The sequence below is a fragment of the Prunus mume genome, linkage group LG8 (assembly GCF_029339155.1).
Source record: "Prunus mume cultivar Tortuosa linkage group LG8, ASM2933915v1, whole genome shotgun sequence".
Classification (NCBI taxonomy): domain Eukaryota; kingdom Viridiplantae; phylum Streptophyta; class Magnoliopsida; order Rosales; family Rosaceae; genus Prunus; species Prunus mume.
Genome location: NC_142705.1, coordinates 9,072,148 through 9,346,278, shown reverse-complemented (window position 1 = coordinate 9,346,278; position 274,131 = coordinate 9,072,148). Strand labels below are relative to the sequence as shown.

Sequence of the window (274,131 nt, the reverse complement as noted above, 5' to 3'; positions counted from 1 at the left end):
GTGTGTAATGATGGGTTTTGGGTGTATTTATAAAGTGTTTTGGGTGTTGTGTTTTTTATAATTTCAGCCCCCATTTTGGGTGTTTTAGTGAAACCCCCTTAATATTTTTCATTTTGGATGTTTTAGGAGTCTGAAAGATGCTATCACAATAAAGGCAATGATTTCCCCACTCCTATTTTATCCACTTACACTCCTTTTTTAGTTATAAAAAAAGAGTGTAAGTAGATAAAATGGAAGAAAAAGGAGTGGAGAAATCACCATTCTCACAATAATTATGCTTTAATCTAGATAGATACTGCAAAACTTTGACTAATTATGCAAAGCATTGACCCAAATCTCTTGATTAGAGATATAATATTATTTAGTTTAAGATTAGAGGAGGTAGCAACTGAGGAAGTACCAGCTGAGGCACACCAAAAAATAACATTAAGTGGGTTTGGGGATATGTAATTACATTAACAACTTTAATTATGGATAGTCAGCAGCAACATGCCATCTGATGATAAGTATGTCACATGATCTCTTCTTAGTTTGTCTGACTGCAGTTACTTCCCTGTTGCATGATATCTTGGATTAGCAGTGCAATGTTGAGGTGAGAAGATCCCCCTTCTTCTACTGCTCTCCTTGCCATCTCTCCAAACTTTTTAGCTCTTTCTCTTCTGCCTTGGCTTTCTTCTCCATCCATCAATTTTTCTATGGCCTCCTTCACATTTTCCTTTTTAACCAACACCCCAATCTTCTCCTCCTCTCCCCACTTTAGTGGATATTCCACCCCAACTTTCACTGCAATCTTTAGAATCTGTTCAACTAGTTTCTCATTGAGGAATTGGTCTGAAAACAATGGCCATGTGATCAAGGGCAACCCGGCACATATCGCTTCCAATGTGGAGTTCCAGCCACAGTGTGTTAAGAACCCGCCAATTGCAGGATGTGATAATATAAGTGTTTGTGGAGCCCAACCCCGAATCAGAAGGCTCCTTTCTTTCGTTCTTTCCTTGAATCCATTTTCTGAAATCCATTTCTCCAGTTCCTCTGATTGCTTGTATCCCCTTACAACCCAAATGAACGGTTTATTTGATGCCTCTAACCCCGACCCAAGCTCTATCAGTTGTTCAGAGATGAGGTTACACATACTTCCAAGGCAAGCATAAACTACAGAACCTGGTGCCCATGAGTCAAGCCACTTCAAGCAGTGATGTTCATCAATTGAGGCCTTGTTACCCCTTTGTGCCTTGTCCAAGTCATCTTTGTTGCATAGTGAAGCAGGGCCAATGCACCAGACTTTATTCTTTCTTGCATTCCTGTATTCTTTAACATATTCTGGCTCCAATTCCTCAAAAGTATTAACGATCATCCCATATGACTCCATCTCAGCTGCTGCCACTTTTTCAGTAAAACCTTTCACTCTTGTTGTCAGCCTCCCGGAAACCTGGGCTTTCGTTATCTCAATTTGATCAGGCAAGTTAGGTACAACAAGGTACTCTGATTCGGATGTCACATTCTCAAGAACTTCGGATACGCGCAAATTGTGAATGAACAAGAGACAGAAGCAGCATGTTCCACTGAAAGATATCCTTGGAATGTGAAACTTGCTGGTAATGCTGGCTGTCCATGGAAGACACATGTCTGAGATTATGCAGTTTGGCTTCGGGATAAGCTCTTCAAACAGTTTCTCTACCGGCTGTTGAAGCAGGGCAGTTGCTGCAAAAAAATTCAAGATCAGGTCTTGTGAAGGTAGCAATTCAGGGTTCTCGCAACCATCAGGCAATCCTGCTTCTTCACTTGGAAATTTCAGTTGGATTAACCGGATTTGGAGCCCGGATTCTACGGCTCGAGTAACGACCGCTTCAACACGTGCTGCATTATGTGGAGTGGTGACGAGGGTGACAAGGATCCCTCGTTGTGCCAACAGTCTGCCAATGTCTGTCATTGGGATCAAGTGGCCTGAGGCCGGAAAGGGCAACAAGAGAAAGTGAAGCTGGCTTTGTTGATGAGAAGCCATGGAAACTAAATGGAATTGATAAACAACTATAAATGTTCTATGAATTAAGCAGAGACTTAAGTCGCTTAATGAGTAGTGATTTATATATAGCAAACTGCTTTGCTGGTGACGTAAGAGCATACGTATATATGTGCATTGACTTATCCAATAATATTTTAGTGGTTGAGAGAGTAGAACAAAATTCTGTGCTATGGACAAGATAATGTTACAACACTCTCATTGTCTTCCCATGTCATTCTCTGTTTTCTATAGCACTTCTGGATTTAGGTGAAGCATCTCCCATTGCTAAATATGGAACATAGAAGATATTTTTGGGCTCTCACTGAGCACCTAAAATAGGATGCGTTGTCAGATTCTTTTTTTCCAGCAGCAGTTAGATAACATGCGAAGGTAGGCAGGACACCGTTCTGTTTGGTTCTGTCTAGAGCCACATTGCGAATCGAACCGACCAAGTGGAACCGTAAGCCAAACCAATAAGATTAGTTTAGGCCAGTTCAGTTTATCAAGATTCGCGATTTCGGGTGGTCATTTCGATTTCTATTTCATACCAATTTTCTTATTTTTTGTTTAATTATTGCTTTTACAAAATTAATAGGCTGAAACACACTTATATTTGGTTCTTCCAAATCAACCTAAGTACAGTAATGAGACAAATAGTGAAATAAAAAACTGCATTATAATCATTTCAAAAATCTATGCAGTAAGCAGTATGCTTGAGAAAAGATCCTTCACATCCTTTTTAGCTTGTGTTTATGCAATTTAGTTCTTTTATCTCTTGGATTAGCTGTTTAATGTTCAGGTGAGAAGATCCACCTTCTGCTACTGCTCTCTTTGCCATCTCTGCTAACTCTCTGGCTCTCTCTCTCCTTCCTTGGCTTTCTTCTCCATCCATCAATTTCTCTATGGCCTCCTTCAATTTCTCCTTTCTTAACACCCTCCTAATCTTCTCCTCCTCTCCCCAAGTCACTGGAAATTCCACACCAACTCTCACTGCAATCTTTAGAATCTGTTCAACAAATTTCTCATTCATAAATTGGTCCCCAAAAAGTGGCCATGTGAGCAAAGGCACCCCAGCACAAATCCCTTCCAATGTGGAATTCCAGCCACAATGTGTCAAGAACCCACCAACTGCAGGGTGCGATAATATGAGCGTCTGGGGAGCCCAACCCCGAATCAAGAGGCTCCTTGCTTTGTTCCTTTCCTCAAATCCACTTTCTGCAATCCACTTCTCCAATTCCTGTGATTCTCTGCAGCCCCTTACAACCCAAATGAACGGTTTATTTGATGCCTCTAACGCCAATCCAATCTCTACCAACTGTTCAGAGCTGATGTTACACATGCTTCCAAGGCAAGCATAAAGTACAGAAGCTGGTGCCCATGAATCAAGCCACTTGAAGCAGTGAAGTTCATCAATGGAGACTTTGTTGCCCCTTTGTGCCTTGTCCAAGTCGTCTTTGTTGCATAGGGAAGCAGGGCCAATGCACCAGAGTTTATCCTTCTTTACCTTTTTGTATTCTTTAACATATGCTGGCTCCAATTCCTCAAAAGTATTCATGATCATCCCATATGTCTCTGTGTCAGCTGCTGCCATTTCGTCACCAATATCTTTCAGTTTTGCTGTCACTGTCCCGTCTGGAAGCTGAGCTTTTGTCATCTCAATTCGATCAGGCAAGTCGGGCAGAACAAGGTACTCTGAATCAGACGTTACACTCTCAAGTACGTTGGATACGCGCAAATTGTGAGCGCACAAGAAGCTGAAGCAGCCTGTTCCACCAAAAGATATCCTTGGAATGTGATGCTTGCTAGCAATGCTATATGTCCATGGAAAAGTCACGTCTGAGATTATGCAATTTGGCTTTGGAGTGAGCTCTTCAAATAATTTCTCTACTGGCTTGTGAAGCAAGGCAGTTGCAGCAAAGAAATTGAAGACCAATTCTGGTGAAGGTAGCATGTCGAAGTTTTCGCAGCCTTCGGGCAATCCTGCTTCTTCAGCTGGAAATTTCACTTGGATTACGCGGATTTGGAGCCCAGATTCTATGTCTCGAGTAAGAACTGTTTGAAATCGGGCAGCATTGTGTGGTGTAGTAAATATGGTGACAATGATGCCTTGTTGTGCAAACAATCTAGCAATGTCTATCAATGGGATCATGTGGCCTGAAGCCATTAGAGGAAAGAACACAAAGTGAAGCTGGTGGTCTTGATGAGGAGCCATGGAAATCAAGGGGAAGAGATTAACAACAATAATGTTCTATGAAATGAATTAAGCAGGCTTAAGTTTCTTATTTAAGTACTGCTATATATAAAAACTTTGATGCTACCAGTCAATTGTTCTTTGTTTATACATGTATTAGTTTATCCAAAGAAGATATGTAAGAGCATACGTATAGATGTATTAGTTTATCCAAAGAAGATAATAGTGACTCAGAGTAGAAAATGATGTTTATGGATGAAGAGGTTTAGGAAATAGTTGGTTTTAGTGTTTAGGACAATAGCTTGACTATGAATAGAAAACAAAGTAATTTTATTTGAATGCGGAGAAAAGGTACAAAGCTTAAATATAAGACTGCCCCGTTTGGGATTGCTTTATTTCGCCAAAAATCTGCTTCACTTTAAAGTTAAGTAGTTTAAGGTGTTTGGTAAAAATAAAATATCTTGATTATTTTAAAAGCAGTGACCTTTTGACAGAGGTTCTTGGTTGTTTTTCAAAGCTGCTTTCAAAAGAAGCAGAGATGAACATTGAATGAATTTTTTTAATTCCCAAAATACCATCATTCATTTTGAAAAATGACACCACCTCCACTTCCACATCCAACTCCACCATTTACACTACCACATTCACTACCTCCATAACCACCACCACCACCACCACCACCACCACCACAACCACCACCTCCTCCACCACCTCCACCTCTACCTCCTCCACCACCACAACCACTATCACCACCACCACCACTACCACTACTATCACCACCACCACCACCACCACCACCTCCACATCCACCACCACCTCCACAACCAACAACACCACCACCTCCATGTTGCCACTGCCACCACCACCACCACCTCCACCTCCACAATCGCCGTCCCTACAACCACCAACCCACCTTCATCACCTCCACTCCATCACTACTACTACCACCACATGATTAGTACATAACACTTTCAACATCATGTCTATTTTAGTCATTATTTACAGTTACAATAATTTTATATTAAAATTTACCAAACGGTTTTGACACTACTTTTTGTACTAACAACACTTTAAAAATATTGTTTACCAAACATGGAGCTGCTTTATTTTACAGCTAATTATTTTCAAAGTACAGTGGAAACAACTTTTTTTAAAGGTGACAGCAATCCCAAACTAGGCCTTAAACTGCTTAACTTTAAAGTGAAGAAAGTTTTTAAGGGCAAAAAAGCAATCCCAAACGGGCCTTAGGCCCAGTTTGGGATTCTTTTACTTTTAAAAAAAGTTGTAGCTTACATTGTGCTTTGAAAATAATTAGTGTAAAGTAAAGCAGCTCCATGTTTGATAAACAATATTTTTAAAGTGTTGTTAGTACAAAAAACAATGTCAAAACCGTTTGGTAAGTTTTAATATAAAATTGTTGTAATCTGTGAATAATGATTAAAATAGACATGATGTTAAAAGTGTTATGTACTAATCATGTGGTAGTAGTGGTAGTGATGGAGTGGAGGTGGTGGTGGTGATGAAGGTGGAGTTGGTGGTTGTGGTAGTGGTGGTGGTAGGGATAAGCGCTTGTGGAGGTGGTGGTAGTGACAAAGATGGTGGTGGAGGTGGCAGCATGGTGGTGTTGGTGGTGTTGGTTGTGGAGGTGGTGGTAGATGTGGAGGTTTTGGAGGAGGTGGTGGTGGTGGTGGTGGTGGAGGTGAAGGTGGAGTTGGTGGTGGTGGTTGTGGTGGAGATGAAGGTGGAGTTGGTGGCGTGGAGGAGGTGGTGGTGGTGGTGGTGGTGGAGGTAGTGAATGTGGTGGTGTAAGTGGTGGAGTTGGATATGGAAGTGGAGGTGGTGTTATTTTTTAAAATGAATTATGGTATTTTGGGAATTAAAAAATTCATTAAATGTTCATCTCTGCTTCTTTTGAAGCAGCTTTGAAAAGCAACTCATAACTCTCGCTTTTAAAAGTCACACAAGCCACGCTTTTAAAATAATCGGGATATTTTATTTTACCAAACACCTTAAATTGCTTAACTTTAAAGTGAAGTAGGTTTTTGATGAAAAAAAGCAATCCCAAACGGGGCCTTAGTGGGATATAGGACAGCTGGTAGATTTTCAACTTATATATATATATATATATATATATATATAAGAGTTCTAACCGACTAAGTTAGTTTATTATAGAAATATTTAGTCATATACCTATTTTTACCACTAATGATATAGATAAACTCTACATCATTTAATTTCTATAAACAAACCAAAAAATGACAGCTAACCATATTGAATTTAATTTTGATATTAAATTACTTTGATACCCTATTGAGTATTTTGGATTTTTTATGCGATTTTGGGGTTAAACTTATTTTAAGAAATCAATGACAGTTTTGTAATTTATAAAAAGTTAAAAGTTTCTTTGTTATATTGTAAATGAGATTTAAGTATATTTCTAAAGTCCATTATATATATATATATATATTAAAATATTGGGCCCCAATTTGATATCATGATATTTCAACGACTTTACTAAGTCAGTTTGCTCATCTCCATTATTCTAGATTTTTCTATAAATGCGCATTAATTTTAACAGAAAAGAACTCTGTGGACAATGTTACCTCTGACCTTTCTCTTTCATGTGCTAAGACAGACCTGCGGGGACCCACTACTAAGTCATCCAAACTTAGCATTGGTACATTGAATTGATAAAAATGTCATGGTTGGGCCCACAAGCTGGGTGTGAGAAGTTTCGCAGCACCAAACTTTGACTATGGCTAAAGAACGTCCTCCTTTTGAAGTAACAGCAGATGTAAGCATTCTGTGAGTAACTATTAGTGTCTGCACAGAGGAAAGAAAAGACTAAAGAGTGAAAGTATCCTTGGGCTGGGTGAGACGAGGTCCAGCGGTCCAGGTCGGCGCAATTAGCAAGGGATTACTTACCTTTAAGCGGTAGATTATTGTGATACTCCTCCAATGTATGATCATACTAATCATCATTCATGACTTGTACCGAACCACGCAACCCCAACAGCATTAATCTCCCACACATCTAAATACGAAACATGAAAGATTATATGAAATAGCCCCTACTATTACCATAGAAGGTAAAAGAAGTAAATAGTGGAATTCTGTACAAATTGGTTAGAGCTTTTAGGATGGAATGGATATCCAATATGTTACAGTCCGGTTTTTTTTTAAAATAGAACGTTTGCAACTAAATGGCAATTTTAAAATTACTTCCTTGTTGCATGATATGTTGGATTAGCTGTGTAATGTTAAGGTCAGAAGATCCACCTGTTTTCTTTGCCATCTCTCCAGACTCTATTGCTCTCTCTCTCTCCTCCCTTGCTTTGTTATCCAAGAATTTCTGGAGTTACGTGAAAGCATCTCCCATTGCTAAATATGGAACATAGAAGATATTTGTTGGGATCTCACTGAGCACCTAACAGTAGGTTGCTCTGTCAGATTCTTTTTTGCAGCAGCCGTTGGATAACATGCGAAGGTAGGCAGGACACCGTTCAGTTTGGTTTGGTCTAGAGCCGAAATTGTGAATCAAACCTACCATGTCGATAATAATTTGGTCGAACCATAAACCGAACCAATAAGATTAGTTTAGGTCGGTTCGGTTTATCAAGATTCTCTTTACACCAATTTTCTTATTTTGTTTAATTATTGTTTTTACAAAAATTAATAGGCCGAAAACACACCCATATTTGGTTCTTCTAAATCAACCTAATAACATTCCAAATCAAACTAAAGACAGTAATGAGAGCAATAGTAAAATAAACAACTGCATTACAATCATTACAGAACAGAATGTATGCAGTAAGCAGTATGCTTGAGAAAAGAACATTCAAACTCTTCTAGTTTTTTCTTTAAAAAAAAGAAGAAAAAAAACTCTTCTTAGTTTGTATTTATGCAGTTAGTTCCTTGATCTCTTGGATTAGCTGTTTTATGTTGAGGTAAGAAGATCCACCTTCTGCTACTGCTCTCTTTGCCATCTCTGCTAACTCTCTGGCTCTCTCTCTTCTTCCTTGGCTTTCTTCTCCATCCATCAATTTCTCTATGGCCTCCTTCACCTTCTCCTTTCTCAAAACCACCCTACTCTTCTCCTCCTCTCCCCACAAAACTGAAAATTCCACACCAACTCTCACTGAAATCTTTAGAATCTGTTCAACAAGTTTCTCATTTATAAATTGGTCCCCATGCAATGGCCATGTGAGCAAAGGCACTCCAGCACAAATCCCTTCCAATGTGGAATTCCAGCCACAATGTGTCAAGAACCCACCAACTGCAGGGTGTGATAATATGAGCGTCTGAGGAGCCCAACCATGAATCACGAGGCTCCTTGCTCTGTTCCTTTCCTCAAATTCACTTTCTGCAATCCATTTCTCCAATTCCTGTATTTCACTGCAGCCCCTTACAACCCAAATGAACGGTTTATTTGATGCCTCTAACGCCAATCCAATCTCTATCAACTGTTCAGAGCTGAGGTGACACATACTTCCAAAGCAAGCATAAAGTACAGACGCTGGTGCCCATGAGTCGAGCCATTTGAAGCAGTGAAGTTCATCAATGCAGACTTTGTTGCCCCTTTGTGCCTTGTCCAAGTCATCTTTGTTGCATAGGGAAGCAGGGCCAATGCACCAGAGTTTATCATTTTTTACCTTTTTGTATGCTTGAACATATGCTGGCTCCAATTCCTCAAAAGTATTCACGATCATCCCATATGTCTCCGTTTCTACTGCTCCAATTTTGTCAAAAAAATCTTTCAGTCTTGGTGTCACTGACCCATCTGGAAGCTGAGCTTTCGTCATCTCAATTCGATCAGGCAGGTCGGGCAGAACTAGGTACTCTGAATCAGACGTTACACTCTCAAGCACGTTGGATACGCTCAAATTGTGAACGCACAAGAAACTGATGCAGTTTGTTCCACCAAAAGATATCCTTGGAATGTGATGCTTGCTAGCAATGTCATAAGTCCATGGAAAACTCACGTCTGAGATTATGCAATTTGGCTTTGGAGTAAGCTCTTCAAACAATTTCTCTACTGGCTTGTGAAGAAAGGCAGTTGCAGCAAAGCAATTGAAGACCAATTCTGGTGAAGGTAGCATGTCGAAGTTTTCGCAGCCTTCGGGCAATCCTGCTTCTTCAGCTGGAAATTTCACTTGGATTACGCGGATTTGGAGCCCAGATTCTATGTCTCGAGTAAGAACTGTTTGAAATCGGGCAGCATTGTGGGGTGTAGTAAATATGGTGACAATGATGCCTTGTTGTGCAAACAATCTAGCAATGTCTATCAATGGGATCATGTGGCCTGAAGCCATTAGAGGAAAGAACACAAAGTGAAGCTGGTGGTCTTGATGAGAAGCCATGGAAATTAAGAGGAAGGGATGAACAACAATAATGTTCTATGAATTAAGCAGGCTTAAGTCTCTTATTTAAGTATGATACATCAGATCAAAGCTTTGATGCTACCAGTCAATTGTTCTTTGTTGGTGACGTAAGCGCATACCTACACATTATTAAGTTTATCCAAAGAAGATTCTAATGACTCAAGAGAAGCGAAGAGGTTTGTGGACTATGTTACCTATGACCTCTTTCTTTCATGTACTAAGACAAACTCACAGAGGCCCACTACTAAGCCCCAAGTTGCATGGATACATTGAATACGAAAATATCATGGTGATTGGCCCCACATGATATGGTGTGAAAAGTTATGCAGCAGCCAACTTTGACTATGGCTAAAGAAATTCTTCATTGTGAAGTAGCAGATTGTGAGATGTAAGCATTCTGTGATTAACCATTGCATTGCTTTGTGCAGGGAAGACAGAAAAGACTAAGCTTTGCGTTTTATTGATTTCTCCCACATCAATTTTTAATAATAAGTGATTTTTTCATAGTTTACCAAACGAAACTAGGCTTTCCAAAATTTTTAAAAAATCATTTATCACCCCAAATAAGTAATGTCAAACGGATCCTAAGGGTATCTATTGCACCGATACACCAAAAATTGAGGGTATGCGTGTATTAGTTACGGCTCCGATATGATATGGCACCGATATGGCATCAATACATATCCAATACGCCACGTGGTCTATTGTAGACTTTATTGTAGACTTTTTTGGAATGTTGACTTTACAATACGGCTCTTATACTCTATTGATAAGGTCACGATACGGCTCCATAGACTTTAAGTCTCTTTTGGCAGGGTGATTTGAGGTCCAACTGATCCATCCAATCCAAGTGTGGAGTTTTTATCGTAAACATCTAAATCAACGTAATAACATTCCAAATCAACCTAAGGACAGTAATGAGAACAACAATAGTAAAATAAACAACTGCATTACAATCATTACAGAACAGAATGTATGCAGTAAGCAGTATGCTTGAGAAAAGAACATTCGAACTCTTAAGTTTTTTCTTCAAAAAAAAAAACTCTTCTTAGTTTGTATTTATGCAGTTAGTTCTTTGATCTCTTGGATTAGCTGTTTTATGTTGAGGTAAGAAGATCCACCTTCTGCTACTGCTCTCTTTGCCATCTCTGCTAACTCTCTGGCTCTCTCTCTTCTCCCTTGGCTCTCTTCTCCATCCATCAATTTCTCTATGGCCTTCTTCACCTTTTCCTTTCTTACCACCACCTTAGTCTTCTCCTCCTCTCCCCATTTCACTGGAAATTCCACCCCAACTCTCACTGCAATCTTTAGAATCTGTTCAACAAGTTTCTCATTCAGAAATTGGTCCCCAAACAGTGGCCATGTGAGCAAAGGCACCCCAGCACAAATCCCTTCCAATGTGGAATTCCAGCCACAATGTGTCAAGAACCCACCAACTGCAGGGTGTGATAATATGAGCGTCTGCGGAGCCCAACCCCGAATCACGAGGCTCCTTGCTTTGTTCCTTTCCTCAAATCCACTTTCTGCAATCCACTTCTCCAATTCCTGTGTTTCATTGCAACCCCTTACAACCCAAATGAACGGTTTATTCGACGCCTCTAATGCCAATCCAATCTCTATCAACTGTTCAGAGCTGAGGTTACACATACTTCCAAGGCAAACATAAATTACAGAAGCTGGTGCCCTTGAGTCAAGCCACTTGAAGCTATGAAGCTCATCAATGGACACCTTGTTACCTCTTTGTGCCTTGTCCAAGTCATCTTTGTTGCATAGGGAAGCAGGGCCAATGCACCAGAGTTTATCCTTTGGTACCTTTTTGTATGCTTGAACATATGCTGGCTCCAATTCCTCGAAAGTATTCATGATCATCCCATATGTCTCAGTCTCAGCTGCTATTATTTTGTCAATAAAATCTTTCAGTCTTGCTGTCACAGTCCCCTCTGGAAGCTGAGCTTTCGTCATCTCAATTTGATCAGGCAGGTCAGGCAGAACAAGGTACTCCGAATCAGACATTATACTCTCAAGCACGTTGGATACACGCAAATTGTGAACGCACAAGTCACAGAAGCAGCCTCTTCCAGTGAAAGATATCCTTGGAATGTGATACTTGCTGGCAATGCAGGTTGTCCATGTTAAACACACGTCTGAGATTATGCAGTTTGGCTTTGGAGTTAGCTCTTCAAACAATTTCTCTACTGGCTTGTGAAGCAAGGTAGTTGCAGCAGAGAGATTGACGACCAAGTTTGGTGAAGGTAGCATGTCGAAGTTTTCGCAGCCTTCGGGCAATCCTACTTCTTCGGCTGGAAACTTCACTTGGATTATGCGGATTTGGAGCCCAGATTCTATGTCTCGAGTAAGAACTGCTTGAAATCGGGCTGCATTGTGGGGTGTGGTGAATATGGTGACAATGATGCCTTGTTGTGCAAACAATCTAGCAATGTCTATCAATGGGATCATGTGGCCTGAAGCCATTAGAGGAAAGAACACAAAGTGAAGCTGGTGGTCTTGATGAGAAGCCATGGAAATTAAGAGAAAGGGGTGAACAAAAATAATGTTCTATGAATTAAGCAGGCTTAAGCCTCTTATATAAGTACTGATACATCAAAGGTTTGATGGTTCCAGGCAATTGTTCTTTGTTGGTGACATAAGCGCATACCTATACATTATTAGTTTATGCGAAGAAGATTCTAATGACTCGAGTAGAAAAGACCTTTGTTGACAATTTTACCTCTGACCTTTCTCTTTCGTGTACTAAGACACACATGCAGGGGCCACTAAATTAGGACCTCACATAATCTAATACAAAAATACTTATAACTAAAAGTTGTCATCAATAAACATGTAATGACAAAAACATACCTTACTATCCAAAAATCATTCACATTGTATCTGTTATCTTTATTTGAAGAATTAAAACTATTACAAGAGTCCTTCCCCTCCCAAACAAACAACCAAAAAAAAAAAAAAAAAAAACACACACACACACCCCCACACACAACATGTACAATACTTAATGTCTGAAAATTGATATTTTTTAGTTTTTCTAGAAGTTCACTTCCAATTGAAATCAAAGCTATTCTTTCAATGAGACTCAAACACGGGCCCTTCTATTAACGGATATGCACTACAAAGCAAGCCCCGCCATGCACACTTTTGTAATAATATGCAGCACGCTAAAGTATATATACCATTTCTATAAAATTAATATATATAATATAAAGAAATTCTTTTTTGGGGGCCCTCAAAAATTAGGGGCCCTGTGCGGTAGCGCCACTTGCACCACCCCTGCCACTACTAAGTCCTTAAGGTTTTGAATAGTCTTGATGATTTTCATTGAATAATCATGTGATAATTATATACAATGCTTTGCTTGGTGTCTACACAAAGGATTTCTTATTCTAGGCAAGAATCAAGTCCTTGAAAGACAAGGAATATATACAGTAAATCTATGAAATAAATACAAATAAAACAGGAAACTAAATCACGTCTCATTCAGTCCAAACTAGGCAGATACGTTGAAACTGATGGAAATATCACGGTGATTTTGCCCACAAGATAAGGACTGTGAAGTTAGGCAGCAGCAAACTTTGACTATGGCTAAAGAAATTCTTCATTGCGAAGTAGCAGATTGTGAGATGTAAGCATTCTGTGAGTGACCATCGGTGTGTACAGCGAGGAGAGAAAAGATTAAGGGTGAAAGTCTTTTGGCCTGGGTGAAATGAGGTCCAATGGATCCATACAAGTGTGGAATTTTATCTTAGATTATTGTGATACTTTTCCGATATAAAGGTTATGTTAATTTCCATTCATAACTTGTATCGAACCACGCAACTCTATATCTCCCACGCATCTAAATATTGAACATTGAAATAGCGCCTACTATTACCATAGAAGGTAAAAGAAGTAAATAGAGGAATTCTGTACAAATTAGTTTAAGCTTGTAGGATGGATATTCAATATGTTATATGTTTCCAACAACAACTGGCAAAAGAATGATTTGAAAAAGAGGAAATGGGAAAGGCTTCGCTGATGTACCGACCGAACAAAGATAGATTTTTCCAGTACGTGCCAATATAACTCTTATTTCTTACTGTAAATCTATCTTTTATCTTTCACTTTCTGAAATTCTCTCTGCAATTACTTCCTTGTTGCATGATATCTTGGATTAGCTGTGTAATGTTAAGGTGAGAAGATCCACCTTCTGCTACTGCTTTCTTTGCCATCTCTCCAAACTCTCTGGCTCTCTCTGTTCTCCCTTCTCTTTCTTCTCCATCCATCACTTTCTCTATGGCTTCCTTCACATTTTCCTTTTTCACCATTACCCCAATCTTCTCTTCCTCTCCCCACTTTACTGGATATTCCACCCCAACACTCACAGCAATTTTAAGAACTTGTACAACTAGTTTTTCATTGAGAAATTGGTCTGCGAACAGTGGCCATGTGACTAAAGGCAGCCCTGCACATATCCCTTCCAACGTCGAATTCCAACCACAATGTGTTAAGAACCCCCCAACTGCAGGGTGTGATAAAATGAGTGTTTGCGGCGCCCAACCCCGAATCAAAAGGCTCCTTGCTTTCGTTCTTTCCTCGAATCCAGCTTCTGAAATCCAATTTTCCAACTCCTCTGATTGACTGCATCCCCTTACAACCCAAATGAATGGTTTTTCTGATGCCTCTAAACCCAATGCAAGCTCTATCAGCTGGTCGGTTATCAGATTGCATAAACTTCCAAGGCAAGCATAAACTACAGAACCTGGTTCCCATGAGTCAAGCCACTTCAAGCAGTGATGTTCATCAATGGAGGCCTCGTTACCTCTGTGCGCCTTATCCAAGTCATCTTTGTTGCAAAGCGAAGCCGGGCCTATACACCAGACTTTAGCCGCCTTCTTGTATGCTTCAACATATGCTGGCTCCAATTCTTCAAAAGTATTCATGATTATCCCATATGTTGCCTTCTCGGCTGCTTCAAGTTGGTCATAAAAATCTGTCATATTTGGAGTCAGTGGTCCTGGCAACTGAGCTTTGGTAACCTCAAATCGATCGGGGAAGTCAGGCACAACAAAGTACTCTGAATCGGATGTTACATTCTCAAGAACTTTGGATGTATGTAAACTGTGGACGCAAAGGAGGCAAAAGCAACAGAATCCACTGAATGATATCCTTGGAATGTGAAACTTTTGAGCAATGCTGATTGTCCATGGCAAACACACGTCAGAGAATATTGCATTTGGCTTGGGAGTTAGCTCTTGAAACAATTTCTCTGCCGGCTGTCGTAGCAGGGCAGTTGCAAAAAAAAATTTATCTGCCGAACCTATTGCAGGTAGCATGTCAAGGTTCTCGCATCCATCCGGCAACCCTGCTTCTTCAGATGGAAATCTCAGTTGGACCAACCGGATTTGGAGCCCAGATTGTATGGCACGAGTAACAACCGTTCGAAAACGGGCAGCATTATGCGGGGTGGTGACTATGGTGATGGTGATGCCTCTTTGTGCCAACAGCCTGGCAAAGTCCATCATTGGGATCATGTGGCCTTGGGCCATGAAAGGAAACAAGACAAAGTGAAGCTGGCGCTCTTCATCACGAGAAGCCATGGAAACTAAAATTATTGCTCTATGAAGTAGACCCTCTTACTTGGATTATATAACAAAATTGTTGCTAGCAGACAATGGTGAGTTTTCTGGTGACGTAAGAGCATACATATGCATTTGTTTGTTATCCAAAGAGAGAAGAATGCATGGATCAGAATTCCGTGGACTGTTTTCCCACTTCCACATAACTTTCATGCTCTTTGCATCTCCTCTCTTTCGTGCAGGACTTTTCACTGGGCTGCATTTCCTACAGATATTTATAGAATAGAAGTTGACAGAAGTATGTTTAAACACTGGAATTTACAAATATTTTACATACTCACTTGTTTCTGGGTAAATCGGCATAATGTTACACGACAAGTCTAAATTATGCATATGACATAAATCTACAACAAACAAATACAAAGATGACCCTAGGCACAAATTATGGATTGACAACTGACAAGTCTACAATTGACATGATTTACAACAGCTGAGAAATTGGCATAAGTCACTTACAATTATAGACATCGATATTCGATAACCCTACATACTAAAGAGGTCAATGCAGAGCTCTAAACATTCACCCTAGCTGCTTCGTTCTGCACCTTGAAAATGAACATCATGACTTCCACATTCCCTCATGCATTGCTTTTTCTTCATCAAACACGGGGATATGTTTTCGAGTACACAGATGAAGATGACCATTTGAATTTCTCCTTTATAGATTTCTGCTTCATTTTAGGCTGAAGAATCATGGCTTCTTCGACCTGATTCCACACGATCAACTCGAGCTGCTTTCCATGAGGATGACTTTGAGAATTTTAATAACAAACCAAGAGCAGCAGAACATGTTGCTCTCACGACCGCATCTGCTGACTTACTCATTTTGCCTACTAATGTTCCAAACACCTATATGAAGCCATGAATCTTTGTGAATATCAATATCCTATGTTAGTCTTTGCTATGTCATAAAAAGATAGCGCTTGTCTGAAACTGACCTGTGCATAATAGAGAGTCAAAATGTGCTGATCATCTGACAGAGACAGCATACAACTGGAGAAGTATATAGCATTTGCCTGAATTATTGGCCACGGTGCATCGAAAGCCTGCAACATAAAAAATTGCAAGACAAGTCTTTTGGTACACATAAAGGAAACAGGTAACATAACCATTTGAAGTGCTAGGCTTATACCCATAAAATCACAGGACATCATGAAGTATCTATAAAGGACAACCATTATTTATGATAGGAAAAACACTAAAACTTGTATAAACTTTAGATTGGAAACTGATGTAACAGCTTACATGGCACTCTATGCATATCACACTACTCTACCAGAGTAGGCAACGAGCCATCAGTGGCTTGCCATGCAAGCTGCCACACCATCTTATCAAGGAAACTTGGTGCATATAGCAAGCATTAATCTTCATGATATGCCAATTTAAATCAGTCAATTAACATGTTTAACATGAATATCGATATTAAACAGCTTGGTGTGATGACAGAAGGCTAAGACCCCAAACAAGCACAAGAGGGATGAGACCATTTGGTAGAGTGAGCAGCGTGGTAAAAAATTTCAAGTTATAAAAGCTCTAAAGGAAATGGATGCAGGTGTTCATAGAAGGCTAGAAGGTGTAGGATCTAAGATGAGATGTAGGTGTACGGAGTAGGAGAAACAGTGAACCCTTAACTTTCCTTTTGGATAGGCATTTGGTGCAGCCACCCTGGCTATCTCATGCTTCAGTTGAAATATGCATTACATTCACTTAACATGGCAACCAAGACATATTTTTCATATAAAAAAAAATGAAGGCTTTCCAGCATGGGAACCTGTATTGTCGATGCCATGTAAGTATCAACTCTAGAGGGAAGATGCTGAGCAAATTGCTTTGTGAGGTCTCTGACAAAGTCCTCATAGTCAGTTCTGAAAAGAGAACAATTGGTGTGACTTCGGGTATCCATATAAAGTTTTACTGTCATAATCATTTCATAAACTCGGCCTCAAAATATGTCAAGGGATACCGATGATCGTGATTGAAGCAATGCATGTTGAACAAGGGCAACAATCCTTCCATTTCCAGCAAGGGGGCAATTCGTTTCAGAGTACTCTATTTATTAATAGAAAAAATAAGTCAAAAGTGTATCTGTAAAGCTTCGTGCACAGAAGATGTAAAAGGGATTTTAACCAATTACCCGGCAAGCCTGTCGCACACTAACATCATCATCATGCAAATGCAGGACCAAGCGTGGAATGGCAGCATGTACCTAGAAAAGAAATTACAACTATATGAGCTTTTATAGGTAAACCCCTGTTAAGTTGGAAAGTTATTCCATTAACCATAAATAATTAAATAAGTGGCTAAGTTAGAACAATAATTGAATAAACTACAGCCAAAAAAATTTAAACCATGATAATCTAAATAATGTCTATGCTCACATTGACCATTCATAGGTCATCAAAGAAAAAGGGTACAGTTCTTAAAAATGAAAACAAAGTTAGTTCTTCATAGGATCAGAATGAGTAAGAGACCTGCTCAAGAAATGCTTCGTGCTGTGCCCCAATTCCGTAGTTGCTTAGGGCTCCAAAAGCTGCAAAAGCATTAGCTCGCATCTTTGGGTTCATGCATATCTGTTTCAAACATGTGGTACGTTAGTCTACATATGAGCAAAATCAAATGAAACATACTCCAAACAACATGCAAGATGCCAACTTATTTCCAAATATTAAGTGATATAACATGCACGGTATCCTTGGGCCCAATTTAAAGACTGTTCTAACCTAGTTTCTTAAAAAATAACTTCCGGGAACATCACTCAAAAGTTAATTTCCACTGTTTACCGAAGTCCCTCCTCCCTTCATTTCTAGAAGAGGCTTTTTAATCCTTTCCCAGCATTATGTCATGATTAGTACGTGCAAAGTAAAGGGATTTGAAGAATGTTTATAGAAAGTGTTATTATCAGCTCCTCCAAAGACTCAGTACCAAAATTAATTTAGGAAGGAAACGTTCATGATTAGATCTTTGTAATGAATTACCGAAGTTTTAGGAGTGTGGGCATTGATGTGGGAGTGGAAGGTTGCCACTCCCACAGTGATACGTCACCAGGATGTTGGCAAATTCTGATACTACTGGCAACCTCTTTCGCTAAAAGAATCAATGTACATTGAAAATTGGAGGAATGGGGGACGTGGGACACAAATAAAATCACAGGTGGCACATTGTCCCAATTGAAATGTATGGGGGGAATTGAGATTTTCGGTAAAGCACAAGAGGAAAACAATAAATAAGTGTTAAATAACTCGCCTTCTAGATCTTGTTCTTTGATGTAACCGACGGCAATAGACTAAACTAGCAAATATTAGAACACTTAGAAACACACAAGAATTATACTGGTTCGGCAGAACTTTTGCCTACGTCCAGTTGTGATTTCTCTAGGTAGAGAAATCACCGCTCCTTTGATTAATAATAGAGATTACAGAACTTTTGCAACCCTAGAACTAATCTCAAAACTCTTGGCTGTCTCTGGCTGTTTTTCCTCTCTTTAAAATAAGCCTTGCCACACCCTATTTATAGATATAGAGTTGGCTTACATGTCCCAAGGCTGATTGGATTCCTATTCCTAAGTAGATTAGGAAATTACACTTATCCAAATCCTAATAGACTTCTAGAAATCCAAACCTGAATTGAATAAGGAAAACTGAAATTCTTTCCTAATCCCTCTAGGACAAGAATTGGTATACCTCTAATTTTCCTAAAACAATCCTAAACCAACTAGGACATATTTGACGAGCCAAAATCCTAACAATCTCCACCTTGATGAGTCAAAACCAAGTCTTGATCGTTGCACCCCAGAGTATCTTTGAACCTCCTTGAAGTAGCTCTGGAAATCTTCAAGAGTCTTCACCTTGGCAATCTTCTTCTTGCCTCATTGCACCTCAAGTGAGGAGGTGCTCCACTTTAATCAATCAACGAGATTGATCAAGTTCAAGCAATGCTTGAACTTCTTGGCCGGCACTATCTTTGTAAGGAAATCTGCGGCATTGTCATCCGTATGAATCTTTTCAATCCAAATCTCCTTAGACTCCACCCAATTTCTGATTCTGTGATATCTTGCTTCAATGTGCTTTGATCTTCCAGAAAAAACTTGATTCTTTGCCAAGTGAATGGCACTTTGACTATCACACTTCAGCTTCACAAAATCTTGGGTGATTCCCATTTGACTTACCAAGCCATTAAGCCAAATTGCTTCCTTTCCAGCTTCGGCCAATGCAATATACTCTGCCTCTGTGGTCGACAAAGCTGTAATTGGTTGCAGTAGTGCCCTCCAACTGATCGGTCCTCCTGCGCATGTAAACACATAACCAGAAGTTGACCTTCTCTTGTCCAAGTCCCCTGCATAATCAGCATCCACATATCCCAACACCCTTGCATTTTCTTTTTGCTTCTCAAACATAATCCTTTGTCGCCAAGAACCCTTCAAATAACGCAAAATCCATTTGACTGCGTCCCAATGTTGCTTTCCTGGATTTCCCATGTATCTGGAAACGACACTGATTGCTTGAGCTATGTCTGGACGTGTGCATACCATTGCATACATAAGGCAGCCCACGGCATTAGCATAAGGAACCTTCTCCATTACTTGCTGCTCTTCCTCGGACTTAGGACACTGTTGCCCACTTAACTTGAAGTGAGCTGCCAAAGGAGTCGAAACTACCTTTGCTTCTTGCATGTTGAACTTCTCAAGAACCTTCTGAATATACTTGGCTTGTGATATCCAAATCCTTCCAGCGGTCCTATCTCTCTGAATTTCCATGCCAAGGATCTTCTGTGCTGCACCTAGATCCTTCATGTCGAACTCCTCGCTCAACATCTTCTTCAAGTCTTGAATTCTAGACTTGTCTTGACAAGCGATTAACATGTCATCCACATATAACAACAGCAATATGACCATCCCATCTTGGAATACATGATAGTACACACAACAGTCATATAAACATCTTCTAAAATTGATTTTCAGCATGAAGTAATCGAACCTCTTGTACCACTGCCTTGGAGACTGCTTTCAGGCCATACAGGGACTTCTTTAGCTGACATACTAGGTTTTCTTTCCCATATTCAACAAACCCTTTTGGTTGAGCCATGAAAATTGTCTCCTCTAGATCCCCATGAAGAAATGCTGTCTTCACATCCATCTGCTCAATCTCCATGTCATGCTGAGTTGCCATTGCTAAAAGCAATCTGATAGAAGTATGTTCAACTACGGGTGAAAAGATCTCATCATAATCCACCCCTTCCTTTTGTGAGTACCCTTTAGCCACGAGCCTTGCTTTGAATCTCACGGCATCTTGTTCATGAGTCCTTCCTTTTTCCTAAATACCCACTTGCATCCAACTAGCTTTCTGTCTTTGGGCTTAGGAACCAACTCCCAAACAGAGTTCTTGTAAAGAGACTCCATTTCTTCTGTCATAGCACTTATCCAACTATCTCGCTCATCACTTGCTATAGCTTCTCGATAAGTAGTTGGATCTCCTTGACTAATGTTGAGAGCGTAATTAACTTCGTCTTGGTCAAACCCAAACCTCAGGTTTCTTCTTGTTCCGATTAGGTTTGTCCAGTGCTATGCATCTCTGGAATGCAGGTGGATTGTTGGTTGGAGTTCTAACCCTTTGGGATGTCTGGCGGATTAGAGTGCCTTCAATCTGCCCTATTTCTTGCTCCACCTGATTCCTAACTGGTGAACGACGCTGATGCTCATCTTCTTCCTCAAAACCATCAGATTCGGCATCTTGCTCAATTTGCTCCACCTGAGCTTCTTCGTCTGAACTGATTAACGGAATCTTTGTTGCTTCAATTTCAGCATCGTCTTTCTTCTCTCTACTGCTCTCGACTTTATTCAGAGGCATGGTTGTCTCATCAAAGACAACATCTCGGCTGACAACCTTTTTCCTGTTGTTGATATCCCAAAGCTTGAAACCCTTCACTCCTTTCTCAAAACCTAAGAATATGCAATGTGTAGACTTTGGTTTGAGCTTGGACCTTTCATCGCTTGGAATATGTGCATAAGCACTACAGCCGAATACCCTGAGCTTGGAATAGTCCACCGGCTTCTTAGACCATACCTCTTCTGCACTCTTAAAACCAAGAATGTAGATGGTGATCTGTTAATCAAATAACTTGCATGATTAACAGCTTCTGCCCAAAAACTATCAGGCAATCCGCATGAAATCGCATGCTCCTCTCTCTCTCCATGAGAGTTCGGTTCATCCTCTCAGTGACTCCATTTTGTTGGGGATTCTTCTTTACTGTGAAGTGCCTTGTGATGCCTTTTTCCTTGCAGAATCAGTAAACTCATTACTTGTATATTCACCTCCATTGTCACTTCTCGGTACTTGATCTTTCTTCCAGTTTGATTCTCGGTTTCTGTTTTCCATTCCTTGAACTTTGCAAAAACCTCGATTTCTGCTTCATGAAATAAACCCAAACCTTCCTAGAAAAATCATCCATGAAAGTAACAAAATACCTAGCTCCACCATTTGATTTGGTTGGTGCAGGACCCCAAACATCTGAGTGAATATAGCTGAGTTGCTCCTTGCTTCGGTTATCTGCACTGCTACTCGTGAATGATACCTTCCTTTGCTTTCCAAGAACACAATATTCACAAAAGTCCAGTTTGCAAGATGACATGCCTTCCAACAGGCCTTCCTTGTGTAATTCTTGCAACCCTTTCTGGCTTATGTGCCCAAGCTTATGATGCCAGAGTTCAGTCTTGTCTTCTATACTTTGATTTACAGAAACAGCTGCTCCTCCAACTATAGTGGTCCCAATTAACTTATACAGACTTATTGGGTTGTAGGTCACCCCGCATTACCACCAAAGTGATCCTTTGGCTACCCTGAGTCTTCCCTTTTAGATTCGCACCCATAGCCGGCCTCATCTAAAGTACCCAAGGAAATCAAATTCTTTCTTAGTCTAGGGACATATCTAACGTTCCCCAAAACTCGTATCATCCCATCAAACATTCTGATTTGAACAAGTGCCAATTCCTTTTACAGGACATGAAGAATCATCCCCATTAAAACTTCGCCGCTGACTTCTTTGTAAGTATCGAACCATTCTCTTATCGCACACATATGAAAAGTGCATCCGTATCCAAAATCCAATTTGTGAAAGCCTTGGAGCCCGATGTTATCTGAAAGAAGCTCCCCGTCACTCTCATGCTCGGTGGATCGCACTAGTTGAACCCGAGCTTCCTTCCTCTTGGCTTTCTTCTCTTTCCAAATCTTGCAGTTCCTCTTCCAATGATCGGCTGAACCACATTCGAACCAACCTTCCTTCTTTTCCTTTTTCTTCTTGGATTTTGACCTACCTCTGTAGCCTGTTTTCTCTTCCTTTGTCTTTTCCCGCCCCCTCTCCTTGCCTTTGGCATAAAGGCCTTGAGAGCTTTCAGTTATATCATCTCGTTTAGCATATGACTGAAGAGCTTGAATCACGTCTTCAAGCTTCAGGACTCTTTTCCAAACATTAGAGTTGTTCGAAAGTGCTTGAAAGACGAAGGTAGAGACCTCAGCAAGATGATAGCCATATCATCATCTTTGTAAGTTTCTTCGACCTTCTGAAGATTAGTTATGCAATTTTGAAACCTGCATACGTGATCTTCAATATCACCTCCTTCTTCCAGTCGAAGTCCGAATAGTTCATCCTTTAGAAAAAGTTTATTGGACACGGTTTTGCCCATATAAACATTCTCCAATTTTTCCCATGCTTCTTGGGCAGTCATCTTTTCTGTGATGTGTGACCGAACTGATCTTGTGAGATGGATCTCGATGGAACTCTTGGCTTTCTTGAGAACCTTAGTCCATGCTGTGTCTGTCATGCTGTTGGCTTCTCACCGCTGAGTGCATCATCCAAATCTTGTCAGACAAGACGTTCTTCATCATCCTTTGCCAATCCGTGAAGTCATCCTTACCGTCAAAGGGCTTTAACGCAGGTCCTAGATCCGCATTCATCTTCCCTTTAGACATCGTAGAACCCCTTAAACTAGGCTCTCGATACCACTTGTTAAATAACTCGCCTTCTAGATCTTGTTCTTTGATGTAACCGACGGCAATAGACTAAACTAGCAAATATTAGAACACTTAGAAACACACAAGAATTATACTGGTTCGGCAGAACTTTTGCCTACGTCCAGTTGTGATTTCTCTAGGTAGAGAAATCACCGCTCCTTTGATTAATAATAGAGATTACAGAACTTTTGCAACCCTAGAACTAATCTCAAAACTCTTGGCTGTCTCTGGCTGTTTTTCCTCTCTTTAAAATAAGCCTTGCCACACCCTATTTATAGATATAGAGTTGGCTTACATGTCCCAAGGCTGATTGGATTCCTATTCCTAAGTAGATTAGGAAATTACACTTATCCAAATCCTAATAGACTTCTAGAAATCCAAACCTGAATTGAATAAGGAAAACTGAAATTCTTTCCTAATCCCTCTAGGACAAGAATTGGTATACCTCTAATTTTCCTAAAACAATCCTAAACCAACTAGGACATATTTGACGAGCCAAAATCCTAACAATAAGCCTAAAATATAAACTACCAACATATCCTTGAAGACAAGTAGTTCAAGTACGCAACTTTACAAGTATTTTGGAAACATTTTATGATACGGAATCAAAATATGGTAACAAAGGAGGTACCAAGAACCATAAATAATTTCTTGAACAATATTATTAAAGAGTGAAGTACTGCACCTGAAGATTTCGAAGCCGTACAGAAAGATTAAGCAAAATGGGTTCCACTGCATCGTTGGGTGATGACTCAAGCATCTAATACATGAGAAATGAGTACTCAAAAATTGATAGTAAAGCAATGATTACGAAGAAGAAAAAAAAGTAATCAAAAGATAATTCTTAAAAATTAAATTACAAACATGCATAAGAGAAAAAGGGAGTGGGAGTCACCGTGAGTAAGCAAGAGACTGCAGTTAATTGCACAGATTCATCAGAATCATCGAGTAAAGCTAATATTACACCCAGAACTTGAGTTGTGTACTGCAACATATGGATTGAAGGTATCTGCAACTCAAAAGTTGAGAAATATCATTTCCTCCACAGTACAAAGAATGAAAATAAGAATAGAATACAACAAGAAATAATAAGATCCATAGGCATATAATTCTATATGACGGACAAACAATCAAACAAAAATGTTCAAATCAAACATTTTTCCCAGGCACAGAGATAAATAACAAGATTGAGAATGGACATATGATTACAAAACATCGTCCAAAGTCCAAAAGAAATCAAATGGCTCTTTTCTCTTGAAAGCCAAAGAAAATATCTATACCACAGTAGAATTCTTTTTCCAACAACCAATGCAATGTTTACCTCAAAACAAATAGAACTAAAAGCACGTGCATACAAACACCAATGAGTGAAGTGAGAAGTGCACATATTCATACATGGAAAGCTTTTCAGCAAAAACTGATAATTATAAAAGAAAAACTAAGGAAAGAGCATCATGCATAAAAATCTAAACAATCATTCTTGACAATTGTGTGTAAGAATCAGGAAACCTGTACTAGTCCTCTCAAACACAAGCGCCTAACTGTTGGAGACTCATCTGATACATGTCGACACAACACCTCCACGATCTGCTCCAACAGGGAGCCAAATCCATCACTGCATTGTCAAGAATATTATTTAATAACTTGAAATAAAAAGTTGACCAATCATTTTAACTAATAACACAAAAAAGCAACTGAACTAACAATAAGCAAAGAACTAAATTGAATCTCAAAAGCACACAAGAAACTGAAGGAAAGAGAGCAAACAATTGTTATTATGGACAGGAACAATGATACAGGCCCAGGTAATCACAAAGGTGAACGGAAAAGTAGCAACATTACCGACAATGACATTTCACACAAACAATGTTTGCAACAACCAGATCCCACGATAACAATACATATCATGGAAATAAATAATAACCTATATACTAAATAAAGTGAAATAAATGAAACCAAAAAAAATTTGAGAGCATTAATTGACACATTGCGCATACCTGTAGCGGACAAACTCTGATAATGCAGCAGCTGCAGCTTCCCTTTGGTATCTTTGGTGTCGATTTAATGATTTACTTAAAATTACACATATGCTTTGAACCTTTAAAAAAAAAGTGTCCATAAGAAACTGGCAAGCTACCACTATCAACAAATTCACTATAATGTGATAGAAGTAGAACACAGCTTAAACATTTATCTCTTAGAAGTCTCCACCTAGTGTCATTTGTCATATGTTGTTTTCATCTCAACTAATAAGTTCCACTAAAGATCACAGTATAAAACTAGATATTTAAAACAATGATATGAAATCATCTCAAGTCAACCATATTACCTCTTTTGGTCTTTTTATAGAGATGCAACTCGCTATGTCTCCAATAAGATTGATCCACCTCTCATTTTCATTATGCTCTCCATCTCTAGCCAGAATCTATAGATAGTATATCTAAATTACATTCCCTTCAGATTGCAAGAAACAATTGAAGAATCCATAATAAAATAGCTGAGTAATTGTTGTCTTTATATCCTTTTCTACCTTTCCCATCTCAAGATCTCCAACACATTCACAGAACGCTTGGAATGCAGTTAGAAGAGCCCTGAAAGAGCATGAAAGGTGGGACAAAATAACAAACTTAACAGTTAAACTCTACACATTCTTACAACTCACATGTGTGCGTTGATCTTTATACAGGGTAAGTTTCTTGCCAATCACAGTCTGACATGTTATGTTGGCATCAAACTGTCAAACAAGAGGTACAATCGTATTTGGATGTGCTGTCTTAACTGACAATCTGGTAGCTTAACACGTCAAATTCTCTGGAAAAAGAACAAAATATACATAGCGGACATGCTCTTTTTTCCAGACTATGAATCTGAGCCATTAATTAGGTGGTCCAGATTCCCAATCTGGCAACACAAGCATCTAATCTTGTCAAACTGTCTGGCAACATAACATTACCAATATATAAAAAATGTGGGTACTAGATGCTTACCGTAATGGATCATGTTGACCACAGCTAGCTAGACCATGACAAGTTCCCAATTGGAGAGTGAGTTCAGCAAGAACAGAAGCATAATTTTGTTGAACAGCCTTCTTGCCTATTTTACCACCACCCCTACAAAAAAAAAGTGGAGCAGAATAAAATCGACTAACCTGAATAAATACATCTGAAATTTTGATAATCAAGGCTAATTCTAGAAACCTGAAAAATGCAGTGACAGCAATAATAGCAGCTTGTAGAATGTCATCCTCCATTTGACCATCAACCAAATGGCTAGGATTGTCTCCTTTTACTGAATCACCTTTAGGGATGGGATACTGGCCAAAGACATCTATCACATGCTTCAGGAACAAAGATGAAAGAACTGTATGCTGGGAAAATGCCTGCAGGACAAATGTCAAATAATAAACTTACAAGAAGTTAAGAAGAAGACTGAATAAATACAAAAAAAAGAATTCTCAATTGCAACAGAAGCAGTATAACCTTTTGAACTTTATTGGTAATATTTCAGTAAACAAAAACTCTGATACAGATAAAAATATCCTAACTGAAAGCCACGTGGGACTCACATAAAATGCATCCTGCATTGGCCAGCCACCACGTAGTCTAGATATATCTTTTGTTACTATATCCCTTCCAGATGTAGCCAAAACTTCATTGAAGACAACTTTCGAACTAGTGCTCTCAGCTAGAGAAGAAATCTTCTGGCAGTTAAGGATACTTCACAAATATTGGAAAGAGAACCAAAAGAAAAACAGAACTACCTATCAGAGGTAAGGATTAAAGATAGCTGTACTGACCTTTCTAACACAGCCAGCAAAGAGGTTAAAACAGGCAACAATAAAGAGTTATACACTGAGATTAGAGAAGCAGCTCCAAAAGCGAGATTCCTCTTTTTATGAAAAGAAAATTACAATTTTTCCCATAAGCAGTGAAAATTACAATGATAATCAAATGGCTAAAAACTTTCCTACTTGGTTGATTTTTTTCAAAGGATGATCCTTGAATGGAGAACCAAAGATATACAGTTTAGATCATTGGAGCACGTTGTGAGATAGGCCCCAATAGGGTGGTCCCTTTCTTTCATAGTAAGAGGGATCCTTTTAAGAAGGGGACGGTCTATATAATATAGGTTAAAAAAGATACAGCAGCAAGAGTTTCCTGACGTAAATGCTTCTCAGTTACATGGGTCGCAGCCATCAGCAGAGCTTGGGTCGTCCTACAGACACACACACACAATATATACTATCAAAGTGAGAGAACATGTAAATCTATTTCTTAATCAAAAGGAGAAAAGCTCTCTACATTCTGTATTCCCTTTTGAAATATGTTACTAATTTAAAATTTCATTATTTGGTAACCTTGAAACATCAGCTTCACTCAGCTCATTCCCTCTTCTTGTGACGAACTCAATTACAGCTTGAATGGCCCCTTCAGCTGATTGCTTGATCTTATCACATATAGCTGATGTGCAACCATGCAGAGTAGCTACAAGCTGCAAGGATTCCTCAAGAATAAGATGAAGTTGTTGGACTATTGTTTCAATTTTGAAAAACATATTCATCAAAAAACCAATTACCTCGTTCTTTGTCAGTAATATGCAGACAGAGGAAATAATTCTGTTGAAAACCTCAGATGGATCTATAGAAGCATCCTGGGAATATAGAAGAACCAAAAGATTTCCATAGTTTTACATTTGTCCACCCATGGTTTCGCATGAAAGATATGATGAGAGAACAGAAGAAAAATTAAGAAAGCAGGTAAATGTATGAAAAGAACTGGAAATGAACCTACACTCCTCAAAATAGCAATGACATCCTCAAGGGACGATAAAGCACTGTAGGACAATTCTATGTCCACACCATAACTGGAAGTTTCAGGCCGTGGAAGTGAAAGTGAGATGCTAAAAAGCTGATCAAGAATCTATACACAGAGAGAGAGAGAGAGAGAGAGAGAGAGAGAGAGAGAGAGAGTTAGGTCACATATAGCCAAATTGAGAAACAATATTTAGATATCCATGTGCATTTCCAGATAACAATGAGGGTAACATATTTCACTATAGGGGTTTAACCAAATGTAACTTAAGTGACACTTAAAAAAGGCTAAGTCTGCAAAAACCTTACCTGAGCAGAGACTGTTCTAACTTCAGAATTAGTGTCTGCACAACGTGGAAGATACATAATGACCCTGTCTCCCAATGACAAGGCCTCACGACTTGGCAATACAAAAGCCGCTGGCAGTTGAACAAAATGATAAGAATAAGGATAGGCAAAAGCAAAAATAAAGGGAAAGCTGTTTCAAGAGACATTTTTACATGGTAAGTTAGAAAAGTTCCCATGCAAGTTACGGTCAAATTGCTTCTTGTGCGTGCAACTTCCTTGGCAGCCCAGGGCACAATGTGCAGTGATGCAAACTGTCCGAAACTTGAGAAGCATCTCATGTACTGCAAGACAACCTCTTCTCCTTTGATAATCCATAGGTGAAGAAACATACTGATCAATTTGTCTCAAGATGTGCAATAACTGCTCTGCTCGACTTCTCCCATCTTCTCCACTAAATTGTCATATAATGCTAATCAGAAGCAATATGCATGACATTGTAAATAAAGCAGATATGTATGGAATATATAAACCCCGTAGAATTTCCCTAATTAATTAATTCATAAAACATAAAACTTCATAATCCTTATACATTAAATTGTAAAGAAAAGAAACACATATAACTCCATGGAAATAGCTAATATGTATGTTTTAGAGAGACACTTGGATACATAAGACACATTATATGTATGTTAAAGTTGGAGCCTTCAACCCAAAACAAACTGGTAATGAATGGAGAAGCCTACAATTCACGTATGGCCTACAAAGTGAAACATCTGTATCACTTATATTAGGTGGTGGAGAGCATGTGTGACCAAATTGAACCCGGCACATATATTACTGCCCGCTTTGATACCACGTTAGACTTAGAGACTGTCCAACCCAAAACCGGTTGACAATGACTGAAGAAGCTAAAATTCTTTATATTGAGAGATGCAAGGCTTAGAATTTCCTGATGTGAGATTTTTATATCGTCAACCCCTACCAGAGTCAAAACTCATAGTCTTATCCAGCAGGTGTCAAATATTTCACAACTGAATAAATTAATAATAGAAAATCGCATATAACATGATTTAGTATATATTCCAAAATTATTAAAAAATCCTGGTAAAGCATCTGGTAACTTTCACACAAAAAAAGGAAACAAAAAGAAAACCAAAAGGCAAAGCAGTTGAGCAAGACTTCAAAATGATGACAGGATGATGTTTGAGAAGAATAAGCACTTCCGAAAAGCATAATATATGTGATTTAATATACCTTGTAAGAAGAATCGCACACAAGAGAGTGATGAGGTTGTCAATAAGAGGATTGACGACATCTATTGGATCATTTGGTAAAGCAAAGAACCCTAAGGTAGCCTGTCAAAGTTATCACAATAAAATATATATATATAGAGTAAGCAACAACCAATCAAGAAGTGTGTTTCCTGTTACAAATAGTGCATCATCATAATAAACAGCAAACCTTTAATACATGGTTTCTGGTTTCAATCGTTAGTTTTGGCTCCACAGAGACCAATGTAGTGCAGGCACTTAAAGCACGGGCCTGTAGAAATTAATGAAGAGTGAGAAAATTGGAAAAGGTACAACAGAAGTTGACCATCACATTTGGGGAGTTTGTTTCAAAAATATTTACCAACCAATCATTTTCTTCTTGGAAATGTATTAGTGAAACTTTTTCCTTCCAAGTATTCATTTTGCTACGGCATTGATTTGCAATGGAATAATTTCTAAAAGGAAATAGGTGTAGATTTAATGACACTTTTAAGTTTTAAAAATTTTATATTTAAAGTTGTATTGGAAAATATCCCCCCAAAACATTTTCCAGGTTTCTCCTAATCTTAGGAAAAATATGGTTCCCTAAATTGGGGAAAATTGAGTCAAACACCTAGAAAATTGTGTTTTCCCTGAATTTACTTCTTTTCCATGGTTTTTCAGGCAAAACAAACACAATAACTCCAAAAGTATTACTAACTTGCGTGCCCAGAAGTTCCAGACTAGTATCTGAAAAGCTTTCACTGTCATCTCGTCCCATTAAAGTTAATATATAGTCAAGCATTTGGTCCCTTCTTTTTAATGGAAATGATGAACCATTTTCTGCAGCATTAATGACAGCACGACCTGAAATATCAACACACAAGTTTCTGAAAAGTTGCATTGTACTAATGAATGCAAGTCATCTAAACCATGTAGCACAGAACATAACAAATGTGTCCAGCGAGCAACTGCATCCTATTATGCAAGAGCAATTGTATCCTATTTTGAGGATTGTGATTACAATATCTCACATTAATGGCAGCCTTTTACAACAAAACATGTATACACCATCACCCAATCTACTACATAAACAGTATCTCTCATGCCATCACCTATGTTTCTTTTAGAGTTTAAGTTGGACCATTGACTGAAAAAAGAAATTAGCATGGGAAGCAGTTGTATCTTAGAGGGTTTTGTCTATATTTCATGATGTTCTCAGGTGGATGTAAGTACTCTTAGGCATTGATCAGAAGACTTAGTTTGTCTACTATGTACCATTACACAGATTTTCTTCAATGAAAGTATGTTTACTTAACCAAAAGAAAAAGTATGTGACCTAGACCCTTGGAATCAATTATACAAGCACCACATGAACAAGAATCAACCACGCATATGGCCCCAATCTCTATGGAAACACACATGAAGAAACAAAATTCCCTGGGGTGATAAAAAAGAAAGAATCAATTCAAGAGACAACCTACTCTTAGCAAGATGTAAACCAACCCAAGAGGAACAAGCTCTTGGAAGTTCAAACTTTTTTATAAACAAAAACATGGAAATGAACAAGTTTTATAAACTGAGAGTCGCCAAAGTTTTATCAACAAAATTTTCATATAAAGAGCATATTAAAAACCTTAATAAAACACAATAAGTCCAAGCCCACAGCAGCAGCTTTAAAAATAAGTAAGTGTAAAAATGACACCCAATTTCTAATGATTTTGACAAACCTAGTAAATCAATAGCAGTAATGACTGCTTGCTTTGCAGTAGGGTGGCGCACATGAAGAAGCCGTGAGAGCATATTAGTCCCCTACATTAAAAATAAGTAATCAATTTATAAATTCTTATGATTACTTACAAATAAATTGGCCTTTTTAAATCCATTATAGGGTCAGAATTCGAAGCAATAGGAACCTGGAATTTGTAAACTTTTATGAAATTCTCATTAAAATTAAACCGCCAAAATGATGTGGCAAACCTAACTAACTTATATTATACAAATCTCCTCTTTTCATGCTATTAATTCTTAGTACATTATGTATTTACACTTTAAAAGGGAGAAAAGGCTGCCGAAGTTTCTTTTAAATGTGCATCTTGTTGTATGTACATGGACGTGCGCGAGTGAATTTGTGCGCAAGCATATGAGACCTTGTGACTTAATACTCCAAGTATATTGTGTAAGTCTACACTGAGATTGCATTATACTAAAATTCAAGCCATGAGACCACATGCCACATGACTTCATTTCCAGTATCTGTGTGAGTCTACACTCATATCACATTATACTAAAGAAATACAACTACTGGATATTCTTAGTCAAGGAAATGCATGTATATTTGTGCATCTGTATGAATGAACAACCTGTATCACCCACATCCCTGGCCAGAAACTATGGCTAAGCTTATGTGAAGCATACAGAGAGTGAGCACCTGCTCTCTATTCTTAGACTTTTACATTTTGAATAATATTAACACTTTAACGAATCATGATATAAGTTCACAGAGTACAAAGAAGGGAGGAAAAAAAATATATATTATTTCTTGATTGTTAGAGGGAATGAGAAAAAGACGAGACATCATACCACAAGTGCATCTATTCTGGCTTCAATTACTGTTGACGGAGCATATTTTGCAGCATATCCATACATTAGAGCCAAAGCAGCATGTATATCGTCAGAATCTTCGGTTTTAAAATCATCAGAGAAAAAAGATAAGAATCTGCAATAAATGAAGCAACAAAATTGTTTATACTGTATATGATAAGAAAATATATATTTCCACCCATACAAAAAGTAAATTGCCAATTGGAACTCGGAAAAGATAAAAATAAATAAATAATATAACAAAGAAATAAAGGTATACTGCATCAGGGTCAACAATTTCTCGCAATTTTTTTAAATGAGTACCTACATTTACTGAAAATATCAAAGGATCTTAAAAGTTATTTGATAGACATTTGTTTCATGCTAGGTAAATTGTTACGTAGTTTTATGTTTTTAAAGAATTCCACCTTAAAGTTTCCACTTGCATTATAGATACAACATGTTGTGGGAGAGAAAAAAAACCATTGCAGATGATATTTGTTGCATGTTCTCCACCTCCCTCCCAAAATTTTGAAGGGAAGCTTGACAGACTATTAAATCCAGAAGCATAATCACAATATCCCAGTGCCTGCTCTGAAGGGTAGTGGAGAAATTTAAAAGTGGTGATCTGAAATTTTCACCAGTAAAGGAGGAAGTTTGCACAGTTTCAGTGTATGCGGTGTACTAATGAACAGCATAAAGCTTTTCATAATGTAAACACATATTTACTTTTTTCAACACCGAATTTCTTTTTGTTTAATTTGAATGTACCATGATGGCAATTTCTTAATGATCAGCAAACATACTCTGGATAACAAGTGAAAAGCCCAAAATCATGAATAAAGTAATCAGCATAATGAGAAGTACCAAAATCCTTTAAAAAAAAGAAAGAAAGCTAGAAAGCTTTTGGGGTAGAGTAGAGACACACACAGAGAGAATCTAACAATGTATATATATATATATATATAGCATTCAAGAAGACTGGCAAGAACCTTCGAAAAATGCTTTGCTCAACATTATCCAGAATGCCTTTTAGCTTTTCCAGGACTGTGTCCAAGTGGGATGCTGCAACCTGGATGTGGGAGGCCAAAAGGAATGAATAACAAATGCTGGAAAGATGGAAAGAGTAGAAAATTAACTATGAATAGTAAGATACCAGCCCCATGGCTTTTGCCAAACCAAGCCTATTTGTTGGAATTGTGATGTTAGCTTGTTTATACATCCAATCTATCTTATCCCGGACATAGGCCCTGTCATTCACTTTTTGAAGAAACACACCAAAGCAGCTGCAATAGAAAAGATAATAATCTAATTTTAAAAGCATCTCCCAACTCAATCGATACAATAGTGGAAACCCCAATCTACCACAAAAGTAAGACACCCAATGATACCGTGCGCATTCTAATATTCAGCAAGCATCATAAATTCGTTGGTCACATTCAAAATAGTCTCTCTCTGGAGCATAATAAAGCAATACTGAACATAACATTGCTTCCTCATATCTAGTAAAGATCTAGTAAAGCAACACTGGCTTGGAAGGAATAATACCGATGAAGAAGTGCAGAGTGTTCATCATCAGATGTATAAAGTCCATACTGTTTCGTAATTGCATTTCCAAGGGGTATCACCCAGTCAGAATCTTGAATCACATCCAAAGATTCTGCAAAAAACTGTCACACAAATCAAAGTGATTAATTCATCTTCTTTGTCAACGAAATCTGGATGAGCCTATATGTTACCAATTTACAACATGAACCCCATTGCTCCCATTCCAAAAGAAAAGAAGGAAGATGAAAAAACTATGACGCTACAGAAACATGTTAGAAAAAAAATTGAAAACTTTGCCAATGAGTTTTTTGCCCAAAAATCAAGAATACTTATGAAAAATGAAACATCATCAAATTTCAAAGTTCAATTGCACTTACATTGATTATCATGTCGTCCCAAGTCTCTTGATAACAAGGATCTTGCCTTAAATCTTCTGTGTCACTAACATATGCCTTTAATTTTGGAATCTAGAGCTTACCAAAGAACAAAATTAATTAGACTGCATTACTAGTCATTCATTTTGACTGTAATTGAGTAAAAAGAATAAAACACGTAAACAAAGGTAAATTCTTAGCTGTGAAATCTTTTGCCAAATTCTTTTTCAGGAAACAACAATTTTAATATAGAAGAAATTGCAAAAACAGGATGGACAAGAAAAGTCCCTCAGGAACAAAACAGAAACCTAACAACCCCCACCGTCCCCTCTCTTCTCCTCCCAAAGAAAGTACAAACAAAAAAACTGAAATAGCAGGGAACTTGGTACAATAGAAGTTGGGTAACACAAATCGGATAATCATCAGATACTACTTTTTCTTCTCTTTCTGAAAAGATTTTGTCACAAGGGTATTTACCACCTTTTAACCCAATGAAGTTCATGAGAACATGACAGTACATAAATTCCAACATAAAACCTTCCAAATATAACTCAAATACGTATTTTTTTAGCTGCATGATGATGATATACCTCATCTTGCCAAAACAAGTTGATATTTTTTGGAAAGAGAGGTGCCAGATAGCAAAGAACCTGCAAGGCAATATATGAAGAATTACAAACTATTCCAATATAAGGTGAATGGTCACCAGAGCATTACCAATATCATTTATTTATTTTTCGAAAAGAAATAGCATAAACAATAACATGAAATTCCTCCAATCCTTCTAATTTAAGACAAAAGCTAAAAACATGCTAAAAAGGAATACGATTATGATATGCTTACTGTCAAAATCTGACTCGCCAGCTGCTCCCTCGCTAAAGGATCATGCAAAAGCACCACCAAGCGAACAAAAAGCTCCTATTAACACAAGTAAACAAGGGTTGCTGAGATCAATCATCTTGTAGTGCACGAGGAGAAGTCTAAAATTCAATATAGCAAGAAATCTACCTCGGGATTTGGTATATCAGCACGAGCTTTGCACTCAGCAAGCATAGTATTGCTATTAGATCTATGTCTGCACAATTCTGAGATGCATCTGCAAACCTGTAGCAGCAGAAAGTGTTAAAATTCATGAGATGTATGCCCCCACAAACTAGGAAATTGCATTCAAATAAAACAGCTGAATTTTGGGTATCTAAAATAACCTCCATGCAAAAAAGGGGCATAATATGAGGATGCAGAGGAAGTCCTACCATAGCAACTGCACCAGTATAAGCCTGTGGAATAATCATCTTCAGTAGAAAAGGCCAAAGTATATGCTGCACAAAAATAGAAAAGTTTTTTATTTTATTTCAGATAACATTACCATTTATATTTGTACACAGAAACCCCTTCCGAAGCTCAAACAATCAGATAACAGCAGATGTACTGAATGCAGAATTGCCAATTTGGCATACCTCCATTTCTGGGATCGTAATAGTCAGCAGAAGAAGGCCTTTTTCACAGATTGCCCTTAACTCTGCTGGACAAAGTGTCCCAATTTTCACCTAAGAAGAGCAAACTAGTATTAAATGCTATATTAGGTAACAAGTATTACTTTCCTATAAACACCTTGAATCTCCTCCACAAATCTGGCCCTTAGAAAGCGCTATGATTTTAATATTAAAGGAAAAATCCACCTTATTCTGTAACTGACATGAGAGATTTTCAGGGCCATAATTCATCAAGATTTTATCATTTTCTTTCTTGCTAATGTTAGATAAATGTTAAGACCATCAAACTATAAATTTCTTTTGTGACAGTTAAAAAGATCAGTCGCAGCACTTATGTTTTGGATTCAATAAAATCAGATGCAAACCTCCAATCTCTTGTATTGGAAAGGAATATCTGGGTTGCCTGATGCATCCTTGGACCTCTCAAGGTCATTACTATCCTTATCTGTTAAAGCACAATGACGCACAAGATATTCCACAAACAGCTCCCCAGACGGACCAATTAAGTAACAATGTGAAGCCATAACGACAATCAACTACACCAAAGGAAAGCAATCTGAAATTAGGAGACAGGAATGACATAAGTGTTTTACTGAAAGTCTTGCAAAAAAGAAAAACCCAAGGCTTACAACAATCAATTAATACGACATACCTCTGAGAGCACCTTTCGGACACCTAAATCTTGATCATCTAGCAAGAATTGTACAGCTTCAACAAGATTATGCCGTTTACTGTGCCAAGCTTCAGATAGCCTCCAAATAAAATCATAAGGATGTCAGATCATGTAAGAGAATCGAAATAGAGGCCACTGACAAAGCAACAGAAGGTAAAGAAACCTTGGCAAGAGATGTTTTAGAACACATAGCGCACCAAACGTCAAAGGTTCTTCCTTCAATCTGCATTTCTGGTAGCAGACATGCACAAAACAAAAGAGACCACAAAATTTTAGTTATACTTTGAAAACTAATACAGAAAAAGAACACCAACTTCATTTGTATGTTAGATAAATACTTAGCAATAAGAATAAACACTTGGGGAAGAAAATGATACTCACATTAATAAGGAACACAAATAAATCCTCAGGGTATACCAAACCAACTGTCAGGAAGCAACGTTGCACTTCATTATATGTCTGCCCACAAGAAAAAGAAGTAACATAATTATTGACTACTGAAACAGTTAGCCATCGACATCAGCACAAAACCACAGAAAACTATGTGGACAAAGTCCATGAAGCAAAAGGCAGGAAGCAACTTTTGTTGCTCTGGGAAAAAAGAACAGAATATGTATCCTACTTGTTTCAAATGTCAAAGTTATTCAGGATAAAACATGCTAGCTAATCCAAGGAAGAAGATATAAAGAACACATAAAAGCAAGATGTAAAGAAAATATCTCAAAATTCAACCAATTTGACAGATGGAAAATTAATAGCAATAAATAATAGTACTCATAATGAAAATTAGTAGAATGTAAGGCAAGGCTTAACTCATGATCTGGGATTCTACTCTCAACAAATCATAAAGAAATACATTTTTACACCTTCAGTCCAACTGAGAAATCTGAATGCTCCTTGTTGTCATTATTGATACAAGCCACCGGCAGGAGTGTTGATAGAATGACTGTGAGCTCCTGCAAACCATCATGAGAACAAACCAGCACCAAATAGATTATTTTTTTCATCTCGCACATGCATAACAAAATTAGTAGTAGCCCAACAGAGAAAACAACTTTTGGTAATTAAAGCCTATGATGTACACTACGACCTCCTCCGTGATAAGGCCATACTCATGGTCTCACTTTACAACAGATTAGGTGTTTCATTCCTTGAGAATTGGTAACAAGGTTGAACCAGAAAAAAAAAAAAAAAAAAACATCAACAAGCTCAACCTTTGCAAAAGCAGTATTCTGAAACTTCAGAACCGACAAACTCATTAAAAACAAAAGAACGTGATATAGTGTGCATACCTCAAAATCAAGTAAAGGAGGACCACTTTCTGACAGTAAAGAAGCATGTAAGAGATTGTGAAGACTGCATGTTGCCAAAAAGGCAACATCTTGATCTCTTTTATACCTGATTGACAGGAAAAAGAAAAAACGTATGACCCTTATTGATGTGTATGGTTGTGAAATTAGTGAGGATGTGTGTATCCATGTTTGTCCTTGAAAATATATAAGCACACTATCAGAAAGAAACTATTTTAACAAAGACTTGTACATAAAACATATATGTACACTGCAGAATCATAAACATATACAGCCAGGATGAAGAAGTAATGTATAACAAATCAATCTTACAATTCCAATATTGTGGGGACAAGTCTGGGTAAAGCCGCCTTCAATTGTGTCCGGGTAATAAGGCCAACCATCTGACCTAATGCTTCTACAGAAGATATGCGAACCTACTCAAAAAAGAGTTTAATCAAAACCAGATCATGTCAATAAAATGATGCAATGGGTTCTCTTATAAAAAAAAGAAAAGAACGAAAGCATGCCATAGATACAGGGAAAAAAGAAAATAAATGGCAATGGAGATAAACAAAACAGAATCACAATGGAAAATAGTGAGATATTACAATAAGAAATAGAGCAAAAATACTTTTCAAACCTTTAGATCCCGTGAAGCCGCCCAAACTCTCAACAAAAGCTCAAAAACAGAATTCAGAAATGACCTGCAGTTTTTAGTCATTTAGACATAAAATATGAAACGAGCAAACGAAAAATAAAGGGACTGAAGAAAATGTAACACTACGAACAACAAAAACTTGATCTCACATGATGTCACCATCCAGAAGTGAATGCGAAGGGATATCAAGACTATATTGCCAAACAGCCTGACACCAACATTTAAAAGCTGAAACGAATAGGACAAAGACAGTGAACATGACTAGGGAAAATAATTGAGTAAAATTAGCTTAGTAACCGTTTTACTTAACCTGTGTCAAATACTAGCAAGCAAGAGAGAGAGGGAGAGAGAGAGAGAAACGGAAAATGTGCAGCAAATTACAACTTCCAAATAAACACTTCTTACAAACTTTACGTAAAAACAAGCACATGGAAGAGTCTTGCAATTAATCGCAAACTAATGGCCAGCATCTCTGTGTTTATGAATTCAATGATGCCATGCTTTGGACAGCATTACTCAGTCATATATAGAAAACCAAACTAGAAACCAACCTAAAACGAGAATGGGTTAAGTAAGCCATGGTGGACCAGGCAATCAAGCATGTTAACCATGAGTTAATCAATTTAAGATATTCTTCCTTTTTTTTTCTCTATCAAACAGATAGACTTAGTTTTTTTATTTTTCTTTTTTTGGCCAGATTGATGAAGTTGTTTCAGTTAATTCCAAGGAGACCGGAAAACATGTTGGTAAACTCCAATTTCACTTCACAATATTAGAAGGCAAAGAGAAATTCAACAGGAGAAAGAGGCCAAAGACAATTCAGCATACCATTAGCAAAAATCGGTCGATGGACATCTCGTACACTTCCAAGAATAGGTAGAACCCGTGAAAGCACATTTTTCAATCGTGGGGTGAACTGCAATGCTTTAATATAATTAAAGCAAAAGAAATAAGATATGACACATTTTAGTTTAAGCCAAAAAAGAAATGCAAGAACATATGAAAACCCCAAGCTCCACAAAAAGCACAAACAAAATGATAGTTTAATAGTTAACCATCAGCATAAGCAAAGTCTGCTAGTATCTGAACCATAGCTGGTAAAGCTGAGTTTGGCCCAGGTAAATGTAGAAAAATTTCTTCCATCATCTGCCAAATTAAGAAAATAAAAGAAAAACAGAGTAGAAGAAAAGGTTAATGAAGAATCTCAGGGAGAACCAGGAGGGAGGGAGGGAGTGGGAGAGAGTGAGTGAAGTCATAGCATAAGTGTAAGATAGGAAAATGTGAGTTTCTGCTTACACTAAGAAACTTACTAGGTCTGGCAAATGTAAGCCAATTGAAACAAGAAGGCCTGATGCAGCTCTTTGCCAGTCTGTATTGAGCTCCTATATCAAACAAAACACTTCAATTAAATCACGCAAGTAATTCTACTAAGAAATCAACGGAGCATCATCCGGATGAAGAACACAAGATACCTTGGAGGAGATGATCTCTGCCGTGGCAATCTTCGCGATCTTAGACATGAAAAGAGGGTCGACTTCGTCCTTGTCCAAGGCTCTGACTCCGTATGCCATCACTTGGAAAACCCCAGCCATGTTACCAAAACGCTGAACCCGTCATAGTAAAAATAAAAACCCCGATCACACCACACATTCCAATTGAAAATATATCGAAACAAACCCCAACTTCAATTCCAAGAAAATAGACACAAAGAACTGAAAAATACCCGACGTCCTCCTCGCGAACTAGCCGAGCAACAATCGAGAACTAAGAGAGGGCTCCTGCAATGGCAATTACAGTTCAATATACACATATAAACACACAATTTATATATATATATAGAGAGAGAGAGAGAGAGAGAGAGAGAGAGAGTACAGGGCAGCAATGTCCTTGAGCGAGGCTATGGAGGCCTCTCTGACCATGGGGGATTCATCAGCGACTGACGAAACCAGAATTTGAACAGCCTCTGCGATGATAGCTCACCAAACGGTCAAATTTTCAAGATCAGAGAGTGGCAATGGGCAAAATAATAATAATAATAAATTACAATGAAAGTACCTAGAGCGGGAATTGAACTTCCAGAGCTTGACGACGCCATGGAAGAACCAGAAGAAAAAAGAAGAAGAAAAGGGAAGCGATGTTCGAGAAGAAGCCACGGCTTAAGACCCTGCAGCTATTTGCCCCGCAAACTTTCAACGGTAAACGGTAAAATTGTTTTGCCGCACAGATCTGACTCGGTGCCATCTTTTTCAAGTGAATAATTTTACTCCCAGCAGACCCGCGGGAACTGTTTGCCTCTGAAGAACCCTGTTGTCAAAATTAGGCCCAGATTGCATATACGTAACGTCCAGCAGCCGTAGAAGATAATGGGCTTTGGGCTTATCGGGCTGAAGAGAATGACGCTGTGGCCTCCATTTGAGGGGCTCTTGGAATTTTGGACAAGGCCACATATGATATTTTACCATTTCATTTTGAGTGGTGATTTTTCCATTCCTTTTTCTCATATTTTATCTACTTACACTCTTTTTTTATAACTAAAAAATGAGTGTAAGTGGATAAAATAGGAGTTGGGAAATCATTGCCCTTCATTTTCTATTTGTCGAACTACCATTTCCTTATTGGATTGGGATGTTAACTCGAAGCCTGTGGTGGACAGTTGAGGTTGTTGGTCGGCGGTTAGGGTTCCTGGCCATACGGTGTAGGAGCATTTGTTTGTGAAGGTAATCGTAGCTGCATAAGCACCTGCATTATGCCAAGGAAAAAATAATGAGTTTATAATTAATTTGATACTATAACCACAAACATATCTATGTGAAATTATAGTCCAGTCGATTGTGTGAAAAATTTCTAGCCCTCCCATGAACGTCGTTGTTAGAGCATCTTCAAAAAGATGTTAAATTTAAATTTAATAGCTTACGTGGCAATTTGACACTTTGAAAAAAATATAGCAATTTGACATATCAATATTGGTTGGAGATGCTCTTAGCCCATCAAATATTTGGAGCTTAATGCTTATATATTTGGATATTTAGATGTAAAGGAATATTGGTTGGAGATGCTCTTAGCCCATCAAATATTTGGAGCTTAATGCTTATATATTTGGATATTTAGATGTAAAGGAAAAATAAAAGAACATAGGAAGTTATGTTTACCTGCAAAGAGGAGGGCCAAGGTGAGGTTGAGAAGTGCTTGGGTGTTCATCATCATTGAATGAAATTAGTTCCTTTGCTGCCAAACTAATTATATCCTTGGATGGAATGAAGTTGAGATGAATTTGGTAATCAAGGGGGCGTGTTATATATAGGCCTCAAGTGCAACCTAACTTTTTGTTGTCTTGCACATCGCGACTTGCGTGTCCAAGTTGTCGTATGGACGTTTTGCACTTGCAGGGAAAATCACCAAGTTAAGTCTCTGGACTGGTCTAGCTAGCTAGCTAGCCTCATTTAATATTAATTCCCCTTAAAATTTGTAGTCTAATTTACAAAATTAATTATCTCTCAAAAAGTGTTGGATGCCCTCCTTAGCTCCTTCCTATATAAACAAAAACATAATCACTAAAGCAAAAATTTATGTACACATATTATACTGTAATTTATCTGTAAAGAGGAATAGCTTCTTACATACAATACAACGAGCCAAGTATTTTTCTTATTGTATATCGGTGTCTATAACTACAAGTATCGAGGATATAGATAGTGCAAGATGATTGGAATTTTTCAATGAATTGTTTAAAAATAAAAAATATGTATTATTGGTTATTTTTTTAAATGGAAATATTTTTGTTTTTGAAATATTATTTTATATTTGTACTATTAATTATAAGTATTTTCATTATCCCTACGTACAGCTGGTATATTCCATAAAATGCGAATCCTTATCCTTTATATGAAGCTAGCCCGACTTTAGCAAATTGGAAAAATCGTATGACATTTGGCATTTAAACATTGAATGCAAGTAGGATTACGCTTTTGTCAAACATTCTATGGAAAACTGCTTGCCATATGCAAACCACGTGATGGACGGGCCTAAAGATAATATTGTATCTGCCGTGAGAGAGGCTCATATGCATTTAATTTTCAAGACTCACAAAATGGAATACTCCACTTTATTATTTTGTATTTACTACTAATTATTAATTTACGTAATGAAAAATCTCAAAGCTATATTAACTATTTTTTTTATACAAATAATATTGGGAAAGGGGGGAAATGAAGGACCTCGAGTGCAAGAGAGAACAATCTTAATTAACCACTTGAGCTATAATCTTTTTAACTGCACAAGAACGAGTTGTATGCAATGAGATATACAAAAATTTTATAAAGCGTGCAATATATGAAGGTGAGAAAATGATTGTCATGTAAACCCAAAAAAGAAAACTCTAAAATCAAACCAATATAAAGTAAGACACAAAGAAAATTAGATAAATTGAAGGTCGCTTTCATCTTCTATTGGGACCCAGAGGATCAAGTTGCCCAGCGCTAGCGTCGGTCTTGTCACCAAGATTCAGTAAATGCTTTGAAAATTAAAACACCAAGTTAAGAATTTTAATTCCCATTCTAAATGAAAAAGGTGTGTGTTTGCATTAAATTAGTTTCTGGTGCTATCATGGTACTCCTCCTATCGATACTACATATGAATAATTTTTTGTGGTGATTTTCGTTGTGCCGTGTAGCTAGTGTTACTAATCCACTTGTTATAATATCAGTGGATGACTAATTTATAGAATAAAAAAACACGTGTTATAATATGTGTGAGTTTATAACACCATGTAAGCTATTACAGTTGAAAACTAAAACTGAAATTTTTTTCAACAATGTACAACCATAAACAATCAGAGTCAGAAAAATAAAAATAAAAACTTGGTGACTGAGAGAAAAAAAGGCGGGAGAAACAACAACTCATAATTATTGACAAAGAATTTCAAATTTTGTTTTTTTTTTAAATATCGTCAAGCTTTTTGACTAATGTACTCCTCCAGAATTTATAGAATTTAAAAATGAGTACGAAAGTGAAAATCAAGTAATAATGAAACTAAAATTACAAGAGAAAAATGTTGGAAACCCGACACCTAACATTCAAGATAATTTTATTGGAGTTCTTCCATTTATACCCATATAGATAGAAGTTCGAAATCCCTACACACCACCACAAGAGAGGAGAAAAATGCACAAGTGATATTACAGTTTTGGACCGTTAAAACCGACGTATTGAAGAAAAACCAATGATCTCTCTTTCGGTATAAAAAATTAAAAAATTCCGTCTGTTATAATTTATAAAAGGCTGCCGACCTCAAGCTTTCCCGGTTCAACGCTCGCAGAAAAAGTCGACGGCATGGATTTGACGGAGCTGAGAAAGGCGGTGATGGAGGCGGAGCTCGTCGACGCCCACGCGCACAACATCGTCTCCATTGACTCTGCCTTACCCTTCATTAGTGGCTTCTCTGAAGCCAACGGCGACGCCTTATCCTACGCACCCCATTCCCTCTCCTTCAAGGTATGCGCACTGCTCTCTCTCTCCAGTCTCCGCCTCCCATCAACGCTTCCCTGCTATCTTACGCCTCTAGGCGCGGTCAAACTCAAGTCAACGACACTGAATTATCCGTTGATTATGATCGTACCTATCTGATGTTCTGTTTTGTCAAACCGAGATGCTGAACTTTTGATATGTGCCAAACGCTGCGTTTTGTCTTGCAGAGAAATTTGAAGGATGTTGCCGAGCTCTATGGGTGTGAGAAGACCTTGCATGGAGTTGAAGTACATCGCCGACTCGCCGGATTGCAGTCGATTAGCTCCACTTGCTTCAGAGCTGCAGGTATCTCTGCCATTCTCATTGATGATGGGTTGAGGTTGGACAGAAAGCATGAGATAGATTGGCATAAGAATTTTGCACCTGTTGTTGGAAGAATTTTGAGAATTGAACATCTGGCTGAGGAGATTCTTAATGAAGTGAGTGAGACAACTTATGCATCTTCATTTTTCTTTTTCTTGGATGAGTGTTTGATGCTTTCAGCTAATTTTTTAATTTGTTAATTTTTAATGTTTATCTATGTTTACAGTTTATCAGGCATTTTTGTTGTTGGGTTGTAATTATAAGTATTATAGATGATATCATTAGTTATGTTGATTGACTGAGCAACAAACACATAGTAATTATTTGTTCTTGCCATTTTCTGTTCCTTTTAGGAATTGCCCGTTGGATCTTCTTGGACATTGGATTTTTTCACCGAAATATTTGTTGGAAAGTTGAAGTCATATCCTTTTAGTTAGCTGTGGGATATTTATGTCACTTTGTCATCTACTGGTGTAAAAATATATCTCCCTGATTTTGTTGAATTCCTTATCAACTATGCTACAGTTGGTGCTAAGATTTTTGGCTTGAAAAGCATAGCTGCATACCGCAGCGGGCTGGAAATTAATACAAATGTCACTAAGAAGGATGCTGAGGAAGGTCTAGCTGAGGTTTTACATGGTGAGTATCACATTTGGATGGGGTTTTTTTTCTCTATGTTAACCACAAGGTATACTGATTAGTCTATCTCTCCAGCTACAAAGCCTGTTCGCATATCAAATAAAAGTTTTATCGACTATGTCTTCACTCGTAGTTTGGAGGTCGCTCTACTTTTTGACTTGCCGATGCAGATACATACAGGGTAATTGGAAGTTTTAAATTTCTCAAAATTGTTTTGCATTATACTTTGATTGATTGGTGATACTTATAGAAAGGAACTGAAAACTTAGAATTTGTTGTCTCCGTTTGAAGGAATGTTTCTGAAGGTTATGCCAGGAAATTAATTAAATTTTATGTTGATTTCTATATGAATAATGTAATGTATAAGTTCTAGGAATCACAAAACAGATTCTATTATTCCCTGTCCCTTCTGAAGTAGAATAGAAAAGTACTTCTTATGATACTATGATTGTTCAAAATTATGTTGTCTGTTTATTAATTATTGATATTCTTTACTTGTAACTAGTTTTGGCAACAAAGATTTGGATATGTGCCGTGTCCCTTTTGAAGTAGAATAGAAAAGTACTTCAATCCTTATGATACCATGATTGTTCAAAATTATGTTGTCTGTTTATTAATAATTGATATTCTTTACTTGTAACTAGTTTTGGTGACAAAGATTTGGATATGCGGCTATCCAATCCTCTTCATCTTCGGGATGTGCTCGAGGACAAGAGATTTTCTAAGTGCCGTATAGTTCTTTTACATGCATCCTACCCATTTTCAAAAGAAGCATCATATTTAGCCTCCATTTATCCCCAGGTAAAATTTTGTAATTCTCAGTGAGTTTCATTTTTCTGCACATTCGGTATAACCTAGCTGGTCACAAACATTTTCACTTACAGGTGTACCTTGACTTTGGTCTGGCTGTACCTAAGCTCAGTGTTCATGGGATGATATCTTCAGTCAAAGAACTTTTGGAGCTAGCTCCAATTAAGAAGGTAACAACTCATGAAGCCTAAGCCTAGAATAAATTAAGGAACTGTGCATTATAATTTTAAGAACAGAGAGTGGTTTTTCACTATCTTACAATATCTTGCTATGACGAGCTTATGGAGTAAATACTATACTTTTGGTAAACTCTAACAATGGTATATGTTAGGCCCCTATATTTTTGATACAATATTTTTATAATTTAGGCCCCTATATTGGGTATAATAGTGAATCTCCCATAAATAAATGCATTAATAAAACATTTGGTTTATTTGCAGGTGATGTTCAGCACTGATGGCTACGCATTTCCTGAAACTTTCTATTTAGGTTTGTTAAACTTTCTACTCAGGTTTGTTATAATAGTATTATAAACTGTATATGTAGAGATATTTTTTGCAGGTAATCACTTCAAGTGCCACTTCATCTTTGACAGGTGCAAAAAGGGCACGTGAAGTTGTATTTTCTGTCCTACGTGATGCTTGTGCTGATGGTGATCTCTCAATTCCTGAAGCCATTGAGGCTGCTAAAGACATCTTTTCACAAAATGCAATTCAGTTTTACAAGATTAATTATTCTGTCAAATCCTCTGGGTCAGAGAATATTGTATCTCCTAACTTTGTGAAAGTGAACGGTAATGACTCAGAAGATGATGTCTCATTTGTTCGTGTTATCTGGTCTGATGCTTCCGGACAACAAAGATGTCGTGTGAGTTCTTTTTCTTTTTGGTTTAAGTTTTAAAATTGGTGAGTACTTTTGTTGTTATATTCTTGTGAGATAGTGTAAGGATACACACACACACATACTCACGCATGGCACAGTATCCATATTCTAGAGCACTATAGCATACCAGACGTACAACCATTTTATCCATGGTATCTGATATATTCAATTTGTGTAATGAAAGATACAACCCCTGCAACTAGTTATCGCTTCTAGGTTGAAGCAAGCTTGTACAGTAAATGATTGTAGGAAACCAGTGGCTATTGATTTTTCATAGAATGACATACGTATGTTCTTTTATAATGGGGAAGTTATCACACTAAACAATTTCTAGTTTTTGTAGGTGACTTCTTGAATTTTCATAGGATAAGGACTATTTTTTAATTTATTTCTTTTGTCCCATATCTTGTCCATCTTTTCAGGTTGTTCCTAAAAATAGATTCAATGATGTTGTTACAAAAAATGGTATTGGTTTGACTTTTGCTTCTATGGGAATGACTTCATTCGCTGATGGTCCGGCTGATGAGACTAATTTGACTGGAGTGGGTGAGATCAGACTCATGCCTGATTTATCGACTAAATGGAGAATCCCATGGTACTGAATAGCTCTGCTGAGGTTTCAAATAAATATTTACACTACATATGTCTTCTTAAGTAACAATGTATTTATCGTAGTATAGTATAACTGAAATGATATATGTGTGGTTTATTAGACCTTTTCTTAGAGGAGCTTATTATTTTTCTTTACACAATAAGTTAAAACCTCTCTTTTCTTTTCTTTTTTAATTTGTAGTTTGTTATGATTGCGTGCGGTAGTTGGTGATATGCTATGTGCTACTACACGCTCTTTTTGATCAAATAGAAAAATCTATGTATACATACACACATACACGCAGCCTCACACAAGTACGTCCTTGCATAATCACATCTATTAAGATACTATCACTTACACAAACTATTTGTAGCCATAGACATGATTTAATAAATAATAATATTTTCCGACTTATTTATGCTTCTGTATCAGGTAAAATCTGGCACAGGTGAAAATATTTATTGCCACTATTTTATTTAATACCAATATTTTTCTCAACAGGGTAAAACAAGAGGAAATGGTTTTGGCTGACATGCACCTAAAACCAGGTGAAGCGTGGGAATACTGCCCAAGAGAGGCCTTACGCAGGGTTTCAAAAATTTTGAAAGATGAATTTAACTTGGTATGTTGAATAGTTTGTGTCTGACATATGGATAACTCTGGTAATTAACTTTAATGCTATTTCTGTCTCCGGCCCTGGAGAAAGGAGGCATAAGGGTGGGTAATCTAGAAAAAGAATGCGGGTTTTCTAAATGATAGAAAATACTTTTTTCTTTCTTTCCAATTCATGTGAATTAATATACTGCTGTTACTTAGGAGATCTTACTTTTAGATGTTTGCAGTGTGAGCTATTAAATTTATGTTTACATTGTAGGTGGACTGCTTGTTTCCATGAATAAATTTTATGTCTTCTATCTCACTAAAAGAATTTTAAAAAAAACTTTAATGCTATTTGTCCAGGTAATGAATGCAGGCTTTGAAAATGAGTTTTTTATCTTGAAAGGTATACTAAGGTATGGGATACTTCTGTCTCTAGGTAAATTTGTAAGTGAACATTTTAGAAGCATGGTGAGAATTTGGAATACAAATGAAAAACTTGTGCAGGGACGGGAAGGAAGAATTGGTGCCATTTGACTCAACAGCCTACTGCTCCACATCATCATATGATGCTGCTTCCTATTTATTCCATGAAGTTATTCCTGCTCTCCATTCCTTGAATATTACTGTTGAACAGGTGCAAAAGAAAACTCATGATATCTTTGCTGCTTGTTTTTGTATTTTGTAGGAGGAACTTTTCCATATAACACCATGCTTACTGATATTTTATATGGAAGTTTTTCTTTCTTTTCAAATTTCAATAAAATTCAACAGAAGGTGTAGGTACATAAAATATAGCACTCTATGACATCCTTTGTTTAAGAGTGCCCCCTCCCAAATGATTATGCAATTCAAGTATCACCAGCTTCTGTTTACTATTTACATTGTACAAACTGTAGTTACATGCAGAATCTGGAAAAGGACAATTTGAGATGGCGCTGGGGCACACAGCTTGTATGCATGCTGCTGACAACTTGATTTATGCCCGTGAGGTTATTAGGGCGATTACAAGGAAGCATGGGTTGTTGGCAACTTTTATGCCAAAGTAGGTTCCAAATTTTTCCCTACATATGCTAGATGCTTATTTCATTGCAAAAGAGGTTTAAAATTTGCCCAAAAGAAATTTTGGATTTTAGAATTTTGTGTGAAGGTGAATTCTGGCCTATGGAGACTCAATGTTTAACTTGGCTGAACATTACTTCTTACCTGACAGCTGATGAGCTGTAGGTCTGTAGAAATTTTTGTCCTTCAATGTCCATATTAGTCTACATAACTTTGTGGTCTCTTGGACAGGTATGTTCTAGATGAAATTGGCTCTGGAGCCCATGTGCATATCAGTTTGTGGCAGAATGGCCAAAATGTATTTATGGGATCTGGTGGATCCTCTCGGCATGGAATGTCCAAGGTTGGGGAGAAATTCTTGGCAGGGGTTTTACATCATCTTCCTGCAATTTTGGCATTTACAGCACCAATTCCAAATAGGTGCACCTATTTATCCCTGAATTATTGTATTTATAGTTGTTCTTGCGAGCAACTGATTCACCATCTTGTTATGCAATTGAGTAGGAAATAGCATAGCTGAGACTGCCTTCTCATACTTTTTATTCCGCTTGAAAAATGCTTGGATTGGACTAGCCTCTCTTATTTTCAACCATTATCGATGTGTAGTTATGACCGGATACAACCTAACACATGGAGTGGAGCTTACAAGTGCTGGGGAAAAGATAACAGAGAAGCTCCACTAAGAACTGCATGCCCACCTGGAATTCAACATGGTTTGGTGAGCAACTTTGAGTTCAAATCATTTGATGGGTGTGCAAATCCGCACTTAGGCTTGGCTGCAATACTTGCTGCTGGCATTGATGGTCTTAGGAATCATCTTTCTCTACCTGAACCTATTAGTAAGATGACACGATAATCCTTGACATTTTAATTTCTTTTCATTCTCTGTCTACTATTTGAAGAAATTTTTTCCATAGAGGTTATGGTCTTTTTCTTTTCAAGAATGTTAGATACTGTGGTCTAACATCTTAGTAATATTTCTTCATTGAACAGATACAAATCCTTCTAGCCTTGACGCAGAACTACAAAGGTTGCCAAAATCACTTTCTGAATCTTTAGAAGCTCTAAAGGAAGACAATGTCTTTACAGATCTAATTGGTGAAAAGCTATTGGTCGCCATAAAGGGGATCCGCAAGGTACATTTTGGATGTAATTTTTTAAATGCTGACCTATTAAATGATTTCAACCATTACAAAATGTCCTCGAAAACATTAGCATGCCCTTTCTTTGAAATGCTTATAATGATGCTTTTCACAATTTGTTTTGTTTGCAGGCGGAGATCGATTACTACTCAAATCACAAAGATGCATACAAGCAACTTATATACCGCTATTGAGTTTTTGTCTTCTGATCATTCCGCCTTCGATGTGGCTCTGTTCGTGTACTTGCTTTAGTTGCCTTCCACGTTACGTAAATAAATTAAGAATAATGTAAGCACTAAGGCCCCGTTTAGTTAATAGAACGAATTTGAGGGGAAATTATTTCCCATGACTTTTCCCAAGGGATGAGAAATTGAAGATTCCTTTCCCACGTTTGGTAACGCTGGGAAAGTAACTGGGAAATATCACTTTAATTTTTTTCCTATGTTTATTTTGAGTAGGAATGGAAAACAAAGTTTGTATAAATTTTCAATTATACTCATATTAAATCAAATAAAAAAAATGCATTTAATGATATATTGTAATTATAAATTGTTAATAGAGACAAAATGATTAAGAAAAATGTTTATTTAATATTGGCTCATTTTTCCAAACTTTTCCATGAGAGGAGGGAAGACAAAACTTAAGTTAGGAGGATGTCTTCACTTTCTCTCTACTTTATCATAGGCCAGACAACGACTTTCTATACTTGGACTCATCAAACATGAGAAAACAATTGATTTTTCATCCCTAAGTCTCTTTTTTCATGAATCAAACAGGGACGAAAACAAGTAACTTAAATATAAGTACTGCCTTTTTGTACCATAAAAACTTTTATGCAGCTTTTGAGCTTAATGGTTCATTGGCCGTAATTATATCTTTCGATTGTGTACGGTGGTGGGTGGATGATGACTTTCACAAGATTGTGTACAGCCGCCGTTGGGTATGTGCCACCGCAGTCCTTGTGAGGAAACTAGAGAAACGAGGTGATTAGACCGCACAGCAAAGAAGCTAAATAAAATACTCACGTCATGTTTGTTAATTTTATTTATACAAATTTATAAATAAACCCAATTCTAGATATGTATTTATAAAAAAACCCAAGTACTATTTAAACATAGAAACACACCCAAAATCAACCATAAAGTCAACTTTTTGGGTGTGTTTATAAATGGGTTTTGAGTGTGTGTAATGATGGGTTTTGGGTGTGTTTATATGTTTAAATAGTGCTTGGGTTTTTTTATAATTTCAACCCCCATTTTGGGTGTTTTAGTGAAACTCCCATTTATTTATTTATAGAAACTACTGTCTTCAAATCTAAATAATTTTCCTTGTGAAATAATAGGAGCAATCAAATAACCGTCCATGACCAATGTTGTCTAGTCCATGACCAATTGTGAAACAATAACAATATAACAATCAATGGAGAACTTGGTGGCTGAGAGAGGGAGACTAACAATTTCTGGCAACATAAGAAACGCTTAGAGGAAGTCTATACACCATTTTTAAAGAAATTGTGTTATATCAAAGGGTAATGTTAGGCTTGTATTTGTGGGCTCCGCCTCTATTAAAGAGGTGGTACATAATGTGGGATAAAAATATGAAATATTTTTGCTCACCACTTTAATCAAGGTGTACCCTTACCACAATTCTCAGCACTTGACACGTGTCCATTGACATAACCATAGTTAACTCTTTACTTTGTATATATGGAACTATGATTATATCAATAGACCTGTGTCAAATGTTGAGAATGATGATAAGAGTACACATTGAATTAAAGTGACCAGCAAAAATACTTTTATTGGTAAGCCCAACATTTTCCTATATCAAAAGGTTGACTCAGTCAGGCCCATAGTCGGACCCGTATACTGCCAATGCCATAGATAGAAAACTAACCAAAAGTTTACCATATGAGTGGGCCACTTATTGTATGACTAGAGTTTTTTGGTTTTCCTATCAATACTAGGGAAACCCTAGCAAAAGCATCGCATCTCTTGGTTTTTTCTTTACCTCTTAGCGTGCTGTATATTCTGTTGCTTCCTGATCTTTTGAGTTCTAAGGGTTAATTTCAAGGCTTTTTTTGACTTGGTGGTGAGGTCTTTCGGTGACTAGAGAAAGTTGTTCAAGGAACATGGTAAATCAGAGATTGATACGTATATGTATATATATAAATTTTATGATTGCCGTTTTCACTACTCTTTGTTTCTTCTTATTTTTTACATATATATTGTTTATACCAAAATGAACAACCAATAAGCATCGGACACGTGGACCAAATTGGAGCTATGGAAGTCTTCGGCACCTAGCTACAGTTCCGTTCCTACCGATCGCACGATTAGGGCAACTCCACTCCCAGAGGCACGTGGCAGTCCCACAATTGGACTCCACAGTCTCACATCGAAATTCTAAACAACTTGCACACCTCCCAAGGCCTATAAAAGGGGACAACTATCCCAACTAGGAGGAAAAAAAATCAGAAATTACGGCATACTGCCTATTGATCTATAGTTCAATCTTAATCCGTACTTACTTAAGCATCGGAGAGCCTTCGGCCGGTACCACACTGGTGCCCTAGGTCTTACCGAGCGTTTGTTATCTTGCAGATCGAATGCCCTACCGAGGCCCAGTGCAAACCGAAGGCCCAACATCACTAAGTTGCGCGGTAAAATGACAAACTATTTTTCTGCGTCAACATATATAATTGTGGACAAAACTTTACAGGAAGCTTATCATGATCATCCAATCCCAGAGCTTCCAACTGAAGTCATATTCTCGCATATACTCCCACGGTTACCAGCAGAGGATCTGATGATGCAGTGCAGGTGGGTATGCAAGTCTTGGCCCTCCCTAATCCGCAGTCCTTCCTTTGTCGCAGCCTTCTTGAACTTTCGCTGCAGGGACACCACTGACTTCCTTTTCAAATACAATAACCGCTACTTCTCGTCAAAAATAGAGCAACAAGGGAATGCTCCAGCACCCGTCGCCGAACTTCCATACCTGCCTCAGTGCGAAGCTGTCAAAGGCAGTTTTCATGATGAGAAAACTGTGCATGGCTTGGTTTGTGCATCCACTTGGTTTGGCCCTGTTTTCATACTTAACCCTACCACTCGAGAGTTTATTGAACTTCCCCATACCGATGTACTTATAGAAACACAAGGATCATCCATGGTCAAGGCATCCGCTAACTATAACTTTGGGTTCAATCCACTCACAAACGAGTATAAGGTTCTCCAGTTCATCTGTGTTGATCCCAGGGGACTTAGAAAATGGGATTTTGAGTTGAGTACATATTCACATTAGGTACGGATTCTTCGTGGAGACCATTGCAGGTACACCAACATAGACACCTTCTTTCTGATATAGCGCGTGGGATAAGAAATGATGGAGTGTACATCAATGGGGCGGTACATTGGATCCATAAGAAGCAGAAAGTGATAGTGGCATTTGACGTTAGGGAGGAGACATTCAGATTGGTGCCGCTGCCCCAAGATTATGCTCAAGTGTTGGATGATTATAATGATTATGAAAGTGATGCTGATTGTTATCCCCGAGGAAGTGCACGTGTAGTTGAGGTGGGGGGATGTGTGGGTGTGTTTGTTGACAAGTCGGACAGGATCGTGTTACGGATTTCGAAGGACTATCAAAATCATGTGTGGATTAAGCAGACTGTTAGCTTGATGCCCAGAGACGAACGGTACTTTCGTGGTGGGTGGTCAGTTAGTGCTTTGGGTACAATTCACACAGGTGAGCTAGCATTCGTGCGCTATTTTTTTAGATTTACACCGGGATATAACGATGGTCCACCCCAATTGCATCTTTATGATATGAAAACCAAACGATTTAGAATACTTGATTTTGTTTTTCTTGATAGTGATATGAGATATGATCAGGAAGATAGTGGATCAATTGGGATAATTTCTAGTTATGAAGATAGCATTGTCCCCTTAAAATGAATTGAATCGATGAAATTATATTATATAGATATTGCTAGCTATAGATGTAATATTTCGCCATCATCTATTACCAAATACATGGATTAATTCTCGTTTTTCCCACACCACAGAATACTATATATGAGTGTGTGTGTGTGTGTTTATTCTCTGAAGATATATAAGCGGTGATGAGGTTGTGGGATGATATATATTGCTGACGATATATTACTTCTCAAGTTTTGACAACGCTAGCTTATGCTACGCTATAAGAAATCATTAATCAATATAGATCTAAAAGAATCATTAATCTTTACCATTATAAAACAAATACAATTACATGACAATAATGAATCCTCCTATATAACTATATTATATGTAGCAAAGTGACTGGACTGGACAGAAGAAGGAGATTTATTTTGGTTACTATTTCTTTTAAAAGATAAATAAACAAAATGTCACAATATACAAGATAAATAAACAAAAGGTTTCAATATACAAGATAATTCAGTTGGGTGTCACGCATGCATAAATCCTTCCAACTCGAGGTTATGGGTTTGCCCTGGCGCTGGTGGTGAGAGTAGTCAATCTCTCCCCTAAAATTTTGCAAACCAGAAATCAAAATCAAAATCCAATATCCATCCCAAGTCAAGTCAACTAACTAACTATCTATCTATCTGGATCTGGAGGAATATATATACACATCCTTATAACTTATCCAATCAGCTTTGCAATTGCATGCTAACGGTTCAACAGAAAGAAATCCTCCTTGAAAAAAAAAAAAAACACCTCAACTCAATCCAATTCTAAACTCCCGTGAGTGCACAAGCCCCCCTGAATATTGAATATTCATCTCTCTGAAATCATTAACAACAATTAATCATTTCAAATAGGGATGGTTGGCGTTACTCCTAATGGTGATAACCACGTTGGCGTTCATGCCCCCGAGTTCCGAGTCGACTCAGCGGCCCTACAGTACCCACACATGAATGCGACTCGCTCCTCTTCTATTTAACCGCGGGACGTGACACTCATAGCCACAAACCCCAATATGAAGTGGGACATCTACTGCGACAGGCTCCAACCCGCGCTCTTGTACGGACTCTTCTTCAACTACAATCCCACAGGCCTCAGGCTGGCATCGACCTCGCTGCGTCCGTTGTTATTAATATCTTCGAATCAGACAAGTGTGAGTTTCAAATTACCCATGCTCAGTGCTTACGTCCCTATGATGTGGCCAAAGAAATCTCAGATGACAACACCACAGCTCTGGAATTCAGGTTCGGGCTCATGATTTCGGTTCACTGTAGTTATAGGGCTCACTTGAGCAACAAGAGAACTCCTGAATCTATTTCCACGCACTACTTTTGCAACCAGATCCAAGTCCGAGTTTTCTCAACTGATACGGATAATAATAATAACAATAGTCATATTAGTGAGGCAGGGAGTTCGAGAGTGACAACGGATCATCAAGCAACCGCATGCGGGACACCAATATGGAGATCCAAACACGGGATGTAGAATACTTTGAACATTTATCAATTTATTTTTATATTTTGTTTTTGAGAGATGCGTGTCTTGTAAATTTGTTGGAGGAATGTTTATACATATATATGGTTTTTGAATGATATATGTTGTGTCTTTGTCCTCACGATGGCATAATAAGAGTGATGATTGAAGTCCCGGGGCCCACTCTTCAAGTTAAGATATAGATGAATTTGTTTTGTTTTAGGTAATTAATTCTAGAAATTTCATTAGTTTTATAACCTTTTTTTTTTTGTCAACAACTGATAGAAGTTTTATTCCTCAAAGAAAACATTAACATCAGTTTCCAGTGTTGGAAGCAGCCAAATGGGAGGCAATAAGCGATCCCATACACATTCTAGGTAATTTCATTAATTTTGTATAGGTGTGGTCTTTCTTTCATCATTGGTAATGCAAGTATAGATACAAACTAGCTAACTATCAGCTTAGTAGTATTTCTCAATATTGAAAGAAGTTCAAGTTCGAAAGGAAAAAGTAATGCAAGCTTAGTTACAGTGACAGATGAAGAAATTGCACACTACCTTAATTTCGGGTACGATTCTTTTAGGTCTTGAAGTCTACACTTATACAGGATTGCAGAGCGCCGTTGGCAATAACAAATTAGCAGCAAATAACATCATTATTGCATTCAAGAAGTTTCAATATGCTATTATGTTGAGTCTTTTCTTATTCTCTGATTTAATAAGTTCATGTATTACTGAGTTGAATAAACAGTCAGCTTCATGAATTAGTGGGTTGATGAAGAGTCTAAGATATAAGAGTGGGTTAATCGGTTATGATAAGAGAAGTCTTTAAATAGGTCCTTTATCATTGTTATTTTCTGTGCTGAATTATAATGAAAGAGCCTATTCTTCTAAGAAACTAGTGTCCATTTGTTTTATTTTATTTCTCTTCCTCCTACAAATTGGAGGATATCATCATAGAGGAGGGAACCATCGTAGGCGCAGAGGAGATCAACCAAATTGCTGACGTTGGCCAGTGCTCAGCAGCAAATCAAATATACTTCCAGCCTCGGATCGGATTGAATATTTCACCCATGATTCAGATGTTGCACAATCATTAGCAGCCGCCAATGATGAAAGAGCAGCCAATGCAGCAGCATATCAGCAGCAAATCAAATAGCCTCAAATCAGATTGAATTGTATTTCACCCACGATTCAGATGTTGCATCATCATCAGCAGCCACCAATGATGCAGCAGCAGCAGCAGCCAATTAGATAGATGCTGCATCAGGAGCCAACAAGACAAATGCAGACGATGCTGCAGTGGCAGGCAATGTAGCGAAGCTAAATAGGATCCAGGTGAAGGTCCAAATCGGAATGAGGCATACATATTTTCTGAGACCTTATCCTATAGCAACGCTGCCTACTTCGCGATTAAGGGCATCATGCTCGATGAGGAGTGGTCAATCAATGACCACGGCCTATGGAACTGGAGTACAATTTTTCAAATAGATGAGGACACATTTTCCGCAAGTAGAAGAATAATGAAAACGAAAAGACCCAAATGTTGTGAGATGACCAAATAGTCAGTAAATACTGTGGACAGATGGAGAGATATGAGAGAGAAAGTTACAATTTCCATTTCAAAATCTTCGTATTTCATGCACCAATAATGATAAATTGTTTTGTATTTTTGTTGAGAATTATCTACTAAGTAATGGGAACTAACCCACTTTTGTTCCAGTTGATTATAACTTTCAAAAAGAACAAATTTCTTAAAATTTTAATACAGAAGAAAATCTATTGCATGTGAATGAAACATTGGCTTAAGTTCGTGTCTACATTAAGGAGAAAAGACATAGATGCAAAAAGCAGTTGTAGGCTAAGAAACCTCGTACTCAGACTTAAAATTGATTAAAGCAGCTGTTGGAGAAAAAGCACCAGTTAAGCAGATTTCTTATTAACACCTGAGCTGAGATTAACTAAAGAGTAATAAATGAGTAATCGTGTATGTAATCAATTTCTTATATTCAGAGACTGGCAAATGAATTGATTACCAAGTCGCTCCTCTTTGACAAAGTAATATTTTGTTGTATCTTGGAAACCATGAGAGCGGATAGAGTTAATTAATTTCTTATATAAAAAAACTACAAAACAAAAGTGCTCGAGGTTAGAGAAACTCGTTAAGAAAGACCTCGTCAGAATTCGGTGGCTACAATCCAATTATAATTTTATTTTTTTCGCCACTGAACTGGCTTTGGGCATTTCAATAAGGTGTAAAATTTGAATTCATCAGAGTCACCGTATTTGCCAACAGCAGTAGTGGGGGTGGCGGCTGACACGGAGAGCACAATTAAACAAAGGAAACTTATGTGCGCCACACTTGGGGTGGGTTAGGAGGCAACTATATCAATTATTCGCAAGAATCAGCATTAAACTTTCAAATGCTTTCCACCCATGATGCTAGTTGCTTCTTGGACAGCATCAACTATATCCATCATGAAAGAGAAAGATCACATAATAAATATATTGTAGGACCTTGAAAGAACTCGGTGGCTACAATTCAATTAACATTGTAAATACCTCTAAAATAGACTTAATAGAACAGACGGACTAAACGATGAAAGCTAGTTTACTACTAAAGGCACTGGTCTGTAGCCCAGACATCAACATAATACACACATAAAAACCATCATGAAAGAAATGAAAGAATAGAAAAAAGACTGTTAATTACAACTTTAACTTCCTCACCACCACCAGACTTTAGTGCTCATTGCTTGGGCTAATCAGCTATAGTAGCTAGGAGTCTTACCACCATCATCCTCATCTCTACCATCACATTTCTACAATCACATAGGCAATTTATAAAAGTGTGATTACAGCATAGAACTCAGAAAGAACAATTTGGTATTACCTCTGCATCTGGTAATAGTGAGTTTGCAATCAATTGCTTTAAATTCATTTCCCCAACAAACATCTCATTTGTTGGCTTCCTTCTTGTGAATGTTTCCATCACTACAATTCCAAAACTGTACACATCCCCTCTTGTTGAAACCATTCCTTCCAATCCATACTCTGCATTACGAAAAATCTGCCTAGGCGGCCTGGGCGGGTCAGGGCTGCGATAGGAGGGTTAGGGCTGCGCTAGGCGGGTCTAGGCGGGTCTAGGAGGCGCTAGGCGGTGCTGGGCGGGTCTAGGCGGCGCTGGTCGGGTCTAGGCGGCGCTAGGAGGGTCTAGGCGGGTCTAGGCGGGTTTGGGTGCCAGGGTGGGTCTGGTTCGTTAGGGTTTAGGGTCTGGGTGCCAGGGTGGGTCTGTTGCATTTTTTCCAGGTACGTGTGCCATTTTCTTCATTGAAGCCGATATTTCGAGCAAGAACTGTATAAGATGCGCCACCTTTTTTGACCCCAGCAATATTATGTCATTGCAGGCACATTTCTGCAGCCACTTTCTTTTAGTCTATTCTTTCACTTCATTTTCTTCTATGTTTATTGATGGGATTCAAAATTATGGCAAATCATGTTTAGCAAGTTTGAATTTGATGGGAAACTGAATCCTACTTTTGTGGAAGGGGCATTTAAGCTCCCATTATCAAGCATACGAGCATATCTAAAAGAGTCCTATTACTCCCAGGTTTCACATTCTTTTCATTTTGTTGGATTATCTTCTTATGACTAAAAATAATTGATCTGCTAGGTGCACTTTCTGTTTTAGTCTTTAAAGAACATCTTTGCTTGTGTTCCGTGTGGGTTCGTACACGTTGGTTCTGCAGGAATTACCCGACCTGACAGGCCTGGACTTGATCTAAGTAAACATCCTCCTGCTGTTCGTTTAAACAAGGAATTGGATTTTATCCTGACATTCAAGTTGAAGGTTTCATACTAATTCAATGCAAGCTATTTGATATTTTTATATATAATCAGTGTTTCAAAATACTACTTCTTAGCTCTTTTCTGTTCTTTTTCTATTTCTGGGTCAGATTTAGCTCTTTAATTTTGTACATTGATAAGTTTTGGAGCAGGGGGGGATTTAATACGGGAAAGTGGAATACCATATACAATTGTGAGGCCTTGTGCATTATTAACTGAGGAGCCTGCCGGAGCAGATCTCATTTTTTACCAAGGAGACAATATAACGGTGTATAATCAAACAGAAGATAACTATTCTCTCTTTGTTGTATGCCTGTGATGACATGTATTGCTCTTTCTTTCCCTTATAATAGTAATAATATATGAATGTTATGATTTATAGTATTTATATATATATGCAGGGTAAGATATCAAGAGAGGAGGTTGCTCATGTTTGTGTTGCAGCGTTGGAAAGCCCCTATGCATCTGGCGAGACATTTGAGGTCACAGCCCGACTTATGTCCCTTAATTGTGTGCTGTGTGCTGTGGCTGTATTTTGCTATTTTTGGAAGTTAAAAGCTTTCGCAGATTCTGAGATGCTTATAAACTCATTTGCAGGTTAAAAGTGTTGTGCCATTTAGGGAGCCATTTACAGTGGACCCTCAAAATCCACCCCCCGAGAAGGACTACAATGTTTACTTAAACTTTGAAAGATGGAATTACAGGAAAGGAAATCCTCGAACAAGATCCTTTACCAGTGTAATGCTTTGCATACATAGAGTTCTAATTTCAACCTTAACTCTGTAAGTATAATGGAGCTTAATATATTTCCATTTTCATCTGAGATAATTCTCTCCGCAATGAGTCAATGACTAATGAGAAGAAAATCTGTCAACATATATATATATATATATATATATTAATTCTCTCTCTCTCTCTCTCTCTCATTGCAGGTGTATATACTCGTACGGATGAAAAGCAGAGGCTTCTACAGGAACATACATAAGCGACCAAGATTATAAAGTTCTGTAGGACAAATCTACATGACTTAAAATGTTTCACCTGAGATGATAGGTGATATAGCCTTGATCATGATGAGGTCCAAACCTCCTGATTATGTATAGAGGTTTTAAATTTTGTTTCAATTCAGCTGTATAATGTTATTTTCTTTTCTACGTATGAGTAGCTTATATAATGTTTTCTAATGATTTTAAAAATATACATACATAAATTATTGTACATGTGTTTGGCCCTGAATGTTAAGTTAAAGACATTGGCAGAATCATGGCTTGTAACCATTTCTATGGTAGCACAGCGCACACGGTTTGCAGCCTCGGCATAAAAGTGAAGATGGAGATCAATGTCACAGTTCTATATCAAATCAAGAAGGAAATCCCAATGCTGCGGCTTATAAAACTAAGAAGGGTTCATAGAGCAAGCACTTTCTGTAAGCTTACAGGAAATTGGACTATGACTAGCTATGAGGATTATTGCAGGTCAATTTTTCATTAAGACATTAGCCATAGCAATCAAGGCTCACGACCAATAGAGCAAGTATTCCGGCATTAAGTATACAAGTTCAATGTAAACCAAGAGTAATTTGACCCAATTAGTGCGCGAGATTCATTTTGGAATGAAAAGTGGTAAATCAAAGTGGCTGACAATAAAGAAACAGTTAAAAGTAGTGTTCTTAAAGAAAATTATTAATCAAAGTTAAAGAAATAGAAAAACTGAGGTTTAAACGTAAAAAACCATAACCGATCACCACCAAAACCTTCACAAAATTAAGGTATCACCCTCAACACTATGCTTGGCCTTGTTGTGTGACTCAAGTTCAGACCTAGAAGCATCAACATAACACAAACATTTTATAAATAAAAAATTGAAAAAATATTTTCAGATTTTTAACTTACTCACCGGCACCACCAGCCTTTTGTGCTCATTGCTAGGGCTAATCACCTATAGTAGCAGTCTTACCACCATAATCCTCGTCTCCACCATCACATTTCTACAATCACATAGGCAATTTATAAATGTGTGATTAGTACCAACACCTAGTCAAATTATTGAAGCTTCTCTTGCATGAAGTTCAAGGACAGAAACAGAGAGACTATATTGGTTAAAAGCAAGAGAGTCCTGAGGCGAGCAACACCTAAGTGACTAAGGAAACCACAATTCTAGAGAAATGCATTTTAGAAAAGCATTCTCCACTTACGGATAAATGAAATGATTTCAATGTGAATCGTCAAATGCAACCAGGGAATCAGTTTCCTTTCCTATGAAGTTGAACTATAAACTATCTGAATACTACATTGATCCGTTTTGGCTTGGCTACATGTGATAAGTTACTTCTGTTAGTCACTAGTTCATTGCTTATAGCCTTAAAGGCACAGTGACATGCACAGATATAGACTCGCACATTCATACGTGGGAATCAGAGCCCGACGATACAAGCACATTAAGAACATGAGAAAAGGCAAGGCCTGTTATGCCTTTTTGATGACCTTTTAGCTTGGTTTTAACCTGTGAGAGGAGCAGCCAGATTATAAGCAATCCCATATTCCAGATATCATCACAAACTGACAAATTTAAGTTCAGTGAACAGAGACCTCATCAACCTGAACATTGTAAATTTGGATGGAAGAAATATTGGTGGGTAGATTGAAAAATCTGATTCTTTTTTTTTTTTCCCTAATTTTCAATAGGTGTGTGCAAAGTAGATGGTGGAGTAAGCATTTTGAAGGATGGTACAGAAGCACCTCTGTCTTTTTAGATTGTCTTATGCATGGCACTTCAAAAGTTTCATAGACGATGCATATTCAGTATCTTATCTTAAATTAATCAACCAGTGCGCTAGATATGTCTAACGAGAGGAATGTTCAGAGGAAACAACCTACATTAAATGACATCATATTGAAAAGGGATATTTTCCCCCCTGAAGCAGACATAACATATGCGTCCTCCTTTGAAAGTGCAAAGCATCGAACAGCATCTTCAGGGTTTGTATCGCTTATATCATTGGTCATCAATATTCAACTTGCAGGTTGCCACAATTGTGGTACAGTACTAGCTGTGGCCTACAAGAAACAAACATTTTAGTAAATGGCAAGCTTAAGGATACATAAAAAGTTACAAAATGCAACCATCTCTGTTAGGAATTCTAATACCTTAGTCGTGTTTCGTTCGTTTCTTTGCCATTTCCAGAGCTTGTGTACAGCATTAGATGATAATGCCAATACGGAAAGTCCTGAATTTGTATAAAGTAATCTAGAAACCCGAAATAATTATCGATACTCAGAGCTTGACATTAAAACATGCATACTTCTCATGAAAATCTTTTAGAAGGAACAAACATCAAATGCATATAGTACAGAGATTCACCATGTAGTGTTTGTACTGAAATGTCTTAAAAGGAAATCACAAATCTTTCCGCAAGATTAATTTTGGTTTGAGTACAAGTCACATGCTGAAAGGTAACGTCACTGAAAATTACAGCACGACATAATCAATGTACGTACTCTAAATAAAAAGGATGAGGTTTTTCCACAACTTGCTCTTTATCCATCTACAAGGTGTAGCATGCATGATGCACAAAGAAAAGAAAACAGAACAAAACATAAAATATAAACCTACAAATTTACAGATAAATAATCCTGACTCATGTATCTCTCAATTTAATACTGGCACAAGTGGGTCAAACATCCATTTCCACAAGCAGAAAAAAAAGTTCTACAGGATGTTCTCAGTGTTAGAATGCTCAAGCACGTTATATAAGTATCCACATAAAGTATAAGACCAATAAGGTTTGCATAGCCCATCTTAGTGAATAATTAGTATTTATATATTTAAATATATTTTATTTTTATTCAATAATATGTGAGTATTTTGTGAATAATATGTGAATTTTGTGTGTATTATTGAAAAATTTGTAAAAAAACAAGTGTATTAAACATGAAAAATCTAAATTCTTTATACGGGTAATAATTTTGGAAAAGTAAAACCTCGAAATGGGACAATAGAGACTTGGGTAATTGCCTAATAATAATGAATAATTCTCTAAACTACTCTTATCAATATACAAAAATCAGGGAAAAACAATTATGAAAGAAATATCACAGTATCTATGTAACGTGTATATCCGCTCGGCTATACTATTTATAAAAAAGAATTAAAAACGACCCCAGTAAGGCGTGCGGCTATACTCTTTTCTATATAAAAAAAAATTCGGCTTATAGCCGCATGGCGAGACTATTTATTTATAAACTAAAAAAGGACCCGCCTATTTGAAAAGAGTATCGCCGCGAGGCTATACTATATGAATTGAATTTTTCAAACGTATAGCCGAACGGCTATACTCCATAAATACAATTGCTTGCAGGAATAGGGTGCCAAGCGAATACAGTAGCTCCACTGCACTAGATGGTTGGACCTGTTAATGAACTATGTTCAATTTTGTTATCATATCTGTTTAGTCTATTCTTGTATATTCCTATTGCTTGTATGTCATGCTATATACTTCAGGAATGGGGAGCACACATTGCCTAGCTCATTTGTCTATCTGCTTATTCCGGGTAAAGAAAATTTAGTTTTCCCTTTGGACTTTGTTCTTCTCCCCTGTTCAATCCACATTTAGCGTTGTGGCACCTATAGTTATGGGAACTTTGATTTTCCAGGCCTCTTTAGCAATCACGGCCCCTTATACTTTGTTGGAACAAAGAAATTCTTTTCGAAGATGGGTCTAGCTTGCCATATTGCAAAAATTCACAGTAAGGTAATGATCATTGCTGACTGAGTTTTGTGCAATTTGTCTTCCCTTTTCATATGTTTTCTTGGCTGAAGGCATCTGTTGAGCACAATGCATGGGAACTCAAGCAATACGTTGAGGAGCTTTACTAGGGATCCGACAAGCATGTGATGCTGCTGGGGCACAGCAAGGGCGGCGTTGATGCTGCAGCTGCAGCTGCATTTTCAATCTACTGGTGTGATTTGAAAGACAAAGTTGCTGGTTTAGCACGTGTGCCCCTATGGTGGCACACCCTTGGCTTTTGATGTTCTTCGCGAGGCCAGATTGCGGACAAAGAAACCCACAGGATCATGGAGCTTTTGATATGCAAGCTAATTAAGGTCGTAGCACCAATACCTGAGCATGTTGAAAGTCCTTTGTGTATATACTAAACAAGTGGAGAATTACAAGTTGTGTTTGGAAACATCTCAATTCATATTTGCATTGTAGGGTGACATTCGAGCACTGGAGGATCTTACTTATGAGAAGCAAAAGGAGTTCATCATGAAGCACAAGCTGCCATTTGAGCAAATTCCTCTAGTTTCTTTCCACTCTGAGGCAAGCATAGGCCCCTGTAAATAGTATAGCCGCTCGGCTATACTATTTATTAAAATAAATAAATAAATAAATAAAAAGACCTCTATAAAGCCGGGCGGCTATACACTTTTTTATATATAAAATTATTCGCAATATAGCCGCACGGCTATATTCTATGAATAGAATTTTTCAAATTTTGTTTAAAATTCAAATTATAGCCGCACGCCCAATTATTTGTTTAAAATTCAAAATTTATTTTTTTTATTTTTAAAAAGAGAGAAAACCTCTACCGACGAACTTTCGTCGGCAAAGTTCTATCCCGGCGATTGACGGATTAGACCTCTCCCAACGAAACCGAACTCTGCCAAAGCAATTTCGTCGGGAGATATTGCAAATTCGGCCGGGATAAACCTGTGCCGACGAATAGTCGTAGTGAGAGGTTTAAAAAAAATCAGCCTGGGCAGGTCAGGGCGGCCCTAGGAGGGTCTGGGCTGCGCCAGGCAGGTCTAGGCGGCGCTAGGCGGGTCTAGGCGGCGCTTGGCTGGTCTAGGCGGCGCTTGGCTGGTCTAGGCGGCACTAAGCGGCTCTGGGCGGCTCTAGGCGGGTCTGGGTGCCAGGGTGGGTCTGTCGCATTTTTTCCAGGTACGTGTGCCATTTCCCGGGTTTAGGGTCTGCTGAGCCACAGGCTGTTTCTGGGTTCTGCAGATTGTCCTTCTTTGACTGTAAGTTGCTATCTGATATCTTTATTACATTTTGTTTTGATGATGAGTTAGTTAAGTTCAGTATGTTGAAAGAATGGGGATGATTTGTTGTGTATTTCTCATCATATGATTGATTTACTCATCTGGGTTCTTATTGTTATATACTGATTGTGTCAAAGTTTCGTCCTTTTAAGTTGTCTTGTAGCATCACCTTAATAGTTTTGTTGCATAATTCAGGATTCGAAGAATTAATAGGTGATGTCTATATTGAAAATGAAATATCTGAAATGCCTCTCGCAGTGAGTAATTTTCAATTTTACGATTGTGCATTATTGCAAATTATCTCTACTTTTTCTGTATGTTTTGTATCTCTTCTCTATTGTAACTTTCTTATTCTTGATCAAGATTAGCTAAGAAATTATAATTAGCTTATCGATTTTTTCAATTTCTTTTTTATGTTATCCCACATAAGGAATAAGGTTATGGCATCTTTAGTTTTTTCAGGTTGATTCAGACCTTGTGCTTAAAGATCTAATATAGGTCCTTGTATCAGGCCTATAATGATACTGTGTGGAGCGCAAGTCTTCTTTTTGATAGTCTGGGATTCTACTCATCAATGGATGACATTTTCACCCGTCTATTGACACTGGCTAGTTATATAAGTCGTCGATTTATTCAATTTATAGGTGAGTTCTTTCTACTATTCTTACATGTATGCACACTCATGCATCTTCTTATAATGTTATGGATGGATTTGGAAATGATGTTATTGCAGAGGATCTTGCGGTCAGAGATGCTGATAGATACTCAGATGATTTGCTGGTCATTTCTGCAGGACAGCATTTAAGATCATTGAGACACGGCATTTGTAAATCATTTTCTGAAGGTTGTTCATCACCTTCAAAACCTTGTAACCCTGAAACCAGTGAAAGAAGAGCCTCAGAGCCTATGGAAATACAAGATCTAAAATTGTAGAAACCAATTTCAATTATACAGATGTCCCCCTCATTTTTAAAGGGTAATACCGTTTTGTGCTATTAGCTTTCTTCAATATCAATCTTTGAAGACTTGAGTATGCATTAAATAACTGAGGTCAGGCAATTAATCTAGTTTTCATGAGAAAACATCATGAGCCCATCTACTTTTAAGTGAACTGAATGATTAATTGTAATATTTAACCTTTTTCACCTCCTTCCCTTTCTAATTACAAAGTGTTTATCAGAAGTATGACTTACTGTAACTGTTTTGCATTTCTCGAATCTCAATCTAGTCATCTCCATTGTTAGATTGGTGATGTTGCTTCATCTTGATGTAGGTTGACACTACCATTACACGGTTAACAATTTGCTTAGAGATTGGCAATTTCTTGTTGGAGAAGTTCTGTCGTGTACGTTAGATGTGCTCATCTTCAAATTTGTAGGTAAAAGAAGTATATTTCAATTATGCAAACTGATGGACCCGTATTCCATAGAGTCTATGAATAGTTTCTTTTAGTTTTAGTTCAGATTGGATTCTGTTTTACTCAGTGCAAATAATTCATTGCTTTTAATTACAAGTCATTGTTTCATTCTTTTAGGTTCTCATAGTTGAGCTTCATTTTTGCATTTGTCAGCCTGGTATCTCGAGTACAGAAAACATTGCAAGGTTCATCTGACGATATTGGATGGTTACCGCGCACTCCTGGCATGCTTGGTGTGGAAGATGGTACAGCAAGATTCTTGGAGTTGCTTGCAGGAATAAGGTACCAAGCTAATATAATAGCTCCACTGCACTGGATGGTTGGCCCTGTTAAGGAACTGTGTTCAATTTGTTATCATATCTGTTTAGTCTATTCTTGTATATTCCTATTGCTTGTATGTCATGCTATATACTTCAGGAATGGGGAGCACACATTGCCTAGCTCATTTGTCTATCTGCTTATTCCGGGTAAAGAAAATTTATTTTTCTCTTTGGACTTTGTTCTTATCCCCTGTTCAGTCGACATTTAGCGTTGTGGCACCTATAGTTATGGGATCTTTGATTTTCCAGGCCTCTATAGCAATCACGGCCCCTTATACTTTGTTGGAACAAAGAAATTCTTTTCGAAGATGGGTCTAGCTTGCCATATTGCAAAAATTCAGAGTGAGGTAATGAGTCATTACTCTGTGCGGCCATACTAATAAATAGAATTTTTCAAATGTGTCGCGCAACGGCTATACTCCATAAATAGAATTTTTCAACAGTATAGCTGCCATGCTGTACGGTTTAAGTAGAAATGTTTTTAAAGTGTAGCCGTGCGGCTATACCCATTGAATACCATAATCTGAATTTCTCTTTTTCAGTTACTTTAATTAATAGTTATGTTTTAAATATTATTTACTTAGTAAATAATTAGGATTTAAATATTTTATTTTATTTTATTTTTATTTTTATTTTTATTCAATAATACGTGAGTACTTTTTTGTATAATATTGAAAATTTTGTAACAAACAAGTGTATTAAACATGAAAAATATGTATGTACGTGTACAATACGAGTATTAAACGTGAAATTGTTAAATTCCTTACTAGAGTGCGTGCCTGTGATCGTGTCTGTGAACAACTTTAGAATAAAAAAGGGGATACAACAATCTGGACACGAACCAACCAAAGCAACTAAAATCTTTTGCTGAATTCCTCATTGTCTGATCTCGACCTTTTGCCTGATTGTGCTGCGTTGTCTTCAAAACTTACACTATGGTTCCATCACTTCCCGAATTATCCTAAATGCGGGAAAATTGTCTCACCTTCAATGCTACTATAACGAATTCTATTGGGTTAATTCGAGTATTTTAAAATTATAAATACCTAAATCTGCAGCTTCCCTTCAATAAATAAATAAACTATGGTGAGACCAGGAGAAGGGATCACACACAGAAGAGATATACTCAAGATCCTTATTTCATTGGGAGTCATGCACATGGAAATGTCACCTTTGGGGTTGATCTGAACCGGCTGCTCCAGAAGTTGTGCTCGGCCCAGCACCATTCTCAATCGGAGGGGAAGTGCCCCATCTTCCTTCTGATTCTAATGTGGCTCAAGTACATGCACTCCAAGTGGATGATGGGTTAATATGATCTAGTTGTATTGAATATGCTGCGGTGGAATTACTGTTTGGGCGTGAAAGATCTTTGTCAATGCTACCACTTCCATTTAATTGGCTGAGTTTGAACACGAAAGATGTTGTGAATGCTCCCATTGTATCTAATATCAACCAGACAACCAAGGAGCTGGCTCTAGAGCGCCTCTAGCCTCTCGAAATTGCAGTGAGAAGAGCCACCTTTGTTAATCGTGAGCTGCTTTCAAGTATAGGTTATATGTAGACATTCTCTCTCTCTCTCTCTCTCTCTCTCGTGTTGATATGTTGATCCATCTTTGGTTTTGTAGGGTGCCATTTCGCTGACCGGGCAGCTGAATAAATAACTACAGGTAGTATCAAAATGAAGTGGTGAGTATGGTGGGAGGAGCTAAAGCCAATGCCATATTATCTGGAGCTATTCACCTTCTAAGTGCAGGGACCAGTGATTTCATTGAAAACTATTACATGAATCCCCTTCTTAGAGTCTACTCACCTGACCAATTCTCAGACATTCTCATGAGCTGCATATATTTTGTTTTCATCCAAATTCTGTTTTCGATTTTGGACTTATATATACCAAATTTTTTAAAATTTTATCTCTCGATTGCTTACCGCGGTCGCGGGGTCGGTGGATGATGATTTCAGTCACATTGACGACCGATATAAGATCAACGGCTTGCTGTTGGGTAGGTGCCACCGTAGACCTTGTGAGGAACCTAGAGAAACGATGCGATTATACCACAAAGCAGAAGAAGCTAAATAAAAACTTTCACGTCCTGTTTGTAGAATTTTGTTAATTTATAGAAACTACTATATATCTTCATATCTAAATATTTATCCTTGTGAAATAATAGCAGCATTGTAACGACCCGGATCACTTGCATCCTTCCAAAACCAATTTAACCGAACTAATCGTGACACTGCCTAAATTCTACAACCATATAAAAATCTGGCGCAGCACAAGAATCTAAAGCAAATAGAATTGAAAAACCAAGAACCAAATCTTCTACATACAAATAAAAATGCCATATAAAATGTGCTTGTTGCTGCTCATCTTTCTTTGTTTGGTGGCTGATGTTGTCCCTGCAACCGTTGAATGGAGAAGGGCTGCCAAATTTTCAAAGGGCGATGGGCATGATATTCATGTAGTTGCCCACAACCACCACCACAGGCCACAGTTCGCTCCCGGTGCTTGGAAGCATGCTCATGCCACATTCTATGAAGGGGGCTCTGGAACCTTTGGTATGAATATATAATTTGCTTCTTCTATTTTTCTAGACATTCTTTGCTTCATCTTCCAAGAAAAAAAAATCGCTTTGTTTAAAGAGATTGAAATGTGACCACCTGGCTGTTGGTCTGGTGATATATTTCTTTCCACCTAGCTATGAGTTCAAACCTTCATCCCCAATTTTTATTCTTTTTAAAGATCAACCATGTAAAAATTAAAATTCGTAGAGAATTATAATTTTTACTTGTGAACTATCTCTATCATATTTATGTATCGCACTGTGAATCACCTCTTTATTCTCTGAGAAAGATAAAACCCACATCTCTAGTCTCTGTTTATAATGTGGTACATATATTATACTCTAATTTCTTAGTGTAACACACCAAATTCCATACTAATATGATCTCAATTAGGATATATACTTATTCTCCAACAATCAAATCATTATCAAGACTAATGATTTTGATGAATAATGCAGGGGGAGCTTGTGGATACGAGGACGTGGTAAAAGAAGGATATGGCCTAGAAACAACCGCATTGAGCGAGGCATTGTTCAACAAAGGGCAGGGATGCGGGTCATGCTACGAGATCAAATGTGTGGACGACCCTAAGTGGTGCAAGCCAGGGCAGCCAACTCTCATGGTCACCGGTACCAACAATTGCCCGCCAAACTGGAACCAAGCAAGTGACAATGGAGGATGGTGCAATCCTCCGCGCGAGCATTTTGACATAGCCAAGCCTGTCTTCGCCAAAATTGCCGAGTACAAGGCTGGCATTGTTCCTATCATGTACCGCAGGTAAATGTAATTACATTCTTTTTTACTACTCCTCCTTGGTAAATAAAAATATGAAGAAAAAAAAATTTGTGGGAAATGGAAAAATTTATCAAAACAAAAAAAGGATGGAAAAATTAATGGGAATGTTAAGATATAGGCATGAAAAATATCAGGGTTGGTTATGAGATTTTGGGGCCCATATCTTTTATTCCAACTGAAAATGCTTTATAATCCAACTCTCACCTATGAAATGAGACAGAAAGTAATGGCAATGTCAAGATAATAGAATGTTTTGAATCAAAGTTAACTAGTTTTTTTTTTTTTTTTTTTTTTGGTCAACTAACTAGGGTTTAATGTAAATATATGATTTGAATAATTTGCAGGGTTCCATGCCTGAGGAAAGGAGGTATAAAGTTCACAATAACTGGGAACCCATATTTCAACCAAGTGCTGGTGTGGAATGTGGGAGGAGCTGGGGAAGTGACGAGCTTGCAAGTGAAGGGCAACAAGAACCTCAAATGGACAGCAATGAAGCGGCTGTGGGGTCAGAAGTGGGAGACCGACGCCAAGATGGTCGGTGAGTCGTTGACCTTCCGAGTCAGAGGGAGCGATGGAAGATACTCAACGTCATGGCATGTTGCCCCCAACAATTGGCAGTTTGGGCAGACCTTCGAAGGCAAGAATTTCAAGTAGACAAAACTTGCAGGTTTCTTCTTGACCCCTCATGGTTGAGTTTGTAAAAATTGTAAATATGCTTGCTGGCTATCCATTGTAGGAATTTTATATTTTTTGGGTGAATTTCCTCTTTCATTTTTTGAAGGAAAAAATTGTAACATATTTAACCCTCATCATGTAAAGAGAGTTAATGAAGTAGTTTTTAGAAATTCCTCTCATGTATAATATGGGGACTTTAACTACGTGTGTACATTCACCACCCAACTCCCTCAGCAACCCGGCCACCATTCTCTCCCTCTCCTCATTCACCCTCAGTACTCAGAAAGATTAAATGGGAAAGGAAAAAAGACATGTCTGTCACAGTTTCTAATTTACCCGTAGTTTCGTCATTGTCATCTCTGTTCTTCAACAAGCCGAGAAACCCTAACCCTAGCGGCGCCGTCAGACACGGTGGCTTCTTGTTCGTCACTATCGTCACCTTTCCAACTTCGGATGTGAAATATCCTTTAGATTTGGGCCGTTGAAGTGCTTGGAATTTGTAGATTCTTGGCATCTTGAAACCATCCTTCCCCTCTCTCATTTGTCACCGGAGGTCGAAGGGGGAGGGATAGAAGGAAACATATACTTTTTTTTCTTTGTTTTTAAGTATTTTATATATATAAAGCAAAATCAGATAATATGTCCTACTTTTATGGAAAATAACTACCCATGTTATTTTTTCTTAATTCTAAAAATAAAAGAAAAAAGAAAAAAGAAAACAATTGGCACATGCTCGCGCATGTGCCAAGAAACTAGTTTTATTATTTAGTTTTTGTTGAGGCCCAAAAAATCCACGGTTTGGCCCAAATGAATTTCCGGCTCAGCGCAATGCCTTATTAAGAAAAGACTTGATTTGGAACACGCAAAAGTTCGCCATTCACGCTCGCACGAGTCATTATCCACATGTCATGTCAAATAAATATGTAATTTGTCGTGCTAAGAGTCGAAATAAGCACTGGCTCTATAAACCCAAGCTAATTAATCCCGTCAAACGTCATATTCCTTTTCAAAGTGATAAAATTCAAGCACGCCAATGACATGCAATGCCAAGCGAAAATCATTATTATTACACCTAGACACGCTATACAAGCTTAAGTGAGCCCAAACCACGCAAATGCCCGGGGCTTGCTAAGTGAGTTGTGGTATGGATAGTAACGAGCTTTTATGAGGCCCATTCATGAGCCGAGAAATGGAAGTTTTAGACTACTTGGGAGCTCCAAAACTCAAGCACATTTCTTGAGTCCAAATATATGGGTAAGCATAAATGAGAGAAAAAAGTCCAATACTCTAGAAGAGATAGCCTAATACTTTAGAAAAAATTAGCTCATCATCTCAATAAAAATGGTCCATCACTTAGGAGGTTAGCTCATTCCCTTAATACACTAACCCATGACCTTAGGAATGCCCAAGTGGCCCAAATGGGTTAGAAAATATCCAAAAAAATCTTCAACACATGGTTTGAAACGAAACCACGATAGAAAACCAAGAGATGTTTGTATGCTTAGGCTGCTGGCAAACTCCAGCACATGGCCAAAGACAAACCCAACGCAAGCCATCAGAAAAACCAAGGGTACTTGAGTAAAACACCCTTCAAACCAGCGTACATACCTATTTCTTTCCCCCATCAGATTTACCCATAGAAGAATGAAGGAAAGAAAATGGGGGATGGCTGAGAATGGGAGTCCCCACTGAAACAGCTTCTTTGGAAAAGCCATAGAGCTCCCAAAAATCCTTGTTTTTGTGCAATTAGGCAGAGAGAGTTTCACCAAATATGATGAGTCAAAAGAAGAGAAGAAAAATGAGGGGAAAGACTTGGCCAAATTAGATAGAAACCATTAGGGTTTCTTGGAAATGAGGAGCTTCCAGCGGCTATAAATGAAGCACCTCCTACCCAACAACCATCAACCCTACATCTAGAAAGCAAGCTTCATCTCTCATCTCTGAAACTTTGCAATTTCGAGCCTCATTCCTCCATCTTCTCCCATTTTCTCTTTTGGTAAGTCATTCCAGAGCTTGACAGAACCTTTGTCAAGCTGCTGGAAAATTACCCAAAACACTCAATACTTCACCACTAGCTACAACACACATCTGGAGAGCAAGCTTTATCTCACACCTCTAAAACCTCTGCAATTTCGAGCCCCATCCTTCCATCTCTCCCCATTTTCCCTTTAGGTAAACTGTTCCAAAGCTTGACAGAATTTTCGTCAAGCTACCGGAAACTACTCAACACACCCAATATACCCCCATCCCTCTCTCTCTTCAACAAACCTACTTAGAATATCTTCCCCTTCTCCTTAGAACCCCTGTTTCTCATAGGAACTCACAGCTCTCTCTCTCTTTAATGCTAAACTCATGATTGTTTTGATTCCATACCACAAGCCTCTCATGTTAAGCTAAGAATTTATCTGTAAGTGAATGTTAGTTCTGTTGGTGAAGGCAACCAAGGTGCTTCCTAAGGCTCAGCTACCTTTTCGAAACATTCTTGGGGTCTGATTCTTGAACTCAGACCCAAGGGGCAATTTTCACACATTTGGCTCTTTATAACAGCCGAGGCCCGCATGTAGTCGGAACGAAAAAGCCCCCACAGTTTTAAATAGTTTAAAAGATTTAAAATAAATAGTTAACCAAGGTTATAGGTATGGACATATGTCAAGTCATGGGTTGGGTGGTGAGAGTACACATCTAGTTAAAATGGTGAGCAAAAATGCTTCCTTATAATATGTACATGAGACTCACTATTATTAACTAAAAAACGACTTTATAAGGACACTTTCATAAAATATGGATACAAGTTGAGAGTAGAGAACAAATTCGGCCCTAAAATGTTGGGAGCTCGAGACAATCTATTCTACATATTTCTTATCAAAGAAACTTACACCTAAAAGGATTTTTTTTTTCCCTCTATGTTCTAAGTTTTTTGACATTTGAGTGAATTTTTTAATCCAACCCTTTTGATTTGGGCTAGGACACTTTACTTGAGATTTGTTTTATTTTTATTTCAGATTCAACTTCCGGCAGTGGATTATTTTTATTTTGAAGTTTTTTTTTATTCCGTAGTACATGTAGATTGCGACTTGGAGATTTGCCGTGGGTTGCATTGATGAGCTTTATTTGCCACGGTGTATCGTTAGCCTTCGTTTTCAAAGTCTGTATAGACAATATGAATAGAAAAAATTATTAAAATGGCATACAAGTCCATAAGGCCTCACTAATGATTATATAAGTTTTCGTTCACCAAAAGAGCAAAGAAATTTAACTTAAATTTGGTTTGTTATGATATGTGAATGGTGAAGATTCATTAATAACAATTGGCGGGGTGGACAAGAGTGCATCTAAGTATTGTCTAATTTTCCTCCTAAAGAAGTTTTTAAGACAAGATTTTAACGAGGCATAGAAAGAATCACCGAATGGCAGTGGGACCTATAAAAAATAGAGGTGTGGCCTTTAAAGTCTGCGTTTGTTTCTGTTTAGCTGCTTCTTGGCCTTAGACCCCAATCTGCCAAAACAAAAAAAGGTAGCTAAAAGATGAATGTTTCAGATTATAAGCCCTATATATAGCTAGCAGTGGCATTTGAAAGAGAGGTCGAGAGGTGAAGTATGTTCACCTCCTCCCATCACTAGTGGCACAAATCAACTTCCAACTACTTAAACCGAAATAACCGCTACAATAATATGTTAAATCTTGTACTATATATACTCAACCCGTGCCAGAAATTAACAACTGGAAAAAAAGAAAGAAACAAAAACTGAGAAACAAAAATATATACCAATTAATTAATGGCCATGCCAATGTCGTCACTGAGTGCAAACGCCATGACAATGAAGACATTGCCTTTGCAAGCCCTCTTGGGGTCATTGCTGTTCTTTCTTCTTCTACTACCTGACCATGTCCATGTCTTTGCTGCTAACCGTGTACTTGTTGGCGACGAGGAGGAGCACGATAAGACTGGGCCAAGGTTCAAGCCCAGCCCTTGGAAGCGTGCTCATGCCACATTCTATGAAGGAGGCTCCGGAACCTTTGGTATGAATTAATGATCAATCCTCTTAAGGGATCCAGATATTCTAGTTGTATATATCGTATTTATGTTAAAAAAGATGTCATTATAGGCTTCCATTTAACTATATACTAGCTCTTTGGCACACGCTCACGCATGTGTCAATTGGTTTTTTAAAAAAATATAAATAAATAAGAAAAGATAATATGGGTGGTTATGTTCCATAAAAGTAGGATCTATTATCTGATTTTGTTTTTAATTTTAATTTTTTTTAATATGAACAAATGTGAATTTACTATATTATCTTCATTTAATTAATAATTTTAATTTTTAATGTTTGAATTAACGAATGGCATTTTATAGTATTTTGAATGTTTCACTATTCTCTGTATTTTGCTTTATATATATAGATTCCCAATACAAACTCTATATATTGAGCTTCTATTGAGGGATCCTTAAATAAGCTTATTTGAGGCTTGTAGGGCCCACCATATATTGTTTTTCAATGATCCGAACCCTCTAATTTTTAGATATTCCCTTAATAACTCAAGGTATAACTCCATATCAAATAGAGCTTTTTTTTTAACTTTGTATTTATAGAACCATGCTTATGCATATGAATACGTGTCAAGTGTTGAGAAGAGTGGTGATGATACACCTTGGGTTAGAGTGCCGTGCAAGAATATTTCCCATATGAAACTCATTTTCCTATCTAATTTGAGATTCTTTTCCATAACACATGGCTTATTGGTTGCTTGCTTCTATATTAGGACAGAAATTCCATTAATTATAATATTTACAATATTTGTGCGACTAATTTATGGAATTTTTTTTAATCAACATCCTAGGTGGAGCTTGTGGTTACCATGACGTTGTTAAAGAAGGCTATGGCCTAGAAACCGTAGCGTTAAGCGATGCATTGTTTAACAAAGGACAGTCATGTGGTTCATGTTTCGAAATCAAATGTGTAGACTCGCCTCAATGGTGCAAACCCGGGCAGCCAGTTCTCGCAGTCACAGCAACAAACCACTGCCCACCAAATTGGAATCAGCCTAGTGACAATGGAGGATGGTGCAATCCTCCACGCGAGCATTTCGACATAGCCAAGCCTGTCTTCCTCAATATTGTTGCCCAGCACAAGGCCGGCATTGTGCCGGTAGAATACCGAAGAGTTCCATGCAAGAAGAAAGGAGGAATTAGGTTTACAATAACTGGGAACCCTTATTTCAATGAAGTGTTGGTTTGGAATGTGGCTGGCTCTGGGGATGTGACGAGTGTGGAAGTGAAGGGTGAGAAGCTTCAATGGACGCAGCTGGAGCGAATGTGGGGTCAGAGGTGGGTCACTGGTGCTAAGCTTTCTGGGGATGCACTGACATTTAGGGTTGGAGAGAGTGATGGAAGAACCATTACCTCTGTGAATGTTGCCCCCGAGAATTGGCAGTTTGGCCAGACCTACGAAGGCAAGAACTTCTACTAGCTAGGAAAAGAAACATTTCATGAGTTTTAATGCTTTCGACGGATGTCAATGAAGAAAGTTTTGATGTTTTTTTGCTATATTTTCTTTTACATACAATACAGTGAATTCACAGTTTGTTAGTTGTGAAATTAAATAAATATGAAGAGTAACGAAGACCCGCTTGGTATCATTTTTACTGTTTTATTTATTCATAGTTAAAGAAGTGAAGAGAGATGATAGAGTTGAGAACTCGGTGAGAGATATTACAGAAAGGTGTCAAAAGGTTAATGGCTACGGGCGCCAAGTTAAAGGTTAAGCAGGTCAAGGGCCACGACCAGCTCAAATGGACAACGATGAGTCGGATGTGGGCGTCAGCTGTGGCTTACCGGCACCAAGTTGGTTGGCGAGTCACTGACCTTCCGGGTCAAGGCAAGTGATAAGAGACTGTACCTCATGTCATGTAGGAAAGAACTGGCATTTTTGCTATTATAAGCTATTATAGAGCAATTCTTGCCGTTGAAGTTACTCAAATCCCAACAACCATGTACGCATATGAGGTCCATTTCGGATGTGCTTAAAACCCATTGATGGTCGAAATCTTATGTGAAAATTCATTTGACTGTGAGTACTAAGAACACACTGTTGGCATCAGCCATCAAAAAAAATTACTTGGTTAATAAATTACAATAAGGAGGTTGATTTAAACTTGTTACAAAACTGGAATCTCCGCAATCCTTTTTCACTACAAAGATTCTCCCAGAACACGGGGTCAAAATATCCACCGGTTGGAAAGTCTGGGATGGACCACCAGCAGTGCAGTAAATGGAAACAATTTGAGGAGATTTATATACCTGCCTTGATGAAACTGACAGCAGCATTGCAGATTACTGAGGCCCTTCCAGTCGGTGAAGAATTCTTCTCCCATTTAGTAGGGTTTAATACACGCCACGGTGTGAATTTCTCAAATAAGCCAGTTTTAGTAGACTCAACTCATTTGTCGAACAATCTAACATGTACATCACTTGAATTCTTGTTCTTTCTCCTTCTCTTTCTTCCACTTTCTTCTCTCAGATCTGTCTTTGTTTCTAGTCGCTTAGAATGTTGAGCGCGAATTTCTTGTAACTTTGATTTTGCATCTTGAAATAATGCACCTGATTTTGAAGCCTTCACTTGCTGAAACACGAAATGGAATAAGTTAAATTATTTTTCTTAAAAGACGAGATATACCCAAAGATTCATGCCGGCACCTTAATATGCTCCATTGCTGCAAGGTTGTAACCAATTATATCTTTGCATTCCTGACAGAAATTCAATGCTCAGATGTTAACAGAGATTTAAGTTTCTTTAGTTTTACGTAGAAACTACATACACACCACCACTAGGAGGGAATAAGAAAGCCTTAAATTAAGACTAGAAAAGGGAACTTCATGTACTTTTTCTTTTAAAAACTAAGTTAATTTCAAGTAACTTCTGGATCGAGGCAGTAGTAGCAAGTGTTAAAAGCAAAACTCTGCAGCATATAAAATGTATACTAATATGCACGTGGATGTGAGTAATATGTGTGCAATTGCTTTTTCTCCACAATATTAAAATATTACCAAAGATTGACACAACATCTCTACAGAAAACAGATAAATAGACTTTAATCACTAAATTCTAGCTACACAAAAGTATTGATTCTGAGAAGGCATCATTAACCTTGTAAAATTTCTATGAAAGAATGTGCAGGCAGTCCAATTACCTTAACTCTCGGATGAATCTCTGTCAAAGCACCCAACACAGGTCTTGCTGCAGGTGTACTATGCAACTGATTATAATGCGTCTGTACTAGCAATGTAACAACTCTGCAGATGAGTTCAACCTGCAAACAATTTAAAAAACACATTGGAGCAACTACATGATATGATAGATAATAACCACACTTGAAAAAACTGTGTAGCATAGATAGACACAAGCATGTGCCACAAATAAAAATCTAGGGATGGCAACGTATTTGAACAAGTGCAGAGACACTAACCTTATCAGGATGCAAAATCCAGTCCTTCGAGTAAGACAAGAGCTTCAAAGCATCTGAGAATGATAAAGCCTGTACATAAATGCAGTTCAAATTAGACAGCCAAGTTAACGTCGGAACTAAAAATGAGAAGTTACAGGTCATGCATAACTATACACAAATATAGGGTAAAATCCCAGAAAGAGAAGTTCAATAGGCTTGAGGCAATGAAAGGAGTACTGTGACTTTTAAATCAGTTCATCCCAATGGGGTAGATAATTGCCATCAGTTCTGATTCAAAATTTTAAAATATATAAATATAGTTGTACGAGCTCCACGGCCAAATTGTGTGGTGTGAATAAAAGAAATGCGAAAGGAAAGTACAGACAAGGATTATGCATTCTGACAATGATTTTTAAAGCCAGGTCCAATTTATTAATTCAACAAACTAGACAAAACCTCCATTTGAAGAATGACTAAAACCAGCTAAACAAACAAGTCAAACTGTTAAAAATTTGAGCTTGCAATAAGTAAATTTCACTTGTTTTAAGGAGTTTTCATGTCAGGAAAACCACAAGCATACCAGTAGTGTCTGCTCCAGATCATTTGTCTGGACATTTGAAACTGCGCGAAGAACATAATCGGATGGAGAGAGCCCAAGCAAAACAATATTTGGTTGAAACTCAGCAAGTTTTCCCCTGCTTTTCTCCTCCTGAATAGGCATGGTGAAACAATTGAATTGAGATACAGTTGTTATGTTAAAGTGTTAGAACTACCAGTAAATTTATACACAGATAATACACATCATGCCAGAGATCAAACTAGTACAGAGACTATAGAGCAAAAAACCAAATATACCTCATGTTCAGCAAGTCGCTTCAATTCTACCTCTGCTATATCTAGTGCATCAATAATTGAATCAGTCGCGGTAATTGTTTCTTTTGATTTCTTCCCTGCTAAGGCCACAGCTCCCTCCTCAGGGATTTCTTCGTTGGGTGCATACCTGTTCTCAAACGCATTATCGAGGTCAGACTCAAACATCTCTTCCAACCTTTTTTCTTTCTCTTCCTGCAATTTCAAATGGAACATTTTAATAGGGGAAGAACACGTGTTACAAAGAAGTCACATCTTTAACCTAAAGCATAAGTATCACTAGAAAACATAAACTACATAATCAACTTTTACTTAATAAAACAAATTTAAGGTGGAAATTACTTTTTTTTTCTCAACAAGGAGCAATTACCTCAATAAAAAATGGCTCTTCAGTACGATCCCAACGACGTATTGATCGGTCATGAGACCCCGTGACAATGAAATCACCACGGTTACTAATTGCAAGGCACCAAACATCAGCATGGTGTCCCTCAAGAGTTAAAAGCAACTCAAATTTGTCAGCATCCCAGTATTTTACTAGGCGATCTTTCCCGACACTAAACATGTAATGTGTATTTCGTACAAATTGCACTCCCATGACACTGCATTGCGGAAACATTTCATCAAAATTGTTAGTAAAAACTTCACACATCTAAACTTATGTTCATTTATACAAAAACTGCACCTGTCAGCATGAGCGAATATGGATTTATGACAATCACCAAAATCTAAACCCCAAATCTTCAAATTTTTGTCAGCAGATCCAGTCACTATCAGATCTCCATCAGATGAAATGTCCATACATAGAACAGGAAGCTTGTGACCATATAAGGAAAGGAAAAGTTTGAGCGAGTCCAAAAAGAAAACCTAAGGATAGAAAACATAATGCATAAGTTAACAACAGGCACTAAGTAATGCAGATATTAAAATACTAGAAGAAGCTATTTCAGGGAGAAAAGAATAACATTAAAGGGAACAATAAACTTTTAGGTTACAGAACGTTTTCTCCATGCCCTATAATTTGTTCAAAGCTAATTCTAAGCATTTCCTACCAGAAGTTTTCATCATAGATAGGTTAAAGATGTCAAGATCAGTTTGTCAAATCAATCTAATATCCTTATCCTCAATATGTTAGTTTCAGATGCCACTGACACTCTATCTTTACATAGTTAATCAAGGATGTAATGCATGTCAAGAGAGATATTACGTTTGAACGTAGATTCCGAGCACATATGCTAACAAAAGTGAAACTAAATAATGATATCACATATTCAGATGTACAACATTTCTGAGAGTTGAAATTTAAAACTAAATAATGTGTTGGTTTACAACCTAGGAAGAAACCATCCAAACAAAAATCAAAATGGATAAGACTAAGTCAATTTGACCTTCACTGTGCAATCCAACAGCGCAACCAAAATATATTTGGCATCAGGGCTGACAGCAACCACAAGGACATCATCGTTCATCTTCATAGTCCTTACATTTGACACCATTAGTTGCTTAGAATCCTGTTTCAAACATAGTAACATTTATGAGGAGGAAAAAAAAAGGGAAATGGAGGCCATCAACATCAAGAATGAAATTTTATGATATAAGACACCCATTAAAAATGACGACATTCACTCACTAGATATATGCACACTTAAAACCTTAAATGATGGCCCCTTCAAATATCCAATTATACCCTAGTGCCTGCACCAATATGTATGAATGATCATACAAATATGTAAATGTATCAATATAGATGTCCTGAGGTAAAGGGTAGGGATTTATTCTCCTAATTGTTGAAATGACTTAAGCATCCAGAAGTCCTAGAAGCAGAACATATTTGAGTTCATATATCATCAAAGCTTTTCATGGATTTCAGAAAGCATGCCTAATATATTATAATTTCCTTTTAGAAATAAATAAACAGCACCACTTCTGAGCATAGATCAGGTTACTAAGCCCAGAGAGTATCATGCTCCAGAAATAAGTAGTGTATCCAAAAGAAAAAAACCATAATGAAACTACTACAAGATTAGAACTCCAAGTAGGTGAAGGTGTAAAATACATACTTGGGCAGACTTTTGTTTAAATTGATATTCCCAAAACTTAACATCATGATCTGCACTTCCTGTCACAAAACCATTTTCATTGGGAATGGCTGCAATGGAACGAACAGAGCCACCATGAGCTTCCACTACTTCAATGGAAGTGCCACTACCAATGTCAATAATTTCCATTGTTCCACCTTTAGTTCCAACAAGTGCATACTTGCTATTAGGAAAGATAAAACCACACAGGCCGTATCCAGAATCAATAGTTCGAAGGCAGGAACCAGTACTTGGATTCCAAATTTTTACTGCATTGTGACTAGTTGACATCAAGAGTGAATTGTCTGAGCTAAGTGTTACACTTCTGACATCAGATCGATGTCCTTGGAGCTCTACAGCATGTGTTTTTGTTGTTGCGTTGCTCTCAACAGAATAAAATTCCAATAAATTATTGTTCAAAGACAAAGCTAATGTAGCTAGCGAACTCTTTGGAGTGTTTGGACAGAAAGAGATGGAGCATATCTTTTTGCTAGCTCGAATAGTTTGCAGAAGCTTAAAGACATCAGGAACTGTAACCACAAGACTATTTCCATCTTCTCCCGCTCCACGATTTGTGTCTCCATTTTCCATCAACTCGGGTGCCCCTTTTGCTGATTTTTTCTCTTTCTTCCGGTGAAGCCTACGTTTTGCCTTACGCTTTGATTCAGCCTCATCCAGTACGTGGAATACATCTACTGTCTTTCCTGCCACTTGGCAGGCCAGCAAATTTCCAGACTTGTTGAATCTCACAGTTGCAACTCTATCCTTGCTTTGCCGCCGAATTTCACCAAACAGCTTCAAAACTTCCCATTTATTTTGGGTGGGTAGATCACCACCGTTCACAATTTCAGTTCCACTCACATTAGAAATGGATTGGCCATCTTCCATGTCATGCTTAATGGTGTAAAACCTCAGTTCTGGATCCGCTGACCCAGTGACCAAATATCTTTCTTCTGGATCACTGTCTATGGACCAAACTTCACTATGATGGCCACTAATGGTCTGCATGCAATGCTGGGTATCAAGATCCCACACCCTCAAAAATTTATCTTTCGATGAACTGATGAGTTTTTTACCAGAATCCAAAAAGACAAGGTCAGTGACCTACATTACATGAATGAAACAAACCACAATAAATTACGAAATCCCAGTGTCAAACTTGAAAATGGAGATAATTAAGATCAATAAGCAAGGCTCAGTACTCATTCCAGTAAAATTCAAAATTTGTAAGTTTAATTTGGAAAACTTTGATAATGAACCTGATCCCGATGCCCACGAAGGCGATATAGGCCAGTCTCACCAACTACATCCCATAATATAATGTCATTATCTTTGCCTCCAGATGCAAGCATAGATCCAGGCTTGTTGTACCGTAAGGCAGTGACAGCTCCTTTATGTCCATTCAATGTTGTCTCGCAGGTTCCTTTGTCAGAATCCCAAATTCTTATACTACCATCAGCATACCCACTAGCTACCTGCAATCAAAACAAGTTACATTACCTCACACACCAGCCAATGGATAAAACTGTCGATAAAAAATTCTAAAACCATATCTAAATTATCAAACCAATCTCCTTTTTTTAGGGACAAATAATTCTTACTTCCTTGTTGCCATCCCATAAACAAAGCATTTCATAGAGAAACATAGAATTTACTTTATAAATATTATATTCTCATCATTTTGACCAAATTGAACTATATATCCATACAAATCAGCTTACTGCACATAGCAACTCAGTTCAAAAGTTCTGAACTTACTGTATTTTCAGCCAAGCCACAAAAGTTGGGAGTTACAATTTCTTTAAAAAAAATTCACTCTTGTAATTAATTTAAAAAACCATTACTAAACATTTGAAGGACATTGAGCATTTTTCTTTTACTCAGCTTTCTCAGCAACCAAACCGAGTGTCAGAATTTCCCTAAAAATGTCTAACTCAAGCTCATTGAATCCAATTACTTAAAGTTTCAGAATTAATTATATCCACACAAAAAACGAACTTCTGTTAGTTGCCATTTCTCAGCAGAAACTAACAAATTGCAAAATTTAAAAAAATTTAAGAAAAACACACACACACAGAAGTAATAAGAAGAAGATTCAAAAGCGTAACTTTACCAGAGAAGTATGCGAGGACGCGATAGAGGTGACGGAGAGAGAGTGCCCTTTAGTGGGAACAGCAGGGGTTAGGGTTTTAGTGCAAACGCCTTGTCGTACGTGCCACACGCCGACCTTTTCCAGAGCCGGAGCGAGAAGGTGCTTTCCGGAGCTGTCGTAAGTGATGTTCGAATCGACGGAGACGATGACGCCAAAGACCGCCGCCTGCTCGTACCGCAGGTACGACTTCACCATGGCTGCGTTTCGCTTCGCTTTGCTCTGCTCTGGTGCTGTGGCGGTAACGTCTACGATACTTTGATAGTTTGTTTGATGCCGAAGGGGTTTAAGGGTTTAAGCACCAAGCTGCCAAGTTGGGCCTTTACTTTAAATTTTATTTTATATTTTAGGCCTTTTGACTTGTGGGCAAGCCGAGGCCCATATTTTGAGCCCAGGATATTAGTAGCACAATTTTTTTTTTTATTCAGCCAATAGAAATGATACTAGGTAGGGGGTATCGAGCACATAATTCGGGTGCAAGGTTAAATGCTCTTAACACTTGAAGATTATATGCCCTCCTATTCTTGGGGCGGCGGACACGGTTACTAATTATCATCTTTTATGGAAGATTAAGACCAAATGAAGATAATAATTTATGGAAGACGGAGGAGCGTCTTAATCATCTTTTATATATATAGTTGAAGTTTGTGAATAGCTTCTCCACTCAAATGGGCTCGGGCCAATCCCAATCTCCTTAAGTTGCCGCATTGCAGACGTCATATTCTCCAGAAAAAATGGAAGGAATGGAAAATCGGAAATTGACAGAATGAGAAGTCAACGGCATTTTTTATTAATTAATTTAATTTACCTGAATCTAGCGGCCATTCCCTTTTTGAATAATATTATCGCATTATATGGTGTCAGTAAATTAATCTCCATTAGCTTTTGTCTGTGATTTTAATATTATTCTCACAATGAGCTCACCAACCTGTAGATCTTTCAGTTGAGTTTAATTAGTATGTAATATAGGAGAAGTTCATCATTTTGATAAATATCATATGTTTCTTTACTGTCTTAAAAATGATATATACTAAGCATGCAAAAATTAAAGATTTTTTTTTCTTTAATACAACACGATAACTTTTCATGAGGTCATTCATGGCCGTTTTAGGATTCAAAAGTCAGCTGAGCAAAACTTACACACTAAACTTGACGGTATGGGTGACTTTCATTAATAAACTTACATACATAAAAACTTACATTATAATTCATCTCTAATTAAACCCTAGAATACTCAATTTTAACAAAATCCCAAATCAAAGCCCTAGAATAATTCATCCCTAATCAAAACCCTAATTAATTTTAATAAAATCTCAAAATTTAAATTCATCCCTAATTAAACCCTAGAGTACTCAATTTTAAATTAAAGATATATAGAAAATGAGATAATTGGAATAATACTTCTTGTTGACAAATGGATATGAGAATATGTTGTTGCCAAGTTGCCCACTCAAGATAATAGAAGATGTAGCCAATAGAGGGAGAATTTGACCCCAAAGAAAAAAAGAAAAACATATAGCAAAGAGAGAGAAACAAGAAGTCTAATAGCCAAAAGAGAAGGAGAAAGAAGATATGGGACCACTTGGATGGGCAGCATATGTATAGAATTTGCTTTTAATTTTTTTAATTTTTGGATAGGCTTATAAGAGCATTGGTAGCAAGGGGCCCAAGGGGGTTGGGGTGTGGTGGGGCAAACCCAAAATGTGGTTTTCAGCAACAAGAAGCTGTCATGGCAAGCAGTGGGGCCACATACTTGGGCTGGCCGAGGGAGGCTTGCCGAGCGCCAGCCCGCACGCGATTTTTAAATTTTTTAAAGTGGCGAGTGCAATGCACGCGCCAACTTTAAAAATTTGACGCATGGCCCAATGGCTCTCTTCCACGTGTCTTCGATGGGCCATCCGATCAACTTTTTAAACATATCCAACGACAGCCATTTTTTCGCGAATAAAAAATCGAAAAGCAACCCCAACGCTCTACGTGGAAGCTTCGGGCTCTCAATCCTTTTTCAGAATCCAAGCAATTTTGCCCAATAAAAAAATAAAAAAATAGAAAAAATACCAAAAAAATACTGATTTTTTTTTTCTATAAATACCAACCAATACTCTTCACTTTTAACATCAACTCCTCATACATTTTCTTCTCCTTCTACTATTTTTCACTTTCTACTCAATTTTTTTTCACTTTCAAGTTGTTTTTTTCTCTATCATATTATGGGTTCTTCTAGAGAAACCGGAGGAGGGGCATGGAGCATGACGGAAGATATTAGCTTGTGTGAGGCTTGGCTCCAAGTTAGTTATTGTCCCGTAACGGGCAATGAGATCAAATTCTGTCATATGTGGAAAAAAATTCATCAGGAAATTTGTGAAAGAGTATTGGTTCGACCCATACGAATCAGGCATTATCTAATAGATGGAAAATTCTTAATAAAGAACTGGGAAAATGGAGAGATGCCTTGACAAAAGCGGGAAAAACCTTAGCAGTCAGGTAAATTATTTGTAATTTTTTGTTTTATTAATTTATATGTCATATTAAATTTTATTTAAATGTTTCTTGCAATTTATATATTATGTTAATATATCTTGTATTTCCAATATTAATATGAATGTTTCTTGCAATATTTATATTTTGTTTTGCATTTCTAATAAATAGTTAAATTTCTTGCGTTTCCATTATTTTTTTTAATACTTGTTGCATTGCCAATATTTTTTAAAGTTTCTTGTATTTCCATTATTATTTTTGGGCAATGATTTTCCCACTCCTATTTTATCTACTTACACTCCTTTTTTAGTTATAAAAAAGGAGTGTAAGTGGATAAATTAGGAAAAAAATGAGTGGGAAAATCACTACTCTTATTTTTTTATACTTGTTGCATTGCCAATATTTTTTAAAGTTTCTTGCCTTTCCCTTTTTTTTTTTTGGGATAGATTATGCAAGCACAAATGTTTTTTGGTGCTACTGGGTAAGGGAAAAAAAGTTTCAACCATACCCTATGTTGGGAGGTGGTGAAGAATTGTAAGAGATTCCAAATTATTCCAACGGGTCCAACGATAGTGTTGAACGAGATGTCACTCCATGAAACACCGACATCGGATTCACCTATGGATTCCCCGATGAGTCAAGACTCACCTATCAAAAAAGAGCCGAGGCCTATTGAGAGGAAGGCAGCGAAGGCGAAGTGAGAGAGTATTCTACCAAGAATATATCTAAATATTTGGAGGAGCTTTCAAAGATGCAAGCCATGAGAATTGAAATTGATATGAAACAACAAGAGCACGATAGGGTAATGGAAGTAGAATACGCAAAAGAAAGGGAGTATGTACGCCAAAGAAAGATTGAAAAAAATGATCGGGAAACCATGGCTATGGATACAACTCATATGTCCCCCGAAACAAAACAATTTTGGAAGTTAGAACGAAGGGATGTTATGAGACAAAGACTTTTTCGTGACGATGGACCTAGCAACACGGATTGGTTAAATGATCAAAACCATTAAGTTAGTTTGCTTGCCTTTCATTTCATTGTACCATTAAGTTAGTTTGCTTGCCTTTCATTTCATTGTATTTTTTGTTTTGTTTAAAAAAGTAGTTGTAATTCATGTATTTTATTTTATGAGTTGTCTTCATTTTCTTTTAGTGAATGAAGAAAATATTCAACAACATTCCTTTTTGTTCAAAACATTCCATACATAAAAAGCAAACAACAACCAAAACATAAAAAATAAACAAACCACAACTAAAGCATAAAAAAACAACAAAACATAACTAAAAATACAACATAAACATAATACATTAAAAAAAACATCTTCACTTGACTTTATTGTCCTTCATTGCCTTTCACCGCCCACAAATGCTACATCAAGTCCACTTGACGGTGTTCATGAATATATGACGATTGCATCTCCGTGTAGTGCTCAATTATCCAATGCATGAAACTACCGTCTCTAACTAACGGATCATGCTACACTGATTCTCCATTTGGCCCCATAGGTTTTTCATAAATTCGTGTTAAGGCCGTGTTCATGGAATCTGGTTCATACACTTCATCAGCATCATAATCATACTCATCTTCCACAATCATGTTGTGGAGGATGATACAAGTCATCATTATACTCCTAAGCACCTCATCATCAAATAGACGTGCCGCTCCCCTGATAATTGCCCACCGGGCTTGAAGGATACCAAAGCACCTCTCTACATCTTTTCTATACCCCTCTTGATAGGCAGCAAAAAAAATTTCCTTGTGGGATCGGGGATGTAGAATTGATTTCACAAATGTTGTCCACCTCGGGTAGATACCATCAGCTAGATAATACCCGTTCTGGTAGACGGTATTATTAATTTGATATGTGATAGTTGGGCCTTCACCTCTCAAAACATCATTGAACACCGGGGATTGACTCATGACGTTCAAATCATTTTGAGAGCCGGCAACTCCAAAGAAAGCGTGTCAAACCCATGTATTAAAACTAGCAACTACTTCGAGGATGATGCTTTTCTGCCCTTTCCGATTCCCATAATCCCCTTGCCAAGTAGATAGACAATTTTTCCATTGCCAGTGCATGCAGTCAATGCTACCAATCATTCCAGGAAATCCACGAGACTCGCTTTTTGTAGAAGCCGTTGCGGTGTAGCGTAGGTCTGCGCAGTAGTCCCTGGTGTACAGATTTTCCACTGCATCACAAAATCGCATCAAGCTCTCCAAAATAGTGGACTTCTCCATCTGGGCAATCTCATGCACCTGATCAGCAGATGACCCATACGCCAACATTCATATCACAGCTGTGAACTTTTGCTTGGGAAGCAGCCTCAAATCTCCAGCACAATTTTTCTTTTGAACAAAGTAGTCATCATAATTGTAAATATCATGCATGACTTTATTGAACAAATGGGATTGCATTCTATATCTTGCTCGAAAATGAACATCAGAGTACAGAGATTGTGGGATAAAATAATCTTCTATAAGATTCTTACCCCGAGAATGTCTATGCCTATCCACATTCGGTGCCCGGCCTTCTCGTGAACCACGGTGGCTCTGGTTTTCTTCCTCCAGCAAAGCAACGGCCACACCAAGTTGCTCATCTAGTTCTCTCTGCGCCCTTTTGCTTGCAGCTCTTCTACGCATTCTTACTCGCCTTTCTCGCTCTTGCCTCTCCAAAACCTCTTTCATGTCATCTGACATTGAGAATGGATAATGAAATCTAAAATATGAGAAATGAAAATGTAGAGAAGATATGGTGTGGGAGGCTTGAGCTAAGCCTCTACTTTTATAGAAAAATTTAGGCAGATAGAGATGACACATGACGCAATTTTAGAGGGTGAAAATCTTATCTGAAATTTGAAATTCACATGAAATTTGAAATTTGAAATTTATCTGGAATTTGAATTTTGAAATGTATCTGAAATTTGACATTTTGAATTTATCTGAAATTTGAATTTTGAAATGTGTCTGAAATTTGAAACCCAAAATCTGATCCGATATGAATAGTATTGACACGTAGGAACCCAAAAATCTTATCCGAAAATATTATCCAAATTAATTGTTTAAGTAAACAAAGTTGTGAAAAAAATAAAAATAAAATGAATAGTATTTGCCATAGCAAGTCTTGCACTGCTGGAAACACAATTGTTTTTTTGGTGCTAGGGCAACTACTATTCACGTGAATAGTAGCTAGGGCTCCCCTTGCCATGGCAAGGGGCTAACTAGTGGAAGTGCTCTAACACATGTAGGTTTTTTTCTTTTCTTTTTTTTAAAAAAAATTTAGGCTGGGTAAGCACCCAGCTTACATTGTACACAACACCACCCCTGCATTATAATTTTACTCTCGTTCAAACTCGCTTAATTTCAAAGTTATATGATGGGGGCAATATCTAATGACTTAAGAATGTTAGAAAATTACAACCGGGGAAATAGTTGAATCAATCAATCCTATTAATTAATAGTAAAAAACTGGGAAGAAGAGCTTCAATCCTCTCAACTCCCATGCAACTATACTATGGGTGATGAAATCACATCGTCACGAAAGCCCTTAGCTTCTAGTGAAAGACACAGCCGACAACTCTTGAGAATCAAATACCAACAAGAATTGGTAATAGTTTAGATTCGATTGTTAAATAAGAATGGAGATAGACACATTAACTTTTTTTTTCTTTTTCATTTGGATAAAAATTATAAAAACAATAAAACTGTATGACAGAGGTATATTCACATTGTTCCAGATGAGCTTGTTTAAAAACTTAAACAAAATTATTATTAGTATATTATCCATATTATGGTCACATAGTCAGCTTAGTTTTACTATAAATAAAATGGTGACAGAAAATAACAAAGAGGAGGAACCTTTTTTTTTCTTTTGTCTTTTTACTTTCTTAAGCTCCTGTTCCCTTTGTTTTGTGTGAGAAAATGACGAATATCTAATCATTAACTTTATAGTTAATTAAGCCATTAATAATACATTCGACCTATTTTGGTTAGCCAACCAATCAAACTCACACCTTGTATAATGTCCACTTGCGTACGTTAATAAGAAATAAAGTAAGGAAAATATCAAACCGCGATTTGTAAGAAGGAGACAAACAATATCCATAAAATAAACTGTGAAAACAATAGTAGCTAACGTGAAATAATGAAAAGAAAGAGAAGGTTACTTGAATGAGAAAGGTATAAAGGCAAACCTTGTTAGTTGGGTCGATATTAATTTGATAAATACTAAAAAAAACATTAATATTTGTGGTATAAAATTAATATAATAAGGTACGTAGTACATTACATACAACCATTAAGAACAAAATGCATGCATATATATAACTATATATGGACCGACGATGTCTCTAGTTTTTTGTTGTTTATGCTACCATCTTTTTGGACGGTAAATTAATGTGATGTAAGAGAATCTGTCCAAAACAAAATTGAAAAAATAAAAACAAATTATGTGAGAAAGAAAGTGAAAGGCAACACTTATTATTAATTTGAAAATAATTAATTATCACTATGTGTGGGCCGACGACAGAGAAATATTTCCATAGAAAAAGAAAAATGTAGAAATTAACAAGAATATTTAGAACCAAAATCACATGCCACATGCAGAGTTAGAGAGGCACATACAGGCCACAAATTATTATTTTTATTGGAGTTGGAATTTATAAAATAAAAAATTATAATCGACGGTGGAAATGGTCGGTTGCCGCCATGAAACAATGGGATCATGACTGATGATCTATGAAGTTGGAAATGAGAGTTAGGAAAATTTGAAAGTGACAATTGTTTTGTTGCATATCAACTTGCTGATTCAAGACATGTTTGGAAGTCATTCTACCTTGGTTATAATTATTTATGGGAGAAATATCTCTCACGTATTCTAAGACATATTTGCATATCAACCTGCTGATTCAAGACATATTTGGAAGTCATCTTACGATGATCTTAATTATTTATGGGAGAAGCAGCTCCCACATATTTTTCCATGTATAATTATTTTAAGTGATTTTAAACGATTATCAAGAGAAGTACATATAAAAAAGAGGAGAAATAATACTCTAACAGTGCGTTTGGATGAAGAAATTTAAAAGTACAAAGAATTTCATAAATGACGGAAATTAATATTCTAGAATTTGTAAAGTTTCTTGTTTGGGTGAGGGATTTAAAGTATGGAATTTAACCTTTATTTGTAAAGTTATCTTTTTCTAAAACTAAATCTCTCTTGAGATTTTAGAAATGACGACTTTTAAATAGAATTTAAAATTGGGATTTATGATCTCGAAATTCCACGCTTTTTTCCATGCGGAATTTCTAAATTTCTATGTTTTTTTATCCAAACAAGGAAATTTGTTCATGTCAATTTAGAAATTCTGGTTTTGTCAAAATCCTAAGTTTATTTCCAGTCAAACAAAGTAGGGGAAAAAATTCAGATATTCTCATATCATTATTCTTCTCCAATATTGAGGTATTTATACAAGTACAAAGATGTGTTAAACCTAAATAAAATATGAAATATATCTAAATTACAATAGAAAATAAATATAAATTATAATAGAAAATAAATCTCAATTATAATATGACTAGATAAATGGTAAGTAACTAAAATCCTAAAATAATAAGGAACCAAAATCCTAACTAAGTAAAAACTCGCCAACACTCCTCCTCAAGTTGGGCAAAGATATTTCGCAGGCCCAACTTGACAAGCGAGTCACTGAACACCATACTTGAGAAGCACCAATTGTAGAGAAGGTTCTTTAGTCAACCACGAGTGAAACAAGTGACAAACTAAAGCAAAGTTTGCAGCGGAAACACAAGAGCAAACCTTAAAAAATATACAAATTTATAAATAAACCCAATCCTAGACATGTATTTATAAAAAAACCTAAACACTATTTAAACATAGAAACACACCCAAAATCAACAATTGTATATATTTTTGGGTGTGTTTATAAATGGGTTTTGGGTGTGTTTATAAAGTGTTTTGGGTGTTGGGTTTTTTTATAATTTCAGCCCCCATTTTGGGTGTTTTAGTGAAACTCCTAAAAATATGGCACATAGCAGAATACACGAAACCTTGTGAGCACGGCAATAGGTAAGGCGGAACACATAAAATAGGGCACATAGCGAACACGAAACCCTATGAGCACGACAATAGGTAAGCGTAACACGAAACTCAGTGAGCACGATAGTAAATAAGGTAAAACACGAAACCCTGTGAGTACGGCAGCATATAAGGCGAACACAAAACCCTATGAGCACGACGGATAAGGCAGAACACAAAAGCCTTGTGAGCACGGCAAAATAAGACAGAACACATAAACCATGTGAGCACGGCAAAATAGGCAGAATATAGAAACCCTATGAGTACGGCAGTAGGTAAGGTAGAACACAAAATCTCTATGAGCACGGTAGTAGATAAGGCAAAACACAGACACGATGGTAGCAAGATATGCGGCAACACGGTAGTAAGATAAATAGCGGCGGCATGCTAGGATTATAGGCTAGGTGTATAGTGCAACAGAAATAGGTAGTGTTTAGGGTTAAAGTAGAGACGAATCAAAACACAGCGACATTAACGGTGACAGTAGTGGCAACTGCAACAATAAATTCTTCCATATAAACTTGAGTTAATTAACGTAGACACAACTTCTCTTCACTCATTTCCCCCTGAAGAGAAGGGGTTGTCGGAGTCAAAAAATAAGCAACATCTTCGAGTGTCGGAGTCAAAAAATAAGCAACATCTTCGAGGGTATACATCAGTAATAGGGATACATCAATAAACATATCTCTTTCACTCCCCCTCCCCCCTGAAGAGGAGGGGTCATAAAAGAACTTGATTCTGATACCAAGTCGAACAAAGTAGGGGAAAAAAATTCATATATTCTCATATTATTATTCTTCTCAAATATGAAGGTATTTATACAAATACAAAGATGTGTTAACCCTAAATAAAATAAGAAATATATCTAAATTACAATAGAAAATAAATATAAATTATAAAATCTCAATTATAATATGACTAGATAAATGGTAAGTAACTAAAATCCTAACATAGTAAGGAACCAAAATCCTAACTAAATAAGAACTCGCCAACATTTCCCTTATCCAAACGCACCATAAAGAAATAATTATTGGACTATCTAAAATTTTCTCGTACGAGCCCCCACCACCACCTATTATATTGTATATATCTATCAATATATTAGCTATTGCATATGCATATCTATCTCTTTCTATTTTGATATAAAATATACAAGATTTTTTGTTTTGAAAATCATAAATAGCTTTGTGGGTTATATCGGTCCCATATGCTCTTAGTTGTCTTAGTCACCAGTTACCGACCAACTTCTTCATATTCCCATGTGCGTCTGCTATAGGCCCACCTACCCTCATTATTCCAAAATAAGTGGTTGCTTCAAAACGATAGTTTTTATAGGAAATTTTGGTGAGAACAAATTTTATGTTTTTCATTATTTTCTCTCATGATATGTAATTTTTTTTTATAACGAAAATATGTTTATATTGTTAAGTGAATTCGAATTGGAATCATTAAAAAAAAATATAATATGGTCTAGATGCTAATCGATGGGCTTACTTGCAACCCTACCCCTTATAGTAAGAGGAACTTTCTATAAGAGGTTAGGGTTATTTCTCTCGTACTTATGCATGAATTTTCTTCATTTGTATTTTTGTAAGATTTGTTTCACCTCGTAGTTATTTTGGGGTCTTCCTATCTACCCTTTGGTTAGATCTTTGTAGATATGCGTAGATCTATCGTTCTTTGGCCTCTGTTATGTTGTACTTGTTGCAATGTGATGGATATCTATCAATTAGTGCTTCGAAATTAAAGGTGTTTTTTTTAGAGACGCTATTATAATCATCAACTAAACAACAAATAAATGACAAAATTATGTATGAAAAACCATTTGTATATTTAAACATCATTTTTTTTTCTTTTGTCAATTTCATCTCATCGCCGATTCTTTGATCCTTGATTAAGAGTTATTTTTTTAATCCAAATTAAAAATACCAGAAAACCCTAGAGGTTTCATACAAGAGCTTGAGATGATTGTTTAACTACAAACGAAAACTCCTTTTTAAAAAATAAAAATAAATTAATAAATAAAAATACAAAACGAAAACCACTTATTATTTCACAAAGACAGAACAAAAATGAATCGTCGTTTGTCATAGTTGAGGTGAGGTCACAGAAAAGGTTGGTCGGCCAAGGAAAGGTACTAAAATATAATTATTTAGTACTCATTTTATATTTATCAGGCGGGTCAAGGTAAGAACTCACCAGACCAGACTGCTAGTTTTGGAATGGAATTGTTCCGTGTACCAAACAAAACGTACAAATTAATATCTCATATGTCGACAATGAAATTTCTTGGTGATGAGAAATTAAAGTTTCCTCCCAACAAATGCTTCACATCATCGTACATCCAACTTTGTACAGTCATATTTGTTCTCAGGCCGGTCACATCCGTCACTCTTTTTATGTCGAAAGGATAATACTATACGCATCAAGTTTCTTCACTAAATTTTTGTTCACGAAATAATGTGTTAGTGTGTTATTTATTCATATACGAGTTTATTATACTTTATTTATTTTTAAGAAGTCTAACAGGGACGTGTTCAAGCGCATTATTTGATGATCTCAATTAACTAATTGACAGATTCTTTAATTTATCTACGAGGACCTAATTGAAAAACTTAATACTAAAACGACTAATTGAAAAAATACAAAGGCTGAAAAAGATGAAATTGATCACTCTTCCTAAGATCTATGTTTAATATTGTTTCCTTATCTTATCTCTTCCTTGTTGATCTTGATATCCTTTTTTAAAGTTCACCATGTGTGTGTTATGTTCTCCTATGATTGGCTCTTTCATCTTAGTACACCATTCTGTCCATTCCATACTTCTTCCAAAATTTATTACTTATTATTTATTCTGCTAACATCCTTCCAGAATTTTATTTAATCCATGGGACATGAGTAATAAATTAAGAACGAAGCTTGCTTATCATTGAATAATCATGCCTCCCTAACCCATCTGAAATATATTGTTTAATAATGTCATTAACCAATATTATCTTAATTCATCTTCTTTAATATTTTAATGCAACTGCAAAATTTAGATTATACTAATCCAACCAGGGATGATAACAGGACACGTATATTCCAAACAATCATAATGAAATAACTCCAAGGCCTCACTAACTGTATAAACAAAGTTATACCACCATATGTCATTACCTAACACCATATAAGCACATAGAATTAGGTTAATCGGCCAATACCGCATATCAGCGTTATCGTATTCCATAGTTATGTCAATTAGCCAATGCCGCATATTAACTTTTTCGTGTTGTAGTTCAAAAGTTGATGTGAAAATATATATAACACCATATTGATCAAAAGTTGATGAAAAAAAGCTATTGAAATTGAGATTTTGAAAAAGAACATGCAGTACCAAAGTTAGGTACCTAATCACACTGCAATGTCACCTAAAAGATGAACGTCTTCGTGCAAAGTGGGCCACGGCCATCCCTCCGTAAACAGCGCGATAAGGTCAAAACCGTAATAGGGTTCAGAAAAATGGGGGTTCGTACATACGTGAGCCACAGGTATGTGTAAGCAACGTTTTTATCTTATAGTTATTAATTTAATAAACAATAGGATTAAGTACAGGATTAAGATTCCTAATTATGGTAAGTCAGTAATCAGATTTTTAAGCTTGAGCACCAATTGGATTTTTGGAAATAAGTACCCTACCTAACCGATCGTTTCTAAATAGAGCATAACAAGCAAATCATTATTATTAATTTTTTATTATTATACATCAGACTTTTCTAAATAGACTTTTTGTTTTGCGTAAGTTCTGTTAAGGTTATATATATATAGATATTATCGATAATATCCTTTAAAAAACAATATTTTCTTCTCACACAATTTTGTATGCATTGTTCGCGCAAAAAAAAATAAGTTTGGGAAGGACAAATATAAAATATAAGCATAAGAATTATATAAGTATTCGAAACTTACGTATTATTAGAGCCAATTTGTTTTTTATTTTAAACTTATTACTAATCATGCATTATACATTGAAGAGGGGCTCACTAACTTAAAAATCCAAGGTTTTGTTTTGTTTTTTTTCATTTTTATCATTTATATGCTATCAATAAATCTTATTTATAAAACGGGTTTAAGATGCACTTAAACGGGTTTAGAGTTAAAACTCATAGGTCAAGTTTGTGTTTAACACAAATTAAGAACACACATATATACATTCATTTGAATACAAGGCAATAGTCTATACTACAATGAGATGAAGATTTCTCACACATATTACTAAAGTGTCATGGAATTCGAACCCAATACCTGATATGCAAATCAATATCATTTTTCATTGGGCTAAACCCCGTTGGCCACAAATTTTAAGATATAATTCTACTTAATTTGTTAATCACATCTTTAGTTAACTACCTGTAAGGATGTAAACAACATGTGAAAAAACATTAAAATGTAATATTATTTGCTTTTAAATACATTAAAAACATTAAAAGAGAGAAACTCATTACTAAATCAGCCGAAAAATAAGCATAAAAATAAAAATGATAGTGGAGAACACCTGAAAAAAGTGGATGAAGTTAAAAGGTTTTTTGTTTTCTCTGATATCAAATTAGGTATGTGGTGTACAAGCACAACCGATATGCAACTATGAATAGAAAAACCAACGTATAGCATGGGCATTATCGTCATTTCAAGAAACGGTCGTATATAAAAGCGAGACGATATTTGCGTTTAACTTCCGTTTTTGCGTATTTAAATATTGGTCCACTGCGTCTCTGGCTATTGGCTATTGCTTCGGGGCGTTTTGGCTTTGGGATTCGCAAACATTTGGTCACCATCTAAAAGCGAAGGCAGGGAGAGAGAGAGAGAGAGCTTCGAAGTCATAAAACCATCGCTAATGTTCAGCTGCTTAACACTTACTCTTGTGTAGCTGGAGCTTCTTTCGTTTTCACAGGTAGTCTTTTATATAGCTGCTATTTCTCTTTCTGCTCCTCAAACAAGTTTAAGTCTTTATTTGCTTTTGGTTAAGTTTGTCTTATTAGTGGAATTGCTTTTGGTTTGAGACTTGAGTGGCTTTTGGGTTTTGGATTTTGAAGCTGAAATCAGCTCAAGTTTCCTTCTTTTGGGAATCAGAGGGGAAGAAAGTCAAGTCAACTGAAAAGTTAGCGTAAGCTTTTTCTGAACAAGAAAGCTGAAGAGCCTGTAACTGGCTGCAGAGCATATTGGTTCTCTGGATGCGCTTTCGTTTTTGGGAAAATGAATGGAGGATATAAATGTATGCTCTTTCAGATATCTCTTTGATTTTAATTTGTTTTCAGAGGCACTTTTTAAAAAGAAAAAAAGACAGAAAATAAAGAATCTAAATGAGTTTGGCACTATGAGAAATTGTAGCCGCAATACCAAAATTAATCATGTGAAGGACTTGTAGGTTTTGGGTGACTGCATCTCTGAAATATCATTAAGCATTGTCGGTTCTGTTGTTTTATGAGATATTGTGCAAAATATTTCTGGTTCTGTAAGAGTTGGATATTTTAAAAATCCATGTGTGCCCTGCTTTTCTTTGCCTTTGCTGGTTGAAATTTTATTTCTTTTGGTCATATTTTTCTTGGGGATGAACCTGTTGTTGTATTGGAGCCGATCTTTTGTTCTTGCTGAAGCAGTTTTGGCACACAACAAAAAAGAAATGTAGAGGGCGTTCTGGTGTAACTGTAGTGCATCTGTGTCTGTGCTCATGCTCTTATTTTTCCCATTATAAGTCTATGGTCGTCATACTGTAGTTATTTGATTTTTAACGGAATCAATAGGATTCCCATTTTTTTTTTCTTCTTTTTCTTCATGCCTTTATAGTTTGAGTTCGATCTTTGCTCCAAAAAGCCATCTTGTGCACTTGAGAACTGCATTTTGTAGAGTCTGTAATCTCTCTGCTTTTAATAAATCAGAGGACAAGGAGTTTCCTGTTATGTTTTCACTCACTCATGTGACTTTTTACAGAATCCTATATCGTCATAGGCCTATGACAATTTTGGAGTCCCTGTAATTGTGTAAGAAAACCTTTTGGGCATTATGCATGTCTGGCCCTGCGGCCATTGACGATAGCACGGGAGAAGCAAGCTCTTATGCAGAGAGAACAAAATCACTTGATGCCATTTCCAAAGAAGACAGAGAATCCATATTAAATAATGGCGAAGCTGCTCATACTTCTGAAATTGCTGCCTTTAGAGTCAGGGAGCTATTACTTCCAAATAAGGAATCCTATTCGGGGCCGGTACTTGGCAACATCCCCGAGGGTAGGGGAAGGTATGCCTGGTCAGATGGCTGCATATACGAGGGTGAGTGGAGACGGGGGATGAGACATGGGAGTGGAAAAATTATTTGGCCTTCAGGTGCCATTTATGAGGGAGAATTTTCAGGTGGATATATGCATGGTACGGGGACTTACATTGGATCAGATAAGATGACATATAAGGGGCGATGGCGGTTGAATCTCAAACATGGTCTGGGTTATCAAGTTTATCCTAATAGAGATGCCTTTGAAGGCTCTTGGATCCAGGGAATGCCAGAAGGGCCTGGAAAGTATACATGGGTAAATGGAAATGTTTATCTAGGAAATATGAAAGGAGGGAAGATGTCAGGGAAAGGAACTCTCACTTGGACAAATGGGGACTCATTTGAAGGAAGCTGGTTGAATGGAATGATGCATGGATTTGGAGTCTACACATGGAGTGATGGAGGCTTCTATGTTGGAACTTGGACCCGGGGTTTAAAGGATGGTAAAGGGTCATTTTATCCAAAAGGCAGCAGACTTCCAGCAGTAGAAGAACTTTACCTAAATGCTTTGAGGAAACGAGGGCTCTTACCAGATTTAAGAAAACAGAACAATGCACATATCCATCATGCTACTTCAGTGGATATGGGAAATTCAAAGATTGGAGAGAGCCAGGGATCTCATCATGTTTCTGCTGATAAACTCTCTAACAGAAATCTGTTAAATTTGGAGCCGTCTCATAGAAATGTTTCCTTGGAAAGGCGTTGGAGCCTTGAGGTATCTTTTGAAAAAGTGATTGGACGTGATTCATTAGAGGGTGGAGAAAAAGATGCTGGGACAGGGATTCCAATCTTGGAACGAGAATATATGCAAGGTGTCTTAATCAGCGAGTTAGTAATGAATAATAGCTTTACATCATCATCTAGAAGGGCAAAACGGCGACAAAAGAAACTAGCAAAAGTAGTGAAGAGACCTGGTGAAGCAATCATTAAAGGTCATAGGAGCTATGATCTAATGCTCAGTTTGCAGCTTGGTATAAGGTGCATTCACTTTTCTTAAATTCCTTAACTCCCTTAGATTTCTTTATCTTTGATTTTTATACTTTAGATTACTTATATTATTTTGTCTTTATTTAAATTTGCATATAATGCACGGTTTTTATTAGATTATATTGCTTGATTAATTCGTCCCTTCTGGCATCAGCAGCCTTTTCTCTGCTGGATTTGGGACAAGTATGATCTCATTGTGGGGAAAGAAGAAAAGAAAAGAAAACGGAAAAAAAAAGAAGAAGATACAAATAAGTTTTATGTCTCCATGAGAGTGGTTAGAGAATCTTAACAGGTTTCTCCTATAGGGTTAAAAAAAGATTTGCTTCTCACATATACCTCTGAAGTTCTTACCACTAGACACTTAAGATATTGTTTGTGGAATTTTGAGACTGATATTCTCTGTAAACAATGGAGAATACATAGTCCAATGATAACCACTGATGCTCATTACTCCTACCTCATGTGCATTGCATATTTTGTCTGCTGGAACTGAATGCTGAATGTGGATTAAAATGTGGCCAGGTATACTGTTGGGAAGATTACACCTATACAAAGGAGAGAAGTCCGGGCATCAGATTTTGGCCCTCGGGCAAGTTTTTGGATGAATTTTCCTAAAGACGGCTCTCAATTGACACCACCTCATCAATCGGTAGATTTTAGGTGGAAAGACTATTGCCCAATGGTCTTCAGGTTAGTTTTCATGTCTTGAACTTTGTCTTGTAGCCTATGTGTTTGTTTGATGCATTTACTGTAATATGGATATTTTCTTTTGTATAATGAAGGACCAACTATAATTTTGTGATTTGCTTCTTACAATTGACATGCTGTCAGTGTTTTTTGGGATTATAACCATGAGCCACTTTTCTTATGAAAGGTGAAAAAGAAAAGAAATACCTTCTGATTGTTTACATATACATATATACAGAATCCTTCAAGTGCAAATGTCCCTCTCAGATCCAGCCAACACACACACACATGCACGTACACAGCTTGAGTAAGACCATACATATATACAAAACTTGACCAAGATGTTACCCTGGAAAATTAGGTTGTGTACTCATCTGCGGAATCATTTGTCTGTGTTGGGTGGGAGTATTTTATACTGTTATAATGTTTTCATGCTGTTTTGAAGATACTCTGCTGCCTATAATCTCCTATTATTTTATCTGGACAATGCAATGATCATGCCTTTTTATTAAAATTGTTGCAGGAATTTAAGGGAGATGTTCAAGATCGATGCTGCTGATTACATGATGTCTATTTGTGGAAATGATGCTCTCAGAGAACTTTCTTCTCCCGGAAAAAGTGGTAGTGTGTTTTTCCTATCTCAAGATGATCGTTTCATGATTAAGACACTCCGGAAGTCTGAAGTTAAGGTTTGTATCACTGTCGGGACTCGTCCATCTGCATTTGCTGTTGATGTACATAAATTATTAAATGCTCATGAAGTTTTCTTTTGTCTCCTTGTGTAACATTTCTGTATGAAATTATAAATTCATACTAGAACCAGTTAACTGCTTCCTTTGAGGTTTACCTGCATAAGCAAAGAACTTTATTTTCATGAATCCTGAAAGTCGAAGAGCCTTAGATTCTTTGTTGTACATTTTCATGATTTTGTTCTGTGTTAGAATTGGTAAACAAAAGCTATAAAGTGAAAACTGGACGTTTGATAGAAATATACTTGTTTTAGAATGAGCGGACATGTCATTGCTTAATTACAACCGTCTTAGGAATTGCTTGGTGCGTGATGAACCTGCTGTTTTTGGGTTTTATTTTCAAATAAGTTGGGTCTTCTTTCCTTCACCCAAGGTTCTTGATAAACCTTATGTCTATGCTTGGAGGACCAGCTTTAGCAATTAGTAGAACTGTGATTTCATAAATTTCTATTATGTACTTTAGTGTGCTTATCTTTGCTGTAACAACATTATGCTCAGCATACTTTACATTTGTATATGCTTTGTCAATAAGGTAATGTATTAGCAGAACTATGATACAGGTGCTATAATTGATGTTCTGCAATTTTTCCTCTCTTTCTTTAATCATCTGGAGGTGTGGTATAGTAACCAGTGTTCTGATGTGTAGGTTCTTCTACGGATGCTTCCAAGTTATCATCATCACGTAAGGTCATATGAGAACACACTCATCACAAAATTCTTTGGTCTTCATAGGATTAAACCTTCAAGTGGTCAAAAGGTAACAGGAACAGTGCCTTTAGATTGTTATGAGCTGCCATGCTAGAAACGTGTTTCCATGTTTTTGATGCCATAGCTGTTTTTAATTTACATTCCAATAAAAATATCATTTGAGGTTCTATGAGCCTGAATCGCCTTGTCTAAGAGCCAATTCTCTAATGATTTGCCTCGTTCGTATTTGTGATGAAACCTTCTCTATGAATTTGAATTGCTTATTGTACTTCAAAGGCTGATATTCCTAGATAATATATGCTTTGCAGTTCCGCTTTGTAGTGATGGGAAACATGTTCTGCACAGAGTTAAGAATACATAGACGATTTGATTTGAAAGGTTCATCCCTTGGTCGTTCTGCAGATAAGATTGAAATTGACGAAAACACAACACTAAAGGACTTGGATTTAAACTACTCCTTTTATTTGGAACCTTCTTGGCGAGAGGCATTGTTGAAGTAAGTGATAATTCCAGATGTGTGTTGTCATTTTTTGTTTCCCTCTGATTTGTAGTTCCTACCATAGGTGTAGAAATGAGTTTGTATAATATTTTGAGTTAATTTTGGTCAGTTGGTTATTTTTAAGTTTAAGAAAACATATAACCTAAGAATTTATAAAAAATATGTGTAGTTTTTTTTTAATTCTTGTTTGTGTTGGCTGTGAAAGATATAGTCAAGATGATTCTAAGTGCCAAATTCGGTACTTAGTTTCTCTTGTAACACTATTATGCGGTCGCGCCATGCCCTCTTAGTTTCATAACGGTCATTTTTGGCCTGCTTAACATGTATGATTCTCTAACATTAGGTTTTAATTTTTCCCTTTGTTGTTACTATGTTATTCATTGTGTTTTATTTCTTATTATGCAGTCAGATTGAGATTGACAGTAAATTTCTGGAGGCACAGCACATTATGGATTACAGCCTTCTCATGGGAGTGCATTATAGAGCCCCCCAACATCTGCGGTCTTTCATGACCTACAATAGAAGCACAACAGCTGATGGATTAGAAATACTCGCAGAGGAAGGTCAATGTTGTACTTAATGCACAATTAGTTGTCATCCTCTGTTTCTCTATGATATGCAGAATTCGCTTTTTTTTTTTTTGGGTTGAAGAGTTTGCTTTTTCCTTATGATTAGAGACTAACATACAAAAGATTTGCTTTTGGGGTTTCAATGATAGAGACTCTGGAGGACGAAATCTCCAATTACCCACAAGGTCTTGTTTTAATCCCTCGTGGAACAGATGATGATAGTGTTGTTGTGGGTCCTCATGTCAGAGGTAGCCGACTGAGAGCATCATCTGCTGGTTATGAGGAAGTGGATCTCCTTTTACCTGGTACAGCAAGGTATGATCTGCTGCACTAGAATGCTTGTATTGTCCTTGAAATGCCTCCAGGGCCATTTTCATACCCTTCAGAGCTGCCTCAGATGCTATGGAGCTTTTTTATAAACCCCATGCAAAGAATCTGTTTAGTCTTCTTTTGAGAAGCTATGCATCTGAAGTGAAAATGACAACAAAAGGCATTCTTAATGCCCACGAAATTTATAATACTGTATGCACCCTTGCGGTCTTTGAACAAATTTACTTCATCTTTTTTTGTCTTCACAATGCAGACTCCAAATCCAGCTGGGTGTGAACATGCCAGCAAGGGCAGAGCAGGTTCCTGGGGAGGAGCAGATATTTCCTGAAGTATATGATGTTGTGCTATATCTTGGGATCATTGATATATTGCAAGACTACAGCATGGGCAAGAAGATTGAACACGCATACAAATCTCTTCAGTTTGATTCCTTGTCCATCTCTGCCGTGGACCCTACGTTCTATTCCCATCGCTTCTTGGAATTCATTCGGAAGGTGTTCCCTCCAAATGCTTTAACAAGATAAGAATTTGGTGACCAGTGCAGAAAGAACCCCTCTTCTGTGAGTGTGAATGATAAGCCTCCTGTTTGCATGCTTTCGAGCACCATTTCACATAAGTGGCCATATGGAATTTTCGGGAGGTGCATCCGGAGAAGAAACATTGTCAGTTATGCCAGCATTGTGAAGCAGATGGGATGATGATTTGGTTGACAACTTTGAATTTGTTTCTGTGCCTCTGGCTTAGGTACTTTCGGAGCTGCTGCAGCTTGGTACATGTACTTACATCCTTTGTGCAATTGATTTATTGTGTGTAATCGATCAGAGTTATCGAACCTATCTTTGTTGACTCGCATGGGTTGTTACAAATGATTACAGCTTATAACTCATGCACGAATATGAGGTTAAGCAGTTCATTCGCTTAGCAAACGATCTCGAGCGAACAATCCAACATTTTACCCTCTTACTTGAGGTCAAGGTTCTGTATTCAATTCCCTTTTTTCCAATATTAATTCTATATAAATTTAAGCAAGTGTGGCATTCAGAAGCGAGCTTCTATTGATCTGTAGCCAATCGCATTTTCTGAAATTGGTGTCACAACCAGGGATTTTCAGACTTATTAGTAAATACATCGATTAAAAGGATGGAATTGATAATCTGTCACAAGTTGGCACAAGCACTTCAACACATCCAAAGGCATTATGGGCGAGGCACCATAGATGCACGTAATACCATTTTTAGGGTCAAGCACAAATGCACTCAATACCACTCAGCTCAAAATGCACAAAAAGAAATTACATTAAACAAAGGAATTGAGATAAGACAAGCTGCAAAAATTCAAGCAGCGACACATCTTCTCAATGTCAACCCTAATATCGCTGTTTATAAGGGAAAAACAATGGAAAATATGACTTTTGAAGAAATAATCTAGGAATATATATCTAATGACTAACGATGTAATTAAGGCTCATTAATCAGGTACAGCTTCAATAAATACGGCGTCATTTTAGCTCACATCATTCTTCACATTAATACTGCAAGTATGTTTACTGAGATGCTGGAGGCTCCGGATTCCCTTAGCCCATGTTAGGAGGTGGTGGGGGTGGACGAAGACCCTGACCCTGCATTTGTTGTCCTGGAAAGCCTTGTGGAGGTGGCATTGATGGAGGTCTTCCCATCTGAGTGCCAGGAGTGAAATTTGCCATTGTGTTATTACCAACTGGGGGTGGAGGAGGGGCGGGAGGAGCTCCACCAGGAGGCATAGGCCTAGGGCCATTTCCCATCGGAGGCGGAGGCAGTAAAGATCCATGAATCGGCGGAGGGGGTCTAGGAGGATTTCCCATTGGTGCACCAGGTGGCAGTCCTTGTGGAGGAGGTGGAGGTGGAGCTTGGGGTGGTGGGGGCAAAGGCCTTGATGGAACACCAGGAGCACCTGGGCCATTGGCTGCAGGGGGAGGTTGCGGTTTGTTTGTCTCTGGTGGCTTAGTTTTGAAATATAGCTGCAACTGCATATTGATACATTCCACACGGCAAAATTAGAAAAGAAAAAAACATCAACCAATAAAAAGCATAAAAGAAATCCATTTAAATTAGAAGACTAACTGTGAACATTTTTGAGTCTGGATCCCAATGTGAGAAAAACTTTTCAGGGGTTTTGTCAATCTCCGTGCTAGGAACCTGAAACAGATATGAACATGCTGGCCCAGTAAATGTTCTGAATCTAACAGTAAAAAAGGATAAATACCAGATGTATAGAAAATGAGATGTACCTTGAAAGCAATTATCTCGTATGGTTCGGCTGCGAAGAGGAGATACTGGTATCTTTTGTCGACAGATTGAACTCTCTGCATTCATGAAAAATTAACGTTTAAAAAGAAAAAAAGAACAATTCACCGCTTCAATTAAGAAAAAGGGAAAAAACAGATGGACATGAATTGCAGGCAAAAAGCAAAGTTTTCAGGAAGCAGACTCAGATTTAATATATAGAACTCTACCTGCTCATAAGATGACATAAAACGGTGCCTAGGCCTTGTACTATCTTCAATCTCAGGATATTCAATCTGCAGAGCATACAAACAATAACACAATATAAGCTAGGGCATTTCTTAGCATACCCTACACATATTTGAATGAGATCTTATTCTTTCAGTAAAACACATATCACTGCACACAAAAATACACAAACCCACAAACCTGGAAGAGAAGAGACCTCTGCTTTAATTCTCCATCAAACTGCTTTGTCACTCGATACCCCGGCCTACCAATTTTAACTGCAAGCATACATGAAATACCCGTATGAGTTAACTCAAGACCCAATTTACATATCAAAATTACATTCTACTCAAATGCACCCCCCATGTAGTTGTATTTTGTAATTAGTGTTAAAATCTTCAAACCCCCAAATTAAATTAAGTTTCTCCACATTAAAAAAAAAAAACCAGCAAACAATGTGATATGCCCACTAACTGTTCGACAAAATTCGTGTGAAACAAATATGAAATACACACCTGTCTTTCGCAAGTTGACTTTGCGCTTGTGAGGCTGGGGTTGAGCAGGAGCCTCCTTGGCTTCACGAGCAGCTCGCTTTGCCAAGTTAGTCTGATGGCGCTTCCCCTGTGTATGGGCCAAGTAGTTGCCCTCGTTGTTGTGCAGCGTCAAGCAAAGCTTACACTCGTAGCTACAAAAACCCACCAAGAATAATCAACAATAAGATGAAAAGCAGTGAAATTTGAGCAAAGAGAGAAAACGGGTCATACCTTCCAAGGTGGTTGCGCATGAAGTAGGGATCTTTGGCGAGATCGATGGTCTCGAGGGCGAGTCTCCGGAGGCGCTCTCGGCGGTCGATGGCTTCGTTTTGGGCGGAGGCGGCGCCTCCGCTGCCGGGCTTCGAACCCCATTCTCTGTCCATCTTCTCTGTTCTCAGCCACTGACTGTTCCTCTCGGTCTCGACGGGTATACGATTTGGAAGAACCTCCCTCCCTACTCAGCACAGTTGGTCCTGACTCGCTTACCCTTTTCCTAATTTCTCTTGTAAGGAAAATCCGGGTATTCAGATATTATTGGCCTATAAGCCTTGTTGTAGTCAACAATTGGGCTGAAGGGAGGCCCAACAAAAGAAATTTGGCCAAACCACTCGGGCAATTTGGTGCCCAAAATAATACGTTTGTTATTCAGAAAAAAAAAAAAAACAACCCTCCTCTAATCCGTAGTTCTTGTTGTAGTGGTTTTTCTTATGTTGGAAAATATCTCAAATTCAAACCCCCACTTCTCCCATTGATAAGAGAAGGGATACAAGTTTCTAGGACTAATTCCAAATACAAGTAATACTTGTGATACATATGGATTAGATAAGTTCGACTATTGGGGTGTTTTTATGCAAGTTGGAGTTCAAATTTCTAAGTTTATAATCCGTGCTATGCTTCATTAGAAACTTTTATGCATGTGACACTACATGATATGTTTGACATATGGTATTACTAATCCATCCAATTTGTGCAGAGCACAACTTGAGTTAGATAAGCATCTTTCTCTTGCATGTACTTTCATACTTCTACCATCTTTTTCATACTGGTATGTATATGCATTTGTATATTGTAACTCTGTGTAATACTTATTGATAATATAATAATAGTAAATACTACTTTCAGGTGGTTTGTCTAAATGTTTGGTTTGTGATGGCGATGTTGGTTGCCAGGGTCAGGTGCTTCCTCTCAGTTTCATGTATCGTAAAGAAAGAGACACACCAAACATTAGAAGGGCTAAAGCCTCTGCCTCCTTCTAAACATCTTCTTCTTCTTCTGTAATTGCTCATCGTTCTTAAGTTTGTCTTTATATATAATTATAAACCAAAGCACTTTTGTTTAATTAAGATCTAAAATTTATTCTGGAACATATGCAACTTTAATTAGTTTCATTCTCAGTTATGAGACACTTCAAAGTGGGGTACGAATCTTTTGAGTAGGCATAAAGAAAGAAGGTTATTTTTTCTTATTTGTTTATTGGGATGAAGCCAATGCATAAAGAAGGTTTCATCTGAATTAGCATGCATTTCGTAGTGGTGGGAAGCTAAGCATCATTAGCTCTTATGATGATGATTAATGTCACAATAACAGGTGTTATACTACACTAAAAATTATGAAGCCCAAATAATGATGAAAAGTTTGATGCTACCAACTTGTACGAACATATTTTTAACTCTTAAATCTTGACGGAAGCCTAGAATGTTTTTATGTTGTTGTGTTTTTATTGATATAAGTAATACGGGAAGAATCGATAGCACGACTAAGCAAAAATACATATTTTTAATTAGTTAAGCTACAATCCTCTTTAAAAGAAAATGTAAACTAGAAACAGAAAAAAACAAAATTGAAAACTGAAATAAAAGCATGAAATGGAATTTTGGAGACATGCCGAGTCTAATTAAAACCTAAAAACAAGAAAAGTAAAATTGTGATTTTGGAAGGAATGTCGGTGACATATTGGCAGGTGAAAGTGAAGATAATGGAAATGGAGCTTTTGTTTTGTTTCGTAGCTCATTAATTTAATGGTGGGATCACTTCTTGTTTGGCATACAATGATAGTGCCCCTTCACCATCTCTTTGATTGATCTATTTCCCGCGCACGCCTCACATTGGACATTGCATGCAATTTTTCCCTTCTCTTCTTTTCAACTCATTGTGTGGACCAATGCCACCAAATCCCTTCCTGCAAAATTCATGTAATATTTTTTCACCGTTGTTAAGTTTCATGTACTCAAAATCAAATATCAGACATATAATCATTGCCATGGTAGATCACCAAGAATTGGGAGGTGGGGCGAGTCAAATTTATATTGAACGTGTGAAGTAAAGTATTCTACCACTTAAGCTAAAAGTCCCGATATTCCGAGAAGTCGATATATACTATGCGTCATTGAATTCTCATCTCTATTAATATTTTAATTTGTGAGTCCCATTTGATGATGCTTTTCAGTGGTGTGCATCAAAAGAATCGAATGTGGGACAGAACATATAACAGAACTGAACAGAAAGGAAGAGTCTAGGACAAAACCCCGTTAACATGGAAATCAGGAATTAACATAAAGAAAAGAAGAAAAGAATAGATACGTTGGTAGTTGTCAGCGGATGTTGTTCAGGTATAGCCGTTTTCTTTAGCTTTTTCTCTCTTTCACCTCCAAAAAGATAGATAGATGCCCATTGGCACCATTACCACCTTTCCTCTTTTTTTCTCTCTCCTCTCTCTCTCTCCCTTCTTTTTCTCTTCTCTTCCAGCCTTATATGCATTTCTTTCACTGTACTTTTCAGATAGAACAGACATTGATACTTCAGAAAAAAAGCCTCTAATCATCACCATCACCAGAGAGAGAGAGAGAGAGAGAGAGAGAGAAACACAGAAGAGTGATCAAATGGCAGGGCAGAGCAGTAACTACGATCTGTCATTCAAGATCTTGTTAATCGGAGACTCTGCCGTCGGCAAAAGCAGTCTTCTGGTTAGCTTCATCTCCAACTCTGTTGTCGATCTTGCCCCCACCATTGGTAATAATCTTTCTACCCCATTTTTCTTTATGTTGCTTTTAGCTTAGCATTTCATTTGGGAGCTGATAAAAATGTTGGGCAATAAAACGTTCTGATTCTTTTGTTACTGCCAATGAGATGAACGGATGAAGTGTTGGTAAGAACCCAAAGGGAGTTTATTACTGTTGGATCTATGATTGGATTTTGATAGTTGAATAGCTGGATTTCTTGTATATTATTCTCAATCATAGGCTTATGGCTCCTTACGTTTCCTGTTTCATTGATGTAAATTGAACTCAATTAGTGAGTTCATAAGTCAATATGTTTGTGATTAGAGAGAAGAATTAAATTTTTTGTGAACTTCCAGAGTGTGGATCATAAAAAGTTAGTTGCTTGAATGGGTTCTTCATATGAATCTTGTGCATACTTTGGATTGATTGAGACAATCGTTGTGTGAGGCATTTGATGGATTTTGTTGCTTTGTTTTGTAGGTGTGGATTTTAAAATCAAGCTGCTCACTGTAGCTGAGAAGAGAATTAAGATGACAATTTGGGACACAGGTAGTAAATTAATCTTGTCCATTCTTTCATTCTATGATGCAATTTTTATCGATAAATAAAATGCTTGAGGATTTCAGAGCAAAAACCGATTTTTCTCATCATTCTATATGTTGTCTATTGCAGCTGGACAAGAGAGGTTCAGAACATTAACAAGCTCTTACTACAGAAATGCACAAGGAATCATTCTTGGTACGTTATCAAAAGCCTCATCATTTTTTGTCTGTAAATATATATTTTTCTCAAATTTTGTTGAGGAAAATGTGGCCATGTACTACTTCTCTTAGTAGCGCCGATTTTTCGTGTTAAAGAGAAAAAAGGGAGAATATGGTTCCCATGTCTGGTTGACTGCTGAAATGAAGAATATTTCGTATCTATGATCTTTCTAGTGACAATCTTGAATTTTGTATATGGGCATGTATCATGTCATATTGTTTAAGCCGGCATCATCCTACGCAAATATTTTAAAAAATTTAACTCCTTTTCTTCAACTTCCTACATTTTTTATTTTCATGTGTATTTCTTACTGAGCTATAAGAAATGGGAGAATGGCATTGAAGAAGTCTCCCCTCATAGGCATATATAGAACTATACCTAATTCAAAGTTCTCATAATGCCTTGCATACAATACAATAGTTGCCTGATTTCAGCTAATGAACAACTCCCCTGCTTTATTTTAGTGTATGATGTGACTCGGAGAGAAACCTTTACCAACTTATCAGATGTATGGGCTAAAGAAGTGGAGCTCTACTCAACTAATAAGGACTGTGCCAAGATGCTTGTTGGAAATAAAGTCGACAGAGTAAGTTTCAAATCCTCTCTGTCTACTGCTTAAAAACTTGATCCCAGAAAATGAACAAGAAGTGATCGATGGTCCTCAACTTAGATAAAAAGTTATAGGGAATTTGTCTCTAGCAGTAAGTCGACAGCCAGCAAAGGTCTTATTACTTAGCTCCATGCTCTTCATTGTGTTTGTGTGTTTTGAGTGCTCACACATAGAAAACCAAGTCTCTTGATATGAAGTGATGAAATTTAGCGCAACTTTCGTTGACCTCTGTCTTACCTGTGCCCTTCATCCCTGCCAGACTCATATGATGATGACATGGCATGATTAAGGGGTACCTGCAGGCTCTCTAACATATTTGAGAAATCAAAACATTGCCAGTTGGACATGTATTCAGTGCTCACACACACCCAGAACCAGTATCTTAGTCTGCATAATGCTGGTCAACATGAGTGTGATATTTCTAGTAGTAAATCCTAATGAAGCCTAGGATCATTATTAAATGTTAAACACTTTTGCGGTCTCTTGAAGCATGTTCTGCCAAGTCACAAACTTCTTTTAGGTTTCATTTGTGTAATTTTCTTTTTAATCCTTTATAAATTTTTAAAGCCTAAATTTACTTGTGGAAAAGACGAGGCTTTTTATTATTATCTCAATCTTTTGAATAAGTTAAGAAAGAAATTCTATGTGATTTCAGGAATCTGAAAGGGCTGTAAGTAGAGAAGAGGGGCTTGCTCTTGCAAAAGATCTTGGATGTTTGTTTCTTGAATGTAGCGCTAAAACTAGAGAAAATGTGGAGCAATGCTTCGAAGAGCTAGCATTAAAGGTACTTTTGAGAAAGTTTTGATAATTTCAGAACTGAAGTTCTTATGCAACTTCTTCCCTGCAAACTTGTTGATATGATTTTTGTTGTCGTATTGCTAAGAACTTAAGATCGAAAGCAGTCGTTCGTGGGATTAGGGAGATGATTGAGATTATCTGAACATATGTGACATTTGGTTCTGTTCTCAATTCTAACCAACTGGAATTCTGTAACAGATAATGGAAGTTCCTAGTCTCCTGGAAGAAGGTTCAACTGCAGCAAAGAGAAATATTTTGAAGCAGAAACAGGAAAATCAAGCACCTCCTAGCGGCGGTTGTTGCTCGTAAAATGCCGCCATTTGCATTGCACCTTATATGAAGCTTGACTCACATCATGAACAGATCATGTATATGTTGTTTGTTTCAATTAAAATAGACAAATTGCCACTCAAATAGCATTCATATTAGCTTGTGTAAATGTGCTTTCCCTGTTTTTCAGCCATGTTATGAAACCAGAATTGCTTGTATTTTTCACATAAGAAAAATAAAATTACATGAGCGCTTTCTGATTCATATGCTCAGCACAATACTACTCAACTGTTATTTCCAGATTAACTATATCCTAAAAGCTAGAAATTTTTGTATTGCAACATTTAATACATACACACGGACATGTTGGGATGCTGCAATTTGTAAGGACCCACTTATTATAGACACATAGTACAATGTGCCATAAGTTTTCTGAAGATTTCTACGTACATGTTATGTTATATGCAAGATCATTTATCCGTTGAGAAATCAAACTGAAAATATAAAGATATATGACATCGATTATCCTATTTTAGCCCTTCAAATAAACGGATGTCATACTCATTCTATATGTTGCCTAAATCAAAATTATGATTGTTTGAAGATCTAATTCAATGTCACCAAAATGATTTGATGGATTTTCTAAAATTAAATTGTAAACTAAACAATAATTAGTTGCCCTCTAATCACTTATTTTGTTATTACAAACGTTCTAAATCCATTTTTAATTTTGGGAAATGGAAAAGAAAGCAAGTTAAAAGAGTGTATTAATGGAAAATAGTTTTTCTTGGCCAAAATTAATAGAAAATAGTTTAATAAGATATGAATAAGGGGAAATTGACCATGATGGTGAGTTTTATTTCGGTTTTGCATGTGATGGACATGTTGGACTTGATGTTCTGGGAACTGAACTTGCTGCGATGCTGGAAGGTTTGTTAATGGCTTTGTGGAGAGATTACCAAAATTTTATTTTGGCTTCTGATTCTCAAGAGGCAGTGTCGCTTGTTACTGGATCTGGCGAATGTTGGAGCAATCTAGGCAATCTGGTTGAAGATGTGAGGAATCTATTGGTGCATTTGCAAGTGTGTGAAGTGCGCCTTTTGGCTCACTTCGGCTTACGTGAACGGCGACGATTGTTTTGGGCTGGTTTACGCTGGTGGTGAATAGAGAAGATACTTAATGTTTTTAAGGGAGGTGTGTGGTACTCTTTTTCCTTGACCAAATTTTCCTCCACTAGAGTTTTCAAGGCAAGGTTTTATGAGGTCACCTTAAGTGCACCTCCTTTCTCCAGTTTTTCTTGAATGTTATTTTGATTGTTTCCGAAGAAGTAATAAAGCTGTTTATTTGATTAAAAAAAAAAAGAGGAAATGGTAATGCTAGTAAATAAATATTTGTATCAATTATCAGCAGGAAGTAGTTGTCAATGTAAAAATAATTTGATTTGAGGGTGGTTTTTAGTAAATAAATATTTTGTATCAATTATGAGGTGCAATGAGGAATTTTATAGGTGTAGATAGCAATGTTTGAAAAATCGCTAGGAGATAGGCAGGGGCCTAGCGGCTAGAAGAGTAATCGGGCCTAGGCGTTTTTTAAAAAAATTATTATTATTTTGTATTATAAATTATAAATTTATACCAAAATCATGCAAAATAAAAGGATATAAAAATTATAAAAATTCATAATTGATATAAAACATGGGAAAAAGTTACTACAAAGAAAAATACTTGAAATGAAACGCTAGGCCTCTATATCCCTCCAAGACTAGGTTTTATTTAGGGCAATGATTTCCCCAATCCTATTTTATCCACTTACACTCCTTTTTTAGTTATAAAAAGAGTGTAAGTGGATAAAATAGAAGAAAAAGGTGGGGAAATCACCACTCTTTATTTAAAGTCATGCAAAAAAAAACCCGCCTAGCCCGCCTAGGCGGATTATTATTATTTATTTAAATTTTTTATTTGTTGGACGATTTTTCGAACACATAGATAGTAACTCGGTTATGTTTTTATCTTATCCAACCCCTGAAAATCAACCAAACTTGTGCCGATATAGCAAATACTTTGATTTTTCTCCTTCCCGTTCCACTCAGTTGACAAACTCAAGGAGCTTCTCAGGCGAAGCAATGGTGGTGCCTCTCTTCAACCTCGCCCCCCAATATTACCGACTCTGAGTCTGATTCTTTGGCCCTCCCTCTCATCCTCAAATACAAATTCATTCTTCGCGCAGGGACGATGACTTTCGGCAAGCAAAACACGTTTCCGGAGTCGTTTGGCCTCCTCGACCAAGCTTTCCTATCCAGCATCAATTTCTTCGACTCTACATAAATGTATCCAGTGGTTCAGCGAGCCCAGACTCAAGGACAGGGGAGGACCGAGGAGCGTCGTTTTGGCCACCAAGGTTGTAAAGTAGCTCTGAGAGTATCAGTCCATGCTAACAATGGTGTGCCAGCTTGCTTTTCACTTCTGATGTGTGAAAATTTGTTCTGATATTACAAGTACCGTCTGGGCAGATGACTTGGATACGAGATGGTCCAAAGTGTTTGAATGCTAAGAATATCACCGAGGCCATTGTCGGCAGGTTTGCCCAGACCCGACCTGGCCCCCAAACTCGCCCAGGCCGCCTAGATCCTCCTAGGCCGCCTAGATCCGCCCAGGCTGCCTAGACCCCCCCTAACTCCCTGGTGTCGGTGTCCTCCCGCCTAGCCCCTAGGCCGATATCTCGAACACTGCTCAAAACCTGGAACGGGCTTTCTCTGTGCCCTAGACGTTCGTTGTGATGAGTTCGAGTTCGATTCGCCAGAATATTTAAAAAAACCGAGTATAGCCGAACGGCTATACTATTTTTAAAAAAAATAAGAAAGTACCGAGTAAAGCCGCCCAGTAACGTTGTTCTCGCCATCATGCCAAGTAACAAGGAAAAAGAAACCAGAAGTTTATATTTTGAAATGAGAAGAATGTTTGAGGTAATAAGGAAGACTTGGGGTACATCAATATCAGGTATAGTTTTCTTTGACAATTGAGATTAGGAAGACTTGAGATCAGGTAAAGTCCTTTTCTATCTGTCTCTGGCAGCTGGTATAGTTTGGATAGAATTAATTTACACCAATATCAGGTGATTTTCTTTGACAATAGTTTATTCATATCGAATATGTATAGTGCATTAGCAGGTGCTCATGTTTAAGAGTATTTTTTAGCAATATCCTGGAAGTGGGAGAACAGCTTTACTGGTCTAGACAACAAACATGAACATGTGATCTGAACCATTTATCACTTTGACTTCATGTGGTGGATTTAACTATGCTACGAATTAGATTTCTTTGCCTATCCTTGTTGAGGAAAAAAATTGGAAATTCTATACATAGAATCTAAATTACCTTAACTACAGAACTTGTTCTTCTATCCCTTCACTGCTCAATGTAACAACGTTCATCCACAAAGTGCATTCACTTCTTCCATATATGGCCTCAAAGGGTCATGAGGATCTCAAAGCACTCTTTCCAGCATTGTCTAATTGTGGCCCAGTTGCCTGACTCAAGGAAACTCAAAGAGTTTTCGTCGAGACTTGGCCTCATTGGTTGGCAAGATCTCATTTTATCACTTCAACTCAAAGGAATAAATGATGCTCTTCAAAAATCTGTGCTGATAAGTTCATTCTTTTAGAAGTGTCTCTTCCTCAAAACAGAGTTCCTGAAATCTTGTTAAGCTGCAAGCAAAGAGCAACCAGTTTAGTTTGGATAAGTCATGATCACGAGGAACGAATGAAATCAAACCCTATAGTCAAGGGCGGAACCAGGAATTTTTCAACGGGTGGGCTAGCTAAAGTTATTAGCTTTAAAATTTAGTGATTTTTTTTTTTGGTACTTACAATTCTATAGTCTTTCTAGAAATAAAAGTAAACATTAAATCATATAAACCATGCTAGTTCATAGCTCCATAGACTAATTTTCAATAAGTTTTAACATAAACCAAATAGGATTTAACACTATAGTGGATTGAACATCTAAGATTTTTTACCTAGATTGACCTTAGGTTCTTTCATGCATTCATATTATAGATGAAAAGTTATTTTATGTAAAAATATTGATTAAGTATGAAAAATGGGTTTTCGAAATAATCATTTTCTCAAGATAATTTTTGGCGGTTTTTATTCCTCTCACATCAAATAAGAAAACTTGATTTTATGGGATTTTAGTATGAAATATATATTGACTTAATGAGCCATCATTTTTAGCCTAAATCGTATTTGGCACTAAAACCGATTTTTCATATTTTGATTTGGTGAGAATTTGGTTTTCTAGTATTTTTATTTGAATCCAAATGGGGGGTACTTCCTTATTTACATTGTAAACTTAAGTAAATGGAGTAATATAAAAATAAATAAAAGTAAAATGACAAAGACATTTACTTAAATGTTGAAAATGGAAATAAGGTAATCTGTGCAGCGCCACTGACTAGGCTAATATTGAAAATAAGTTAAATATATAAGTTTTATATTTTTTTTCTTAAAAAACCACACTGGGCTACAGCCCACTGTAGCCTTTGGTGTGGTTCCGCCCTTGCCTATAGTAAGAGCAATCACTAGTTTACTGGGAAGCATAATGAAACTCATTTCAAAGAGACGTACTGGTTCAGAAGAACATTAGGATTGTAGGGAAACAGATTCTTTTGGTGTAGACCTTCAATAGAAATTTTAAGTGAAAGTAAGCACTCTGAAAGTAAGCACTCTTTGGCTTCTTTGAAATACCGTCCTCCATTTTGGGTGTGCTTGCGGCCATTTTCATTATCTTCATCAGGTTCATCATCAAGAAATGTAAGATGATTTTTTGTTGGTGCAAGAGAATCCTCTCCCCAGGACTCAAGCCACCCAATGAAACTGTTGAATAAGATTGCCTATTTTGGTGGGACGATTTTTTTTTTACTACGTGAAATTGTTGAATAAGATGATGCATTCAGATAGACAAAACAAAATATGGATACGATTTTTTTTTTTTTTTGGGTCTGGGTGAATAGATTGCCTATTTTGCTTATATCATGTTGCATATAAACATAGAGAAAAAAACTCCTAGTTTCAAAGATAAAGAAGACATACCTCTTTGATATACACTTGGATGACGGATTTGGCAAAGTCAACACATTCTACAAAATACATTTCATGGTCCACTGTCATATTAGCTGGAAGATGCCCTTGAAGCCAGTTATAAAGCTCCAAGAGACCTTTCTTTCTTAGACAGTAACATTAGGCTTCTAGTACTAGAAAGAAATCAATAAAGCAGAAAGGCATTGGTGGGCAATGCCAATGCCCCTCCCTCCACTAACCCACCTTTCCCTGCATGCGAGTTGACGACTAATTTATCCTTTCCTTTTCTTTACCCCAACCAAGACCACCAGGAATTATAAATCTCTCATTCCCTCTTCATTTGCCTCCCAATTCTCACTCTCTCAACAGCAGAAAAACAGTTTTCTATCTCTTCCTTTCACTCCACACGAAACAAACCCCTCATTAATTTCTTATGCCTTTCCTTATTTTATGTCACCTTTCCTCCTTCTCACACACTATATACATGTCACCTTTGCTCCGTCGCACCAGCAAGCTTTGTCTGTCTTCATTTGGGAAAAAAGGACATGACCGCCCGGCGCCTGAGACCCGCTTGGCGCCAGACCCTTGGCGCCAGACTCGCCAGCCGCCCAGATCCGCCTAGGCGCCGCCTAGATCTTCCCAGCCGCCTAGGCCCCCCTTAACTCCTTAGTGTGGGTGTCCTCCTGCCTACCGCCAAGGCCGATATCTCGAACACTGCTCAAAACCTGGAACGGGCTTGCTCTGTGCCCTAGACGTTCGTGGTGATGAGTTCGATTCCGATTCGCCAGATATTTTTAAAAACCGATTATAGCCGTGCGGCTATACTATTGTTAAAAAAAATTAAGAAAATACCGAGTAAAGCCGCCCGACAATACTGGTTTTAAAAAATTAGGTAAAACGGGTACAGCAGTTCATGAATGTCTGCAGTTCTCCTTGTTCTAAAAGGAAAATTATTTTGAATATTATCTCTAGTTCCAGCACTTGGTCTCTTTACTGCATGTTGTAGTTATCGAATATTGCCCGTCACATGTTGATTTACTAATATGCTTTTATTTCCTTTCACTGGATACATTGATATTGCAGGGAAGTAGAGTGTTCATCCAGTATCTCTTGCAATAGGTTCGACACCACTCCCTCCAATTCTTTATAGTTTCATCATGTTCTTGTCTACGTAAGGGCTGTGGTTTGGAGACTTAATGGGGATCCTGCAGATGCTCGGTAGATTCTAGAGGTCAATTTTCAAATTGTTCATCTCATCTTTTGATATGTAGGAACTCAGAATACTAAAATAATTTTCTAGGATATTTAAATAATTGAAACTACTTTTAAAATAATTTTAAATTCCACAAAAAAATTTAAGATAATTAAATATAATTAATTACAATTTATGAAGTAATTTTTGAAATTAATTAAAATATTTAAGTACTAATTCGTCACTAAATAAAAAATAATTAAAACATAATACATTTAAATATTCAAATATATTAAAGCGTATAGCCGACCGGCTATACTCAACCCGCCCAGGCCGCCTAGGCGGATTTTATTATTATTTTTTTTGGTGGGACGATTTTTCGACTGAAAATCCACCAAACTTCGCGCCGATGTAGCAGATACTTGGATTTTTCTCCTTCCCGTTCCACTGACAGTTGACAAACTCAAAAGAGCTTCTCAGGCGAAGCAATGGCGGTGCCTCTCTTCAACCTCGCCCCCAATCTTACCGACTCTGAGTTGTTCTTTGGCCCTCCCTCTCATCCTCAAATATAAATTCATTCTTCGTAGGGACGATGACTTTCGGTGAGCAAAACACGTTTCCGGAGTCGTTTGGCATAGTCGACCACGCTTTCCTGTCCGGCATCAATTTCTTCGACTCTACAGAAATGTATCCAGTGGTTCAGCGAGCCCAGACTCAGGGGAGGAGCCAGGAGCGTCGTTTTGGCCACCTAGGTTGTAAAGTAGCGCTGAGAGTACCAGTTCATGCTAACAATGGTGTGCCAGCCTGCTTTTCACTTCTGATTTGTGAAAATTTGTTCTGATATTACAGATACCGCCTGGGCAGATGACTTGGATACTAGATGGCCCCAAGTGTTTGAATGCTAAGAACATCACCGAGGCCATTGACGGCAGGTTTTGCTAAAGCAAACAGTTTGTAATTTTTCTTCTGTTTAAACGCTTCGTGATATGCTGTGCTGAGTGATGAGTTTTGTAATGTTTAAATGCAGCTTAAGGCGATTGCAGACAGGTTACATTGATCATTGGCGATTGCAGACAGATTAAGTGTTTTCAGATTTTGCTTTCACATTTCTGTAAATTTGCAGATTGACATGAATTTGACAATGGGAAGGTTCATTGCTTTCGCATTATTTTTCCCAACTATATATGTTTACAACTCCATAATTTGCTTGCCTTCACCCAGGCTTGTCTTGCTTTTTCGACTTTGTGCCTACACAATCCCTGTTAGTAAGACTTGAAATGATTAATGACTTTTTGTACCTATCTTCCCATGTTTGGAGGAACTGAGGATGATCCAACCCAACATTTTTGTTCGATTCCTATAGACAAACAACTTGATGCTCTTGGACGAGCTGTTGATTCTGGTAAGGTTAGTTTCATACTGTTGCCTTTGTTCCCCTTTCTTTGATAACTCATTTAGTTTGGTGACTTTTTCCTTTATTTTGCAATGTTTTAAGAGTATAAAATTCCCATGTGAATTGAACGGAAATTTTTGTTTTGTAGATTAGATATGGGGTGATGAGGTTTGTTCAGGTAGCTGAAAGGGGCACTCACCATCCAAAGATTGTCTTTGTGCAGGTTGTCTATTTGATCATTGCACTCTCAGTCAAATGCTTTCTGTATTGTTGCTGATTTTTGGACTAATACAACTTACAGTCTATTTGATAGAATTCGTACAGCTTGGTCTGTCGAACTTCTGATTCGCCGCGGGGAAGGGCTTCTTATCTCAACATGCATTTGGGTTTTCATTTTTTATGGCTTTCAGACGCTCGGTTGAATCTTTTTAGAGATCAATTTTCAAATTGTGCATCTCATCTTTTGATATGTAGGAACTTAGAATACTAAAATAATTTTAAATTCCACAAAAGTATTTAAGATAATTAAATAAAATTAATTACAATTTATGAAGTAATTTATGAAATTAATTAAAATATTTACATACTAATTCCTCACTAAATAAAAAATAATTAAAACATAAAATATTTAAAGATTATAGCCGGGCGGCTATACTATATATAGCCGAGCGGCTATACCTTCTAAATATTCATTTACAGCGTATCGCCCCTCGGCTGTACTACTGCCGTATTTGAAGAGTATAGCCGCGCGGCTATATGCTTTAAATATTCAACTATAGCTGCACGGAGATACTCGTTTAGTATATTCTGTTAAAATGTATAGCCGTGCGGCTATACACTTCAAATATTTAATTAATTATTATTTATTTAGTGAATAGTTAGTGTTTAAATATTTAATTAATTTCATAAATTACTTCATAAATAGTGATTAATTATATTAAATTATTTTTCGGAATTTTAAAATAGTTTCAATTATTTAAAAAATCCTAGAAAATTATTTTTGTATTCTAAAAATTAATTTTAGCCTCCAACCCTAAATCCAATTCTTGAACCAAAAACCATAGCTTTTGGGGACTGTTAAAATTGGTAATGGAGGTGTTTACCCAAACATTCATCACCTTATTGCTGCTGAAGAAGATTGGTAAAGGGAAAGGAGACAATTGATTTGCCTCTCAAGAATTTTAGAGTTGCTTGTTAAAATTTGGGGACGATTTGTTGTAAACACAAACTTTGTGAAGTTTGGTTGAATACAGAATCGTAATGATAATTTTGGTTTAGTAATTATCTTTGCGGAGTGAGATTGGCTGGTGTTTTTTGTGAGATTTGTGGCACCATTGCTATAAGAATTAGCCTTGACTCAAAAAATTTATCTTGAAAAAAATTAAAAATAAAAATTATGCTCTGCCTTAGGTAAGCCATGGTGAAATGTATATACCGTTCAATGTTTCTATCAGTGTACAATTTGGTCTGAAACTCAATAACCAAACTTCTTAAATTGACTGCTCCTTCTCTATCTTTTGAAATTGATGCCTTCATTCTTTTGAGCAACTATCTCTGGAAGCTTTAATATTTTTAAAGTCAATATATTACTTTATCGTATACAAACCTGTGTTTCTGCATCTGTGCCACAGCAGTTCAGTTCATGAATGTCTGCAGTACTCCTTGTTCTAAAAGAAAAATGATTTTGAATATTATCTCTAGTTCCAGCATTTGGTCTCTTTACTGCATGTTGTATTTATCGAATATTGCCTGTCGCATGTTGATTTACTAATCTGCTTTTATTTCCATTCACAGGATACATTGCTATTGCGGGAACTACAGTGTTCATCCAGTAAATTATATGAATCTAAAATAAATTTTTTTATAAATTCAGGACTTCATTGGAAAATTTTCAGTCATTATTTCTTTTAAGTTTTAACTATTCTTTCCTGCGCAAGGTTCATTCTTTCTTATGGAACGGATGTGCTTGGCTACCAATCAGTGTCATTGGCCAATCGCGTCTAGTGTAAATTTCGATCGACACCCGTTTCTCACCTTAGCTTTAGTTCACTCTCGGGTTTTGGAACATGGTCGGAAACTTTAGAATTAAAACTTAAAATCTAATCTCATTACCATAACATATATATCATCTATGTCAAGAATGGAGTGCACTTCAAATCTAAGCTCCATAGTCCATACCCTAAACTCTGTAAAGGATGGACTGCAACTTTTATTTCGCTTTGCCACTACTCACCAAGAGCCACTTGTTGTATGAATATATTGACACGATTATTACACAGTTATGATGGGTCGGGATTGAGTCCAGATGATCTTGATCGCATTTCAACCTTGTCACTTGAGCCAAAACTCACCAATCTCTCTTTGACAAAGAAGAAAATGGTCGGGACGATTGATCGGGATCATTAGTTATAAGTTTGGGCTCGAGTGGGATTAATCTCTAAGAAAAATTAAAGTTAACCAATACATGATCTGATCTGCAACTAAATATAAGAAATAGGAGGGTATCCGTTATTAGTGGCAATCTACAAGCAGGAGGAACCCTATGAGGGTTCATAAAATGCATATTTACTTGAGTTAAACATTACAGTCCATTTGATGAAAATTAAATTGCTTAATTAATGTCTCAAAGGAGAATACATCTTTAAGCATCTACCTTTGCCGCTGCAGACGCATAACTTACGCTGATTTCCCTCATAGTTTTGCACTAACTCGACTACTCATATCAGAGAAAATTGATCTTTATGCTCGTTGAACATTTCTTCAGCATCTGAATGCATTGAAATATGATTGAAAGGGATGACATAAAGATCAAAACCAACATTCAAAAGATGAGATGACTCAACAATTGGAGCCCCAGAAAGCAGCGTACTCCTTTTGGGTCAGTTAACCAGACCAACTCAGTTTGTAAACAATCAAAACAACTCAAGGAACATGAAACTGAATATTTAGGTAAGGGAATATTTGTTCATCATCAGCTTCCTAGCAACCAAACATAACATAAACCAAAACAGAAAATGGAAAGTACTGATTTTCAATTGCAATTTCTCAGCTTCTCATTAGTTTTGTCTCTGGAAATTCAGATATCAAGGCTGGTCTACACAAATGGAGGTGATGCCATTTTGGTGTTAGCATCAAATGACATTCATTTTCTCTGGAAATGGCCAAAGGACCTTAATTCTAGTGGAGTGGTAAACAATGACATGCTTTATAATTCTTTCCTATTAGATTTCTCCTCTCTTTCCTTTCGAAATTGAAACTGAAGCGATAGTTGGTCATTTGATTCTGATGATATTGATTGAATGCAGGCAACTCCCAAGGTTCACCCTAATTTATGGAAACCAAGGAGTGGCTGATGAACAATGACCTTCCCACCACCAACCCTAAAGAAGAGGCTATGTTCTGCTTTGATTTGTCCAAGAATGATTCATATCTCATATCACCAACAGGAAGGACGATCTCCATTTTTGAGTATTTGCAGAGATGCCAGACCCGCTAGGAAAAAAAAAAGCCTTAAAAAAAAGGGAGTTTCACTAAAACACCCAAAATGGGAGCTGAAATTATAAAAAAACCCAACACCCAAAACACTTTATAAACACACCCAAAATCCATTATTACACACACTCAAAACCCATTTATAAACACACCCAAAAAATATATAATTGTTGACTTTGGGGTTGATTTTGGGTGTGTTTCTATGTTTAAATAGTGTTTGGGTTTTTTTATAAATACATGTCTAGGATTTGGTTTATTTATAAATTTGTATAAAAAAAACGCAATACAAGTTTTGAAAAATCGGCCGCCTAGGCGGTCTAGGCGGTCTAGGCGGGTTCTTCTTTTTATTATAAATAAATAGTATAGCCGTTCGGCTATACCGTATAGCTGCTCGGCTGTAAGCCTTAAATATTCACGTACAGCCGATCGGCTATACGAGTTTAATATATTCTAATATTTAAAAAGTATAGCCGCACGGCTATAGGCTTTAAATATATTATGTTTTAATTATTATTTATTTAATGAATAATATGTATTTAAATATATAATTAATTTCATAAATACTAATTAATTATGTTTAATTATCTTAAATAATTTTGTGAAATTTTAAAATTGTTTCAATTATTTAAAAAATCCTAGAAAATTATTTTTGTATTCTAAAAATGGATTTTAGCCACTAAACCCTAAATCCAAGTCATGAACAAAAAACCATAGTTTTCGGGGACTGTTACTATTGGTAATGGCGGTGTATTGCAAAACATTCATCACCCTGTTGCCAAAGAAGATTGGTAAAGTGAAAGAAGACAATTGATCTGCCTCTTAAGAATTTTAGAGTTGCTTGTTAAAATTTGAGGACGATTTGTTGTAAACACAAACTTTGAGAATTTTGGCTGAATACAAAATCATAATGATAATTTTGGTTTAGTAATTATCTTTGTGGAGTGAGATTGACTGGCCTTTTTTGTACATTTCTGGCATCATTGCTATAAGAATTAGCCTTTGACTCAAATAATTTCTCTTGAAAAAAAAAATTACAATTATGCTCTGCCTGAGGTAACTATAAATTAATTCATCTGGGCTTGGAATTGTGAATTGTATATACAGTTCAATGTTTCTATAAGTGTACAATTTGGTCTGAAACTCAATAACCAAACTTCTTAAATTGACTGCTCCTTCTCCATCTTTTGAAATTGATGCTTTCATTCTTTTGAGAAACTATATGTGGAAGCTTTCTTTCATGTATGTCGGACTTGTTGACCAAAAAAAAAAAAAGTATGTCACAGACTCTCAATACAAATATACACGAGGGAATTGTTTATCAAGCCTAAAAAAGATGCAAAATTTTTCATGTTCTTCCCTTCCAACAATGACAGACACATTAATCAATTGAACCCATCACAGAGCCTTTTTGAGTTCTTAGTGATCATTAAAAAGTTCCCAACCCTCAGCAGTATGCAAAACTGAAGATTATGACCACACTTTCAACCTAACCCTCTTCATCACACAAAACCAATCGAAGATCAGGAATGTATCCACTTTCTTTGATCAAGGTTGACAGAGAATTTAAACTTGCATAAATTATGTCTGATTGAAGGTGTGATGTGTCTCCGGCAACGAAACAATGGACCTGGCTTTGAACAACAATCCAACTTACTCCAGGAGGCTTTTCTAAACCCTTTTCCCTGAGCCGTGTTCTTATCTGCCTGACCTCCATCCACAGACCTGCTGCAGCATATATATTAGATATCAGAACATAATTCCCTGCATTCATCGGTTCTAATTCAACAAGTTTTTCAAATATGGCTCCAGCTAACTTCGTGGCAGAATGAAGTCGACAAGCATTGAGCAAGGCTCTCCACACTGATGCATCTGCTTCAACAGGCATTGATTCAATAAACTCTCTACCTTCATCTAAGCGGCCTCCACGACCAAGAAGGTCAACCACACAACCATAGTGAACAAGCTCAGGTGATATCTTGAAATCACGTACCATAGTGTGGAAAAGCTGCAATCCCATCTCTATCAAACCAGAATGTCTGCAAGCAGATAGAACAGCTACAAAAGTTGCCCCATTTGGTCGAAAACCATCTTCTAACATTTGTAAGAACGCATGAATAGCATCACGTCCGTGACCATGCATGCTGTACCCAGTAATCAAGGCATTCCATGAGATAACATTCCTCTTTGGTAAAATTTTAAATATCTTTTCTGCATTTTGCATACTACCACTTCTTGCATACATCGATATAAAAGCATTTGCAAGAGACAAATCAAAACCAAATGAGAATTGCCTCCGATTTGCATAAGCATGCAAGCATTGACCTAGAGGCAGAGAGGCAAGCTGGGTACATGATGATAGAATATTTATGATTGTCACAGAGTTGGGATTCACTTCTGAAACCATACGGTTAAAGAGTAACTGAGCTTTGCCGATTTCGTTGTTTTTTATGTAACTTGCAATTAAAGCATTCCATGAGATCACATCCCTACTGGGACAGCCCTCAAATAGAGTCCTAGCTGCTGCTTCATCACCACAATTCATGTACATATCTGTTAGTGCAGTGTTCAAAGATAGGTCAGCTTCAATACCATGTTTTATCACAAAACCATGAATTGCTCGCACTATATTTATACAAGTTTCATCTTCACAAGTAGCAAGGATGGATATTATTGTGTGTGAGTTAGGTTTAGTGTCAGATTCTCGCATCACCCCAAATATTTTCCATGCTTCATCTTGCAATCCATTGCAGGCTAGTGCCCTGATCAGAGTGTTCCATGAGATAACATCTGAGCATTTCATCTCAGCAAAAACCTTCTGAACAGATTCAACACAGTTAAATTCAGCATACATACTCAACAATGTATTTCCTAGAGAAGCATCCATTTTCATCCCACTCTTTCTTGCAAGAGCATGCAAACTTTTACCTTTCCTCAAGCCATCAGCTAAATCTTCACATACCGACAACATTATAACAATAGTTCTCTCGTCTTCTCTGATTCCTTCCATTCGCATTTTAGAAGACAAGCTCAAAGCTTCCTCATAAAAGCCATATTCAATGCATGCAGATATCATGGAATTCCACAAAGCAACATCACGGCTGGAGACAAATTCAAATAATTTACGTGATAGCTCGAAACATCCACACTCACTATACATATTCAGCAATGCATTCACTATGAACAGATCATCACTGTAACTATTCTTAATAGCCATTTGATGAATTTGCCTGCCTAATTCAATAGATCCAATTCCTGCACAGGCCTGAATAACAACCAACATTGAAACATAGTCAGACTTAACCCCGTCCACAAGCATCTGTACAAAAAGCTTCAAGGCCATCAAGTACTCTCCAATTTCAACATACCCTGTAATTATTGCATTCCAACTGACAATGTTCCTCACAACCATTGAATCAAACGTAAGGCGTGTTGTTTTAATGTCAAATCTCAGATAAAACCCTATCAAAGCAGTACCCACATGAGCATCCAAATCAAAAAGACCATTCCTCAAGGCATAGCCATGTATCTCCTGTCCGGACCTCAACTCTGAAACCTCCCTACATGCTGAAAGCAATGCAACCACAGTACGCGAATTGGGTTTCAATCCCTCATTCTGCATCTGCATAAACAACGATATAGCCTCCTTGTAACAACAACACCTCACATACCCATGTATCAAAGCATTCCACAAAACCAAATCTCTCTCCCTCATTTCATCAAACACCTCAACTGCATCATCGATAAGCCCGCCTTTGCAGTAAAAATCAACAAGGGCAGTCCCAATTCTAACATCTTTCATCAAACCCGTGTTCCGAATACTCGAATGTATTCCCTTGCCTCTCTCGACGGCACTCAGCCTTGCACATGCCTTGAGAACCAGAGGCAGAGAGGTGTTATCGGGTGCCACTCCGAGAGATTCCATCTGGGTATATGTTGAGAGGATTGCATGGTCATTTTTGAGCTCGGCGTGGTGCTTTATGATCAAGTTCCAGTCTTTAGGTTTTGGTTCTTTGATTGGTAGATTTTGAAGGCTTAGACTGACAGGTATATCCATTAGTGGAGGCTTTCACATTTGGCGGGAATGCGAGGAAGATAGAAGATAGACGAACATCAAAGGGGTTCTTTCCTTATCCTATTTATTTTGTTGGTTTATTAGCGGCGGTTTAGTGGTTTGTCTCTTCTTTCTTTTCTCTGGTCTTTACCACGGATCATATAAACAATGCTATGTTCATGTTATCTTTCTTCTTTAATACTTGAAGGAATGCTTGAATTTGTAGAAAATGAAAAGCTGAAAGACTGTATCTTTTATCATCGTCATTCCGGGTGACTGGTAGCTCTAGTGGTTAAAAGTATAGTATTTACTTGTACACTAGCCTCGAACACAGTTAAAATCCTCATTCACGCCTTGAGTTCAAATACCGAAGAGTCTAAAAGATAGAAAATGAGTGAGTTTGACCTACTCCTAATTTCATTGCTTGAATTACCATAGCATATAATTATACAGCTTTCTAGCCAATTCCAATTTCAATTTCCAGCAAAACACATGGCTGGCTCTCAGTCTCGCGCAAGTCCATGTGAGCAGTAACTATTAACTGTAACCATAAGAAAAATAAATAGAATTTTGTTTCAACTGTGATACTAATGCCCCAACAATCCTCAGGTTAGTCAAAAAGCGAAAACCATGGTTTACAGGATATTGCATCGCCCCACCCAAAGAACATTGGAAAGGTTCAAAGAAAAGCAAAAACAGAAAACCTGCATACATGGAGTTTGAGAAACTGCATAGCCTAAAACCTTGCACAAGTATGTGCTATTTTTCTATATTTAATATCCTAAATTCTGAAAGTATTAGTGATAAACAAAGGGGCACAAAATCGTCAACATTTTGGTGTTGCTGACTGGTAATACTAATAAGATAAAAGCAGCACAGTCACATCCTTCACGAAATCCTCAGCAAGTAAAGCCTACTGGCATGCCGTCGCACCAGCTGCAGCTTCCAATATTGTCCTAGCTTCTGTAGCTAGTTCTGGTAAATCACTTGGGATCTGCCAAAATTTCAATAAGAAACACCACAACAACAGGAAACGTATAATTTATAAAGTTCCTTCAAATACAAACCTTTCCATATAGGTTCGCCTTTGTAGGAGAAGCTCCAGAAGCCAGCAACAATCTTATAATATCAGCATGCTCACCCCTCGCTGCATGATGAAGAGGCTGTGGAAGAAATGGCAGTATATGAGTATAACGTTCACAAAACCGACAAGAAATAAGGCTAGAGTACAACTGCTTTTAATACGCAGTTCATCTGGAAAACTAAAGAAAATTTCACAATTGGAACTCCCATGTAAAACAAAAGGATGTGATTTGGTTAATACTCACAGTATCGCCTTCGGCATCAACTGTTTCTAGCATTCTCTTTACACGGGCAGCGTCATTAGCACCATTAATCAAAAGTTGAACAATTTCAGTGTAGCCTGCAATAGTCATTTGAGGAAAAGTCAAACAAATAGAATTGAAATATGAATTCAGACATCACGATGGCAACAAGTGCTTACCCCCAGCACAAGCATCATGCAAAGGAATTGCTCCATCTTCATCCGTAGCCTCCAAGTTTGCACCTCTCTCCAACAGTAACTAAATTGAAACAATTATTATCAGTTCAAAGTACTACTTGCAACAAATAAATAAAGAACAAAGAATTTATCAAAACAAACCTGGACACAAGAAAGATTGCCATAGAGACATGCAAGATGGAGAGCTGTGTCCCCATCTTCCACTGGTTCATCAATGCTGCCTCCTTCTAAGTTATCTATATACAATCAGAAAGAAGGGCAAGCATCAGCAGAAATAAAGATTATATGACCCAAAAACCAAAATTGGGCAATTAAACACTCCATGAGAAAAAAAATTAAAAAAAATTCATGAAGTTCCATGAATATATTATTTCCCAAAGCATTTGAATACAGTACAATCAAATAACTAAGAGGGGCCAGTATGAAAACACATATTAATGAAAGTTTCCAGCTTTCTTACACTAACCACTGAAATACAAACATAATTAACCAATCTGTGACAAGATTTCAGCAGAATTCTTTGTTTAAGTCGTTTGGGTCCATAAGTCTAACAAAATTTAGCTAAATGGCCAAACCAAATCATAATCGCAATAAACCCATAGAGGAATCAAGCTCAAAAATCTGATAAAGAAAAGTGGGTATGAAAATTGAGAGGCGAAGGGGTACCAAGAGCGAGGCGAAGGGCGTCAAGGTCGCCTTGCTGAGAAGCGTCAGCGATGGCGCGAAGGTGAGGAGGGGTGTGAGAGTCGAGGTCCTCCAAGCCCTCTTCTTCGAACAGAGCGTTTTCGTCTTCGTTGTCATCTTCCTCCATACCATTCCGCCTCCCTGGAACCGCCATTCTCTTCTGAATGTTTGTGGGTTTTTGGTTCGATGCTTCGTGTGTTCTAATTTTCGAAACTAGGGGTTAAGAGGCCAAAAGGGTACTGCGGAATTTGTATGTGTTTTGATAAATTACAGTTTTGGGCCTTTGGGAACCACACTGGACTGTTGCAATTAGGATACTAATCACATTTTTTAGTCTTCAAATAATGTGACTAATCACATGTTAGTACTTGCGACCAAAATAATAATAATCACATGTTAGTATTTTCACTTTTTTCATTTCCTGATGGAATGTATAACATTTTAACTGTTGGACATTAGGGGTGGACATCTGAAATGGTGAATTGGTGAACCTAATCGAAACATACTAAAGAAAGAAAAAAATTGTTGACCAAAAAAGTCAAATTAAAATCAAACAAACCAGTTTATGAATTTTTATTTTAATATAAGCGATATTATAGAGAAATCGAACTTAGAACCTTAATGATAAATGTTTTTAATCACTTAACTACACGTCACTTGCAACTGATTTTTTATTTTAAACTTTGCAAAGCCCCGGTCTAAGCTTAGGTTAGGCTGGGCTCAACTTATTGGGTCTGGCCCATATTTACAGATTTAAAACCACATCATTCCAAAGTACAAGGTAGTCCAAGATCAATTATACGAAATTCATACAGAAACATGGGTAAACATTTTATCCCATATTTCTGCTGATGATGAAGATTTGGTGCACTCATCTTTTCCATGGTGTATGGATTAAGGGTGGGTAGCACCAATAACTTAAGAGTTCTTGCTCAAACAAAAGCTAGTGACTGACAACTTTAAATATGAGCCTCCTGTGAGCCTTGAAATTTTAGAGTTTTGGGGTTCCTTGTTTAAGGCAGCGTATAAACCATGCACAGTTGCCAAATTTCCAATGGCCCCCATCTCTCTCTCTCTCTCTCTCTCTCTCTCTCTCTCTCTCTCTATATATATATATATATATATATAATGCAAATGGATCGATGGATATGCATCTCACGCAAAGTGATCACATGCCAACCTTTTCAGCACCCACCATGAGCACATAGCCAAAAATACAAGAAAAATTAGATCAACCTTTGTGACTAATATTTCAACAAACGAGCACATGTTTATGAATGCTTACGTCTAAGTAGCTTGATAGATAACCGATCAGAAATTTTATTTTTGTCTTGAAAATGTGATGTATAGATATGGTACAAATAGTTTTATCGTTATGATTTTAAACAGTATAATTAATATTTCCCGTTATATCCTATCCCAATAAAGCATGAGTCAGTACACGTTCATATACTTTGCATCTTTGTAGATATAGTTTTGATTGGACAAAACAACATAACGGAATAAGAGAGCGTGTGTGGTGTATCACTTTCCCAATATAAATGCAAAAGTGGATCCATAAAAGAAGGGCAGTTAGCTTGGAGGTACTAGCTTTGCTTGCCATCCGTTTAAACTTTTTTGGTCAGTTATGTATGAAAAAGATAGACAGAGACAAAGCTTTTTAGCTTTCTTGCAAACCAAACAAGGGAACCTAATCCCCTACTTTCGGTTGAGGTTTTGGTGGTGCCGGCAAAGTCATTTCAATTGACAATCCCCTACCCTCCTTTGCTATCATTCTCAATTCTAACTCTCCTCAGATATATGCTCTTTTCCGACAAGGAAAGGACTGGCCAAAAAAATGCCACCATATATGGACAGTAGCATACATGGCCCCAAAAAAAAAATTGACAACAAAAAATTAATACACAAGTCAGTTAAGTAACCAAAGAATTCATCAATTTCAACTATATGATTAAAGTTTGGACACGTATAAAAGAATCAACAATGGAGATTGAATGAGTAACAATGGTGTTAACAATTAATTGGGTCACACTGATGTTGGGGGTTGCTGCTATAGCTAGCTGTGTTTTTAGTAATGGCAACCCACCAAAGGAGAGGTAGAGAAGACAATGACTTGTTCCTTCTTGGGGCCAAAGGGAAACTTGGTTTCGAGGCGTTCTTCTTCTGGTGCAGGAAGATTAAGATCCAACTGCAAAATACTTCTTGGTCTCTTTGATCCTGATTGTGGCTGCGGAGAACTCATAGCCGCTGCTGTTGCTGTTGTTGTTGTTGTGTTCATAAATGTTCTGTGCCTCCTCATATGACCCCCTAGAGCTTGACCAGATGTGAACTCAGCACCACAAACTGAACACTCATGAACCTTATTGGCTTTGCTATTAATAACAGGAGTAGCAGCACTGCTCGATGCCCTGTAATCCCGATTCGATATTTGTAACGAAAGGGTGGTGCTCGTGTTGTTAAACCGATCATACTCCTCCGCTTCTTCCACGAACGACAAGGCTTTCTTGTTGTCCTGTGTGATGTTCATGTTAGCCTTGTTGGGTTTCTTGTGACTGGCTCTGTGTCCACCAAGAGCTTGGAACGAAGAGAAGCACCGGTCACATGTCTTGCACTGGTAAACATATAACCCAGCTGAAGCTGAAGCCTTATTGTTGTGAACAAATATGGGGTGTTGGGTTTTGGGGGTTGAATTTCCTTGAGCCAAAAGAATCAAACAGTTTGCCATGTCCTCCTCTTCTTCTGTACTGATCTCTGTGAATTGATCAGCTGAGGTGGCTGGTGAGGTTTCTGTGGGACCAACAAGGACTTGATGTTGATGATCATGACCTGCACTAGATGAGCTTGAATCTGTTGCTGTTGAGGCATGAGCAACAGGAGAAGCCAGCCTCTGCCGTTTGGTGCGTTTGCCTTTGATGATCATCATCTGGCTCTGATCCTTATAACCCATCACAGCTTCTTCATGATCTTGATGATCTGCACCGTCCATCATCATCATCATCATCATCTTAATCAACCCACCACACCAGGAACCAGAGCAGTACCAACAAAACGCTTGAGACCAGAGAGAAAAAGCGGAGAGAGAGAGAGAGAGAGAGAGAGAGATGGGCTGTGAATTGAATTGAAGAAGCGACGTTAAGAAAGTGGGGTCGTAATTATAGTGGTGAAGAGCGAGTTTTAAGTAGTGGTGAGTCTAAAAAAAAAAGCCACCCAGGTGATGAATAGTATAGTAACCGTGAGTTTTTGCCTAATTGCCAAGCTTGGCGTTTTCGATTTCCAACCTTGGAAGTTATATATAGAAATACAGAACAGGAAAATATATGTTTGAATATCTTTCTGTGGGGCATTTATACAAACATATTACAGGTGTGTATTGCGGGAGAGAGAGAGATGCAATGTAAGTGTGAGGAAGCGAGGCAACGAGTGAGATTCGGTTGGCTTTGAAGCAAACCCATTACTTTTTTCCAACGATTCCTTTCTGTAGAGGAAGAAAATTGGTTTGCAAGCCTGTGAGTGCCGCAGAATTTGTGCATCTCCGCCCACCTTTTTTTGTTTTTTTTTCCTATTTCTTACTAATTTACTTTTCTTGCTCTCTACACGTCTGTTAATTATCATTAGTTTGAACTATTTTTGGGTTCTTTAACAGTGCAGTTTAATTAATCAACAATACTGTCTGTATCATATTTATCAATCACATTACTTACTACATTAGAGGTGAGAGATACGTGACGGAAATCACGATCAGCAATATAGCATTACTAACTCTTAACTAATTTAATAAGCCATCACCCAAATGTTTGAAAATTGTTGGTGGAGGAGATCTTTTGTGACTTGTGAGGAGGGGATTTTCATAATCTTTTTAACTATTAATAGACTGCAAATTCATTAGTGACTTGATCAAACTAATTAAGCAGTACATGTGCAGTTGACCCACCTACTTCATATTATACGCTAATCACTTCTTGGATGGACAATAAGTTAATAACCCCAAAATCACGCCGCCCTATGTCTATGTTATGATCCAATTATTTGGATTGACATTTTATGCTCTCCCTCCAATCATTAGGGCTGTTCCATTAGAAAAAAAGAAGAAGTAATGAAATAAAAATTTAATGGTTGGTAAAAAGCACAAAATGATAACACTTTTCTTAGTAGAACATAGCTGCCAAATCACATGAATGCTTACAATTTTCGAAAGCAATCAGTGATATATATGTATAGTAGCGTTAATCAGTTATAATAAGTGAATACGATGCTAACTGCTCGTTTTGACTCATTTCACAATCTACGAATAGCCAAAACACTAAAAATACTTTATAATGGCAATGGAATGAGGTGAGCAAATGGTTAGATTCTAAAAGTTGAAGTTATGAAAGATGAGCTAATTGATGACTTGTGCATGATTATAAAAGTGAATTCAAACAGCCTCATGCTGCATGCATACTCTATCTCCAATGATTGCGTAATAACAATAACAGCAAGAGTACAAATTACCACCAAGCTAACATTATTGTGGAAAAACAAATGTTATATGTTACATTCATTCTTAGAAATGGAATGGGAAAGGGAAAAAGGAGTTTCTATTTTTCCTTATACGTAATAATAATTTTAATACGTGTCATTTTGCTACTTGACGTGAATGAGAAAGAAAAGACATATTATAAAAATAAAGAAATATTGTTTGGACGGTGACTAAATCGAGAGTTAGAGAGGAATAGGGTTTAGAGGGAGAGATTCTTGGCGTAAGGAATTATAGGGGAGAGAGAGAGAGAGAGAGAGAGAGAGAGGAGGAGAGGTTGTGAGGGGCACGTAAATGCCAAGGCCAGCATCAGCAGTAGTTAGTGACACAAAGTAAAGCATCAAATTCAATTATTTTATTTATTTATTTATTTATTTTATTTTATGGATTTTGGTTGGTGACATAACATGGGTTTGCTTCATTTAATTCTCTTTTGCAGTGTTCATATAATTCTGCTACTTCTCATCCACTCCTTATCCTCAAAAGCTCCTAAATCTCTTGAAAAATATTAAAAACTTTTCCAAAATTCATGTGTTCACTCCACTTCACATGTGCGTGTAGAATTCATATTCTTCCTCATAACTTTTTGAAATGCTTAAAACGATGAAGCTGCAAGACAGAGTCAAAGACTCTCTCTCTCTCTCTCTCTCTCTCTCTCTCTCTCTCAAGATGTAAAGAGCACCGTTTTAGTTCCATAAACAAAGGAAAGAAACAGTATTCTTGCCTATCGAGCGTTGATTTATGCGAAATGTCTATAAAATGTACACAAAACTGTACAGTGTCCTTCGAGTATTATGATTTAGACGGTTTAAAATCATAAAATATAAAAAATATACGCATAGATAATATATGTAATGCAAAAATATCGATAATAATTGTATGCATTTGAAATTTACTTTTTAAATTATGCAAGCTGATAGGAAAAAAAAAATGCCTGTCGGTGCTAAAAAAACACATTTTGATAGTTGACAAGGCTGCTGCTGGGGGGTCAAAAATTATTTGTCATTTTCTTATGATTTGAAGCATATAATTAAGTCACATTAATTTAGAGACCTAGTTAAGGCACTTGCTTCCAGAGAACTATGGTTGCCTTCTGTCTCTACTAAAGCTAGGCTATAGGTTTAGTTGGTCACAGACTCACAGACTCAGAGACTCACATGAAGCACGATAAAAGGTCTTTGTTTTCTCCTATTTTTTGACCCATATTATGATTTGAACACTACTTGTCTTCTTATTTATAACGAGATACTTTTTCTTCTTACGAATTACAGTTTGACACGTATGTAAAAATAATTCATCTGAAAATACAAAAAGAAAAATTTATATACATTATTTGTAAGGAGATACTCTTTCTTCTTATGAATTACAATTTGACACGTATATAAAAATAATTCACCGAAAACACAAAAAGAAAAACTTATATACATGTATCACACTTCTATTGAGAAGAAGTATTTTTCTTATGATTTATGCACATAATAATGCCATTGTTGTTAGTGGTTGACCATGAAATCACTCAAATCACAGTTGGTCTTGGTCCCCCTGTGAAAAGTTGACAAGCTGAACCATAATTCACAGATTTCTTTTTCTTTTCTTTTTTTATTTAAATAAAGGAATTTTTATCAACCAGAGAAAGTAAAAGGCCAGAGCCCAAAATAAAGAACAACACAAAGGGCTCAAACTAAGATTACGAAGCCCAACAAATACGTAAACAAGAAAATAAACCAGTAAGGGCCAAAGCCCGAAAGAGCCCAATCAAAAACCTCACCACAAATCCATAAGTTTGGGCAAAAAATATAACTGGCTTTTCTTTTTTTTTCTTTTTTCTTTTTTTAAAAAAAATACCGAAAATATTCCAAGGGTCATGTTTTGCTACATCATTGCAGAGGACTTGTGCAATTGCCGGCTAATAGACATGATGATGATTATTCATTGATCTTGGGTTTCATCTCGACGTTAATCAAGACCGTACTTGAAGGGAGCCCCTTGAGATGACGTTGTAATTCACATATTTTACAATATGGTATTAGTTAGTAGAATGCCGGTTTTCTAAATTTAGGGCCTAATTTCAACTTCCATATTGTGTTTTGTAGGTTTTTAAATAAGTGAAAATTTTAGTCCCGTGTGGGGCTATGTTTTTATCGTCACCTCGGACCCTAAAATCTCATTGCCGACAAAGATGGTGTGGTTACTTTTGACCACTCTCACTCCAACTCCGGTTACTTTACCTGGCCATAGTTATTGGTTACTGAGAGATTAGATGTATATGCAGGCGTGGGTGGCTACCATTTGAAAACAAATACTTTATGACTACGAAAATGACTTGATGTTGCTGCCAAATAACACACATCCGACTTTTGTGCAAGTTGAGTTGCATTGATTCAAACTTGTAATAGCTACATATTTGTTTTGTTTTTGTACGCAAAAGATAATGTGCCCAAAATGGTTTTATTTGCTTTTGTTTGTGGTATTATGCCCTTCGCATGATTTTAACATCCAAAAATGACCTATTTGGACGGATCCCCATCAATAATTTTTGGAATTAAGTTGTTTTAGAAATGCAGCTCCAGAAACTTAGCCCTCCTTGTTTTTTGTACAAGGCCAAGCCCTCTAACAATATCAAACCCCATGGCACCTTGATAGTGTGTGTTTGTGAGAAATTTCCTCCCTTTTGTAGTTTAAACTATCGCTTGTATTCAAAAAAGGGAATGAAACATACTTGAAACTTTTTAGTAGGAGGTAAGATCATGAATTGTAGTTAGTATTATGATAGTGATGTTTATCTTTAAATTAGGATTTATGCTAATAACATCTCTAGTAGAGTTGCTATACTCTGATCCTTAGCCATTTTGGCTAGAATGAGGGCAAACACAACTCTAGTAAACTTACTAGTTGGCTTTTTATTTTGACGAACTCTCGATTTGAGTTTGGTGGCTCTCTACATTTGGAGAGGAGGAGAGAGAATTTGAGAGTCTTTCATTTCTTCATCTTCTCTCTCCCGAAAGAGAAGAAGAGAGAAATAATAAAATATTAGAGATTAGCCAAAGTAGAGAACATTGATGGAGGAAACTACTTTTAAGTAGTATACTATAATAGTTTTCTAGCTATTTTAGCCAAAATTTGGCTAAAATTTGGAGACTCTCTTAGAGATGCTCAAGCTAAGTACAATCACTCAAGCGTGTCATTAATCGAAGCGTGAGCTTATATCAACAATAGTTAGTTGCCCACACGCGAATCTTTAGGCAACAATACTTCTGAAATGGTAATCATTTACGTCTACAGTACTCCGGACCATACTGGGAGTACAAATAACATTGTTTTTCTTTTGGATAATGTTTCTCTCATTGCCCATAAGGAGGAACTTGTCCTTGCTTAGTGATATGGCTCAGCCACAATATGACATGTGTCTCTCTTGTTAAGAATAATTAAAGTGAAAAATAAATGCACTTTTGAGAATATAAGAAAGGATAAGTGTTAGTTTTTGGTTGAGCCACATCAATAGGTGGAGGGAAGCATTATCCTTTTTTTTTTTTAATGAAAAACACTTGCTTCATTCCCTGGAAGTCGGAACTCATACTTTCCTACAATTTGACATGTGTAATGAGATTCTTCTTTTTGTGTTTTTGATTAATTATTTTCGCATATGTGTCAAAATTTGATTTTCAAGTAATATGAATGCTTTTCTCTAGATAAGGAGAGAAGCAGTGTCCTTTCTTTTTTATATCATATTCTATACTTTATTTGAAAGATTTTGAAAAGTAGGATAGCGATCCATTAAATGTAATTATTAAACCAATTGAGTCATATAAAATTGTCACTAACGAAGTAATTAACAACTCTAACGACAAATTGAAGAAATTATCATAATAATCTAATGTTGGATTTGTATGGTAAATGGCGGGAAAACCTTATTGCCCAAAAAACAATAACACTTTTGAACTGTAACGCTTTATCTGCTTTTTAACTTTATCATTGCAATCAAAAATTGAATGAAGTTGACACATGGCATGGTCCAAATTTTGGTCCCAGTAATCCGCTGAAAAGGCAAAGGGGTCCCACCACCAAGCACATGGCGTCCCACACGCCATTCCTGAAGCAAGATGGATTGGGTACAGCTGTGAAGTGACCAAATCAGAAGGGCCAGTGCCAGCCTTGTAGCCGAACGTGCATCGTGCTTCATGTACCCCACCTCCACGTACGCACCCACGTGCTCCCCTTCTAGTATTTAGATAACTTATAAAATGTAAGTTACATCGCCCATTATACACCAGGATGTTATATTTAATTCAATTTCTGTGTATTTGATGTATTGTACCTTATCTAATTATAAGAAATTATTGTCGTGTATCTCATAATTACAATTATTTTTTGAAAATTAAGAAACATATCATAGAAAATTTTACTTTGGAATAAAATAAACACGTGTGTCGTAAGCGTGTGTCAAGAGACTAGTTTTAATTATGTATTTTGATAAATTTAAGTTTATTTATTTATTTTATTATTTTGGGTTGATAAGCTTTAGCATTTGTCTCTAACAATCGAGAGGTCAATTACTGGGCCCCACCACTATTTCTTTCTACCGTCAATTCACTCACACCAGTTTTACGTAAATTGTAAATTTTGGAGCCGGACTACCGGCGGTGGCTGTAGTTTAGTGGTGAGAATTTCACGTTGTGGCCGTGAAGACCTGGGCTCGAATCCCAGCAGCCACATTGTTCGTTTATTTTTTGGTTTTTTGTTTTATTTATTTCACGCTGTTTTCTTCATCGTCATCAAGTATTCAATTTGTACCAAGTACAATTGATTGTCATTCAAAAAACATGTCTTCATGTCGGTTTACATGACTGGATGTGGAACCTTATGCATCATGATTGTTGTTGAAGACAAAAGCTTGACCAAACCACCACAAAATAAGGACTACTCATATTATACTAGCGGACAAGGGACCATTGTTTTGGCTCAATGTTTTCAATTTATAGCATGTTTGTTTAATAAGAATGTGAGAAGTCATGAATCCGAGGAATCTTGAATTTGTGCTATTAAGGGGAATGCTAACAACCTTCTCTCTAATGTTTTTCTTTGGATATTTTTCATTTTTTACTTGACATGTGTTATTCTTCTTACACTTAAAACAACGTCATTAATATATTATACATGCTAACTTTTGCTTTCTAAGTTTACCCTTATTAAATATATTCAATTTATTCAAAAAAAAAATTCACAACTTTCTTACCATCTTATTAAAACAATATCATTAATAAAATTCATACGCCTTGTCATCTGAATGGAATTTCATTTCACTAAAGTCTATGTCTTCATTAATAAAGCTTGCACTCTTAAACATATTAGTGTTATCTTGACTCAGACCATCAACATCTTCTTTGGGCAAATTCAAGTCAATCTCGACTCCCATGGACACCTAACAATATAGGCTTGAGATAAAATATATAGAAGCAAAAGAATAAAAAAAATCACCAAAATCGAATTGAATATGAAAACATAAATATATTACAGTTTAGATTAACAAAAGAAAAGCGAAAGAAATAACCATCAACCTAAGAAAACACTTCCAAAAGATATCAATTTTCAGCAAAATAATACATTAGAAATGAAAAAACCATACCTTTGACCAAGACTTGGAGTGAGAGAAGCTGAAGAGGACGCTATAGCTTTTGTGGTTGAGCCTGAGAGTTGAAAAGGCAGAAGCATAGATAAAGCAAAGAGAAGACGATTTAGCTTCAACTAAGGGCAAATATGGAAATATAATTATTGGTTTTTCTGTAATTAATAGCATTGTTTTATGGGTAAGGGGGGTGACATATGTAAAGAAAAAAATGGAGAAAGTCCAAAGGAGAATGTTAGAAAGAAAGTTGCTAGCACTCCCCTTATATTAATCGGCCAGTATCGACGAGTTAATTACTTCCATCAATGTTTGGACCATCATCCATTATCCATATATAATTTCATTCTATTTGGAATGTAATTATTTGTTATTATCATAAGTTGCATCATATATTGAGAAAGTCATAATCAACGAATACCTAACGAAACAAAAAGACATTGATTGTTTCATTCTTGTAAATCATAATTTGACGAATATACAATAATAATTCATGAAAATATAGAAGGGAACATACATACGAACATGTCAATTTGAGATTAGTAAGAAACTATCAATTTTTACTTCGAGTATGAAACAAAATACTTTTCTTGATTATAAGTAGGATAAACAACATGACTCAAAGTAGAGTTGAAAAAAGGAAGATGGATTTCATTTCGTATGTCAATGTTCCATCTATGAACAACACTCATCTTCATCGTTTAGGTTTTGAGACAATTTGATGTGGCTACTTTTATTTATATATTTATCAACATTGGATGTGGCTATTTGGTAAGGTCCACATTGAATAATAGACAAAAATAAATAGAAAAAACAGTAATTTAAAAGAAAAATCCAGAGGTAATATTCGAGGGTATATCCCGAACGCCAAAACCATGGTTGAGTTGAGAATGGGGTTATCCTTTTTAAGAGATGGTTGATTGGTTGAAAGGATGACCCTAAGAACGACTCTACGGTTCATAACCTTTTAATTTATTTCTTATCAAAGTATCAACGTCATTTTCGTTAAATTCCTACTTGAATTCGTCTCAAATTTTGCCTCTACCTCCTGCCATGAGTCGGTCCATGCCCAAATAAGTAATATTGTGTATAAATTTCAAACCTTCTAGGGAGTACTTGATGTATGTAAAGACAAGAATTTCAAAGCTTTCATGTATATTTGCCTTAGTAGATTCAAGAACATTCAACTTTATACTGAAGAAGCTAGTAGACAATAAACGTTCAGATAACTAAAAGATTTGTATATAGCATATATCTCCTTCATTTTTCAAGCATTTTGAATGATCACAAAAATTGCACAAATGATAAAACATTCCATTTAGATGAAGGAAAATAACTCGGAATTTAGCTAAAAGTCGGAAATTTAAAAGAAGAAATTGACAATTCCCTTGTTTGGTAACTTAAGTACGAACTTTGAGTCAAAATAAGCTCGCTAAGCCATTATTTACTCAACAAATAAACTATAATACGGAGATATGCACTCCTTGTTTTCATAAATCAAGTTGATCTTATATCTTAATCACAAGCATTCAAGATTTGAATTGTGCAAAAAACACATGCACAAACTATCACACAGAAATGAAAAAATAAAAATAAAAAAATTGAATGGAATATTATAAACATCACGAACTTCATGCACGACATTTTAATTTCTTTTTCAAAAAAATAAATTATCTGTTTGGCCTGCCAATTTCCTATAAATTTTGTGGGTACCAGTTTTAGGTCACATGAATTTTGAAAACATAAAGAAGAATTTGGTTGTAATTGATGATATCTATTCATTGCTATTTTTTTAAGGAAATAAAAAAGATTGGCATTATGTGGCCACTATTTTGGCTTTGATGCTACCACAAAAAGTAACATTAAAAATGGAAATGGCTCCTATCCTTTATCCATTAAAGTATTGATGTGATCTTACCCATCAGGGCATATAGAACAAATTGACTTCTATAAATTCATGTTGGAATGGAAATTTAACAAACCATTTATTAGGTTTGGAACGGCATAAGCGGAAATTTTATAATTTTCCTTATCATTAAATTTCATAGAGGGAAAAAAATATTGGGGAGGGGGGGTGGTGCCATGGCTACTAATGGCCTAGGCCTCCCTCCACCCCGGCATTTAGTTAATAAGAACATGTATTTACATTTATTATATCGCGTAGAGATATTTATTGGATTAAAAAAGAAAATGGCATTTTAGGCAACATGCCAAAGGCATTCTTAGAACATAACCAACACACTGCCGTAACGTAACCCCTTATATAATAGTTTTTCACGTTAGTTTATTTGAAATGAGAGAAGTCGTCTTACGTTTACTTACTTTTAATAGGAGAAGTCATAAATCATGAGAAGTGTATAATTAGAATAATTATGACACAGGTAAGTATACCCCCAGTTTATAAAATTATTTATTTTTGCAAATAAAAAAAATCACACCAAATTACTTTTATACAAATTTATAAATAAACCCAATCGTAGACATGTATTTATAAAAAAACCCAAGCACTATTTAAATATAAAAACACACCTAAAATCAACCTCAAAGTCAACTTTTTGGGTGTGTTTATAAATGGGTTTTGAGTGTGTGTAATGTTGGGTTTTGGGTGTGTTTATAAAGTGTTTTGAGTATTAGATTTTTTTTATAATTTTAACCTTCATTTTGGATGTTTTAGTAAAACTCCCTTATTTTTACTCATATATTTAAATTTTTATATTGTAGCTACAATCTGATCATTCTAGAGACGAACCAGAGATGACAAAACCCAGTGACATCCGCACGTTACGTGTCCTCTGTCACTTATCTACACGTGTCACTACCACAATCCTTCATGCTCCGCTGTATCAACAGCAACGATACAGAAACGAGAGATTACTATGAGATACGTCGACGCCTCAACCCAAAAATAAAAATTATTTCACTATTTCACAGGCTGTCTACCAATCACGTTCCACTTTCAAATTCCCTTCGAACCGGCAACCGGCTACAGCCGGTTCAAAATCAGTCATCAACTTCAGTATATAACACCAAACACTATCACTATACTGAGCCAAGAGTGAAGTAGTTTGTGAGTGACCATACGCAGCTTAATTTCTGCAGCGAATCTCCACCGTCGATCTTAATCATCCTCCGACGATGCCGATCCGGAACATTGCCGTTGGCCGTCCCGAGGAGACGTACCACCCGGACGCCTTGAGGGCGGGTCTCGCCGAGTTCATCTCCACGCTGATCTTCGTCTTCGCCGGAGAGGGCTCCGGCATGGCCTTCGCCAAGCTCACCCACGGGGCCGCGACCACGCCAGCAGGCCTCATCGCCGCTTCTCTAGCCCACGGATTCGGCCTCTTTGTCGGCGTAGCCGTCAGTGCCAACATCTCCGGCGGACACGTCAACCCCGCCGTCACCTTCGGCGCCTTCGTCGGCGGAAATATCTCCCTCCTCCGCGGCATCCTCTACTGGATCGCCCAGCTGCTCGGGTCCGTCGTCGCCTGCGGGCTCCTCAAGTTCGCCACCAACTACCAGGTAATTTTATCACTTTCTGGCCGTTTTTGAACTACAAGTTTCTCGTTAAGTTCGTTAATATATCATTTCATACTAAAAGTGGGACTAACGGGTTTGATTATGTGCTTCGCAGACTACCTCCGCATTTGCTCTCTCCGAGGGGGTTGGGGTTTGGAACGCGTTCGTTTTCGAGATCGTGATGACGTTTGGGTTGGTGTACACGGTGTACGCCACAGCCATTGACCCGAAGAGAGGCAGCGTGGGAACAATCGCGCCGATCGCGATCGGTTTGGTAGTTGGCGCGAACGTTTTGGCGGGTGGGGCTTTCGATGGAGCATCCATGAACCCGGCCGTTTCATTCGGGCCGGCTTTGGTGAGCTGGAGCTGGCATAACCACTGGGTGTACTGGGCCGGGCCTTTGATCGGCGGTGGGCTTGCTGGGCTTATTTACGAGTCCGCCTTCATCGGCAACTCTGGCCACGAGCCACTCCCGACCGCTGATTACTAATTAATTAAGCCTTAATTAAGCCCTAATTAAGATTCAATCAAAAGATTTGCATGCATGATGGATCTTCACTTGTTTTTATGAGGGTTTTGTACCTTTTCTTGTGTTTTATTTCATCAAGAAAGATCATGATCGTTCATCATGAGTTCGTTGCCACCGTTGATTTGTATTTGTTTCGCAATTTGCATGCTCCGGTTGTATGATTAATTTAATTTATCTTTTTTATTATTATTTAATTTTCTGTAATTTATTTCTTGAAGATGCTCTTCTTCTTACTTCTTTTTTCTGTTTTTAATTTGGACCTACGCTGCCACGCGTCGTATGATCGAGATAGGGTGGGGTTGGATTAAACAGTTAAATCTAGAATGTGCTTGATTTTGGTAGTTGTTACCTTCCCCTTAAAGTGGAAAATTACTGTTCCTGCATGTGATTGATTTGGCCCTGCCGACACCAACCATTCGCCAATAGTAGTAGTAGTAGTTGATCGGGGGAATGTACATGCATGAGTAATGTTAAGAATCATAATTTTAGACCAATAAATTACGTATATTATGTCACACCAAATATTTTGACTAATGAGGACATTCTTTTTTATAAACATGAGATTTGAATTTATAATTTCTTTCAATATTTTAGTCGGCAACTAAGTACGTTGATGATATATATGATTATCACGTGCTGGATAATCTGATTAATTACTTATAATACGATCTAATGATTTATTTAGAAGATTAATTTCCTCGTCCAAGAAGTTACTAATTAGAAGTAGTTTGGTTTATTTCTTCCAATGTTTTAGTCGGCAACTAAGTATGTTGCTGATACATATCATTATCACGTGTTGGATAATTTGATTAATTACTTACAATACGATCTAATGATTTGTTTAGAAGATCAATTTCCTCGCCCAAGAAATTACTAATTAGAAGTAATTAAACCAAACTAGCTAATACAATACTCTGGTAGAGAACTATTTTACATGTGACTACTAGGAGCCTATATGACATATAAATACAAATATTATTATGTAAACTATAGGCAATATTATTATTTATGCATGCGTATTCAATCGTGTGGTGTGGATCTTGGAAAAGGGATATTGAAATTGATTGATCTCAACATTTTTTTGGGTGGTTGGGTTTTCATGTGAAGAGCACGAGAGGCGTGTGTTTCACGTTGAAAGACTGCTAGAGGAGACCAGACTACCCATATGAAACGAATGTGATCAACTTAAATATTAGAGGAATGGCATGACCTACTTTCATTTCATAGAGATTCCTCCTCGTCAGCAGCATCATTCATGAAAAAAGGAAAAAATAAAAAAAAAGATGAAGAGCACATGATAATTTTTGTGGACCATATTTTTATATCTTGTCCTTTTTAATCTGCATCTTTTGGCCACCTTTGTGGCCCGGTGCTATCGTTTTCAAACCCGAAAGGTGCCCCGCTCTCTCTCTCTCTCTCGAGTAATTGTTCTGGTTCTCACTGTGCGAACGTTGGCCAAGACGTGGTTTCAAGCTGACCACACAACTTGCAGTGCTACCTTTCAATTTCATAGGATCTCCTAAAGAAGATTTGGGGTCCCATGGCTCACCGTCCATTCTGGTTTTCTATTTTCTTATCCCACGGTTTATAAATAGTTTTTACTTTTTCAAATGGTAATGTTGATTTCTTGCCAAACTTTATGTTACCACAAAAATATTTATATGCATATTGACAGACTATGAATCCGAATCACCCACGCAATCAAATAAAAATTAGTATGATCAATATCAAAACTCAAGTCACATATTTAAATAAGCACCAACATGATTAATGATCGAGATTGATATTCTCATGTTGTGTAAACGAGTGAAGAAGAAACTCACTGAAGCACACAATACAATATTAGTGAAACTTCGCGGTGGAGTGATTGATTGACGACACAAAGCTGCTGGAAAGTAATTTATTTTTTCTTCTGACCCAAATGAAGCCTTTGGCTCTTAGCCAGTTATGTCGAACCAGTTGCAACTGGAGACTGCACCATGGCTTGGCTTCTCACGTGGTTTTGACGTGACCTGTCCCTACCCAGTTTGCTAGAATTATTATTAACAAAACGTGAGAAAAGTTTGGTAGAGGTTGGGGATGATGATGATAATGAACAAATGTCTGTTTGTGTTGAAATATTGAGGGACTTTATATGATTAAGGAAGCTGTCTGGAGTACTGAGTACAATGGTTTGTGGTACGTGTGGTGCCTGAGTTGTTATGGTGGGAAAATTATCGTGGGCGCAAGAACAATTTTAATTAGTCTAGTGTTCTGTATTTTTTTTTTCTGCCAAAGTTAGGAAGGGGATGGGGAAAACTCACGGATACGAATACTGTAGGGGTAATGCTTGGGTCAATCAATCTAACACCCCATGAGTGCTATATATCTTAGTTTAATCAATTGAAATAAATATTAGACAGATGACATGTTTACTTATTTAAATTATACAGGGATATTACGAGACTTTCACATTAAAATCCATAATTTAATATTATAAAACCGTGAATTAGATTGACTAGGAGAGAATGGTCGATTCGAGAGGTGGAGGCACTCATGGGCTAGTAGTGACCCCGAAAATATTGCTAGGAAACTCTCATATTTACGTTATCGGCCTCTCTAAACATGTGTATGGATGTGAAATTTGTTAAACTTATGTAAAAATCAATCCAACTAAAGCTTGTTATTTATATTTTGGCCCCCCAAAATTTAAAATCTTAGCTCCGGCCTTGCACGATCCCTGACTTATTCATTATCCTCTCCACTTTCCCTCATCATGAGATGACTTCCCATATTCCAAGCAAGTAAACACGCCATAAATGCAAATAGTCGCCAACCTACGGCTCGAGAGTGCGAGGCGAGGTCAAGATTGGAGCTGAAGTCCGAATGTGGGACTTAGGAATCGAGTCCAAAGCTTGGATTATGGGCCCGTGGTCTTAGACCTCTGAGCTCGGACCAGGCCACCAATGATTCTTGTTTGCTCACTCAGAATCTGATGAACATTGGTCGAAAATGCCACACTAAAAATGGGCTGGGCTCTTCCAATAACTGCACGAACGGAGGGTGCCTCCAAACTCAGAAAGGCCCAAATGAATTATTGTTGGGTTGGGTTGCTATCACGTGGCCACGCAAGCATAGACTGGATAACGCTCACGTCATTAACCACGTGGATATATACAAATGTCCCGAACCCCAAAGTTAGCCGACACGTCGTCAAACAAAACCGCTGTTTTCTCTAAAAACGTTTTCTAAATTCTAAATACTGTGTGCCCGCCAAACGACAAACAGCATGTTGATTTCGGGACCAGGCGTTTTCCAGATCCGGAGATCCGCGTCAGCAAAGCCCAACAAACCTATCCTATCCGAATCCAATACGACTCTCATTATTTCCATGAACACATAAAAATATCCCAAAAAGGGTAATTTTCACTGCCTAAAATACCCTCCTAATTTTGCCTTGCATAACTAACTCACTCAGTTCTACTCGTAAAATCACACACCTCCTTTCCATTCCCGCCAACTATTTAGACCTACACAACCATTACTCATATAACTAATCTTTTTCGTTTTTAATGTGAATTAAGTCAGTTAGTCAAGATAACATGTCCGTCTCATTACATTTGAGTTTAATTTTTATTTTATAATGAAAAACCTTCTTCACAATTACTGAAATCCCAATCTCATCAACCATCCCGGCACACCCAAGCACCCAAACGACGGCGTATTGGGGTCCCTTGGAAGCCAAATAATCGAAAGATATCAACTTTGTAATCATATGATTAAGACCCCTAATCAGTTGGGTGCAATTATTACATTTATTTAGGATTAGATTAGACCGGCAAACGCTGCTGTGTCGCCTCGTCAGCACTTTTATTATTCCCGCAAAGGAAATATCAATCCAGTTGAATAAAGCATCTCATTTTCTCAGGGGGCTTTCGTCAGTTTTGTTGCTTACTTGAAACTTGAAAGCATTGCATAGGTAGGCCTTTGTCCTTTGGCCTTCCTCTCTCTCTCCTTTTATCTTCGCCATTTTCACAATTTTCTTCGAGCTTCAGTCTTATTCTTCTGGCTATCATAGTAGTTAAGTAGCATTTGAGAATGGAGAGCGGATCCGAGACCCAGATGGATTTGAACAATAACACTTCTCATCAGAATGATCACTCTATCATGGAGATGGGATCTGGGAATTTCGGGTATTCATCTATAAATTTGTTTTGTTAAAAAAGAATTGATTTTTTTGAGCTGAAGTTTTGATTTTTGTTGTTTCTGGTAAATGAATTTAAAGGTGCGCCCATTATAGACGGAGGTGCAAGATCAGAGCACCTTGCTGTGATGAGATATTCGATTGCAGGCATTGCCATAACGAATCCAAGGTCATTTTTTTTGGAATGGTTTTTGTTTTAACTTTGATTAATATTGATAAGCCTGTTATAATTTTGGTGCCTTTGTTTTTGGAGCAGAATACATTGGAAGTTGATCCTCTTGATCGCCATGACGTTCCTCGCCATGATGTGAAAAGGGTTAGTTGCGTTTACTGTCTCTGATTCATAGCAGCTTAGTTTTAAAAAAGGAATGGGAAATGGAATTAGAAACTGTGGCCTTTTTATTTTTCAAGTAGATTTGATTTTATCCGGATTTTGCTGGATATGAATTTACTTTTATTTACTTTCCATTTATATCTCCTTGTGCTGTCTGAGCGTTAAAGGGTTCACATCAAAAGATCTGAACTTTATGGATAAGGTTCAGAGCATCTATCTTTTGTTTCTCTATGGACTGTTGATTACTTGCATTGCACATATTATGCCAACTTGAAATAGTCATTTTCTTTTCTTTCCTTTTATTTTCTCCCCTCTCCCTACCCATTTCATTTTAAGGTTATGTTGAATAATTAAAAAGTTTCACTTTGTTTGCCTTGTATGGTTCAGGTCATCTGCTCCTTGTGCAATACAGAACAAGATGTAAGCCTTCTTGCAGGAAACTCTGATAATTGTATTATTAATTATAAATTGAAGGATGAGGTTAATGACTTCTCTAGTTCTGATATCCTTTCAGGTTCAACAGCACTGTATCCAATGCGGCGTTTGCATGGGGAACTATTTTTGCCCCAAATGCAAGTTCTTTGATGACGATGTAAGCCTCTGAGTTCTTACCTAATAAAAAAAGGGAGCGTCTTAAGTTCATATCCTCATAAATATGAAACCCTGTTTCAAATGCACTTTTTCTTATTCTAAAATTGGTAGGTTTTGAAAAAAACAGTTCCTTTGTGATGAATGTGTTATTAGAAATTCACTTTTTCTTATTCTAAAATTTGTAGGTTTCGAAAAAACAATACCATTGTGACGAATGCGGTATCTGCAGGTTAGACATTTTTCTGCACGTTTTCGTTGTTCCCTTCAGTTGTTTGTCTTTTCTTTGTTTTTAAATTTTCTTTTAATAAATATGCGTTACATTTCATAATCTTACGTCAGTAAAGCTTTTTCATTGATAAAACATTCGCACGTGTCTAAGTTTGTTTGAATTGGTATTACAGAACTGGAGGCGAGCAGAATTTTTTCCACTGTAACAAATGTGGTAAGATGTTAACCCTGTTTTTTCATTAATTTTTCATTGTTTTAATCATTTTTTTATTTATAATAGTCTAAATTGGAATATCTCTATCTGTGTTTTAGAATGTTGTTACTCAAAAGTGTTGAAGGATTCACACAATTGTGTGGAGAAAGCAATGCATCATAATTGTCCTGTGTGCTTTGAGGTAAAGTTTGGAGTTTGCTATGCCCAAGTATTATCCTGTTTGCTGCTTTATGGTGCACCAACTCACATTGGTTACTTGTGCAGTTTCTTTTCGACACAAGGGCAGACATCACTGTCTTGCTATGTGGACACACTATACATTTGGAATGTGTAAAAGAGATGGAGCGACATTGCCAGTAATTCCTTTTTTCTCTGCACACTATCTCTCTCTCTCTCTCTCTCTCTCTCTCTATATATATATATATATATATATATATACACACATATAAAAGGATTATCTGATATAAATCGTTAGTAATAAATGTAATGAAAGGATTATCTGATATAAATCGTTAGTATAAAGTGTAATGAAACAATAGCCCCATAGTAATTGTATACAACTTTGCAGGTATTCATGCCCGGTTTGCTCAAAATCATATCGCGATATGTCCCGTGTGTGGGAAAAACTTGATCAGGAGGTAAATCTATGATTCGATGATTCAATGTAACGATATGAGTCACATGACTGCCTGTCATTTCTAGTTTACTAATCTCTTTCAAATTAAATATCAGATTGCTGCAACTCCCATGCCTCAAATGTATCAAAATAAGGTGGTAAGTATACACATATAATTACTATCTTTGATTTCTCCAACTATTGGGTAATTAAATTCCGCATACACTTTTTGTATGGTTAGGTTTGGATCCTCTGCAATGATTGTGGGCAAACATCAGAGGTAAATTTCCACATTGTAGCACACAAGTGCCTGAAATGCAACTCCTACAATACAAGGCAAACACAAGGAGGGCCAGCCTCATGCTCATCAAGGATTACAGATATGGTGAGATGAATGAGTTCAATACATCAAAATTTGTGATGTATTACTTCCTAAATTGTATCACAAAAGGAAAGCTTTTAGTTGTGGCAAAGGAGGGAAAATTAGTAGTGCCAGTCCCTTTACTAGTTTCTTTGTAGGTTTAATTGTGCAAAACATTGGCTCATATTTGAGCCAATTTCTATATGCCACGTAGGGTCAGCAGGTTGTATTTGAAAGTATGGGAAAACATTGTATGAAGCTTCATCAATGGAAAATGTTTCAACATATAACAAAGATATCATGATATCAATTTGTAATTCAATTGCAAATAGGTTTGCAACTTCAAAAGTACATATAAATTGAATGAAGAGACAATGAATTAGAGTGGAGCAAAACTGAAGACAATCATTGACTCCTGAGATAGGCTTGCCCACACAGCTTCTGAAGTTCATATAGAACTTTTCAAGATGGGTTTCTTAATCAACATTGTGCAAGGACTAATTAAGACATCGGAAATGTAAAATTTGTTTTCTTTTCCAATCATGGAAGTCGTTAGTTTTTCAACTTGACAAACGATGAACCGTGAAGCTTGACCTGCCGGCCATTGAGAGGTTGTACTGGTCTTGCATTCAACTCTGCAAACTGTATTCATGTTGATCAACATAAGGAGTTAATTTGTGCTCCGGATACTATCATTTCAAAGTTAAATCAGAAGAACTCACTTCAGAAAGATGGGTAGGTTACTTACATTGAAAACGGCTTGTTGAAGCAACTTCACTTGTGCTATTGAAACAGTATGTACCTGAGGACAGTTTTATTTAGGGCAACTTCACTTGTGATATTAAACCAACATGTGAATTTACAGGAGTTGGAAAAAATTTCCGGGCTGATGAAGTTGGCTGTACCTGTTTGTTTATGGTCCAAGTTACTCCTTCACTGCAAGGAGGGGTTGTGAATGATCCACTGTATCTGTAAAATTTCGAGCTAGCCTTTTTCATCTGCCTCTTTTTCGGGTCCTGAAACCCGATCTTAGCCTTCTTCATCTTCCTCGGATCAATCACTCCCAGTTGTACATCCTTCTCTACATCCATCATTGATGCTATCGCCTTTCTGACCTGAAAGTAGAAATAACACCATTGATCTCCTATATCTGTCTTTCCTAATTGAACCAAAACAAGTTTTTACCACAAAAAATTTAATGCTTTTTCTGACCTTTGAGATGAAAGGATTTGGTTGGCCAATTTTGTAGAGGAAGCCAACCACAGCTACATCACTGTTGTTCTTGGCTCTGTGAACCATGTGCAATTCCACATCATACCTTTTGCCATCAATGGAATGCTCTGAGGGGGCGTGCCAATGGCATTGTCTGAGGTTGTATTCTTTGCCATTGATACTGATTGATCCAGCATCACCGTCCCATACAACCTGCATCAAAATTACAACACAAGCAGTCGAAAATCATGCCTTCATTATTGTTCATAAAACAAGTTAAACAAGATTTTCACTTCCTTACCGAGATAGCATGACCTTCATTCTTCAGAATGGCTTTTGTAGGCTTATAACTGATTTTAAAATGCTCTAAACTTGAGTTCACTTTGGTGGCAATCCCATCCCTTAAATCTATGGGTGATTGGGCTTTGCCATTCTTGCATGTCATCCATTCTTTCTTAAGGTCTCCCCAGTGTTCTGGTCCTTTCTTGCTCCCTGCCTTAAATTCAAATTCTAATTTACGCCCTGCACCTAAAAACCCAAATTCAGTAAATTATGATGAAGAAGAAGAATAAGAAGAAGAAGAAGGTGCAAGTTTCTATATATTTATGCATTTGGCATTACCAGAAACTTCAGCACTAGTTGGTGTTGGGTCCAAGCACAGAAGAAAAAATGTAAAAAAAATTAACCCAAGATGGATTTGCTTTGATCCAGCCATCTTTTACAGCCAATTATTGCAGCTAGGATGCAAATGGCTATACCCAACAGGATGGATGCCTCCTGCTCCTGTTAGGTATTTTATATAGCAATGTTCAATTCCTTGATCAATGTGTATGAGATATAAATCACTTTTATGCACTTCTAATTTGCCTTTGTTGGCATTGCAATCCTTCTACATTTTGGGGTAATTATACCATTTTTTCTTGGAAAGTTTGGAAGTTGCATTAACAGAATTTGATCAATTCAATACAGCCAGTCTGGCCACTAATTTTTTTTTAACTCCTTGATTTAGGTGTTCTATCTCTCTTTCGATCTATCAAACACTAAAAGTATGGAATATTTTTCTGTCTATATACAAAAGTACTATAAATAGAAACAAGAAGTTGGTGCAATCCTACTTATAATTAGCCCTAGATTTATGGGATCCAAAAAATTTTAGAACGCAGAATGAAAAAAAAAAAAAAAAAAAGACACAAAAATTTGCCGATGGCTTTGTAATTTTGTTTTGCTTTGACTAAAAACTAACAACGACACCGGTGCAAACAACACGTCTACAACAAAATTCTTTTCGCGAAAAATATGTTGTATGTTGGCCTCAAGGAACTAATCATGTCAAACACAGAGTGTCCTTAACCAACGAAAATAACTGTGGAGGCAAACGAGCACAACTCAAAATAGCATCAACTGTTGAGTCAGAGATTTTCATGTTTCTTGGTGTCCAAGTTTCTATGGAGTTACTCCTTGAGAATGTAATCTGTCCATGGAATTTATTTTCGGTTCAAAATTGAAGACGCCATAGACATTCTAAAGAACATAAAGAATTTTCCAAGCTGGGATGCTTAACATATATGTGCAAGCACTAATTTATTACAGCAAAGAATGCTGACTTTTTATTTTCATTTCAATCATGGATGTTGCTAGTTTTGAAACACTGGCTGTCTTAACAACGGGCTGTAGAGGATGATGTCTCGGTCGTTGAAAGGCTGTGATGGTCTTGCGTTCATCTTTGCATACTGCGTTCAGGTTAAAGAACACAAGTTAAATAGGTGATCAAAATTGATACTTTAATGTAGTTAGTTCTAACAGAGGAATCACATAACGAAGACAAGGTTACTTACATCATGAACAGCTTGTTTAAGTAACTCCAGTTGTTCTTTCGAAACAGTATTTACCTGAGGGCAAATTATCAAAATGTGAATTTACAAGAGTTCAAGAAATGTTCATGGCAGATGAAGAGGTTTTACCATTTCGTTTACGGTCCAAATAACTCCTTCAGTGCAAGGAGGGGTTGTGAGTGAGCCAATGTATCTGTAAAATTTTAAGCTGCTCCATTTTATCTCACTTGGATCAGTCAGTTCGAGTTGTGTCTCCTTTGTAAAAATCATAGACTCTAAGCCGTTGTGCACCTGAAAATTGGAATATATATAGTTGAAAAAGTAACTCCTTTGAGCTCCTATAATTTGTTTTACATATATGTTTTGAGTCTTTTTACCTTTGAGAGAAGAGGATTGGGGCTGCCAATTTTGAATAGAAGTGCAACTACAGCTTTATTGTTCGGGTCCGGACTTTGGTGAAGCATGTGCAGCTCCAAATCATACCTAATAAGTAACTCTTCAGACATTGATCAAACAATTTGCATTTTTAAGGCAGAGGAGCTGAGATAGAGAAAGAGAGAGACCTTATGCCATTAATGGAATGCTCAGAGGGGGTGTGCCAATGGCATTGCTTGAGGAAGTAATCTGTGCCATTGATTTTGACTGATCCAGCATCACCCTCCCACTCCATCTGCATCAATTGAATATAATACAAAGAAATGAAAATTGCAGCACTATGAATGTCTCTTAAAATATGTTTTTGTTTTTGGTGACAAGTTAAACATTTCCATACAGCATATGTAGTAAAATTCATAAGACCTTGAATGCACATTTGAAAAAAAACAATAAATTAACTCAATGAGATTTTCAATTTTCCCACCGCGATATAGTGGCCTTCGTTCTTCATGGTTGCATTGCAGGGCTTGTAACTCATTTGAAGATCCTCTAAACTTGGGATCACTTTGGTGGCACGGTCATCCGATAAATCTATTGGTGATTGTAATTTTCCATACTTGCATGCTGCCCATTCTTTCTTAAGCTCTCCCCAGTGTTCTGGTCCCTTCTCATTCCCATTCCTATAATCAAACTGTATTTCTTGACCTGCACCAAAAACCCAATGGCTGTGATCATGATGAAGCTGGTAAATGAGATGAGTGCAAGAAGTAAATATATTTGGCATTACCAACAACTTGGTCTCCAATTGGTATTTGGTGCCAGTAGAGAAGAAACAAAGAAAATACTAGGAACTGAAGATGGGCTTGCTTTGATTCAAACATCATTCACAGACAACAGCCACTAAAATCATACAAATGTTAAGACAGAGGAGCCTCTGTTCTTTGTTTGAAATTGCTACAATGAAGAATGATAGAATGATGCACTATGAGCCTATGCCTATATACAATTTACCGGATCTAGATGTGGAAAAAAAAAAAATCATACATCATCCCTCTAGTCATATCTTTGTAATACTAATCACTTTTATTGCATACTACAATGGGGTTTGAATGATTTCGAAATTTGATGACGCTCAACAGCTAGGACATGCATGCATCTGTGGTTTGCTTGCAAAAGTACTTTCACTCCCTACCATGGAGAAGTTTATGTGACCTAACACCGCCACGTGGTGTTATTAATCCACGTATTAAACATGTTAGCTTCTCGGTGTCTCGCTGTATTTGTATCCTCGTCTGATACACTTGCATTTTGAGAAAACCTCTTAACGAGTTGGACTCCCTCTTGGTGGAAACTAGAAAGAATCATCAGTCTCTGCTAACTAAGGTATCTGTTAATAAATGTGGATATGTCCCAATCTTGCCCTTTTATTTTTGGAAAGTCTTTATCTCTGTTGGCAGCGGAAAGATTTACCTCAATTCTTTCCTAGATTCATTTTGAATTTTCTTCTCATTTTATTTTTATAATTTGGTACATTGTACTTTGTAGTGCCAGTGGATAGCATTTGGAAAGATAAAATGATTTCAATCCATTTACAACAATTCAACGTTGATGGAAAATTTCATAAAATGTTGACATTCATTCTAATTCTGTTTTTGACTGAAAACTAGCTTAGGGACTTGGCAATGAGAGAGACCTGGAGTTGGAAATAGTTTGTGTTCATGATGCAGCACAGAAGCACGGGTTTAAGGATCGACAAACGTCTAAACCCGAAAAGATAAACTGAAATCCATCAGCAATTGGAATCCACCAGAAAATAGAGAAATCTCTAAATTTTGATTAATAATATGATAAAACTGATTAATACAATGCCATGAGTCGGCTTGAATAGAAAACAAAGAAACACTAGGTTACAGAATATTCCTAAAACTTAATTAATAAGAAAATAATTTAAATCATAATTTAAATTATATTAGGAAAATAATATCCTGATTGATAACTAATCTAGAAATATAAATATAATATAGATCTTCTCAAGAAATCAAGCAACCCGAAAATCCCAGTGATACACATTCCTTCTTTTCCTAGCGCCATAATTGATGCTCATGCATGATTTTCCATATTTTCAAGCCCAATTTTCTGATTTTGAAATTTCCCTCTTTTTCAAATTTCCTTCGTAGGAATAAACACATAATTTGTCCTACATCAGTTCAGAACTTCCATTGTCCTTGCTTTAGTAGCTTGGAGGTAATCTAAGGACTTTCTCAGTATGCAGCCACCACTGGCGACAATGGAGGCCGATGTGGTTAGTTACACTTGTCTCACTGGCGGAACGATGAGAACGATGAGCCATGGAGCTTGATATCCCGGCCATTAAGAGGTTGTAGTGGTCTTGCATTCATCATTGCATACTGAACTCAAGGTAATCAACAGAAAAAGTTATTATATGCTCAAAAATGGATATTTTGATATGCTTTTTGGTGGACATTATCATTTCAAAGAATCTGTTGCACAAGAATCACTTCACAACGACAAGTTTTACTTACATCGAAAACGACTTGTTGAAGAAGCTTCACTTGTGATTTTGAAACAGAAAGTACCTGAGGACAGTTTATAATTAGCTTCTCATTTTTGGCTACTGAAATGTGAAATTACAGGAGCAGGAAAAATTTTCAGGGCTGATGAAGTTGGTTGTACCTGTTTGTTTATGGTCCAAGTAACTCCTTCAGTGCAAGGAGGGGTTGTGAGTGAGCCCATGTATCTGTAAAATTTCGAGCTAGCCTTTCTCATCTTCCTCTTTTTCGCGTCTTGAAACCCCCTCTGAGCCGCCTTCATCTTCCTCGGATCAATCACTCCCAGTTGTACATCCCTTCCTACATCAGTCATAGATGCTATCTCCTTTGTCACCTGAAAGTTGGAACAACACCATTGATCTCCTATATTCCTCTTCTCTAATTTAACTGAAACGAGTTTTTAGCACATAAATTTTGAAGGATTTTACCCCAGAGAGAAACGGATTGGGTTTGCCAATTTTGTAGAGGAATCCAACCACAGCGACATTGTTGTTCTTGGCTCTGTGAACCATGTGCAATTCCAAATCATACCTTCTGCCATTAATGGAATGCTCAGAGGGTGAGTGCCAATGGCATTGTCTGAGGATGTAATCTGTGCCATTGATACTAATTGATCCAGCATCACCTTCCCACGCAATCTGCATCAAATTACAACACAAGCAGTAAAAATTCATGTCTGAATTTGTACATAAACAAGTATTAAAGCAGAGTTTTTCACTTTCTTACCGCAATAACAGGACCTTCGTTCTCGATCATGGCTTTGGCAGGCTTATAACTGACTTTAAAATGCTCTAAACTTGAGTTTACTTTGGTGGCAATCCCATCCCTTAAATCTATTGGTGATTGTGATTTTCCATCCTTGCATGTTTTCCATTCTTTCTTAAGCTCTCCCCAGTGCCCTGGCCCTTTCTTGCTCCCTGCCTTATATTCAAATTCTATTGCATTCTCTGCACACAAAAACCCCAAACTCAATAAATTATGATGAAGAAGAATAAGAGAAGAATGTAAGTTTATATACGTATGTATGTATTTGACATTACCAGAATGTTCAGCTCTAAGGGGTGTCGGGTTCCGGCACAGAAGAAAAAATGTAGCAACAAGTAACCCAAGATGGATTCGCTTTGATCCAGCCATCTTTCACAGCCAACAACACTTGAGTTTCAAATTGCTACCACTCAAAAGCCTCCTCCTGTTGAGGTTTATATAGCAATGTTCAATTCCGGTTACAGAATTTGAATGTGGAAACAAATCACAGCTTTCTCCACTTTTAAGCAATTATATAATTTACCTTTCTTGGCATTGCAATTATACTTTGTTAATGGAAATTTAAGAAGTTGTATTAACTCCTTGATTTATGTAAGCCCTCCCTCTTACACTAGTATTGAAGATTTTTCTGTCTATATATAAAAGAGTTACTATATATAGAAAATAAGAAGTTTTGGTGCAGTTTTTTTTGTAGTGATTAAGCAAGCATATCCTCATAATTAGCGCTAGATTTTGGGGGATTTATACACTTTTCTAGAACGTCTTGGTACAGAGAACAAAAAATAAAAATTAAGACAAATGACTTGGTAATTTTTTTTGTTTTGCTGTGACTAAAAACTAATGCTGACATCCACGCAAACATGTCTACAGCAGAATTAGTTTCACGAAAAATATGTTGTAAGTTCACCTTAAGGAACTAACCAAATCAAACAGAGCATGTTGAAATTAACGGAATTGAGATGTGTGCTTTCTGATCTATCATAAAACAAGTCCACTTTACCAACGGATAGTTTTAGTACATTTTTCATAAACATTGTGAAGAACATATAGAATCTTCCAGGCTCGTATGCATGTAATTTATTATTATCATGGACATCACATTGTTCGGAAGAAATATAAAACGAGTAATTATACCACGTGATCATACTATCGTACTATTCTTTAATTTCTCAAATAGAACAACGCAAACTCACAATTGATAGATACAACAAATTCAAGCCACAATTTCTCATAAATTTCATAAATTCAACAAACTAACACAGGAATTACAAGGCTACGCTTATATAGCACGCAAACCTCACTATTAAAAAAAGTAGAAAAGAGAAAACAATAAAGGAAAATAATACAATATATCTTCTTTCTAATTATCAAATAAAAAAAATCAGTAATTTAGAGAAGATATGCGAAGATACACACTGTTATGTGCGTAAATAATCTGAGAGATTGCTTAGGGCTTTGGTTACCCTCTGGGTGACTTGGTTTTGGTGCATTATTTGAGCCAGATTCCTTGGGGCTTTGTGCACTAACTGCCCTATATTGCTTGGGCGGTGGTTGCCCTCATGGGGGCTTGGTGCATCACTTAACGACAGGCCATAGTGCTTGATTTCTCGGTCATTGAGAGGTTGTAATGGTCTTGTATTCATCTTTGCATACTGCATTCAAGTTAAGTAACAGTAGAAATTAATTTGCGTGAAAAATTGTTACTTCGATGATGGGTACTGATCGTTTGAAAGACACTACTCTCGTGAGTTTTCACTTTCTTGAAGTAGGTCATCAGTTCAAATCTCATAGACACCGGTAGATGAATATGAAGAAAACAAAAATCGAGGAATCAATTAACGAAGATAAGGTTACTTACATCATGCACAGCTTCTTGAAGTAACTCCACTTGATCTCTTGAAACATGTTTTACCTGAGGGCAGTTTATGATAAGCTAAGTCTCTCATAATTTTTTCCCCTAAAAAGGATATGAAGAAATGCTAATTAAGTAATTGGGGCTGATGAAGAGGTTTTGTACCCTTTCGTTTATGGTCCAAATAACTCCTTCAGTGCAAGGAGGGGATGTGAGTGATCCAATGTATCTGTAAAAACTGAAGCTAGTCCATTTTATTTCCCTTGGATCAATCACTCCTAAGTGTACCTCCTTTGTAGCAACCTCAGACATTATATCTTTGTTCACCTGAAAATTGTAATAGTTGGAATAACACCATTCATCTCCTATAGTTTCTTTTATACAATTGTGTTAATCTTGAGGCCTTCTAATTACCTTTGAGAGAAAAAGGTTGGGGTTGCCAATGTGGTATAGAAATGCGAGTATAGCAATACTGTTCTTTATTTTCGGGTCGGTGCTTTGATGAACCATGTGCAGTTCTAGATCATACCTAATGAAGAGACTCTTTAGACATTGAAGAAACATTTTGGATTTTTAAGACAAAGGAAATGAGGGAGAGAAGGTGAGACCTTATGCCATTAATGGAATGCTCAGAGGGGGTGTGCCAATGACATTGTTTGAAGAAGTATTCTGTGCCGTTGATTTTGATTGATCCAGCATCACCTTCCCATTCGATCTGCACCAATTGAATACAATACAGAATCAAGAAAGAAATGGACAAAGGAAGAAGTTTTCTTATAGCAAAAAGATTACAAAACAAAAGCTCTGTTTGTAACAATGTGAAAAGCAACACACTAATATTTAGTGTCAACATACTTAGGACCAATGAACTATTGAATAATTGAAATAAGGTAGTGTAAAAAAATGAAATATTCAGCATTAATTAACGACATCATTTAGTCTGAATCTTGGATTCAAATCTCACGAACGATAGTTGTTCAATAAATAAATAATACCATTATCCACATCTCAACCAAAAGAAAACTCAATCGGATTTTCAATTTCTCACCGCAAGATAGTGACCTTCATTCTTGACAGTTGCATTTGAAGGCTTATAACTCATTTTAAGATCCTCTAAACTTGGGGTCGTTTTGGTGGCATGATCATCCGACAAACCTATTGGTGATTGAAATTTCCCATCCTTACATCGTGCCCATTCTTTCTTAAGCTCTCCCCAGTGTTCTGGTCTCTTCTTACTCCCCTCCTTATAATCAAACTCATGCTCTGCACCAAAAACCCAAATTCAATATAAAATGTGATAATGGTTATATTGCTCTTGATAATGATATCAATCCAAGCATATATATTGCATTACCAGCTTCTTTAGCTCTAATCAGTGCTGGATGCCAGTAGAGAAGAAAAAAAGTAAAAACTAAGAGCTGAAGATGGGCTTGCTTTGATTCAACCATCATTCACAGCTGAAAGAAAGCAATTAAGATTATGCAAATGTTAAGACAATGTTGATGAACTGTGAGTGTATGGATAGTGAAATTTATGGAGCTTCCTCAATCACACATGGCAGCAATCACTGTACAAGTAACAGGATCTAGATGTGGAAAGAAATCAGATATCCCTTTACCCTAATGTTATCCCCTTTGTTGGTTTTAAATCCATGTCACCTATATTAGATGCTAATTATAAGTAACATTGCCTTGACTTATTCACTTGAAATTAAAAGTACTATATATAGACATGAGAATTTGCCAACAACCAATCAGCTCAGGCTGGATCCAGAGTCCCAATTTATATTTTTATTTTCTAAGAGACAAAGAAAATAAAATTAAAAAAAGATAAACAAAAATTTGCCAATTACTTGGTGGTTGTTTTTTTTGTCTTTTTATTTCTCCCTAGAACGATTGGATAATAGATTAATCATCATCAACAGGTCATCTTCTCCTTCCCTAAGGAAACTCCATAATGACGTGATGCCAGATACTTATATAATATCACTCTTTTAGAAATGGGGTTTGAATGATTTCGATATTCGATTAGGTTCAACGGCTAGTCCCATGCGATTTTAGGCCATTGGATGAAAGTTTGATGGAGCTTCTTGAAACAATAATAAGAAGAAAAAAAAATCAAAATAGTTCATGATAGATATTATATTCGTGACATTATTAATTTATATCATATTTGGCAAATTACCCCATATGATTGGGAAGTAAGGATATAGTGTCCTATACTAGTCCATTTTTAACAATTATTAAGGCATGGTTTTTCTTTTTGCAAATGCATATGAACGTATGAAATTTCAGACAAATTACTACTTTGAATTATCATTTGTGATGCCATTCCCCCAACTAGAAACAGATACATAGACAGTAGCGTGGTTTAAACTAACATAACATGTTTAACGTGTCACAGTGATATATGCAGCACATTGAAGTCCATATATGTGTTCCAAATTTTATTTTTACAAATCAGATATAACAAGAGAACAATTTTTTTTTTTTATTTCTCCATCTTGTTGTGAGCTAATTATATAAGTTTGTGAGTCCACTAGGGTTTCTGGCGAACTCTCTTATATCTTCAGTTGTATTTAATAATCTTTGGTTTTTGGAAATAGAGGCGGATCATTCGACGATTAAGAGGTTGCAATGGCCTTGCATTCATCTCTGCATACTGCAATTAGTTTAAGAACCACATTAGAAAAAGAAAAAAATAACAGAACAAAAATATTTTCTATGTAATCAAAGGATGGAAGCACAGACAGCCACTTACATCATACACAGACACTCGAAGTAGGTCTATCTGTTCTCTTGAAACTGTCCCAAACTGCATTGAAGCAATTAAAATTTAGGTAAGGAGCTAATAAGATAACGTTCTTGGCCCACACGCAAGAGATAGAAATTAAAAAAGACTAATTCAATTAAAAAGAAAAGGCCTATAGTTGAAGAGGGTTACTTGTTTGCTCATGATCCAAATAACGCCTTCAGTGCATGGAGGAATGGTGAGTGAGCCTATGTATCTGTAGTAGTTTTTGCCATCCAATTCTACTATTTCTGCAGGATCAATCACCCCAACGCTTCTCTCTATCTTTTTATCAGTCATAGATGCTATATCCCTCGTCAACTGAAAATTCAGAACCAGCAAATGTTAAAGATTATTAGGACGTGTGGGACGTCCTGAGAAGACTTCACTAATTTCTTAGAAATTTTATATTTAAAAATTAAAAATGTAAGCTCTAAATGATGATTCTGCACCCTAAAACAATCAACTGTTAATAAATAATATCGAACTAAGTGGAAGAAAATTGAGTGGATGTGAGGTTTTCACAACGCGTCATGTCTTTAAGAAAGATTAGATGTCCTGTACGGTGTATATTCTTACGCCTCTATAGCATATGGCATGTGATGTATGCAGTATATTAACGCATATAGTATGAGATTTGACGCATGATAATATTTTGTATTAGTGATAACAAGCTAAAAAACAATTGTCAAAAATTAATACAAATCGGGCTAAGTGGTGTAATGTAGGAGGCTCTTTCACCTTTGAGAGGAAGGCATCAGGGCGACCAATCTGGTAGAGGACTCCAACAACAGCAGTATTGCTTTCCACTTTCGGATCCGGGCTTTGATAAACCATGTGGAGCTCCATATCATACCTAACACAGGAAACTAGATCATGAGACATATCAACATACAAATTTTATGCGTCACAATTTTGTGGTATTAATTAAGAGAGACAGAGACCTCTTGCCATTAATGGAATGCTCGGAGGGAGAGTGCCAGTGGCTTTGTTTCAAGAAATACTGAATGCCATTGATCTCAATCGATCCGGCGTTGCCTGCCCACTCAAGCTGCATCCACCACATAAGTATGATTATGAACTACCCCTTTGCGTAATTCATATCTCCGAAATATGATGAACTTCAGAGTTTCCTTAATTACCTTAATGTCATGGCCTCTATTCTTGAGAGTGGCATTAGAAGGCTTGTAAGTCCTCTTTAGCTCCACTAAGCTTGGGAGTATTTGAAAACTCTTACCAGGCAAATCTATTGGAGATTGCATGCCTCCATGTTTGCATGCTGCCCATTCTTTCTTGATCTCTCCCCAGTAAGCTGGCCCCTTCTTGCTTCCCTCAACATAATCAAAATCTCTCTCATCCTCTGCAGCAATATAATATAATAAATATATATATATATATATATATATATGTATGAGCAACTCAATCTAAGAACTGCTAATTAAATGTTAAAGAATAAAAGCATGTATTTTCATTCTGCATACCAACTTCTTGAGCTTTGACGACTGATATTGTCGAATGTGTGAACAGAAGTACAAAAACTAGAAAACAAGAAATGATGAAGATGGGTTTGCTTCGATGCTTCATGTTGATCATTTATCAGATAAAACATGCAAGTCTTTGTGATGCTCTGATCAGTAGGAGTTTTTGGTTTATTGGTATATATAGATAAAAACCACTGCAATTAAATTGAGGACAAAAAAGGGAGAAGCATTGCGATCACAAGTTTTATGGATAGTCTTGGGCGGCGGTATAACATGAGACGTCTTAAGAATGCCATATAAATTACAAAGGCAATTGTATTGTACACTGCCAGTTTTGATACCGAAAGTTTTGCATGATTTTGATCAATGAGGAAAAGCCGGTAAAACTTGGACGAACACGAGCTGGGTAGAGTTTGGGTTGATTTTAGGTCTAAATCTCATCACGCTTGAGAAGACATGTAAAAGGAAAGTTTCACAATCCAAGGATTTCACTTTGGTTTATATTACTTTGGAAACTCAAAACCCAAAGTAATTGCATCTGTTTATGCCAAACAGAAAATAAAGTAAAATTTGTTTGGACAAAGAAAATAAAGTAAATGCATAATTTGGAAGTTTAACATGAGCTTAGCTAAATTGGTTAGAGCGGATGTGCTCTCCTACTCTACACCCGAGTTTGAATCGCCCTCCCATAATTTAGATTAAATTAAAATTAGAATATTGTTTGTATTATAATATATATATATATACACACACGCTTGAGCTAGCAATACAATGAACCTTCGTGTTCTTCTTAATTTCTCTCATAAATAGGAGAATTTCTAAACAACTAGCCATACACATACATGCATCTAGAAAATATTCTAAAATCTAAATTATTTCCCAACAATATATCATGCAAAATATATTGATGTATAGGTCAATGAAATGGTTTTTCAGGGTATAAAAAAGCACGACTTGGATGATCCCTTTTATTTTATATACTGTTCAGATTTTGTGTATTTTCAGGATTATAGCATTTACTTTAGCAGAGAAACTACCCGAAATTGTAAACCAACTTTGCAGATAACCAAGCTAGCTAGCAATGCCAAATAAAAACAAAGAAATTAAAAGCTAGTTTAAATACAACTAACACTGAATTCAAGAATCAAAATCAGACAATCAATATAAATAAAGGAAGTCTAAGAGCTTCATATACCCAAGCGTTTATCATAAGAATCAGAATCTCATCCTAAATTCAACCCGAGTTAATTACAAAAAGTGTGTACTCATTATACCAAATTAATTTAACTCTAGTTACAACGAGTGCTATAATGTAATATTGCTAATTATGTACATTGCAGTGACTCTTAACTTTTACTTTGGACTTGCACTTGAATTAGTGAGACTTGCCTACGCATATTTAGTTCGCTTCAATATCTCACATAAATTAGAGTAGTCAAATTAGTTAACATCTTTCTACCAAAAAGAACTCACCCAATACAAACAAGCAGTAGAAGTTGTGTTTATACTCTTAGCATATACACAGTTGTATTTTGTTGCAGCAGATCATGCAATGCAAACAGTTCGTTAAGAAGCAGTTGTTTATTATTTAGGATATAAAAAAGCATGACTTGACTTGAGTGCCTCACACTATTTGTTTTACTTTTGGTTCACATTTGGTGTGTTTTCGAGAATATTTTACAGCCCATACCCGGCCTTAATTTGCGAATAGAAGGCTGCAAATGTAATTTTACAAGTTCTATTTTTAGGATGCGGCTGAGACTTCAGAAAACAAAAACGAGCATCAAAAAAGCCAAACAAGACGTATATCACTTTTTTTTTTTTTTTTTCTCTGTGATTAAAGAAATTGACATGAACAGAACCTGCTTCAATATGGTCTGAAATCATTACCAGAAAACAAAAAGGGTCAGAAAGTTGGACATTTTTCAACGTGACCGCTTAAATTTCAAATACAACTACAATGGCCATGAACAAAAATAAAAATAAAAATGCAGATCAAATTTACTTTCATCTAACTGAAAACAAGGTGATGTAGCCTCATTTTCTACCAAAAATAAGGTCCATCTCGAATTCCCCCAGCTGCCAAACATTGGCTTCACAATAAGACCAAAAAAAACAGAGAAAAGGATAGATGAGTTGTACAGCTGGCAATAAAAACAAATTCGCATGAGGATAGATGACTAGTCATTTCGGTTGACTAATCATACCGCCTAATATTTGAATGAATGCACTGTATGATTTTTAACTTTAAGGATCTTGATTCCATTTGAGCCATGACAAGATTAATTTCAATTTCTGTAATTATCTTGAGTGCAGACTTAACATAGCCTAAATTACTTGAGCTTGATTAATTACATAAGAGATTACAAGTTTGTCAAGAAAAGCTACAACCATTATCTAAACACAACCTAACAGAGCCCATAATAGAATTCATTTTCTCTCTGTTTTTTTCATTGCCTCTTCACTATTCTCTGATCTTACCACAAACACCCACATGCAATTCTTCTTTTTGAACAACTATATCATTTTGTATTTTTTCTCAAGATTGTTTTTGGATTCACTCTTTTCTTGCACCTCAAGACATTGAAACCAATCGATCCTCTTAGTGAAAATTTTAAGTTAATCAAAAGGAAACTTGGGATATGAATATGAGTATGCAAAGCTGATTAAGCAAGTATATATGTAAGTACAATTTCATATAATTCGGGATGTCTATAGAGTACACTAGGTTTAGTCCAATCTTTCTCAATTTATTCTTCCACATAACTAGTAAATTGATTTTATAATACTATATTTAGTTCACTCCAATATCTTATGTAAATTAAAATATATTTGAATAAAATAAGAAAATGGTGTTATACCCACCCACATAAGCAAAGATTAAAATCTCAATCTTACCATTACTTATCAATTCCAACAAGCATTATTTATTCTAATATATCATGCAAATGGTTGGTTAATAGGTGAAATTTATTATTTCAGGGTATACAAGCATGAAGGGAGTCATCACACTATTTGTTTCTCCAATTGTTCATATTTTGTGTGTTTTCAAGACTAGCTGAGGAAACTTCACTTTGATTTTCTCAAGAGTTCGAAAATTTTCATAAAACTCTAATGATAATAAGAGCATCTACAACGGGCTTGACAAATTTTAGGGAGGAATTATAAAATTGTTGTCCTGCTGTCGCTGTATTTCAAACCTTTATTTAATGCTAACTCTAATCACATTTATGACTCTCCAAATTAGGGAGTATGGTTGGAGTTAAAATTTTTTAGAGAGCTCCTAAAATAGCTTTATTGCTCATTATTAAGCTAGGTGTGAATAATCTTTACACATTTTTTACGTGGGAGACAATAGATAAACAAAATATAAAAAAATTCCATTCATTTTTTTTCAGAAAAATCTAAGTGATGAGTTTCAAGGTATTTTACATATGTACACAAAAAATTTATATACAAATCGAGTTTCATCCTATTTTTCCTTTCTTTCAATTCAAACCCCACACACAACCGCAAACTTTTATATGATATATTAAAATACAGACATTTAATATAATTCATCAACGCGTTATAACATGAGTGAACAACTATATCTACTCCTTATATATATGCATTATTTGCTTCAAAATTTTCCTCTGTATTGTCTGAGTTGTCCTCTATAGACTACGGTATACTTTTTCTTTGGCTGTCTACCTCATTTTTGAAACCTAAATATTTCTTTATCTTTTAAGGCATGTTAGGAAGAAGGGGATCTTTAGGGGCCCAACTATTGGATTGATCATTGATGGGGGGTTGAAGAAGTTGTAGTGCATTTTGAGCAACTTACTAGGAGCGTAGAACTATCAGTCTCTAGTTTACCAAAAAGCCCTTGACTGCTAATCAGCGACTTCAAGTTGAAGCAAAGGCAACACACACAGATATATATATATATATATATATATATACATTTGGGATCTACCTAATCATCTACATCCATAAATCTTCTTTCAGTCAAAGAGGTAGGACCAAACATGTAATAAGAGTCAAAAAGGGCATCAAACGTACGTATTAGTGGGCCGATGAGGATCAGGTACCAGCAAATTCACTACTCCAATGATTTCAGCAAGAGAACGTTGTATTGTATATATTAAGAACATTATCCAAAAGCACATTCTGATATATATATATATATATATAAATTCTTTTATGCAGACATTCCGACGTTATTATCGTGTGGATCTTATGTATTTTGTCTATATCACCCCATTTTTCTGTCTATTTACAATAGATTCTATATGATAATAACATGCGGACATTAAAGAATAACTATATATATTTCATATATTTTTAAGTAGTTTTTTCTTTCTTATGTTACTATATATAGCTAGTTAGAGAGTTGCATGGATCTAAAAATGAAAAGCCTAAATTAAGGGATATGATTTGATCAAAGAACGAGAGTTGAGAGATTATATATTGGATTAATTTTTGAGGTATTATTCTGAATTGGGTGGGTCAAATTTTTCAAAAGCTAACTCTCATTAAACCCAAGCTAAAAGTTGGTGGGTGTAGGCATAGGGATTAGGATCGATGCATTTTGAAATCCTTTAACTGAATGGGGGCCATGGTTTGCAGTTAAAGTTGTAGAGAGAGGGGGTATTTCTTTTCTCTCTTCCACTTTACATGTTGGAGAGGAAAGGAATATGAATACAGCTCCTTTCTAACATAAATATTCAACAATGGACCACGCATTTGTCTGATTCTTCTGAGAATCTGATGAAGCGTACGAAATGCATCTGTCATATTGTAAACGAATCATAAGTAGCAAACTAGCAAAGTGAACGCGGTGCTTTAAATCAAGAAATTGAGCACAACGATTTTGAGCAGTCACTAATCACTACTAGAAAAGTTCATCAGTATCCGCCATTGGTACACTCGTGACCGATACTAAGGTAGGCCATAGGTTTTTCCATAGTATGTTGGATACGATGAGTTTTACAAAATACGCGTATGTTCCCATTTAAGTGTGTTTTTTTCACGATTTAATTTATCTTAAAGAATTTCAGTGTAATTTAGGAAACTACAATGTAGAAAGTCACTTATGCAGCTTGGATGACAATTTATTATTTGATGATATGCACACAACTATCCTCACAAAAGTCCACAACCATGAACGTCTCTATGTCTCTATACAACTAATCATCTATCCAAACCAAATTAAAAGGGCCCTACACCTATCAACTTCATTGGAACTTTTGGCAATGAAAGCATGCAGCAACGCCAAAAGTGTTGTTGATACTAATATACTTTAGAGTAAAAATAATAATAATAAAAGGTAGCGTAATGTCATAATGAAAGCACAAAACAGGGTAGGGTATTTGAAAACTAATGAAAGCATAGATAGCAGCATCTATTTATATCCAGAATTATTTCTTTCCTAATTTCTGATTCCCCAAATTAATCTTTTTCTTTTAGTGGGGCCCTCATGTCGAAGAAAGAGAGAAGAATAGAGAGCTGATCAATTTGTTCCCGGATCCGCAGGAGGAGGCTCCATACATATTTGATGATATATAAGACATAATTGTATTTGGTTGTTGCTGGGTTTACTGCACTGCATGTGTAATGTAGGCCCTTTATATCATCAACTGCTGCGGCTTTGAAACTGGGATTGATTGAATTAACCAATCAGATTCATAACTGGATGAAAAAGGACCAGTTGCTCTCTTGAAACTGTATTTGTTCAGCTTAATTCATGCACTGATGTTTCCAAAAGAAACAAAATTTCTCAGCTCAAGAAAAAGATGTGTGTCATTTTGTCAGATACGTATCCCTCTTTGTTAATCATATAAAAGCACCAATTGTCAAAGCTAGTTTCAAGAAACCGGATATTTTGATATGTTTGTTTCCACGAAGAGAAAAGAAGCTACATCTTTTTGAGTACCTTTTTATTTATTTATTTATTTTGAGTTCTGAACACAGATAATTACTGAAGGAAGTTGAGGTTTCACCTCAAAATCAATTAACAATGGGAGAGTAGGATAAGCCCATGCTAGATCCCACTTTTACATTCTCACACACATCCGCGCGTGTGGTGAATTTTTAAGCCTAACACGTGGACAACATATATTGAGTGACGTGAAGTATGTGTGGCCGTTGGGCTTTTACAAATGGGCAACTCAAAGAAAGTTGAGGTTCCACCAAAATCAATTGGCAATGGACGAGTAGCCCAACACCTTATAAGTCCAGACTGCTAGGTCCCACTTTTTCACGTACACACTCACAATTACTACTATAATTTCATGGCTTTATGAAGAAGAAAAGATCAAATGCTGGTGAAAAATCAAGGCTGCATTGTACGAGCTGAATTAATGGGGCAGTGAACTACCTTATTAATTGTGGTTTGGAGTATAAGGGTCCAAAAAGTCAAAAAGCCCTGCCAGACACCACGAGATACCAACTTCGTTACCTACCTTTCCATTTGCAAAACCCTAGCTAATTGGTATAATGGTCCAATTAGCTAGTGCCATGTCACTCTATCTAGGATCTAGCTGCTTGAAATTTGGTATTATAAACCATTTTGTATTAGGAGCACAGTTTAACCCATCATGGTTAATTATTGTCTATCAGTCTACTCCATTTAAAACATTTAAAATGACAATGTTTGAAACTATTCAAGTTTGAATTTTTATTTTTATTTTTAAATTTTAAAAGGGAAAGCAAAATGGAGACCAACTCCTTTAGGAGATAGACTTTCATGCAACATGAATAGTACTTTTTGTTATTTCCGGCCACTAACTCCGTGACACTTGGAATAACTTTTTCAAGTCATTATATTATTGGCCGCGAATAGAAAAACAGTCCTATCCCCGTTACAATAAAGATTTTTGGCTCCTCGAACGGTCTCTGTGTGTGGTTCTTTTTCTTTTTACCTCCATTAGGGATTCCCTAAAAGTCTATATCAATGATTATAAAAGAAGAGCACTGAAATGACACTAATGGGTACAGTAAGAAAGAAAGGAGTGTGAGAGAAGAAGGCAAGTGACCATCTTCTCCACTCACTCCACTCACTGTTTATTGTCTTCCCAAATGCAGCTCAATCACTGAAACACTAACTAGATTCTTGGACCAAATTGGTATACAATTCCTAGCAATTATAAAAACTATCCTAACATTTCCTCAAAAATGGTTCCCAGAACCTGCATTGTCCTGATCTTTCTTCTCTGCTCATTTTCTTCTCTTGCCACAGCATTCCTCAACCTCACACTTCCTGGCCAACATCCCAACCCAGAAGAAGTTGTTCAAGAAGTTCATAGGTAAATACATAGTTTTAATTACCTCCTCTGTTTTTTCTTCCTCTGTTTTCTTCTGTTTCTCAGCCTTTTGCAGATCTGAGTTGTCAATCTTAACTTCTTTTTTCCCTTTATTTTTCAGGAAGGTTAATGCTTCTTTGGCAAGAAGGCAAATGCTGCAAGGAACCATAAAATACCAGGACTCTTCATGCCTAACAGGAAACCCAATAGATGACTGTTGGAAATGTGACCCAAATTGGCCAAACAACAGGCAGAGCTTAGCAGATTGTGCAATTGGGTTTGGCCAATATGCTCTTGGTGGCAAAGGTGGTGAGTATTATATTGTCACAGACGACTCTGATGATGATGCTGTGAATCCAAGGCCAGGCACACTGAGATATGCTGTGATACAGACTGAGCCTCTCTGGATTGTGTTCCCTAGCAACATGCTCATCAAGCTCTCCCAAGAGCTCATCTTCAACAGCTACAAGACCCTTGATGGCCGTGGAGCCAATGTCCACATTGTGGGTGGTGGCTGCATAACATTGCAGTTCATAAGCAATGTCATCATCCACAATGTGCATATCCATCACTGTTATCCGTCAGGTACATGAGTTTTCCACTTCATTTCATGAATTTTTATTTACTATATACGCATGGTTTGCTCGTAGTTTAAGTTTATTCAGATTTACTTGATACTTTTAATTTACGAATGATTGCACATATTTAGTTTTATCTAATATATGTGACTTATAAATAAGAGACTGAGTGTATCTAGATTTACCTTTAAACCCTTTGCCGGGTTGTTTTTGTTTTTACTCAAAAATAATTTCGGTGTACGCTCTTGGAATTAGCTCAAGTAGCGGAGAAGGAGTTTGAGAAAAATTGGTTAGGATTAGAATAAGTTAAGAGTTCGATTCCTTTTCATGCAGGTGACGCTAATGTGCGTTCAAGCCCATCCCACTACGGCTACCGCACAAAATCAGACGGTGATGGGATCTCCATCTTTGGATCCAAAGACATATGGATAGACCATTGCAGCCTATCACACTGCAAGGATGGTCTGGTAGATGCAGTGATGGGGTCCACAGGGATCACAATATCAAACAACTACTTTTCCCACCACAATGAGGTGATGCTTTTGGGACACAGTGATGACTATTTACCTGACTCAGGCATGCAAGTGACCATAGCCTTCAATCACTTTGGTGAAGAACTGGTGCAGAGAATGCCAAGGTGCAGAAGAGGCTACATCCATGTGGTCAACAATGACTTTACTCAATGGGAAATGTATGCAATTGGGGGCAGTGGAAATCCCACAATAAATAGCCAAGGCAATAGATATACTGCTCCATCAAACCCTAATGCCAAGGAGGTGACAAAGAGGGTGGAGACAGCAGAAGGGAAATGGAAGGATTGGAACTGGAGATCAGAGGGGGACATTTTGGTAAACGGAGCATTCTTTGTGGCTTCAGGGAAGGGTGTTGAGTTTAACTACGAGAAGGCCTACAGTGTGGAGCCCAAGTCTGCTGTTCTCATTGACCAGCTCATCATGCATGCTGGTGCCCTTGGAGTTGGTGGCAGGTCTCTCTCTTTTTCTTTTTTGTCTCTTTTTCTTTCTCTATGCTCTCTTTTTCCCTCTTTTTTACTCTTTTTTACTTTTCTTAATTATCTATGGACTACTTTGATTATCTCCACTAAGTTCATGCCAAAATTATGGTGGGCTGATTCTAAGCTCAAACTTGAAGAAAGTTAGATCTACTTGGTTTTAGGTTGGGGTCATCTTGGGCCTCTATTTTGCTTAATTTTGGACCAAATAGCACTTGTATCATAATGTTTCACTTCTTTGATATCTCTGCATCCATGAAAATGAGCCCAAGATGTCTCTTCTTACTTTTAGTAAAAGAGAATTGAAATTGACTCAATTCATGTAGGATGTGTTTGGTAGGATTTTTCTTAATGCTGAACCAACTTTTGAATTTACAAAAGCGCTTTTGATAATGTTTGGTAATAAACAGAAGTGCTTTTTGCGGTCAAAGAAACATTATTATCTAGTAGACAAATTTTCAAAAAGCGCGTACTTGCTGTGAATATGTAAACTCTTGGGTTGAAATGGTAAAACTAAGACCTGTGCAATGTTATACTCTTGAAGTTATGGCAATGCATGATGCAATTTTGAATGAACAGGGACAACAACCTGGGGAAGTGGAGCTCCGGATCCAACGGTGACGGAAACGGTTTAGGGTCAGGTCCAGACTATACGGATGACATGTCGGGAAGTAGCAGCAGGAACAATCCACTGCCACTTTCATCCACATCCACTCTCTTCTCCTTTTTGATCTCATTGTCATGCTTGTTATTTTGTATATTATCCCAGACATGCATTTCACAATGAGAAATAATCAGTGGTTTCAATTGCTTTTATATTTATATCATCAATGTCTCTGCATATTCAATCACGTTTGACTAAGAAGCATGTTTGGTACACAAGAGAGAAGATAGAGAAGACATAAGAGCAATATAATCTGCTGCCTTTTGCTTTAGGCTAATTATAAGTATAGTTTAATCTACTTTTAATTAGGATGAGATGTCTTCTGGCTCATATACATCTAACTCTTAGGGCATGTTTGGTACTATTTTTGAAAGAACCAAAAGTGCTTTCTAAAGAAGTCATGAATCATTTCGAAGTTTTTTTCCAGTAAGTATTTGGATTTTTAATAAAAATTAATTTCAACATTCTTCTAATAAAAACACTACGCACTTCTAAAAAAAATGCTTATAACTGCTTCCTATAAAAGCAGTCTCACACGAGACCTTAGCTATACTAAAAATGGACGAAGAGTGATGCAGTTCCCAGCTAGTTCCAAATCACTTTTTTTATATTGAAGTTGAACAGCTCTTTATATCCATTGGAACATTCAGTCCAGGTTACCAATTTAAATACTAATGTTTGGCTGGGTGGACAGAATGGTGATGAGGTATTGGTGGTAGGTTTTGATACCAGATAGATATTCAGCCTCTGAGAATTTAAAACTGGAATTAAGAACCTGGGTTGTGATATTTGTTTTCTCTAGGTCATCATAAGCCAGCATGTGACGTCTACTGAGGCTCTTGTTCAGTTCATGTGGGTAGGCATGTTTAATTTATTAATTCAATGCCACCTCATAATCTAGTTGCCAGATGGATAATGTTATCTTCTGCTTTTTGCTTACGCTTGACCAACTTTTTTGCTCATCAAGATTACAAGTAGCATATATATTGTCTCACTATAATGAAGAAGCAATGAAAAGTAAAGAGTTTAGAACTATATATTATTATTATCCATTTATGGATAAAAAGTAGGAGGGTTGATGGTTTGCCACAAGGTTTTTTTTTTGTTTCTTCTTCTTTTTTGACCAATTGATAGGTTTAAGTTACATCTTGTTGGATCCTTTTTTTATTTTTTATTTTAAGGACGTTTCTATTGATAAGGGCGATAATATAATAAACTTACACATACTACCTTGCCTGGGGAGCAATTACTCCCAACCACTACACTAGTGGATCCTTTGCGCATCTTGGATCTTTAGAGATTCATGTAATTACCAAACTTACTTGGTTAACTGATCTTTATAATTCAATGTTGGAGCAACTTAATTTACGGCGATGCTTTCTTACTCCCAAATGCTGCAGAATTTTTATCAGTTAAACTTGAAGGGTTAAATCACAGCCATCTTAGATTAGTTCTTGTTACTGATCTCAACTCTATTAGCAGCTTGTTTTGCTGATTAAATCTGTCTCCCACCATGCATCTTATTTCTCTAACAAAATAAATTGGTCATCGATCACTTTCTTCTTCATTGTTTTAACTCTTACTTAGCAGCTACGGTACCTTGGTAGGTCTGACCTTCGAATAACAAGAAATAACCTCTGCCAGTTTGAAATCCACTTGACAGAAAGCACATTACTGAAGTGAAGAGTGTATATATATATATATATGCCAAGATTGGTTATTTTGTTCGTTCATTTGAATTATTTGGTTACGAAGTTGGATGCTTCTCTCTCTCTCTCTCTCTCTCTCTCTAGGGTGGAAAATTTGGATGATTTAGTTAAGCTTAGTCATTTTTTTCCTAACCTATTTGTCTTATATGATTATATCTACCAGCATTTACGATGATGATAGGAAACTGCAACAATTTAGAAGAGAAAACTTGAGAAAATTTCAATTTGATAAAGATGGTTCTACATCACATACATGCATGCCACTTTGAATTACAATTTGAAGGCTCTAAGTGATCGAAGTGACAAATACTCTGGCCCATTCATTCTTGTAAGGCCATCAGCTGCGCCATAATTGTTTCATGTAGACATGCTGGAGTTGGAAGGAAGAAGTTGTGTTTCTCGTTGCAGCAACACGATTTACAATCTAGAGGCTCGGAGGTCATTCGATCCGCAATTCAAAATATTAAGTGTCTGTTAGTTCATGTCCCAGAGGAAACTTGGACACTCCCATCTATTGCTGTCATCTGGAGTCCATGTCAGATGACACAAATCTGACTCTCCAGTATTACAGTCCTGATTATAGTTTATTCCACTTTGTTCGCTTAATAATTCGGATATCCAATCTGATAACCTGGTTTGGTACGGAGAATTTGTCAATGCAAATTCCGATAAACCAAGATCATCAGAGCAAGTATCCTTGGCTCCACATAAATTTGAAACAGAGTCATGGTGTTGATTAAAGTTGTACTGTTTTTCAGCACTCATATCAACTTCCTGAAAGAAAAGACTGTGCTGGCCTTTGTCTGATGTACATTGGAAGTTTCCTGCGGACAGAGCAAGTGTTAGTAATGCAGAGGAAAAAACTGTAAGTAGATAAATAACCTTAGCAGTAACATATATCAGAAAGCAGAAAAGAATGATGAAGTTCTGTACCATTTTGAATTGGTTCTTTCTTCTTTAAATATGTCCTCCAGTAATTCTTGATCTCATTATCGGTTCTTCCTGGAAGCATTCGAGCAATCTTCGACCACCTACATGACGGATTTAGTTAGAGGACCACTTATCAAAATTGGTAAACATAACTTATGCACTTAGGCAGCAGTGCTAGTAGTGCAGCATGAAGGTGGTAATGTCAAACTTGAATATGTAAAGACAAGAAAATTAAGAACCTTACTTGTTGCCCCAACGTTCATGAAGATGAAGGATTATTTTCTCTTCTTCGACAGTGATATGTTCATGCTTAAGATTTGGACGGAGATAGTTCAACCACCTCATCCTGCAACTCCTACCACTCCTCCTTAGACCTGCAGCATGTAAACAGATTCTGAATTTCTGTTCTCCATATATGTAAACTGAGTCATCTCCAAAATTAACTAATAAGAATCACATGTAATGTACATACCTGATTCTTTTGCTAAAGCATCCCACCTCCGATTCCCCTTTAGTTTTACATAGGATGTGAGTTGTTCATCTTCCTCTTCAATCCATGGACCTTTGCGCAGTTTTTCTCCTTCCATGTCTGCTTGAGAAGTCATTATTGGTGTGACAAACCAAGAGACATTAAACCTTTATATACGAGAAGCAAAGGTAACTAGGAGTTGGAGAAAAGAGAAAAAAGAGAGGGTGATTAGAACCTCTTACATGCCACACTAGGTGGACACATCACTAGTTTGTGGGAACTCCACCATTGGCTTACATAAATTCATGCTAATAAGGCAACAATTAGGTCATCCATGAAGGTGAACAGTTGATAATTCTTGTTCTATCTCCCTTCTTGCATCACATTTTTTTGTCTCTATAAGCAGATGTTGTCCTTCTATGAAAATTATATTTTTACTGCAGCATATATAGATATTTGTTGTCTCTGCCTATTTTAGAAAGTTAGCAGAGCAACATTACCAAGTGATTGTATAAAAAAGAGAGGATAGAGATAATGTTTTGGAAGGTGGCCAAGCGAAGCAAGATTTTGAAATAGATTAATAGATCTTGTGGATACTTTTCATTGGCATATCTGGAAACAACTTTCGACCAGCTGCACAACACTTGATCCTACAGAGGAGGATGGGTTTGTTCTCAAATGAAACCAGAAATGATAGTCAAATTTGATAGAGACATTAGAATTGTGTTGATGATAGCGATTGGATCCAAGAACTTGATTTGGGGCTTTCATTTAATTCAAAACCATTTTACAAGCTTCAAGGGTCAAGAGCATAAGCTGCATGCCAACTTTATATATACATTCGTGTAGTGCATGTACAGTGAAGCGTAAAGCGTTCAAAAATAACAAAACTTCACATTACTCAAAACCTCATATAATTTAAATTTAAAGTATTAATGTAATATATTGAACTAAAAGCAGTAGAGTTCTGGGGCCAAAACAACATTGAAAAAGGGAACTCCTCATGCCACAATCCAAAACAAGAAACCTCCCGCATCTGATCTATAGATACTAGGAACTACGTACATACACCTTAACTGCAGAACAAGCAAGAAGACGACACAAGGGGAGATCTTATTATGTCATTCTTCCTGAACCGGCTTCTGCTGACTGCAAGTACTTGTCCTCTTGATAACAGGAATGCATGCACTAGCGATCTATGAATGATTTATTCATGAGATTGACAGCATCATCCATGAACTGCATCATAGACATGACCAATGTATTAATTAAAGTCCTTCGCAAATATGGATTTTCATGTTTTATGTATGAAAGCATAGTTTGTTGTTTCCCATCAAAACTAAGTACTTGACAAGAATCAAACAAGAGTACACCGCCAATTATCAACAAATAGCGGAAACTACAATTTAAGACCGAGGATTCAAAGAAAGGGTGGAGCATAAAGTATTTTCTTGCTCATTCACTTCAGAACAAGTGAAGGCATAACATTTACAGAGAACTTTTAATTTAGCACTGTAAATCTTCCACTAGTCAGCTATAACTAAAACCCAACCTCCTTCCACTTTGTAACAAAAATCATAACTTTTTGGGAAAACCAGGTCTAGTCTGCATACACTAGGCCACAGCCTCAAAAGACAAGCTGATTCATTTACAGAATGCTTAACCACAGAAAACATTTGGCAGCAACGAAATATATGCATGTATCCAGTTTTGAATTTCATTATGGTTCTGCGTGAAGATCATTTTCAGAATTTTCATGGCGATTTGACACGAGAATTAATTTTTATTTCTTCAAATGATACAAGAGAACAAAATGGCATGATATTATTTTCAGCAAATCTAACCAGGCAAACCAGGAATGTTCTGTCACAAGCTGGTTTTATTATTGGGCAAATTTCATTTCATTCGTACTTTTTCCATTCCATGAAATTGGGAACCAATTCATCAGCAATTTAAGTTGGGGACAACACCATTTCTCAAGGGCATTTGCACTTTATTTCTTTCTTTCTTTCTTTTTGGTCTAAAGCTATCTGCTCTCATTATCGAGTCAAGAATGTTAACTCCAAAAGGTGAAAACAGATATGAAACATGGAAATTTACCTTTCCAAGCTGCTTGAGCTCTCGTCCAACTGGTTCCAAAAATTTCAAGTTAACTTCAATAGGCCATACCTGCATGAAAATCAGGGATCAATTAAAAGAATAATAACAAAGAAGCACAAGAGGCAAGGTATACATAATATAATAAGAAAAAACTTGATATACCTATGACACGGGCACAATATGCAAATCAAAGCATTAAGATTTCTCTATATTTTGCATTTTGAAACACCGTCTATCAAACATACCATTCAAGCACAGGATCTGCCTTCCTAAAAGTAGAAATACATGACTACATACACCTCTGGAAAAGCAGAATAAATAATTATACAAAACAATTCCAGACTTTTAATAAAGTAATAAAATTTTATGGGTAACATGAGATAGAGAAAAAAGATAGACCCTAGTTAGAACATAAAGGCAATGTCATATGCTACAAAGTTCGAACTTTACAATGAACGCCTGGTTTAAAGGTAAAAAAAGAACAATAGGCAAACTAACAACATTGGCGCCAAGAAGAAGCAGAAGTTTATATTCTAAATGTGCATAGTTAGCAAAACATATATACGAGGAAGTTTCTATCCTAAATGTGCATAGTTAGCATAACATGTATACGAGGAAAACATACAATAACGGCCATAGCACTCTACCAAGAACTTACAGCCAGCAACTATTGGCGTGTACTTACTATTTATTCGCATATGCCACCATAGTTGCACACACAACCCACATAATGCTTAAGTTATTTGTGAACATAATTGAAGAATGGCATTACTTACATACAAATGAGGAAAATTGAACTAACCAATGAAACTATTAGTCAAAATTTGGAAACTAAGAAACTTATTGAAGGCAGAATGAACCAAATAAGTTTGCATATATTTTAGTGATGAAAAAAAAAAGGAAGAGGAGGAGGCAACCTTGACACCAAGTAACTTGATAGGTGTAACTTGTCCCGGGACAATGCACTCAGGGCCTGCCGCTTCCACTATGGCTTCCATTGCTAACCCACTTCCTACCGGGTTCGGGTGCTGCAGAATTAAACTTTTTTACGATGACCCAGAGGAGAAAGAGAAAAAAAAAAAAAACAAACCAATTACAATTAAAAGTGTAGAAGGAGAGTGAGGTGTTTGAGATAGAGAAAAGGAACCTTCATGACAGAGATGGCATAATTGGAAGTAGGGTTCTGGGTTATTCGGAGAACAGGGGAATGGTGAATTTTGGGTATGGGTTTGGTGTTTGAGGCCCTCCAAGGCACGTCCTTCGGCAGTGAAGAACCACCTCCTCCTCCTTTACGGGACATGCCCTTCTTTCGTAGAGAGAGAGAGTCTGTGTGTCTGGTTTTGAGTTGATGATGAATCGATGCTGAAGAAGCCACAAGATGATGGATAAAACGCTCAGGACCTGAGGTTTGTATCTTTTGGAGCGGCCTCTGTTTTTGCCTTTTCTTGTTTTTGATTTGTGGGGTTTTCTATTTTGTGACTAAGAGATAGGGGAAAATGATATATCTTTATTAGACGCTTTTCTTTTTGTCATGCAGAAATAAAAATTAAAACCTTTCAATTCCTAATTTCTTTTCATTATATTTTTTGCTTTATATCAGGAATTTCTTCTTAGTATTTTGATCTAGATAAACTGTTCTTTCGAAAAACTTTGCAACTTTGCATAGAACAGGTCAAAGCCTATATAAATTTTCAGAAGACTAAAAGAAAATTCCTTTTTTTTTTTCAAAATACCCAATCTGTATTTGGATCATATCTTAATCTGTTAGTTTATCTCCAGTCTTTCTATTTCTCTTAAGCTCTTTTTGAAACACATATAAAAAATACAAAGTTACACACATTCAAATCTCACAACTTTTAGCAAAGGACCGACTAGTATATTGATTTGGAGTATTTACTTCTTCAGATAAGATCTTGAGTTTGAATCCTAGCATTCATATAGTGTGTGTGAGTTTAATATATTATTACCTCTCTCAATAAAAAATGTCCTAAATAAAATAACATAAAAAATCACACAACTTTTGGGACGCTTCTTTGTCTCTCAAGTGTATTGGCATAATTTCACCTAATTAATCTGAAACGCTTGGAGGGGGAAATAAAAGACCTCAAAAAAATGTTGGGGGGGCGGGGGGCGGGAAGTGCACAATATATTTCACAAATAATTCTTAATCTGCAGCATATTGCTAACAAATTCCGTACATCTTAAATTACATTTACCACTGCTTCTTCTGATATTTTCAATGATTGGAACAGAGATCAAAAAAATTAAAAGACAAAAATTATATATTAAAAAAGAATACCACCAAAATGAGAGGAGAGGATTTATCTTCAATCCATCCATTCATTTTCCAATTGCGGGGGCACATGAAACCCTGGTCGATCATTTAGGCTGTAACCATATCATCTTCCCCTCTCTGTGCTGCCGCATCTGCCAGTTTTTTCCATGTCAACTCCCGTTGTTCTTCCACCTCTCTGGACCTCGCCTCTCTCTCCGCAAGCTGCCTCTGGCACTCTTCAAACAAGTCAGCATCCATTTCCAAAAACATTTTTCGAACATTGACGGTCAGCCCGTGAACTGCTTGGTTCCAGTGACTTTGGATATTCCTCTCCAATGCCTCAAAAATAATTGGTAGAGTGACATTCCGGTTCTGAGCAATTAAACCCACAATGTGCTCATTATTCCACAGAAAGAGTGCCCGTTCCGCAACCTGCATTGCAAATGTGACTAAGCAAAATTTTCAAGAAAGACTATTCTTAGAGTAAAATACAACTTTAGAAGTTTTGATTTGGAGTCTGATCCCTTCACCAATTCATTAATGATGAACATTTGGAAACATTAGTACAAAGTCCTAACAACATTACTCTTATCAGATCAACACAAGTTAACTCAAAATTAACAAATATTACATTTATATAGTCCTGACAACATTACTCTTATCAGATCAACACAAGTTAACGCAAAATTAACAAACATTACATTTATATAGTCCTAACAACATGTCACTTCACCAAATTAACACAAATTACTCTTATCAGAAAAATTGCTTCAAGCCAACAACATTCATAACACAAGACAGGAACCCAATTAAAAATTTCCAATCTTTTACCTCCTTAATTCTTTTCATTGACATTTGTAACTTGTTTAATAGAACACCAAAATTTAGCCTCACGCGCAGCACTAAGCACATGCATAACAGCAAGCACAAAAGTTGAAAAAATTCCAAAATATATAATTCATAAAAATGAAAAGTGGAGCACTTTAGGTTCAAATCGTTGCTGCAGTCTAGAAAAACTAGTTGCATAAATATCTATGGTAAAGGGAAAAAGAAAACCTACTGCTGATGATGCTATAATAAGAATAAGTAGGGCTGTTTCATTGGATCATTACATATTGGTGCCAGGTTTATTTATAACAATTCATGCATGGATCAATATAGAACATATTTCACAGATCAGGAAACTTATCAGCAAGAAAGCTAAATAGGGATGGACGGAAATCACCAAAACAATGACAAATACAGCAAGCATTTGCATTAGTACATCGAAAGTTAGGTTATCCAAGGTGAACCATTCTAGGATATTTGCCACCTAGTAATCTTGTGCTTTTTCCCCCCTAATGTTGACACTGCATGCTTTCAGTTATCTTATAATGGTTCTTGATGTGATAATTATCTAACTACTTCTCCCATATCAAATTATATGGCATCTGATCTCTCATTCCATCCACTTTATTGCAGCCTATCTGCTTATTCAATAGAAATCCAAAATGTCAAAAACACCAGCATTTTTAACGTACTACATGGGCATTTCTAAGAAATTAGCATATCAAAGATCTTTCCCCATGGGAGAAACACGCAAGTAAACATTCATTTGGTAACCACTATAATAGAATGGAACTCTCATTAGCACATTATTAGCAACAAAAGGAATAGAAATAAGTAAATTCATCAAACAAGGATAAACAGATTAAGGCTGCAGCCTCATGCAGAAAGAGAAGAGTACTAGTTTCAGAAAGATTTTGGAAACCCATATTTGGGTTACAATAAATGTTCTCTATGCATAAGCAAATGCGAGAATATAACATAATATGGCACCTTTCACAAACAGCAGCAGTTTCCATTTGTGGAACATGTCATATGAAGAAACAGCTCAATCCATCAATAACATGAAAACAAAATATAAGTACAATGAAAGCATAAAAAATAAAAAAATTATGAATTCAGAAAAAGAAAATGGAAAGGTGAAACTTTGGACCAAGCAGAAACAGAAAAATGCCAGTAAGTTATATTCATAAAATAAACAGTGAAAAAAAATATATCATTGGGAACCATTTGTCTTAAACAAAGAAGTCAAAGAATTAGTTTAAAGCTTCAGCAAAATGAAGCAAACCCAATAAAATTTGCAAAAATTCCCAAACCTGGAAATGAGAGCTATTGAGGCAACGAGCAATCTGTCTGAAAAGAGGGACCATGCAACGCTGAAATTCGGCAGCTTGTGTAGCCTCCAGAACTTCTTCAAGTTCTCCAAGGAAAAGAACTTCCTTCTGGCAATTGGTCAGCGGCCAGTATTTCAACAGACCCCTAATAACCGTATCTGCCAATTTGTAATCCTTTTCAACAAATTGGGTTATGCAGTAGGACAGCTGCTGATGATAAACTGCAATTGACTTCGGCTTATGCAGCGGTATAAGTGCCCGAACAAGAAATAACTTATGCTCCTCTTTCATTGGTAGTGCAAACCCATTAATTATGCTCCCAAGAATCTCTAAAAGCTCAGCAATGCCGCTGTGCCTCTCAGTCTCATAAATAAACCTATAGAATATGTTATTGATGGCTTTCCTGATGAAGGGTCGGTGCACCATGAACTTCCCATATATTCGGTGAAGAATGTTTTTCAAGTACTCACGCTCACGCGGGTCCTCAGAGTCAAACAAATCGAGTAGCTTCAACACAAACGAGTGATCAATATAACGCTTGGCAACCTTGGTATCAGTATCAGATGACACAATGTACCTAAGAAGGAGCTCATAAACCAACTGCAAATGAGGCCATGATGGCTCCAAATAAAGCTCCTCCTCTTCAGGATCGGCATTCTCTTGGCCCGTGTTTTCATGAGACGCAGGGGGCAAGCAACGAAATATATTAACAGAAACCATTTTGATCATCTCCTCTTGACATGTCTCGGTGATCTTACCCGACCCAGATTGTATGAAATCAACCAATTCCAAAAGGGTTTGACGCTTAATTTCCTTTTCCTAGGGGTCTTAAGGGTATCAGAGAAATCAAATTGAAAGCAACAAACCTGCAATTTGCGAAGAAACAGGGTCTGACGTTCGGAGACGGGAGCGTCACGGAAGAACGGGAGAGGCTCGATGGTGCCCGAAGGCGGTAACGCCGTTATCCCCGGAGCCCCACCCGAATTGGGACCTGAAGCAGCCGGCCCGGCCCGGGACGCGTGGTTTACGACCACATTCGCAACTGCTCCTGAATTTCGGGTCCCCGGCGGGCCGTACCCGTACGACGAAGGATCATGAGAATCGGACTTGGAGGGCTTCTTGTTTCCCTTGATGATCTTCTTGAACATAATTTCCCAATTTTCCCAATGCAGCAACGAATCCTAAACCCTAGAATTGGGGGTGGGGATCGGATTGGAATCAAAACGAGCTCGGCGATGTTGACAAAAAAACGATTGGCGATCAGATTCAGCATGCATGGAACAACAACCCCAGATTCTCAATCAATCAATCAATCCCTGAAACTCTTATTCAATTTGTGATTTCTGCGTCGGAAGACGAAATTGAAACTGAAAAGGGGCGTGGGGAAGCGAACAAATGAACCGTCTTTGGAGTTTCGAATCGGAGAGAGATGCGGGTGGTGGTTGGTGGATCCGAAATGAAAGTCATCTGAGTCGGATCGCCGGAATGCCGGCGACTTGATCGGACGGTGGTGGTTCCGGCGATCAACCCGATGAGAGAGAAAGCGTAGGGGAGAGAGAGAGAGAGAGAGAGAGAGAGAGAGAGAGAGTGTATGTATGTGTGTGTATGGAAGTGGAGGGCGGATAATTAAGGAAAATGAGAAAATTAAAAACCAAGAAAAGTTTAAAACAGCAAAAATGGGAATGATTGCAAAAACGCCCTTTATAAATAATTTTCTTTTTTAAAAACACACTGACACTTGTTTATTTAAGGAATAATTTGTATTTATTAGTTTCTTTTTTGTTGGAATTAGTTTAACAAAAAAAAAATAGTTTAGTTTAGTTTTTTAGGTTTTCGGTTATTTCGTTTTTTTTAAAAAAAAATTTAAATTTAAATTTTGGGTATTAAAATCTGAGATGTGTTTGTTGTTTTTCAGGTTGGGGAGATCTTACCATGTTTATGTTTTCCTTAACCTAGGATGGAAGTTTGGGTTGGATCCTTGTAGATGTTGGTGGGCCCCCACTGTTTCGAGGATAATGCTGAGGGCAAAAAATAGTAAAGTTCCTATTTTTAGGTTGGTTCTAATTTTGTGTAATTTGCTGGGTGGTACCCAAAATAGAAAGAAAAAAAAAAGGAAAAAAAAAGCCAAGCATCTCCAAATTTTATTGTTATCTTTTGTATTGGATATATTATATTATCCATAGGGAAATTTAATTAGCATAATTTTTTTCCTTACGCGAAATAATATAATGAAGGTAAGTTGAATATACCTAAACTTTTATAGATTCTTTAAAAGTTCGAGTTGAATACTTTAGATTTTTAAATTTCTTTAAAATTCATTAAAATCACAATTAAATCCCCCTTGAGGCCGGTGGCCTCCATTCATCTCCTCATCCCCTCCTTACCCTTCTAGACCTTCCCATGCCCTCTCTAATTTTCATGCCATTGGCCCACATAAGAAAGTAAGGATATCGTGGTCCTAAATACGATCCAAGTATTGTCACCCCAACATTACTAAAGAAATTGTTTTTTTTTTCTTTCAATGAAATGATTAATCCAAAAGAGTTGTTAGATTAGATAAACACCATGCACATTAACGCGGCTATGATTGTTTCAATTATAGGACTTGACTTAGTGATTAAAGGGGGCAGGTTTTATTTTTAATTAATCATTTATTGGGGCAGGATTATATTTGCTTCAAATTTATAATCCGCAATCAAACTCCTCATTTTTTCAAAATGCTTGGGAAATGAATTTTAGTACTGAAGTGGACCCAAATTTGACAAAAACTGATTGGATGTGACTTTCAAGTCTTTAATTTATTGAGAGTAGATAAGATAATTGTAATGAGTCAATTTTTCACCCAATTATGTGAAGACTTGGTCATAAGCTTTGGTCATTTGCATAATTTTCTTTATTCTTTTGAATATAAGCGATAGTTTAAATTATAAGTCAATGTCTTTTTCATTAGGCTAGACCTCGTTGGCTAATATTCATTATCTTGTGCGAGAATCAATTGGTTAGAAACAATCACTTTAGTTGGATATATTTATCTAATAAATTGGTTGGTTAAAGGCTAAACAAGCTAAGAAGATTCTTCATTTAGTACTTTAGTAGAGATCTCCTAGATATTCCTTGTTTTGGAAATGCATTATTAATTAAACTCCAGATTATGGTACACAAAAGGAAGCATACAACAAAATTGGGAATTTTTTTTGGTTGAAACTTTAGGATTTTATTTAGGAGATGGAGTAATCATTACAAAGAATCTATTAGGCCCTAAGAGATTAGGCGTGCATCTCTACACATAGGGGTTCGGTAATCAAATTACCCGATAACCTACCTTCTTCCTGCATAGTGATCAGAGAAAACAGCCCCTTCCCTGGGTCCCTTAGAAGTCCTCAGATAAGAAATTGGAATTTTAGTTTGATTATAAGGCCAACCACCTCAAACCATGAATTAGAACCTTTTTCATCTCAGCAGAATCTGGAAAGGGGAAAAATCCAAGATCATGCAGATGTAATTGTATATAGATGTGAAACCACACTCATCGTCCAAATCATGATTGAAGTCGGTTTTTAATTTTGGGTTGTGGGCTAGGGCCAGGAAAATTCTTTTGTGGGCTTTTATTTAATTTTGGGCCTGGGGCCACTTACTGCACCAAAAGGAAAGAGAAAAAGCAAGTGTTTAGGCTTGAGGATTTGTGGTTAATCTTGGCCAATTATGCATCTAATGATAATCCCTCTTTTGTCCAAAATTTGGCATCCATCAATCAGAAACTTTTCTTTTGTCCCCAAAAAATCCAGCACTTATTTTAACACAATTAATGCATTCAAAAACTTCGCTTTTTTAATTTTGTTTTTTCTTTCGGGTTCAAATATTTAATGTTGACTCACGCGTTTCCTTAGCAAAACCACCACTCCACCAATGCACCCAGACCCAATGACCAATATCTGATCTAGTGATATGCAGAGGCAATATATATGTATATATATTATGCATATGTTCATAAATCATGCCCAAAGTGTTAAGATTTGAGAGAGATTGACAAATGGTTCACTACTATCAGTGTTGGATTTAGCACAAAATGCATCAACGTTATTAGTAGTGAACTTACTCGTTATACATTGTATTTTATTTGGTTAAGCTTTCGAATAGCATTCTTGCATTTTTCAACACAAACTTATACTTGCAATACTGAAAACACGTTAACTACTATTTTCATATCAATTGAAAAAAAGAAAAACGGTGAACAATAGCTAGTAGATTTTTGAGCTAAGAAGGGAAAGCTGATCCTGAGAGAACTGCTTCGTCTATTTTGTAAGAGGGCCAAGGTAGATTTTACTCACTCGTCTATGGATTGAGGCAGCTCATTATGGTATTGCACAGAGTTGAAGAAGAGAAAATCCCTTTCTTGTTGAAAGTGGTAAAATTTCATGCATAGATGGGAAATGGACATTTTACCTACCAGAGACATGTGATTAAGGCAAATTAATTTATGGTATTATAATTAGGTTAAATTGACAAGTTGAGGTAATAAGTAGGTACGCAAATATGAATTAGTTTAGTTGACGAAGACAATGTACCCTGCTTCGAATTTGAATAAGTAGGGTTAAGTTGAAAGTTTGGATGAAGAGTTCCCAAATTAAAGAATTGTTCACAAAGACGCAAGCTGGTGCTGTGGGGATAACTCATATGACAGAAAGCAATGTGAATGTGAGTTGTTTTCTTGTCTTATGTATTATTGGTGCTCTGTGGGGTTACAAATTAAGAACTTGAGGCACCGAAAAGTTGCCCCAAAAATGTTGATGGTTTGATATTAAGCAGAGTGAGAGTGAATGGTGGGCACAACTTTTGTTTTCATACAAAACTCAGGCAAGGAATTCAAAGCACACCGCTTAGTATAATGGCGAAAGCTCCTTTGTCCCTTCCTCCAAAATACCCACTTTTCCCAAAACGTCAAAAAGCTATAATTGCACGCTTACAAGTTATATGTCCTATTGAGTGCTTTTATGTGGCATATTTCACCGGCCGAATTTGGAAAATATATATATATTTTTTTTTTTTTATGTACAATTATGTGTTTATCTATGCTCGTCGCACCACATAAACGACACACTGATGAATGGCAACAACCCACAGAAAAGGAGCACTATTGCTGTCACAAATTAATGAGTGGCAGCTGGGATTTTTTGATCCAACTTGAACCAAGAAAGAGATCAAATTGGAGGTTTCTGCAAATATTTGGAGAGACTTGTGAGGATGGTGGAATAAGAGAACAAGTTGGGCAAATGTTGTTATAGCTAAAGGTGACAAGTGCCTGAAGTTAGATTAACTAAGAGACAAAATAGAGTAATAGTTTGGTCCAGCCAAACCTAGAACTGGGCAATCTATTGCTTCTATGCAGTGGGTTTGGCTCACAAGAGGCCAAGGAGGAAATGAACAAAAGGAATTCAGATTCTGTCATACAAGTTACAACTGGCAAAATGGGTCAAGGCCACAGTGGCATAGTCAACAATACTTAATCTTTTCGAGGGAGGCTAGCTATATCATTTTTAAGTGACATGTTCTAAATTGCTATACAAAAGCACTATAAAAAGAAACCATTTTAAGTGCTTTTTGGAAAAGAAAAGTACAAGCACCCTCTTGAAAAACCATCCCTATAGTTTATTTGTTTCTAATGCCATAACTAAATTCTAATTAAGAAAATATAGTAATGATCTGAATTACAATGTTTGAAGAGAGAGATCATGTTTTTTTTTTACTTTGTAAATGATTTCCATAGAAAATTACAAGAAGATTCTGAGCAATTAATTAGCTACCTCATTGATTTTCCCCTACCCTATTTTTCAAATCCAAGTTGGTCTCTGAACCTCGTGGTGCTGCAGAGGAGGCTGAACTTGGAGCAGCAGCAGCAGCAGCAACAGCTGCTTTGGCCTCTATTTCTGTCAAAGGCACCATGCCACTTGAAGCAGCTACATCAGATTCAGCTGCCTCAGCTGCCTCTCTGAACTTCTTGTAAATATCACTTCTATAAAATTTTCTAGTCCTGATCACCAAAATAAATGAAACAAGGCTCCCAAACAAAGCCACTGCAGCCATTATAATGAAAGCCAATCTGTAACAATGCACTCCTTCACAAGTCAAGTCCTCACCTTCTTTCCTAAACTTACCCAAAGCTTTCAGTTGCTTCAAGGCCTCTGCATCATATAAATTACCAGCCACTTTCACATTCAGAAGGTAAGCCCCAATAGGGCTAGCAGCACCACCAACATTGATCAAAGTGGCATAGTATTTGAGGCCAAAGATTTCTGAAATGATGGCAAAAATCAATGGCCATTGTGCCCCAAAACAGAACCCAATAATCACAGAAGCAACGTAGAGAGAGTTGGGGACCCAAATGCGATTAGAAGATGGCCAACGCATGATAAAAGAAGCACAAGAGTGAGCAAGAGGGGACGAGGGAACTTGTACTTTTTCAAAAGTACTTCTGAAGAGAAGCCAGAGGTAACTCTTCCAAGGTAATTCCAGATGCTTACCAGAGATATAAAAGTGCTTATGCTGTGAGTTGGGTAGCCTAATGAGCCCCCAATCTGACCCAAGTTGTCGATGGCGGTTAATGTCCCACCGGCACCACAGGTTATAGCAATGAACAAGATCAACATGTCAATGCTGAAAACTGCTTGCAGTATGGTGTAGTCCTCACCTCTATCTGGTGGGCTGAAAACATTTTGCAAGCAAGAATTTGGCTTCTGCTGGGTTTGTGGAGATGGTGGTGCTGCAACAGACGGCAGGGCTACTTGAACAGGAGGAGCTGGATTCTCAGCTACTACTTTGAGCTGAGATTGATCATTCAATGCTCTCATTTTGCTCTTCCAGATTTTGAATTCTTCGAAAATAACAACGGCGAGCGGAAGAAAGAGTAACACAAGCACAACTGAAGCACTTCCAATGTACCCAATTCTTGAAAATCTCAGGTTGTGTTGTATGATAATTAAAAACATGAGAAACCCAGCTAGGCCAAGAGTAACGTAGAGAAGATTGTAGAAGACCCTGAGCTCATTCGGTTGTCGAACAACCTTCAACAATCGGATTATTGGAAGAAACAACATTGAAACAGCAGCTGGAAGCCAACCAATTAACAAGATAAGAGCCTTTGAGTCGCCACCATAGAAAGCAGAGAAGAGCTGTGTAATAATTGCACCACTCAGGCCAACAAGTCCCTTCAAGAGACCCAAAACACTGCCTCTACTCTCCGGGAAATTCTTAACACAACTCACTACAGCACCAGTGTTTGAAAATGTCTGAGAATTTGCACCTATGCAAATGTACAAACACATCTGCCACACCCGGGGCTTCGACGTTCTACCAGTCACTGCAAGCCATATCATGAAGTACCCGAAAAAGTTCATGACTGCACCGATTAACAGGACCACCCACGGAGCTGTGAACTCGTTGATGAGGCCGGCTATGACCCCAACATTGCCCCCCAAGTCCTTGAAGAAGCTCAGCAAATTGACTGTTGTTTGGTCATAGCCTAGAGATGTTTTGATGTCATTGGAGTAGAGGCCAAACATGTATGTTGCTCCAGCCACTGACAAGATCAACATTGAAGCAAAAACCATGAACCATCTTCCATGGACAACTTGCAAGCCAAAGCTCCTCATCTCCTTGTGGCCTAAACCACCACCACCAAAACCGAACTCAGCCACCACCATTTTTTTTTCTCTTCTTCTTCTTCAAAACAAAAGAATTTCCAACACAGTTGGGGTCTTTAATTAGTGGTTACTTGGTACCATTTGTACACACACACACACACATATATACATGAACAAAAGAGATATGGCTGAAAGTGAGGTGGGAAATGAATAAGGAGTTTCACATTGACTGGATAGTTGACCTGCCACTAAGAATGGATGAAAGGCTTTCTGTGAAGAGTAAAAGATAAGGTGGAGACTTTGGGTTCAACCTGTCCATCTTTGTGACATGTGTGCTGTTAGAAAAAGCACTTCTTGCACAAACGAACCAAATACATACACAAATTTGATGTGCATGATTATTTTATTAGTTGATCCAATTAAAGAACATACGAATTTGATGACTGATTTAGGAGTTTTGGTAGTTACATCACACCCATTGTGAACAGAATCATATGATTAGAACTGTTATAGCACGAGCAAGGAAAATGAGAGGTGAATATATTCTTTTCACCGTCAGTCAGAATTCAATATTAGACAAACTTACCTTGCTTTGTCCTGTTCTCTTCCAGATTCCCAACTCCAGATCCAGGCCCCCAAAAAATCTTCAGAACAAATTAATTTAGCATCTTGGAAGAGTGACATGTCGGTAGAGTAATACTAGGACAGTTGACGACGTGATTATAGGTGAATCTTACAATGTATCAACGACTGACAACAAAACATATTTACTTATTTATCCTCCTCATTATGTATATTGCTTCTAGATGGTTTGGACCTGACCCTTTCATCTCAATTTGATGATGCACTTTGTGGAAGTCTAAAAGCAAAGGTCAGAATCAGCTCAAGCAAGGGCCTTTCAGAACCAGTTGGAGAGTGAAATGAAAGCTAACCAGTAGACCCACCATTCCCCAAATCAGTTTCCAAGTGCATGAATAATGTATTTATCACTTGTGGTCCAGAATTTTGCCTTAGAAACACATTCACCTCACATACTGAAAGCTCATTGTGCGCATGAACTGACCAAAACCAAAAAGAAAGAAAGCGCAAATTTATGGACCCTCCTGAATTTTCTGATGGCGAAGGAAGCACTTGGCTTTGCCTAATAGTGACCTCACTAACTGCATCATACATTTAAAGAGCAAAGACTTCTAGTGTAAAATGGAAGCCCGTTCTTCGGGAAAATGACAAGATAACCATGGCAATATGGCATATGATTTGGCTCTATCTTATATTTCAAAGCTTGTCTGTTACCGGCTTTGGATAAGGGAAATGAGATATTATTTGAGTGGGTTGATGATTTTGTTACACAGTATCTTATAATTTTTAGGGAGTTTCACTAAAACACCCAAAATAAATAAATTATAAAAACAACACCCAAAACACTTTATAAACACACCTAAACCCATCATTACACACACTCAAAACTCATTTATAAACACATCCAAAAAATATACAATTGTTGACTTTGGGGTTGATTTTGGGTGTGTTTCTATGTTTAAATAGTGTTTGAGTTTTTTTATAAATACATGTCTAGGATTGGGTTTATTTATAAATTTGTATAATTTTTATGATACGAATCAAAACACGAAAGTGGATTCGGATTAACAATTGCTTAATATAAAACTTTCGATTTTAATGTAACAAATTTATTAAACGTGTATCATGTGAATCTTTAATTATTAAACCGATGAACTTTTATTATTATTATTATTATTATTATTCTTTGTTAGTCTCAATTAGTTTAGGTATAAGACGCATATTATTAAACTTCAAAATTAGGGTTGATTAGTACTAGACCAGTAGGAGAAAACCCCAAAATAACACGAATCAAACACAGTCCGAGTCAATCCATGCATGTATTCAAATGGACAAGGAAAGCTGCGTGGTTGTTTTGTGATCAAATTCCAAATGGGATTTGAATTGCATTCGTAGAATTTGACACTACAATCACGTTGGACCACACAATGAATAATTGGTTTTGTGTATTCAAAGATACCGTCACAATTCCGACCCAGGAAAAGAAAAAAAAGATACCATCACATGTGAATTATTGGAGGAAGGTCGATAACTTGCCTAGTCAACTACACGTACCCATTAGTGGGGATTTATGTCTTATCTGATTCACAAAGCCCATGTGGCAAGGGCCAGCTGGGTTGGAAGTTTCAAGCCTTATAGCCCAAGCAAAAATAGAATAATATTTTCAAAAGGCCCAAGGGGCAAGTGCGGGCTGGGTCGAGAAAGGTAGAGCTCAATCTAGAGCTTTTAATATAAAAAAGTACTTATGCTCATAATCGTTTTTGATCAAACATGCATAACAAAGGTATAAGTTTCACAACTTCATGACGGACAGAGTTTATGCATGCCAATTAGTTCTTCGTCTAGTGACATTCAGTCTCTACTTTGTTGGGAGAGGATAGACGACAAATTTTAATAAAATAAATAAAACAAAGTTTATTTAAAATATATGTAATGTGGCCGGCAATAACTTTTCTATATGTGCTCAAGCTATCCAAGAAACAGTCTGACAATTGGACGGCCTAGAAACCTAGGTACGTAGTATTATATTGGATCACATGATAGCCATGATATGTAGAATACTAGCTTTTCTTGTTTGTTGGATTTTTTTTTTCATTTTTTTTATATTTTGAAGACTGACACAGGAAAGGCCCAAACGATTAGTCAAAGGATAGGTCACCTTTCTACATATATATATATATATATATATGTGTGTGTGTGTGTCTTTTAAAAAGCATTACCAATAGGCCGTCCAATTGTTAATTAGACCCTTTCTTGGTTTGCCTTAGCGCATTTACAGCAAATTAAGGTGAAACAATCCGCCCCAAGCTCAAGTATATTATATACATTCAACATTTATCATGAAGTAATCTTCTATTGTCAAGACAAGTGGTACCTGACAAACTCAGAAAATGAATCCGAATCATGCGTTTGGACAAAAATCAATCTCGTCACGCATCTAATTTTTAGATTCATAGTTTGACAAGAAAATATTTATACAACTAATTACGATTGATATACATTCAACGAAACGCACGTAGCAATGTGTTAATACATCCAAAGATGCAGTTCATGAACAAACAAAACAGTGGTTGCACAAACACTATACATATACGTACGTACCCTCTTGCACATACATGTCACTAAACCATCCATTTTAAAGAATGATGTTATGGCAGTTACTGCCACCCACCATGGGATCCAGACCACATTTCTGTCTTCTCTTGCCAAAGTTCGTAGATTTGTCCGACTCATCATATATTCTTATACAATTATCACCTACATATATATATGTACAAAATTTTCTCATTCTATATACTTGAGTTTCAATATATATGCATGGCCCAGTTGCTCCAGTCAAAGCCAACATTAAAAGCCGGCCTTTTGTACTTTACACAATTGTCTTTGCTGAGATTCCTAGCTAGCTAGCTCTTCCTTCCTCTCACTTCTATTACTATCACCCCCTAACTTATCCAGCAACTTTAGTGCATAGAGAGGGAAAGTTATGGAGGATGATGCTAAGAAGTTGGAAGAAGGCCGTCTTCATAACAAGGATGATTTGATCAGTGAGAAAGTAAATACAACATCTGATCACAATGGTCGTGGAGATGCCATTGACCATGATCATGAGGATCATCATGAGGAGAAGAACAAAGCAGCGGTGGCGGCAGCGCCTCTGGAGGCGGACCAAATCAAGGGGGAGGAGCAACCAGTACTAGTTGTTAAGCAGAAAAGCAAGAGGGTTGCTACTTTGGATGCATTCAGAGGCCTCACCATAGTGGTACATATTCATGACCAATCATTTCATTTTTAGTCTGACAACATAACATATTATACACAGTGCCTTTTCTTATGGTGTATGATTGCTTTGATCTTGCTAATTTGTACATGCATGCATGCATGCATATTGTGACAAGTAAGAGATCATGTGTATATGTGCATGCAGGTGATGATATTGGTAGATGATGCTGGAGGAGCATACGCACGTATTGACCATTCACCATGGAACGGATGCACATTGGCCGACTTTGTGATGCCCTTCTTCCTCTTCATTGTGGGGGTCGCCATAGCCCTTGCTCTCAAGGTTTAATACATTAATATACACTTCTCTTTTCAATGTTTCATTGTTTTTATATGTTGGATATATATTATGTAACGCACGACATCTTAATCGGGTTAATCCACAAGACAATAATCTTTCACCAAAATTCTAGAGTGTAGGTTTCTAACTTTGTGTGCCAATTTGATCACTTTATGATAAAATTTTGGTTTTGCAGAAAATTCCCAAGATCAATGATGCAATCAAGAAGATTATTTTAAGGACATTGAAGCTTATGTTTTGGGGAATCATTTTGCAAGGTAATAGTCATGTGTTAAGGAAGTAGCTTTCCTCGTCAAGAGGACAAGAAACTTTGCTTAAACAATGACACATTGACTTCGCTTAGCTAAGGAGAATTAATGTGCCAAATTCAAATCTTCTTCCCTAAAAATATATATTGTTTGGCTCTGGTGTATGAACTCTCACTCTCCCATGTAGTGCAGGAGGATACTCCCATGCGCCAGATGATCTCGCTTACGGAGTTGACATGAAACAAATTCGATGGTTTGGCATCCTCCAGGTGTTTCCCCAAACCCCCTTTTTTTTTCTTTCAAATTTATGAAACTCACCTGACATTGTTTTTCTTTCTATTGGTTTGTATGTGTTGGCAAATGGTAAACAGAGAATAGCATTGGTTTACTTTGTTGTTGCTCTAATAGAGACACTCACCACCAAGCTTAGACCAACTGTCCTTGAGCCTGGCCACCTCTCTATTTTCACTGCATATAAATGGCAGTGGTAAGTAAACAGACTAAGGTCTTGAATTTCACACTCACATAAGCAAAGTTTAGCAAATTTATCCCAGTTTGAAATTGTGTAACTTTGTTCAATGTGGATATCTAGTATCGATTTAAAATACCATTCTGCAGGCTTGGAGGGTTCGTCGCTTTCCTCATCTACATGATCACAACATTTTCATTATATGTTCCAGATTGGAGTTTCGTGGTAGACAACGATCATAGATCGAAAAAATACTTGGTATGTATGTTTGTTTGTTTAATGACTAAATGTAGGAAGTTTTCACTTCACCATGCCTTAATTTGTTTTCTGCTTTTTTCAGGTTAAGTGTGGGATGAGAGGACATCTAGGACCTGCTTGCAATGCAGTTGGATATGTGGATCGACAGGTCTGGGGCATAAACCATCTCTACACACAACCTGTTTGGAGACGCTTGAAGGTTTTAGCTCTTAATAGCTATATATGTTTGATGCAGTTGTATAATCAGAAAAACTAGTTGTACCCATCTCTGCATTACATTAGCTGTACTCATATTTCAATTGTCATGCCTTTAATGAGCGGGAAAAAAAAAACTGAGAGGAAGAATAATTGTTAAGCTTTTGTTGTTATTTTTGTGACAATTTTGTAGGCCTGCACTCTTAGTTCTCCGAGTGACGGTCCTCTTCGAGAGGGAGCTCCAAGTTGGTGCAGAGGTCCATTTGAACCAGAGGGCTTGCTGAGGTATGTTAATTACATAATTATAAGGAACAAAGATAAAACTTTAATCACTATGTGCTAGGGACATGGATTTATTTGGTTGTTCTTCTTTCTCAGTTCCATTTCAGCTATCCTTAGCGGCACCATTGGCATCCATTATGGGCACGTTTTGATCCATTTCAAGGTTACCCATCTCTCTAAACTCACAGATCAGTGCACTTTTTAGTTATATTTGGAAATTCATTTAGGATGGTGAAGTTGGATTCTCATGCATGCAGGGTCACTCTGAGAGGCTCAAACAATGGGTTTCAATGGGGTTTATCTTGGTTGTCATAGCCATCATTCTACATTTCACAGATGGTGATCTTCCTTGACCTTTTTCTGCCTAGTTCTTGGCTATCTTCATCTGCCTCAGATAATAAATCTTGAAGCAACCTATGTTCCAAAATTAAACTTCTTAATTTGTCAACTTGCTTGCAGCTATTCCCATCAATAAGCAACTCTACAGCTTCAGCTACGTTTGTTTCACAGCTGGTGCAGCTGGACTGGTTTTTTCTGGATTTTATTTACTGGTAAACAAGTTAAAACCTATACGAGCTATCGCTTCTAGTTCAATTAAAGATTAATCCAGGGACAACTAATGACTATCATCTACATAAACAGATTGATGTTTGGGGCTACCGGACGCCGTTTTTGTTCCTAGAATGGATAGGAATGAATGCAATGCTAGTGTTTGTGATGGCAGCTCAGGGCATCTTTGCAGCATTTGTAAATGGATGGTATTATAAATCTCCAGACAATTCACTTGTAAGTATAATCAATCCCCTTTATCAAAATCATACTAAATTTTCCCGCTTTGATACAATTTGTCTGGAAATGTAATCTAATATAGTGAAGGAACCAAACTGTTAACAGGTGCATTGGATCCAGGAACATGTTTTCATCAATGTATGGCACTCAGAGAGGCTAGGAACCCTCCTATATGTCATATTTGGTGAGATCTTATTCTGGGGAGTAGTTGCAGGCATCTTGCACAAATTCAGAATATACTGGAAGCTGTAGAAGCAGAAAAACAGAAGGCAACAAAGATTAAAAGAGGACCCAGCAATTGCTGTATTTGTGACATATCTTACTTTTACCCTTCATGGGTTCTTTTTCAGTGTGGATTTCTTTTGCTGTTTTTAAATTTTCTGGTGAATAGATTTTTCATGGGTTCTTTTGTTTTATTTGCTTATTATACAGAAAATAGTGTATATGTACACACTTAGTGTTTCAATCTTTCTAGCTGAACCTATCGGCACCAGTGAAAGTTGGGGAAACTTTGTGACCTTAGAGCCACCTTCTTTACCAGCAAAGACTTTTTACCTTTTGATAAAGAGCATGAGAAAAAAAAAATACTAGTAAATTGAAAGAAACAACCACAATAATAATGGCCACAACAAGACAACATACATAAAATAAAACTTATAAGATCCAATGGTACTAGGAACCCTACCCTGTCTGTCCTGACCAAGATGTTCCAAATTTGATGGTGAAATATTTGAGTAAAAAGGGGTTAAAATCAGCCTAGAAAGGGACAAGTAAGTAATAGGGCAACATGAAATATTGGAGCTTAAAAAAGCATCTAAAGGTAAAAAATCATAAATAAAAAAAAGGCAATCTCAAAGTTCATGACAGAGACCTAATGTTACCAGCATTAACCTATTAAGAAAGAACAATGATGATCTGGATTCTGGACCGTTGATATTTGTAGCAACAACAAAATTACCTGTGTGATGATTGAAAGTCGTTTTCAGTCAGTACAGATTATTTGGCATGTTGGCTTCACCTTTGATTGACTTAAAGACCATGTAGAGAATATGTTTCCTGTTATGGAATATAATCTGCCGACAAAATAAATCGACTTATAATTTGATGTAAGCTGATTTTTTTATATATGCTGAGGCTAATCAGCTCTGATTAGAAAGGATGAAGACAGGACAGCCAAGAAAACTCATTCAACCCTTCTGAATAAAAATAAAGAACAACATTCTTGGGCACTCAAACTTGATCCAACTTGGGGTGCATCAAAAGAATCTGCTTTGAATCTTTTTTTTTTTTTTTTTATATCTGATCAAAACTTGAGAGAGAGAGAGAGAGAGAGAGAGAGAGAGAGTTTTGGCAATGACAATGGTTATTCTTTAATTTCTAATATAATTCAACGTTCAGCCTACAGAGGTATGTACAACAAAAATATAAAGATAGAGCCGCCCGGAAATGTTGAACTGCACAATTTGATCCAACTGACCAACCACATCCATCCATCACAAGAACTTACTTCTTCAACTATAATAGCACATCAAAGAAATGGCACCATATCTACCTTTTACAACAATGTGCAAGTGCCATGAGAGCTGCACTCTCCTTTTCCATCTCCTCACTACTGATTTCTTCTCATTCTTACTATACAGAGTTAGTATGGACAAGCTGTAATATAGGATATGCAACCTGCTTCGCCTTTTAACGGCATATATCCCGTCAATTACATTTAGTGATGTGGTAATGGGAAGAATTCTGCTGTACAGAACAACGCAGGCATCCAAGAGGAACGGCATTTGCATTTGTTATCACTCCCAACCCATCAACATCTTCCAAACTTGTTCTTCAATCTTGTTCCTCGGAACTGACAAGCCATCCCCTTCATCAATCAAGACTCTATAAACTTCCCATTCCCTATCTCCAATCAGATGCCGTCCAATCTTAGCCTAAAAAAAACAATCAGGAGAGCAGAAGTTACTTAGCCAGATAGAGAAAGGTAAACAAAGAAACAATTGATCAAGACAATAAATTCCATTAAGACGGTTCAAGATAGGAAAGCCTGTTTAGTAAGAACCATAAACCTTAGTTCCATTTGCTTATACATGTAACACATGAAGAAAACCAAATTGTAATAGAGCATATAATTTTGTCTCAAATATTAATGTCCTTGGATCATACAAGGGAAAGCCAAATATGCCTGTTTGAAAGTACAAAGTGAAGATCAGGAAGTACCGAAAAGACGCCAGTGTTCAGCATCTTGAAAGCAAGGGTGATGTCATAAAAAACAAGAGGCCGGCCCTTGCCAGATAATTCCACAGGGTTTGCAACCAGCAGCTCTGTGTCTGGACCTCGGTTAACAATAGCTACTCTGAGAGGACGAAGCAGTTCCAGCTGCAAGCGGGATCTCAATGCATTCTGCTTGCTAGGGTCAACAATCTTCTTTCCATCAGCTTGCACGATGAACAAGTCAATCTCACAGTGTCTTCTTTGTTTTATAGTGAAGCGCCCATAAGAGATCTGGTTCATCATAGCATTCAGATATCATCAGAAAATTAGATATTGTAACCCCAGATGATTCTGTTAACCCTCTTAAAGTTTTATCAAAATTTTCCATTACCAAATGTATGCATGCCAACCAAGTATGAAATGCTACAATCAATGAGCAAATATGTCCCTTGGCTACTACAACGCAAGAACTAACAACTCAGCCACATGGATACATAAACTAATCTTAACCCTCAAAAAACCCAAAGCAAGACTGAAACTTATTCTTTGTAATGGGCTTCCATGTCAAGAATGGAAAAGCATTCTAGAGGAAATTATAACTAAAAATCTTTTGAATGCATTTTAAATCTTCCGGAAAGAATGATGAAATCAGCAATTTTTCTTGAAAAAGAAAACAGCTCATTTTCCTATGATGTATAGAGTACATGACATCCACTGACCACTCTTGCTTTCTTAGAATATTTATTTATGCAAATGTCACATTACTTATATATCTACCTGAATATTGTAATCCTTTAGCGTTCTCATTATATCATAAAGAAGACCCTTGTGGTCTTTGCAAATGATTTGGACCAGCGTGTGACCAGGACTCAGAGTGTTGTCCATAGTCACAGAAACACTTCTGGAGGTGAGTGATCCACTTGGGAGTTCAGCGGGCATTTCCAAATCAAACATGTCTTCGGTAATTGCAGATGGAAGAAATGAAGACCCCTGCGAACATGCAGTAATCTCAGGACCAACCATTTCAATTTCACAACTTATCATGGCATCTCCCGTGACTGCTTTTAAGTAGTCAGACACCTCCTCCTTTCTCTTATCTGTATGCAGAAGTTCCCTGATAAAGAAACAAATTCAGAGATTAAGTCACGTATAAAGAAGAATCAGTCTCCTAATAGAGCAACACGAGATGGTGCTGCTCCAATCTGCAAGTGCTGAAAGCATTGGAATGTTTGAATCATTCAACTTTTTGTATTTTGTGTGTGCAAAATATGCCTATCAAGCTTGTACTCATCTATCGTTTTGCAGTCAATTGACTTGAAATTCAAATTGGGATTGTTTACAGCCGTACCGACCCCATAGAAATTACAAGGAAAAAGAAAACAGGAAACCAGAAAATACCCAATATTATGTTTAGCAGAATATATCAAGAAAATAGAACCTGGTGTCTGTGATGAAAAACAGGTCCATCACTTTCTCGTCTGGCGTGGTGGATACCTTAACTTTCTTGATGGTCAGCTCGAGTTCACAGAGAACCCTTGTCACATCTGCACAAAAACCAAAAGTACGTAAGGCACCAATTAATAACCTTCAATTTGATGATCTTTTAGACAGATTAGCAATAAAATGAAGAACAAAGCTCCTCATTCATATCAACTCTCAACAACTTAGAAAATTTAAGAAACATGCAGATACAAAAACAGAAATTTACCATGTAAGAGCCCTCTTCGATCATAACAACAGAACTTGAGAAGGAACACATCAGGAGGCTTTGGTGGCTGCAATTCAGACCGGTAAAAAGAAATCCCAGAAGCTGAGGAACAAGAAGGACAGGTCCCCACTAGCCTCTTCTTCAACAAACCCCATCTTGTCTCTGGACTCCCAATAACCCAAAACACTATGTAGCACCATTTCCCATCCGTTGATACATCTTCAAAACACAAACAGATAAAAAAGCAAACACTTTCAGCTTCAAGTACCCATTTTTCTGTTGGGTTCACAAAATCTTATCAAAACCCAAAACACCCGTAATTTGTTTCACAAATTCACTGGAAAATCTCATTTACTCATGTCTGGTTTAGCAAAATATAAGGCAATTCTCACAAACCCAACACTTGGTTTTAAGAAAATCTAAATAAATTTAAAACAAATTTGAGAAAGAGCCTAATCAAAACGGTTTGGTTGCTGAGGAAAGCAGAGGAAAGGAAAAAGACACAAAAATTGAAACTTTAGCCCAACCAAAGCATTCAAATTTCTCATCCTTTCTCTCTCTGCATATTCTCAGCACAAAACAGAAGATGAATTAATTGTAATAAGCATGCAAAAGCAGTAACATCCCATTTTAGCTGACCTCCTCTGACAATGCTAAGACCAAAGAAGAGAATGATGCGGCACAAGTCACAACCCAAGCCAGTCTTGTCAGGACAATTTATTGTAATCACACTTGGGTCTCCCTCTTTCTCTGCCTGCGTTATGATCACTACATCGTCATGTAGAATACCCATGACTTCTTCTTCTTCTTGCTCTTCTTCCTGCTTTAGTTGTTGAATAAGAAGGAGATGTTTAATTTTTTGGAGCAATATTCTTTGCTTTTGTGAGAGGAGCTCACTTGTTTGTGAGCCTGTTGATTTGAGCAAAGGAGCACAGTGGAGACACATAAAAAGCAGAAGATGAACAGAGAGAGAGAGTTGAGGCTTTTCCTCTCACTTCTCACCTTCTGCTTCACTTGTTCATCTTGTCGTCGTTGTTTTCTTGTCTTTTATTTTTTATTTTTTATTTTTCTCTCTCGTGTTTTTGCAGGTCTTGTGAATCTCACCACGAGATATACTTGTTTCCGGAGGAGGGTACTCATGGACGGGTTGGCGGGTTAGAAGCTCCACCCGTTGTTGCCTACATCACATAGTTCATCTTTAACCTAATTTTTTTTTCTTTAAAAATATGCTCATATTTGTTTAAATTGTTTTATTTTCTATTCAGTCTAAGATACTTTGGTTATTTGGGCTCTTTATATTGTCCGGAAATTATTGTTATTATTATAGATATATGAGAGGATTAAAGGTCTAAATAATTTTAAAAAAAATATATTACTAGGACAACTTTTAAGGTAAGTAGTACCATAACTATCTTCAACAATAAGGATAGAAAAGCCCAAGACAATCAAACTCAAACTCATTTTCACTTTACAGCATTATAAAACACATGAATCAAAGATTTACTCAATACAACGTTATGTTTATTAGTCTAATAATATTTAATTTTTATTTTATTTGAAGATATATTGGATTTCAAATATTATAAACCACGATCGCTTTTTTGCTTATTGCATGAAACTTATACATTCTAATAAAATATATGTAACTCAAAAGAAATTTGAGAATAATAAAGAAAACAAAGATAGTAGGGGCACTTAAGTAACATTTGGACAAGTAATTTCGAAGGAACAAATTTTTTGAATAATTGGAATGCACTCAAATTTGCATGCCAACCCAAAAGATGAGGAATTGTTTCTTTTTCTTTTTTCCAAGTTGGAGTTCTTATAAACACCCTTTAAAAAAATTGGAATTGCACTGCCAACTTGGTGCCACTGCAGCTTATCTGAAACGTAAGCAATCAACAGCAATATGACGTGGCATCGACACGGTTCAATATCATTGGACCTTGCTAAACTGAGAATGGTCGGCCTAGCTACCTCAAACTCCATCAACTCATTTACGGAGAACGTGGAACAAATATCATCTCGCGTGGCGATAAATTGGCATGCAAGTAACAGTGTAACACCACCCACCGCTCGTGACTTGTCTCGGCTAAAGTGCCGATGCCACACGCGCACATCGGAGCGTCAGCCGCCATCACGTGCCTTAGTTTTTAGTTGATGCGGTCCCCTCACGTGCTTTTCTTAGCGGATGCTTCAAGAAAACTTCCTTTGTCAATTCCCGCTATCTTTCCCCACTTGCTAATTTTAATCAGTTCCACCTAATAACCTTCGTTTTAAATAAAAGTGCTATTTATCCACCTCCAAGAATAAGGAGTTCATTTTTTCCGAGCAAAGAAAAATGACTCTTAGTGCCTTTTTATAATTAAATGCTACTTTGTTTAATATTTATTTTAAATTTTTAATTAATGTTAACTAATTTTTTCGTATTTTTAACTAAATAAATAAGTAGCATAATTATAGATGCTCTAATTAGTGTTTCATATATCAGATGTAATTTACTTTATTTATTAGTTTTTTAATTACCTTTTTGAGGAAATTTTTGTAGCTTTCTAATTAATGAAGTTGGTATCTTTTTATTGAATATAGTGATAAGACGAGTATCCAACTCTTGTTCTAGACTTATAAATTCCACAAAGTAGTTTGTGATCACTAAGTGTCCTGGTGAGTATGAAGAATTATAGCGGGTTGTTTGAAATGAGTATCATGATATGAATCTAGCAATCAACGAATCGTGATCATCAGTACACCCTTAAACAATTGTAGTTCACAAACCTATTAAAGGAGAAATATTCCAAATACTATTTAACAATAAAAAAGGCTATCATATATAGAGTTATTTACCCTAACATCTCGTGAGGTTTTTGAAATTTTCTTAAAACTCTTTGGGGTTTTAGAAATTACACAAACACTCTCTAAATTTTTTAATTATTATCACAAAACTCATTTTTGTTGATTTTTTATCTAAAGATTGATGATTCTATACCCAAAAAAAAAAATCTGCAAATGACAAAGCCGGCCTTCGATATTAGATTGCATATACTTCATTGTAGTTAATTTTGTCATTTGAATAAGTTTTTTTTCAATAAAATCATCAATTTTTGGACAAACAATCAACAAAAGGGGGTTTTGTGAAAACAAACTAAAACCTCAAAGGGTGTTTTTGTAATTTTTGACACCTAAAGAGTTTTTGTAAAAACACAAGAAACTTCAAAGAATATTAGTGTAAATAACTCTTATATATGGACCGCATCACTGGGCACCATATAGTTATTTTAAATAAGAGAATATGTAAAAGTTTGATTTTATTTTATTTTATAATGAAAAAAGAAAAAATATTTTAATACCTTTTAAATAAAAAGTGAACTTTACATAGAGATGGTTTGAACTTGGAAAAGAAAATGGTGACACCTCCTGAGGAAAGGAGTGAGGTCAGGTGCACCATGTCATCAATCTTGGTAGATAATAATAATTTGATTAGTAAATAAATGGACGGCCAAGATGGACCAAAAGAGCATTGTGGAAAATATCCCTACTATAATTGAGCTGCACAATTGCATTGATATTGTAGTGCGCACATGGTAGGTATCGGAATCTTTTTGCCACAGATGATTATTCTTATTTCTAATTATTTTTTCCTTTCCCCTTGGTAGGTAGAGTAATTTTATTAAACCAACCCAACTCAGGGGATCATCTATCGCTCTAAGGACGGAATCAAAAATTTATTCACGAGTAGACTAGTTAAAGTTATTAACTTAAAAATCTAATGATTTCTTCTATTATTAACTCAAAATAAAAATATGTTCAACAATATAATTTAAAGAGTACATGTTTTCATGTATATTTTTATTGATGCCCTGCAATTAAATTCATAAAGAATTAGACTTTAATAGGTCAATACATACTTGACTATATTTAAAACAAGTCGAATGTATAAGTTTGATTTATTTTATCCCCAAAAACCTAGTTCTGCCCATGTCTATCTCCCCTCTAACTAAATCTCACACGAGTGAACAACCGTCAACCATAAATTTATGTGCGTCAATAATAGCGTACAACTGTTCTAAACTTTCTTCAATCCATTAAAAAGTTTGAATCTGCTTGCAAATATGTTGGAATGGTAGGAGATGAGAAGGGAGTTAGTTTAGCTATCATTACCAACACAACACACTAAATCCAGAAAAGATGGTTTTCTTACCCCACAATCCATTGAATTAAGCTTTGATAAACTATGTACCTTTATCCACGTGAACATGGTTGAAAAGACTTCCTAACTTATATACTCCCATGGACATAGAGGTCTTCTAATACTCCAAAAATAGGCCTGTGTGTCGCAGATAAAGGCAACAGAGCCGACGGTGGCCAAGTATCCCACGTTACATGCCTCAAATTAGACTATCTTGCATCGTACGCAGTCAATACAACCATCATTAGAAAAATGTTTTCTTACAATAATTTAACTAGCGCGGGAGGTAAAAGACTTAAAAGTCTTTAATCACGTGAAAGAGACCAGTTGTTCTTCCCTTGGCCTTGGTTTTGGGTTTTACAACGAAGTCATTGTTGGTGTTGTTGATAGCTAATTGGCACGTGTCCTTTTAAGGGGAGGAGATGGAGACAACCCAACCAGTGGCTCTGTGGGAGGTTGCTTTCTTCCGAGCAGTGAGCACTCACTTTTGGCATGTTCATCTACTTATGGCGCAGTGATTCATAGGCTGCGTCATGATATTTTCCTATGTTGGCTAAGCATATCCAGGATCTTGAATTTGAGATATCTCCCTACCAATGTGTTTATGGCTAAGTGGATCACAATCAAGTGATATGATTGCATCAGTGACTAGTTTCCATAACCTAGCGGCCGTTAACATATAGTTGAAACTGTGTAAAATGATTGGTGATTTTCAGTTGATGCATCAGTTGTTTAGGGTTAATTTGTAGTTGATTCACGAGTTATTTATGCGAGCGTGGATGATTGCTCCAAACACTGTTAATTTTAACTTATATAAATTGAAATCATTAAAGAGTTGCAATACGAATCAAACACTCGCGTGAGTGTCTCTCAACTATTGATGTATGAATCATTTACAATTATTCAATAGTTGATACATAAATCATTGTATGCGTGTTAATAATTTATAAATTTAATGGTTAAACAAGTATATTTGCATTGGATACAAGTTGTAATATAGAACTAGTAGTGGGGCTTCTTGTTGTGGTATGAACACACTTCACTTTCGGCAATTTAAGTGGGGTGCTGGTCAAATTTGGAAATTTGAGGAAGATTCAAGGCTCCAAGTTATGTTTATTCGCATATTAGGGTTTTATATGTTATATTGGATATTGATGATGGGGAAGATCCTGGTTGAAAAAATTGTCCAGTGGCCGATTGCGTTGTCGGGCGGCATGCGTGAGTCCTGACCCAACCATGTAGGTCACAGATAATGACTTGTACAAGTGTGTGCACGGGGTGGCTAGCTTTAGCCTTTGGCATTCTAGATTAGCCATCCAATTTTATTAATAGCATGAGGAAGTAGTTTCCATCAAAGACAATACATTAAAAAATTTAAATAAAAAAGGCATTCTAGATCACATATTTATTATAAATAAAATCCATGTCCATTTTTGTTAGAGATCATATCTGATTGAAACTGCTTTATAAGCATTTCTGCATACAAGTGATTTTGCTAGAACCGTTGGAAAACGCAATATTGAAGTTCTTACTAAAAATTAAGTGTTATCTGACAAAGTACTTGGAATTGTTTTCTGAAAATATTTATATGACTTATAAGCACTTGTAAGTTTTTATGTCAAACCTTTTTAAAAAGGATTTTCGTTATCAAAAAGCGCTTTTAGCTCTTCTAAAAGTCATTTCAAATTTTCCCTAGTGTATTTTTCAATATAACACAAATTAAGCACAAACATATCATTTGAGTATAATTAGTGGTGTGGGAAAATAATGAAAAGCAAGTCGAGAGAGTTGAGTGAAACTGTGGATGTGAAGAGGTTAAGGCCTGACGTAATCAAAGGGGTAGAAAACTAGAACTAGGAGAACCTTAAAGATAGTGGGTGGAAGAGGATTCCTTAAGAAGAAGATGCAAGGAGATGCTGTAGGGAGAGAACAGAATAAAAGATTGGAGCGGCTGAGAGTACATGGCACAAAACAAAACAAGTGGGCATCGCTTTGTATAATGACATAATACTCTCCCTCCTTTTTTTTTTTTGTAAAAAAAAAGGAGAGATGTTCATATTAGGTTGAAAAGCTATGCTTTACTTCCTTGGTGTTACTACCTCATTGGAGTTATTGGCTATAAATAATTCTGAATCCGTTTGTTTTTTTTCTTCTTTTTGCAGAAGTGAATTAGGCCAGTTGATTAGGGGAGTGAGTCCGTTCCCTTGCACTCAAGTTTGAGTTTCTCTCCCTATAAATTAAATTAATTTATCTAAACCGGCCAACTCAAGTTCAAGTCGAGACTGTTAATTAGTTGGGATCAGAAACCAAACTTATTCGAATCAAGTTCAAAGATGCTCAACTGAAACCTGACATGTGAGTTACTTTTTTTAATTCAGATTTTCTATTTGGTCAGACTTGTTTTAATTCAGATTAACATGCATGCTCAACACATTCGCACAAATAATTTAACATTTGTTTTTTTGGTACAAACGAGAGGCAAGTGGGAGATAATATAACTGTTTTATGCATTTTCTTGCTTAGCACATCCTATATATAAGGTCCATATCATGAACAGTACTTTGCCTTGGTTAAGTTTCTTTGCACATGCTAGAACATGTATATTTCACATGATGCATCATTACCTGCTACTTCTCACACATGGCTTTCTTCTTCCCTCTATTTCTTCTGGTCAAAGCTCTTCAATAAGTAAATGACATTCTTTTCCCTTCCCACAAGTAACCAAGTCAAGAGTGACCTAATCAATAAAATAAACCCTCCCCAACATTCAAAATTCACCATCAAGACTGGACCATAAATCTTTGGTTTTCCTTGGCAGGCAAGCAAGTAAGAAAGAATCACACCAAACCCAAGCAAAACCATAAAGAATTTTTAACAGCTGTGGCTGAACACTTGGGGTTCAACTGAACCATCCATGGATGCCATTGGCCAATGCTTGACTGTCCCTTAAACAACTTTACAGCAAAGTCATCTCCATTTTCTAACACACTCAGCTGCCCACCTACCCACTTAAATAAATATATATTCCCAACTTCTCAATATTTTTATATATAATATATTTAATTTTTACAACAATGGAGCATGACCCATGAACCCCAACGGCGTTCCATGTCTGCTGGATCAAATCAAGAAGCTTATATAAGTTATTGTAATTAATCACTGTAAATGTCCATGTCGTTTTCAATCGGACGGTGGTCCTGATTCCTGCTGATCTGTCGTGCACTGGCTCTAAGGATCTCTGTAGATTCGTTGCTGTAGATTCCTCAAGTCTAAGGAAAACAGGCACTTAAATTCGATCAAAGGTCCGCAGAATTTTTTATCTGATTAAAATGGGGGCAGAGCAGATAATATATGTTACTTCGTTTAATTAATTAGAACGCGCAAAGGTCGTGATTTTTCCCGTGTCTTTCAGCGACTATTCATATACTATTTTTAAGGTTGGAGAAGATTTTGGAGTTTACAATATGACATCGCTATCTCCAGTTTCATTTGTTAATGCCATTTTGTCCAATATTTCTAAGTCATCCCAATAAAATACTGCATGAGCCCCAAAGCCCAAATAGGAGCCCAAGGCCCAAAAGCCTAAATACAGTCGAGTCATTTTATAGTGAGCGCCTTATATATGGCCCCCCTTAGATGAGGCTATTTCTTAACCGATGGATCATATTAATCAATTTGATTCAATGGCTAGCCAATTTGATTTTGATCAAATGGTTAAGAGATAGAACATCGCCTAAGGGCCATATATAAGGCCCTCACTATAGAATTCTTGAAATACGGTACCAATTGAGAGATTGGGCTTTATTTTGGGCTATATAAGTATCCAAGAATAAAAACCATTGAAAACAAATTCAGACAGGTTTATGAGTACTTCACCATTTCTCATTGCATAATCAACTGAGGACAACAATTGCCAATGTACTTTTGACGGAAGTAAAGGTGTTCAAACAAGAAAGCTTCCAACTAGATTTTTAAGGACGTGGTTGAAACCAACTACATATTTTACAGCATCATATCTGTGTCACCCCAGCTGACGAAGGAAGATGTTTTTTGAATAAAAAGAAAATAGCGAGAGAGAGTCTTAAGCTTATACATATGTAAGGTTCATGCCTACAATGCCAGAAAAGTCGAGGGTCATTCTTGCTTCAAACCTACAGCTCCAGCAAATTCGGGAACAGAGTCTGGTTGCGCAGGTTCAGCTTTTTCACTTACCTGAAATAAACGGAAATGAAAATTTAGCAACACTCAAAGCAGCCTTGAAAATATTAAAGCAATCATAGCAGCCAACGATGCAAGAAAAATATCAGCAGCAGCAGTACAGGGTCAATAATGGATGGTGTGCCTGTAATGAGGCCAACTCTGCTGAACATAGTACACGTAATGATTGTACCAGCCAGCAATGAGTGGTGTCAGAGCAACAATTACATTTCAAAATGTTAAGTTTTCTGTAAATTTCATAACTAAGAAGGAATCAAGCACAAAGAATAACCAGAAAAGAGTAATGCATTCACAGATTAATAATGCAAGCAATCAAATCAAAATTAGTTGGATAATATGAACTCTCATTATGTTACATACATTCTGACACACTGCTGGAAACAAGTAACTCCCTCTTAAAACGAAGAAGGCAAATGAAAGTCTATAAATCAACATGCAACTGATTGGGATTCCAGCAACTATATTCATTTCAGTAGTAAATGAGCAACTTCAAAAAAAAAAACACAAAAAAAAAAAAAAAAAAACTGTTTGGCTGAGGGAGGGAATTTCTTTTCTTGAAATGTTAATTTTACCGATTATCCATCCCTACCTTCACTCCCACTAACTCGCATTAAATTATATCTCTTTTCTTTCAACTGGACAAAGATCTCACCATTACCTCAAATCCCCAAAAAACAGAGTAATAAACTGTAATCTACCAACACATAGAAAACAAATATGAACTAAGATCTTAGTTCCCGAAGAGCTACATACCATGCACAATTCATATATCAACCATCGATATATATACTTAGTCTGACTAGAAGGGATAATAGGCAAAGTCAATTAATTATTGAATTCCTTGTCACAGAGAAACATAACCCAGCTGGTAAGTTATTCATCACATATGGAGCTACCATTATCACGATCCTCGCATTTATATGAGATGGCATTATGTGCTGAGTGATTGACTTACACAAACCAAGAAAAGGGTAAAAACAATGGATGAATAGGACCAAACCCAGTTTCAATCCACCTGAACTAATATAGTGGACTGCAACCAACGCAGCAGTTATGTTTGATATGGCATTTTATTTCTGTTCGTTTTTTCAAGTATATGATGAAAGGCTGCTACAAGTGGATATCTCAAAATGTAAAAAAATCACCATTAAACCATTCCACACAACAAAACAATAACAAAAATTGCATATAACTAGTGTTCTAGAAATCCTGCATCCCATTCAGTACCACATCAATCCATTGAAGAAAACCCAACAAACATCCAAATTGAACAGATTATAAATGTGGGACAATCAAAGCAGGTAAAAGATATAAGCATTTATACTTTTCAACAACAACAACAAAACTGAAGAGAACTGAAAATTCGTCTCACTTTGCTGTCCTGTTTAGCTACAGGCTTGTAAGGACATGCCGGAGGAGCTATTTCTGGCTTTCTGTACTCCCACCCGAGAAGCCTATAAATTTTTCCCTGAAAACGAACATAAAATTCAACTTCTGATTAAAAATCACCATAATTTGGACAATTCGATAGTAACCCAAATCAATTTCAATCCTGTTCGGTGACCTAAATTTCTCGGCAACCAAACAGGGCCTGATGAAATTACCACGATGTAGTAGAAGAGAAGGGGCAAAAAATTGACTATTGGGACGAGGAAAAGTGGTAAGAGACAAGCCACGCAAACCTAATGAAAGAGGAAAACAGAATTAGAAGTGAAAATTAATGGAATTTAGATGAGGATTTGAGAGAAATTTTACCATCTTCAAACGCGATTTGGATCGAACGGGTTCTTCTAGTTGTTGTGATTGATGTTCGTCGTTGTTTACAGAGTTGAAGGGGATTTCCAGCCAGCTCTCGAATAGTAATTTAGTAAATGAAATTTTAAAATTATTTTTTATTTGTTTTCTAAAATAAAAAAATAAAATTAGAAGAAAAAGAAAATTTGGCCCATGCAGGTCTCGAACCTGCGACCTTCGCGTTATTAGCACGACGCTCTAACCAGCTGAGCTAATAGGCCTTGTTGTTCAATTTGGAGAGAATTCATTTATTTATATATACAAACCCAAAATAATTTCCTTCATTTCATCACTTTCACAGCACTAGTCACCCTCAAAATTTCTATGAATGCATCTGAATGAATTCACCCTCAAAATTTAGTAACCCTATTATACGTTCATTGAAATCTACTTAATCCACACAGTGTTCAACCGATTGATTGCTCTCACTGGTTTAACTATGATGGCATAGAGACATTCACATTCCATGTTTAACCATACGTATATTTTCCCTCTTTTTGGGGCCTGGATAGCAGTGAATGCAATTTAAATTGAGAGATTTCATACAAGAAATTCTTGTGGAAACAGGGAAACTAAGCAGGAGATAGGCCACACCCCTTTACTTGAACCGGATGCAACAGATGTCCATGCATCAATTGCAGAAATCCCAACCACCATATGATCCATGAGGAGGACAAGACGTGGATATAGGCTCAAGAATGAGTGTGTCTAACTCCAACCAACATCCCCAGCCACAGTCAATCTAGTTAAGGTTAGGGCCATCTTTCTCTGTTACAATTTCCCGCCAGCCTTTTGACAAACTACATCTTAACAATTTAGCTTGAAATTAAATGGTAAAATATGCTGTCCATTAATGGGTTTCCTTGTTCATCTTCAAAAACATTATGCAATAAAAGGGAGACTGAACAGAGCTGAAGCAGCAATGACAGTCGCATATTCTAATTTATTAGTCAATACAGTTGTCTATATATGCATTTTATAAGCAGACAGCCTGTAGCAATGCGCAAACAACATGCTTCCTGCCCGACAGGTATGTCCTTTGATCAAGCATTACGCACTCCCAGTCTCACCCTTACAGGGGACGCTGGTGCAGTGACAAACAGGTCTGCCAGAAGATTCCCAGCCACTGAAGCCACGCTCCAAAATCAAAATGTCTTTGATTCCAGTGTCTTCCTTCGCCTCCTCAAGATAATTGGCGAACTTTCGTGCACAAGATGGGCCACGGACCTACAAAACCATCACAACACTTGCAGCATTACATATATCTTTCAAGAACACCTTCAAGCATGATAGAGTGAGCATGAGAGAGAAATCAGTATCAAGAAAGCCCTTAACTCATTTCCTTAACCCTATAACAGAAAAGGGAAGTAGAAGCAGTTAAGACCTTCGATAAACTAAGTCTAAAGGGCAGATTTTAATTGTATGAAAGCAGTTCAGTCTTCTGAGGCTCTGTGGTATAAAAGGGAATCACATTGGCTTTTCTAAAATTCAAGAAACAGTCCTGATTCAGTAATTTATGAGACATAGAATTAGAAAAATCTAAAACTTGGAAAAGACTAAATCTTTGGACTAGGACAATTAGCTGACTCCTCATCCAACTTCCAAGTACATACAGAGTTACAGGTACAAAATATATCAAACAAGGTTTCCACTTTCAAGAGCATAGCAAGCTGATCATCAAGTTTCATATAGGGCTTGCACTTTGCTGGTTTGAAGCGAAAATAGAATTGACCCAACAAATCCTTTTTCAAGATGCTTGCCTTCACTTTCAAAACATGCCAAGAAATGCATGTTAAAAAGCATATTAGAGCTTGCTTTATGCCTTTAACACTCTGATCATGCAATTAAGAAATCAAACTAAACAACATTTATCAAATCAGTCTGTTTCTGGGCAACCTAAGTGTACAATCTTCAGCACAAAATCAAAAGAAATTTTTTTTTAACAGAAATTTCAATTGGGTTATGCAATAATCTCACAGATGAAAAGGACAGATGAGATGAGATCAAAGAACCTGGCTAAGAACGCAGTGGAAAACGAGGGTGTCTTTGCCTTTGACATCTTGAACGAGATTGGAGATCTTCTCATAGAAATTGCCACTGGCGTAGTGCAAAGACCCTGCTATGTGCCCATCGTGACTCCTTTCGTCATCCCTTCAACAAATAAAACCAGAAAAAGAAAACCCATTAGCAATTTCAGCATACGACTTTCAAATAAACTCCATGGAAGAAGCACAGAGAGAGAACCAGAGAGAGCAAGTGAAAGACTCGTAAACCTGACATCTATGATGGCGATGTTTGGGCGGCGTTTGAGAGAGACTAGCTGAGCGCCTGTTACGTAGGAGATACTCCGAGCCATGGATAAGCTAATTCTCTAAACACGAATCTCTCTGCCCACCTCTTCTTTCTTCCTCAAATCTTATAGATTACAAGATTTGAGTTGGAATTTCCGAGCTTTTGCACCGTGATTACAACGCCACCAAGTGACTTCGGCAATTTTAATGGGTATCGTTTTGACAAATGATGGGTATCAATTTAATGGGTATCAATTTGCCGATTAATAGGTATCGACTTGACAATTGATGTGTAATCGACTTAGCAATTGAACTGTAACATATTTTAATATTTAATAAACCTTTTTACCCCAAATACCAGGTTTCCCGTTTTCCATACCAAGAGTTTAGATTAATCCAAATCCCACTAATCTCAATCTAAGGGCCCATATCCTTTGGTGTTCCCATTCACCAAAGGGCTCAATTTCTTCCATATGTAAATTTCACATCACTCATATGGTCATTGACCTCTCATTTAACAACTTCAACTCTTCATTACCTCAGTGGCTGTTCAATATCAGTACCCTTGTGACACAATAGATCTCTATGATTGTCAAGTTACTGGCTCTATTCCGAAAATGGCGTGGGGAAATCTTTACAGCTTGCAGAGTTTTAGATATATCAAGCAATTCTGTGAGTGGGGAGATAAAGCAATTTCTTGATTCTTTGTTTGAGTGCAGTAATAGAAGCTTACATGGATTTAACTGTGAAGGGAAGACAATACGAATATAGTGATCGATTAAATATGCTAAACAGGAACGGATTTGAGAGGAAATCATTTCTCATGTCATTTTCCAAGTGATGGGAAATTGAGATTCCTTTCTCATATTTAGTAATCCTCGAAAAGTAACTAAGAAATACCACTTTATTTCCTTTTACATATTTAGTTTGTGTAGGAATGTAAAACAAAATTTGTTTAATTTTTTAATTGTACCCATATGAAATCAAATAAAAAAATAATGCATTTAATGCTATATTGTAATTCTAAATTCTTTAGATCATAGGAGACTTTCTTTGGCAACATCTGTGTAGTGATGTGATGTGTTTCAATGGTTTTGCGGTTGGGTGATTGGTTGGATCTATTGTGATACTCATAGTACGTTTTTGACTATGTACGAAGAACTATGATGCTTTTTCTAGATCATAGGAGGACTTCTTTGACAGTACCTACGTAGTGATGAGATGTTGTTTTAAGGGTTTTGTGGTTGGGGTTTAGGTTGGTTTGTTTCGTATAAGTTGTTTGACTCTTCTGTTTAGTCAATAGAATGAGTGGTACTCTTTCCTACTCCAGGATTTTGTTTATCTGGGAATGTTTTAACGAGGCCGCCGTTAACATGCTAGTTCTTACCATGTAATGTTCATTTCAGGTTAATGAAATACCATATTTTCTTAACAAAAAAATGGGGACAATATGATCATGAAATTTGTGTATTTAATGCTGGCTCATTTTCCCAAACTTTCCCATAATGAGGAAAACAAAACTCAAAGGGGGAGGAAGACTTCATTTTCCCCTCTATTTTCCCATGTGCAAGGCAACAATTTCTCATGCTTGGACTTACCAAATATGAGAAAGCAATTGATTTCCCATCCTCAAGCCTCCTTTCTCATGAACCAAACGAGGCCTATAAATCCTTCGAGCAATAATTTATGGGGAGAAATTCCGAAAGAGATAACAAATCTACCAAACTTGTTTGCCTTAAACCTCTTGCGGAACCAACTGATAGGAAGAATACCAGAGAGTATTGGAAGCTTGCAACAATTGGAATCTCTTGACCTATCAAGTAACCACCTTTCAGGTCCAATTCCTTTAAGCATGACCTCTATGACTTTGCTCAGCCCATTGAACTTGTCATACAACAATCTATCCGGGCAAATTCCACTCCATTGGCAATCGAGTGTTCGACTTCCAATGACGGGGATGCACAAGTTAAACAAGACGGATTTGAAGATGACAATGTTCCCACGAGATATGGTTCTATGTAAGCATGGAATTGGGAAACATGCCTATCTCCAGTTTCTTGACAAAATGAAAGAAAAACTCATTCTGGTAAGAAGAAAGATTGAATTTGGAAGACAACACTAATCAGTTGCTGGTTATAGAGGATAAGTATCACTCAGTTTGTACCTCATTCTGTCTGTTATGATCTATGTTTTCTATTTTTTGTTTTCTAAATAGGAAAATATTAAAATAAAAATTTTGCGGTTTAAACTAAAAATAATTCTGAATTTTCTGTTAATCTTTTGCTTTTTCTAATACAATTTTCTTCTAATTTTTCTCCTTAATGAAATAGTACCAGAGACACCAACTTATTACACAAATTTTTAGTTACCAAATGATGTGATTGTGTTTTATATTTGGGCTCCTTGAACTTCATCTATTTACATCAATTGATAAGCAAAAGTTTGTGTATTTAGTATTATTGTTATAAAAAAACCTAACTTTCACCTTTTTAATTTTAAATTCTCACTCTGAATCGATTAGATTAGACCATCTTCGGTGGAGGAGCTAAGCTAAAATTCTGGGGCCAAATAGCATATCTCATTTTAGTTATACCTAAATGGTGGATCCTATTCATATTAGCCGAACCCATGTGAAAGAGATAGAAAAGTGGGTCATTTCCAACATTATTGTTTTGATACAAGCAATAGAGGGGAAACGAACCTATGACCTCGAGTGCGAAAGTAAATGCTCTTAACAACTTAAACTACAAGTCTCTTATCGCTAATATCATTTTTTCTTGGCCACTACTAGCAAGGCATCTTCAACTTTGTTTAATGACTGAGAGGATATGGTCATTGTCATCCAACAACCACATATTATGAATTCGATTTTGATTAAAATGAAAATCTAACGACTACCTCATGTCCGATGATCATAACTTAAAATGAGTAATATATGGTGGTAAAATAATCTACATAAAAAATGTTAATATTAATTGATCAAAATAATATCAATTCCTAAAATTATCACACACTCTAGGAAAAATTACACCACACATTCATTTTTTTGTTTAAGGACAAAAAATTTTAGGCTAAAATATTCATAAAAATAAACTACATATATAAATAAAAATTATCACACCCCGATTCGAAAATAGGAATTATCTCCGAATTAAGGCATGAATCATACCATAGTTATATAAACAAGCTCCTATAACTATGATATTATAGAAGTAGAGCCAATAATATTACTCTAGTGTGTGTAATATTATTGGCTCTACTTCTATCATATTGTAGTTATAGGAGCTTGTTTCTATACCTATGGTATGATTCATGCTTTAATTCGGAGATAATCCCCATTTTCGAATCGGAGTGTGACAAAATTCACTTGTGAAAAACGAACTTAGACAAATAGGGTTAAAACAATTGTTAATTAAATAAAATGCATGAAAAAAAAGGTATTGAAAGGAGTGAAGCAGCGTCCAAAGGAAAGGAAATGGTACAGGATAGAGATAGTCAATGGGTATAATCACATCGGGTATTTATTTAATTTGGGTGTTATATGGTTAAAACGATAAAGAGAATTTATTTTACCGACAACAGCAGAATACAGTTATGAAGAGTTTTTATTTTACCGATTAAAACTAATGAACGAATCTAATTAGCAAGGCACCGATAGAGTTTTTTTGAATACGTATACCGACGCAAAGGCGCGGATCCATCAGTCACAGTAGGCTCTAAACTAGCTCACGGCAAACCCTCATCCTTCGTACATCGAAATCAGCGAAGACGAGGAACTTCAACAGGACCACGACGCAGAGATGCAAAACAATGGCGATCGAGACAACGAAAATCACTATGGTGAAGACGAAGAAGTAGAAGAATTCGAAGAAGAACAAGAGGAAGTAGAAGAAGAAGACGAAGAGGAAGACTTCATTGATGCGGATTATGCTGCTTACCTTTCAGAACTATTACCCTCTAGTTTTGGTCACCACGCTGGCGGGATTTCTGGTGAAACAGAATCGAGAGATGGGGCAGAGAAAGGTAGAGAGAAGCGGGGAAGAATCAGAGGACCGGGAACGTTGTCATTGGGTGGAATTGGAAGCGCAGAAGGCTCCCAAGGCAATGAATGGAATCGGAGTGGAATCGATGGCCTATTTTGCCCTATCTGCTTGGACGCTTGGACCAATGACGGCGATCATCGCATCTGGTTCGAATTGATTCCTTGTGATCTCTTCAAAATTTCCAATTATTTGTGATTTAATTTTGGTTTGACGATTTCAGCTGTCTTCCCTGCGGCCACATATACGGCATGTCTTGCATAACAAAATGGCTACAGCTGTCTTCGAGAAAGGTAGTGGCTTATCTAGCAATCCCATGATTTTCAAACTATTTGAAAATATTTTATTTTTTTATTTTGACATTCATGGTTGTACATTTCCCTTCTTCTCAGTGTCCTCAATGCAACCAGAAATGCAAGTTGAAGGATGTTAGGAAACTTTTCGTATCACAGGTTCTTTCTGTTAATGAAGAATCACAAAAGGTATTATTAGACCTCATAAGCGTCAATTAAAATTTTGGTTCAGTTAATTTATTTGGAATGATGGGTTCTTCTTGTTTGTAGAGGATTCGGGTACTTGAGGATAAGTGTGCTTCTCTTGAGGAGAAGGTAAGGATATTTTGTGACTGAAGTGATTTGGATGTCTTATAATTTGTTTTGTTCCCTTCACATTTTGTGTAGTACAGTTTACTTAAGTGGTTCATCTTGCTGATTTAGTTAATCATAGATATAGAAGCAGGGTACATGCATGTCATATATCATATATGTACACAAACGTATGCACATGATGAATGTATATGTTACATTATTCATTGGTTAGCTTTTTTTCCAAGTATATGGTCTTTCTTGTATGTATAGGTTGCTGATCTTTCTAAGAAAGAAGCTGAATGGCTAAAGCGAGAGGGTGAACTGCAGCAAAAAGTTCAACAGTGTACAGAGGTATGTTTAATTTGCTACATTTTGATTGTATATAACCTTCGTATGCACGTCGAAAGGTAACATTCTTCTGATTGTGAACAAAATATCAAAAATTTAAGGGATTTGATAGGGTAGATGCATTTTATGCAGCAATTGTCACCATAACCACTGTTGGTTATGGTGACAAAACTCCAAGTTCTAAAGTAAAGGGTATACTGATAGATGAGATGCTTCAAACATGCATTCTAATTGCTGTTACGTATTTTGCTTTTCATGCAACTTTGGGAGGAATACTAGATGATGTGTGTGATTTAGCTTGTCATTGAAACTGGGATGACCTCCATTAGCACAGTGGGATATGGTGATGAAGTTTTCTCTTCAAAAAAGGGAAATTTTTTGCAATTATATGGCTGATTTTGGGGTTTCCAATATGTGAAAAGAGTATGGGATTCTTGCACCAATTGTTGGCGAAATGGAGGTAAAAAAGTCAACCCAGAGTTTGATTTGTTTTTCTTTAGATTATAAAGTCTAATTGATTTTGTGTTTACATGTATTCAGGACTTTACTGGCATCTTTTATTGGAGATGTAGTTTGGACAGTGGTAACTTTTGTCGCCAATGCCTTTTGGATAGTTCTACAGCTAGTTGGTAATGCAGTTTTCATAATGCTGGACGTAGGGGGGGCCAAACTTTGGAATTGGTGGGTTAACTTTATGGAATGAGCAAATTGCTCCAGATGCAGCAAGGGGAGGAGCATCAAGCAGATCATTTTGGTCGAGAATTGATGGTATTGAAGCGACTTTGGAGCGATTGGATCACCAAAGTCCAGAGGATGATGATCCTCACACTTGAGTTGATTTCATTCTCTGGATATTTAGCTTAGGGCTTCTTATTGCTTGTGGTAACTGTAGACTCTATGGTAGTTTGTCATTTTGGATCTTGGGTTTGTAGCTTGAGATATGTTGCTACTCTTATGATGAATTTGGCACTCTTTGATCTTGTTAATTAGGCTCATGCTTATGTTGGTTTATCTTTGTGGATGTTTTGAATGACAACTTCGTTGTTCTGTTAATCTGTTGCTTATGGATGGTTTCTAGTCACTTTCTTATTGGCCCAGTTTATCCTTAGCCATTTGCTTATGACCTTCACGGTATGCACGTTTCCTTATCGGGTTGCTACAGCTACACTTTTGACTCTTGTTGTATCACATATTATATACATCTGTAAATTAATTTCTAATTGAAATACGTTTAAGTTTATTTTATATTTAAAGGATGAGATGCTCACCAACAAGAATGACTATCGTGCAGGATTGGTGAAGGGGCATATCATGACGTTGGCATTGGGTCTTAATTCCGGGCAACAGATTCTTGAGTTGGGATCTAGGTGGGTTTGTGACCTCGAGGCTCCTTCTCAGGCATCGGCGTCCATCATGTGGCAATTGGAGGAGGAGTTGACCCTCTGCGGCAGAGGCTGAGCACATGTTGGAGCCTTTTCAGCTGTCTTGGAATCAGACTATGCAACAGATACATACTTCTATCCCTGCATTCACCATACCTCCTGGCCCATTTGTACTACCATCAGCGACACAGCCCGCCTTGTTTGTAACACCACCAGCGACACAGCTTGCCCGTTTCTACCACCACCAGTGGTACAGTCCGATCAACATGCTGGCAAGGATGAGGGACAAACCTCTTTGGGTTAATTCATTTGTCTTTTCATTTATCGTATGAGCGCCCCTTTTTGTTACCGTAGCATTAATTTGAATAAAACTTATTAAGACTTAGATTACAATATAAATAAAATAAAATATTCATTAAAAACAAACTAGGCTCATATTGTCGTAAAAAATCAATGATAGTTTTGTAATTTAAAAAAAGTAAAAAACTTTTTGTTATATTATAAATGTGGTTTGAGTATGTTTCCAAAGTCCATTACATATAGAGTTTTTTATTTTATAATTTGAGCTTTTATATTGGGTATAATATTGTATCACCATTTTAACAAATATTACTTAGGTTGTGACTAGTGACCAGTTTTTAATTGATTTTTATTTATTATTTATATTTCTGGTCATATAGTCATCTCTTAGCCTCCAAAACTATTATTGGTTTCACATTACATTTTAATGCCTTTATAGTATTTAGTTTTACATATTTTTTGCGTGCATTTTTATTTATCCTGTGAAGCAGTTATGCCTTTATATTGACAACTATAGTGAATTATGTTGGGCTGGTTCCTGCTTTAGAGCATCTTTAAGCATCCATGACTTGTAAAGATATCTCCAAATGTGTAAAGAGTTTGAAAAGAAAATCCCTGCAGCATTTTTGAATGACTGTTAGGGAAAAATGTCTGTGTACTTCGATATGATTGGAATGTTTTCTGTAGAAAAATAAAATGTTCTATATATATTATTTTAGGAAGATTTGCTCATGGGGCTGTCAAAGGAAGATTTGCAACTAAGTAATATTATTAAAAACATATAAAATATGATTGAAAAACACTCATTTCATTCGCACGTTATTCCTCTCGCATGCTATTGACTTCTCAGCCATCGTCATTCTCTCAGTTTCATTAATATGACTGTTGTCTGAGAAAACTCGGACTTGAATCCTGTTGCAAAAGGAGGTCCCGGCATCGCGAGTGGGAGTTATCATGTCGCCCGAGTGCGCCATATACCTATAAGAAAGCGAAAGCTTGAGCCCGAACCTGAGCGACATAGCTGTGGTGTTGTCATTAAAGATTTCTTTTGACAGATCATCGCCTATGTAAGCGTTGAGCATGGGGAGTTTGAAACTCACACTTGTCTGGTTTGACGATGTTAAAAACAAGGGATGCAACGACGTTGCTGCGAACACCGTGAGTTGGTACATCTGCCTCAGCTCCTTAGGGGTGCTTATTTTCTAACGGGGTTATTTACTCAACTTTAACAAGATTCAATCTAACTAAATTTAAAAAAAGAAAGTGAAAAAAGAAAAATAAAATAAAACCCACTATTGTTGAGATTCCGAGATTTCTTCAATTTGATATTTTTGACTCACTATAAATAAAATTGATGCGAATTCACAAAGAATAAATGTTCTTGTGAGGGAGTGAGGGAATGTCGTTGTTGTTGTTGTGTGAGGAGATGTAATTTTTCACACCCAAACTCAAGAATATTGTGTGGAATTGCGCAATTAAAAAACACAAAAACACATCGACTCCACAAACATAAAACAATAATAACAAAATTTTAAAATTTTCAAACAAAAGTTTCAAGTCTAATAATAAATTCCAATACATGGTATGAAATTTGAGTCATGATAATAAGAACTTAAGAAGTGGTGTATTTGGTGTCATCTATTTAATAAGTTTCAAGTCTAATAATAAATTCCAATCCAAACCCATCCGCTTACAGATCTCTCTCTCTCACACACGATGGCCGCAGGGCCTCAAACCCCCAATCAATATCTATGGCCTCCCAATCAGTATTTGGTGTCATCTATTTGAGAGATCTACCATTTGAGTCTGATATTTTAAAGGCTAAAATTATTACAAACAATGACAAATATATACTTTGAAAATAATAATGTATAATTAAAATAATATTATCTTTAATTTAAAATAAATATGAAATTAAATAATATATGATGGTTTTATAATAAAATTAATATTCATTGGTGTAGCAGAATAAAATAATGAAATGGAACGAAAAAACTGAAAATTGAAAAGGAGAAAAAAAAAAGAATGGGAAAAAAAAAAAATCAAACCAAGAAAAAAGAAAGAAATCAGACTAATACATTGGGTAAAAAATAAAAACGATAATTTATTGTTTTTGTATATGAGTTTGAATTTGTTTTCAAAAAAACAATTCCAATGAAAATGAAAATGAAAATGACGTATTTTTTATATATATAGAAAATGAAAACGGGAAGTGACCCAACCGCCTAAGTGTTTTGATTTCCCACCAAAAATTAATCTTCAAGAAACCGACAATTTTCAACAGTTCTCTCTCCCTCACTCACTGTGAAGCCCTAGCAACTGTTCCCCAATTCTCACTCACTCATGGCAAACCCTCACCCCCCTTCCCCCATCTTACTTCTTGACGACGAGGAACTCCAAGAGGACCAAAACGCAGCACCGGGATTCAATGATGATGGAGACGATGAAGACGATGAAGACGAAGAAGAAGAAGAAGACGAAGACTTAATTGACACGGATTATGCTGTATCACTACAGCATTCTGGTGTTTCTCATAACGGTGCCGGAAATTCTCGTGAAACAGTGGCGAGCAATGGGGCTGAGGAATGGGGGCGTAAGCGGAGAAGAGCTGGAGAAGGCAAAACGGCGTCGTGCGATGGAATTGGCAGTGCAGAGAGTTCCCAAGGCAGCCACTGGACTCGGAATGAAATCGATGGGCTATTTTGCCCTATTTGCTTGGAGGCTTGGACCAACGACGGTGATCATCACATCTGGTTCGAATTCAAATGTCAATTCTTTGTGATTTTATATAACTTTTTCTTCAGTCTAAAGTGGTGCAGATGATTTATTTCTGTAATTTTGGTTTTCGGATTGCAGTTGCCTTCCTTGTGGGCACATATATGGTATGTCCTGCATAAGAAAATGGCTACAGCAGCGTAAAAATTCAGGGAAGGTAATGATTTGTCTAACAATCCCCTGGTTTTCAATTTCTTTGAAATTTGAAGTTAGTTTGGTTTTTCTTCTTTGTTGTTGACATTCCTGGCCGTGCATTCTCCTTCTTTTTAGTGCCCTCAATGCAACAAGAAATGCGCGTTGAAGGATGTTAGGAAACTTTTTGCTTCACGAATTGTTTCTGTTGACGAAGAATCGCAAAAGGTCATATCCAATCTCACAAGGCTGATACTTTCTGCTAAAACTTATGCAAAGTTAACTTATTTTGAATGATAGGTTCTTCTTGTTTGTAGATGATTCGGTCACTTGAGGCTAAATGTGATTCTCTTGAGAAGAAGGTAGGGATATCTTTGGACTGAATTAATATATATCTCTCATAATTTGTTTTGGTCCAATCATATTTTGTCCAGTACATAATATAGTAAATTCTTTGTTTCTTCCATATACATGCCTTCATTTTTCTGGTTTAGTAAATAATAGATAGAGGCATGCGGATACGCACTCAGACGTATTCAACTTATATTATATTGTGAGGGGCTACCTTCCCTTATTCATTCGTTAGTTTGTTTATCAAGCCAATGGTTTTTCCTTGTATTTGTAGGGAGCTGGTTGGTGTAAGAAAGAAGCTCAATGGCGAAAGTTAGAGGCTGAACTGCAGCTTAAAGTTCAGAAGCTTACAGAGGTATGCTTATTTGCAATGCATTTGATCTTCTGATTCTACATAATCTATGGTTTTTAATGGCTTTTTATTTATTTATTTATTTTCTGGTCATATAGCCCTCTGTATCAGCAGTATTTCTTTCTCTCAGCCTCCAAAACTGTTACTGTTTTTGCATTACAGTTTAATGCCTTTATAGTATATAGTTTTACATATCTTTGTGTGCATTTATCCTGTGAAGCAGTTATGCCTTTATATTGACAACTGAAGTGCAAATGTTTATATATTCTCTAGTGCTTTATATTGGGCTGGTTCCTGCTTTAGAGCATCTCTAAGCATCCATGACTTGTGCAGATATCTCCAAATGTGTAAAGAGTATGCAAAGAAAAACCCTGCAGCATTTTCGAATGACTGTTAGGAAAAAAATGTCTTTGTACATTAAATATGATTGGATTGTTTTCTGTAGAAAAATAGAATGTTCTATATATTATTTTAGGAGTGTATTTCTCTATTACGTTTGGTTTTTAAATTTTTGCCGTTGTAGAGGACAACATATTTGGAGCGTTTATTAGGAGACACGCATAGCAGAACATCTGGACAAGTCAATGCTCATGGGGCCGTTGAAGGAAGATTTGCATCTGGTAACACAATCTTAGACGAAAAATCTTATGGTTAGTGTATTCATGTTCATATTTTAGCATCTTTAAAGCTTAAGATATTCATTTTCAATGGCAGTTAAGTTTATCATAATGGTATGAAACCATGCTTTCTTTGTCTCCTAGGGTGGAACTTTGACTCAAAGCTCTGTGGACAAGTGTATTCTTGCAATTTCATATTAGAGGTATGGCATGGTTCCTTTCTCTTATGCTTTGTTCTTTCATCATATTCCTTTCCTCTTCTCCTTCATCATTTACATGGAGATGGAGGTAAATACACAAACATACACATCATTGTGTGTGAACTGGACCTACAGATATCATCTCTATATCAGCAAAAAGACATATATGGTGGTCTTGATACGTAGGGCACTACGTCCAGATTTTGTGTGATATTCGCTGGAAATCCACTCTAGTAATTGGTGAATAGGAAGAAGTTATATTATTTTACACATAATGTTAACCTCATGATAGTGAACTTTGCAGAAGGAGTTGCAGGTAGATGGTGCTCGTTTATTTGATGTTGATGCATCTAACCAAATTGTGTTAATTTCACGAAGGCTTGCTGGGATAGGTGGGACACAAGCGCTTACCAAAGTAAAGTTTCTGGGGTTGGATAAAGTTTGTGCTTCTGTTGCATTATATTTGTATATATTTATAACACAGGAACTGCTCTTGATCTTTCTTAAATATGGTTCTGCAGTTGAGTTTGATACCTCCCTATGACAGAGATGATATTCTCCTTCCTAGATCTATAAAAGTCATTAGGGATCTACGCATTTGCCCTACGAACAGTGACCTTGCACTGTTTGCTTGCCTAGGGAAGAAGTTGTCAGTTCTCAGGTTGCATTGCGGTTAACTTCCTCAACTGTTATTTTAGTACGTTCTTCATATATTTCTCCTGGTTGACACTTGTGTTATTTGTTACAGTATGGAAAGCAACAGTGTCATCCTCTCCTATGATCTACCGGTAAAATCTTGATCTGTTGTTTATATTGTTTTGTACTAACTTCAAAAACTCTTGTGTTTCCTGTATTATGCAGTGTGAAAGAACTTTTTCACATGATTATCTACGCATGTTCAGGTTCAGCATGACATACTGTTAAAGTTATATGCTTGGCATAATATGTGTTAATCTGTCTGTTTTACTCTTCTATTTTTTGTTCTTCGTGTTGACATTTTTGCTTGCAGGCTGCTGCTTGGACATGTTCCTGGGATCTCAATGACTCGAATTATGTATATGCTGGATTACAGGTCTGACCCTACTTTCCATTTTAAGTATTTTGGAAGGTGTTACTTGTATACCCTCTGCTTTAATTTCATTTTTCTTATTCTTGCAGAATGGCTCTCTTTTGGTGTTTGACTTGCGTCGAACTGCAGGGCCTGTTGCAACGATGAAGGGGCTGACAAACAACCCAATTCATACTGTACATTCCCTTCCAAATAATTCAGCTCTCCCTTCTGGTGCTAGAACAGTGCTGTCCGCTTCTTCAATTGGCTTATGTCTGTGGAACGTTGATAATGCTGAAGAAGGGTGAGTTCAAATATGTGTCCTGTTCTTTCTTGCACAGCTATGAAATCATATGGATCTCAAAATATTCTTGATTACCCCGTCTGATTTTATCAATATGGTTTTTAAAGAAAGAAAAAAGAAGAATTCAATTTGTACCGTGAGTGATGCCATTTAACATGTTAGTCTGGTTTGTTTGCTTGCTTTTGATAAACCAATGGTCTGTTTGCATGTTTGTAATGACCTTTTAGAGCAAGTCACAACTAAATGGCGAGAATACACAAGAATGTTTTTTTCCCTGGTTCATTTTCTCCTATTTAAGTTGTTTATTTGCAGTCTCATCAAGAAAGAAAAAAAGAATACGCTTTGCTCTGTTGATTGGATGCTGTATTTTCTTTATCCATGTATTTCCTCTTGTAAAGGGATGATATTTTGGATCGCAACAAATGAAATTCTCTTGCTTTTTCATTTTAAATATGTTCCAAATAGTTGGTCAACTACTGCACGGCTCTGTTCTAACAGAATTTAAACTTTATGAAGGCCGATATTGGTTCCTCAAACGGAGAATCAAGGAGTTTGCATATCTCTTGCTTATTGTCCTAGCAGTGACAACATTGTCGCTTCTTATCGTCCCAAAGTGGAAATGTCCGATGAGACAATCTTCTCTCAACCACCGCTTACTCCTTCCCGTGGTGGCATTGGACAAGGAACAGTGGGTTCCCTTGTTTTACTAAAGAGAGCAGACAGCAGCAACTGTTTTAAAAGGTTGGGATCTGCATGCACCAACGTCTGTGATATCGGACTGCCAAAATCTGCAATCATCAACTTAGGAAATCATCGCACATTGTTTGCATCAGAGGATAAGTTAAGTTCCAAATTGGTTTTAGAAGAGTTGCCATCTTTTACAACCTTCCAGAGCCTTAAGTTGCATAAAGATCCTGTTCGCGATCTCAAGTACACTCCTGCTTTGAAGAAAGGTCTGCTTGGTTGTTTAAGCGGTGACATACTGCAACTCTTCAGTACCAGGCTTTCATGAAATAGATCATTTGCAGTTATGTAATTGCTCAATTTATGTATGTTTTTTTTTGAAGTACCGATGCTGTAATTGTACTGTATAATATATTTTAATGCCTTTATAGTGTTTAGGTTTTACATATCTTTGCCTGCATTTATCCTGTGAAGCAGTTGTGCCCTTATATTGACAATTGAAGTGCAAATGTTTATAAATTCTACATGGCGCTTTGTATTGGGCTGGCTCTAAGCAGCCATGATGAGTCATGACAATTGAAAGTGCCAAGGTTTATATATAGGTTCTATAGTGCTTTGTATTGATGATATCAATACAACTATATCATCAATTCATTATCCACTTCCATTATTATTAATAATATTCTTTTGGAATTTAGAATGACTTTTTAACATTGAGAAGATAAATATTACTACTAAATTTATCAGTTGAATTTGTTTTTGTCCCACAAGCTTTAGGCCTCAAAAATAGTTAATTGCTGGTAAACACTTGGGCATTTAAACTGGCTTGTTTTTGATGAGCTTTAGTCATTCAAGGGAGCTTGTACAATGAGGAGTTAAATTGAGGAGTTAAAGTGAGGAGACTGATCCGATCGTCAAAACATTTAAAATATTTAAGGATTTCTTTACATTTTGTTACTCCAAATAACCTCTCACCTAAGTCTCATTATATTCATCATCCAAACCACATAACTGGCCAAAATAACTAAGTAATTGGCCCATGCTAATTTTGGTCCAAACGATATCCAACTTCATCTAAATATAATTCCTTCCCTTCGAGGAAAAGGTAAAATAAAAAATAAGCATTCACAACCAGAAAATAGAGGGGAAGAAAAACTCAAATAAATTTGAAAGGTCCCACATTCTGGGCTTTTTATTTAGAGAAAATTGCCGTACACACTCCTTTCCCTTCTCCCTCAGGATTCGGAAAAAAAAAAAAAAAAAAACAAATTCCGACCTGCCGGATTCGAACCAGCGACCTAAGGATAACCGATGGATACTCCAACTACAGTCCTCCGCTCTACCAACTGAGCTAAGGTCGGCTTGTTAAACAAATGCTGCGAAATTTATTTATCACCATCCAAACTGCCACCTATTAAAATTGAGCACAAACAACTATTTTGTATAAAAGGGAAAAAATTTATAATAAGAAGAAAAAAAAAAGTGTTTCAAAAATTCAAGTTGCTGCTGACATATCCCAAAAAAAAATTAATAATAATAATCCCATCGTTTCTGAATGGAAAATGCCATATCAATGAGAAACGATGGGATAAGAATAGTGATTTTTTAATAATATCATAGCAAAAACAAAACTCATCAAACCCATAAAACAACAAAACTCATCAAACCCATAAAACAACAAAACTCCACTATTTATATTGTATGCTTTCTCATGGACCCCAGAAAACGTCTTCCAATGTTTCTTTAATAATAGTTAAAAGAATAAATAATAATAATGTTAATAATTTTCTGTTAACATCAATGAGTGAAATGGGAATTTCAGTGCCCAATAATATTTCTAAAAAATAATTTAATTGTAAGTTGCAAAAAATAGTTTAATCAAGAATACTCATCACAATGAATTATATGCTTTATGAATCATAGTGTTGGGTGGACATCATCTTTGCAGCTGCTCTCAAACCAGACATATTTTCATCATCAGATTGTTCATAAGATGCCAAAAGAAGAAGGGCTTGAGGGGAAGAGGAGGATATGGACCTTTGCTTCAACCATATTAAAGCTTCAAAAGCTCCCACCATCTACTTCATTTCGGGCATCTTTTGGGCCTCTTATGCCTTCTGCATTATTGTTGCTCACATCATCTCAATCATTTTCAAAGGTCGTGTTGATTGCAGGAAAGAAACATGTTTCCCAAGCATTATATGAGCTCCCTTCATTTTGGTTTTACTTACAACTGTGTGATGCAGGTCATGTTCAAGGGAAAAAAAAATCTGCTTATAAATATTTGGATGATAAAACAATTCTAGGGTTTCATATTTTTGGTTGGTTTAGAATTTAGATGCAGGTCATGTCATTTTTTGTTAGCATATCATGTCAATTTTCATGGAAATTAAATCAAACAACTAATCTCTGACACATCTGGTGCAAGACAATTCCACATGCAGCATGCTGCTGCTGCTGCAATGCTCTTTCTGCTTTTTACATCTGACTCTGAATTCCCCTGGTTTTTAATTTGCAGTTATCCTTGTTCACTCTCTGCCATTATTTCAAGTGGCCTTCACATGCAACAAGACTTATAATGGCCTTCCTCTTTCTTTCTTTCTTTCTTTTTTTCTCTGTCATTTTTTTTTTCTGAGAACAATTTATACTGGCCTTCATATGAGAATACTTGATCCACCACACAATTGGAAAATTGTTCTTGGGAAATGTGCTCACTGACTATTGCTGCTTGCCCTTCTCTCTGTTTGTTTTTATTTAAATCACACTGCTGGAGCTTCAGAGTTGAGAAGATGACCAATAATAAAGTGCCCCAGTTTCTGTAGCAGTCACTGGGACAGAAAACAATACCAGAAAAATAGAAAAACAGAAAGAAATGATTTTGCATTATTTAAAAATGACAAGTGCTTGGCTGCACATACACTTGCTCAAATCCCATATCCTCCATTCTTTGGGTTCATGACTCAGGGCCGTGAATCCATGGCCTTTTCCTTCTTCTTTTTTGTAAATTGCCAATGTACACCAAATGCACCATCAAACAAAAATGGAAAACATACAATGTACACCAAATGTTGCATAACAAAAATGGAGCACACAAATTTTCTTTCTTCTTTTGGAGCCTTGGATGTTCATATTTCCTTGCATTCTGTTTTTGGCAAAGTAATGACCCATCTCTTGGCAATCTCACACACAAGCTTTTTCCTCTTTAAACAAAAAACCATCATAAAAAAGCACTTAAATGAAGTGAAAATTGAGGGGAACTTTCCAATATGAAGCATATGGCTTGACACTTTCACTTTTAGTGCCAACACTCAGGTGTTAGGGAATGGTCCCTCTTGTAGTCCTTGCAATAGTCATATACCAAATGGTGGGTTTGAACCCACCTCATGACCCTGTACTGCTGTTGCGTCAGCCCGCCCGACTGGAACGGGAGGCAGATACCGGGTGGCACCGGGCCGGGGAATAGGCGCTGCAACCGCCGGCTTTGAAATTGGTATACTTTGCAACAAATGGTTGATATCTGTAATCTGCTTTGTATTTCCCATCTTCAGTTGCCCAAGATGAGGCATCCCATATTGAGCCATACAACCACATTGGCCTCAAGGGAAAGGTTGCTACACTTTTCCTAGGGTACCTCCTTATGGGCACGTCATCCACCAAAAATCTGTAACAATAATGAATGTGGCATAAATTTTAACTATAAGACAATTAACCTGACAACAAGATAGATATGGCATATAATCAAAACAGAGATTAAATATTATATTATTGACTCAGTGGCCAGCAAGAGGAACCAATAGCTTTGTACTATTAGATTTGGATTTATTATCTTTTTTTTTCCCCTCTGTTTTTTTATTTTGTCAATCAATAGATAGAGACTAATATAATGGAGACAGCTTTTTCTTTCCAAAATGGCATCCCTTCATTTGCTGCATATCATATTTGAGTATGGGGTCTTAAAACTCCACATCATTGACAAAGGGTCTCAACTCAATGAGGATATATAGGCTTTTTACCATTCCAAATCTCATCTCTTTACTCTCTCTCTCTCTCTCTCTCTCTCTCTCTCTCTCTCAATTTATTATTGCCACTGTCATATCGCTTGGCTTTTTCCTTAATTTCAGAGAAAGAATTATTTGGCATGATCAGGTTATTACTCAACTTTGAAAAATAGAAAATGGCAGAAATACCAGCATATCAAAATATCAATCAATCATTAAAGCTCAGTAGACAATGGATGGATAGGTTTCTTTCCTGTAAAGTTTTTGCAAGTAAGAAATAATTACTCACATGAAAAGTTCTAAGTTAATCTTTGATTTCAAGCACAGCACAAAACTATGATCACAAAAAACTTACATGATCTCCTTTGGGCTCCACAATATAGCATAGTGATGAAAAGCCTTAGTGGGATCAAACCACAAATGAAACTTCATCTCTCTGCCAATGATTTTTCCATCCCCACTTCCTCTGATGTAAACATTTGTTTGTAAAGTGTAAGGCTTCCCAAATGTAGTTCCCAGAAACTCAATGTCGACTTCGTCATGGTACCCCGGATGAGCTTCACTGTTTGAAAGCTGCAAGAAGAATAAATATAATACTGATCAGTTAATCAAGGCATTTAGCAGACACAATTATACATAGAATTTGAGAAAATAATTAAGCTAAAAATGTGGGGTTCATTAATTTCTCACATAGAAAGCTGTTATAACTCCTGCTGTGTAACCAGTTTGAAGTTTAATGGAGGCACCAAAGTAGCCGGACCTAAATGGACGAACTGACTTGAACCCACTTCCTGTTGCAATCAAATGGAGACAATTATGAAGAAATTTTAATTAACAGGTGCACTGGTAATTAAGGAAGCATTAACATAAATATGTGAACTAGAAAGTGGGTGAGGTGAGGTGAGGGAGACCTGAGGTCCTGTCAAGCCAGATTGTTAATGCATGTTGGTCTAAGCTTTGATGCTGAGGACCCCAGAGAGTTCTAAACCCTTTATAAAAGCTCATAGACCTGAATTTAGAACTTGGCCAGTAGCCAGGTGATGGTGGCCAATCAGCATTGCTTGCAGGGACCAAAAGAATTAGGAGGAAGAGCAAGAGAGCCATGAAATATGAATGGGAAGATGAGGAAAATGTATAGTGAAGATGGAATAATTGGCTCTGTATAAATGCAGGGCACAGAGAGAGAGAGAGAGAGAGAGAGAGAGAGTAGCTGAAGACCGAGTGTATATATAGGAAGAATATGGTAGTGCAGTTTGATATGTATACATATATTATATATATTATAAGAACATTATTACTAGAATTAACCATCAAAACTTTGTATGATATAAACCATACTTACTATATATATATATATATATATACTTTGATTTTTCTTCTCTCTCTCTCTCTCTCTCATCCCAATTCACACAACTACTTTCTATCCTACCCTTAATGAGGAAACATGTTTGCTTTGGTTGCAAGGTTGGAAAGCTAGGAAAAGAGGATGTGATGCAGAATGGGTAGATGGGTGTCTCTTAAATGTGCCCTTTTTTCTTTTCCCTTTCTCTGTGCTGTGCATATGTAGTTTTGTGATTCCACAGGAACGAACTTGGGATAAAAATCGGAAAGCTACATGCAATTTCTGTCCCTGCCTTTAAAGCAAACCTTGTTTTTTTTTGTAGGATTCAACAAACCTTGTTGGATTACCCATATTGTGTCTTCTTTTTACCTTTCCCCTTCTCTTGCCAGTGTGTCAGCTCCCATGCAGTGGACTGTGGAGTAGTGTCAAATGTTTGTTAGTGCCAATAATAGATCTTACACAAAATTTATTCATAATCTTATGTGTTTTTTACCCAAAATTTTATATATCGGAAGATAAGACTTCACTTTTTCGATGCGGATATACTCTCAACAATTTACTTTTTTAAAAAAAAAATTATCGAAGTAAAATAAAATATTTTATTCTTCTCTCCCCCTCTTCATAATCAAAGCCAACAGTAGCTATAATCATCAAGATGGGAAGAGAAGAAATTTGTTATATAGTTAATAAGTTTAAAAAAAAAAATTATATGACACAGATAGAAGCATCCTGATCATTATCGGCCAGCTTGGGATAATATATATGAATGCAGAGCGATGAGTTTTTTTTTCCATTATTTTTTGGGGTCTGAATACAGAGATGGATTTGAACGTGTGAAGTTCATCAATGTAGTGGGGCATGGGGCTATGCAAGATGGGACCAATGCATGATTTGATTACAAGGCAATAGATCGATCGATTTTGACTCATGAAGTGAGCTACTGTACGGTTCTTCATATTTTATTCATATGTTGATTGATTGCCCAAACAACAAAATTTCTTCCATAAAAGTTGCACAAATGATATAACATTATTGAGGCTAAGGCACACTCTGTGTGATATTTACTATGCATATCTAGTTTTTATTTTATTTTATTACTAATTTTTTGTATCATTTTGTTGAAATTTTTTTCCAATTTACTGTAACCCCTAAAACCAAAATAGTCCAGATGCCATATATCGTGCCCAATTAAATTTCATACACCAATTCTTCTGCAAAACGCGTAATTTGATTCTCTTTTTTTGGTGATCCTTGTAACAATTTGATTGATACAACACATTTGGTCTAGACGGCCTATCTGTTTAGTCATGAAATTAGCAATGACTGAAGGGACGTTAAACTGCATTAACCTTTAAAAAACTGCATGCAGTCCTTTAATTAAATGTCAGTCGTCCGAGGAATAAACATGCACTTTAGGCAAAGTGTTTATTGAATTAGGTCATTAAGTTCCATTGCACTCAAGTTCGAATCTCCCTCCTTGTAAATTATAGTGGTTTAGAATCCCTTATTACGGGGGGAGGCCTGATGACAACAATATTATTAGTTGATAAGGTGAAGCAAACTAGTTTCGAGTCATTTAATATGTAGCTAAAAGGGATTCAAGCATATAGAATAATTTCTTACATTTTGACAGAAATATAATTTATAAGGCTGCTTTCATTTACTTTCCTAGACAGAAATGTTGGAGCTTTTAATGGCTGGATTGACCAGTAAGCTTAGGGATCCACCCACCATTTAAATACCCCAAGGAGCTCGATCCTTCCTGTACCATTTTCCTTCAAAGATGCTGACCGAAACCCTACACATATCTTTCCTTGTCTTGCATGATAATACAATAACCCTAACCCTTCTCTCTCAGAATCAAACATTTGATTCTGTGGACCATCTCAGAAGATACAACCCCAACACAAACCAACCATGCATCTTAATCTTCTACACAAATATATACATGTAACTTGAAGTCTAGATGGCCCCAGAAAATGGTATGTACGACCCAAAATCTTAGCAGGCAGCCACAAAATTTGAAACTTCAAAGACAAGCAGACGGGGCTGAAAGGCACACTTCAATAAAACAACATGAATTTTAGGCTGCAATTTAACTTAAACCACATTCTTCTGATTAATACATGTTTGATTTTGTGCTGCCTCTCTCTCTCTCTCTCTCCTGTAGGCTCGCACTGTTTTGTCGGCCAAAGATTAAGGTGGGGCCCAGTTGACCGACAAATCAAGAAGCTCATGAAACTTGGACGTACGTATATGATCTGTATTCTGTACACACGTACCTTTGCTTCGGGTAAATTGTACATATGCTTCTTCCTTTCCAGAAATATAGGTCACGGGTCACGTCAATATCTCTATTAAAAACGAATTTTAGTTAATTAGTCAATCCATGGAGACTAGATCGTGATTTATCATGCCATCTTAAAATCTGGGCTCTACTTGCTTTCCATATACATAGTGTTTCACACGCAAAAACAAACAAGAAATCCTCCATTTTAGGTTGTCGACGTTATATATCCGAATCATTTGTCAAGTCTGCTTTTTGTCTGAACATTCAATCATGTACATGATGAGTTTCCTTTTTGGCAATTCTTCACGCGAAGCATAGCTAAAATGAAATTATATGTCGACGTTTGACAAAGTTTTAGCAGTCATTTTTTCAGTGCGGGATTGGAATAGAAATGCAAGTGACATAACCTGCAACTGTATCTAACTTCTATACAATTGATTGCGTTGTGTGGTAGGCACCTAGTCTATATACTAAGGGTGCTTTGCTTGAATAGCAATCAATGGTATGCATGTCCAGACCGAAAACGGGAAAAAGAAAAAGAAAAGTCAAAACAATGCCAAAAAAAAAACTGAAACTTAAAGATCAAGTAAGTAAGAGATTGCAGTACTCGAACAAATAGTAACTTCGAAACTAAGAGCTTCTGAGTATGTGGTTTGTTAGGCATGGCCCACGCTTCAATTCTGACCCAAACAACAATACAATAATTGCAACAACAAAAAAGAAAAAAATAAGTAGTCGGTCATATCTTTTGCTGTTATATTTAACCCAAAAAATAAAAATAAAAGATATACGCGCGTACATATATATATATATATATATCTAGCGCTGTTATTATTTGACTTTGTTGTTATAATTAAGTTGCTATCGAATAATTGTAATAGTTGAAAATTTATATCAAATTTATAGTGACGCAGATCGATTCATATGTATATATAACGGCATTATTATTTGACTTTGTTGTTATAATTAAGTTGCTATCGAATAAAAGCTTGTCGGTCTAATAATAATAGACCAAATATTAATTATAGGGTGATAGTGCAAAAGGATACTGCAAAATAATCCAGAACCGCTATAGATTGTGTGTGGAACTGATGAAATCGAAAGGTTAAAAGCAGAGATAATACAAATGGGACACATTAATAATTAATAATAATCACGTCATTAGATGCTAAATACATCGTGCATATAGGACAAGGAACCTTTCCATAAAGCTTTGAATTGATTGAAGACGGTATATATGAACAAAACAATCCAAATTTTGAGACGGCCATGCATTTATACTTTGCCCCACCGACACTTCGGTGAGCTTTGGAAGGGCTACAAGCCTATGCTATCCAAAAAAAAATTGTTCACTAAGGACAAGATGCGTGCAAATTAGGCTACCCATAAAATAAGTATATAAAAATTGTATCCAATTTTCAACCCTTCAATTTCTTTTCTATTCTTTTATAATCATACTTGTCTTGTTATCAAGAAGGAATAAGTGTTTTAACACAAAAATTATGAGCCCTACACTTCTAGTACATAAGCGCAATGTGTTCCTCTTGTATCCACATGTGGTCCATGTACACGTTACTTCATCTTTCGATTTTCGGAGAAAAATAAGGTAATATTAAAGACATAAACTTTAAAATCCTAATTGATGTGACAATGTTTAATTTGTTTTTGTGTGGACTTAGTGCCAATTTGACGTTATTTATTTGGGGTAATAAGTGATTTTTAAAAAAATTTGGGAAGCCTAGCCCGTTTTAGTAAACTATGAGAAAATCAATTATTGTTAAAAATTGATGTGAGAGAAAACTATAAGGGAAAACAACTAATGATGTGCTTTCATTTTTTGATTATGCAGAAATCACTTTCAAAGATGCACTGGGTTTAATGATTATGCTGGAATCATTTTCTAATTATGCAAAAATCAGTACTAACAACACTTTTAACAAAAAATTTACCAAACGGCAAATTGTTTTATTTCACAAAATCGACATTGATTATTTTCACAGCATAACAATGCCAAATTGACCCTTACTCTGAATCTTATTTATTCACAATAAATAAGAAATTTTCATATTAATCAAAATTTGAGGTGATAAGTGGTTGTCTTAAGCCCGACTGTTTTATCAATTTCTTTTCCTACTAATTTAGCAGGTTGACATATGATGATTGGTTAGGAAGAAAATATAAAACGAGAAGCAATGACCAGTGAAGGCCGAGCTTGACTTTGGTCCATTTAGACTAAATCAGCCTCACAGATAAAAGCCCAAAAGCTGAGAGAAAAGCATTCAAGCCCAATTTTTATCTCCAACAATTTGTATAATATGCAGTACTTGTTTAGAGACATTTGTGCAAGAAATGTGCTTCAATTAGACTCCTTTGCATTTATCACACATTTTTGTCAAGAATGTTCTCTTTTTAACTTTTTATATGATCACCTACTACCTCTTAGTCTAGTAATTTTCTTTACAATGTTAAAATAAATTGCAAATTCGAACCCCGCTTCCTAATATTATTTGATATTGAAAAGAAAATGACTTTTTTTATATTTTTTTCCAACTTTAAAAATAATTTCTACTCAACTTCACCCAGTCATACCATCACCTTTTTTTTGTTGTTAAATTATTATATAGTAATATATTACGATGGGCAAAAAAACAAGAATAATTCATGATAGGTATTTTTCGTTCCTAAAAGCAAAAGAAAAAGACATTTTATCCGACCAAAAAAACCAAACATAAGCCGCGGCATTCATTAAACGTTGCAAATCCAAGCCTTGGTGAATTCCACGACCACGATCGAATGGCTTTGCTCTGATGCGTTTCTCTTTCATCCACGTGTCCAGGATCAAGTCCGCTTAAATATGAGTTGGGGTCTCGAAATGGATGCTCCAGATCCAAGTCCCAAGTCCAAGTCCAAGTCCAAGTTTTCAAGCCACACCAACTTCGTTACCAGAAGAAAGAGAGAAAAAAAAAATAATTTGATATTCTCCAAGTCCAAGTCTCCACCTTGGAATTATCATAAGAATTCATATCATATGTTTTTGTGTTGTCTTACCAACCAGACTCTTGAATCTTCTAAGGCCCCTCGTTTTCTTGGTTGTTACTCATAACCCCAACGCAAAACGCTTCCCTTCACACTGCGCCAACTACAGTCACAGACTTCATAGTCCCAGAAGCCCAGGTATGGCCTTCCCTCCACCTACCTCCTAATCTTGTTCTGTTTCTTTTTGGTGGGTTTGTTTATTTATTTGTATATTATCTTATTTGAAGCTTTGATTGTTTGAAAGTACTTAGCTTGAAATCTTTAAAAATGCATTTTTAATCATGTTAAGAGTCTTTGGTTGAAGTTGGTTTTCTGGTTTATGCCTTAGTTAGGATTGGGGTAGTATGTGATTAAGCAAACTGATGAATGTGATTGTGAATTTGAATGACTGTGAGGTGATTAGATTGCTTGAAGTGTTGCAATTTATTTTAGAAATCTTGAATGCTAGACATGGGGTTACTGTGGGCTACAATACATTAGATTGGTTTAAAAAATGGACTCTTTTAGACATAAAGAAAATGTTTGGTAATTGTAAAGGAATGGGGATTCTTGGAATGAGTTAAAAATTGTGAAACATGCACTGTTGAATGTTGTGCGTGATGATAGCAAATTAGATAACGTAATAGCTGCTGAGTCCAAGATGCGAGAAGAGAGACATATTAAGCTAGCTACTGTCTCGGTCCATCCATCTCTGCCATGACCAGCTAATGTCTGAATTTGCGGTGGTTAAAAGTTAAAACCTGTTGCAAAATCCCAATTTTTGGTGTGGATTTTAAATTTTGGATTCTGGGGGAAGGGTTAAATTTCTTTATCCATCTTCTGATGAAGCATAAATTTTGAGTTGTGTATGTAAACAATAATGTTATAATTCTAAAGGCTGTTGCCTCCACTATTAGGGAGTAATATACTCTGAAAAAAAAAATGCAAAGAAGCTTCAGTTGGGAGTGAATGTCATATGGACAGGGGAGGGCCCAAGGACATGCTCTTGACGTCTCAGAACAGAATCACACAAAAAAGGAGAAGGGGCCTAGCTGGACAACTCATATAGCGGATATAAGGGTTTCATGAGTACTGTTTGTGCATTCATAATTTCAATACAACATGTAGAACAGTAGAAGCTATGAATTCTGTATGTTGTAGTGAATATGATAAGATTGAAATAATGTGCTAAAAGTTCATCTGATTTCATGGGTTGCTTCCTTTCTTTTTTTCTTTTCCTTCTTTCTCTTTACTCTTGTGAAGCTGATGATGTTTCTCGCTGGAGATTACTTCTCCATCTTTACTTTCTTTTTTGGAGCAGTGGTTTAGAAGGCTATGGTTGTTCAGTCTAGGGAGAATGGAAACTAATGGTAGCAATTCTAATTTCCAAGAAAAGCAACCTTCAGATGCTTCAAATATTGTTGGTAGGGAGAAGCGTACTGAGAAAGAAGTCTTTATTAATCACGGTATGCCTCTTTCACCAGAATCAACCCCAGCCAGAAAAATAAAAGGAGCTGTTTTTTTTTTTTAATTACGAAAACCAAATTTAATTTCCTGGCCAATAATGAGTCTAGTGTCGGTACAGGTTGGTATAAGTGTGGCCAAACCTTATAACAGAACTCTTTCTTTTTTCCCAAGTCTTTCTCTGAATTGTGGTGTGAAATAAGAGTGGATGTTTCAATTGGTGTTATTAATGTGGTGCATGATATATGACATTTTAGAAGCATGAAAGGTAATATCTTTCCTCCACACTTGAAAGAAGTCATTATATCAATTAGTTGAAGAATTTTATTCAGTAAATTATTAATATCATCGAGATTCAGACACTGACTGCTGCTTGAAAGTTATCTAATCTACTTTTGGGTACTCTATGACTTGTTTTTCTTTCTTTCTCCCCTTGGATGATAAGAATCTTGTGAAGTAGTATCTTATTCTATCAATAACATGGATGACCTTACGGTGCAGCTGAGATAGCTTGGCATGAGAGGAGAAGAGAATGGGTTGGTGATGAGTCTCAGAAATCGAGAAGAGCGCCAAGAGAACCAATTATGAGGTACATTTTTGTACACTTACTGTCACACAGATGGTCTAGATACTAATAGGCTGCATCACTTCTTCTGGTCACTTGTTCACTAGCTCTACCAAAAAGTACTCCTTGTTTATTTGGAGTCCAGGTGAGTAATAAGTTATTAGCCAATAATCTAGGGGAAAAGTGAAGCGTAATAAGTTATTAGCCAATAATCTAGGGGAAAAGTGAAGCAGTCATCTACATTTGTGTCTCTGTGTGTTGACCTGGGAATCCTCTAAACAATGGTGGAACCAGGATTTTTGGAGGGGTAGGCTACCATTGACATAAAAAATATTAGCCGAGTTTTTGTGGAACCAAAAACTAGTACAATATATATTTACACAACTAAGTTTGTGGTCTGAAGTAACCAAGAAAATAAGTCTGTAGTTTTAAAGCTGCATTTTGGGCTTTTTTTGCTTATAAATGGGTGAACTATGTTTTATATGGGCTAAATAGGGGAAGGCTTAAATGTGAAAAAAATATGAATTTATTGAGGTAAAAAAGTTTTGTGCCAAACTTTGCACTGGGCTACAGCCCAGGGGTGCCCACACATGGTACCACCTTTGATTTTAAATAAGAGAAGGCCACTGGTAGGGGACTTCCCTATCACTAATGTTTTGAAGTGTTGACTACCATGGTCTCATTTGAAGCCTATTTTTGTCTTGCTGTTAACTTTTTTTATTTATTTTCGTAAGCTGTTCTACAATTGAATTCCAAATCTGGCATGGGAGTTGCAGTATGCATTTTTTTTTGACATGATTTTATGTAAAGGATGGATCTTGAGGAGATTAAATTAGCATCTCTACTTGACAATATTTGTGCTCATGAAGAAGCAAAAATGATATATTTTTTATAAAAAAAAAAAAAAAAACTGAAGACAATTCACTTGTATGCTAATATCTGAAATAAATGAATTTGCAATGTAAGTGAAAGAATCATATGCTCCTAGAGTTGCAGTTGGTGGTTGCTAGCAATTTATTGGCTATGTGTGCTTCTGTGATATCCCTCTTGTAGTGGGTGTGCAAATTTTTAGTTCCTGTTCCAGAGGAAAGTAATGAAGGGATCTTCTTTTTCAGCTGGACCACAACGTATGAGGATCTTCTTTTATCTACTGAACCTTTTCAGGAGTCCATACCTTTAGCTGTAAGTTTCCCTGATTAGTTTCCTTCTCTTTCCTTTTTTAGATGGTGTTGATGTGAACAATTTAAATTGGTGGGTTATGCAGGAGATGGTGGATTTTTTAGTTGACATCTGGCATGAAGAAGGCCTTTATGACTAAGTGATGGATATCCTGTGCTCTTTCTGCACAGTAAGAATTTTGCATAATTTTGTTTGTGCTTAAAATTTGTCATTCAAGGTAGAGTTGGTTTTCTCGTTCCTGATTGCTTAAACCGTAGTCTTTGCAGTTGAGATATAGATTACATGTAGAGATCCATCAATCTTAGCATATTTCGTAATGACAGCGAAGAATTTGCGTAATCAACTAATCAAATTCTGTATTTCACTTTCGATATTGGATTGGATCATTTAACTTTTTACCTTTTGACTACTCTTCTTACTGCAATAATATATGAAAGTTGTGGACTTGAAGTGTAGTGTGATTATAATTGATGTCCTGTGCTACCACCGCCAGTTCTCGTCCCTTCCGCCCCTTATGTTAATACAAGGTTTCGGGTTTTGGGGTTCAATTCCTACTGCTGGTATAGGTCGTTGAATCCATCTCATTCCAAATGTTATGGTCCACGTGCAGATCTTCTTATGAAACCAGCTTACAAGAAAATGTGTTCAAGAGCTCATATGGTATCGATATGACATTACAAATTCCGTTTTCAAATATTTAGGCCCAGCCAGGAATATATTTGTGGAAGTCCTTGAGATCTCGTTTATTATGATAAATGTGTACATTCAAGTGGATCAAACTCCAGCTTACGCGTGAGTTTTTATTTAAAAAAATAGTTAAAATTTACTCCATTACTTTCAAAAATTTCAATTTTTATAAAATCTTTTAAATATAACAAAAAACTTACCTAAACACAAATGCCCTTAAAAATTAATATCCAACATAAACTTAAAAAGTTGCAATATATTTTGATCATGATGCTTGATGCCATTTGGGAGTCTTGAAATGCAGTGGTTCTGACTTCTGAGAGGCCTTTCAAGAAAACCACAAGTCTCAATGCCACAAATATATTTGTCTGTTATCTTTTTAGTTTTTATTTGCATATCCAAAATCTTTCTACTCAATTCCATTCCAATCAAGAAAAATTATTGCTTTACCTTTTAAACAATTAATCATAAGATCTTCATAGAACCAAAACAAATACAATTAGGAGGGCAATCAAATTTTCATTTTCTAGCATTTTCCTTCTCCTTTCTTTTTCCTTCCATAACCATGGCACATAACTAGGTTGGCTAGGGTGTCTTTAACAAGAGACTTTCATGCAACGGGATTTCACTTTTGCAATTTTCGACCAATAAAGCAATGACATGTAGGATAATTTTTCCACGTGTCATTACATTATTGACCGACTGGAGATAACATTGTTTTGCTATCCCCATTACAAATTACAATAAAATTTCATCGAAGACACCCATTGCATGAAGTAAGGATTGCTTGATCTTAGTTCATTCCCTCAGACTCAGTTCATTCCCTCTTCTTGTGACAAACTCAATTACAGCTTGAATGGCCCCTTCAACTGATTGCTTGATCTTATCACATATAGCTGATGTGCAACCATGCAGAGTAGCTACAAGCTGCAAGGATTCCTCGAGAATAAGATGAAGTTGTTGGACTATTGGTTTCAAATTCTAAATACATAATTCATCAAAAAAGCAATGACCTCGTTCTTTGTCAGTAATATGCACACAGAGGAAATAATTCTGTTGAAAACCTCAGATGGATCTATAGAAACATCCTGGGAATATGGAAGAACCAAAAGATTTCCGTAGTTTTACATTTGTCCACCCATGGTTTCACATGAAAGATATGATGAGAGAACAGAAGAAAAATCGGATCATCATCAGATACTACTTTTTCGTCTCTTTCTGAAAAGATTTTGTCACAAGGGTAACGTAATTACCACCTTTTAACACAATGACGTTTATGAGAACATGACAGTACATCAATTCAAACATAAAACCTTCCAAATGTAAATCAAAGACGTAATTTTTTAGCTGCATGATGATGATGATATACCTCATCTTGCCAAAACAAGTTGATATTTTTTGGAAAGAGAGGTGCCAGATAGCAAAGAACCTGCAAGGCAATATATGAACAGACTATTCCAATATAAGGTGAATGGTCGCCAGAGCATTACCAATATCATTTATTTATTTTTCGAAAAGAAATAGCATAAATAATAAAGTGAAATTCCTCCAAACCTTCTAATTTAAGACAAAAGCTTAAGAACAGCTCATTGCCAGGCCTAAAAACACGCTAAAAAGGAATATGATTATGATATGTTTACTGTCAAAATTAACAATGTGAAGCCATAACGACAATCAACTACACCAAAGCAAAGCAATCTGAAATTAGGAGACAGGAATGACATAAGTGTTTTACTGAAAGTCTTGCAGAAAAGAAAAACCAAAAAAGTGCCTTGGGGCTTACAACAATCAATTCATACGACATACCTCTGAAAGCACCTTTCGGGCACCTAAATCTCTCTCATCTAGCAAGAATTGTACAGCTTCAACAAGATTATGCCGTTTACTGTGCCAAGCTTCAGATAGCCTCCAAATAAAATCATAAGGATGTCAGATCATGTAAGAGAATCAAAATATAGGTCACTGACAAAGCAACATAAGGTAAAGAAACCTTGGCAATAGATGTTTTAGAAACGCATAGCGGACCAAACGTCAAAGGTTGTTCCTTCAATCTGCATTTCTGGTATCAGACATGCACAAAACAAAAGACACCACCAAATTTTAGTTATTCTTTGAAAACTAATACGGAAAAAGAACACCAACTTCATTTGTACGTTAGATAAATCCTTAGCAATAAGAATAAACACTTGGGGAAGAAAATGATACTCACATTAATAAGGAACACAAATAAATCCTCAGGGAATACCAAACCAACTGTCAGGAAGCAACGTTGAACTTCATTATATGTCTACCCACAAGAAAAAGAAGAACTCAAACATTGAAAAGAAGTAACATAATTATTGACTACTGAAACTGTTAGCCATCGACATCAGCACAAAACCACAGAAACCTATGTGGACAGAGACCATGAAGCAAAAGGCAGGACCACTTTCTGACAGTACCGAAGCATGTAAGAGATTGTGAAGACTGCATGTTGCCAAAAAGGCAATAACTTGATCTCTTTTATACCTGATTGACAGGAAAAAGAAAAAAGGTAAGACCCTTATTGATGTGTATGGATGTGAAATTAGTGAGGATGTGTGTATCCATGTTTGTCCTTGAAAATATATAAGCACACTACCAGAAAGAAACTATTTTAACAAAGACTTGTACATAAAACATATATGTATACTGCAGAATCATAGACATATACAGCCAGGACGAAGAAGTAATGTATGATAAATCAGTCTTACAATTCCAATATTGTAGGGACAAGTCTGGGTAAAGCCGCCTTCAATTGTTTCCGGGTAATAAGGCCAACCATCTGACCTAATGCTTCTACAGAAGATATGTGAACCCACTAAAAAAAGAGTTTAATCAAAACCAGATCATGTCAATAAAATGATGCAATGGGTTCTCTTATCAAAAAGAGAAAAGAACGAAAAAAGCATGCCATAGATCCAGAGAACCAAAGAAAATAAATAGCAATGGAGATAAACAAAACAGAATTGCAATGGAAAATAGTGAGATATTACAATAAGAAATAGAGCAAAAATACTTTTCAAACCTTTAGATCCTGTGAAGCCGCCCAAACTCTCAACAAAAGCTCAAAAACAGAATTCAGAAATGACGTGCAGTTTTTAGTTATTTAGATATAAAATATGAAACGAGCACACGAAAAATAAGGAACCAGGACTGAAGAAAATGTAATACTACGAACAACAAAAACTTGATCACACATGAGGTCACCATCCAGAGGTGATATCAAGACTATATTGCCAGACAGCCTGACACCAACATTTAAAAGCTGAAAAGAATAGGACAAAGACAGTGAACATGTATAGGGAAAATAATTGAGTAAAATTAGCTTAGTAACCGTTTTACTGCTATGGAGAGAGAGAGAGAGAGAGAGAGAGAGAGATTGAAACGGTAAAAATTACAACTTCCAAATAAACACTTGTTACAAACTTTACGTAAAAACAGGCACATGGAAGAGTCTTGTAATTAATCGAAAACTAATGGCCAGGATCTCTGTGTTTATGAATTCAACGATGCCATGCTTTGGACAGCATTACTCACTCATATATAGAAAACAAAATTCCCTGGGATGATAAAAAAGAAAGAATCAATTCAAGAGACAACCTACTGTTAGCAAGATGTAAATTTGCATTATACTAAAATTCAAGCCATGAGACCACATGACTTCATTTTCAGTATCTGTGCGAGTCTATACTTACACTAAAGAAATACAACTAAAGTGTATCACATGTTTTTAGCACTTCAGTTCGCTTCACAATTCTTCAAAAGGACTACACATGCCGCATGCACAGCTTGCAAGTACCACACATTCATTGCCAGCACTGCTGCTGCTGCTGCTAGCCGGTGAGCTGCTGCTAGCCAGTGCTCCTGAAACTGACCCTGAGCTGCTGCTAGCCGTTGCTTCTGAACTGGGGGTTGCTGTTCTGTAGGGAGGGGACTTCTCCAGCTGTTCTGTGGTGAAGGACCTTCTGCGGCTGCTAGCACTACTGCAGCAATGCAGGGGCTCTTGCTGTTTTGAGGCACTGATGGCATTGTTCGGTGGCAGCTGAGTGGAGGTTACTTTTGGAACTGAGCTTGAGCTGTTGGACCCATTCTGTTCTTGTGTTTCTTCTGATGTGGGGGCTGTTGTTCTGTGGGGAGGGGGCTTATCCGGCTGATTTGTGGTGGAAGGACTTGCTGATCTAAGGGGCTGATGGCCTTGTTTGGTAGCTGCTGATTGGAGGTTGCTTCTAGAACTGACCCTGAGCTGTTGGGCCCGTTCTGTATCGATTGAGCTTCCAGGTCTGTTATAGTGTTCAAGGTGAGCAGCCGTTGTGCGGGCGGTCGGGGCAACCCAACACGATTTATCCAGCATTGATAAGACCACTGACAAAATTCGTTCCACATCACAGGGAAGTTATTGAACATGCGCGCGCGCGCACACACACACAAAAAGATATAAGCATAACTAACCAAAATTGAAACAAAACAAAGAATTTCTGGAACTGACACTGAGCTATTGGACCGGTTCTGTATCGGTTGAGCTTCTAGGCCTGTTGTAGTGTTGAGGGTGAGCAGCTGTTGTGCTGGCGGTCGGGGTGACCCAACCCGATTTATCCAGCATTGATAAGACCACTGACAAAATTCATTCCACATCACAGGGAAGTTATTGAACCTGCACACACACTAAGATATAAGCATAACAAACCAAAATTGAAACAAAACAAAAAAATTCTTGAACTGACCTTGAGCTGTTGGACCCGTTATGTATCGGTTGAGTTCCAGGCCTGTTGTAGTGTTGAGGGTGAGCAACTACTGTGCGGGCGGTGGGGGCAGCCCAACCCGATTTATCCAGCATTGATAAGACCATTGACAAAATTCGTTCCTGCACACACACTAAGATATAAGCATAACTAACCAAAATTGAAACAAAACAAAGAATTTACACCAAAACTATTACCTTCAAACGTTGAATTCTGAAAAAAAGCAAGGAAATTGATTTAAAGGCAATGGTAATGCCCAAAAATAGCCAGACTACGGTGAACAACTGTAACATCCCAACCCAAATTATATTTATTCGTAAATTTAATTAATTTCATAAAATATGAAATTTCAATTTTGCTCTCGGAGTAGGGGTAATTTGGTAACTTTTTAATTCGGAAGGATTTTGGGGCAGTGACGGGTACCATTACGTAGTTTGTGCCGAGATGAGTCTGTAGACACGTAGTGAACTCAAATCAGAGTTGTAACGAAAAAGTTATAATCTAAGGAAGTCTAGTGGCAAAACCATAAATATTTCGAAGTTGGTGTAATTAAAATAAGATTTCTCTTCTTCTCTCCTGCGAAACAGCCACCCTTCCTCCTCTCACATCGTTCATCCAAACAGATTTCTTCGGGTGATTCCGGCAACCAAATTCTTCGAACTTGGTATGTTTTCTCATCCTCTCAATGTGATCTAGCTTCTGGTTGGGTTGTTTAGAATTAATTTCTGCGTTTTGAAACGAATTTGAGCGATTAAAGTTTTGGCCGGTTTCTGCCTCCGATTCCGGCCACTTCACGTCGACATTTCAGGATAGGTCCAAGAATAAAAGTTGCTCCACTCAATGTGCTGATCTTATAGTGTAAGTCTTGGCCGGCGGTTTGGAGTTTTTTCAATCGCTGAAAATTAATAAGGACACGCGTGGGGTGGCGCGTGGACTACTTTTTGGCCGGTCCTTGAGTCCTAAAATCATTCTCATGTTGTCCCGAGCACGAGGTATGCTCGGATATGAATTTGATTACCGTTTGATCGTCGATCAGATATCGCATATTAGGCATTATCTGGGTTCAATATGTTCGGGCCGTTGGATCGACTCCAATTTAGTATATGTTGATTTAGGCATTTCTAGGATCGTGTAGAAATTCGCAGATCATGAATTGGAGCCCCGAATGTCCCGATTCAATAGCTTAAAGTTTATGTTAGACGATAACCGTTCGATCGTTCAAATGCGAGCGATCCGGTCGTCCGATCCGAACCAAACTTGCAGGACGTGCATCCTAAACTTTGTAGAACCTATAGGAACTTTCGGATCGTAAAACAGAGGTCTTGGGCCCGGTTGACCAAGTTTGGGTAGTTTGACCCCTCGGTTAACCATGGGTCCTCCGAGGTGGTTTCACCCCTTCGAGGAGTACTAGAACGACCTTGTTAACTTGTCTTGACCGTTATTTGAGTGATTTTGACTATGTTGTGATTTTTGAGATGATTTTATAATATCTATGAAATTCTTAGATTTTGAGTTTGATAATTGAAGTTGTAGAATGGATGAATATGAGATACTTAATTGATGGGTTATGAAAACGAGTCTTGGGCCTTGGTTATGATCATTAGTAAATAAATGGATGCTTGTTTTTAAGTGCACTTCATGCTTCTAACATGGAATTTCTTACATAATGAGTTTTAGATTTTATTATCTTGTCATGGGGGATTTTCAGAGATTGTTTGTTCCTAAGTATTTGAGTAATATCTTGAATGTTAATAAAAATTGAAATGGTTTACTTGGGCTTGGGAATAGGCATTTCGGTTAATGAGACTTATATTTAATTTGAATGTGGATTATATGCATTGAGGAATTGTTATTCGCTCTATGAATAAATGATTGAGCAACAGATATATATGAGTTGGGGTACTTTATTGTTTGGCTATGTGAATATGAGATTATATCATGTTAAGTACCCTCCCTTGATTTTGGTGCCCACACGTGGCGTTGGATTATCTGGGGTGTGGGCATATATGGTTATGTTATTAGCTTATCACACGTGGCGTTGGATTATCCGGTGTGTGATATAGCAGTCTGCACACATGGAATATGGTTTGGTTGGGCCACACGTGATGTTGGATCTTTTGGCGTGTGTAATAACCCAAACCCAAAATTAATATTTAATTATTAATTTATTTGAGAAAAAGACTAAAATACCCCAAGAATATTTTATTAGTTTAAAAGTTAACTTTTTGACCAGGAAGGAATTTGGGAATTTTAGTTGTACCGTTGCGTAGAGCGCGACGAAATGAGTCCGCAGACACGTAGTGGACTAAAATCGGAGTTGTAACGAAGGAGTTACGATCAAAAGAAGTTCAGTGGCATAACCATAAATATTTCAATCTTCAGTTTATATAAAGTTTATAAACCCAGATTTTCTGGTTTTCGGGGATGACCAGCCGACTTTGGGAGCTGTTTTCTCTCAGCCCCGACCTCCGATTCAGGCAAGACCAGTGCCAAACGAACCACCAAACTTCCCTCTTCCAACCCCAGCCCTTCCCGCCTCAATCCGCCGCCATAGTCGCCGGAAACAGCCGCGAACAGGCGGTCTGTACAGCATTTTTGACAAAACTTCCGGCTTTCGTTCTCTGTCGCTTCGGCCACCAAATCGGACGAGTGAGGTATGGATTTCTAGCTATTTTTCATGCTCTAGCTGCTGGTTTGATAGGATTTCAGAAATTTTCAGCGTAGATAGCTCGATTTACGAGCTAGGTTTTAGCAGGTTTTCGGGTCACTGTTCCGACCACTTCCGGCCAATTTTTGGGGTAGGTCCAAGAACAAAAGTGGCTCCAAATGGGGTGTTATACTTAGGATAGGAGTCTTGAGCCGTGATTCGGAGTTTTTCCAATGAAGCGTTATCGCTTTAGGAACCACGCGCTGCCGCGCGTGGCGGCGTGTGAGCAGCAGGGTTGGGACCACAGTCAGTTCTAGAATAATCTCCTAGTCCCCACGAGCGTGTAGGATTTCGCGGATCTTAATTCGGATAACGTTTGAACTCCGAACGGATCTCGCCTAGTGTGTGATTTTCGGGTTCAATACGTTTGAACCGTTGGATCGCAGTCAATTTTAAGTATGTTGATCTAGATTATTCCAGGATAGTATAGTATTTGACGGATCGTAAAACAGAGTCCTGGTTACTCCAGAAATGTCAACCCTAGAACGAGTTTCACAAATAAACAAACCAGTTATAAATCAGGAACAAAGGAAAGAACTACGTGTAGCTTGATCCTCAGGATGGGTACTTAGGCAGCCTACAGCTTAAGGGCGCAGCCACGAGTTAGGGCCCCGAGTTTCTCGCTTTTACTTAGGGCATTTTGGTCATTTTGACCCTAGCCACCATGTGTCGGGCTTTTAGATGTTTCACCCGGATTTCAAAGTGGAATTAGGGTCAGGTCGTTTCAGCGTGTGTGCTCACTTATATACTAGTTATTATACCACACGTGGCATTGGATTATTCTGGCTTGTGGTAAAGGATCCGAACATTGTGATCACTATTACTTTACTATGCGTGGCGTTGGATTCTCCGACGTGTAGTAAAGTAACGAGGAAAGGACAAAGGATTATATTATTATATCGAGAAATTGGAGCAATGTTTAAAGAATTGTGCTTAGCATATTGTGATTTTATTAAAAGGGAAAAGGTTAATGTTTAAAAGAATTAACTTCTTGGTATTACTAAAAATAATTGTATATTATCTGGTTCATGATTGTGGATTGTAGAACTACGTGTGGCTTGACCTCTTAGTAAAGACACGTAGGTAGTCTGGGGCCTTACCTAGGTGCAGCCATAAGATCAAGTATATTTTTTTTAACTTTACTTTGTTCACTAAGGTTATATCCTATTTAATAGTTTAATTGAGCTTGGTTTGGATTTTGTCGGGGAGCCCGAAGCCTAGCCGAGGTGGGATTAAATGATTGGTTATATTTCAGTATTACTGAATAGTTGTGGTTAAAAGACGTTTGTAGTCTTGTTGAGTCCGAAACCCATTGGAATAGATGTTCAATCCTAGTATGAGTTTTTAGAAATTCTCTGTCATTACCCGTACTAGGGTATGGTTGTGAGGCTGAAGGCCATCTTTGTAAGCTACATGAATTTACCTTGTGCATGCTATTGGTTGGTGATATTAAATTGTGTTTTTTTTTAACAGGTTGAAATTTTGGGAAAAGATCAATTTAGCGAGGAGACTGTTGAATTTTCGATAGAAAGTCTTGGTCTTTAGTAAGTGAGCCCAACATCAGAATGATGTCGAAACTTTCACAGGATTCGGAGCAGGTCTTGTCAACAACCTTCCTTGAACGTGTAAAAGTGATCATCATCGTAATAAACGGTGCTGAGGAGGACATCGCTAGATAAATGAAGCACCAATTGGCCTTCCTCTCTATCAAGAACATGAATGCCCAATCTCCAATTCCTATGAGAATAGGAACTAACAATAACGCACCAAAAAACTTAACACGCCATCCGGTTGCCTCTGTGTGAAAAAAATAATTTAGAAGAGAATGTCCGACAAGATTTAAAAAAGGTCCGAGTAACAGGAGCTCCATAGTAAAAGCAGAGCAGTATCAAGACAACAGCAAGTACTTTATTTTTAGGAACTAAGTCCCCAAAACCAATGGAGGTTAGTGTGATAATGGCAAATTAGGCCTCGTCTATAAGGCCTTTATTCTCCTTGGTTGTCTTTGAAGTCGTATTGTGGTCAGATATCTTCGGCTTGTAAAAACAATTAAAATGCAGTAATAGTGACCACAATACGACTTCAAACACAACCAGAGAGAATAGAGACCTTATAGATGGGGCCTATTTTGCCGTTATCATGCTAACCTCCGTTGGTTTTGGGGACTTAGTTCCTAAAAATAAAGTACTTATTGTTGTCTTGAAACTGATTTGCTTTTACTATGGAGCACCTGTTACTGGACTTTTTTTAGATCTTGTCGGACATTCTCTTCTAGATTATTTTTTCACATAGTCAACCAGATGGCGTGTTAAGTTTTTTGGTGCGTTACTGTTAGTTCCTATTCTCATAGGAATTGGAAGATTGGGCATTCATGTTCTTGATAGAGAGGAGGCCAATTGGTGCTTCATTTTATCTGGCAGTGTCCTCCTCAAAGCATCGTTGGTTACAAATGATGATCACTTTTACACGCTCCGAGGGGTGAAATCTTATAATCGAAACAAAGAGAGAAAAGTAATAGAGAGAGAGAGAGAGAGAGAGAGAAACTTACCTGATGAGAGCTCAAAGAGTAAGATTTTTTATTATGATCAGTAAAAGCGAGGAGGGTGTAAAATCTTATAATCGAAACAAAGAGAGAAAAGTAATAAATAATAAAAATAGGCAGGCACAAGCCCAGCCAGTCTTAAGCGCAATGGAGACTGGCCCAATGGTAAATCCAAGGCTGATGTCATCCAAGATCTAGAGAGCGGAGAAGATCCTACAAAGAAACCACCATAGGAAAGCCTCCGACATTGGTCATCCACAATCCAACGTCGGTCATCCATCATCCCCCTGGAGGGCGAAGGAGATCCAGAATGAAACCTCCGCCAACGATCCCCCACCATCCCAACAATTGACTTGTATATTTGGAAAGCTGAGAAGATCCGTCATCCACCATGCCTTTGGAGGGCGGAGGAGAAGCATAACAAGTAAGCCTCCTTATTAGAAGTGGAAGCGGGGATTAAGATCGTGGTGTCTTCTTCTTGCACTAGTTCGACTTCGGCTCCGACAACCATAATATCAGAGTTGAGAAGTGTTTGTGGGTGCATTTCTTTGTGTTTAAGAGCATCCACAATGGACTCTCAAAACCATCTTCTTAGATAAAATTTAGGGAGGAAGTAAGAAAACCTACATCCAACCATGCTCCCTATCCAGCTCTTAAAATAGGGAGACCTCTAGGAGCTCCTAAATTTGATGAGAGAGAATGAACTCCTAGTGGCTCCTTATAATTTAATGCTACCCTATTTAATGAATATTTTAAAACCTTTAATCAATATTATCTATTTTTATATTATTTTTTCATAGAGATGGACCATTTATGTTAAATTAAAATATAATTCTAGCATTTCTGACTCCCTAAACTAGAGAGTATGATTGAAGTTGAAATTGCATAGAGAGCTCTTAAAATAACTTTTGTGTGTTTTTAGCTAAATTTTAACTAAAAAATAGAGAGCATGATTATAGATGCTCTAACTTGAACCGGAGCAGGTAAAGCTGATTGAATAAGTTACACTCCATACCCGGATAGATAGTTAGTTAATGTAAAATCTGCAAAATTCAATTAATGTATCAATGATTAGGAAAGGATCAATTATTTCACTTACGTTTTATTAGAGTTGAATATGGTGAGTATGGTGTAGTTATTAAAATTACATTTGTTTTACAATTCAATATATCATTTTTGGTCATTTTATATTATGATAAATTTGTAATTTAATAAATAGTTCGGTAGTAAGATATACTAAGTTAATTTTAAGTTTCATTTAAAAGTATAACTACAAAAATAGCATCTCTCAAAGAAAAAAAGCAAAAAAAAAACATAAATACGCATAAATATGAACTACAGCGACGACAACAAGAATAATACTAATGGGAAAATTTTCGAACTCTTGAAAAGATCAAAGTAGAGTTTCCTAGTTTTGAAAACACATAAAATATGAACAATTGGGGAATAACAAATAGTGTGATGATTCCCTTCATGCTTTATATAACCTGTTTCACCTATTAACCAACCATTTGCATGATATATTAGAAGAACAAACTACAAATGTTAATGCTTGTTGGAATTGATATGTATAGTAAAATAGAGATTTGAATTAATCTCTCCCTTGATAAATAAAGAACGTGGAGGAGAAAATGAACAAAAAAAGAATAAGAATAATTGCTATGATGTGCTAAGCAATCAGCAAACCTTGTGTTACGTTTTGGAAATTTCAAGAGGCCCTAGTCAAAGCTTATGTGGAAACGTTTGGCTATTGTCTTGTGCCGCCTCCAAGCCCCTATTTTTAAAGCAAGAATATTATACACACAATCATCCCATGTAACGGCTGTTGACAACAATAGGTTACTGCATTTTATACCTTTTTATCTCCGCCTAAGGAGTGCTTCTTGGGTCTGACGGTCCGACCAATTCATCTGTGTGACTATATTCACAAGCACTTATAAGACTCAAATACAGAAATTTATGTACTTGTGAGTATAGTTGGACGCATGAGTTGATCCAACTGTTGAACTCAAAGAATTTTTCCCACCCAAAGGTTTCTTTTATTTACACGGTTGAAGACAGGAAGTTGCATATAACAATCGAATTTCTACCTTTTGTTTAATAACATAGTACCATGGATTATGCTTGATGCCAATTGGGTGGCTGTGTCCATGCCTAATTTGACTAAAACAAAGCAAAAACAAAAAAGATTTGAAACTTTTATTGGTAAATCATAAATTTCTTTGACTCACTCAAAAAATTTACATCTTCCTTGGCATTTTTCACAATATAGATTTTTCGTCTCTTTTTCCCCCTAATCAAATGAATATAGGGATCTATGCCTCCTCCAAAAGTTGCGTTTTAGTAGGGCAATGGCATAAAGGAATATTATAATTACAGTAACGTCCCGATCCGGTTCACCGATTTCGGTTTCAACAGCTGCCTTGGAAGTGCGCGTAGCGTTTATATTGATATGCAAATAGACCAAACCAAAACCCGTTTCAAAGATAAACAACTTGTGGCATCCATCAAACACGTAATACTCCCAAAACACAAAATTGTTTTGATGCAAAACAGCTTCAGTATTTAATAACATCTAGTCTCATTGAGCTTCAGCTTTGTAACTAGCTTTCTCCTCCTAGATTTCCATTTCTTTTGAGACTAGTCTTCTCAGGTCAGATTTCTTGATTGCTAAGCAAATACAGCAAATTCTTGTTAAATTTCTGTGAACCCTTCTGCTAAATTTAGTTAAAGAAGCCAAATTTCTGGTATTTGAGAGCACCCATTTATTTGGTTTTGCAGAAAGAAGCGAAATTTATTAAATCTGTGAAAGCCCATTTGTTTGGTTTAAGTGTTTGATAATTTTGTACTTGATTTTGTGTCTCAGGGCAGATGGAGATTGACAAGGCAATCACGGAGTGTGATGATCGAAGGCTCAAGACGAAGTACAGCAACGCTATCTATGTTATTCAGAGAACTCTTGCGCTGTACTCGTAAGTTCTTCTGTGTTCCCTTCTGGGCATTGTTTGTTTTTGTAACTTTTCCAGCTTCTGGCATTTGTTCTAAACTGGATGCGGTGGTTTTTTGGGTCAATGCCTTCATCTTAATAGCTTAATATTGTAGGGATTAGAAAAGGAGATGGAGTTTTGAATTTTATGCTTCGGGTTGTTTAGATTTTAAGTAATATGTAGGCCGTTCAAACCGAATCAATTAGTTGTAAGCAGGACCAGCTTAACGGTGGGTTTTGTTCATTTTCATCTTCCATATAAACAAAGCTGATCAAAATCATTTTTTGTTCTTATTTTTACTACATTTTCTCAGACATTAAATGAATTGAGCTAAAACCACTGTATCAATTACACTGTGACAATATTTCTGCTCCTTCTCAAGTTTGCTATAATTGGTTTACTCTCCCCTGTATATATTTCATTTTGAACTCAATGCAGTTACTGAAGTGTTGTTTCTGATTTTTAACATGTTTAGGTTTGCATCGTGTAATGCTCTTAATGTGAGGTGCTTTAAACCTAAAATAGTAAAAGACAAAATCAAATTGGTTGATTAGTTGATTCCTGATACTGTCTTGATTGGCAAATACTTAGATATTGATGTGTGGAAGTATCTTGTAAAATACTTATTTGAATCTGAGTGATGGATTTGAATCTCAGTTAACGGTACTCTGCTTTTCCTTGTCAGTACTTGTCCGGTTTGTCGCTATCCCTTTAAGATTCTTTAGATGTATACACCACGTGTTGATGGCGATCTGGGCACTATGAGCCAGACTAGGCTTGCAAATTTCTTTATGGATTTTGCATATATGTCATTCTTATCTGGAAAGATATTCCTACCAAAAGGTCTTAAATTACACCACCCTTGAATTTTTCTTTGTGCAAAATACTCTTTCCTAACTTGACGACAAACATTAATTTAAAGACCATTAGATGTTTCATTATTACATACAAGATGGTTCAAATGAAACATTGTGGGAGAATAATAATATAATAAATCAAATAAGTAAATGCACTTGAGGTGCTCCTGCTCTCTTGATACCTTAGAGTTTGGAATTTCACATTCGAACTCTGCTGTTGAAACATCGAGATTTGACTAGTCATGCTCCTTAGTCTGCATGCAAGTACTAAATTGTTTTCATCAACAGAATTGAGGAGGTCGCCTTCAGCTTTAATGGGGGAAAGGATTCAACTGTAAGTTTTTAAGTGATTTTTCGTGGCTTATCTATCAGTTACCTTCTGTGTCATTGATAAATATTAATAACTTCGTTCTGTAGGTTTTGCTGCACCTACTTAGGGCTGGCTACTTTTTGCATGAGGGGGAGAAAAGCTGTTCTAATGGTGATGTAAAAGACTTTCCAATCCGAACAATATATTTTGAGTCCCCGTCTGCTTTCCCCGAGATCAACTCTTTTACTTATGATACGGCCACTACGTGAGAGATGCTCCCCTTCTTACCTTTTTTTTCCCTTTTTGTTTATTTCTGTCTTTAAATGTCATTGTATGATCATAAAATTTCTAGTTTTGCAAGATTATAAGAATGCATTTGTTTAAATTTATTGACTTTTAAACCTATGAAATGTTGTAGCCTTCAATTGACATTCTTATTTAAGCAGCTATGGTTTGCAACTGGATATCATTCGCTCAGATTTCAAGTCTGGCTTGGAGGCTTTACTTAATGCAAAACCAATCAAAGCTATTTTCCTTGGTGTCCGAATGGGTGATCCTACTGCGGTACTTTGATTTTCTATATCAGCAAAGTCACAATCATATCGTAGACATATCTCTGGCTATCAGATTATCTTCCAGAGTTTTGTGACAAAGATGCCTAAACTTTTGTGAGATTTACAATCTTGTAGGTTGGTCAAGAACAGTTCTCTCCTAGTTCACTTGGATGGCCACCTTTCATGAGGGTGAATCCTATATTGGATTGGTCATACAGGTATTCATTTACCATATGCTCTGTCCTCTATTTTCTTTATTTTTGGCAAATGGTAAGGGCTGTTAGAGAAAAAGTTCATTTCTACTTGAAAAGTGCATTTCTGTCGTTTTCAATATGGCTGGAGGAATCATCATCTCTTCATGACAATCAGAATGGGGCTTTAAAAGTGTTTCTAATACCATATATCTGTCAAATTCCTTTACCTTCTGAGCGCATCATACCTAACTTTTGCCTAAATTCCATCCTAAGATTGATCCTTTTGCACTGGACTACTTTGTTTGGTTTTTATATCTCTATGAATGTTTATGCTGATTGTAATGGAGAGGAAATGATTGATCCACTTAATCTGAACTTTTGAGGGGTTTGACTTCCATGTGTTTCATTGCAGAGATGTGTGGGCTTTTCTCTTAACTTGCAAAATTCCCTACTGCAGTCTATATGATCAAGGGTAATACTTTCTCTATGTGGCTTGAACTGTTGCTTTGGTTCTTGGCTTTTCTCAGTGCTCACAAGACTTTTGACTGTTACAAGTTGGTTATTGATGCAGATATTGTCACATGTCATTTGATTTCACTCTTCTGTTATACTCGTTTAGTCATGTTCGGCTAATTGGTTTCTGTTATTTTCTTTGTTCTCACAGTTACACTTCAATTGGAAGCATCTATGACACAGTTCCAAATGCATTATTGTGCATTAACAAGTCCTCCGGCAGCAAAGAAGTATTTAGACCTGCATATTTGCTTTCTGATGGAAGATTAGAGAGAGCTGGGAGAGTTAAAAAACTTCCTTCATCAGTTAGTGGGCATAACCCTGCTGTTATCAATGGCCTTGACAATGTGGACTTGCATAAGAGTAGCCTACTCACGGCCTCGGCCATTGCTGTGGGAGATGAGATTTTGTAAGTCATTGTTGGTATTTGTACTTACTTTTATTGCAATCAATATCCATAATTGTATTGTTCTGAGTGTAATGGTCCTGTATACATTGGATGTGCCATGATATCAATGATGAGTGATTACTCGTTTAAATTTCAGGCCTTTTTTTAGACTTTCAATAGAAACCATTTCTTCAACTCTTGATCTTCATTTGTATTTAGTAACCTTCATCTAGAAGAAAAAAAAGGGTCTTTCTTCTTGAAGAAAAGGGGGGCAGGGTGGTTTATTTTCATTAGCCAGCCATTTAGGTTTTGTCCTTTCTTTTTGGTGCTTTTGTTCAATATCTTCAGATTGATTGTTTTTTGTTGTATTTTTCCTGGATTCATGATTCTTACGTGTAAATATCTTTCATTATCTCGTGGTTTAAGGCTAAACAATCACAAATTGTTTCAAAATTATGGTTATACCCTTGCGAAATTGGATTTTAGCACTTCGAGTTAACTTTTGTAGTGATCAAGCCACGTTACATGATCATTTTTTTTCTTTTATTTTTAATTATCACGTATGCAAAAAGAAAACGGAAACAGTCAGTAGTGTAGGGAACTGACATAGTATCAGGTAACTTCAAAAAATAAAGGACAAGTAAGTGTTGTGGAATGAAATGAGCTTCAAATGTCGTAGCCTTTTAGTTCTCAACCCAGTGTTATTTGGAATAACTTATTACTGAAGTTTATTGTTTTCTTTGTATCTATTTGATAGCTCAGGTTTGGCACTGTTGAGGATCAAATAGGGCCTTCATTGTGTAGAAAGCTCCATTCTTTTGGCTGGCTGGTATCACAAACTGCTGTTGTTCGGAATGATGTGAGTTACTGTTGCAGAATAAATTTTGATTAAACCACAATTTGGCCTAGTTACAATGTACCTATGTGCAAACTTATGTCACTGCAATGATGGATGTGCAGTTACATATGGAACTTGAAACATGCATTTACTCACATCACCTTACTGTTTCATCTTCTATGACATTCTTTTGACAACCAACAGATAGATTCTGTGGCTGAAGAAGTCGAGCGACGACAATCAACTGATGATATGGTAATCATTACAATCTGTTTGAGAGTTATTTAGGTGGTTTCTTAGTGATGAAATGAATGAGGGATTTGCCTTTCTTGGTTCTTATTCTTTATACAATTTTACTTTTCATGACTGTAGGTATTTATATATGGAGGGGTAGGCCCACTGCACTCAGATGTCACTACGGCAGGTGTTGCAAAGGCTTTTGGGGTTCGTCTGGTATGTTTGTTTTTATTGAACTTTCTCAATCACAAAACAGTGATATTTCATTGAATCTATTAGTCTTTCATTCTGGGAAAAAGGAAAATCTGTATTAACCCCGCAACCTCAGGGACTCGTAAAATGGTGTTCATATGAAGATCATTGAGATGTCCTAATTTGTGCCAGTATTTTAGTTGTCCTCAAAGTCTCTAACTGATCAAGGTTGGTCAATTTTCATTAATTTAGGCTCCTGATGAAGAATTTGAAGAATATCTGAGGCATCTTATAGGTGATCAATGCACTGGTGACCGGAATGAGGTACTTAGATGTCGAGAAATTTCTCAGTTAGCATATGGTCTTGTTGTGTTTTTTTTTTATCGTCTCCTGGTGGTTACTTTCTGCGTACTGTGTTCCCTTAATTTTTTTTATTTTGCATATCTTACTGTGCCAGAGTCTTCAAGGCATGAATTTAATCTTATTCTTGTTTGTTTTTCCTTCTCAGATGGCTCTGTTGCCTGAAGGTATTACTGAGTTGTTGCATCATGAAAAGCTGATTGTCCCTTTGGTATGTATTTGGAAGGTCACATATGGTAGTTTTGTTTTTTGTATCTCAGGTCAGCTAGAATTTATGATACTATACTGAAGCTTCCACTGTCAAAAACTGCTTAAATGTCTTTCTCTTGGCCAATTTCTGTGCATAGATATCTTTCAATGGATAAAGTGCTAATCTTATATAGCATGGCATCTAATGATCGTCTCTTGCAGATTAAGTGTAAAAATGTAATAATCCTTACGGCAACAAATGCCTTGGAGCTGGATGAGGAGTGGAACTGTCTAATTGAACTAATGAGATCCGATGATGTGCTACTAATGATGCAATCATTTGTATCTAAGCATTTGACAACAAATCTTACAGATGTATGTAATTCTGTCTTCCATGATATTGTTGATATATTAAGTCTTGAAATTTTGAGTGTGTACACACACACACACATTGATATGTGGGTAATGTTCTTTCCAGAAGTCTCCATATTGTTTGCTAAGTGTTAATCTGAACCACACAATTAAACAGTGAGCCACCTGATCAATGCAGGTAGAAATTGCTCGACCTCTGTCAAAACTTTGCCTTGAATTTCCAGACCTTTACATTGGTAAGTGCCTTTTGAAAACTGTACATTCCTAGGAGAATGTGATATCTAATATTTTATTCCAATTTTGATCTTCATGTGAAATATCAAGGTTGTCATCGCAAATCCAGAAAGGAGCCTCTTATACTTTATTTCAAGGGCAAGGTACAAGAACATTTCCCAGGTTCCAAATATTCAATTAAGTTATGCAAGTTGTTCTACTGAATTTAACCCTTTGAGAACTTTGGCTGCAGGACAAAGATCGAATTGAATCGGCCATAGAAGCATTGAACAAGAAGTTCTGTCCGGGGGCTTTCGTTGAAATCAACTCCAGTTAATGGCAGCATTGTTCAAGTGGTCTTCTCATGCTTCAAATTGCTGAGTTATTCCACACTTGAACCGGCCTCTCTTATATGAAAATGTTGATGGAACAAGAGGAAATCCTCCCCATGTATTTGTTGGATGGAACAAGGAGATCATTGCAATGGAATTTGAAAGGGGAGAGAGATGAGGAAAAGAAACTGGGCAAAGCCCCCTATAATTGGAGGGAAATGTTAAGAATTACGTTGTTATGAACAATTAGGTTAAATACAAATGTACTTTGCACTAGATGGAATCTCACAGTTCACTACCATCACAATACTATTCCATGTGATAAACTGGATGGTTCTTTTAAACTATTCAGTTTTATCTTGATTAATAACACAAATCCAATGAAAAACTGATGGATTAAGGTTGACCATTACTTGACGCGATTCTAAATTGATTTATCATGTTACATGTATGAACTTTTGTAGAATGTGATTTGTTTAGATTGAAGATTAGGGGACTCTAGGCTTAAGTTGTTGGTTTATGAAATGTGAGTGAATCAGAGCATGATATGATTAGTAAACAAGTTATGTGGTAGGTCAAATCACAATTGACATAATTATATGGTTTTTATTTTTGTCCCATACATAATTTATATGACTTTGTTATTTTAGGATGTGACACAATTGGGTTTATTTATAAATTTGTATTTTATTTTTGTCATACATAATTATATGAGGATTGACACTCGAATCCCTTTTTAATTCCAACATTCCCCTTCATTCTTGTTAATATTCATTTTCTCGTTTATGAAATTTGAATTCATGACCTCCTTAAACAAAATGAAAATTGGATGATGCTAGACTAAATGGTCAGTAACATTATATTTCTGAACTTGCAAAAATCAAAATCAACCATGGTTGCATCCAAGATGACGCTGGTTGTTGGCTTCATGCCATGGCCATTTTTGGCCATGTGAGACCACATGAGCCATGACGGGGAGAAATAGGAGGGAAGAAATGAGTCGAAGGACCTTTCGTCGTTTAAAACATTCCCTTCCAAAACGACATCTCTTAAAATGTCGAATGTTAAATCAATTTTTAAAGCCACAACCTTTTGGTCTTTGAGAGAGAGAGAGAGAGAGGAATGGAGGGAGGAGGGGCTGGTTGGAGTGGCGACGAAGCCAACACCACAAAGAAGGGATTAGCGGGCACGGGCTTGGAATTACCAGAGAATCGCCATGGAAACCTAAAAAGTGCTTCCAGCGACCAAAACCTCAAAGACCTTCTTCTCCAAATCAAGTCCTGCAAATCCCCTGTAAGCACTCAAATCACCAATAACCCACATTTCAGTTTTCTGTTTTGTGCTCCTATTTCCTTTGCAAGTTGAAACCCATTAAACCCTTATCTGGGTTCTTTTTTGTGTCTATGATTGTAATCGTTTTGGGTTTTGTTTATCTTTTCAACTCCTTGCAGGCTGTTATCAACTATGGCGCATCTTGGTATGTCTCATTCTCCGGCTATTTTTTACAACTTTGTGCACATTCATTTTGTGCTCAAGGTGTTTGATGTATAGCTTCAATGACAAATTGAGTGAATTGCTTATTTTTGGTCTTATTTTCAGGTGCCGTGTGTGTAGCCAAATCCTTCCTGCATTCTGCCAGCTGAGTAATAGTTTTCCAAAGCTCTCTTTCATCTATGCAGACATTGATGAATGCCCTGAAACTACTCTGCACATTCGGTACACGCCGACCTTCCATTTTTACCGGGAGGGTGAACGGGTGGATGAGATGTTTGGTGCTGGAGAAGAGCGGCTTCATGATCGGTTGTGGTTGCACTCCTGAACTGTTTGTTTCATACAATTATTCAGCTGTGGCTGTGGGTATAGTTTGCACCCAAAATCTGTATGGCTTTGTATAATTTGTACCCAAGCTATTACTTAAGTTGTTGAATTTCTTGCCATGAGCCTACAATCATGCAATTACTAGATTTTGATTGTTCACAATGAGCTTCAATGTTGAGATATAAAAAGACAATCTGATAAATTTCACAAATTGGTCAATCAAGTCCAATGCCAGAACCTTCAACAATCAAGTAGCTGGGTAATGGGAAAAGAAAGAAAAATGGAAACATGAAAAATGACAGAACGATAAAAGACAATGCAACAAATACTACAGGCTCCTCCTAAGTTTGCTAACATCTCAACTTTAAAGCACACATCTCCTACTCTCAACTCTAATTTGAGCCTTGAAAATGTAGACCTCAACATCAGACGTGTGCATTGAAGTTTCTTTATTCTTCTCTAGCAAGATGAATAATGGCGGCGACAATGGTAGCCATTTGCAAAAACTAGCTCACTTTCTCAGGCCTTTGGCTTGAGGATCTTTACGGTCTCCCAAGTGAAATCTGGATCATCACGGCCAAAATGACCATAAGCAGCAGTCTTTTGATACCTGAAGTTGCCTCCTCTTTTCAAATCAAGGTTGTTGGCAATCATTCCAGGCCTAAAGTCAAAATTCTCCTTGATGAGAACCAATATCTCCTTGTCTGGAATTTTTCCAGTTTTGTAGGTATCCACAAAAACTGACAGGGGTTCTGGGACGCCAATCGCATAAGAAACCTGCACAATACAGCGCCGAGCAAGCCCTGATGCGACAACACTCTTTGCTGCCTGCCTTACAATGTATGCACCACTCCGGTCCACCTTGGTTGGATCTTTCCCTGAGAAAGCACCACCACCATGAGCACCCCAACCACCATAGGTGTCAATGATAATCTTCCTGCCCGTAAGCCCAGCATCTCCATGGGGTCCTCCAATGACAAATCTACCCGAAGGATTGAGGTGATAAATAGTTTTGTCATCAATGAATTGGGCTGGGACGACAGGTTTGATCACATGTTCCTTCAAATCACTAGCGATCTGCTCATTTTTGACAGTCTCATCGTGTTGGGTTGAGATGAGGATGGTGTGCACCCGAATCGGGACCATGGCCCCGTTCTCATTCCGGTACTCAACAGTCACTTGGGTCTTACCATCAGGCCTAAGCCACGGGACTGTTTTGTTCTTTCTGACCTCAGTAAGCCTGGCACCAATCTTGGTGGCAAGGACATGAGTTAATGGCATGAGCTCAGGTGTTTCATCTGTGGCGTAACCAAACATGTGGCCTTGGTCACCAGCTCCAATTTCCTCAGGCTTCTTGGTGAGGTGGCCATGAACTCCCTCTGCAATTTCAGGGCTTTGCTTCTCAATGTTGACAAGGACCTTGCAGTTGTCAGCATCAAGGCCCACATCAGCTGATGTAAACCCAATTCCCCTGCAAGTGTCTCGAACTATTTTCTCATAATCCACCTTAGCCTGGGTTGTGATCTCACCAAAGACCATGACCATGTTGGTTTTCGTACACGTCTCACAGGCAACTTTGCTCTCGGGGTCTTGTTCCAAGCAAGCGTCGAGAACGGCATCCGAGACTTGGTCACAGAGCTTGTCGGGGTGACCCTCATTGACAGATTCAGAGGTGAAGAGGAAGGTTTCCATCTCTAAACTGATAAAATGAAAAGATTATGTGTTAATTCTCCAATTTGACATTAAAATATTGAAATCTCAGCAACAGAGAAGCACATGTAATGTATAAACAATTCCCATATTACTCAATCTCATTGCCTGTTAAATCATGCACAATATCTAACTGATGATATGAGAATTTAGATTTCAACAAAATCTAGAGATTGATGAACAGAATTATCAACAGACAAGGCAAACCAAAAAATTGTGACCATAAATCTAAGATCTAATTAAACAGCAGAATTCTTGATGAGATCTAAGGACGAAAATGAGAGATCATGCAGCTACAAAACCATAACACCAAATCCTCAAAGCATTAAACAGAGAAATCAAAACGTTACGTACACATTCCAAAGAACGCAATGAATGAATTGGATCTAAACAGACAGATGGCATGCTAACAAAAAAGCAGATATCAATCAGCCCCAGATTGTCTAAAGCAATTGAGAAATATGAGATCAAGATCCAATGGACATTGAACGAAACCAAGTTAGATGCCGAAAGGAAATGAGACAAGAAAAAACAAGAACGAACCTGAGAGCGACAGAGGAGGAGGAGGAGGAGGAAGAATGAGAGACGTGAAAAAATGAAAGAGAAGATGGGGTGAAGGGCAGTTTGATTTTATATACAGATGTGAAGAATCGATATGCAGCGGGGCGCCAGTTACGTCTGACTCGTTCTCTCTCTCCGCCATTTGGCTTGTTTTGGATTGGCTCATAATTTACTTTCCCGCATGGTGGTATTGGGCCCTACTTACTTGCCACATGGAGTTTGGCTCCACAAATCAAATCTTGCCAACTCATTTCATGAGATGATGTGATATGCTGTGTTATCACCTGGTGTTATTGTTTTTCTTATGAATTGACTATTGCCTACTCCTAATTTCACGATCATATGTGTAATCAGAATACTGTGTTGAATATTCCCAAGAGGTGGGCATATACTTAATGACATGCTTCACAAATTAGGTCGGATGTGATAACTAGTGGTTAATCTTTGGCCTTTAACCAAGAATCAGCAAGTCGGTGCAACATGCCTCACTTGTGAGCTGCATAAACAACATGACAACTTGGCTGGAGCGAGTACGAGAGTGCGATAGGATGCAGTCTTGACTGCTTTTCCCTTTTTTTTTTTTTTTTTTCTTTGGAGGTGCTGTGGTACTCTTTTCTCGACTTTATTTTCCTCATTTGAGGGTTTTTAAAGCAAGATTTTAATGAGGTCATTCTTAACCTTCGGTCCGTCAATTGATTCTATTGTATATGTTGATGCAAGTTCAATGAAGTTCTTATCTTTGATAAAAATAAATATATAAAATATAAAAAATAAACAAGAAGACAACTAGCAGTTCCAAAATAATGTTTCTACTTTTTCTTCTTCTGTCGAATTACACCATTTTCCCTACCTTTTTTGTCCTGCTCCCTGCTGCTGTGTTTTTTGCTCAATAAGATTGCTGATCCTGAGAGCTTAAAGTTGAAACCAATTATGGAAAAGGGTATGAATAATTAAGCTAAAATGAAGTTAGAAAATCCAAAAGCAAACTAGCTAGGCATGGAAAAGAATCATATATTAGTAGCTTAGGCTAAGTTGAAGTCCAAGGGCAGCATGGACAACAAACAATGTCATGATCCCAGTACCCAGGACCCCATGAACAGTTCTCAATTGAGGTTTGCCCTGTAAATAAAAAAGGAAGAAAAAAAGACTGAGTTTCTTGAAACATTGCAGAATAAACAAAAAAAGAAATAGATGGCAAGAAAGGTTCTCTAGATTTACCTCAAACAAAGTAGGTAAAATGGTTTGTATGGTCAAGAGGCCAAGGCCAATAAGCCCTGTGACAGCATGAGAGCTGCAAACACAGATACAGATAATATATATTCATTCCAAAGAAAAGGGAAATTCAAAGAACATAATTTTCTAAATGTACCTCTCAAAAATGGGTTTGTCTGAAGTTAGAAGAGAAGTTACTCCACCAGTTGCTCCGAGAGCAAAAAAGAAAAACATGCCAGTTAGAAGCTTAGGGTGCAAGTCTTTAGCATTGGCCTTCTCCTCCTGAAACAGTAACATATCATGATTATTGATCAAGATACTACTTAAAATGTCTGGCATTGTTGTTTGAATCACAATACATGCCGCGCCGGGTTTCATACCACATCGTCAGAATACCGTATCCGGTAACCAAGATATGTTCCATAGCCTCCCATGGCAAAAAGCACCACAGCCTACAAAATGAAAGAAATCATAGACAGCTTTAGATAAACACAACTACGAGATGTAATTAAGAACTCTTTTACAGGGAGGGGTTAAATCATTATACCATGTTGCCTGGGTGACCCCAATGCACAAGCCAGCCAGGAAGACCAAATGATTTGACGAGCTCAACGAAAGGATCGAACAAAGATGTCACAGCTCCAGCTATCATCAAAATTTTCAGGTACATTATGAGTACAAAATCAGTGACATTACTAGTTTGTGATATGATTTAGCTGCTGTGATCTGTGATGTGATGGATTTATATAAATCTACTAAATATCCAAAATATCACAAGAATTTAGAAAATGAAGATTGCAAGATGTGCTATATATCCTTGAGTTCAGCTTCTAATGTTAGGCCCTCACTGTCACTCTTTCATTAAATCTCAATATCTCTGAACCCAACAACAAACTCAAGTGAGAGAAACATTGAATAAATTTGAAAGGCTCAATTGCTAAACAAAAATGTACATACCTCCAGGAAGAGCAGCCACAAGCAGCAGAGGCAAAGGACTGAGGAATACAAAAGGGTCTCGTTGGGCTTCTTCTCCATCCCTAATTCTTTTTGCTGGTCAGCCTCATCAACAACATCTACACTAGAAATTCTGGTGTTCTTGATCACTAGAGGACATGGGAGAGCTCTTCTTTTATTTGCTGATGATATTGCAGGGACATTTCCATAGGGAAGCATTTGGAGGAAGCTACAGAGGCACGCAGCAGAGGGGAAGAGAGATTCAGAGAAAGATGAGCAGAAGCAGTAACAATAGCCATTTGATAGATATCAGAGTAGACTGGGTTTGATTCACAGAGAGTGAGAAAGTGAGAGAGTGAGAGAAGAGAACATAGAAGAAGCCACCAAAGGAATTTTAAGGTGAAGAAGATAGAAAGAGGCCAGAGAGGCAGAAAGAGACACGACTTGCACACACAAAAGTTAAATGATTTGGTATGGTAATGACCTTTCCACGTGGTTTCAACACGAACGCCTACGAGGCACAAAACCAATCTCTCTCTTTTCCCGACCAAAAAAGAGAAGAAAAAAAAACCTGAATCTCTTTCGGTACTTTCCATTGACTGGTTCTGTGATGGGGAGGCCGCATGCTATAGCATATTCACAATGCTCTCAGGCTCAGCACTTAACAGTCAGCAGACTGTTTCATGTATTCACTAGGAAGACATGAAATACTGTATTTTTAAGGTACATTCATTTAATAAGTCAAATGTATCACTTAATTAGCTGTGATATACGGTATACCCAATAAATATGGTATTTTCATATGCTCGTATTAAGTACGTGAATATATCGTAGACGAACTTCTGTACATGAACCTAATTTACTAAACAGTAAGAACAATTGTCTATTTATATACAACTGATTACACTTCAAATTTTATTCTATGTACAGACGGGTGTGAAGTAGCCATTCATGCAACAACGTAAACAATTTTAAATATTTTACATCTCAACTATTGTTTCATCTCAATTTTTAACCGGGGCGATAGTTATTGCAACCAACCATGAATGCTGGATTTTAGCCAACTAATATTATTAGGAAAATCCTCCGAAAAAAATATTATTATTAGGAAAAAAGAGCTGTGGTGAGTAGCAGATATATACAATGTGCGGAATGGACTCTTGATTTTGCCTGCCTCGTCTCCTGCGTGTACGTGGTCTTCAATTCACTTTCTTGGCCCGATGGCATAGGCTCAGACTGCTTCAACTTCAATTTTGCCTCTATAACCTAACAACAGGCCGAATAATTGGTAGATACTTTTGCTCCTTGTCTGCAACACATTCAACATACACAAGTCAAAATTAGGGCACCAGGAAGATGTTAACAAACACAAGCAATAATTTTGCACCAGCTAAGTTGATCAAGGAGAAATTTCAATTTGAATATTAGCAAAGGCTTGCAAATAGAAGAACCAGTTGATCCAATGCAGGAATCTCCATCACAGGAAAAGTGAAACTACATGGTTTCATGCATTTAATTTTTAATGTGGAAACTGGTTTCTTGTGAGACGTACCAGTGATAGGTAGTCGCCCCCCCTGCCAAATCCTTCATCTGTCGACTTGGAGAATGTTGTTACATATGGTACCCCTGGTAACCGACTCTCTTTGAGGATCAATCTTCCATTGGCCATCAACAATGAATTTTATCTGCAGTTAATAACATGTCACATTTAGGCACAGTTATTCAAGTATATATTCTCCTTGCCAAAAGAGAAAAAAGTTCATATCTTTTAGCTGCTAGATCTGCATACCTCATATATCCCTGGATAAAGCCATAGCCTTGTTGACCAAAGTCTGGTTTTCCTGGAAGAACATGTAATCCTACTGATCAGTAAGCTCATTTTTCCACAATTATTTTAGCGCCAAGTAGATAAAACAACATGACAACTTCAGAATTTTAAATGAAGGAATAGCGAGACGATAACCAACAATAATATGTCAAACTGATTATGATGATTCTTCAGGAAACATAAATGTAAATTAGGCACAACAGAACTAAACAAAATAAAGTTCTGATGCCAAATTATATACAGTTTGAAAATAAAGAGACTGTTAAGACCTTGATCCAGTGGGGCCTATGATACTAGATGATGGTTGTGGATCCATTTCAATCTGATGATGCCAACCATTGAAGCTACCAGTCACCTCCACAATCTCACCATCCCCACGGTACTGTATCTCAACCTAATAAAATCAGGAAATTGGAGTCAGCAGGTGTTGACATATATTAATTACAACCAAAGATTCTGTCACTAGTTTCGCTTTGTCAATACATGGAATCTTTTAAAGGGTACACAAAACATTGATAAAACTCAGAAAGGAACTGTGATCATATCTTTTTTCCAAAGGAAATTACTATGCCATACGAAAGTAAGTATGAATAATGAAAATCAGGGAAAGATTAATAGACCTCATTGGTCAGAACATCCTACTTAAAGCCAAGATGCTCTAATAGCATAGCTAATTTATACAAAATACATCCAAAAGAAATGGTGGTTGTTATACCTCCACTAGTCCTGAAAGGCTTTCTTCAGCAGCTAGTAACTCTGCATCTTTATCGGAGACGAGCTTTTGCGCTTTGCTGATTGCTGTTTCAGCATTGGTTTGCAACTTTGACAAAGCAAGCTAAAGCAAAAAATAAAATGCATAAGAAATCAGATGAGTTATCATATAGGTCATAAAATTATGAACTTCCGACAGAAAAGAATTTTTAAGCAAACAGAGTCAAACTGACATACATATTTCTATGTAGATACTTGCACAAGGTCTTGCCATAAAAACTAAAAGGAGCCTTCAGAAATAGCTAATATACCTTTTCCTTCTCAATCTGTTCTTTCAACCGACACAATTCCATCTCCTTCTGATGCTAAGAAAAAGATTATAACCAAAAATATAATCAGCAGTTCGCGTAAAAAAAGGTCCATGCATAAGCAGAACTTTAAGACAAATACTATTACCAGCATGAATTTGAGATTACTAATATCAAGTTGATCCTCCCGTTCACTTGTCTGTAAAACAGAATCACAAGTAATACTGTCATCAAAACAAACCAATCAAGATTGATGTTTGAAGTAACATAATTTTGGGATAAGTAATGACCTTAACATCTGAATCCTTTCCAGATAGAGAACTTATCCCTTCAGCTGATGAACTGTCATCCCTACTTTATAAATATTAAAAAAGTTACATTGATGTACCAGAAAACTATAGTAGTGAAATAGCCTACAGTAGTGGAAAACTATGCAGGATATTTTCCAGTCATGCATCACAATTTGAGCTCCAGTTCCATAAGAGCATAATATAAAAATAGGTGATTCTGACAATGTAACTCTTTGGAATATCACCAAAAACTGATCATAGATCTCCACATCCTCCCTTCTTTACCTTTTCACCAAGCAAATGGATTATCAAAGTAATTATTACAAGGGAAAAACAAATAAAATGGTATAAAATGCATCTCTCTCTCTCTCTCTCCACAAATGTGCATACAGAGAGAGAGGGAGAGAGAGAGCTTGCAATGTTGATGTCCACTTCCACTTATAGCAAAGGAATGACTAGAATCATGGTTTAAATTATGAAATGAAAAATGAAATAATGTACTGTCGCAAACGAGATTTAAATCATTGAATTAGGTTAAATAGTATCAACATGCATAATGGAAAGAAAAATTGAACAGTAGAGAAAACAACAGGAAACTTTGAGCAGATGTACAAACTACCAACCTAAGAGAGGCATCGACTGTCGTAGAAGGCAAAAGTTGCTTGGATGCTGATGTCCTCTGATTCAATGCCAAAGTTGCATCACTTCCATCAAGTGCAGATTTTGAGTGCTCTGAAGCAGGAATTCTTATTTGAACCTCTTCAGTGTTTCCAAATTTACTCTCTTCATTGATATTTTCAGCCTCATTACCAATTAATATGCCATAGATTTTATCTGGGCATCAAGCAGCTCATAAATTTCAAAGAAACAAAAAAATAAAAATAAAGGTGACATAATGAAAAGTAAGCATACATGTATGGTAAAAGACATCATGAAAGGTAAGCATTTGTGTAGTAACAAACAGTATGAAAGATAAGCATACATTTACAGTGCACCTGAAGTAAAAAAGGAATGACATATGTTGCTGAACAATATTAAATGTGTTTAACTTTGAAAACAAGGTCCCTTAAGGTAAGTTACCTTCAACTGTATCCAGGTCTCCATTCTGCATAAATTTTGCCACCTTTTCATCCAAGGACGAATTGCTTGGAGATTCTAAAGGTGCATCACTATGGTGATCACAGTTGTGAGTTGGTTCAATATTTGAACAACTAGAATGGTCTTCTGCAACTGAAACTTCGGTCAACGAGGAATATTCTTCAGCCATATTATCAAGCTTCACATCCTGACCTCTGACCTTTCCATCCGATGACAAACCAGCTACAAATTCTACAGGCATGCTAGTATGTCCACCAGAGTTCAGATTCGAACCAACATCTGAACCAAAAGAATCATTTTCTTTGACAGGAACAGTGGCTGGCAAGGATGAATCGGAGGAAATTCCTAAAGGCATATTACTATGATTTTCCATAACTGGAACACTGGTTGACACGTAAACATATCCATCCACATTATTCACCTGCTCACTATGACCTTCTAAATTATCCAAATCGACTGAAGATTCCACAGGTGAATGACCACTGTCATCATGGTTTGGATCTGGATCGGTAATCAAACTACCAGAACTGATTTCCAATGTTGAAACTTCACTCAACAACGGAAATCCTCAATGACATCATTCACCTCTTGATCCTGACCTTTTAAATTTTTAAGAGGCTATCAGTAACAGTTGCATATACTGCATAATAAATTAATAACGCGTTTCACGCTCAAATAAAAGAAACAATATATTGACCTGTTATTATTACTTTAGGATCATTGGTTGCATCCTGTATTCCAGCCACGCCATTATCCACATTACCATTTATATCTGTTTTTGTTGAGTCCGCAAGAAGCTTTCTTATAAGTTTATATCCTCTCCGTCTGACAATGTTTGCAAGGTCATTCCTATTAACCATTTTGGACAAAACAGATCAGTCAAACTTGCTCTGATTTTTCCAGTCTCCAAGTCAAAACTACATATAAATATTCTTAAACTTCCCGTTGCTGCTAAGGCCAAAATTTCTTGAAGAAAAGAAAAATATGGCAACAAGCAATCAGAAATTGATAAGTGAAACTTTGTAGAAAGTTATCGGAAAAGTAAACTCAGTTGATAAGTGAAACGTAATTTTACTGTCGAATTTTACAGAGAAACCCTAATCAAGCAAATTGAATAAAATTCTAGTAAAAATACAACAACAAAAACAAAAAATTATAAGAAAAAGTAATGGAAGAACCTTCCGTGCTGCGAGAAGTCTTTCAAGGAGGGCACGTGATCTTTTGGAAGTCCAACCGCAGTAAGAAACTCCCGGAGCTCATTGCAGAGCTCTTCATTGCTCTTCACCTTTCGACTAAAAATTTCCCAGGCAAAATTAAAATGAGAGTGAAAAAGAATAAGAAGAAAGAAGAGTAGAAATGAAAGCGAAGAGTAAAGGAAGATGTAAAAACCTGGTCTTCTTCTTCACTGAAGAGGCATGAACAGTGAAGTGTGGTGGAGGTAAGCGTTGTTGTTGGGCGGCCCATCTCAGCTGCTTAGGGTGGTATTTGGGGTCGGAGAAGACGAGATTCTGAGAAAAGAGGGAGAGGAATGCGGGAAGGTGAGAGACGTTGGCCGCCATGCCTCCTCAGTCATCACTAATCAGTGATAATGTTGTGTTTTGTGAGCAGGCTTTTGCAGAATTTCAGGCTTCGTCCGATGGTTCTAGTAGTTTTCATTTTTAGCTGTTATTATTTTGCGATTTTGGGGGATAGTAAATTTTGTTTTACGACGCAAAAATCACGGTCCATTTGATTATGTTAAAGGTCCAAAACACGACGCAAGGCCCAAGTTAACTTTAGAACCCCCAAAATATGCTCGTCCAAGTCCAATCGAGAGAGGCACGGCTCCATATATAATCATGTATCCTCATATCATATTCGATAGCAGAAAAGAGTTTGTAATTCAAGTGGTTAAGAATGCGATTATTCTTATAATCGAGGTCTTGTATTCGAATTCCCCCACCTCTAACATTGCTTGAACCCTAATACGACATGTTTATTATTCATATTCGCGGATCTTATAATATTTTGTATTCCTGTAAAAGAATAATCAACCCAAACCCTATAACTTCATGTTATAGTCGATTTACTTTGTCGTGTCAAAAACCTCTTGAATGGGATTGGATCGGTCGGTATAATCATACTTGCACCGAGCCCGACATATCCGAGCACTTATACATGGATATACATGATCATGTAAATATGGAGTAAAATTTTCGTAGGACAGTTTTGGCCCAAGCTCAGTTTGGGTATTTGAAACTCAAGCTTTCATTGGATCTAGGCCCCAAGGCCCTTGAGTAGTCCGACGTCCTCGTGAAGCAGGTGAACACAAACGCAAACCAGAGCGTGCAACAAACAAAGGCCTTTGACCCTTTCCAACAACCATGGGGCCAACACGACCTAATCAACAGCCGTCTATCAAATCAAGTTAATTGATTGATTGAGCCAACGATCCCAGATCATGATGGGTGCGTGCGATTTTGAAAGAGATCAAACCACCTGGTCCCACCTAAATCAAACCAACGTTTCCCGATGCAGATTTTAGAACAAAAGTCTTCCGTCACGCGCCCCGTGACATTGTCATTCTCATTTGAGTGAGTGAGTGTCAGCAAGACTTGTGCTTTGACAGGAAAACTTACTTGCAGTGGGTACTATTTTTCTATCCCAATCAATAACACGATAATATATGGAAAACTTATTATTTCATATGTTATTGCATTATTGATTCACATTGTATGAAAGTCTTTCTCAGACAGTAAGTGATCATGACCATTGTTTTGCTATTTCTTCTCAATTTTGCTTTTTTTTGAAAATTTTCTTTCATAAGTTCGTGAGTTGATTTTTATCGTTGATGCGCTGTGAGTTTTATAAACGTCAACGTTAAAATTAACACATACGTACATGAGGAGGTCCAAAGAGGGGTACTCAGGAGACAATGTAAATGACATTATGCGCTGCAAGTATTTTTCATATTTGGAATGCGTTAGAACATTCATATGTTATTTAAAATAATGTGATAGGGCAATTAGCTTTTAGTCTAATAATTCTTCCCTTCGCAAGCAATGTTGAAATTTTGTATGCCGCTAATTATGTGGATGTGTCCACCAAACAGATATTTTTAATGAAAACAATCATTATATATTATCTAAATGATAATATGCTCAATTTAAAATGCACATTTGATATAATTGGGTCTGAAAAAAGCCATATATAAATGATTTAAAGTATGTTTTCTAATAAAATATGATTCGGAAAATGCCAGTTGACATTAGGTTTGGATTTTTTTTCCCACTAAAAAAAAAAATCAACTATAATGTATGAACATCATATTATTTTATTTCTGGATCAATTATGCAGAGATAAATCCAATAGATAAATTAATATATCTTTAATATAGGAATATCATGATTAATTAGCATACTTATAAATAATCACATATTAAACCAATACCTAAACTTTGGGAGTTAGGCGTTGTCCAAAGAATCACTAATCTTAGAAAATTTGCTTCATAAGTAAGAGATTATGAGTTGCATGCATGTGTTGTTAGGTAAGATAGATAACAACTAAAGTGGATGTAAAGCGTGCATGCATATAAAAATAATACGTATTCCATGTTCTACCATTTATTTTTAGCTAAAACAACCTACTTGTTGCTGTCTAGCTCGTCCTTGCTTCATTACATATACGTTTTCCTAATGAATATTGAAATATTAATTTCCTTTGTCCCATTAATTTAGTTTGGACGGCAGTATATATTTAATTCAGTATAGATAATATTTAAAATAATAAGTGAAGCTAACTTGTAGCATGACTAGGTAGTATAAGGGGGGAAGTATAGACAATTTGAAACCATACATATCGAAAGTCAAATAAACAAAAATGTGGCTGGCAAATGTCACAGCGTGTCTCTTTCAGACCATGACATCTGACGCAATAATGATTTACTGTTGTGAACTGTATTTATGAATTTAGCACCTACGACGACTTTAGAATGTTAAATTCATGAGCAAAAGATGCATTTATTGACATTACCTTGTTGAACTCAGACATCTTAATTATGTGTTAAATTAATTTGATATAGATCTAATATTGACCTAAACCAAACTTTCCGTGAAAAAAAGTAATTAGGAAAGCATAAAACTCGATCTATCTAGGTTTGGGACAGAGGTCAAGGCACTTTTGCATGTTAGGTAGGAAGGTGCAACGACAATGAATCACAAGAACATTTTCAATATGCCACTTACAATAATATTAAGAAATTCAATCGATGTGACCCTTTTTTTCCCTTGTATAAAGCCATGAATACAATTTTCCATGGACCACAATTAACTTTACCACAAGACTTCACACTGGCAATTTGGCAAATATATTCGAATCATAAGCGTATCAATGTCAGCGATGAAATATTATTGTTTTCTAATTGTCTACTTAATTAAAATAATCTGAGAGCCTTGTTTGTCAAACACACCCTTAACTTTGCTTTCTTGTGTATCTATAAAAATAAATAAAATTATATATATATATATATATATATATATAATAGTTGGTCTCAGAAGACTATGGCAATAATGCAAATGCAAATGCGTCCAAATTCAGATTTATTTTAAACTAAATTTCACATGGTTTCTATTCTAAGTGTCATTATCAGATATATAACCTGCATGCGTGACCATGGCAAGTTTATATGATGCCTAAAACTCAGATCATCTTTGCCGAAGTATTGGACTGATGTAAAGCTGGTGGGTTCTTCCTTCAACTTTGACTTTCTAGACAATAATTAAGTTCATGGATTTTTTAATATATGAATTTTCAGCCTTAATCTCGAGGTGTGTTAAATGTTTTAGAATCTGATAGTGTTCCAATTATACCCCCCATGCCGCGAGATCAGGAACACTTAACAAAGGTTGAGTTTAGATTAATGTTTTGATTATTGCCACGCATTAATCTAAACCCATGTGACGTGTACGTATGTTTAATTTAATTCCTAACAGACACTTATCTTTCTTCAGTGGAAAAGACGATAAATTTTAAATAAAGCAAAAGGAAGCCAATTATGGCACGATTACAAAAGCCCTTCATGAAGGGCCAAAGGTCATTTATACGTCCTCCTTTTCTGGTAAGAGAAAACGTTTAGGGAGATTAATTATTATACCCAATATAAGAGGTCAAATTATTAATAAATAAAAAAACCTTATATAAAATGGACTTTAAAAACACATCAAAAACTCATTTACAACATAACAAAAAGGCTTTTAATCTTTTTTAAATTACAAAATTGCTATTAATTTCTTAAAACAAATCCAACCTCAAAACACTCAATAGAGCATCAAAGTAATTTAATAGTCAAAATTAAATTAAATAGATCCAGCTGTCATTTTTTGGGTTTTTTTTTTGGTATGTTTATAAAAATTAAATGATGTAGGGTTTATTTATAGTTTTAGTGCTAAAAATGGGTATATGACTAAATATCTATAAAGTTTAGACTTTAGATAGCTTTTACTTAATTCTCCTTACCTTGCAACATGGGACCATTCTAAGATACAATATTGTGAATTTTATTGCCCTAGCTATGACTTAGCGACCGTCCATAATAATATGAA

At 36.8% G+C, this 274,131-nt stretch overlaps 39 protein-coding genes, 1 long non-coding RNA gene, 3 other non-coding genes and 6 pseudogenes across 58 annotated transcripts; 19 read left to right on the top strand and 30 right to left on the bottom strand.

The window, feature by feature from the left end:
* Positions 1-325: 325 nt before the first annotated feature.
* On the bottom strand, positions 326-2,060 carry LOC103339791 (UDP-glycosyltransferase 73C12-like). The gene has a single exon (XM_089042235.1). The coding sequence runs from the start codon at positions 2,000-2,002 to the stop codon at positions 527-529; it is 1,476 nt and encodes a 491-aa protein (XP_088898361.1). The 5' UTR covers positions 2,003-2,060; the 3' UTR covers positions 326-526.
* Positions 2,061-2,594: 534 nt separating this feature from the next.
* On the bottom strand, positions 2,595-4,446 carry LOC103339790 (UDP-glycosyltransferase 73C11 pseudogene; annotated as a pseudogene).
* Positions 4,447-7,944: 3,498 nt separating this feature from the next.
* On the bottom strand, positions 7,945-9,721 carry LOC103339792 (UDP-glycosyltransferase 73C1 pseudogene; annotated as a pseudogene). Its single transcript, XR_016122846.1, has one exon. The product of XR_016122846.1 is annotated as a UDP-glycosyltransferase 73C1 pseudogene (transcript).
* A 720-nt stretch (positions 9,722-10,441) lies between these two features.
* LOC103339794 (UDP-glycosyltransferase 73C25 pseudogene) lies at positions 10,442-12,125 on the bottom strand (annotated as a pseudogene). The gene has a single exon (XR_016122847.1). The product of XR_016122847.1 is annotated as a UDP-glycosyltransferase 73C25 pseudogene (transcript).
* A 1,306-nt stretch (positions 12,126-13,431) lies between these two features.
* On the bottom strand, positions 13,432-15,239 carry LOC103339793 (UDP-glycosyltransferase 73C1-like). Its single transcript, XM_008243141.3, has one exon. It carries the CDS (start codon positions 15,163-15,165, stop codon positions 13,687-13,689), a length of 1,479 nt encoding a protein of 492 aa, XP_008241363.2. The 5' UTR covers positions 15,166-15,239; the 3' UTR covers positions 13,432-13,686.
* A 194-nt stretch (positions 15,240-15,433) lies between these two features.
* LOC103339795 (ARM repeat superfamily protein) lies at positions 15,434-40,407 on the bottom strand. 2 transcript variants are annotated; one of them, XM_008243143.2, is made up of 51 exons: positions 40,232-40,407; positions 40,049-40,139; positions 39,900-39,954; positions 39,649-39,780; positions 39,487-39,558; positions 39,232-39,322; positions 39,005-39,100; positions 38,326-38,404; positions 38,159-38,222; positions 37,849-37,952; positions 37,519-37,624; positions 37,093-37,182; positions 36,608-36,685; positions 36,390-36,457; positions 36,206-36,305; positions 35,919-36,089; positions 35,518-35,607; positions 35,314-35,379; positions 35,069-35,164; positions 34,904-34,978; positions 34,651-34,710; positions 34,064-34,153; positions 33,687-33,808; positions 33,295-33,424; positions 33,131-33,210; positions 32,139-32,274; positions 31,286-31,367; positions 30,277-30,422; positions 29,767-29,847; positions 29,560-29,660; positions 28,518-28,756; positions 28,327-28,436; positions 27,998-28,126; positions 27,783-27,857; positions 27,565-27,698; positions 27,350-27,422; positions 26,773-26,904; positions 26,405-26,586; positions 26,195-26,317; positions 25,738-25,798; positions 25,537-25,632; positions 25,205-25,305; positions 24,717-24,822; positions 24,103-24,216; positions 23,893-23,967; positions 17,676-17,774; positions 17,339-17,410; positions 17,168-17,253; positions 16,976-17,069; positions 16,143-16,250; positions 15,434-16,053 (listed from the first exon to the last, which is right to left on the bottom strand). In XM_008243143.2, the coding sequence occupies exons 1-51, from the start codon at positions 40,269-40,271 to the stop codon at positions 15,883-15,885; spliced, it is 5,172 nt and encodes a 1,723-aa protein (XP_008241365.2). In that variant the 5' UTR covers positions 40,272-40,407; the 3' UTR covers positions 15,434-15,882. The 2 variants fall into 2 exon arrangements, with proteins under 2 accessions (XP_008241365.2, XP_016651756.2); XM_016796270.2 differs by having other exon boundaries at positions 35,266-35,379; positions 40,232-40,390.
* Positions 40,408-43,361: 2,954 nt separating this feature from the next.
* Positions 43,362-50,260, top strand: NODGS (nodulin/glutamine synthase-like protein). The gene is made up of 18 exons (XM_089043035.1): positions 43,362-43,666; positions 43,867-44,118; positions 44,356-44,424; positions 44,527-44,641; positions 44,717-44,822; positions 45,286-45,442; positions 45,526-45,621; positions 45,892-45,940; positions 46,047-46,318; positions 46,756-46,928; positions 47,427-47,547; positions 47,886-47,938; positions 48,030-48,159; positions 48,422-48,567; positions 48,816-49,004; positions 49,191-49,423; positions 49,578-49,720; positions 49,858-50,260. Exons 1-18 carry the CDS (start codon positions 43,505-43,507, stop codon positions 49,918-49,920), a joined length of 2,529 nt encoding a protein of 842 aa, XP_088899161.1. The 5' UTR covers positions 43,362-43,504; the 3' UTR covers positions 49,921-50,260.
* Positions 50,261-52,393: 2,133 nt separating this feature from the next.
* LOC103339868 (putative F-box protein At1g53550) lies at positions 52,394-53,679 on the top strand (annotated as a pseudogene).
* Positions 53,680-58,478: 4,799 nt separating this feature from the next.
* On the top strand, positions 58,479-60,229 carry LOC148914674 (uncharacterized). The gene is made up of 4 exons (XR_016122704.1): positions 58,479-59,277; positions 59,411-59,491; positions 59,607-59,791; positions 59,942-60,229. It is a non-coding gene; the product is annotated as an uncharacterized LOC148914674 (long non-coding RNA).
* A 3,172-nt stretch (positions 60,230-63,401) lies between these two features.
* Positions 63,402-64,353, top strand: LOC148914673 (uncharacterized; annotated as a pseudogene).
* Positions 64,354-64,546: 193 nt separating this feature from the next.
* On the top strand, positions 64,547-68,936 carry LOC103339870 (uncharacterized). 3 transcript variants are annotated; one of them, XM_089043159.1, is made up of 8 exons: positions 64,547-64,950; positions 65,563-65,695; positions 65,785-66,425; positions 66,622-66,750; positions 66,886-66,935; positions 67,038-67,135; positions 67,885-68,317; positions 68,414-68,936. In XM_089043159.1, exons 3-7 carry the CDS (start codon positions 66,406-66,408, stop codon positions 67,969-67,971), a joined length of 384 nt encoding a protein of 127 aa, XP_088899285.1. In that variant the 5' UTR covers positions 64,547-64,950; positions 65,563-65,695; positions 65,785-66,405; the 3' UTR covers positions 67,972-68,317; positions 68,414-68,936. The 3 variants fall into 3 exon arrangements, 2 of the variants coding, with proteins under 2 accessions (XP_088899285.1, XP_088899286.1); XM_089043160.1 differs by adding an exon at positions 65,247-65,308 and having other exon boundaries at positions 64,547-65,030; positions 65,785-65,895; positions 66,325-66,429; positions 66,622-66,935; positions 67,038-68,317; XR_016122856.1 differs by lacking the exon at positions 68,414-68,936 and having other exon boundaries at positions 65,785-66,429; positions 66,622-66,935; positions 67,038-68,406.
* A 128-nt stretch (positions 68,937-69,064) lies between these two features.
* Positions 69,065-71,142, top strand: LOC103339797 (expansin-A9-like). Its single transcript, XM_008243145.3, has 3 exons — positions 69,065-69,347; positions 69,812-70,130; positions 70,493-71,142. Exons 1-3 carry the CDS (start codon positions 69,128-69,130, stop codon positions 70,800-70,802), a joined length of 849 nt encoding a protein of 282 aa, XP_008241367.2. The 5' UTR covers positions 69,065-69,127; the 3' UTR covers positions 70,803-71,142.
* Positions 71,143-74,525: 3,383 nt separating this feature from the next.
* LOC103339798 (expansin-A9-like) lies at positions 74,526-76,464 on the top strand. Its single transcript, XM_008243146.3, has 2 exons — positions 74,526-74,844; positions 75,667-76,464. Exons 1-2 carry the CDS (start codon positions 74,601-74,603, stop codon positions 76,293-76,295), a joined length of 873 nt encoding a protein of 290 aa, XP_008241368.2. The 5' UTR covers positions 74,526-74,600; the 3' UTR covers positions 76,296-76,464.
* A 398-nt stretch (positions 76,465-76,862) lies between these two features.
* Positions 76,863-83,633, bottom strand: LOC103339799 (transducin family protein / WD-40 repeat family protein). Its single transcript, XM_008243147.2, has 12 exons — positions 83,332-83,633; positions 82,478-82,693; positions 81,201-82,322; positions 80,529-80,651; positions 79,826-80,007; positions 79,511-79,742; positions 79,126-79,335; positions 78,851-78,979; positions 78,292-78,360; positions 78,016-78,135; positions 77,522-77,572; positions 76,863-77,447 (listed from the first exon to the last, which is right to left on the bottom strand). The coding sequence occupies exons 1-12, from the start codon at positions 83,563-83,565 to the stop codon at positions 77,265-77,267; spliced, it is 2,871 nt and encodes a 956-aa protein (XP_008241369.2). The 5' UTR covers positions 83,566-83,633; the 3' UTR covers positions 76,863-77,264.
* Positions 83,634-96,647: 13,014 nt separating this feature from the next.
* Positions 96,648-103,803, top strand: PIP5K9 (phosphatidyl inositol monophosphate 5 kinase). Of its 2 annotated transcripts, XM_008243148.3 has the most exons (10): positions 96,656-96,872; positions 97,015-97,193; positions 97,910-99,223; positions 99,755-99,922; positions 100,443-100,608; positions 101,315-101,425; positions 101,685-101,872; positions 102,281-102,438; positions 102,594-102,759; positions 103,028-103,803. In XM_008243148.3, the coding sequence occupies exons 3-10, from the start codon at positions 97,986-97,988 to the stop codon at positions 103,296-103,298; spliced, it is 2,466 nt and encodes an 821-aa protein (XP_008241370.2). In that variant the 5' UTR covers positions 96,656-96,872; positions 97,015-97,193; positions 97,910-97,985; the 3' UTR covers positions 103,299-103,803. The 2 variants fall into 2 exon arrangements, with proteins under 2 accessions (XP_008241371.2, XP_008241370.2); XM_008243149.3 differs by lacking the exon at positions 97,015-97,193 and having other exon boundaries at positions 96,648-96,872.
* A 248-nt stretch (positions 103,804-104,051) lies between these two features.
* LOC103339802 (uncharacterized) lies at positions 104,052-106,318 on the bottom strand. Its single transcript, XM_008243150.3, has 7 exons — positions 106,028-106,318; positions 105,779-105,948; positions 105,465-105,541; positions 105,266-105,331; positions 105,041-105,115; positions 104,874-104,948; positions 104,052-104,776 (listed from the first exon to the last, which is right to left on the bottom strand). The coding sequence occupies exons 1-7, from the start codon at positions 106,177-106,179 to the stop codon at positions 104,348-104,350; spliced, it is 1,044 nt and encodes a 347-aa protein (XP_008241372.1). The 5' UTR covers positions 106,180-106,318; the 3' UTR covers positions 104,052-104,347.
* Positions 106,319-108,433: 2,115 nt separating this feature from the next.
* Positions 108,434-111,499, top strand: LOC103339803 (ras-related protein RABC2a). The gene is made up of 6 exons (XM_008243151.2): positions 108,434-108,805; positions 109,276-109,344; positions 109,468-109,533; positions 110,022-110,143; positions 110,823-110,951; positions 111,164-111,499. Exons 1-6 carry the CDS (start codon positions 108,460-108,462, stop codon positions 111,272-111,274), a joined length of 843 nt encoding a protein of 280 aa, XP_008241373.2. The 5' UTR covers positions 108,434-108,459; the 3' UTR covers positions 111,275-111,499.
* Positions 111,500-123,685: 12,186 nt separating this feature from the next.
* On the bottom strand, positions 123,686-126,603 carry LOC103339871 (pentatricopeptide repeat-containing protein At5g27110-like). Its single transcript, XM_008243223.2, has one exon. The coding sequence runs from the start codon at positions 126,440-126,442 to the stop codon at positions 123,875-123,877; it is 2,568 nt and encodes an 855-aa protein (XP_008241445.2). The 5' UTR covers positions 126,443-126,603; the 3' UTR covers positions 123,686-123,874.
* A 395-nt stretch (positions 126,604-126,998) lies between these two features.
* Positions 126,999-128,873, bottom strand: LOC103339804 (Ankyrin repeat family protein). The gene is made up of 6 exons (XM_008243154.2): positions 128,628-128,873; positions 128,103-128,197; positions 127,944-128,022; positions 127,768-127,862; positions 127,507-127,602; positions 126,999-127,433 (listed from the first exon to the last, which is right to left on the bottom strand). The coding sequence occupies exons 1-6, from the start codon at positions 128,797-128,799 to the stop codon at positions 127,353-127,355; spliced, it is 618 nt and encodes a 205-aa protein (XP_008241376.1). The 5' UTR covers positions 128,800-128,873; the 3' UTR covers positions 126,999-127,352.
* A 1,685-nt stretch (positions 128,874-130,558) lies between these two features.
* LOC103339805 (zinc finger protein ZAT5-like) lies at positions 130,559-132,162 on the bottom strand. The gene has a single exon (XM_008243155.3). It carries the CDS (start codon positions 131,647-131,649, stop codon positions 130,714-130,716), a length of 936 nt encoding a protein of 311 aa, XP_008241377.2. The 5' UTR covers positions 131,650-132,162; the 3' UTR covers positions 130,559-130,713.
* Positions 132,163-137,801: 5,639 nt separating this feature from the next.
* Positions 137,802-137,873, top strand: TRNAH-GUG (transfer RNA histidin (anticodon GUG)). Its single transcript has one exon. It is a non-coding gene; the product is annotated as a tRNA-His (tRNA).
* A 3,781-nt stretch (positions 137,874-141,654) lies between these two features.
* On the top strand, positions 141,655-143,020 carry LOC103339806 (aquaporin TIP1-1). Its single transcript, XM_008243157.2, has 2 exons — positions 141,655-142,300; positions 142,413-143,020. The coding sequence occupies exons 1-2, from the start codon at positions 141,917-141,919 to the stop codon at positions 142,785-142,787; spliced, it is 759 nt and encodes a 252-aa protein (XP_008241379.2). The 5' UTR covers positions 141,655-141,916; the 3' UTR covers positions 142,788-143,020.
* A 3,645-nt stretch (positions 143,021-146,665) lies between these two features.
* Positions 146,666-149,647, top strand: LOC103339808 (CHY-type/CTCHY-type/RING-type Zinc finger protein). The gene is made up of 12 exons (XM_008243160.3): positions 146,666-146,998; positions 147,091-147,178; positions 147,266-147,325; positions 147,731-147,763; positions 147,858-147,935; positions 148,120-148,163; positions 148,336-148,376; positions 148,475-148,557; positions 148,641-148,732; positions 148,945-149,014; positions 149,109-149,150; positions 149,234-149,647. Exons 1-12 carry the CDS (start codon positions 146,904-146,906, stop codon positions 149,384-149,386), a joined length of 879 nt encoding a protein of 292 aa, XP_008241382.1. The 5' UTR covers positions 146,666-146,903; the 3' UTR covers positions 149,387-149,647.
* LOC103339807 (carbonic anhydrase Nec1-like) lies at positions 149,643-151,442 on the bottom strand. Its single transcript, XM_008243158.3, has 6 exons — positions 151,187-151,442; positions 150,867-151,093; positions 150,566-150,778; positions 150,259-150,468; positions 150,102-150,155; positions 149,643-149,995 (listed from the first exon to the last, which is right to left on the bottom strand). The coding sequence occupies exons 1-6, from the start codon at positions 151,278-151,280 to the stop codon at positions 149,906-149,908; spliced, it is 888 nt and encodes a 295-aa protein (XP_008241380.2). The 5' UTR covers positions 151,281-151,442; the 3' UTR covers positions 149,643-149,905.
* Positions 151,443-152,199: 757 nt separating this feature from the next.
* On the bottom strand, positions 152,200-153,656 carry LOC103339874 (carbonic anhydrase Nec1-like). The gene is made up of 7 exons (XM_008243225.3): positions 153,560-153,656; positions 153,257-153,477; positions 152,961-153,067; positions 152,775-152,880; positions 152,527-152,688; positions 152,401-152,454; positions 152,200-152,295 (listed from the first exon to the last, which is right to left on the bottom strand). The coding sequence occupies exons 1-7, from the start codon at positions 153,654-153,656 to the stop codon at positions 152,200-152,202; spliced, it is 843 nt and encodes a 280-aa protein (XP_008241447.2).
* A 1,170-nt stretch (positions 153,657-154,826) lies between these two features.
* LOC103339875 (alpha carbonic anhydrase 7-like) lies at positions 154,827-156,476 on the bottom strand. Its single transcript, XM_008243226.2, has 6 exons — positions 156,383-156,476; positions 156,069-156,289; positions 155,771-155,980; positions 155,467-155,676; positions 155,316-155,369; positions 154,827-155,180 (listed from the first exon to the last, which is right to left on the bottom strand). The coding sequence occupies exons 1-6, from the start codon at positions 156,474-156,476 to the stop codon at positions 155,091-155,093; spliced, it is 879 nt and encodes a 292-aa protein (XP_008241448.2). The 3' UTR covers positions 154,827-155,090.
* An 832-nt stretch (positions 156,477-157,308) lies between these two features.
* LOC103339876 (carbonic anhydrase Nec1-like) lies at positions 157,309-160,097 on the bottom strand. The gene is made up of 7 exons (XM_089043639.1): positions 159,314-160,097; positions 159,008-159,222; positions 158,568-158,674; positions 158,374-158,488; positions 158,125-158,286; positions 157,966-158,019; positions 157,309-157,759 (listed from the first exon to the last, which is right to left on the bottom strand). Exons 1-7 carry the CDS (start codon positions 159,408-159,410, stop codon positions 157,526-157,528), a joined length of 984 nt encoding a protein of 327 aa, XP_088899765.1. The 5' UTR covers positions 159,411-160,097; the 3' UTR covers positions 157,309-157,525.
* A 216-nt stretch (positions 160,098-160,313) lies between these two features.
* LOC103339810 (carbonic anhydrase Nec1-like) lies at positions 160,314-162,471 on the bottom strand. Its single transcript, XM_008243162.2, has 7 exons — positions 162,231-162,471; positions 161,892-162,109; positions 161,694-161,800; positions 161,491-161,605; positions 160,903-161,070; positions 160,720-160,773; positions 160,314-160,620 (listed from the first exon to the last, which is right to left on the bottom strand). Exons 1-7 carry the CDS (start codon positions 162,340-162,342, stop codon positions 160,528-160,530), a joined length of 867 nt encoding a protein of 288 aa, XP_008241384.2. The 5' UTR covers positions 162,343-162,471; the 3' UTR covers positions 160,314-160,527.
* A 6,720-nt stretch (positions 162,472-169,191) lies between these two features.
* On the top strand, positions 169,192-171,919 carry LOC103339811 (Pectin lyase-like superfamily protein). The gene is made up of 4 exons (XM_008243163.2): positions 169,192-169,519; positions 169,638-170,101; positions 170,428-171,079; positions 171,683-171,919. Exons 1-4 carry the CDS (start codon positions 169,389-169,391, stop codon positions 171,888-171,890), a joined length of 1,455 nt encoding a protein of 484 aa, XP_008241385.1. The 5' UTR covers positions 169,192-169,388; the 3' UTR covers positions 171,891-171,919.
* Positions 171,920-173,670: 1,751 nt separating this feature from the next.
* MYB27 (myb domain protein 27) lies at positions 173,671-175,627 on the bottom strand. Its single transcript, XM_089042295.1, has 4 exons — positions 174,879-175,627; positions 174,651-174,780; positions 174,410-174,507; positions 173,671-174,300 (listed from the first exon to the last, which is right to left on the bottom strand). Exons 1-4 carry the CDS (start codon positions 175,009-175,011, stop codon positions 173,951-173,953), a joined length of 711 nt encoding a protein of 236 aa, XP_088898421.1. The 5' UTR covers positions 175,012-175,627; the 3' UTR covers positions 173,671-173,950.
* Positions 175,628-175,772: 145 nt separating this feature from the next.
* On the bottom strand, positions 175,773-178,462 carry LOC103339812 (uncharacterized). Its single transcript, XM_008243164.3, has 4 exons — positions 178,123-178,462; positions 177,893-178,003; positions 176,976-177,044; positions 175,773-176,114 (listed from the first exon to the last, which is right to left on the bottom strand). Exons 1-4 carry the CDS (start codon positions 178,273-178,275, stop codon positions 176,064-176,066), a joined length of 384 nt encoding a protein of 127 aa, XP_008241386.1. The 5' UTR covers positions 178,276-178,462; the 3' UTR covers positions 175,773-176,063.
* Positions 178,463-179,124: 662 nt separating this feature from the next.
* Positions 179,125-183,050, bottom strand: LOC103339813 (Protein phosphatase 2A regulatory B subunit family protein). Its single transcript, XM_008243165.2, has 2 exons — positions 181,392-183,050; positions 179,125-179,682 (listed from the first exon to the last, which is right to left on the bottom strand). Exons 1-2 carry the CDS (start codon positions 182,136-182,138, stop codon positions 179,359-179,361), a joined length of 1,071 nt encoding a protein of 356 aa, XP_008241387.2. The 5' UTR covers positions 182,139-183,050; the 3' UTR covers positions 179,125-179,358.
* A 4,028-nt stretch (positions 183,051-187,078) lies between these two features.
* LOC103339814 (protein NUCLEAR FUSION DEFECTIVE 4-like) lies at positions 187,079-189,389 on the bottom strand. The gene is given in 2 exon segments (XM_008243166.2): positions 187,079-187,783; positions 187,786-189,389. Coding segments are annotated over 2 exon segments (1,893 nt in total). The 5' UTR covers positions 189,107-189,389; the 3' UTR covers positions 187,079-187,211.
* Positions 189,390-192,606: 3,217 nt separating this feature from the next.
* Positions 192,607-195,833, top strand: LOC103339879 (uncharacterized). Its single transcript, XM_089042839.1, has 13 exons — positions 192,607-192,884; positions 193,050-193,187; positions 193,381-193,462; positions 193,646-193,722; positions 193,825-193,940; positions 194,072-194,180; positions 194,263-194,379; positions 194,569-194,660; positions 194,754-194,820; positions 194,915-194,996; positions 195,117-195,208; positions 195,300-195,443; positions 195,552-195,833. Exons 1-13 carry the CDS (start codon positions 192,609-192,611, stop codon positions 195,696-195,698), a joined length of 1,539 nt encoding a protein of 512 aa, XP_088898965.1. The 5' UTR covers positions 192,607-192,608; the 3' UTR covers positions 195,699-195,833.
* Positions 195,834-196,791: 958 nt separating this feature from the next.
* ACR10 (ACT-like superfamily protein) lies at positions 196,792-200,447 on the bottom strand. Its single transcript, XM_008243167.2, has 6 exons — positions 200,008-200,447; positions 199,369-199,587; positions 199,099-199,204; positions 198,438-198,774; positions 197,667-197,951; positions 196,792-197,380 (listed from the first exon to the last, which is right to left on the bottom strand). The coding sequence occupies exons 1-6, from the start codon at positions 200,312-200,314 to the stop codon at positions 197,243-197,245; spliced, it is 1,392 nt and encodes a 463-aa protein (XP_008241389.2). The 5' UTR covers positions 200,315-200,447; the 3' UTR covers positions 196,792-197,242.
* A 6,967-nt stretch (positions 200,448-207,414) lies between these two features.
* On the bottom strand, positions 207,415-209,683 carry LOC103339816 (uncharacterized). The gene is made up of 4 exons (XM_008243168.2): positions 209,528-209,683; positions 209,377-209,454; positions 209,145-209,240; positions 207,415-207,766 (listed from the first exon to the last, which is right to left on the bottom strand). The coding sequence occupies exons 1-4, from the start codon at positions 209,528-209,530 to the stop codon at positions 207,689-207,691; spliced, it is 255 nt and encodes an 84-aa protein (XP_008241390.1). The 5' UTR covers positions 209,531-209,683; the 3' UTR covers positions 207,415-207,688.
* Positions 209,684-209,713: 30 nt separating this feature from the next.
* Positions 209,714-209,787, bottom strand: TRNAI-AAU (transfer RNA isoleucine (anticodon AAU)). The gene has a single exon. It is a non-coding gene; the product is annotated as a tRNA-Ile (tRNA).
* A 605-nt stretch (positions 209,788-210,392) lies between these two features.
* CDC25 (Rhodanese/Cell cycle control phosphatase superfamily protein) lies at positions 210,393-212,066 on the bottom strand. Its single transcript, XM_008243169.3, has 3 exons — positions 211,840-212,066; positions 211,579-211,717; positions 210,393-210,793 (listed from the first exon to the last, which is right to left on the bottom strand). The coding sequence occupies exons 1-3, from the start codon at positions 211,920-211,922 to the stop codon at positions 210,617-210,619; spliced, it is 399 nt and encodes a 132-aa protein (XP_008241391.1). The 5' UTR covers positions 211,923-212,066; the 3' UTR covers positions 210,393-210,616.
* A 3,429-nt stretch (positions 212,067-215,495) lies between these two features.
* On the top strand, positions 215,496-218,641 carry LOC148914671 (uncharacterized). Of its 4 annotated transcripts, none has more exons than XR_016122807.1 (7): positions 215,496-216,046; positions 216,121-216,190; positions 216,290-216,379; positions 216,461-216,505; positions 216,755-217,292; positions 217,373-217,600; positions 218,124-218,641. XR_016122807.1 is itself a non-coding variant. In XM_089043063.1 (6 exons), the coding sequence occupies exons 1-6, from the start codon at positions 215,658-215,660 to the stop codon at positions 218,130-218,132; spliced, it is 684 nt and encodes a 227-aa protein (XP_088899189.1). In that variant the 5' UTR covers positions 215,496-215,657; the 3' UTR covers positions 218,133-218,641. The 4 variants fall into 4 exon arrangements, 1 of the variants encoding a protein (XP_088899189.1); XR_016122808.1 differs by lacking the exon at positions 218,124-218,641 and having other exon boundaries at positions 216,755-216,835; positions 217,112-217,292; positions 217,373-217,885; XR_016122806.1 differs by lacking the exon at positions 218,124-218,641 and having other exon boundaries at positions 217,373-217,885.
* Positions 218,642-220,722: 2,081 nt separating this feature from the next.
* On the top strand, positions 220,723-225,496 carry LOC103339818 (uncharacterized). Of its 2 annotated transcripts, none has more exons than XM_016796186.2 (13): positions 220,723-221,267; positions 221,371-221,446; positions 221,560-221,649; positions 221,739-221,783; positions 222,047-222,127; positions 222,648-222,744; positions 222,886-222,944; positions 223,246-223,356; positions 223,463-223,602; positions 223,690-223,729; positions 223,951-224,013; positions 224,100-224,293; positions 224,810-225,496. In XM_016796186.2, the coding sequence occupies exons 1-13, from the start codon at positions 220,858-220,860 to the stop codon at positions 225,303-225,305; spliced, it is 1,902 nt and encodes a 633-aa protein (XP_016651672.2). In that variant the 5' UTR covers positions 220,723-220,857; the 3' UTR covers positions 225,306-225,496. The 2 variants fall into 2 exon arrangements, with proteins under 2 accessions (XP_016651672.2, XP_008241392.2); XM_008243170.3 differs by having other exon boundaries at positions 220,724-221,267; positions 222,648-222,774.
* Positions 225,497-226,247: 751 nt separating this feature from the next.
* Positions 226,248-226,338, bottom strand: TRNAY-GUA (transfer RNA tyrosine (anticodon GUA)). The gene is given in 2 exon segments: positions 226,248-226,283; positions 226,302-226,338. It is a non-coding gene; the product is annotated as a tRNA-Tyr (tRNA).
* Positions 226,339-229,220: 2,882 nt separating this feature from the next.
* On the bottom strand, positions 229,221-230,365 carry XTH32 (xyloglucan endotransglucosylase/hydrolase 32). The gene is made up of 3 exons (XM_089042991.1): positions 229,887-230,365; positions 229,666-229,766; positions 229,221-229,548 (listed from the first exon to the last, which is right to left on the bottom strand). Exons 1-3 carry the CDS (start codon positions 230,284-230,286, stop codon positions 229,327-229,329), a joined length of 723 nt encoding a protein of 240 aa, XP_088899117.1. The 5' UTR covers positions 230,287-230,365; the 3' UTR covers positions 229,221-229,326.
* A 5,177-nt stretch (positions 230,366-235,542) lies between these two features.
* LOC103339821 (zinc finger protein) lies at positions 235,543-239,228 on the top strand. Of its 2 annotated transcripts, none has more exons than XM_016796131.2 (5): positions 235,543-235,781; positions 236,908-237,088; positions 237,588-237,675; positions 238,767-238,833; positions 238,916-239,228. In XM_016796131.2, exons 2-5 carry the CDS (start codon positions 236,980-236,982, stop codon positions 238,967-238,969), a joined length of 318 nt encoding a protein of 105 aa, XP_016651617.1. In that variant the 5' UTR covers positions 235,543-235,781; positions 236,908-236,979; the 3' UTR covers positions 238,970-239,228. The 2 variants fall into 2 exon arrangements, with proteins under 2 accessions (XP_016651617.1, XP_008241394.1); XM_008243172.2 differs by having other exon boundaries at positions 235,546-235,781; positions 236,944-237,088.
* Positions 239,229-239,939: 711 nt separating this feature from the next.
* LOC107881739 (uncharacterized) lies at positions 239,940-244,539 on the bottom strand. The gene is made up of 11 exons (XM_089043082.1): positions 244,475-244,539; positions 244,260-244,399; positions 243,988-244,189; positions 242,564-243,900; positions 242,250-242,356; positions 241,727-242,025; positions 241,324-241,576; positions 241,072-241,126; positions 240,887-240,946; positions 240,531-240,735; positions 239,940-240,444 (listed from the first exon to the last, which is right to left on the bottom strand). Exons 2-4 carry the CDS (start codon positions 244,382-244,384, stop codon positions 243,592-243,594), a joined length of 636 nt encoding a protein of 211 aa, XP_088899208.1. The 5' UTR covers positions 244,385-244,399; positions 244,475-244,539; the 3' UTR covers positions 239,940-240,444; positions 240,531-240,735; positions 240,887-240,946; positions 241,072-241,126; positions 241,324-241,576; positions 241,727-242,025; positions 242,250-242,356; positions 242,564-243,591.
* A 7,457-nt stretch (positions 244,540-251,996) lies between these two features.
* Positions 251,997-258,474, top strand: LOC103339822 (phosphoadenosine phosphosulfate (PAPS) reductase family protein). Of its 3 annotated transcripts, none has more exons than XM_016796465.2 (17): positions 251,997-252,179; positions 252,398-252,498; positions 253,659-253,704; positions 253,788-253,945; positions 254,127-254,244; positions 254,370-254,452; positions 254,841-254,900; positions 255,093-255,350; positions 256,092-256,188; positions 256,372-256,422; positions 256,540-256,620; positions 256,849-256,920; positions 257,105-257,167; positions 257,368-257,520; positions 257,696-257,753; positions 257,842-257,894; positions 257,984-258,474. In XM_016796465.2, the coding sequence occupies exons 2-17, from the start codon at positions 252,398-252,400 to the stop codon at positions 258,065-258,067; spliced, it is 1,536 nt and encodes a 511-aa protein (XP_016651951.2). In that variant the 5' UTR covers positions 251,997-252,179; the 3' UTR covers positions 258,068-258,474. The 3 variants fall into 3 exon arrangements, with proteins under 3 accessions (XP_016651951.2, XP_008241395.2, XP_008241396.2); XM_008243173.3 differs by having other exon boundaries at positions 252,003-252,179; positions 252,393-252,498; XM_008243174.3 differs by having other exon boundaries at positions 252,133-252,273; positions 252,393-252,498.
* A 671-nt stretch (positions 258,475-259,145) lies between these two features.
* LOC103339823 (Thioredoxin superfamily protein) lies at positions 259,146-260,042 on the top strand. Its single transcript, XM_008243176.3, has 3 exons — positions 259,146-259,355; positions 259,514-259,539; positions 259,662-260,042. Exons 1-3 carry the CDS (start codon positions 259,185-259,187, stop codon positions 259,879-259,881), a joined length of 417 nt encoding a protein of 138 aa, XP_008241398.1. The 5' UTR covers positions 259,146-259,184; the 3' UTR covers positions 259,882-260,042.
* A 12-nt stretch (positions 260,043-260,054) lies between these two features.
* Positions 260,055-262,290, bottom strand: LOC103339824 (S-adenosylmethionine synthase 3). Of its 2 annotated transcripts, none has more exons than XM_008243177.2 (2): positions 262,134-262,290; positions 260,055-261,579 (listed from the first exon to the last, which is right to left on the bottom strand). In XM_008243177.2, the coding sequence occupies exon 2, from the start codon at positions 261,570-261,572 to the stop codon at positions 260,400-260,402; it is 1,173 nt and encodes a 390-aa protein (XP_008241399.1). In that variant the 5' UTR covers positions 261,573-261,579; positions 262,134-262,290; the 3' UTR covers positions 260,055-260,399. The 2 variants fall into 2 exon arrangements, with proteins under 2 accessions (XP_008241399.1, XP_008241400.1); XM_008243178.3 differs by lacking the exon at positions 262,134-262,290 and adding an exon at positions 261,945-262,089.
* A 581-nt stretch (positions 262,291-262,871) lies between these two features.
* Positions 262,872-264,784, bottom strand: LOC148914670 (uncharacterized; annotated as a pseudogene). Its single transcript, XR_016122805.1, has 6 exons — positions 264,321-264,784; positions 263,911-264,008; positions 263,744-263,815; positions 263,521-263,645; positions 263,370-263,442; positions 262,872-263,270 (listed from the first exon to the last, which is right to left on the bottom strand). The product of XR_016122805.1 is annotated as an uncharacterized LOC148914670 (transcript).
* A 587-nt stretch (positions 264,785-265,371) lies between these two features.
* Positions 265,372-270,200, bottom strand: LOC103339826 (5'-AMP-activated protein kinase-like protein). The gene is given in 14 exon segments (XM_016796120.2): positions 265,372-265,626; positions 265,870-266,002; positions 266,107-266,158; positions 266,415-266,539; positions 266,861-266,980; positions 267,168-267,221; positions 267,313-267,363; positions 267,455-267,515; positions 268,078-268,288; positions 268,535-269,110; positions 269,113-269,151; positions 269,250-269,401; positions 269,731-269,844; positions 269,942-270,200. Coding segments are annotated over 13 exon segments (1,824 nt in total). The 5' UTR covers positions 270,112-270,200; the 3' UTR covers positions 265,372-265,626; positions 265,870-265,903.
* Positions 270,201-274,131: the final 3,931 nt, after the last annotated feature.

What these genes read in the sequence shown, in the direction of transcription:
- LOC103339791 (XM_089042235.1), bottom strand. Translation starts at nt 2,002, where the DNA reads ATGGCTTCTCATCAACAAAGCCAGCTTCACTTTCTCTTGTTGCCCTTT.
- LOC103339793 (XM_008243141.3), bottom strand. Translation starts at nt 15,165, where the DNA reads ATGGCTTCTCGTGATGAAGAGCGCCAGCTTCACTTTGTCTTGTTTCCT.
- LOC103339795 (XM_016796270.2), bottom strand. Translation starts at nt 40,271, where the DNA reads ATGGCGTCGTCAAGCTCTGGAAGTTCAATTCCCGCTCTAG. An exon ending in TGGCGAGTCAGATTTTGACA is followed by an intron (nt 34,711 to 34,903) that starts GTAAGCATATCA and finishes ATTGCCTTGCAG; the next exon opens with GTTCTTTGCTATCTGGCACC. An exon ending in GTTTGAGAGGACTAGTACAG is followed by an intron (nt 24,217 to 24,716) that starts GTTTCCTGATTC and finishes TTTGAGTTGCAG; the next exon opens with ATACCTTCAATCCATATGTT.
- NODGS (XM_089043035.1), top strand. Translation starts at nt 43,505, where the DNA reads ATGGATTTGACGGAGCTGAGAAAGGCGGTGATGGAGGCGGAGCTCGTC. An exon ending in CCGATGCAGATACATACAGG is followed by an intron (nt 44,823 to 45,285) that starts GTAATTGGAAGT and finishes ACTTGTAACTAG; the next exon opens with TTTTGGTGACAAAGATTTGG. An exon ending in TTCTCTACCTGAACCTATTA is followed by an intron (nt 49,424 to 49,577) that starts GTAAGATGACAC and finishes TTCATTGAACAG; the next exon opens with ATACAAATCCTTCTAGCCTT.
- LOC103339870 (XM_089043159.1), top strand. Translation starts at nt 66,406, where the DNA reads ATGTGCTCATCTTCAAATTT. An exon ending in ATGTGCTCATCTTCAAATTT is followed by an intron (nt 66,426 to 66,621) that starts GTAGGTAAAAGA and finishes TGCATTTGTCAG; the next exon opens with CCTGGTATCTCGAGTACAGA. An exon ending in GAGTTGCTTGCAGGAATAAG is followed by an intron (nt 66,751 to 66,885) that starts GTACCAAGCTAA and finishes TATATACTTCAG; the next exon opens with GAATGGGGAGCACACATTGC.
- LOC103339797 (XM_008243145.3), top strand. Translation starts at nt 69,128, where the DNA reads ATGCCATATAAAATGTGCTTGTTGCTGCTCATCTTTCTTTGTTTGGTG. An exon ending in AGGGGGCTCTGGAACCTTTG is followed by an intron (nt 69,348 to 69,811) that starts GTATGAATATAT and finishes TGAATAATGCAG; the next exon opens with GGGGAGCTTGTGGATACGAG. An exon ending in GTTCCTATCATGTACCGCAG is followed by an intron (nt 70,131 to 70,492) that starts GTAAATGTAATT and finishes AATAATTTGCAG; the next exon opens with GGTTCCATGCCTGAGGAAAG.
- LOC103339798 (XM_008243146.3), top strand. Translation starts at nt 74,601, where the DNA reads ATGGCCATGCCAATGTCGTCACTGAGTGCAAACGCCATGACAATGAAG. An exon ending in AGGAGGCTCCGGAACCTTTG is followed by an intron (nt 74,845 to 75,666) that starts GTATGAATTAAT and finishes TCAACATCCTAG; the next exon opens with GTGGAGCTTGTGGTTACCAT.
- LOC103339799 (XM_008243147.2), bottom strand. Translation starts at nt 83,565, where the DNA reads ATGGTGAAGTCGTACCTGCGGTACGAGCAGGCGGCGGTCTTTGGCGTC. An exon ending in TTCGTGGGCATCGGGATCAG is followed by an intron (nt 82,323 to 82,477) that starts GTTCATTATCAA and finishes CATGTAATGTAG; the next exon opens with GTCACTGACCTTGTCTTTTT. An exon ending in AGCGACTTGCTGAACATGAG is followed by an intron (nt 78,980 to 79,125) that starts GTATATTTGGTT and finishes ATGCCTATTCAG; the next exon opens with GAGGAGAAAAGCAGGGGAAA.
- PIP5K9 (XM_008243149.3), top strand. Translation starts at nt 97,986, where the DNA reads ATGTCTGGCCCTGCGGCCATTGACGATAGCACGGGAGAAGCAAGCTCT. An exon ending in TCCGGAAGTCTGAAGTTAAG is followed by an intron (nt 100,609 to 101,314) that starts GTTTGTATCACT and finishes TCTGATGTGTAG; the next exon opens with GTTCTTCTACGGATGCTTCC. An exon ending in TGGCGAGAGGCATTGTTGAA is followed by an intron (nt 101,873 to 102,280) that starts GTAAGTGATAAT and finishes CTTATTATGCAG; the next exon opens with TCAGATTGAGATTGACAGTA.
- LOC103339802 (XM_008243150.3), bottom strand. Translation starts at nt 106,179, where the DNA reads ATGGACAGAGAATGGGGTTCGAAGCCCGGCAGCGGAGGCGCCGCCTCC. An exon ending in AGAGGTCTCTTCTCTTCCAG is followed by an intron (nt 105,332 to 105,464) that starts GTTTGTGGGTTT and finishes TATGCTCTGCAG; the next exon opens with ATTGAATATCCTGAGATTGA. An exon ending in TTATGTCATCTTATGAGCAG is followed by an intron (nt 105,116 to 105,265) that starts GTAGAGTTCTAT and finishes TCATGAATGCAG; the next exon opens with AGAGTTCAATCTGTCGACAA.
- LOC103339803 (XM_008243151.2), top strand. Translation starts at nt 108,460, where the DNA reads ATGCCCATTGGCACCATTACCACCTTTCCTCTTTTTTTCTCTCTCCTC. An exon ending in GATGACAATTTGGGACACAG is followed by an intron (nt 109,345 to 109,467) that starts GTAGTAAATTAA and finishes TGTCTATTGCAG; the next exon opens with CTGGACAAGAGAGGTTCAGA. An exon ending in TCGAAGAGCTAGCATTAAAG is followed by an intron (nt 110,952 to 111,163) that starts GTACTTTTGAGA and finishes ATTCTGTAACAG; the next exon opens with ATAATGGAAGTTCCTAGTCT.
- LOC103339871 (XM_008243223.2), bottom strand. Translation starts at nt 126,442, where the DNA reads ATGGATATACCTGTCAGTCTAAGCCTTCAAAATCTACCAATCAAAGAA.
- LOC103339804 (XM_008243154.2), bottom strand. Translation starts at nt 128,799, where the DNA reads ATGGCGGTTCCAGGGAGGCGGAATGGTATGGAGGAAGATGACAACGAA. An exon ending in GCATGATGCTTGTGCTGGGG is followed by an intron (nt 127,863 to 127,943) that starts GTAAGCACTTGT and finishes TGACTATTGCAG; the next exon opens with GCTACACTGAAATTGTTCAA. An exon ending in TTGATGCCGAAGGCGATACT is followed by an intron (nt 127,603 to 127,767) that starts GTGAGTATTAAC and finishes TTTCTTCCACAG; the next exon opens with CCTCTTCATCATGCAGCGAG.
- LOC103339805 (XM_008243155.3), bottom strand. Translation starts at nt 131,649, where the DNA reads ATGATGATGATGATGATGATGGACGGTGCAGATCATCAAGATCATGAA.
- LOC103339806 (XM_008243157.2), top strand. Translation starts at nt 141,917, where the DNA reads ATGCCGATCCGGAACATTGCCGTTGGCCGTCCCGAGGAGACGTACCAC. An exon ending in AGTTCGCCACCAACTACCAG is followed by an intron (nt 142,301 to 142,412) that starts GTAATTTTATCA and finishes TGTGCTTCGCAG; the next exon opens with ACTACCTCCGCATTTGCTCT.
- LOC103339808 (XM_008243160.3), top strand. Translation starts at nt 146,904, where the DNA reads ATGGAGAGCGGATCCGAGACCCAGATGGATTTGAACAATAACACTTCT. An exon ending in ATGGGATCTGGGAATTTCGG is followed by an intron (nt 146,999 to 147,090) that starts GTATTCATCTAT and finishes ATGAATTTAAAG; the next exon opens with GTGCGCCCATTATAGACGGA. An exon ending in CTCGCCATGATGTGAAAAGG is followed by an intron (nt 147,326 to 147,730) that starts GTTAGTTGCGTT and finishes TGTATGGTTCAG; the next exon opens with GTCATCTGCTCCTTGTGCAA.
- LOC103339807 (XM_008243158.3), bottom strand. Translation starts at nt 151,280, where the DNA reads ATGGCTGGATCAAAGCAAATCCATCTTGGGTTAATTTTTTTTACATTT. An exon ending in ATGAAGGTCATGCTATCTCG is followed by an intron (nt 150,779 to 150,866) that starts GTAAGGAAGTGA and finishes ATTTTGATGCAG; the next exon opens with GTTGTATGGGACGGTGATGC. An exon ending in CAAATCCTTTCATCTCAAAG is followed by an intron (nt 150,469 to 150,565) that starts GTCAGAAAAAGC and finishes TTCTACTTTCAG; the next exon opens with GTCAGAAAGGCGATAGCATC.
- LOC103339874 (XM_008243225.3), bottom strand. Translation starts at nt 153,656, where the DNA reads ATGATGTTTGAATCAAAGCAAGCCCATCTTCAGTTCCTAGTATTTTCT. An exon ending in TTTGGACCGTAAACGAAATG is followed by an intron (nt 152,455 to 152,526) that starts GTAAAACCTCTT and finishes ATTTGCCCTCAG; the next exon opens with GTAAATACTGTTTCGAAAGA. An exon ending in TTAAACAAGCTGTTCATGAT is followed by an intron (nt 152,296 to 152,400) that starts GTAAGTAACCTT and finishes ACCTGAACGCAG; the next exon opens with TATGCAAAGATGAACGCAAG.
- LOC103339875 (XM_008243226.2), bottom strand. Translation starts at nt 156,476, where the DNA reads ATGGCTGGATCAAAGCGAATCCATCTTGGGTTACTTGTTGCTACATTT. An exon ending in CCAATCCGTTTCTCTCTGGG is followed by an intron (nt 155,677 to 155,770) that starts GTAAAATCCTTC and finishes TCCAACTTTCAG; the next exon opens with GTGACAAAGGAGATAGCATC. An exon ending in TTCAACAAGTCGTTTTCGAT is followed by an intron (nt 155,181 to 155,315) that starts GTAAGTAAAACT and finishes CCTTGAGTTCAG; the next exon opens with TATGCAATGATGAATGCAAG.
- LOC103339876 (XM_089043639.1), bottom strand. Translation starts at nt 159,410, where the DNA reads ATGATGGTTGAATCAAAGCAAGCCCATCTTCAGCTCTTAGTTTTTACT. An exon ending in ATGAAGGTCACTATCTTGCG is followed by an intron (nt 158,675 to 159,007) that starts GTGAGAAATTGA and finishes CAATTGGTGCAG; the next exon opens with ATCGAATGGGAAGGTGATGC. An exon ending in TTCAAGAAGCTGTGCATGAT is followed by an intron (nt 157,760 to 157,965) that starts GTAAGTAACCTT and finishes ACTTGAATGCAG; the next exon opens with TATGCAAAGATGAATACAAG.
- LOC103339810 (XM_008243162.2), bottom strand. Translation starts at nt 162,342, where the DNA reads ATGATCAACATGAAGCATCGAAGCAAACCCATCTTCATCATTTCTTGT. An exon ending in CATTCCATTAATGGCAAGAG is followed by an intron (nt 161,606 to 161,693) that starts GTCTCTGTCTCT and finishes TTCCTGTGTTAG; the next exon opens with GTATGATATGGAGCTCCACA. An exon ending in CTGATGCCTTCCTCTCAAAG is followed by an intron (nt 161,071 to 161,490) that starts GTGAAAGAGCCT and finishes CTGAATTTTCAG; the next exon opens with TTGACGAGGGATATAGCATC.
- LOC103339811 (XM_008243163.2), top strand. Translation starts at nt 169,389, where the DNA reads ATGGTTCCCAGAACCTGCATTGTCCTGATCTTTCTTCTCTGCTCATTT. An exon ending in GTTGTTCAAGAAGTTCATAG is followed by an intron (nt 169,520 to 169,637) that starts GTAAATACATAG and finishes TTTATTTTTCAG; the next exon opens with GAAGGTTAATGCTTCTTTGG. An exon ending in GCCCTTGGAGTTGGTGGCAG is followed by an intron (nt 171,080 to 171,682) that starts GTCTCTCTCTTT and finishes TTGAATGAACAG; the next exon opens with GGACAACAACCTGGGGAAGT.
- MYB27 (XM_089042295.1), bottom strand. Translation starts at nt 175,011, where the DNA reads ATGACTTCTCAAGCAGACATGGAAGGAGAAAAACTGCGCAAAGGTCCA. An exon ending in TGCTTTAGCAAAAGAATCAG is followed by an intron (nt 174,781 to 174,878) that starts GTATGTACATTA and finishes TACATGCTGCAG; the next exon opens with GTCTAAGGAGGAGTGGTAGG. An exon ending in CATGAACGTTGGGGCAACAA is followed by an intron (nt 174,508 to 174,650) that starts GTAAGGTTCTTA and finishes TCCGTCATGTAG; the next exon opens with GTGGTCGAAGATTGCTCGAA.
- LOC103339812 (XM_008243164.3), bottom strand. Translation starts at nt 178,275, where the DNA reads ATGTCCCGTAAAGGAGGAGGAGGTGGTTCTTCACTGCCGAAGGACGTG. An exon ending in ATGCCATCTCTGTCATGAAG is followed by an intron (nt 178,004 to 178,122) that starts GTTCCTTTTCTC and finishes TTAATTCTGCAG; the next exon opens with CACCCGAACCCGGTAGGAAG. An exon ending in AGCTCAAGCAGCTTGGAAAG is followed by an intron (nt 176,115 to 176,975) that starts GTAAATTTCCAT and finishes TCTATGATGCAG; the next exon opens with TTCATGGATGATGCTGTCAA.
- LOC103339813 (XM_008243165.2), bottom strand. Translation starts at nt 182,138, where the DNA reads ATGATCAAAATGGTTTCTGTTAATATATTTCGTTGCTTGCCCCCTGCG. An exon ending in TCAATAGCTCTCATTTCCAG is followed by an intron (nt 179,683 to 181,391) that starts GTTTGGGAATTT and finishes TTTGCAATGCAG; the next exon opens with GTTGCGGAACGGGCACTCTT.
- LOC103339879 (XM_089042839.1), top strand. Translation starts at nt 192,609, where the DNA reads ATGGAGGATGATGCTAAGAAGTTGGAAGAAGGCCGTCTTCATAACAAG. An exon ending in TCAGAGGCCTCACCATAGTG is followed by an intron (nt 192,885 to 193,049) that starts GTACATATTCAT and finishes ATGTGCATGCAG; the next exon opens with GTGATGATATTGGTAGATGA. An exon ending in GAACCAGAGGGCTTGCTGAG is followed by an intron (nt 194,661 to 194,753) that starts GTATGTTAATTA and finishes CTTCTTTCTCAG; the next exon opens with TTCCATTTCAGCTATCCTTA.
- ACR10 (XM_008243167.2), bottom strand. Translation starts at nt 200,314, where the DNA reads ATGTGTCTCCACTGTGCTCCTTTGCTCAAATCAACAGGCTCACAAACA. An exon ending in TCTTAGCATTGTCAGAGGAG is followed by an intron (nt 199,588 to 200,007) that starts GTCAGCTAAAAT and finishes TGTGTTTTGAAG; the next exon opens with ATGTATCAACGGATGGGAAA. An exon ending in TGAACACTGGCGTCTTTTCG is followed by an intron (nt 197,381 to 197,666) that starts GTACTTCCTGAT and finishes TGTTTTTTTTAG; the next exon opens with GCTAAGATTGGACGGCATCT.
- LOC103339816 (XM_008243168.2), bottom strand. An exon ending in TTCTCTTCTACTACATCGTG is followed by an intron (nt 209,241 to 209,376) that starts GTAATTTCATCA and finishes GTTCGTTTTCAG; the next exon opens with GGAAAAATTTATAGGCTTCT. An exon ending in TAGCTAAACAGGACAGCAAA is followed by an intron (nt 207,767 to 209,144) that starts GTGAGACGAATT and finishes CGTTTATTTCAG; the next exon opens with GTAAGTGAAAAAGCTGAACC.
- CDC25 (XM_008243169.3), bottom strand. Translation starts at nt 211,922, where the DNA reads ATGGCTCGGAGTATCTCCTACGTAACAGGCGCTCAGCTAGTCTCTCTC. An exon ending in ATCGCCATCATAGATGTCAG is followed by an intron (nt 211,718 to 211,839) that starts GTTTACGAGTCT and finishes TATTTGTTGAAG; the next exon opens with GGATGACGAAAGGAGTCACG. An exon ending in TCCACTGCGTTCTTAGCCAG is followed by an intron (nt 210,794 to 211,578) that starts GTTCTTTGATCT and finishes ATGGTTTTGTAG; the next exon opens with GTCCGTGGCCCATCTTGTGC.
- LOC148914671 (XM_089043063.1), top strand. Translation starts at nt 215,658, where the DNA reads ATGCAAAACAATGGCGATCGAGACAACGAAAATCACTATGGTGAAGAC. An exon ending in GACGGCGATCATCGCATCTG is followed by an intron (nt 216,047 to 216,120) that starts GTTCGAATTGAT and finishes TGACGATTTCAG; the next exon opens with CTGTCTTCCCTGCGGCCACA. An exon ending in GTGCTTCTCTTGAGGAGAAG is followed by an intron (nt 216,506 to 216,754) that starts GTAAGGATATTT and finishes TTGTATGTATAG; the next exon opens with GTTGCTGATCTTTCTAAGAA.
- LOC103339818 (XM_008243170.3), top strand. Translation starts at nt 220,858, where the DNA reads ATGGCAAACCCTCACCCCCCTTCCCCCATCTTACTTCTTGACGACGAG. An exon ending in TTGACGAAGAATCGCAAAAG is followed by an intron (nt 221,650 to 221,738) that starts GTCATATCCAAT and finishes TCTTGTTTGTAG; the next exon opens with ATGATTCGGTCACTTGAGGC. An exon ending in GTGATTCTCTTGAGAAGAAG is followed by an intron (nt 221,784 to 222,046) that starts GTAGGGATATCT and finishes TTGTATTTGTAG; the next exon opens with GGAGCTGGTTGGTGTAAGAA.
- XTH32 (XM_089042991.1), bottom strand. Translation starts at nt 230,286, where the DNA reads ATGGTTAATTCTAGTAATAATGTTCTTATAATATATATAATATATGTA. An exon ending in CTGGCTTGACAGGACCTCAG is followed by an intron (nt 229,767 to 229,886) that starts GTCTCCCTCACC and finishes TGATTGCAACAG; the next exon opens with GAAGTGGGTTCAAGTCAGTT. An exon ending in GAGTTATAACAGCTTTCTAT is followed by an intron (nt 229,549 to 229,665) that starts GTGAGAAATTAA and finishes TTCTTCTTGCAG; the next exon opens with CTTTCAAACAGTGAAGCTCA.
- LOC103339821 (XM_016796131.2), top strand. Translation starts at nt 236,980, where the DNA reads ATGGAAACTAATGGTAGCAATTCTAATTTCCAAGAAAAGCAACCTTCA. An exon ending in CCAAGAGAACCAATTATGAG is followed by an intron (nt 237,676 to 238,766) that starts GTACATTTTTGT and finishes CTTCTTTTTCAG; the next exon opens with CTGGACCACAACGTATGAGG. An exon ending in AGGAGTCCATACCTTTAGCT is followed by an intron (nt 238,834 to 238,915) that starts GTAAGTTTCCCT and finishes TGGGTTATGCAG; the next exon opens with GAGATGGTGGATTTTTTAGT.
- LOC107881739 (XM_089043082.1), bottom strand. Translation starts at nt 244,384, where the DNA reads ATGGTCTTATCAATGCTGGATAAATCGGGTTGGGCTGCCCCCACCGCC. An exon ending in AACGGGTCCAACAGCTCAAG is followed by an intron (nt 244,190 to 244,259) that starts GTCAGTTCAAGA and finishes GTGTGTGTGCAG; the next exon opens with GTTCAATAACTTCCCTGTGA. An exon ending in TTTGTTTTGTTTCAATTTTG is followed by an intron (nt 243,901 to 243,987) that starts GTTAGTTATGCT and finishes GAATTTTGTCAG; the next exon opens with TGGTCTTATCAATGCTGGAT.
- LOC103339822 (XM_016796465.2), top strand. Translation starts at nt 252,398, where the DNA reads ATGGAGATTGACAAGGCAATCACGGAGTGTGATGATCGAAGGCTCAAG. An exon ending in TGCAGTCTATATGATCAAGG is followed by an intron (nt 254,901 to 255,092) that starts GTAATACTTTCT and finishes TTGTTCTCACAG; the next exon opens with TTACACTTCAATTGGAAGCA. An exon ending in GCACTGGTGACCGGAATGAG is followed by an intron (nt 256,921 to 257,104) that starts GTACTTAGATGT and finishes TTTCCTTCTCAG; the next exon opens with ATGGCTCTGTTGCCTGAAGG.
- LOC103339823 (XM_008243176.3), top strand. Translation starts at nt 259,185, where the DNA reads ATGGAGGGAGGAGGGGCTGGTTGGAGTGGCGACGAAGCCAACACCACA. An exon ending in TCAAGTCCTGCAAATCCCCT is followed by an intron (nt 259,356 to 259,513) that starts GTAAGCACTCAA and finishes AACTCCTTGCAG; the next exon opens with GCTGTTATCAACTATGGCGC. An exon ending in ATCAACTATGGCGCATCTTG is followed by an intron (nt 259,540 to 259,661) that starts GTATGTCTCATT and finishes TCTTATTTTCAG; the next exon opens with GTGCCGTGTGTGTAGCCAAA.
- LOC103339824 (XM_008243177.2), bottom strand. Translation starts at nt 261,572, where the DNA reads ATGGAAACCTTCCTCTTCACCTCTGAATCTGTCAATGAGGGTCACCCC.